The sequence below is a fragment of the Suncus etruscus genome, chromosome 4 (assembly GCF_024139225.1).
Source record: "Suncus etruscus isolate mSunEtr1 chromosome 4, mSunEtr1.pri.cur, whole genome shotgun sequence".
In the NCBI taxonomy this organism is placed as follows: domain Eukaryota; kingdom Metazoa; phylum Chordata; class Mammalia; order Eulipotyphla; family Soricidae; genus Suncus; species Suncus etruscus.
The window spans coordinates 132631191-132919548 of NC_064851.1; the positions used below are offsets into that span (position 1 = coordinate 132631191).

General features: G+C 41.3%; 2 protein-coding genes, 1 non-coding gene and 1 pseudogene across 4 annotated transcripts; 1 reads left to right on the top strand and 3 right to left on the bottom strand.

Annotated features, from left to right (window-relative positions):
* The first annotated feature begins 13413 nt into the window (after positions 1-13413).
* PDGFRL (platelet derived growth factor receptor like) lies at positions 13414-72726 on the top strand. Its single transcript, XM_049772694.1, is given in 12 exon segments — positions 13414-13641; positions 14144-14317; positions 14873-15090; positions 15483-15745; positions 32375-32478; positions 32480-32538; positions 32540-32707; positions 62909-62933; positions 62935-63061; positions 68319-68612; positions 70566-70705; positions 72506-72726. Coding segments are annotated over 12 exon segments (1989 nt in total). The 3' UTR covers positions 72695-72726.
* Positions 72727-75248: 2522 nt separating this feature from the next.
* LOC126006829 (microtubule-associated tumor suppressor 1 homolog) lies at positions 75249-172293 on the bottom strand. 2 transcript variants are annotated; one of them, XM_049772357.1, is made up of 12 exons: positions 172058-172293; positions 159841-159975; positions 156265-156303; positions 112288-112502; positions 102495-102561; positions 87388-87602; positions 86688-86793; positions 83700-83773; positions 83466-83561; positions 82120-82236; positions 77676-77773; positions 75249-76842 (listed from the first exon to the last, which is right to left on the bottom strand). In XM_049772357.1, the coding sequence occupies exons 1-12, from the start codon at positions 172245-172247 to the stop codon at positions 76629-76631; spliced, it is 1566 nt and encodes a 521-aa protein (XP_049628314.1). In that variant the 5' UTR covers positions 172248-172293; the 3' UTR covers positions 75249-76628. The 2 variants fall into 2 exon arrangements, with proteins under 2 accessions (XP_049628314.1, XP_049628315.1); XM_049772358.1 differs by lacking the exons at positions 156265-156303; positions 159841-159975; positions 172058-172293 and adding an exon at positions 137187-137614.
* Positions 172294-188297: 16004 nt separating this feature from the next.
* Positions 188298-188404, bottom strand: LOC126008249 (U6 spliceosomal RNA). The gene has a single exon (XR_007495589.1). It is a non-coding gene; the product is annotated as a U6 spliceosomal RNA (small nuclear RNA).
* A 452-nt stretch (positions 188405-188856) lies between these two features.
* On the bottom strand, positions 188857-212698 carry LOC126007226 (microtubule-associated tumor suppressor 1 homolog; annotated as a pseudogene).
* Positions 212699-288358: the final 75660 nt, after the last annotated feature.

A 288358-nucleotide genomic window follows, 5' to 3' on the forward strand; every position in this document is an offset into this window, starting at 1 on the left:
AGAAGCGAGCGTGTTTTGTAGATTCTCAGTGCGGTTGGGGGAATGAATACCTTTTGCTTTTCTTTATCAGTCTTCATTAATGTCATTAGAAACTTTTTAAAATGCCATGTAATGGTGTTTGTCACTTGTCAGGAATCAGAAAAGAGGATAAGGAATAAGCCTTAACACTGAAGCCTGCAGTGAATTCAGCGCTGATTGTTGTTTCTGTGAAGCATGAGTTTTGGCTGCCATGTCAGCCAGTGGGAGTACTCGTGTCTGCCACTGCACAGGGCTGGGAGAGGCCTTTTTCTGTTGACTTATGGTGGGTATTAGTTTTACATGTAAGGCTTTCCCTGGCTGAGAGAGATAGATGGAGCCCAACCCCATCAGGGAGGTGGGAATAGTCCATATCTAGAACCCTTGTACTAGAAAGTGAAGGTAAGAAAGCACATGTAAGCGGCAATAATGAGTATATGTTTGAAAATCAGAGTTAACACATGTGCTATGTGCTGACATAAGTCCCCTAAAGTAAACTAGTAGATTCTCTCAGGTAATGTACTTGGTAGACTTGTCTACTAATTGCAGTTGGCACCTTTACTACTGATAAATTATGTTTTTCAATATTAAATAATTAGTGACAATTTTTTAAGATTTACCAAACACAGAAGTCGTACTTTTTGTTTCTGTTATTTAGTCTTATCTTAGATATAAGGGACATAGTAGGAAATTCTGTCTCAATTACTAGCAAAAGAAAAAGGAATAAAAATATACCAGGAGAAAAATGTCCTGATCTGGTTTTACAAGCAAGCAGTTTCCCTAATTCTGATGCTACAGTGCCTCAGTGAGAAGGGGTTGGATCTAATATGATGGTATTTATTTTGGAAGCAGTTAGGGGTATTTTTGTTTGCCCAGCACTTTTCATTCATTTATATTTAAATGACAGCATATCAATGGTTGGAAGAATAAATTGTTTTAGTTAAATATCTGTAATTATTTGACTATTCAAACTAAAGATAAAAATAACCAAGTTATGGGGGCCGGGTAGGTGGCGCTGGAGGTAAGGTGTCTGCCTTGCAAGCGCTAGCCAAGGAAGGACCGCGGTTCGATCCCCCGGCGTCCCATATGGTCCCCCAAGCCAGGGGTGATTTCTGAGCACATAGCCAGGAGTAACCCCTGAGCATCAAACGGGTGTGGCCCAAAAACCAAAAAAAAAAAAAAAAAAAATAACCAAGTTATGAAAAAAACACCCCATATAAAAACCTTTTTATGAGTCTAATTTTTTATGTCAAGTTCTCTGATTGTAGGTGTTCTGCTTGCAGACTACTGATCCACAGTGTGTTTTGCTTCTCATGGGTTTTTTACTTTTTACAAATGATCAAATGGTCCAAAGGGGGGTAAAGTCTAAATATTTACGTATACCTGAGTTACATTGCCAGAATGAGTGTTTTCAAGTCCACCAGTTGGCTGGCCTCATACAAAGTGAAAGAGTGCTATTTTCAGACAGTTTACCACATAGTTATTTCAATTAATGTCATTTTTAAAAGCAGGTTGCAATTAATGCAAATGAGGTTTTTTTTTCGTGATTAAATATCAGATATTTAGGTAGAAAGCCTATCTTGCCCAGAGTGTTCAATTTGAAGCAAAATTTAAATTATTTTCACATTAAAATACTTTGTAAACTTAGATACTTATGAAAAAGTGCTTTTTGGTGACTATGCCTTTATTTTTCTGTGAAAACTCATGTGCTTGTATGTTTGTATACCTATATCTGTAGATAAGTGTGTTTCCGATGTCAACAGATAAATCAGTGGGATTAAGATGAGCCTTGAAGATAATGCCATTGTGTGGATTAAAAATCCAATTTATACAGATAAAATTAATATTTTATATTGCTAGGTATGTCAGACAAAACGTTTAGGTCTTAAACTATTTTGAAATATAAAGCAATTTTATATGTATACTATTTTCTATAGGTAGATTCTTTTAAAAGTATATTTATAATGTTTCTCCTAGAATCACTAAGCTTTAGTACAGAGCAACAGGTGCTTTATAGTCAGAAATAGAGAGGGAATAGAGAAGATAAAGGAGTTTTATTTGTTGAATTTGTTCTTCTGGCCACATTTTCTGCTTTTGTATGCCTTTATTAGCAAAAGTGAATACTGCCAGCTTCGCTTACCATTTCTTTGTTCCAGTATTTGAATTCTGATTTAAACAAACTTGTTTTTACTTTTTTAAGATTATCAAAATTTTTGTATAAACTTGACTAGTAACCAACATCACTTATGACTATAATATTTCAAAGCACATATATAGTCTTCTCACATGCACAGATAGCTTAAATTCTGATTTAACTACATGTCCTTAACTTGTTCATAAAGTATTTTATTTTATACTCTTTTTAAAAATAAATAGTTGCAATTTCCTGCCTTACATTTAAGAAAGTTAACTGAAGTTCAGATTCTATTTATGAGAAAGCATAATGAATTTTTATGTATATTTTACTATAGCAATTGCTTAATCAACTTTCCTTCAGTGATAAGTACCAAGAACACTAACCAAATATCATTTGGAATATAAACAATGGAGAAAAAAAATGATGGGGAAGTTTGTCTGCTAAAGGTTCAGCTTTGATATCTGCATCTCCTGGTCTCACTCATTGCCATGGCTTTATCCCTGAGTCCAGAGCCAAGAATAGCCCTGTGCACTGACAGATGTGGCCCAGAAACCAAAAAATGAAAAGAAAACTAAACATTATATGTAAAATTTTAAGTATTATTAACTATAGCTGATAGCAAATACTCCATTTCTTAATTCTCTTTTCTCATAAATTTTTATATAAAGTTATTTTAATATCAACCAAAGTAATTCTAAAACCCTGGATGTTGACAAATAAGAAATGGGGGTTGGGGGCTGAAGTCATAGCACAGCAAAGGCCAACCCCATACAGACCCCAGTTTAATTCCCAGAATCCCGAGTCTGCCAGGAGCTATTTTTGAGCCCAGAGCCAGAAGTAACCCCTGAGCACCACTGGGTGTGACCTAAAAGAGAATTAACATCCACTACAGATAATAACACTAGGATCTGGTGGTTTTTCTCTTCTTTCCTTAAAATATGTCGGGACATATTTTATTTAATATCACAAATCACAGTATAAAGTTGTGCCAGGGTTCCAACTTTCCATGTTTTCCTGATCCTTTTTCTTTTTTTGGCCTGATTTCTGATTCAAACAGCTGTTAATAAGCACCAAAAATAAAATTTCCACGGGGCATTATAACATTTGGGGGCTGAAACAAGAGCACAACAGTTGAGGGTAAAGCATTTGCCTTGCATTCAGCCAATTTGGGTTCTATCCCCAGCATTCCATTTGGTCCCCAAGCCACACTAGTAGTGATCCCTACCTAGCACAAAGCCGTGAGTTGTCCTTTACTTAAGATACACCTCATGGAATATTAAACCTTTATATTGGTGTGCAGTTTATTTTGGAGGAAGAATCTTAATTTTCTGCTAGTACCAAAATAGTGTCTTCTGTACATTTCCCATGTATATCTTTTCACAAGTTATTAAAGGAAAAGTCCAAGTAGTCAGTAATGCCAGGAGATCATTTTTAAGTTACATAGATGTGAAAATAAGATTGCTTGACTTGGTTTCGCTAAGATATTTTTTTCTATTTTATAATTATATTTAAACATTTTAAATGATTTTTAGATTGTAAAAGGCCTAATATGTTGTAGGTGTTGTTTATTTTTTATAGTATCCACATTATTTATATGTGTATGATTTAGTTTGATTTTAAATATATTTTATTATAAATCAATTTAATTGGCAATCATTTTCTGGGAGTACTTTACTTAGCTCTCATTTATTTGTTGGAGACCTCAGCTGTAATCACTGTTTTGGTAGGACCTTCACTGATAGTTCTGTGGGGCTCTTAACCAAGTCCCTGGGCTAGTTCCAGGGTCAGGCAGTCTATAAAGTGTGACACTCTGTACTTACCTATGTAGTTTTTCTATGGTCTTGGAATAAGAGAGTTGGATGTGAAGTGAGAGACTTCCCCCTGATAGTAAGATAAAGCGGCTCCTTAATTTCTGTTTTGAGGGTCCCATGACTTTGTATCAAGGTATATATATATATGATAAGGAACTGCCATAACTCATGGAAGAGGGTGATTGTTTCCTGGAACTATATCCTAAGGCCTGAGACACTCAACATGGGATCAGCTGGCAATGAGCTTGTCTCATCAATAGGAGAGGGTTCTTTGACCCTGGCTTGTCAGACAAGCTCTTTATTTTTGTGTGAACTAGGGATTCTAAAGTTGTGTTGCCTTGTTGTTATTGTTACTATTGTTGTACTTAATAGAAAATGTGGCTTGCGCCTAAAACACTATATAGAAACTTCTGTCTTCAAAAACCAACATGTGCTTGGGATTTGTGCAAGTGTAAAAACTTTTGTAATTAATTTTAAATTTCAATATTTTAAATGGTAATCAGTTTCTTTTTACTTATAAAGTTGGATTATTTTTTAGAATTTTTAATAAAGACTTGCTTCCTTCTGCTGTAAACTATGCTTTCTAATATGACCATGTATTTTTTAAATAAAATCTAAATGTGACACAATCATGTTGAATGCTGTGGATCAGATATACAAAAAGCATCTATTTCACACTTAACTAACCTAAACTGCTGTTTTTATATGGGAAATTTTAAAGCTGAGAAAGATAATACTCACCCAACAATATGAGGCCCACGAAGTGACTGAAAATTCTATAAGAGGTCTTCACGTAGTCCCAATCACGAGACACATTTCCTGAGCTCTCAGTTGTTGGAAGCAGACCACCAAGGAACACCTTGGACCTGACCTTCTGTCACCACTAACAGACCTTTGGCCTTGATTTTATCCACAGAAGCTCCTCAGTGTCTGCCCAGTAAACCTTAGCCTTGGGGAAGGGATGGAGCTTGGCTTTAGGGCACATACTGTATTTTCTGGCATACAAGATGACTTTTTTGGGGGGCGGGTCACACCTGGCAGTGCTCAGGGGTTACTCCTGGCTCCATGCTCAGAAATTGCTCCTGGCAGGCACAGGGGACCATATGGGACGCCGGGATTCGAACCGATGACCTTCTGCATGAAAGGCAAACAGCCTTACCTTCATGCTATCTCTCCGGCCTCAAAATGACTTTTCAACCCATGCAAACTTAAATGTTGGGGGTCGACTTATACGCCAGTATATGGCATGCCGGAACTTACTCCAGCTTCAGGAACATTTGATCCGCCCTCCCTCTTACCGCCGCATCGCATCCAGCTCCCTGGCATCATCACTCAATCCTCTGCTTGTCCTGATTAATCTTTCAGGGCGCACAGAGGAGCTAAGTTACCTAGCGCTGCATCCCATCCAGCCATCCAGCTGGGTGTCAGATGTTGTTGCTGTTATGCTGCTTTCCATTGCTCAGTCCTCTGCTTGTCCTGATTCATGTTTCAGGGCACATGGAGGAGCTGAGTTACAGAGCGAGTGCTGGGTATGTGGCTTTTCATTGCTCAGTCCTCTGTTCAGCTTTTATGGGACATTGAAGAGGCGTTCAGTCTCTTTCTAGCTGTCCTATTAATCACTGCACCCCAGCCAGCTGCTTTTGGAGGAGCCCCCCTCTCCTTGCTCTCCATGTAGATCACGATTAAAAAATCACAGTCATTGGGGCTGGAGAGATAGCATGGAGGTAAGGCATTTGCCTTTCATGCAGAAGGTCATCGGTTCGAATCCCGGCATCCCATATGGTCCCCCGTGCCTGCCAGGAGCAATTTCTGAGCATGGAGCCAGGAATAACCTCTGAGCACTGCCGGGTGTGACCCAAAAACCACACACAAAAAAAAAAAATCACAGTCACTCACTACAAATGACAAATGTAAAATGATTGTTGGCACTTTAAAGTCTAGCTTCATTAAACATAGACTGTTAACTTTTGAGGGTTCTACTCTTTTTCTCTTACATTTTTTAATATCCATTTGATGTGTTAAAAGAGAGGTAGTCTTATACAGCGAGTATAGCCCAAACCCTATATTTTAGCAAGAAAAGTAGGGGGTCATCTTATATTCCCAGTCATTTTATATGCTGGAAAATACAGTACTTTACATGTGTGAATCCCTGACTTGGATACTCACTATACTCTCACCCCACCTTCATGATGTGCATAACAAATACAGCATAATGAATATTTACCTACAATTCTCTTTACATTCTGACATTGCTGGAAGTTTAAGATCCAAAGCTGTTGAGCAATTTAATTTTGAAATATATATACATATATACACACACATATATATACTATACAATATACATATTGATTCTAATAAAGTCGGAAAAACACAGTATTAGGTTTAGAAACTTGTATCATTTGTATCGTTTAGTCAAAATTGAAAATCAAGCTAAGTTATGGAAAGTGATACGGAGATTCCTCCAAAAACTGGAAATTGAGCTCCCATATGATCCAGCTATACCACTTCTAGGAACACAAAAGTGCAATACAAAAATCCCTTCCTCATACCTATTTTCATTGCAGCGCTATTTACAATAGCCAGACTCTGGAAACAACCAAGGTGCCCTTCAACAGATGAATAGCTAAAGAAACTGGTACATATATACAATGGAATATTGTCAGCCATCAGAAGATATGAAGTCATGAAATTTTCCTATACAAGGATGTACCTGGAATCTATTATGCTCAGTGAAATAAGCCAGAGGGAGAGAGATGACACAGAATAGTCTCACTCATCTATGGGTTTTAAGAAAAAAGACATTTTTGGGGCCGGCGAGGTGGCGCTAGAGGTAAGGTGTCTGCCTTGCAAGCTCTAGCCAAGGAAAGATTGCGACCGCAGTTTGATCCCCCGGCGTCCCATATGGTCCCCCCAAGCCAAGGGCAATTTCTGAGCACTTAGCCAGGAGTAACCCCTGAGCATCAAACGGGTGGGCCCGAAAAAAAACAAAGAAAAAAGACATTTTTGAAATTCTCAGAGACAAAAAAGAGGAGGGCTGGAAGGTCCAGCTCATGACATGAAACTTACCACAAAGAGTGATGAGATGGGGCCAGAGAGATAGCATGGAGGTAGCGTGCTTGCCTTGCATGCAGAAGGATGGTGGTCCCCCGAGCCTGCCAGGAGCGATTTCTGAGCATAGAGCCTGGAGTAACCTGTGAGTGCTGTAGAGTGTGACCCAAAAACCAAACAAAAACAGTGATAAGAGCAGTTAGAGAAATAACTACACTGAGCACTATCGTAACAATGGGAATGAATGAGGAAAGTAGAAAGCCTGTCTAGAGCACAGGTGGGGGTGGGGTGGGGAGGAGGGAGACTTGGGACATTGGTGATGAGAATGTTGCATGTTGAAGGGGGTGTTCTTTACATGACTGAAACCCAACTACAATCATATTTGTAATCAAGGTGTTTAAATAAATATATCAAAAAATAAAAGAAAATCAAGCTACATCAGCTTAGTATTTAGTAAATGCCTCAAACCATATTTACCTCATGGTTGACTTAATGATTGTGGTGATTAGGTTTTTGTTTTTTTTTTTTTTGGTTTTTGGGCCACACCCGGCAGTGCTCAGGGGTTACTCCTGGCTGGGTTTCCACCCTGTTTCCCCAGCACTGGAGAGTCCCCCAAACAAGACAACAGAATTGGGAATATCCCCCAATCATCATCAGGCATGATCCAAAAAATAAAGTAAAAAATGTGTTTAATACAGAAATCCTAAACTCCAGTGATTCTGATTTGACTGTATTTGGACATACGATCATTAAAGGGACCATTAGAGAGAGATCTTTAGAATGATCTAATCTAGTGTGACTGGAATCTTTTTAAGAAGGAAAACAGGGGGAAACCCAGCCTGTGTGCAAAGCACGCATTTATCCTATTGAGCTATCACGCTAGAACTATGTAAAAATTTTAAAGAGGTTCGGGGCCAGTAAGCTGGCGCTAGAAGTAAGGTGTCTGCCTTGCAAGCACTAGCCAAGGAAGGACCGAGTTTCAATCCCCCGGCATTCCATATGGTCCCCCCAAGCCAGGGGCAATTTCTGAGCGCTTAGCCAGGAGTAACCCCTGAGCATCAAATGGGTGTGGCCCAAAAAACAAACAAAAATTTAAAGAGGTTAGGTAGACATTATTTGGCACAAAACACAAAGATATTTTGGTACCTAAATGAGTATGTGTTTGTGTCTGTATGTGTGTACATATATAACTACACGTAAACACATATAAATGATATAAACACATATATTTATATATAAATTATATAAACACATAAATTCTATGCCTGTATATGTTTACACATATTTAAGTAGTCTAAATTTATTCAATTATATTTAAATTAAAGAGGCTGTAGGGAATGGAACTAACAATATAGTTCTTTCTTACCCCGGTTTAACCAGTTAGAAAATATAAGGGAAATATAAAATAAGACTTAAATAAATGGAAATAGGCTGAGGCCAATTCCCACAGTGGGTAGAGCATTCACCTGGTTAAGTTCAATTCCCAGCATCCCATATGTTCTTCCTAAGTACAGAGCCAGAGAAACCCCTGAGCCAGTTGTGGTCCAAAAACTTAAAAACAACAACAAAAAAGTTAAGTATTACAACCCTAGGCCAAATCATTCCACTTCTAGAATTCTGTCTTATATAAATATTCATGAGAAGGAGCATGGGGAATGAAGAAATGTACAAGTGCAGGCTGCAGGCTCCTGGCTTGTCCTGATCTGAGTTTGATCCCAATCCCAGTGGTTTCTCAAACATCAAGTATAGTCCTGGAGGATCCCAGCATTACTGGGGGGTGACCTGGGTAATTCTGATACTGAAGCTGGAGCAGCATCATGTCCTTGAGCCCTTGCATTGAATTGGCCAAGAATTGCTGTAAGTGGTCCTTTGGGCTCCTTGAACATCACTTGGGAATTCCTCATTTAGATAAGAATAGTTTTTCAGTTTGTGTTTTTTTGAGGAAGAGACACACCCGGCAGTGCTCTGCGCTTATTCATGGCTCTGTGCTCAGATATCATAAGTCCTGGAAGTGTTTGAGAGACCGTATAGGGTGTTGGAGATTGAACCTAGGTGGATAAGGCAAATGCTCTATCCACTATACTCTCCAGCCCCTAATAACATCTCTGACATCTCTGAGTTCTCATTTGCTGGGTTACCCAACATGAAACAAAAATTATTTGTCAAAATGTTGAAAGGAGAAATTGATGGAACAGTGCCTAAAAGGAAACAAAGGAGATGGGGAAAGGAGAGGGAGGGGAGCAAGGACGTAAAAGAGAAAGAGAAATAGAGGAAAAGTGTCTACAAAAGGTCAGGCCTGGGGGCTGACGGAAACACTGGTGGTAGGAAAGTGCACTATTAAAGGAATGTGTTGGAACATTGTAGGACTGAAACTCAATCAGAAACAACTTCGTAACTATCAATTAAAAATTATTAATAAAAATAAATTTAAAAAGAAAAATATTGTCGATGTTGACTAGGAGAACGTGTTGTATATTGACATGAGGATATATATCAGGTGATTATTGAACATCTGAATCTTCCAGAAGGAAAGAATTGTTACAAAGCTCAGTCTCTGACAGCTGGAACCTCCCTTAACTTTCGATTCAGATCTTTAATACTAATTCCCAACTGCTCATTTTATGAATTTTTTATTTCCCCCATTAATACACCACAACTATTAGTCATGCACTCATACAATCTAATTCTAACAAATATTTTGTTCATTTAGGGTTCTTTATAATTTAATACACATTTAACAGATTTAAGTTTCAAGGTACCTGGTTTCAACTAAAGCAAGATCATGACTAATTGCATTTGCAGTCATCAGCAATCACTAACAATATTTTGTTCTTAATCACTTAAAATTAAGACAATATACAGTAAAATATTCTAGTAATATCCTAGTAAGTGCTTTTAAATATTCTAGTAAGTGCTTTTGAACAAACCAAGACAGCAGCATTGTTAAAGTTAATATGTTGAGGATTTGGATATGACTCAGATGTGTCTGTCTTGCTTGCACCAGGTCTGGATTGGTTTATTGGCACGAACACACACACACACACACACACACACACACACACACACTTTGCCTAGCAAAGTCACCATGATATTGTTATATATATGGATCTATCAATTTTTTTTTGGATCTATCAATTTAAAAAAATTGAAATCTGCACAGCCTATTCATACTGATTTTTTGTTTGTTTGTTTGTTTTTGGGTCACACCCGGAAGCGCTCAGGGGTTACTCCTGGCATGCTCGGGGGACCATATGGGATGCCTGGATTTGAACCACCATCCTTCTGCATGTAAGGTAAGCACTTACCTCCATGCTATCTCTCCAGCCCCCTCATACTGAAATTTTTGTCTGCAGAATGTAACCATCAGGCCTGTTTTGATGTTCCTTGCACAATTTAAAGCCAAAATTCGGAAATAAATTTACATAGTATGTTTTGGGTGTTGTGTGCATATGTGAAAATAAAGAGGGAAAAGGGAGGAAAGAAACAAACAAATTAACAATTACACCTGAGTGATGGATTTGTGGTTTGTTTGTTTTTTAAGTTGCATATAGTGGTCTTTTAGTGTGTTCCTGGCTCTGTGCTCAGAGATCTATCCTGGAAGTGCTCAGGGGACCTTTTGTGGTGCCCAAGAGTGAACCTCATAAGGCAACTGACTTAACTCTCCTGTACAATCTCTCCATCCCCACAACTCATTTTAATTAGCTAATTTTTTTTAAAAGTCTTTGTGTCACCACTGAGTGCAATTCTTCATTATCAGCCCATTCAGTCACATCTAGGGCCACCAGGCCCCTCTCTGAGGAATAGCCCAGAGGCTCATTGAAAAGAAGATTCTGGGGCTGGAACAATAGCACAGCCTTGCACACAGCTGATCCAGGACAAATCTTGGTTCAATCCCCAGAGTCCCATGTGGTTCCCTGAGCCAGGAGCGATTTCTGAGCGCATAGCCGGGAGTAATCCTAAGCGTCACAGGGTGTGCAAAGAAGAAGGAGGAGAAGGAGGAGGAGGAGGAGGAAAAGGAGAAGAAAAAGAGGAGGAGGGTCCCGGAGAAATAGCACAGCGGCGTTTGCCTTGCAAGCAGCCAATCCAGGACCAAAGGTGGTTGGTTTGAATCCCGGTGTCCCATATGGTCCCCCGTGCCTGCCAGGACCTATTTCTGAGCAGACAGCCAGGAGTAATCCCTGAGCACTGCTGGGTGTGGCCCAAAATCCGAGAGAGAGAGAGAGAGAGAGAGAGAGAGAGAGAGAGAGAGAGAGAGAGAGAGAGAGAGAGAGAGAGAGAGAGAGAGAGAGAGAGAGAGAGAGAGAGAGAGAGAGAGAGAGAGAGAGAGAGAGAGAGAGAGAGAGAGAGAGAGAGAGAGAGAGAGAGAAGAAGAAGAAGAAGAAGAAGAAGAAGAAGAAGAAGAAGAAGAAGAAGAAGAAGAAGAAGAAGAAGAAGAAGAAGAAAGGAGGAGGGGGAGTAGAAGAAGAAAGAGGAGGAGGAGGAAAAGGAGTAGGAGAAGAAAAAGGAGGAGGAGGGGAAGGAGGAGGAGGGGAAGGAGGAGGAGGAGAAGGAGAAGAAAAAAGGAGGAGAAGGAGGAGAAAGAGGAGGGGAGGAGGGGGAGAAGAAGAAGGAAGATGAGGAGAGGGGGAGAAGGAAGGGGAGGAGGAGAAGAGAAGGAAAAAGAAGGACAAGGGGGAGGAGGAGGAGAAGAGAAGAAAAGAAGATGAAGAAGAAAGAGAAAAGAAGAAAAAGAAAAGAAGATGAAGATGATTGCCCCTTATGCCTGGGACTCCTAAAAACCCTCTACTTCAGAGCCATCAATTCTTGGCTCTTCCTTTATTCCAGGGGTCTCAAACTTGCTGCCCACGGGCCATTTGTGGCCCTCTGTACAACATTTTGTGGCCCGCGGCCAGCCTTCAAATATTGTAGTATTTGCGATTGTTCACTTACCGAATAATCACAATAAAAATCGCATTAGTAAGAAAAAAATTGCATTAAACATTCGCATACTCGGGCTGGGAAGGTGGCGCTAGAGGTAAGGTGTCTGCCTTGCAAGCGCTAGCCAAGGAACGGACCGTGGTTCGATCCCCCAGTGTCCCATATGGTCCCCCCAAGCCAGGGGCGATTTCTGAGCACATAGCCAGGAGTAACCCCTGAGCGTCAAACGGGTGTGACCCAAAAACCAAAAAAAAAAAAAAAAAACATTCGCATACTCCAAGCAGTTCTGTTCAGGGTATGCAAATGTTTAATGCGATTTTTTGCTATTTTTTCTTACTAATGCGATTTTTTATTGCGAATATTTGGTAAGTGAGTAATCGCGAATACTTTGCGCCTAGCGCACACATCCACGGCTCCTGCCCACTGTCCATTGCATTATCCGAGGCCTAAGGGAGAGAAGGGAGAGAAGTTTATTACAGAATTAGATTTTGTCATACCTTCATCATGACTTCATCAAAGCCTGCAGTGAAGAGAAAGATTGATGACAAGCACAGACAATTTTAGGAAAAGTGGGAGACACAGTATGTCTTTGTTGAGCATAGGGGCATCTCCACGTCTTATTTGCTCAGAGAAAGTTGAAGTGCACAAGGAATACAACTTGAAACGATATTATTCAACTAAACATGCTGAGGAATGTGCAAAATATCAAGGAAATGAGAGAGCCAAGCGGGTTGCCAGTCTTAATGAGGTTGCCTGTCTAATGAGGCAACAAGATTTTTTCAAGAAAGCAACCAAAGAGAATGTTGCATCAGTCGAAGCTAATTACATGGTTAGTGAGATGATTGCTAAGGCAGGGAAACCATTCACAGAAGGAGAGTTTGTTAAAAAATGTATGTTGGGGCTGGGAAGGTGGCGCTAGAGGTAAGGTGTCTGCCTTGCAAGCGCTAGCGTAGGACAGACCGTGGTTCGATCCCCCGGCGTCCCATATGGTCCCCCTAAGCCAGGAGCGATTTCTGAGCGCATAGCCAGGAGTAACCCCTGAGCGTCAAACGGGTATGGGCCAAAAACCAAAAAAAAAAAAAAAAAAAAGAATGTATGTTACAGGCTGCAAGTATTATCTGTCCGGAAAAGAAAGGTCAGTTTAGAAAAATCAGCCTTTCTGCCAACAGTGTGGCAGAGCGCATTTCTGACATGTCAAGTGACATTTATCATCAACTGTGTGAGAAAGCCAAATGTTTTGATGCATATTCAGTTGCTCTTGACAAGGGCACAGATATAACAGACACTGTGCAGCTCACAGTTTATGTCTGTGGTATTGATTGGGGGACCATATGGGACGCCGGGGGATCGAACTGCTGAGGTTCTCTGCTCCTAAAAAGGAACACACTATCATTATACCCTGTGAACCTGCTTAGATCAAACATGTCTGTGAGTGAGCTCCTAAACTTCTAGGGTTACAGAGTTAGAGCCCCAATCCTCTGCCCCATGACAATTCTACCCCAGGGCTTCAGTCTTACTTCCAATGTTGCTCTCCCAGGCAATCTGCCCAGGCACTGGACTTATTCTTGCTCTGCACCGTTGCCCATTGGTGCCAATTTACTTGCTGGAGAAGAGGGGCTTTACCTCTCCCTTGCACCCCTAAACCCCGTTTCTCCAGGGTTTCCCACCTTTTCCAAACCCTGTTTATCTCTCAGCTCTCTGACGGACTCAGATGTTAGGAGTCAGAACACAATGTATGATTTTCATGATCTCTGATTGATGGTGCCTTTTCCTTTTTAAAGTAATCACTTCCGGGCTGGAGAAATAGCATGGAGGTAAGGCGTTTGCCTTGCATGCAGAAGGACGGTGGTTCGAATCCGGGCATCCCATATGGTCCCCTGTGCCTGCCAGGGGCGATTTCTGAGCATATAGCTAGGAGTAACCCCTGAGCGCTGCCAGGTGTGACCCAAAAACAAACAAAAAAAAGTAATCACTTCCAAATCACGCTTGCGAGAGCCTTTTAGTGTTATTTTTGTTAATTTATATTTTTTTCCTCTGGGTTTTTTAATCTAAAAATGGGGGAAGGAAATTTGTTAGTAGAGGACCCTGGGGAAAAACAGACAGAAGCAGCTGAGACTTGACTTTAAAAGAAAATAAAAGTGGATTGAGAGTCCTGAAGATGTTACAGGAATCTGGCACCTGTTTTTATTCATGATCCTTTTTCAATACCTCACAGAATCTTGTGAGGAAAGAAAAAAAACTTTTCCAAGAAGTCTTCCAGACATTGGGAAAGGAGCTATATTCACCCCCCAAGAAAGCTTCAAGGGATTCAGGCATATCGACCGAAGTGGAGATGATGCTCATGTCCTGCAGTGAGGCTATCACACCCCATTTTGGCCAGACAGAATCTGTAAGGACAATGAACTCAAGGCAATGTTCTGGTGAGCGAGAGATCTGGGGATGAACAGATATATTTCAGGGGTGCTTTTTTTTTTACACATCATTCAGGGGTCTCAAACTCAATTTAAGTCGGGGTGATCCTTGAGTGTAGTCAGTAGTTAAGCCTTGAACATTGGGGGGGGGGGTGACCCAAACAACTAAAACAAAACAAAACAAAAAAAGATTACTCTAGGGCAGGGCCACAAAATGTTGTACGGAGGGCCGCAAACTACCCGCGGGCCGCGAGTTTGAGACCCCTGATCAGCGCTGGTTGGGGACGGAATAATAGCTTAACGTGACCCCATTAGCCAGGCCTTCTGGAAGTTTCTAAACTTGGGGGCCGGTTGAGCCCTGGAAGCCTTGGAGGAGAGTAATTGCCTTTTCTCTGCCACCGTGCCTTTGTCTGGGCGTAGGGGAAGGGAAGACTCTGGCTTCACCGCTCCGCCAGGGGGCAGGAGAAGTCACATCGAAAGGAATCTAAGAGCGGGGGGAAGCCCAAAATTTCCCCAAAACTGTTCCTCTGCAGGAAACTAAATCCTCCAGCCGTGGCGTCCTAGGCGCCCGCCCCGAGGCGGCACCCTCCGCCCGCCGCCTTCCCCTGAGCCCCCGGCCTTGCCCGTCGCTCTCCGAGCGCTTCTCGGCCCCGCCGTGCTGTCCCAGCTCCTGCACCGGGGTCCCCGGCCCCCAAGATGAAGCTCCAGCTGCTGCTGGCGCTGCTGCTCTTGCACCACGCGCTGGAGGACGGTGAGTGACTCGGGTCGGGGCCCCCAGATCGGGACTTTTCTCGAACCTCAGGCCCCCACGCTCGCCCCGCTCTGGCTTCCTAGGTCTCCAACCAGCTCCTCTAATTTAGTATTTATTTATTGGGCCACACCCGGTGGCGCTCAGGGGTTCCTCCTGCTCTAGCTCAGAAATCGCTCCTGGCAGGCTCGGGGGACCAGATGGGATGCCGGGATTCGAACCACCGTCCTTCTGCATGCAAGGCCAGTGCACTCCCTCCATGCCATCTCTCCGACCCCTCTCTTCTAATTTCTTGACTAACCGAACCTCGGGCCGATCCTGACCCCGTGCACCTGCCCCTCCTATGGGCTGTCTGTACCTGACCCCGTTTCCTGGGCCCTCCTCCTCCCCACCAGCTTGCCGGCAGCTGCTCGGCCCTGGGGAATCCGGCCGGACTCGCTCCCGCCTGACGTCCCGTCGCGAGCATCTCCTGCCGGAGCCTGGCCCAGCCCCAGTGTCCACGTGTCGGCGCGGGAGGCGGAGAGGATGCTGCGGGCGGATGCTAGCCCGGCACCAGGCAGCTCCGCGTCCCAGGGCAGGGCAGGGCAGGGCGAGGGCGGCTGCCACCTCAGCAAGGCGAGGGCTCCTCCTCCGGCTAACGAAGCGATCTCCCGCCCTTGTGGATTGATTTTATTTTATTTCTAATGTTAAGTCCAGGAGAACGATGCGCCGATCAAAGACACCAAGACCACAATCTCTCATGCAATAGCAGAGGGTTTATTTTTCTTACAAGCATGCAGGGGCTGTTAGAATCCAGCATAAGCCAGAATCTGCCAGCCCTGAACCATGAGCTTACAAGCTATATATAGTATTTTAAACAATAGAAAGGTACAGTAGATTGATTTGCTTTAGGAAGTACATGACATCTGGCATTTTCCCACAATTGTGAAGGGGGGTGGGTAATCAGGGCAGTCAGGAAACTCCCAGAATTGTCATGGATGCCTGTACGACCCCAGTGTTTTTGAGGGCCACGTCTAGCCCACTTTCCTGTCCTTGCCTGATGGCTGTTTCAAGCTTCCTTTACATTCCCCCCTTTTCTTTTGTTTGATCTCTAATCCTAGAGATCTGGGTTGTTTGATTAAGTGCCTTATATTGCTGCCTAGTAATCATTAGGTTCTATAGTCAGTAATAGCAGCAGGAGCACAAGCGGGCCTGTAATGGCAGACATTAGAGTTGTTAGCCAGGGGGACTACTTGAACCAGGACTGAAACCAATTGTTTTGAACCCGGAATTTTTGTTTTAGCCTTTCTTGAAGGGGGGTGGGTGATTACTGATTTGATTGGCCCCCCTTAAGAGCGCAGTTAATTAGCACACAATAATGGAAGGTCAAATTAAAAACTTCAAGGGCAATGCAAGGCATTTCTCTTGCCTGACCCCTTCCCCAGCTGCTTTTTAAAAAGTGTGATTTACTACTAATCTGGTTATTACGATTCAGTTCCAACTGGAAGGGAGCTTCCAGTATGCCTGACCGGTGGTTTTACAGTCCCATGCTGTCATCTGGTACAGTAGGTGATCTTCATTTTGCCCCGGTCCAGGAAGTTGAGTCAGATGGATATGCAGGGGGGGGTCCTTTGTAGTCTGTCCAGGCCACTGACCATTCAAGCTGCGGGCTTCTGAGAAGTATCTGAAAAAGACTTATGAAGAGGTTTCCCGGGGGGTTTCTTACTTGTTCTGTATTTAAGGTTTTTTACACCTAGTGTGTAACAATTAATGATAACACAAGTTAAACAACAGAAATTAAAGCATTATAGCATTATTAACAAACAGCTCTGAATTATTTTTAGTTAGACTAATGCTTACATTTGTAATTTATGATCTGTTTCAGTACAATTAATAAAAAATGCTTTTACACCTAGGTTACTTTACTTTAATTATAAAAATTATTTTTCTCTCCACCTTCACCTTGCACCTTACTAGATATTTGAAAAAATTTTGGCTCCTTCCTTTGCATAAACACAATATTACTGGAGAAATCTCCATTTGGGGCACTCCCAATACTCACAGAATTTTTGAGGATAGGGTGGGGACACAGCAGATTTGTCACGTTACAGTTACTTAGGCTAGGCTGATGTAAGAACGAGTTGGTTCTCGGATGGCTGTTGTCTTCTCACCCACTGCAGGATTTTCCTAGAAGTAGCCTGTTCCACTCCTCTTCAGGGTTGGAAGAGACTCTGACCTCAAGTTCTTTCTTGAGACTGAGGGTGAGGGTGAGAGTGGTCGTGGCCAGTTAGTGCAGGTTCAGAAATCTCCCATTTCCTTTTTCAGGCCATTCATCTTGATGTTTTCCTGGTTTTGTTAGCCAGATGCCTAACGGTGCCTGCTTGTCACACCACCTTAAGCCTGATTATTTCCCCAAAAGAGGGCTTTGGGGTTCCCTTATTAATTTTAAGATTTCTTGTTTGCACGGGGATTACTTCTCATGCAGAGAGGAAATTTACCTGTTTGTATTTCATGCAAAGCAAACTGATGCCATGACATAAAAATGATATTAAAAGGTGCTAGGACGAGAGAAAAAGCAAATGTTACTTAATTTTGCACAGAAAATTCTAAACCTGATTATTGTCTGGAGGCTTTTACAATAAGATTTACAAAGTTCCTTGTGATACACTTATTAATATTCTTGGCAGTAAATAAATTTACATACAGAGAGTAGAAGTTTGCTTATTCTTCTGGACTTAGCTTAAAGCAGAAAACATATTAGACACCAGCAATTTAGCAATTTATATTTTACAAAATTTTCTGGCAGACTTTAGACCTTTTTTAAAAAAATTTACAATTAACAATTACTATATTTTTAAACACCTTTAAACTGAACTTCAATATTTTAAATTTTTGATTATTTTTTTAAAACCTTTATATATATATATTTTAGGTATTTATAATACCTCATTATTATTTCATTTTCACCTAACAACATATGAACACTATAACATGGTTTAAAACATTTAAAATTATTTTGCACAAAACATTGGCTAATTCCTGATTTAGAGGCATTTTAATAATACTAATAATAATAATTATCATTATTATTATCATCCGACTTAATCTGATAGTTTCTTTTTTAGTACACCTCCTTAGTTCCTTTTACACATTTTTAAATTTTTTTCTTTCTAAATTCACTTTACAAATTTCCTTTAGTTTTACCAACTGGCTACTCTTTTTCAGAGTTTTATTTTTTTTCAGTATTAAATTTATATCTTTTTATTTTGCATAACCACATATTTTCCTACATAAATAATATTTGATAAGACTTTTAATTAAAACATTAAACAAATTTTTAAAAGCTATGCTTTAGACCAAAGCAAAACATAAATTTTTTTAAAAGTATTTTAAATTTACAATTTAGAGGAGTTATAGTTTTTAAAGTTTGATTTTTTTTTACTCAATTTTAATTACTTTACTTTTCTGAACAACTTAGTACATTATTCAAAATGGTTTTTTGTTTTTTTAACTATTTCAAACATAGCATTTTGCAGTTTTTAAAAATTTATTTTACAATTTTTTACTACTTTATAACTTATCATAGGTTCAAATGAGTTTACTACAAATATACCCTGTTTATTGATTAAAATGCCAAATTTATGACAGTGTCCAGAACATATTATATTTTAAATTCCAGTTACCAAGTTACTTAAGCTTTACAAGATGCAACTTCAGCAAATGAGAGGTAGGTATTGTAACCATTCAAGCACTACAGTATAACTTAAGTTATAAAAACCTTAGAGATATTAAATATGACTAATTTTACTTTAATTTTAAAAGGTCTGCACTTTATACAAATACCTAAAACTTTTATTTCTTTTATTTTTCCCAATTAGAAAACAAATTGCTAGAATTACTTTTATCTGACAGGACCAAATTTTCTTTGTTACACTTAGTAAAGACAATCTAGGCATTTTTACATTAAGACCTTAAAACTACATTAAATTTTATATTGTTATCTAGATTTAGGCATTTCAACAATATTAAGCGTTCACAAGATTAACAATATTATCAAAATGCTAACCACAACATTTTTCACACAGTTTTGGCCTTTTAAAATTAATATTATTTTTAACAGACATAGAAATACAAAAATTTGTATTATTCCCACATTACAATGCTGTTGGAACCTGTTTCTGAACTGATTGATAATTTCTTAGAGTTGGTGAAATTCCTTATGGCAGGTGGCATTTTCCAGTCTGTATTAGAACTTAGTTTCATCAGAAAAGTTAATTACAATAATTTGCAACATTTTCCACCAAATTATTCATTCTAAGAAACCTTTAAGTCGGAGGAATTTTTCAAAGAGATTTAAAGACCCAATTTTTCCTTCTGGACTCCCAGCCACTCCCAATTTCTTCTTCGATATGTAAACCAGGGGGGGGAAGGGAGTTTGGTAAGTTTTCCTTTCTTGGATAAGCTCCAGTAAAGAATTTTTTTAACTGACTAATTTCTTAGCTTCCCAGCCAGAAGCAACAAGACGGCAGCTCCCAAGATTTTTCTGATTTTTACCTTTTGGCTGAGGTGTTTAGTTACAAAGTCCAGCCCCTCCAGGACAAATTTAAGTCCTGCTGGCCAGCAAAGAGGCAGAGTTTGCGACCACCACCTTGCCCTGTCCCTAACAGAGCCTGCCTTGAAATACAAAAACACAACGAAACAGAAAATAACAAGGAAGTATAGAAATTGCCACTCAACACCAATTTTTGCACCTCTGGGAAGTTTTCCAGCAAGAGACCTTGGACTGAGCAGTCTGAGCCTGCTTCATGGTTGACTGAGAAAAGGCAATAGATAATAACAATTAAGAAATCAATTATCACACAAATTCCCCACACATTTTGCCAAGCACTTCACCACTCACACTGACCGGTCTTCACTCTCACGTTAAAATTTACAAATTTCTTTTGCTCTCTGGGCCATGCCCAATGAACTCCACACCTCTCCAGGACTGGGAGGGATTTTTCCCTCACTGAGTAACTTCCAGTTTTTGAAGAGAGAGACAGGAGAAAATGAACCAGAGAAGTGGAAAGCCAAAAAATAAACCAAAACTAAAAATGAGATCAAAATGAAATCAAACCAACCTGAAGGATCTGCGAAGGGCTCACACCCACTTTGGAAAGCCCGGCCGGGACTTGCACTGATCCTTGGAGCTCCGTGGAGTCTCCTACGTTTGGAGCCAAGATTTCTGTTCCCTGCTGAGGAGGCCTCGCCCGACCTCCTCCCTGATGAGAAGGGCCCCTCTGGCCACTTTTCCCTAGGGCTCCTCAATAAAACCAAGTCACACAAGACAAGGAGAAACAACTCACACAAAACGGTAACAGACAGACAGACAAACAGAATCTGACCTAGGTCCCGATACTTGGGCAGTTTACCAATGTATACCCCACTAAGGGTCATACATACAGAAGGGCTCCCGAGCGTCCTCGGGATCCCCAAACCTCACTGAGGCGTCCCTCAGATCTGTGACCTGCGGCCCCCTAGACACGTCTGTCAGCCGCCACCGAGAACCCTCACGGGCTCGTACGGCAGTCACACTGCCCACACCAAGTGCACATTTTACCTCCTAGGCGCCGGTTTTCTCAAAACCCCGAGGTGAAGCGTTGATGTCCCTGAACAGGCATGAATATCTCGCTGGGGCCTCCAAATGTTAAGTCCAGGAGAACGATGCGCCGATCAAAGACACCAAGACCACAATCTCTCATGCAATAGCAGAGGGTTTATTTTTCTTACAAGCATGCAGGGGCTGTTAGAATCCAGCATAAGCCAGAATCTGCCAGCCCTGAACCATGAGCTTACAAGCTATATATAGTATTTTAAACAATAGAAAGGTACAGTAGATTGATTTGCTTTAGGAAGTACATGACATCTGGCATTTTCCCACAATTGTGAAGGGGGGTGGGTAATCAGGGCAGTCAGGAAACTCCCAGAATTGTCATGGATGCCTGTACGACCCCAGTGTTTTTGAGGGCCACGTCTAGCCCACTTTCCTGTCCTTGCCTGATGGCTGTTTCAAGCTTCCTTTACACTATTTCTATTTTTGATTTTATTATTTTTATTATTTTATTTTACTTTTTATTTTTATTTATTTATTTTTTTGGGGGGGGTCACACCCGGCAGCGCTCAGTGGGTTACTCCTGGCTCTATGCTCAGAAGTCCCTCCTGGCAGGCCCGGGGGACCATATGGGATGCCGGGATTTGAACCACCGACCTTCTGCATGCAAACACTTTACCTCCATGCTATCTCTCCGGGCCCTTATTTTATTTTTGGTTTTTGGGTCACATCCGGCAGCGTTCAGAGGTTCCTCCTGGTTCTACGCTCAGAAATCGCTCCTGGCAGGCTCCGGGGACCATATGGGATGCTGAGACTCGAACCACCGTCCTTCTGCATGCAGGGCAAACGTTCTACCTCCATGCTATTTGTCCGGCCAGGTGGATTTATTTTATATACCACCTTAGACATAGATCCGGAAAGATGCACTTAAATTCTAGCCACAGCGCTAGAGGTAAGGTGTCTGCCTTGCAAGCGCTAGCCAAGGAAGGACCGCGGTTCGATCCCCCAGTGTCCCATATGGTCCCCCCAAGCCAGGGGCGATTTCTGAGCGCATAGCCAGGAGTAACCCCTGAGCGTCAAACGGGTGTGGCCCCGCAAAAAAAAAAATTCTAGCCACAGATCTTTCTTTACATGAAGCCTCAAAAATGATATCAAACCCGTTTGTTACACACTTGATCCATTTGGGTGGGCTAAAAATAAGTGAAGAAGCAGCACTATTTTTTGTTTGTTTATTTTGGGGCCACACCCGGCGGCACTCAGGGGTTACTCCTGGCTCTGTGCTCAGAAATCGCTCCTGGCAGGCATGGGAGACCATATGAGATGCTAAGGATCCAGCCTGGGCCGTTCTGGGTCAGCACAGTACAAGGCAAACGCCCTACCGCTGTGTTATCGCTCCAATCTCGAAGCAGCACTTTTGCACAGATTATGGGAGTATCCCGGGCACGCTCTATTGTGTAGATTTGGGGACACGGGGGTCTCAGGTTTTTGCCTTTTGTTTTGGGGGGAGGTTGGGCACAGCCAGAGGTGCTCAGAGTTTGCTTACTCTGGACTCTGCGCTCAGGGGTCACTCCTGGGGGTGGGGCTAGGGTGGTTAAATGGTATGCCTGGGATGAAAACTGTGCCACCCTCACAGGGCCAGGTGTTTGTTGTTGTTGTTGTTGTTGTTTTGGTTTGGTTTTTGGTTTTTGGGTCACACCTGGCGGCGCTCAGGAGTTACTCCTGGCTCTGCGCTCAGAAGTCTCTCCTGGCAGGCTTGGGGGACCATATGGGATGCCTGGATTCAAACCGGGTCCGTCCTGTGTTGGCCACGTGCAAGGCAAAAGCCTTATCTCTGTGCGATTGCTCCAGCCCCCAAGGGCCAGGTTTTAAGTGTGTGCCCCCCCCCCCGTGTCTCCCCAGGCTCACATGTCATTAGTGTATCTGTGTCTCAGTAATACTGTAAGCATTTGTTTTGTTGGCTCCATTATTTATTCCATTGATGTAGTTACCACAGTTCAGTTTGCATCGGGTACATCCTGATATTCTGAAATTCCCCTTGGAATTCCACAGTAATGGCCTCAAGTTTTTGTTTACTTTTGGCTGAAAAGCAGCCTTTTCTGTGCCAGCTCCACCTGGCTCATATTTTATGTACTGCTCCATCCCCACTAGCCTTTGCGTGGAAATGAAAAATTTTCAAATACCCTTCCCCTTTCCTCAAATGCCACCTTCAAATTTGCAAAGTTCAAAAATGTTGGTGGCACAGGAAGATACAGATTATTAAACCTGGGGGGAGGGGCATGAGGGGGTATTGAACCTTGGGTACTCTTTGCTGAGAGGTATTTAAGTTTAAGTTTAAGCCCTGAGATGTAATATATGATTTGGACATCATTTTAGCAAGGACCGCTGGAAAAGTCATGTTTTTTTTTGTTTTGTTTTGTTTTTGTTTTTGTTTTTGGGCCACACCCGGTAGTGCTCAGGGGTTATTCCTGGCTGTCTGCTCAGAAATAGCTCCTGGCAGGCACGGAGGACCATATGGGACACCAGGATTCGAACCAACCACCTTAGGCTCTGGATCGGCTGCTTGCAAAGCAAGCACCGCTGTGCTATCTCTCCAGGTCCGAAAAGTCATGTTTGATGTCATTTGTGAACAAGGCAAGAGAAGGTCAACACAAAAATTTCCAATGGCTGCTCACTTGATTATACAACTATCTTGTATATTCCCAAGATACTTGGCTTTGGGATGATGCTTTAACCTCTGCCTCCTGTAGATTTTCTGGCCCATATGATCTCAGATATGAGAACTATCAAATTTGTCTGAGTCACTTGGTATCTATTTTAAGTCAACTGTTTCTATCAGGGACCCAGAGTTAGCACATCGGGTAAGGTGTTTGCTTTACACGTAGACAGATGTGGGTTCGACCCCTGACATCCATATGGTTCCCAGAGCCTGCCAGGTGCAATTTCTTTTTTTCTTTTTTTTTTTTGTTTTTTTTCGGGCCACACCCGTTTGACGCTCAGGGGTTACTCCTGGCTAAGCGCTCAGAAATTGCCCCTGGCTTGGGGGGACCATATGGGACACCGGGGGATTGAACCATGGTCCTTCCTTGGCTAGCACTTGCAAGGCAGACACCTTACCTCTAGCACCACCTCTCCTGCCCCGCCAGGTGCAATTTCTGAGCGTAGAGCCAGAAGTAACCCCTGAGTGCTGCCTGGTATGTTTTGGTATGGCCTCAAAACAAAACAAAAAAGAAAAGAAAAGTTACTATCAAATTCAAACAGAAAATATGGATGAGGTCATCAGAGAATGTTGACTACAAATGGATCATTTTATGAGGTATAACTTTTATGAATTTTGTGTGCAGTTGGTCTGTTTGTTTTGGCTTTTTGTGCCACACGTGGCAGCGCTCAAGGGTTACTCCTGGCTAAAATCGCTCCTGGAAGGCTCAGAGGGCCATATGGGATGCTAGGAATCGAATCCAGGTCTGTCCTGCATCGACTGTGTGAAAGGCAAATGCCCTACCACTGTGTTATCTCTCAGGACCCTGTTTTTGTCTTTTTTGTTTGTTTGTTTGTTTTTTTCGGGCCACACCCATTTGATGCTCAGGGGTTACTCCTGGCTAAGTGCTCAGAAATTGCCCCTGGCTTGGGGGGACCATATGGGATGCCGGGGGATCGAACCGCGGTCCTTCCTTGGCTAGCGCTTGCAAAGCAGATACCTTACCTCTAGCGCCACCTTGCCAGCCCCCTGTTTTTGTCTTTTAAAGTGAGGGGCTGAGGAGGGGGCCTCAAAGGACCAAGAGCACATGCTTGGCATAATACAGAAGGCCTGGCTTTGATTTATGGACCTGCAGGGTCACCTAAGCATCAACTGTGTGGCCCCAAAACAAATCAAAGTACAAAAGTAGAATTTCTGTGTACACATATAAAAGTTAAAACATAGAGAATAAAATAGTAAGAACTCACTAGAAAAATTAAATCTTTATTATGTTATGCAACTGTTTCCCTAAATCTACCAGGAAGGGGTTTCTGTTGTGAGTTTACCCATGGCTACCTGGGACCGCGAAACATGAAAGAAAGTGACTTTTAGGGAAAACCATTTGCATCCCTTTTCCTGTGGAAATAAAGGCCATGAAAGTATTACTGCATTACAGCGCATGCCAAGGACCGCAGCCTATGATTCACCAGTCTCACTGCCTCTCCACTTTCCAGGTCACATCTAGCAGAGGCCTTCTAATTCTAAAATGCTTGGAATTTTTTTTGGTGTATTCTTTGGGTCACACCCAGTGGAACTCGGGCTTACTCTTGGCTCTGCACTCAGGGATCATTCTTGGCGAATTCAGGGTGTGGGGTGTGGGAAATCAAACCTGAGTTGGTTAAATGCAAGGCTAGTGCTCTACCCACTGTATTGATATTTTTAAAAGCAATATCACTTTCATGAGGAGTGGAACATTAATATATACTTTCATGGAAGAGTGAGATGTGGAAACATTTACTTTAAAGCCTGAGATCCTATTTAGAATCAGAAGGGGCTCTCATTTGATTTTCATCATTTGTATGGAATAAGGAGTGTGACTGCTGCATTTCCTGATGTGGTGCTACTGTTACTTCATTAAAACGACTAAAATATCAGCCAGAGAGATAGAATGGGGATCAGGGCACATGCCATGCTTGCAAGACCCAATTTAATCTTGTGAACCACATGGAAGCTGGGTGTAACCCTGGATGCCTGAAGCATTGCCAAAGGTGGCTTAGGCAGTTCCCAGCAGCACTGCATCCTCTGTCCTCCCCTTCCCCACACTGAATTGTTTTTCTGTGGCCAAGAATCCCTGAAAGTAGCCCCTTGGCCCTCTGAACCCTCCACCTCAAGTAAGATAAAACAATAGATACTTTACTTGTGGCTACTCAATATTTGGAACAAATAATGTAACAGGAACTTTAAAAATAATTGCGATAGTGGGCTGGAGAGATAGCACAGCAGTAGGGTGTTTTCCTTGCACACAGATGGATGGAGTTATCCCATATAGCCCCCTGAGCCTGCCAGAAGTGATTTCTGAGTGCAGAGCCAGGAGTAAACCCTGAGCACAACAAAAATCAAAAACCAAAAAAAAAAAAAAAAAAGCGGTGGCACAAGCAGTAAGGCATCTGCTTGCCCGAGCTAGCCTAGATGAACCACAGTTCAAACCCCCCCACCCCCCCGCCCCCGGCGTCCCATATGGTCCCCCAAGCCAGGAACGATTTCTGAGTGGATAGTCAGGAGTAACCCCTGAGTGTCACCAGGTGTGGCCCCCCCAAAAATACAAAAAAATGTATATGTATTTATTTATTTTATTTATTTATTGGCCATATCCAATAGGACCTACTCCTGGCTCTTTGCTCAGGAATCATTCTTTTTTTGTTTGTTTGTTTGTTTTTTTGGTTTTTGGGCCACACCTAGTAACGCTCAGGGGTTACTCCTGGCTATGCGCTCAGAAGTTGCTCCTGGCTTGGGGGACCATATGGGACACCGGGGGATCGAACCGCGGTCCGTCCAAGGCTAGCGCAGGCAAGGCAGGCACCTTACCTCTAGCGCCACCGCCCGGCCCAGGAATCATTCTTTTTTTTTTTTTTTTTTTTTGGGGGGCCACACCCTGTGACGCTCAGGGGTTACTCCTGGCTATGCGCTCAGAAGTTGCTCCTGGCTTCTTGGGGGACCATATGGGACGCCGGGGGATCGAACCGCGGTCCGTCCTAGGCTAGCGCAGGCAAGGCAGGCACCTTACCTCCAGCGCCACCGCCCGGCCCCCCAGGAATCATTCTTAAAAGAGCTGCAGGGACCATATGCAATGCCAGGGAACAAACTTAGTTGGGCTGTATGTAAGCCAAGCATGCTACCTGCTATATTATCTCTCCTTCTGGCCCCAGGAAAATTATTTTTTTACTTTTGTCTGGTTGAATTTACTCCTGAGGGGACAGAGAGATAACATGGAGGTAAGGCCTTTGCCTTTTATGCAGAAGGATGGTGGTTCGAATCACGGCATCCCTTATGGTCCCCTAAGCCTGCCAGGAGTGATTTCTGAGCATAGAGCCAGGAGTAAGTAACCCCTGAGCGCTGCTGGGTGTGAAACCTTGATTAATTCTAATTTTCTCTAGTGCTTGTTATCAGTTTATTCTGGATTCCATTTTTTGAAAAAGATTCTGTTTCCAGGAGAGCTAAAGAGATGCATTTTGATGTAAAGGTATTCGTTATGATGAATGCAAAGATAGAAACCCTGTGTTGAATAAAAGTGAATAGTTGAATAATAGTGAACATCCCTGTCTTATGCCTGATCTTAGAGAAAAGGCTTTCTGTTTTGCCCCAAGTATGATGCTAGCTGTGAGTTTGATTTATGGCCTTTACCATTTTGAGATAAGTTCCTTATACCCCCCCATTTTATTGAGGCATTTTATCATAAATGGATGTTGACTTTTCTTGAATGTTTCTCTTCACCTATTAACATGCTTTTGTGATTTGTATCTTTCCTTTTATTAACATGTGTCACATTAATATACTTGCATATATTGGACCAAGCTTATATCCCTAGAATAAATCCTATTTGGCTATGATAGGATCCTTATAAAGTACTGGTGAGTTGGCCTACAGAATTAAATCTGCCAATGGTGAAATAGGGAGAGGAAGAGAAGATAAATGGGGCCAGAGAAATAGTACAGGGGTTAAGGTACTTGTCTTGTATCACACCAATCTGGTTTGAAATCCTTCGATCAAATATGATCCTCTGAGCACTCAAGGGGTCATGTCTGAGCACTGAGCCAGGTATGCACTCCCCATCCCACAGAGTAAGAAAGAAATGGTGAGAGGGTATTATGGAGTAGGTTTTGAGGAATAGATTAAGAAAAAGTTTATCTTTTTCAAGTCCCCAGTGCTATTACTTTTCTGCCTTCCCAGCTTGGTTTTTAGAAAAGTGCATGAATTTCTGTAGGATGCTTCCATGAGGAATGGAAAAAAGAGGGGACATTTTTATGTTAATGTAACTCAGGGGACAGGAATGCCCTGAGCTACTTAGCAAATTTTAATGGGGTAGTCTTGAAACTAACATCACTTCCATTTTCCCTCAATTGCTTTTGGGAAGAAAAGCCCATATAGCACAAGGTCTTTGATGTCTATGAGAGTATTTGCGGTAAGCTGTTGGGGATTTCCTGAGTTTTCTCCTTTGGCATAATTTTATAGGAATAGAGAGGTCACAAAGTAAAGTTACCTTGAATGAGTAAGAACCCATGGCTGTTCTGCTTAAGGGGAAGTAAGTATTATGGTTTTTCCTTCTGCTTCTTGCTTTGCAACCTTTGCACATTTGTTTTGGAGCTGCACTTTGGACCATTGGAAAAGGATCACTATCCTTCCTTGAGAAGGCCATACCATCCACGGCATCAGATTTTATTTGACTTGGAACTCCTTGTTGAAGCCTGGACATAGCAAACAAAGAAACCACTCAGACAGTGGTGCAGTGCATAAATAAGATTTGTGGGAGTGAAATAAAACTGCTACAAAAAACTAATCTCTAATAGTGGGAATCTCTAGGGCAACACAATGACCAGAGCAAACACTGAACTTGATTTCTAGGTGATTTCTCAATATTTTCATAGTACCTAGGGTAAGCTCCTGGTCATCGGTGATTTCAATTTGCTTCTTTTGTGAATTAAAAATAATTACTGCATTGTCTCCCATAAATTTCTCATGGAGCTCCCTGAGAGATGTGATCATGAGATAATCCCAAATAGTATTCAGCTAACATCATGGGTCAGACAATTCTCTCAGCGTTTTAACCATATTGATTTATTTATAGCAGTCTGTGAGTTAGTCATTATTACGCTCTTATCCTCAACTGATGTATCAGAAACTAAGACTGGAAGTCATTTCTACATTCAGATGTGTAGTAAACGGCAACCAGGACTTATAGTCAATAATGAAATTTAATAGTTCATGAATTCTATAAAACTTAGTAGTGATATGTAGTAATATTCTCAGAATGCTACGGAAATGTACTTTTTTTTTTTTTTTTTTTTTTTTTTTTTTTTGGTTTTTGGGTCACACCCGGCGGTGCTCAGGGGTTACTCCTGGCTGTCTGCTCAGAAATAGCTCCTGGCAGGCACTGGGGACCATATGGGACACCGGGATTCAAACCAACCACCTTTAGTCCTGGATCGGCTGCTTGCAAGGCAAACTCCGCTGTGCTATCTCTCCGGGCCCTCAATATAAATTCTTACTTTCTTAGTCCTTTGGAAAATAATTTACAATGGTTAGCCTTTTTTTGTTTGTTTGTTTGTTTTTGGGCCACGCCCGGTGACACTCAGGGGTTACTCCTGGCTATGTGCTCAGAAATTGCTCTTGGCTTGGGGGACCATATGGGACACTGAGGGATCGAACTGCGGTCTGACGTAGATCAGCCGTGTGCAAGGCAAACGCTCTACTGTTGGGCCACTGCTCTGGTCCCTAGACTAATTTTTTTTTAATTTAAGATATAGAATATCAGAATTACTTAATCTTTTTTTTTTTTTTTTTTTTTTTGGTTTTTGGGCCACACCCAGTAACGCTCAGGGGTTACTCCTGGCTATGTGCTCAGAAGTTGCTCCTGGCTTGGGGGACCATATGGGACACCGGGGGGATCGAACCGCGGTCCGTCCAAGGCTAGCGCAGGCAAGGCAGGCACCTTACCTTTAGCGCCACCCGCCCGGCCCCCAGAATTACTTAATCTTAAAGCTCTCTAAGTGTCTCTAGGATTACCAGATCATCAAATTTAATTTAGCATCTATTACCATCAAGCCATGGACCAATTCCAAGGGCAGGAAGCTGGACCAGTTATATACAACTTTGAACTGTGTGTTCTCTTTTTTTTTTTGTTTTTGTTTTTGTTTTTGTTTTGAGCCACGGGTTACTCCTGGCTGTATGCTCAGAAATAGCTCCTGGCAGGCATGGGGGAACATATGGGACACCGGGATTCGAACCAACAACCTTTGGTCCTGGATCGGCTGCTTGCAAGGCAAACACCGCTGTGCTATCTCTCCGGGCCCTGCTATCTCTCCATGCCCCTGAGGCCTATTCTTTTTTTTTTTTTTTTTTTTTTTTTTTTGGTTTTTGGGCCACACCCGTTTGACGCTCAGGGGTTACTCCTGGCTAAGCGCTCAGAAATCGCCCCTGGCTTGGGGGGACCATATGGGACTCCGGGGGATCGAACCGTGGTCCGTTCCTTGGCTAGCGCTTGCAAGGCAGACACCTTACCTCCAGCGCCACCTACCCGGCCTCTTCACGGAATAAAGAGCTGTTTTCTTCTGAAGCCTGACTTCCTGTTGACTTCCTTCCCACCGCATTCTCCTCAGAACCACTGGCTGAACTGGGTAATAGATGCGTGGTCCGAGCTGGAGGAGAAAGGTCTCATCCTCCATCACTCTATCAGTCAACCTCACCAGGGGCTGACTTGCAACAGAGTACCTCAAGCCTCTATTTCTTTAAGCAGGTGGGCAGACCCTTCCATGCAAAAATTCCACTGAAGGCTCTTCATAGAAAGTTTGACTTGATTTAATATCTAAATGTGCTTGTTTGCAGATTTTGTCTTCCATTGATGAAAATAACACATTTCTGCATTTAAGCAGTAGTTTGGTAGCTCTGAAATGAATCACAAAGACCCTGAGGTTGCTAAGATCAGAAACAGAGCTCAGGGGCATTAATTATGTCCTTTGATGACTGTGTGGAGACATGAAGTGGGTGGGAACCATAGGATTTCATTTTTGTCTGCTAAATTAAATTTTGAGTTTATGCATGAAATATATTGCTGAATCTTTGTGGTGGTTCTATCAGGAAATGTTCTCTTTTTTTTTTTTTTTTTTTTTTTTGTTTTTTGGGCCACACCAGTTACGCTCAGGGGGTTACTCCTGGCTATGCGCTCAGAAGTTGCTCCTGGCTTGGGGGACCATATGGGACACCGGGGGATCGAACCGCGGTCCGTCCAAGGCTAGCGCAGGCAAGGCAAGCACCTTACCTTTAGCGCCACCGCCCGGCCCTGAAATGTTCTCTTTTTAAATTTTTGATTTTTAATTAATTAATTTGGTTTTTTGGGCCACACCCCAGTGATACTCAGGGGTTACTCCTGGCTCTGCACTCAGAAATTGTTCCTGCTTGAGGGACCACATGGGATGACGGGGATCAAACCATGGTCGTCCTGGATTGGCCATGTGCAAGGCAAATGCCCTATCACTGTGCTACCTCTTTGCCCCCCTCCACTTTTATTTAATTTTTGTTTTTGTTTTTTTGGGCCACACCCAGTGATGCTTAGGGGTTACTTCTGGTTCTGCACTCAGCTCAGGCCAGATCAATAGTGCCCCAAAATGTATTTTAAAACTAAAATGAGCCAAGAAAATCATGAGCCCTTATGATCTACCTTCAGTTACACAGACATAGCTGGACTTCTACATTTTCTTCTGGTGGGTCAAAAGAGTTCAACGGACTGAAACAATGGTTTACATGTGGGAGGCCAAGGTTCAGTTTCCAGCATCATATGCCTCCCCACAAATACAAACATGTTTACTACATCCAGAAGATCATGATTATTATTGAAAATAACTTTGACACATGAGGAGAAGGGTATTTGAATATCTGAGGCCAGAAAGAAAGAGAGGAACAGAAAAAGAGAGAGAGACAGAGACAGATAGAGAAAGTACTGGGGACCTTGTCTTGTACCATGGTCAACTCCAGTACAATCCTTTAATTCTCTGAGCATCACCAGGAGCAATCACTGAACATAGAGCCAGAAGTAAACTCTGAACAGTGCTAGGTCGGCAAAAAATTTAAAATAAATTTAAATTTAAATTTTTCTTTCCACTTTCTGTCTTTTTTGTTTTGTTTTGTTTTGGGCCACACCGGCGGTGCTCAGGGGTTACTCCTGGCTGTCTGCTCAGAAATAGCTCCTGGCAGGCACAGGGGACCTTATGGGACACTGGGATTTGAACCAACCACATAGGTCCTGGATCGGCTGCTTGCAAGGCAAACACCGCTGTGCTATTTCTCCGGGCCCTTTAAATTTAAATTTAAAATAAATTTAAAATAGGGGATTAAAGTGTTTTGTTTACCTTGAATCTGCTGACTTTTTGGTTCAATCTCTAGCACTGCATATGGTCCCAAAGTATTACTAGGAGTAAGCCCTGAGCACTATTAGGTCTGAATACCAAATCCAAACTAGTAAGAAAATTAATAAACAAGCCTTTTGCATGTAGGCCAACCCAGCTTTGATACCCATATGGTGCCAGGAGTGATTTCTGTGTGTAGAGCCATGAGTAACCTTGAAGAACTTCCAGGTATGATCCAAAACTAAAAACAGAAACAAACAAGCAAATGAAATGAATATAGGGGCCAAAGATATAATACATGAATCAAGTTATTTACTTTGAATCCTGTCTACCCTGGTTTAAATCTTCAACACTACATATGATCCCGAGTACCACCAAGGATTACTCTCGAGCACAGAGCCAGGGAATAGGTCCTGAAGCCCCTGTAGATTATATATCTCTATATATTATATACTTATAAAAATATCTCTTGGGGGGTGAAGAGATGGAACGAAGGGCTCAAGCTCATGCTCTGTGTGTGATAAACCTGGTTCGATCTACATACCCAACCCCTCCAAGTACCTTTGGAAATGACCGCTCAGCCCCAGCCCAGTTCTGTGCTGGATGTTGCCCATGAATAAACAAATCTTCAGCTTTGGTGCTAAACAGTTGGAGAACGTAACTACAATAGTCCCGTTGCTTTCTCACAGTTTGCTGGTCAACATGCTCCAAAGAATAAGCATCCAAAGGAGCCGGGAGAGAACAGAGTCAAGGCCAGCTGGCAAAAAGGTGAAACCCAAAATTTTGAAAATGAAGGACAGAGATTCTACTGATTCAAAGAACATCATCTATAATGACACAGATGTTGGAGAAAGGGCGCTTTCAGAAACCAGCAGCGACCCTTAGTCTGAAGGCAGGGCAGACCCTAGAGCTTCGATGTAAAGGACTAAAATTGATGGAGTTATCCTCCTATTTTGACATCTTTAAGGATTCCCGTCTCAGGTAAGCACTTAAAACTTTTGGGGAGTGAGGGTTCAATTTTATGTTTGTTTTGCTTTTTTCCTCAGGAAATACTATTTTTTAATTTTTATTATTTGCCTGAAATGCAGGAACAAATGGAAGTGCAGTGAGCAAAATCAGATTTTTATTCTTCCCCAGTTTAAAAAAAGTTGTTGCAAATCCTACTAATATTGGTTAAATGATAGGATCTTTGTAGGAGCAAAATGACAAACCAAACTGTGATACTTCAAGATAGATATTTATATTGTATAAAATGAATGATATCCAATGTAAGTTTTTGGGTAATTTTAAGTAATTGAACTGAAAATGAAATGTTCTAACAAGGGTTCTTCTGAGCAATATGACCAGGGATTGACTCAAGCTATTTTTTTTTTGTTTGTTTGTTTTTCGGGCCACACCCGTTGATGCTCAAGGGTTACCCTGGCCAAGCGCTCAGAAAATTGCCCCTGGCTTGGGGGGGGACCATATGGGACGCCGGGGGATCGAACCGCGGTCCTTTCCTTGGCTAGCGCTTGCAAGGCAAGACACCTTACCTCTAGCGGGCCACCTCGCCGGCCCCAGACTCAAGCTATTTTTGAGCTTTTCAACCACTTTTCATTAATCTGGTTACTGAGGTTTATAGTTTTTGATATTCAGAGACATCACTTACTGAGAAGGTCAAAGATTGTTTCAGGTTCTCAGGAGTTGTTCAGGAAGTGGGGGTACTTGCTCTGGAAGGGTGTTTAAAGTGATTAGGAAAGCAAGGAAACAAAGCATTCTTCAGTGGGCTTGGGGTATGGTGGGGCTTGAAGCATGGCTATCTGAAAAGATCCCCTAAATATCCTGAGTCGTTGGCTTCCTCTGACATTAAATAGAGGAAATTGGATATTATGATATCCAAGAGACTTCCCAGCTCCTTTCTTCAGTATGATTAGGATAGAGAAATAGTAGAATGTTTACTTGGGATGACTAAAATGAAAAGAAGGGAGGACAGCAGGTACTCAGAGGCCTGGAATATTCAGAATAGATTCCTACTTTGAACAAACCCTCCTTCTCAAGCCACACACCCAGCCTTAATTTCTCTCTTCTTCCCTCTCTCCCTATATCCAGTCACCAAGTTCAGTCTACCCGTTTTTGCCTTTTTTTTTTTTTTTTTGGTTTTTGGGCCACAACCCATTTGACGCTCAGGGGTTACTCCTGGCTATGCGCTCAGAAATCAACCCCTGGCTTGGGGAGACCATATGGGACCACCCGGGGGATCGAACTGCAGTCCGGTCCTATCGCTAGCGCTTGCAAGGCAGACACCTTACCTCTAGCGCCACCTTCCCCGGGCCCCCCCCCCTTTTTTTTTTTTTTTGGTTTTTGCCGTTTTTGCCTTTGTAGTGAAACACACCCATCCTCTCTCCATCTCTGGTGTAGTTGGCCTGTCCCTGCCAACTCCTGCCTTAATCGTTCCAGATGAGCACTGCAGTGGGCATACCCTGGACAAGCATTCTGAGGCTAACAATGGATACTTCTCCTTCCTCTATTGCTCTTGCTGTTGCTGTAGCAACTGAGGGTCACACATGTTTGTGTGTGTAAAAGGCTCACATGCCTTTTTACATGCCTAGCCTTTAGGTGCTTTTGCTTATCCAGTTATAGTGCTCACCAGAGGTGGTGGAGAGCTCACACAAGTACCCACTGCAAGGGCACTGCTCTCTTTGGTGCATGCTTTTCTCTCCCTCCTCTCGAACCCTCTGCTTGTATTCGAGACAGGCATTCTACTTCTCTCACTATTAACATTGTCATGATAGTTGTTAGTAATCAACGGCCTTCTTAAACTGACTGAGAGTTCAGAGACCATCATCGGAACATCAGTGCACTCGAGCCTGTTCTGAATGTGGCAAGGTACCTTCAGGCGGGACAGAGCAGGTAGTGAAGAGGAGAGAGCTGAAGACTCTGAGCAGTGTCCACAGAGGCCAAGGTTCACGGCCTTTCTTCTACTAAAAGGAGCTCCCCAGATTTATAGAGGCCACTGATTGGGAAGAGACCAAAGAGAAAGCTCCACTAGAGGTGGACCAGCAGCAGGAAGATGAGTGGGTTCCCCACCTAGATCTCGGCTCTGGAACTGAATGCCTTTCCATCCCAAATGACTTCAGCAGGCCTAATACAGAAGAGAAGGTGGAGATTGAGAGCCCGGCTAAACTCTACTAAGGAGAAACTGTTTTTTCAGAACCTCCTGCACCTGAGTTATCTCAAAAAAATTTAACTTTGTTTCAAGTTAATCTCTCTCTTCTTCTTCTTTTTTTCTTTTTTTTTTGGTTTTTGGGCCACACCCCAGCGATGGCTCAGGGCTTACTCCTGGCTGTCTGCTCAGAAATAGCTCCTGGCAGGCACGGGGGGACCATATGGGACACCGGGATTCGAACCAACCACCTTTGGTCCTGGATCGGGGAGTCACATACACCTGAATACACTCATAGGGTTACTCCTGGCACTTCACTCAGAAATCACCCCTGGCAGGCCTCAGGAGACCATAGGGGATGCCAGGAATTGAACCTAGGTCGGCTGTGCGCAAGGCAAATGCCCTATCGCATTCCAGCCCCTCAGGTTAATCTCCTGACCCTATTTACATAGGTCACTATATTGTTGGTTAAATTGTGTTTTATCTGTATGGATCTTTTTATCTTATGCCCCACTGCAAACAGAAAATTTTGTATCCAACTTTAGTGCTTTTATATTAGTTTGCTCAACTCTGGGGAAATGCATTATTTTAGAGTTTTATGAGTTCTAAGGTATTTTAGTGAATGTTTCCCAATTTTATGATGTTTTATTGTGTATTATTATGTAGCAACTTATTCTCAAATTATGTCTGCAAAAATGTTCTAATCTCTTTGTCCACACAAGTTTGATGGAAAATGAACTTGAAGAATGTTAACAGGGCCGGAGAGATAGCAGGAGGTAAGGCGTTTGCCTTTCATGCAGGAGGTCAACGGTTGGAATCCCGGTGCCCCATATGGTCCCCCCCCCCCCTTGGCCTGCCTGGAGCAATTTCTGAGCCTGGAGCGCTGCGGGGTGTGTACCCAAAAAAACTACCAAAAAAAAAAAAAAGAATGTTTAACAAACTTATTTTCAAACTGTATATAGATCTGCAGAAAAGTTCTTGTGATTTTTGTTTTAGAGAAGTTTATGGAAAGGAACTCATATGTTCTAGACTCATATTATAGTGCTTGGTGTAAGAATGTTTAAAATGTTTAAAAATGTTCAAATTAAGTGTATCTCTGCCAGAAGGTTCTAGTGTTTTATTGTTGAAGAAGTCTATACAATGTTTGTGATATGTATAAGATATGGAAAAGGCTGAGTTGTTTTTCAGAATGAGGTATACAATTTAACCTTTGATGTTTTGAGTTCTGATTTGAGGTTCCATCCTCTGGCAGAGAAAAGTAGAACAAAATATTTTGTCAGTTCTCTCTCTCTCTCTCTCTCTACTCTCTCTCTCTCTGTTTAAAACTGAAAAGGTTGGAAATGTAAGGTGATACTAGCTAAAAGAGAGAGGGAGGGAGAAGTGGGAGAGAGAAGAGAGAGAACTTACAAATATTTTGTTCTACTTTTTTCTGCCAGAGAGGGGAGAGAGAGGAGAGAGAGGGAGAGGAGAGAGAGAGGGGAGAGAAGGGAGAGAGAGAGAGAGAGGAGAGAACAGGGAGAGAGAGAGAAGAGAGAGGGAGTGGAGAGAGGAGAGAGAAGAGAGAGAGAAAATACGGCAGAGAAAGAGGCCATGAAAAAAAAAAAGCAGGTTGACTCAAATGAATATCTTTTCTGTGCTTGGTATTATTTCTCTGCCACTTCACTGCTTCATCAGACCAGTCTGCCTAAGGGGTTAGAAACACAGAGTCTGGGACTGTCTCACCACTCATATGGATATTTTTATTTTATAACCAGACTTTTGGGATCCTTAAAACTTGTTGCTTTATTTGAACCACTCTGGGATCCTCTTCACTTGCTAACCAGTTTGGACATTACTTTCTTTGTGGGTCTATGCCAGGCACCCCTAAGTATATTATATACCCAGAATTCCCTCACCCCAGCTTCCTCTCCTGACACTTTTTTTTGTTTTGTTTTTGGGCCACACCCAGCGGTGCTCAGGGGTTATTCCTGGCTGTCTGCTCAGAAATAGCTCCTGGCAGGCACGGGGGACCATATGGGACACCAGGATTCGAACCAACCACCTTTGGTCCTGGATCGGCTGCTTGCAAGGCAAACACTGCTGTGCTATCTCTTCGGGCCCTCTCTCCTGACACTCTTTATCCTTATAAAACATCCCTTTCTTCCTTTCTTTTTCAAGATGGTGTTTTTTATTGGTTCTTAGCTCAGCTCTTGACATTCAGCTATCTTCTCCTATTTTCTCATAAACCTTAGAGAATAAATCAATGGAAATATGTGTACAAGTAATATTTCTCTGTCTCTAACCTTGAATGAAGACATCCTTTACATTTTATTTTGAAGATACCCTCTGGCTTCTGGAGATAAAACAGTGTAGACTCCACCTTAAGTGTTATAGGTTAAAGAAAAAATGACTAGTCAGAGAATGAAACAATGCTTTCTGTTTTTAACTCGTGTGTGTGTGTGTATGTGTGTGTGTGTGTTTGTATGTGTGTGTGTTGGAGGGATTGCCATTTTCATCTCCTGACAAGTTGCATACATTTGAGGGGAAGAAGGAGTTCAAGCAGAGCTCAGGGAGTCTGGAGCCAATCCTGGTATTACTCCGGTCAGCTGTGAGGACTTATTGCTTAGAGCTTGGGCCTTGGAACATGAGGGGCTCCCCGGGCTAAACCTGGCTGTTCTGGGGTAAAGGTGGAATGTGATGCTGGGTCATGGAATTTGGGTGTCCAGTGCATTTAAAGCATGTGATCCAGTCCTGTGAGCTATCTTCTGGCTATTTTATTTTTTACGAATATAATTTATCTCATTTAAACTCTTATGAAAAGCTGGTTAGCTTTTAACTTTGTTTAAAAAATAAGATTGTATGGGCTGGAGAGATAGCACATGGTAGGGCATTTGCCTTGCTTTAGGCCAACCCAGGAGGGACCTGATTTGATTCCTGACCTCTCATATGGTTCCCCCAGCCTTCTGGGGGCGATTTCTGAGTGCAGAGCCAGGAGTAACCCCTGAGCGCCACTGGGTGCAGCCCAAAAACCTATCAATCAATCAATAAAGTCTAAAAAAAAAAAAGCGTGTGGGTCCAGAGTGGTAGCACGGTGAAGGGGCGTTTGCCTTGCATGCAGCTGACCTGAGTTGGATCCCCATAATGGTCCCCAAAGCCCACAAAGAGGGATAAACCCCGAGTCCCATTAGATGGAGTCTTAAACAAACAAAAAATTTATCTGAATAATTTTGTAATCTAATGGACTTTATACAATGATTTATCAATTGGGTCACATCCGATCTAGCAATAGAAAGGCTCTGCAAGGGACTTTCATAAAATATAGTTTAGGATCTTATATTTTAAAGAGGTAGGATCAAGGGACTAGCAAATAGAAAAAAAAAATATCATTTCAAGTAAAGCCACCTTTCTTTAGGGGATGGCAGGGGACGTCCTATTATGCAGATGATCTCATTAATACTAACAAAAATTACAGATTAATTAGTTTAATATGTGTACAAGTAACCATGTCTCTGTCTCTAACTTTAAATGAAGACCTCTTTTACATTTTATTTTGAAGATATCTGACTTCTGGAGATAAAACTGTGTAGAGTCCTTAAGTGTTATAGGTTAGAGATTTATCACTTTGGGGAGAGGGTGAAACTGCTTTTGGGTTAGATCGAAATCTTGGTGAGTCTTAAACCCATTTGGGATTCTTCTTCCCTCCCTCTTTAGCTCCTTTCCTTCCTATATCCATCCTTCCTTTATTCTTTCCTAATTTCTTCTCTACTTCCTTTCCTCCCTTTCCTCCTTTCTTCCTTACTTTATTCATCTCCTCTCTCTCTCTCTCTCTCTCTCTCTCTCTCTCTCTCTCTCTCTCTCTCTCTCTCACCTTTTGTTCCTTAACAAAGAATCTCCAAACTTGGAGACCTCATCCTTGAAGATTCAGGATTTTCTAGGAGTATTTCCTAAGTTACACTAGTTATAGTAAAATATCTTAAGGATTAAAGTGAATTAAAGGAAATAGCCAGGAGCTGGAAAAAAATTTAGTTTTAAGCATTAAATAGATTTCATTCAAAGAACAGTGAGGGCTTTATATAAAAGTAAAGACAGATGTGGGTCTCCTAGAACTTCAAAAAAATGTGGAAAATGTGAACAACATCCACTCATAATTCTGTTGCTGACAATCAGAAAGAAAAAAGAAGTCACACTTTATTTGACACTAGAGCTATAACACATCAGCTCTTGACATCTTTCCCAGAACAGGGTGCCTCAGGAGAGAGAGGAAAAATTTTTTCTCCCAGAAAAGTTTATTTCCAGCTTCCCGTCAACTTTGGGGTTGGAAACGGCCCAGGAAAGCTTTCAACAAAACCTGATCATTTCTACCAATTTTGTTAACTTTTTGGAACTAAATGCATATTTATTCAGATTTCATTTTCTGACCAGTAGAGGGAGCAATTTCTGGAAGAGAGGTGAGACAAGGGCAGTTTCAACCTTGTTTTATTTAAAAAAGGAAAAAAAAAAAAAAAAAAAACCATAGTAAGGGAATAACAAGCTTCCAAAAACAACAGGACCTGACCTGAGGATTAAGTTTATCATGAGTAATTTGGGGGTGGAGAGGGCATGGTGGTGGAGGTGATGTTGTAACAGTATATGCATGAAACCATAACAGTATTGCAAATCACAGTGCCTGAAATACATTCATTTAAAACAAATAAAAAGCAAGATGTCTTGGAATGATCCGTACATTCACCCACAATAAATAAAAGAAAATATGCAACTAAGAATTAGTCAGAACTGTGGAGGTACAGCAAAATCATGAAATTATAAAAAAGGAATGGTGAAAGGAGAGTGACATTATGTACACCTGCTATGTCTCACTCAATTTTACAACCAACAAAATCCAACTCAGAAGAGCAGCTGACACTTGGATTTGGGGAACTTAAAGGATGAGCATTAGGCCTCCCAGGAACAGAGAGATGCTGGCAGAGCTTAGACTCAAGGGGGAAATTCTTTTAGCTTGACATACACAAAGACTTCCCACTTCTGCAATGTTAATCTTTCCTTCATCTAGAGCTTGTTGGTTACATATGGAAACAGTTCTGCCTGGTACTTTGGTACTTTGATTTTCATTTATAGATCAACTTCAGATTCATGGCTGTGAGAACATTAATAAACATTTAATACAGCACGTCTAGATAAAGTGGCCCTTTATTGCAGAGGAAAAACTGGGTTTGAAAGAATCTAATCAAAGAGCACTTTTGTTGGTGAGAGTCAAAGACAGGACATTAGATGTGTTCAGTAGCTTTCAACCAGTTTCATTTAATAGGTTTCCAGCAAGTCACCTTCCCCAAAACTTATTGACATTTAATAGATAGTGGTTTTCAGCTGCTTTCTACAGGCCAGCACAAGGGAGCAGGTTTAAATATATAGGTAAATCCAGATGGAGAATGTATAAATAGTGATAAGAATAGAATCTTCTGGGTATAGTGTAGAATAATATATATTTTCAAAATATTTGAAATGCGGGGCTCGGAGAGATAGCACAGCGGTGTTTGCCTTGCAAGCAGCCGATCCAGGACCAAAGGTGGTTGGTTCGAATCCCGGTGTCCCATATGGTCCCCCGCGCCTGCCAGGAGCTATTTCTGAGCAGACAGCCAGGAGTAACCCTTGAGCACCGCCGGGTGTGACCCAAAACCAAAAAAAAAAAAAAAAAAAATTTGAAATGCACATTATACACATGCAAAGAGGAGAGAATTACATTTAATTTAAATAAATTAAAACATTAACTTTATTTTAAATGTCCCTATGGTTTTGCAGCTCCCGGGTTTTTTTTTTCCCCTTTGGAAACAAGTCCAAGTGGCTCTTTATGTCTTAAAGATTGCCGACCCCTGCCCTAGAGTATCACCTATTAACCTGTGTCAAGTCCCCATATAGGATTGCATAATAACATGGGGACTGTCAGAAAGATGGGATTCAATCCCCAGCAACCCATACAGTCCCTCAAACACTGTCAGGAGTAATTTCTGAATGCAGAGCCAGAAGTAACCCCTGAGTATCACCAGATGTGGCCACAAAAGATAATAAAAACAAGAAAATAAATAAAAATAAGGCAACAGAAAAAAATTTCTGAATGTACAACAGCCAAAATGAATTCAAAATGAGAGGCCGGAGAGATAGCACAGTGACATTTGCCTTGCAAACAGCTAATCCAGGACCTAAAGTGGTTGGTTCGAATCCCGGTGTCCCATATGATTCCCCGTGCCTGCCAGGAGCTATTTCTGAGCAGACAGCCAGGAGTAACCCCTGAGCACCGATGGGTGTGGCCCAAAAACAACAACAACAAAAATAAACACAAAAAAAACAAAATGAGTTGTGCTATGAATCTGAAGTGTTTCTGGTTGCACTAGACCCTCTTACCTTTCTCAGAATAGAAAGGGTTGAAAGTGTGAAGTTTCAGAAACCCTGGGGGTTTCCTAAACTGGGGGTATGGAGTCATGTGACTTTTTGGGGGCGGGTACATATGGAAGAGCTCAATGCTTTGCTCTTGGCTTTGAGCTTAGGGATCATGCCTATTGGGCTCCAGGAATCATATGTGGTACCAGGGATTGAATCCAGGTCAGCCGAGTGCAAGGCAAGTGCCCTATTCCATTGTACTATCACTTGAACTCCCTGTATGACTTTTGTTTGTTTTTGTTTTGGGGTCACACCCAGTGATGCTCAGGGGTTACTTCAGGTTATGGGCTCAGAAATTGCTCCTGGCTTGGGGGATCATATGGGATGCTGAGGATCGAACCTAGGTCTGTCCTGGACAGCTGCGTGCAAGGCAAATCTCCTACCATTGTGCAATCACTCCAGTCCCCCTCTATAATTTTTTTGAATTTTATTTAAATAAAATACATGACATAGTTTGTATAGTTGACCATAATACACTTGTTTCCAAATAAGTGAGAGCAAAGTTATTTTTAAAAAAAGTATAGAAAAAAAAAGAATTAGAAGTTTTTTTTTTTTTTTGGTTTTTGGGCCACACCCGGCGATACTTAGGGGTTACTCCTGGCTGTCTGCTCAGAAATAGCTCCTGGCAGGCACGGGGGACCATATGGGACACCGGGATTCGAACCAACCACCTTTGGTCCTGGATCGGCTGCTTGCAAGGCAAACGCCGCTGTGCTATCTCTCCGGGCCCAGAAGATTTTTTTTTAAGAAAAAGAAAAAGTAAGCAAGTACATTTATGAAAATTATTGGATCTCCAATGAAGTCATTAATACAATGGCATAGGTTTAGTAAGCTCTTGTTGTTAGCTGTCCATTCTGTTAATTTGGTGTATTCCTATAGGGCTGACAGCATCAAACAGTTGAAGTTGGATTCAGTTGAAACAGAAATTCAAAACAAAGTTACTGATACTGTGGCTTTTGTGGAACATGTTCTCAGCTGCCAGGCATTCTGGAAGAAGGAAGATGTGGGAGAAGAGGGGAGAATATCCATTGCTCCTAAAGTCCTGGTATTATCAGCCTAAATGCCAGTGTGCCTAAAGTTTGATCAGATTGGTGTCCTGGAAGAGAATTGTAAAGGGATGGTGAGGCACGGCTAAGAGCAAAATGGTGATTCTGCATGATGGATACAGCAGGCTTGCCTTTGGCAGAAGAGAGGGTTGGCCTATCCTCTCCTCCTAAGATTGCCAGCTTCCTGCTACATGACCCATGTACTCATGATTTTTCACAGGTTGGTATACATTTCAGTTGAGAAAAGAGTGAGTGTATGGACCTGACCCAGTCCAAACGTGGCAATTCCCCTGAGTGACTTTTTAAATGTTTTAATTTTTTTATGATTTATTATAAGTATATACTTGATGAGTATGTCTATTTTATGCACCTGTATGTCCAGTTGTATAAAATATCTTATGCAGAAAGGAGCCATGAGTGGATTAATCTTAAGAAACTCTACTCTGATTCCGGATGGAATTCTGGCGCCTTCGGGCCCATTGTAGTTGCCTTGCGGCATGGAGGTAGAAAGGTTAGTGTCGTTTCTGTATGTGTGCTTAGTCCTGGTGACTGCGCTCTTGAGTCTCAGGATATCAAATCCTGATTTCTATGGGCTCCCACTGCAGTGGGTGACCTCAGTTGTTCTTTGGGGAATGGTCCTTGTTCTCTTCTTTTGGTGGCAAAAACTAAAGTGGCTCACTGCGAGAATAGAGAGGAAACTCCGAATATCGCATAGCCATGGAGGAAAATGACAAACTGTGTGAAAGATTCCGACAAATTGTTAGAGTATAAAGACACGGAGGACTCTATTAGCTGCTGTGCTTGAGAAGGATACACTTTTGGATCGCTTTGACGCAGCTGGCAGAGTTAAGAGTTCTTGATGTGGCTGCATATGCTTGGCTCTGCAGAGTAAATTGAAAGACTGGAAGGTGACATCTTTCAAAGGAGGTAAAAACCAGGGAAAGATACTTAACAGCATGAGACCCCAAAGAAGTGAAGCCATATCTTCCAGTCGAATATGGATGAGATTCAATGTAGATTGGAATACCTGTGGATGCATTTGGAGAAGGAACCAAGAGGAGTTCTCAGCAAAACAAATGAGCGCTGGGTATTGCTGTATCTAAAAATTGAGAGAAATTGAGGGAAAACTGAGGACTGAAAATCCGTTTTGGAAGATGTGTGGGTGTGGCAATGCCGGAGTCAATAGGGCACAGCAGCCACTCAGAAAATGGTGCTCCTTAGACCAACCTCCTTGGCTTCCACCACTACTGATTTAGGAACTTGTTTACTTTTAAGAAGATCTAAAAACAACGTGGACTCTTGGCAGACAGTTACCAGGCAATCTGGTTGTCGTCCATGAAAACAAATTTTATCCCCTCTCTCAAATAAAACGTTTATTAGTAATTATAAGAGAGGTGAATGCAATGATTTCAATTGACTTTAAAAAAGTTATTATTTATTTATTTTTATTATTTATTATTTAAAATTAGTTATTATTCTATTTTGTGCCTTGGTAATATGCATTTAGCAAAATGCAGAAAGTTTCTCATACATTCAAAATAGCAAACACTTTAAAATAATAAAAACTTAAAATTCCTTGAAGAATCTGCTTTTTCTAAACATACCTAATTTGATATATGCTTACAAGGAAAGCATGATATGCAAAAAACAACAGCTGATTATATAGGCAAGAAAATCATATAGTTTTTATTTAAAATAACTGAAGTTGCTATTGAACCAGTGAGAATATCTTTTAAGTAATTAGGTAACTGGTAAATATATGGTGATTAGCATATTATGTACCTAATCTAACCTCACTCAAATATAGTTACTTAATGATTTCAGATACTTGAAATTAGTTAATGTTTTTGAAGTATGTGAACATTTCTATAGAATTTTATTGTTTAATATACTAATAAATTTCATTTATGGTGTTAAAAAAAAAGAAACGAGTCTGGAACATCATTTTTTTTTGGAATATCATTTCTTCAATGGGAATGCTTTGTAGGCCTCCAGAATATCCCAAACATGGTGAAATATCCCAAAGGGTGAAAATTGCATAAAGGGGGCCATGAATGAATTCTAGGGACCAATTAGCAGGAAGGGAGGCAAGGTTGTGTCTTCATTTTTTTTTTTTTTTTTTTTTTTTTTTTTGGTTTTTGGGTCACACCCAGCAGCGCCCAGGGGTTACTCCTGGCTTCATGCTCAGAAATCGCTCCTTGCAGGCTCGGGGGACCATATGGGACGCCGGGATTTGAACCGATGACCTTCTGCACGAAAGGCAAACGCCTTACCCTCCATGCTATCTCTCCGGCCCCAGGTTGTGTCTTCTTTCTGCTTTCTGGACAATACTAGTAGATCTGATTTCGAAAGTTAAAGACTCAGAACTTGAGAAAAGGTAATTATCCACAGATAGGTGTTGGAAAGTAGATCATCAGAACTCTAACATATTGCATTAAAAACTTTACAGAGGAGAACCATGTCAGAGGATGCTCCCCTTTTCCTTAAATGTGGACTTGGGGCTCGAGAAGAAGATAGGGCTTAGCTGCTACCTGTTTTGGGGATTTTGATTTTGTTAGGAGTTCCACTAGATGGCAGCTTTCAGCTGTGCTATTGCAATTGACTTCCACAGCAAAACCAGCGTTTCAAGTCAGCAAAGGTTGGGTAAAATAATTGCACACTTATCTGAGGGTATCCTTTCAGGCTCCTTGGTATAATGGGTTAAAGTTATATTTTAAACAATACAGAATTTTATCTCTCAACAAGAAACAAAGGCGGTGTGCACTTGTAAATTTCTGTGCCCCACCTGGATAAACTCACTGGTAGCACACACAGAATCTGGTCAAGTCTTGCCCTCTGTGGCTGGAGTTTTACTTGTTTGTTTGAACAGGGACCACACAGAGGCAGTGCTCAGGAGGTGCCAGCCTTGTGCTACTGAGGGGGACAGATTTGAACTCAGTCCCCCCCCCCCACACACACATATGAGGTGAATGCTCCCCGTCTCCAACTATTTGCCTGACCCCACTGGGCACTTTGAACTTGCTCTCTCAGATACTGACTGTAATGTGTGGGGTGGTGAGTATGGGTGGATGGGGTGGGAATTGTGTCTTCAGCCTAAATTGATCTAGACTTAAATTTCCAGTTTTAGCTCACTGTTAAGATCAGAAACAGCACAGCTATTTTCTTTTTGCTTTTGTATTTTTGTTTTGGGGCCACACCTGGCAGTACTCAGGGTTTACTCCTGACTCTACACTGAAGAATTATTCCTGGTGAGCTCAGGGGACCATATGGGATACCAGACATTAAATCCAGGTTGGCTATCTGAAAGGCAAACACCTACCCTCTCACTGTACATGCTCAGGTCCCAGCATGGCTTCTTATTGAGTGCTCTATTTTCCTTTACTCTTCTGCTTCATCTCCTTCCTGATTTTCCACTTTCCCTCCATCTCCCCATCTTCATCTTTTCTTAAGAATTTAGTTCCTAATTCCTATGATTATTTTCCTTAGCATCTTAGTATTATTTTCTTTAGCATGGACTCAAATCAAGGTCCTGTGTTAGGTAGCTTCTGGGGTTGCTGTGGAGAGTCAGATGGACAAAACCCCTATACCTGCAGAACATTCCATAAAGATAGCCAGTAAATGAGCAATTTCACTGCCTAACTGGCAGTACTTTGCTTGCTGAAGGATAAGGAAAAGGAGAGGATTGCAAGATAAAGCAGGGAATAGAAGAATGTGAGGAAATGCCTGAAAAGGGGGCTCACTGCCTGTTGCAGAGAAAAAAATAAAGAGCTTTGTGTGGGGGGAAGTGAGGAGGGAATCAGGTGAAGGCTCTGATAGTGGAGGAATTTACAACAAAATCTTTGTGACTTCAGTTTTTATTAGTAGATGGACATAGAAAAGGCAGCACGCTTTCCCACTAACCATCAGTGTGAATGTTATCACTCCTCATTGCCTTTAGCAGGACAAATTCACTTCCTACGGCCAGGTATGCCCACCATGTACCTTGTGTTCTTCAAACTACTGCCTTTTCAGGGCCGGAGAGATAGCATGGAGGTAGGGTGTTTGCCTTTCATACAGAAGGACAGTGGTTTGAATCCCGACATCCCATATGGTCCCGCCAGCCTGCCAGGAGTGATTTCTGAGTGTAAAGCCATGAGTAACCCCTGAGCGCTGCCGGGTATGACCCCAAAACAAAACAAACAAAAAAAACTACTGCCTTTAGACAGAAGTTTTTTTTTTTTTTAATGAAAGAAATTTGCTTGTTTAGATATGGAGAATCTGGGGCTGGAGAGATAGCATGGAGGTAAGGCGTTTGCCTTTCATGCAGGAGGTCATCGGTTCGAATCCCGGCGTCCCATATGGTCCCCTGTGCCTGCCAGGAGCAATTTCTGAGCCTGGAGCCAGGAATAACCACTGAGCTCTGCCGGGTGTGACCCAAACACCACAAAAAAAAAAAAATTTTAGCAAAAACCAAAAAAAGAACAAAATTAAATAGGGGGCCGGGAAGGTGGTGCTAGAGGTAAGGCGTCTGCCTTGCAAGCGCTAGCCAAGGAAAGGACCACGGTTCGATCCCCCGACGTCCCATATGGTCCCCCCAAGCCAGTGGCAATTTCTGAGCGCATAGCCAAGAGTAACCCCTGAGCGTCAAACGGGTGTGGCCCAAAAACCAAAAAAAAAAAAAAAAAAAAAAGAAAAGAAAAAAATTAAGTAGATATGGAGAATCTGAAGGAAGTACAGTGCAGAGGCTTGAACCAGGGTCTCCTGCATGCAAAACATGGCTCCGGCCCTTTGAATCATCTCCCTGGCCCTGTAAGAATGTTGGAAATGTTGCTTTGCTTTTGTTGATAATAAAAATAACATGAATAGAAGATCTAGACAACCTCTGCTGACCCAGCAACACTATTTCTATCTTCTCTGGCAACCTTCCTTTTTTTTCCAATCTCATCAAAACACACTCCCAGAGTTAGGAGCAGGATATTCTGGGCATAAAGCTGAGCCAGGGAGGAAAGTAAGAAGAGACTGAAACGAAGCGGCTGGGAAGAAGGCTTAAATAAAATTAACACTGGAGGGAGGCTCTGAAGTAATTCTTGTATTGGAAAAACAGACAAGCCTGAAATGGTCATAAATTCCTGCTCCTGTGAAAAGCAGGCTCTCCACATTGTCTTTCAGGATGTTTCTTAGAGGTCTGGTGGATGTTACAGATTTTCAGTCAAGATCTGTCAGTTGGGAAGAGTGGGTGGGCCCAGGAGAGTTCTCGGATGGCTGGTGAGCCTGGAAACAAACATCGTCTGGAGAGAAGTGAAGGCATCTGGGTTTTCATTTGGCAGCCAGCAGCTCACTCCACCCAGAGACAGCACAAAGGCAGGGTGGGCTGCGGAAGCAGCCAGTGGGCTCCTGGCCAGATAATCCTCCTTTCCAGGCAGACTGGTCTGGAGGCATTTTAAAAGAGAAAAAGGAAAGAGGTTTAGAAGTGTTTATAAACAGAAGACTCCCACTGCTGAGAGAGAACCCACACAGGCTTTGGAAATTATTGGGGAGTATACTTTGTGGTTGGGCTAAAAAAAGATTCCCTTTTCCCCCACTTCAATTTTAGTATCCTTTGATCAAAAGAGATATAAAACTTGCTCTTGTAGCCATTTTTAATGGTACAACTCAGTGTCCATGTGTTTTACTGTACAAAATTCACTCCCCTTTAAAGCTCATTTTACTTTATGAGGAGAATAAATGATGAGGTCCATGAACACGACTCTTTTTTTTTTTGCCTCCAGCTAAACTGGGGTGCCGTTTGGACCAACTTGCATTGGGAAATTCAAGCATATACGGAAACCAAAGTCTCATACGGAGCTTTAAGTGAATTTCCATTTCCATCCCCTGAAGAATTGCATGAAAGAAATAACCAGTCTTAAAGGCAGAACATTTTCTCCCCAGACTCAATGGCACCAGGATCAGAAAGAACCCTTGACATTTATTTTCTGAGATGACTTGTGAGCGGCAGCAGATATAAGACTTCTCTGGGTGTGCCTGATGTTCTTTCTGACCTGTTTAGGTTGCTTAAGAACACAGCTCTGTTCTGTACAGGACGTGGGTGGGGAGCTCTAACAGAATCAGTCGCATTGTGTTGTAAGGAGAGAATGAGGTCATGCTAGTAAAACACTGGGCACCCAGCATAAACCGTCCCACAAAGATGGGGTATTTTATTCACAAAACTGTTTTCAAAGAAGGTAAATCACAAGTAAACAGCTAGTTTTTTGGAAGCTGTGTTGTACTGTTAGAAGTATTAGTAGGTCTACAGATCAATGGTTTTCCCACCTCGCCCTCTCCCTCTGGTAAAAGTGTCTAATTAGGTGGGGACACAATCATACCATTTCTGAGAATTATTTTCTGTTGACTCTTGTTTTATTTGGGTAATGGGGATTTGGAGCCAAACCTGGCAGTGCTCAGGGGAACAGATGTGATGCCAGGGATTGAATCAGGGTCAGCCACATGCAAGGCAAAGCCTCTTAAAGCCTCTTACTTCTGTACTATTTTTCCAGTCTTATTAGCACCTATGTAGAGTAAATACTTCATTAACTGAAATGCCTAATTCTTTTTTTTCTTTAAATAATTTTTTATTTATACACCGTGATTACAAACATAATTGTAATTGGGTTTTAGTCATAATAAGAACAACCCCCTTCACTCATGCAACCTTCCCATCACCAGTGCCCCCATCTCTTCCCTCCCCACCCCCTGCCTGTATTCAAGACAGGCTTTCTATATCCCTCACTCACTGACATTGTTATGATAGTTCTCAGCATAGTTATTTCTCTAACTGCACTCACCACTTTGTGGTGAGTTTCATATCTTGAGCGGTCCTTCTGTCCCTCAACTCTGGGAATTATTTCAATGTCTTTAATTTTTCTTAAAACCCATAGATAATTGAGACTATTCTGTGTGTCTTTCTCTCTGACTAATTTCACTCAGCATAATAGATTCCAGGTACATTCATGTATAGGAAAATTTCATGACTTCATCTCTCCTGACAGCTACATGATATTCCATTGTGTATATGTACCACAGTTTCTTTAGCCATTTATTGTTGAAGGGAATCTTGGTTGTTTCCAGAGTCTGGCTATTGTAAAAAGTGCTGCGATGAATATAGGTGTGCATTTGATATCTATCGTTTATTTACTGCTTTTTCTATGTTCTTACTTTTTTTTTTTTTTTTTTTTTTGGTTTTTGGTTTTTGGGCCACACCCGGTAACGCTCAGGGGTTACTCCTGGCTATGTGCTCAGAAGTTGCTCCTGGCTTGGGGGACCATATGGGACCACCGGGGGATCGAACCTCGGTCCATCCAAGGCTAGCACAGGCAAGGCAAGCACCTTACCTTTAGCGCCACCGCCCGGCCCCTATGTTCTTACTTTTAAACATTATCTTTTTACCTCTTTATTCTTTGTAGCCATCGTTTTACTCTGTTTTGGGGGAGAACTTTAGGGGCCCCACCTTGTGATTCTTAAGGTTACTCTTGGCTCTGGCTCAGAGGTGGAGCTCAAAGAACCATATGCAGTTTCAGGGATTGAACCAGAGTTGTACATGCAAGGTGAGCACTATTTCTGGCTCTACACTCCTTTATTTTAACTTTCAGATTTCCCATATAAATGATCACTATAGTACTTTTCTTTCTCTGACTTATTTTATTGAGTGTAATATGTTTCAGGTTCATCCATGTTGCAAAACAGCAGGATAGCATCCTTTCTAATGACTGAGTAATGTGATAAACTGGGAATGTGGATAACTTGTCAAAATCGTGGGTTCCTTGGGAAATTCCAAAGGTGGGATGGCTAGACCATACATCTACTTAAAGAAACTTAATGTGGGAGAGCCACACTTAATGCTGGTACACAGGATTTGTTCCCCCATATCAAAAAACCACCCCTGAGAGTTGCCATGAGTAGTCTCTGAGCTTGGAGAATCCCCTGAAATAGCACCAGGTTTGACCCCCCCAAAATGAAAAAAACAATATTGTTTTACAAGGAGCTGGGAAGATAGCTCAAAAGTCCTGGGGCTCCTGGCTTAAACAAGACCCCAGAGTTCAGTCTCTGGTAACACTGGTACACCTGACCACCACTACTCCCAGCACTGCAAAATATGGCACTGGTGGTCTTGAGCACCTTTGGACCCACGTAGCTCTGCATGATGGGCCCAACTATCTGGCCACCCACAGCAGTGCTAGGAGTTATAAAAAGAGATATTTGGGCCTGCCAGTCACTGCTGAAAGTCACTCTTCCATTTTTTTAGGTACCCCATATTGTTTAGGTAGTAGTTGGGATCAGCCCACACTCTCAGCAATGATATAGAAGGATGATGCCTTTTTCCCTCACATCCATATAGGCACATGTTGTTTTCTTGATGGCTGTAGGAGCTGGGATGTGGCAACATCTCACTGTGGCTTTGATAAACCTTTCCTGCTGGCTAGTGCTGTTGATAATCTTTTCCTGTGTCTGCAGGCTAGTTTTCTTTTTTTCTGGACAAATGTTGATTGAGTTCCTCCAAATTATTTTCAAATTGAAAATTTTTTGAATTTATTGAGATCTTTGTACATTCTGATTATAATTTTATCTGATATAGAATCTGACCATTTTTCTTTTCTCTCCATTAGGTTGATGGTCTCTTTGTTGAGAAGCTTTTGAGTTTGATGCAGTCTCATTTGTTGGTGTTTACTTCTGTTACTTGTGCCTTTGTATCAGGCTGAGGTCAATACAAGGCCAACATTTCTTCCTTTTCTTTTGGAAAGGTTTTTTTTTTTGCCACACCCAGTGGCACTCAGGGGTTACTTCTGGCTCAGGGGACCATATGGGCTTTTATTTCCCCACTTTAGGATCACAAAACTATTTTTAATAATATTTTAATTTGAGCCAGAGGAAAAGCACTCAGCGGTAGGACGTTTGCCTTACAAGCAGCAAATCCAGGGTGGATGGTGGTTCCAATCCCGGCATCCCATATGGCCCCCCATGTCTGCCAGGAGCGATTTCTGAGCAACAGAGCCAGGAATAACCCCTGAGAGTGGCTGGGCGTGACTCCCCCCAAAATAATCTATAATATACAAAATAAATCTGTATTTGAAGTTATCAGAATAAACCATTATAACAATAATGGTTGTGATATTTTTCTGAGTGAATCCTACCTTAAAAATATATATACACATGTGTGTACATACACAGGAAATTGTCATAGCATAGTAATTTTTTTGCCAAGTACTCTAGCCTAAAAAATGTAAGTAAAACTGTTTTAAAAGAAATATTAGAGGAATTAGTAAGAAAAGCTCTATAAAAGATAAATGGGGAGGGACCAGAGCAATAGTAGGAGGGTGTTTTCTCTGTACACAATAAAAATGAGTTTGATTCCTGGCATGACATATGGTCCCCCAAAGCACCACCAGGAGTAATTCCTGAGTGCAGAGACAGGAGTAACACCTGAGCATTCCCAGGAATGGCCCCCAAATTACAAAAAAAAAAAAAAAAAAAAAGAGGAAATGTCCAATAGTATTAAGTGTGTATTAGTATTAGTATTACTACACTATTATATTACATATAATTATGATATATTATATATTATTATTAATATTAATATTAATATTGTTATTAATTATTAATATTATATATTACATATAATTATTATATTACATATAATTACTATGTAATTAGTATTACATTAGTATTAGTGTGTAATAGATTTGTTTTATTAACTGTGTGTAATAGGATTTTTTTGTTGTGGTGGTGGTTTTTGGGTCACACCCAGCAGTGCTCAGGGGTTATTCCTGGCTCCAGGCTCAGAAATTGCTCCTGGCAGGCACGGGGGACCATGTGGGACGCCGGGATTCAAACCGATGACCTCCTGCATGAAAGGCAAACGCCTTACCTCCATGCTATCTCTCCGGCCCCATAATAGGATTTTTTAATTAATTTTTATTAATACCAATGTGAATTACAAGTCTTACAGTTGTATTGTAGGTATATAGTGACAGTGAATTAGGGCCATTCCCACCACAGTGTTGACCTCCCCTCAGCCATAGTTTTCTAGCATGCCTACCATACTTCCACTTTTAGCCCCCTGAACTACTAATGTAACAGGTCCCTTTTGTATATAGATTGTTGTAGTTTGGGTCTCTTGATTCTATTGTCATTGACTTTGGTTTGGGTATTTAGGTTTGGCCATTTTTTATTTCCACTCAATCTCTACTGAGACGACTTGGCCCCTGGGTCCCATCTACTTTTTTTCCCCCTCAGTTTGTAGGAAGACATAAAAATATGAGGCAGGACAAGATACTGTATTTTCCAGCGTATAAGATGACTTTTTAACCCATAAAAACTTCTTAAAAGTAAGGGGTCATCTTATATGCCAGTATATATCATGCTGAAACTTAGTCCAGCTTCAGGGACGACTGATCCTCCCTTCCCCCACCCCCCATGGCTGCATCCCATCCAGCTGCCAGGCATCATCACTGAGTCCTCTGCGTGTCCTGATTCATCTTTCAGGGCACACAGAGGAGCTGAGTTACTGAGCGCTGCATCTCATCCAGCCCCGGGTATGCAGCTTTCTGGTGTTCAGTCCTCTGTTCAGCTTTTATGGGATACAGAGGAAGCACTCTGTCTTTCTCTAGCTATTCTATTAATTACTGCACCCAGCCAGCTGCTCTCGGAAGAGCCCCTTCTCCTTGCTCTCAATGTAGATCACAATTAAAAAGTCACATTCACTCACTACAAATAACGAATGTAAAATGATTGCTGGCAACTCCAAAGTCTAGCTTTATTAAACATATACTGTTCCAGTTATGTGGTTTTGTTTGAAGAATAGAAAAGTGATAAACTGGGATAAAAATCAAATACGTCGAAAATGGGCAGAGTCCTTCTAGAGGCTCTCATCATCGGTTTGAGAGATGAAGGGGGGGAAAAGAAGGTGAAACACCTCAACAGTACAAAAAAAAAGTGTCAAATAAAATATCCAGTGAGCACTCCAACAATAAAGATAAGCACCACAGAAAAGCCATGGTCTTGAGATAAAAAACATGGCATAGCACCCTAAAGAAAAAAGAAAAGAAGAAAATAAATAAATAAATATAAATGGAGACAACAACTTGAGTAACCATACCAAAACGAAGAAATTGACAAAACCTAGATAGATATAAAAAAAATTGTTTTGTGCTTTTTTTTTTCTTTTCCCTCCTGCACAGGCACAGTAAATATTGGGGTCATTTGAAAAGGAATTCCCTTAGCCTAAGAGATACGGGTTTCTCCACCCTTGGAGTATTTGTCATGGGATTAACAATAGACTCTGTTCAGGCCAAACCCTATATTTTAACAGGAAAAGTAGAGGATCGTCTTATATTCCCAGTCGTCTAATATGCCAGAAAATATGGTAATTCATGTTCTGTAAAACATATGATTCTTTAAAAAAAAAAAAAAACAGAAAGAAAGAAAAAATGGGCAGGTGTCCCAGTCCTTGAAGCTATACATATAAATAAAATTAAAAGAAAGAAAAAGAAAGAAGAGGGGGCCATAGAGATTGCATGGCGGTAGGACATTCACCTTGCATGCAAGCTGATCCAGGACTGACGTGGTTCAAATCCTGGCATCCCATATGGTTCCCCAAGCCTGCTAGGAGCGATTTCGGAGTGCAGAGCCAGGAGAAACCCTTGAGCTCTGCCAGGTGTGACTGACAAACCAAAAAAAAAAAAAAAAAAATAAGTAAAATAAAATAAAATAAAACAAAACAAAACAAAATATAAAGGGGGGTAGATGTTGCAAATTTTGGGTATATATATATATTTTTTAGCAGAAGAAAGCTAATATGTCACAGCAGTTTTCTGGGCTTAGTTCCCTTAAGAGTAACAGCTGCCCATTGCTGCTGGAATTTATCCAGAACCTCAGGGGTCCCCTCATCTCCTATTTCCCTAAATAGTTCTCTGTGCTCTGAGATCTCTAGCCTGTTACCTCCCCTTGCTCAGTGCTCTCTTGTTCAGATTGCTTTCTGGTCCAATCTTGACATGGATGGGATCCTATCCTTTCCTGTCTACTTAGCTCAGGATTCATATGTTGCTTCATGGATCTTTGAGGGCAATCAAGTGACTGAGCTCCCTTCCTGCAGAAGCTCTGCTCCTCTTTGGGACCTGGACTGCTGGGCCAGCCAGAAACTTGCAGCTTGTGTCCTAAGCTGAAAAGTCACTGAAAAGTGACCATGTGTCTTTTCCATTTATCTGCATGGCTAATGGCTTGACAGAAGTCATGGCACCAACTTGGGGGCATCTAAGGCATGAGACTGCCAGAACAACTATCCACAATCAGGTGGGTGCAGCAAGTGAGTTGAAAGTCTCATCAGCTGAGTGGAGAGAGTCCGGGATAGAGTCTGGTTAAACCTCAATTTTATATATAGAGATAACCCACCTTTCCCCAAAGCCTTTCTTTCCCAAGTGGTCCTGACCACAGGCAGCTATGAACCAGAGTAATCAAAGACACACAATCCAATGTAATTTCAGAGTCACAAAGGGTGGCTTGAGGTCAAGTCTGAGTCCATGGGACTGACCAGAAGAAGAATTGGACAAGCAAAGGAGTGATTGATTACTGACCTGTAGGAAACTGGACCTCCACGATAAGATGAATGATGTGGAAACAAGAGCAAGGGAGATGAACCCCAAATCTCCCTGAAGGATTGAATTGCCATATTCACTCATCCTAGGATGACCTGGTTTGGCCCTCACATTTTGCAAATTATGGGTTTGGGAATTTCCTTAGTTTTCACTGCTTTCCATAAACACAAACTTTAACCTATTTTTAGTACCCTTTTGGTCTCTCAGAAAGGAGTTTGTCTCTTTAGGTGGATGATAACTGTTTCAGTTTTACCATACAAAAGGCACTAGGATGAGTAATCAATCACCTTGTAAACAATGTCAAAACAAAACATTCGTTTTTTTTCTGCTGTAAATTCATCATACCAGCTGTAAATAGATGGCCAGGACACACTCAATGGGGCTGGATGTCAGTGCTTAAGTAACCCATAGTTGTTTTCCTGCTGAGGGGTGATGGAGGCCTTGCACCATTGTTCTGTTTCTCACTCCCTTCTCAGGTCTGTTTTTTCCTTAAGATGTGGCTGTGAGCATTTAGTTCAGAGCAACAGGGGGGAGGGGCCGGAGAGATAGCTCAGTGGTGGAGCTTTTGCCTTGCATGTGGCTGACCTGGGAGAATTGGATTCCAGCATCCCCATATGATCCCCCAGCCTGCCAGGGGCAATTTCTGGGTGCAGAGCCAGGAGTAATCCCTGAGCACCGCTGTGTGTGGCCCAACAAACCAATCAATAAATAAAAATAAAGTTGTTTTTTTTTTTTTAAAAAGAGCAATAGGGGGGGCCGGGCGGTGGCGCTGGAGGGTAAGGTGCCTGCCTTGCCTGCGCTAGCCTAGGACGGACCGCGGTTCGATCCCCCGGCGTCCCATATGGTCCCCCAAGAAGCCAGAGCAACTTCTGAGCGCATAGCCAGGAGTAACCCCTGAGCGTCACAGGGTGTGGCCCAAAAACCAAAAAAAAAAAAAAAAAAAGAGCAATAGGGGATTTTTCTTTCTTTGTGACTCATAGAAAAAGAGCAAATGGGCCTATTCTACAGTAGTATGATTAGAATGGGCCAGATATGTAGTATGTAATCTAAATATTAGTAGCATATGGTTGGCAAGTTTGAAGATGATTGTGTCACAGTCTGTGGCAGTGTTTTTTTGTTATTTCTATAAGTTTTTTCATGACTATACACGTTAAGAATTATCTTATCATCCATAAGCTATCTTTATGCCTGACTACACATGTTAAGGCACTTGGACCTATGTGAAGCTGACCTTAGTTTAATCCCCACCACTGGCCTCTTAGTCCCATAAGCACTGCCAGAAGCAATCCATGACAGCTACTGCCTCCGCCTGCCCCACCAAACAAAACAAACAAAAACCAGCCATGAACCCCACCAACTTCATCAAGGTTGTGACTGGTTCTGTATTTGGACTGATAGACTCAGGCTTCCTCTGGGTGTCAGTGGGAAGCATGCCAACCTCTCTTTCCCAGGACTCCCAGAGGTTTCTTTCCAGCTCTGATTCTAACTATTGTGTGGCCTTGAGGGAGTCCATTTGACCCCAGGAAAATGAGGGATCAAATTAGCTTTCCTACTAATTCCTCTCCTAGTTCCTGAGGAACTCTTGTTTTAATCTGATTAATGACATGGGGGCTAAGCATTAAGAAATGTAGGACACCGCCATCTTTCTGGCAGAAAAGCAGTGCAGCCCTACACCACTACTAAGGTTCAAACGAAAATCATGGCCCTGATTTTTCCCAGGTGGACTGGTCTAGGCTGATCTCTGGGTCCTTCTCAGATTGGGGGCAGACAGATTTTCTTTTCTCCTTAGGACACAACAGCCCACAGCCATACCCAATGCCCAGATGTGGTCATGCTCCACAATCAAACCTTATCAAACAGCCAAGTCACTAAATTTGTGCTCCCACTAGGATCACAGCAAATCTGAGAGGAAAGAAGACCACCAAGCTTAGTAAACCTAACCTATAACACAGAAGGCTCACCTAGCACCAACCACAGCTAGTAAATACTTAGACAATGTCTTTAATAATTCTGAAATATATAACAACTACTACAAATTGATCCTCATTTATTTTTATTATTATTTTTGTTTCTGGGCTGTATCACATGGCACTCGGGGGTTGGTTAGTCCTGGCAAGCTCGGGAGAGCATATGAGATGCTGGGGATCAAACCCGGGTCAGCTGTGTATAAGGCAAATACCCAATCTGTTGTGTGATTGTTCTGGCCCTGAAATTGACCCTTATTAATTTATGTTTTGATAACTCCTTTTGTATTTGTGTTTAACAAATAATCTGAAGTAAATTTGCCATTGTCTGTAAAGGAGCAGGATAGGGTGGTAGGTGGGAAATTGGGGACACTGGTGGAAGGCAGGTCACACTGGTCATGGAACTAATGTTTGAAAATTTAATTTCTGAAACAATTGTATTTAAACAACTTGGCAAATCACACACTGATATAATCACTGATATAGTAAAATAAGGCAACTGTTGGGCAAGTTCTTTACTGTATCTAGCTGTGCTGGGCACCCAGGGTCCTGGATGTTGTCTGTGGACCACTGTGCTCTGTAGGGGCAGGTGACCCAGGTGACCCAGGCAAAAGTAGGATGAGGTGCCTGCAGGGGAAGGAGTTATTTTTCAGGGAAATAACAGAAGTGGAAAGAGCCACTACTACAAAGTAGTGTGTTTGAGTGTAAGAAACTGAGGCAGACTGGCAGCAAGGTCCTCTTTGTGACTCAAAAGAGCCATTTTGGGGGGCTAGAGCAGTGATGCAAGTGGTAAGGCATCTGCCTTGTGTGTGTTAGCCTAGGACGAACCGCAGTTCGATCCCCTGCATCCCATATGGTCCCCCAAGCCAGGAGCAATTTCTGAGCACATAGCTCTGAGCATCACCAGGTGTGGCCAAAAAACCAAAACAACAAAAAAAGAAGAGCCATTTTTATCCTAGGACAGAGTACCCTGAAGGAAAAAGAAGGACCAGGACAAGAGGAGAGGTCTTCCAGCCATCCAGCCACACAGTCCCAAGAAACAGAGGCAGACAAACTGGCAGCAGGGTCCTCTATGCGACTCAGAAGAGCATGACTTACTGGCCTGTAACCTGAACTCACCTCCTATCTTCCTTAACTGGTAGAAAATGGGGCCCTACCATTATTATATGACCACTGTTCCCCATGATGGACAGGGCCAATAAATTTGGTTGCTGAAAGCCTCTTTTCAAGCCATCTCATAATAGCGGACCTCTCCAGAAAAAAAGCAAATTTTTTATTCAGGAAGCTTCTGGCATCCAGTGGTAGGAGGAGACTCTAGGGAGAGGAAAAGTTCATGAGAACCCACTCGCTGGAAGATTTCCCTCACACCCCATCATGTTTTGAACTTAATGCTCACTGAAACCAGGATGACTGACTGGAGTTCAGAAGAAAAACTTCAAGACATGCTATTGGGCTCTGATATGTTCATAGCTGCCATCCAGGATATAAAAATTTATTTTATCTTAATTATACTTTACATTGGGGTTTGTTTTATTCTCTTGTTTTTTACTGTGTTGCAACTACATGGTTTCTTGTTCAGCTTTACCTCTGTGGCTGCTTTTCTGGCTGGAGTTTATCAAATAGTTATGAGAGAAGGGTCCTGGGAGAAGCACTCCCTGGCACTGTTCTGCAGGGCTAAGTCTGGGCACCAATTCTGGGTTTAGACTCTGCCGCCAGAACCCCCGGATCAGATTCAGTCCAGCTCCCCGGACTGGATGAAGACTTGAGCAGAGAAGCCCAGTTGAAATCCAGGCATTTCAACTGTGATCCTGTTAAATAGTTTCCTGTCTTACATTATTTGCATGTGAGAGGGGGGTGGGAAAAAAAGCCAGAAATGTTTTCTAGTGCATTTCCTTCCTTCCACCCCCAACCCTGCTAAAGATACAGCCAGAAAATTTGATGGCAGTGGATGGGCTATCCTACAGGGGCCCAACTTTTATTTTGGGGGCCACACTGGTTGGTGTTTAGTTCTTACTCCTGGCTCTGTGTTTAGAAATTGCTTCTGGTGGGCTCCGGGGATTTTTATGGGGGTGCTGAGGACTGAACCTAGGTTAGACAGATACAAGGCAAAAACCCTACCCAATGCACTATCGCTCCAGCCTTAGGACTAGGCTTTTATATGGCCTACTGGGAGGGACATCTAGTGATTTTTCCCCACAATGCCAATCAATGAGGAAGCAGAGAAGATGCTCACTACATTGACCTCTTCCATCATGATTCCTTTCATTTTTTTCCTTTGGTCTTTTGGTCACACTAGGAAGAACTCAAAGATTACTCCTGGGTCTGTGCTAGGGTTCATTCTTGGTGGGACTCCATCCAGACCATATGTTGCTGAGGATAGAACGCAGGACCATGTACCTGTCAGGCATGTGCTCCTTAGAGCCACAACTAAGGCCTTTTCTTCTGCCTTTATTATCAAATATGTCATCAATTTTCTCTAACAAAATATATGTTGAATGAAATTTCTTTGTTCTAGTCCAACGAGGATGCTCATTCTCATAGGGGACCCAGAATCCTAACCTCCTCTTCTTTAACCATCACCCCCGGCTCCCACCCCTGCTCTTCTCCCAGAGACCTTACTTTTCAGACTGAATATGGCGCCTGCTCTGTTGGAGGATGTGTGCGCCTGCCTTCTGCTGAGACTCGCTCTCCCCTCTGCTCCCTGACTGTTAGGGGATGGACTGAATTACTTTCCACCCACTCCTCAGTGCGCTGATCAGCTCTCTCCTTGCCCCCCTGAGGCTTATCATTTCCTGAACAAGAGGACACTCTGCCCCTTAGTCCTTGTTGTCCTGCCCTCCACTCCCACCTTTGGAAGCCCAGATTTTCTCAACCTCCTCCTCAAAGCTGCCTCTAGTCCCTTCTCTCCACCATTCTGTCCTTCATGTCCAGCATTCCTTTGCTTATGAGCAGACTCTAGTTCCTCTCTGGTCTTTTCAAGCCTCTTCCTTTTAACTCCTTAATTGGACTGTAATACCATCAAGCCTACTTACTGGCTTTTACTACCGGCTATGTGGGGTGCAGATTAACTGTCTTTGTGTTGTAGTATTCAGGGGAATGATTACTAGTCTGCAATGATACATGTAATTAGATATAATTAGAGCAATAAGTGAGCCAGGCAAGAGATGCCATATGTGCATTTTATTATGGAAAGAGTGGGTGTTTGGCCCCTACCTGATTTAAGGAAGAGGGGCCCAGCTAATCATTTGTGGATCTCACAGAAGTTACTTCTGAGACTCCGTTTCCTCACCTGCACTGCTCTTAGAGGTTCTTTCCAGTTCCAACACTATGGCCTAATTAGATTTCAATTGCTTGTTTCTAAAGAAGTCTCCTTGGGCCTCTGTGCACAGATTTGTTGGGAAGAAAAATAAGGAGGGCATAGTTCCTCCCCTCCCCCAATTTGTACTATCTTTTGTAATGACAGGAAATGGGGTACATCTGAGGAACAGAGAACAAGGGGACCAGTGATCTCAGAAAGCAGGGAGATTCCGGAGAGTTATTTCAAATGAGATGCTTCCTGCAGGAGGAGAGATTTCGTTGTCCTTATGGATGGCAGTTGGTTGTGGGAGGAGAGGAGTTTGTGGCAGGCATGTGGGGTAGAGGGACCCTGGGGCGGGGCACTGGCCCAGACATGTATCTTATGTGCTAAATATAAAGGGGTGAGCCTGTGGATATTGCTGTCGTTGACTACAGCAGAGAAGCATGAGGAGCTCTGGGGGCTCAAGTGTTTGGAGATTTGAGCTGTAGGCTTGGATGAGAACTACTAATTGCTTAGGGGATCTCTACAGGCTGACACTCTTAATCCCCCAGGGGAGGGCATATCCAAGAAGATAATCCAGATTCCTGTCACAGTTAGGAATCATCAGTTATGTCTTATGTCATACATAAGGTCAAAGGAAATGTATTATAGGGCTGGAGCACCATGCTTTGCATGTGGGAACACTAGGTTTGTTCCCCAGCACCACATAGATCCTAAAGCACTGTGTTGAGCTGTGCCTGAAGTAGCTCTCAAAACCCACTCAAATAGTAAGTCTCTATTTTTTTAATATATAAAAGGAGGTGGAAAGGGCTTCACTCAATCCACATGAAAGAAGGAAGGCCTTCCCTCAATCCTTAACCGTTACTGTGTGCAGGGAAATTCATATTTGACAGACATATATGTAAAGAATGTGTGAACAACATAGTTTAATCCTCAAGCTTTACTGTACATAAGAACATAAGAGTTAGGGCTCCAATTAGGAGGGTGTTTTTACCCTGCACAAGACCAATAGGCTTGGCTGTGCTTATACCCTATATGGTCCCGTCCCCTATGTCCAGTGGCAAGGGCCAACTTCCTCTTCCTGGTATATTCCCCCCAGCTCATGACCCAGAAATAACAAAGAATAGGTCCTAGGTTGATGACCGGAGACAATTTAATTCCTATTAAGCATAGGACCAAAAGAGGAGCTGGGGTATCTGAAGGTTAATAGTATATAGCACAGGGTGGATAAAGTTGTGGGGCTTAGCACAATGAGGCTTAGGAGTGCCCTGGAAACAAGACAGCATTGATAGGTAGTATCTCCTTTAACCAGAGCTCTCTGTGAGAGAGGCCTGAGATCAAGCCCCAATTTGGAAACATTGATCTTGGGTGGGTTGGCCCCCTCTCTGTGCTGTCCTTACCCCATCTCTGGTATGGTGGTCTCTCAGAAGCATTAAGTGTCAAGGATAATCCCTGGAATAATCACTTTATAGATTCCTCTGGAATAAATAGCTCTACAGAGGTTCCATCTGAGCATCACAGGACATGACCCAAATCATTAATAAACTAGCAGATAATCAAAATAGCACCTGTTAGGGGTTTTTTGCTTCTATGACTAATGTTGTTAAATACCTGTAATTTTGGAGGAGAAGCAACACCCAGCAATGTTCAGGGCTTACTCTTATGGCAGGCTCAAGGACCCTACATAGTATAGGAATCAAACCCAGATTGGAGCATGCCAGGCAAGCATCCAACCCACTGTACTACTAGATCCAGTCCTGATTCTATCATTACTATTACTAATATTATTTTAAAGAAATTCCAGTTCTGAGATTGAAGAAAATTTCCTCATTTTGAAAAATAAAACCTAGGGGCCAGAGCAATATCACAACAGGTGGGGCATTTACCTTGTACCTGGCAGATCTTGGTCAACTCTGGTTCTATCTCATATGGTCACCTAAGGCTGCCAGGAGACTTTTCTGAGTACAGAGCCAGGAATAAACCCTGAACACCGATGAGTGTGGTTCAAAAACCAAAAACAAACAAAAGAAAGAAAGAAGAGAAAGGAAAGAAAGGGAAAGAAAAGGAAGGAAAGAAAGAAGAGAAAGGAAAGAAAGGGAAAGAAAAGGAAGGAAAGAAAGAAAGAAAGAAAGAAAGAAAGAAAGAAAGAAAGAAAGAAAGAAAGAAAGAAAGAAAGAAAGAAAGAAAGAAGGAAAGAAAGAAGGAAGGAAGGAAGGAAGGAAGAAATAAAAGGAAATGAAGGAAGGAAGGAAGGAAGAAAGGAAGGAAAGAAGGAAGGAAGGAAGGAAGGAAGGAAGGAAGGAAGGAAGGAAGGAAGGAAGGAAGAACGAATGAACTTGGGACCCAGAGCAATAGTTCAATGAGTAGGGCACTTGCCTTGCACATGGCTGACTCAGGTTCTATAGCCTCCACCTGTGGTTCCCTGATTACTCCTGCCAGGAGTAATTCCTAAGTGCAAAACCAGGAGTAACCTTAGTATTGCTGAACGTGAGTATTGCTAAACCCAAACCAACAAAAAATAAGAGCTTCAGATATTGTTTCCGTTTATGAAAAACTTTGCTCTCAGCTTTCTTTTTTCTTCCTCCTTTATCTACTTGTGTACATCCTGGAGAGGACCTTGTAACTGGTGCCTAAACCTAGCAGTGTGCCAGCTGCACCCACAGGCCTGAGAGTGGTCAGGCGGGCACTCATTTTTCTGCCTCCTCTGCTTGACTCACAGTGTGAAGCAGCATGCACGCTATGGCCCAGCTGATCCTGGTCAATTCCACCGCAGCTGACACAGGCGAGTTCAGCTGCTGGGGGCAGCTCTGTGATGGCTACATCTGCAGGAGGGATGAGGCCAAGACCGGCTCCACCTACATCTTTTTTACAGGTAAGCTATAGATGCACTCAACACCTTCCAACCTCTGCACTTGGGCCAGAGACACAGTGCAGAGGTTCGAGTGCTGCTCTTCAGTGGCTGGCACCATACATACTCTCCTGAGCACTAGCTGGGTTAACCCCTATGCCAACCATCTGCTTGTGGCTTGATAGAAGTTTTCCCCAATCTGGTGAAAATCTACAATGATGATAATCACTCTCTGGGCTCAGAGCCCTAATAGCTATGGTCCTTCTACTTCACTTCTGAGCCACACAGTAACCTTTCAAGTAAGTATTGATACAATTTCATTGCTCACCTCTCAATCACCCTGTGGAAGAGGTTCAGGTTTAAGCGTGATTAAATAAATCCTTAGCTGAACAGCAAGTTAGGGCCAAAATGCAACAGGAATCCAGGGCTGTCTGACTCCAGAGGTTTTCTGCAGAGTCCAATGTGATTGTCAGAAGAGGTGCATACTTTTTTAGATTTAAAAGTGATGAACAGCTCCCCAATGGCACTTGCCAGGTGCTTCTGTTGCCACATGTGACCACTGCTGATAAAAAATGTGGCATCACTGCAGGATGCTCTGCGGCCACAACCCTGGCTCTTAGACCTCTGCTTCCATAACCCACATTCCTGTCTCAAGATGCCTGGCTGAAGGCCACATTGAGTTTGTTTCAAGTACACTGAGCCTAAGTTTTAGGGACAGAATTTTCCCATGCTAGTGGCTCTTGTGACCAGAACCTTCCCGGATCCTTCCCTTTAGACAGCTCCAACTCTGAATTGGGGTCCAAAATTCTCTAGCAAAGTCAGGTCTGGAACAGGTATTTGGAATCTTTTTTGTTGAGTGTGTGGTGTTTTATTTTTTCTCCACATCCAGAAGATTCTCGGGTTATTCCTGATTGTGCACTCAAGGGATTACTCCTGGTGTTCAGAGGAACATAATAATTTACTGTATTGGCTATGTATAAAGTAAACACCCTACTTACTATACTATCGCTTTGTCACCACTGTGGGAATCTTAATGCCACTCTCTAGTGCCACTGTTGTCTAAGACAGTTGTTTCTTGGCCATGAGGGAAAGGGGCTGTGAAACACTGGCCTAAGGCTTATCAGGTGAAACCAGATGCTTCCTGAGTGTCTAGACAGGGGCTTTGCTGAGATCTGGCTGCATCTTGAATCTATTACCATCAGCCAGTCAGAGACTTCAGTTCTCTGACTCAGAGGCTCTCCTGTTCTGACCATGAACCCAAACTTTAGCAAATTCTCAGGTTTTTCTTTCTAGAACTTCTCTATTCCTTGTATGAGCAGATCCATTAATCCTCTTATATTTCTGGAAGGACATCTATCCCCCCTCCAAATAATAATATAATTTATTGATTCTCTTTTAAGAAATAATGAGGCAGAGTAGGCAAAGGGTGCTTCAAATGTCCCTTAACTGTAAAGCAGAGGGAAAGAATCAACTCTAGGGACTGTGACTGACTCTTATGCTTCATGAATGTCTTCTTGTGAATCGAAGGGAGGTTAGACCCTTGCATAGAGCTAGGACTGATTACAGAGCACAGTCAAGGATATCCACCATATCCCTGAAAGCTTTTTTAGCATTTTTTCCAAATCTATTTCAGCTTTAAGAAAACTGGACCCCAAAAGGATGCAACATAAGGCATTGTCCCATGTGCACATTCTTCATCTAAATAGGATTTAGCTAGTTGTCTTTTCAGATACAAGAGGGTTTGATCTATCAGGATAGGCTTTTTTTTGGGGAGGGGGTCACCACCCAGCAGTGCTCAGGGGGTTACTCCTGGCTGTCTGCTCAGAAATAGCTCCTGGCAGGCATGGAGGACCATATGGGACACTGGAATTCGAACCAACCACCTTTGGTCCTGGATCGGCTGCTTGCAAGGCAAACGCTGCTGTGCTATCTCTCCGGGCCCAAAATAGGCTTTTTTTTTTTTTTAATGGTTTTTGGGTCACACTCAATGACACTCAGGGGTTACTTCTGGTTATGCGCTCAGAAATTGTTCCTGGGTCAGGTGGACCATATGGGATGCCAGGGATCAAACCCATGTCCATCCTGGGCAGCCTCATGCAAGGCAAATGCCCTATTGATATGCTATTGCTCCGGCCCCAGGACAGACTCAGAAGCTGCTTCCCACACTTCCAAAACATGCTTCCGCACCCTCTACTTAAAGGCATTCATTATCTTTATGTGCTTCATAGGCTTGAGCTGAAAACATTGAAGGACATTGTGAATTGTTGCTAATCAGTATAATTTCTGATTAAGCAACTGCCACCTATTATGTTATATTGGGGGGATTATTGGGCAACACACAATAGTGCTCGAGGATCACTCCTGGTGGTGCTGAGGTTGACCACATAGAGCAAATGCCATATCCACTGTGTTATTTTTTATCATTTGGATTTCTAACTTTATACCCTGTTTATCAGAAATCCCAATTTTTCTGTCTCACTTTCTTAATGTATTTGTTATATGTATGAATGAAAACAACCTTTGCAGGAGACCTAGGTCATCTAAGTTTATTATTTTGGTTTGTGGGTTATACCTGAGAGTGCTCAGAGAATGATGTGGTCCTGGGAATTGAACCCAGGACTCCTGCAGACAAAGCCTGAACTCTAGCCCATTGAGTTATTTTACCTATTTATAAAAGTACACTGGTTTGGCCACCTTTTCCTAAGCCTGTACTACAGCAGTGAGAAACCACACATTATGAGATTGTTTGCTTATTCTCCCAGCTTTGCTCATTGGTTCAGATCCCTCTATATTTGCAGTGGTCCTTAAACTACGGCCCACGGACCCACATGTTGTATTTGTTCCTGTTTTGTTTTTTTTCACGTCAAAAAGAAGATATATGCAGTGTGCATAAGAGTTCGTTCATAGTTTTTACTATAGTCCATTTTTTTAACGGTCTGAGGGACAGTGAACTGGCCCCTGTTTAAAAAGTTTGAGGACCACTGCTAGAGGGGCTGGAGAGAAAGTACATCAGTAGGGTTCTTGACTTGCATGCAGCTGACCCTTGGAACATACATGGTTCCCTGAACACTGCAGGGTGTATCCCCCACACCATACAAACAACAAAAACAAAATCTTATAATCATTAGTTCCTAAGTGTTCCTGTTAAGCAATATTTTCTTCTCTTATAATTGGAAGTGTTGGCATGAAGAGACTACACTGTGTGAGCATGTGGGTGTCAGCCACAACACTGACAGAGCTGACAGCCAATGTATTGTAAAGCAGCACACATTCCAGGGCTGTGAAAGAGCCTAGTAAAAATGGAGTCTTGGAGCCAGACAGAGAAGGTTGAGAACACAAATTTTGCATGCAGAATGGCCACGTTTGAATTTGAACATTGGCAAGACAGACCCAAGAGCTGATCGAACACATATGTGGTTCCAAAGCAAACCAAAGATGTAGTTTCACCTTATCTCTCTTTCCTGCTCTCAGCTGAAGGTGAGGGAAGGACCTCCAAATTAGTAAACTTGACACTCACAGCTAACTCATTCTTAGCCTTTGAAGACATATGAAATCCTATTGAAGGATTCTCCTCTCAACTTGTACTGTCATGCCTATGGCACAAAAGAGGGAAGGGAGAAATCAAAGAAGAATGACCTGTTTCAGGAATATTCGGGATAATATATAAGAAAGAATTTAACCAATATTGGGGTGCAATTTTGAATTTCTCTGAGTGATTACTACACTAGTCCCTTATTACATGACCTACAAAACCAAGGGTTTAATGTGCTATGCCAAATCAAAAGACCAAGACATACAAAAAGTCCAATCAGAGTCCTTTGACATCATGGGGTTGTGTTGGATGTAAAGGCCATTAGGCAGTAGCAGAGGAATTTTGGAGGAAATGGACTGTGTAGCACTGAACTCTGAGGGGAACAAGCTGAGATTAGAACATGAGTGGTAGGTCCTGGCAGTGGATGTGGACAGATACTGTCTTCCTGGATAAAGGTAGGAAAGTTTTCTGTTACTAAAACTGAAATACTGAAAATTTCTCTACACAAACAGCAGGGGAGACACAGGTTACAAAAAGGATTTTCCCCTTTTTTGTAAGGAAAAGGTAGTTTTTTTTTTTTTTTTTTTTGGTTTTTGGGCCACACCCGGCCGTGCTCAGGGGTTACTCCTGGCTTTCTGCTCAGAAATAGCTCCTGGCAGGCATGGGGGTCCATATGGGACACCAGGATTCGAACCAACCACCTTTGGTCTTGCTTGCAAGGCAAACGCCTGCTGTGCTATCTCTCCGGGCCCGGAAAAGGTAGTCTTGAATCAATACCATTTGTGTTTCTTTAAAGGAGACAAAGTGAAATCTCAAAGGAAAGCCATGGAAACATATATTTTACTATTGATGAGGAACCAGCATACTGACACATCTCTGGGCCCTATATGTGAGAATTCTTAATCAGAGGCCAGAGTGATAGTACAGAGGGTTAGACAACTGTCCTTGCAATGTGACTGATCCATTCAATCCTGAAATCTTATTTAGGAATAATGCCAGGAATAATTTGAGTGCAGAGCCAGGAGCAATCCTTGAGCACCGCTTGTGTGCACTCCAAAATCCTTAAGCCACTCTTCCTTTAAAGAGGTGGACTAGGGGTGACATAACAGTGCAGGGATGGTTTTGGGTGCTTAGGCAGGGTACAGAAACTTTGAACATCAACTCCATAAATGTGGACACTATTGAAGCCAGGCTAAACTATATTTAAAAATTAGTTATGGGCTAATGAGATAGCACAGGGAGAATGGGATTGACCTTGGTTTAATTCCTGGGAGTACCACTGGTTGGTTCAAAAACAAATAAAATTGAATTAAAAAATATCCTTGCGGGGCCGGCGAGGGTGGCGCTAGAGGTAAGGCATCTGCCTTGCAAGCGCTAGCCAAGGACCAGGGACTGAGGTTCGATCCCCCGGTGTCCCATATGGTCCCCCCAAGCCAGGGGCAATTTCTGAGCGCTTAGCCTGGAGTAAACCCCTGAGCATCAATTGGGTGTGGCCCGAAAAACCAAAAAAAAAAAAAAAAATTCCTTCCTGGGACTAGAGCCATGGTACAGTGAGTAGTGTGTTTACTTTGCAAATGACCCACCTATATTTGATCCCCAGCATCCACTGTGATTCCCTGTTCCCTGCCAAGAGTGTTCCTTGTGCATTACTGGATGTGAACAAAAAGATAAAAAAAAATAACTCCTCCCTCATTGCAAAAAATTCTTCCATCTGTATGGAATTAATATGCCCATGCTTTCCCTTTACAGAGAAAGGGGAACTCTTTGTACCATCTCCCAGCTACTTTGATGTTGTCTACCTGAACCCTGACAGACAAGCTGTAGTTCCTTGTCGAGTGACCGTCGTGTCAGCCAAAGTCACTCTCCACAGGGAGTTTCCAGCCAAGGAAATTCCAGCCAATGGCACCGACATCATGTATGACGTGAGGAGAGGCTTTGTCTACCTGCAGCCACATTCTGACCAGCAAGGGGTTGTCTACTGCAAGGCGGAGGCTGGGGGCAAGTCTCAGATCTCTGTCAAGTACCACCTGCTCTACGTGGAAGGTAAAGCCTTTAGCCAATTAGTATCATGCCCTGCTGTCCCCTACTTGGGATGACAACAGGATATGCAGAAATCTGTTCTAACATCTATTTTACAGCATCATCTTGTCCAGAATATCCTATCTTCTTGCTTGCTTGTGGTCCCCAACTCAATAGCATTTGATATCTTTCTATCCAGATACTTTCATCATTTACTCAGGACACTGCCTGTGTAAGTGAGGAACCAGCTCACCCTCTACCACATCTTACACTTTTTCTCAGAGATCAACCAGATCCTTTTTCACAAACCAGATCTGCTGTTTCCTCAGGCACTGCCCAGCCCAGTCTTAAAGTTGGGAGCAGACCTCAAAAGCCTGCTCATCTCCTTCATGATCACTTTCTTCAGTGGCTTACTATCTTTTCCTCATTTCAACTTCTGGGGAATGTCCACTTCCACCTAGTACCCATTTGCTTGGCTCACTGCCTGCCTTGGTGCTCCACCTTTGAACATCCCCTTCCTTCAGTCAACATGTCAGTCAGTCTACCATGGGAATCGAGCAACTCCAGCCTAAGACTTGTACGTGGATTGTTTACTCAGCATTCTTGGACTCCTCCTGTTCTGATGTGGCACCTCCTCGCTCCACTCTCCATTTCCTTCCTGCCCATTTTCTCTTCAACCACTCTGCTTGGGGGACCCTGCCATGTGTTTACCCACCAAATGCCTATTCTCATCTTACTGAAATCTGCTTTGCCTATATGAACCCCCCTCTTTTTTTTTCTTTTGGTATTTGGGTTACACTCAGCAGTGCTCAGGGGCTACTTCTGGCTCTGCACTTAGAAATCATTCCTGCTGGTGCAGGAACCATATGGAATGCCAGAGATTGAACCTGGGTTGGCCATGTTCAAGGTAAATACCCTACTTGCTATATATTCTAGCCCCCCCGAAGCCCCCCTTTCTATTGGCCCTGCTTTCACTGCTTTCCTCAATTCACTTATTCGTTGTCAGCCTTTTGCATATACCTTCTTTTAGTGTTTGTGTTCCCCGGTTCTTTTTCAGTCTAGTTCACTGCCCACCCATGATGGTTCAGGACTTAGTTTTCAGTTACTCTGTGCTTCAGTTTGCTCATGAGATTTTCAAATTATACGGGCCCAGACCTGGGGGGTTGCTTCACCATCCAGCTCTGCACCTAACACTTCTTTGAACTTTGGACTTTCCTTGTCACAGTCACATGGTGCACAGGGCCATGACTGGGAGTGAACATAATCATGTCATTTCTTCTTTGTTCCTTTGACTTTTTCCTTATCATTTCCAATCCTGTTACTTCTCTGTTTGGATACATGTGAATACCTTTCAAGTTGGTCTTCTCCATGCTCACCATTTTTTCTCCATTTCCACATAGCAGATCATAACTTATGTTGAAACCATTCAGTCCTACTTTCCTAGATCATGTTCCCTTTCCTATAACAAGGCCAGTGCATCTAATCTGAATAGCATTCCCACTCTGTAACCTGCTTCTTTGGAAGGCTTTGCCCAAGACCATTCTAAATCTAAGTGCTTTCCCCTTCATGCCCACCCTTGTAATAGATTTTTGTTTAAATATTGCTTCCTCAAGAAAGCATATCCTGCCTCCCAGCCTCTGAAACACTCTGGGCTTTTCCTTAAAGCTCTAAGACCCATTCAGGTTTCAGATGAACCATGTAATGAGCTGTTCTGCATCTGTCTGCCACCTCTATAAAAGGCCCCACAGATATAGCTATGGTACCTGTCCAGTTCACTGCTGTACCCTAGCTCTTAGATCTGCCTTGCAAAAGGTACCAACAAAATGACTTGAGTGAACTGACAGACTTTGTATCCAAAAATACTCTGAAGAGGGAAGAGGGCCAGTAGAAACTAAGAGTGCTATTTAGAGCAAGCTTTGTTCTTAATGCTATACTCACAAATTTCCTCCCACTTGTCCTGTTTCTCTTTACTTCCAGTTCCCAGTGGCCCTCCATCAACCACCATCTCAGCATCCTCAAACAAAGTGAAAGGGGGGGATGACATTAGCATCCTCTGCACTGTCCTAGGGGAGCCTGATGTGGAGGTGGAGTTCAGGTGGATCTATCCAGGACAGAAGGTAGGCACTTGTGGGCATGGCTGGCTATTTGAGTTCAAGTTCTTGCACTTGAGAAGTACAAGTCACGTGAGATAGATGGTAGAGGGTCAAGTCTTTTTAAAGAGCTGGAAGTTCCAGCTCACCTCAGGAAGCTCACCACAAAGAGTGATGAGTTTAGTTAGAGAAATAACTACATTTTGAACTGTCCTAATAATGAGAATGTATGAGGGAAATGGAGAGCCTGTTTAGAGTACAGGCAGGGGTTGGGTGGGGAGGAGGGGAGATTTGGGACATTGGTGGTGGAATGTTGCACTGGTGATGGGTGGTGTTTTTTACATGACTGAAACCCAAACACAATCATGTATGTAATCAAAGTGTTTAAAAAAAAAGATGTAAAAAGAGGGGTAGCCCACTGCTGAGAAATCTGTAAAGAAAAAAAAAAAGATATTTCAGTATAATTTTAGATATGCTTTCCCTATTCTTAACATACTGCACTGCATTTCATGAAGCAAATCAATGCACTTTATACACTGTCTCCTCACATATGATTTTACTTCATATGAGGGGCCATGTCCATGAAAGAGAAAGGAAGTACATACCATCTTTCTCTTGAATTTTTTTTTTTTTTTTTGGTTTTTGGGTCACACCCAGCGTTACTCCTGGCTGTCTGCTCAGAAATAGCTCCTGGTAGGCACGGAGGACCATATGGGACACCGGGATTCGAACCAACCACCTTAGGTTCTGGATTGGCTGCTTGCAAGGCAAGCACCGCTGTGCTATCTCTCCGGGCCCCTTTCTCTTGAATTTAATTCTGGGGGAATTCTAGGCCAGTTCACTCTCCTTTAGGTTTCTTTTCTTGTCCTCATAGATGGCAACCAGCTCTAAGTACCTTGTGTGAAAACAGGCCCCATCAAAATAGGTGTTGTGAGGCTCTAGATACTTTTAAAATAGACTCTCCATAAAAGTAGCTATTGCAAATTGAGCCTCTGTGCCTGTCCCACTTGCTAAAATAAACAGCTTTGCTACCAACATGGAATAATCCTATTCTTGACACACAGTTTGGGCTCCTGAGACCTACTCAGTAGCCAAGAGGCACCAGAGCAGCCATTGGTGGAAATAACTCTCCCTGAAGTCTTAAGAGTCAGCATCTAGGGAGACTTGCTGTCTGCTGAAGTGCTAACCTAACATAGTAGACATAAAAGATTTTTGAGAGAAATTTAAAATATATTACAAAGTGTTATTTTATGAGCAGAAAGGCATTTATTTAGCAATACTACAAATACTGTAATTGTCCAATCCTTATCCAGGAAACACTCCATCTCTATCACCCATGTTGGATGAAATATCTCACAAATGAATACAAAAAGGGTGCAATCTCATCCCATCATCACCTAGGTCCTCCTAGGTACCACTTTTATGCCTCTGGAGTTCTTAGTCACACATAGTATCAATAAGCTTTCATTTATTTCAGCAAGCTTTGGGTGTGGGTCCCTGCCCTGCAGCTTTAAACTCTATGAATAAGGAACACTTTGTGTGAAGAGTGAGTGGTACATGTGGGAGGGGGTTGTGGAAACATTTTTTTTTCATGCTTAATGCCAAGCATACAGAGAGCTGAACAGCACCAGGTAACTCAAGATTTCCTTGAAATAAAGCATTAGAAAATGGTTATGAGGGTGTTGGGGAAAAAAAATGGTTCTGGCATAAAAGTAGCACTGAACACTGCTTTGCTTTCTGAAAGGAGCACTCACCATCCTGGTAAAGCAGTGTCGTTTATAGTTGCTTGTCCTTACTGCTTCAGTCTGTGTGGGTGTTGTTCTGCAGGATGAGAGGCCCGTGACCATCCAGGACACATGGAGGCTGATCCACAGGGGGCTCACACACACCACCCGGATATCCCAGAGTGTCCTCACAGTGGAGGACTTTGAGACCATTGATGTGGGATATTATATTTGCACGGCCCAGAATCCCCAAGGACAGACTACAGTAGCCACCACTGTTGAGTTTTCCTAACTTGGAAAAATGAAGCAGAATGAACTGATGGAAAGCCTGTGAGTGCACACAACCAGCTTTGGGGTGCTTTTGATTTGTGTTCTGCCAGAGGCTGATGGAAGGAACCAAAGCCCAGCCTCTGCCTGTTGAGGCAGACCCAGATATCTGCCGAAAAGGAAATCCTCTGGTCTAAGAATACAAGGGTTAACTCTCCTAACAGAAAACATGTACTCTTACTGCTTACCTTCCATGTATGTGCCTCTAGTTTTCATACAAAGGCATGTGTGTAAACAAGTTTATATAATCATTTCTATTAAACATGCAAAATTTTGTAAAGAAAAAATTGCTGTTAAATTTAATTTTGGGGGGAAGAGGGAGCACTCCCCAGCAGTACTTGGGAGGTCCTAGGGTGTCAAGAGATCCTCTGCATGTCAGGTATGGCTCTACCTCTTTGAGACTGTCAGCACACAAGGAGTGACCCCTGCTGGTCCATCAGAGGACTGTACTGATTGGTAGACATTGGGGTCAGTGGCATACAAGGTGAGCTTCTGGCCTCTTGTGTTCTCTTTAACTCCCTTATTTCAAGTCATACACAAGATTGCTTGCTAACAGTGCTTGGGTGAGTATCTAGTATTCTAATTAGTTATAATATATGATAATCTAAAAGTGTGATAACATATTCCTCAAGAGCAGCATCTTGAGATATGAATGCTTACACAAGTTCCTTCCACCCCATAGCAACCTTATAGCCAATGAGCTATAAAGGTATTTTAAAAAAACCCATGAATAGGGCCCGGAGAGATAGCACAGTGGTGCTTGCCTTGCAAGCAGCCGATCCAGAACCAAAGGTGGTTGGTTCAAATCCCGGTGTCTCATATGGTCCCCCGTGCCTGCCAAGAGCAATTTCTGAGCAGACAGCCAGGATTAACCCCTGAGCACCGCCGGTATGGCCCAAAAACCAAACCAAAACAAAAAAAAAACCATGAATAGACCATAACTATTGTTATTCTTATTTTGGTTTTTGGGTCACATATAGTGATGACTCAGGGACTAAGCCTAGCTCTACCAGAAATTATTCTCGGCAGTTACATGTGAGAATGCCAGGACTCAAACTCAGGTCAGCTGTGTGCAAGGCAAATCCCCTACTATTGCCAAAGCAATGATTAAAACCAGTGATAAAAGTTGGTTTTTGGGCCTGGAGAGATAGCACGGCGGCATTTGCCTTGTAGCAGCCGATCCAGGACCAAAGGTGGTTGGTTCGAATCCTGGTGTCCCATATGGTCCCTCGTACCTGCCAGGAGCTATTTCTGAGCAGACAGCCAGGTGAGCACCGCCGGTGTGACCCAAAAACCAAAAAAAAAAAAAAAAAGTTGGTTTTCAAATATACATAGCTTTGAGTTTTTTTAAAAAAAGAAAAGCTTACCTAAGGGCTAGAGCCAGGATGCTGTGGTACAGCACATAGTACTTGCCTTTCATGTGGATGGCCTAGGTTCAAGCCATGACAGCCCATATGATCCCCCAGCACCACCAGGAGTGATTACTGAGTACAGAGCCAGGAGTAACCCCAAAGCAGTGCCAAGTGTGTGCCCTCCTGTCTACCCCCCCAAAAAAAGAAAGGAACAAAAAAGAAAAGTTTACCTCTGATCCAAGCCCTGTGAGTCAAATGTTAGCCCATGACTGAATTTTGCAGTTACATTCAAAATTCTTGGAATAACTTACCAGGAGATGCACTATTAACATTCTGTGCTTGAGAGAGGTTAGACACTGGATTAAACACTCAAGACTGAAGAAGTATGTCAGAGGTTACAACTCTTAAATGGACTATTCCATTTATTTATGTAATCAAAGTAAATAAAATACACTTTCATCACTACAAACTGAGCACTACTACAATTGTTTACACATCCAAATTTTTATGTTGTGCCAACATTTTGCATCCTGTATAAAACATTTGGTTTGGAAAAAAAAATCAAAGTTCTCTATTTTGATTCTTATCTTCTCTCCTGTTATCTCCGAGTCTCTGAAGACTTGAATTGTGTGAGATTGATTTCTCCTGTGTCACCCACAGGGCCTGGAGGTCAGCAGGAAACAGTGCAGAGGCTGAATGGCCAACCCAGCTCAGGTTTCTGCCAGGGAGACTAACAGTGGGACAGGATGAGCAGGGAGAGATAAAGGAGATGGCAGTGAACTACATTCCCATCTGATCAGAAGCAAACATGGAAGGTTATAGAGATAATAAAATTATAGAAGCTTCAAGACTCAGACATAATCATTAATTACTAAAAACATGAAATCATGAATATCACCTTGTTCAGTAGAGGATGTGGAAATGATGGCTTAAATACCCACATCTGGTATCCTGAACTTGTTCTTAGTAGAGGTGACGTAGACAGCAAACAACTCAGGTTAGTAAATACTGGTATGACACTGTGAACTTGTGTAGTGAGAAGGAGGAAAAGCCATGATCTTTCCCTCCACCTCCCCCAAAGCATCAGAATTGGGAGAAAGTTACAAGGGTATTTTGTTTTTACTTAAGCACATGGTTTTTATTGAACAAAAATTGTTACAAAAACATGAAAGAGAAGAAATCTGTTTGAGAGAACACAGGCTTTTGAATAGGTGAAAATAAGCAAGGAAACAGAGACAAGAGAGATACCTGAAAAACCAGTAGCAAGCTTTGAAGAAAAAAATAATGAACTGCAGGATGGAGGAGAGTTGTACAGGACATAGTTCCCATTTGTGGCTGGCCCTGTAGCTGCGCTTTCCAGGAGAGGATAATTCCTCAAAAGGTCCACAAAAATCTAGCATCACTTCCCCAGAATTTGCTCCAGAAATTCCTTCATTGTTGGTCTGATGAAGGTGCTCCTCCTCAGTGCCAAGCCCTGAATCCTATCCACAAACAAATGACACTCTTGAGCCTTTCTGTGGTTTCTTCCAAATTTGTAACCATCAGATCCTGGTCTTAGCTTATTTGGAAATTGATGGCTGCAGCATCTTGAAGATGAGCTGATCCTGGGAAAGCTTCCTCTTTCCCCTTGTTCCCGTAAAACAGGTAAGAGGTAGAAGGTTTGCTTTTGCAGCTTTAGACAAGGAGGAAAAGGGAGAAGTGAGGGTAATGACAGAGAAGACAGTTTAAATTCGCGAGATCAAGATAAAAAATAAGGCAGATACAATCCACTGGTACTGCCCATTTTCTCTATACAGATTTGTAGAAAAATTAGGGTTCTACAGTTGCTCATCGCCTGAGAATGTGGTGTAATATTAGGTTTACAAAGGAGAAGTTAAAAATGTATGAATAGGAGGGGAACAAAATCAAGCTACTGCAACAGATGTGATCAAACACTGAAAAAGTGTCAGCGACTACAGAAAATATCTAGACATGGACAAGGGAAGACTTTTCTGGTTATTCCCTCATCCCCTCCTGTCCAAGAGCTGGGCGGAATCCATGGTCGCTTCTATGGCTTTTGGTGGAAACTCAACTGCGACCATTTGACTAGCACAGGTCCAGGGAGAATTGGCTTCCGACTCCTACTCTGCAGCAAGGGACACACATTTACTCATTTACTCATGCAGCCCCAGACAGACCAAAACAAAAATTACAAGGAAGTGTGTGACGAGGAACAGTAAAAAGGGTCAGAAATCTTTATCTTAATGGGCCCCTGAGAGCATTTTTTCCCCCTTATGCTTAGGTGAAAAAGGCAAATGAACAAGATCCTCTCGTTCTTTTAAGTGCATTGTGCAACAGCGTTTATGGAGATCTACTGGGAAATCTTTGGGGGAGGGTGTGGGTGGAGAGAGGAGTCTCTGGTCCTGAGTTCCAGTCTCCTGGCAGCCACTGGGTTGGGGTGGGGTGGGGTTTCCATTCCAGTTCACAGGTTTACACATCAGCTCAGGAAGCTCTGGCTCCCCCCAGCAGTCAAGGTTTTCCCGACAGTCTCTCAGTCTGGAGAAAGTGTCATCTGGGTGAGACACTGGGGCTGGAGAAGGAGCCTGAATTCCTGGGTGATGGGAAGGGGATGGGGGCGGATGTGGGTGATCTCTTGAGGCTGCATAGGTCCCCGTTGTGCAGCTTCCAAAGCAGCTCCTCGTTCTCCATGGAGAGTCGCTTGTTAACTTTGGATTCCTTCTCCAGGGACTCCTGCAGCACCGCCTGCTCAGTGGAGAGTTGCCTAAAGACAGGAGAGCATCAGACCATGAGAACTGGGGCCTGAGTGATAGTATAGCAGCTAGGTGTTTGCCTTGTATAACCAGGGATCGATCCATGGCACCCCATATGGTCCCATATGGTTCATGGAGCACTGACAGGGGTTAATTCCTGAGTTGCAGAGCCAGGAGTAAGTCCTGAACACAGTCAAGTATGACCACCCCCCCAAAAAAAAAGAAAAGAAAAACAAAAAGAAACCATGGGATCATGAGTGACACACCCCCCCCCAAAAAAAAACCCTAAGAAACAAACGCTTGAAACTACATTTGGCCATTTAAAAACTGTGAGGCAGCACCTCAGTATAATCAGCCCTTGGGCCTGGAGCTGTCTGGGCAGGGGGTTTGAGACCCCAGCAAGTGTGGGCTTGAACAAAGGATGCTCTTTGGATGAGGGGGACTTCCACAAATACTCTGCATGTCTTATATCTGACCCAGTCCTCTTTGGCCCTGTGATACTCTGTATCTGAAAATATTCCTAGAGTCAGAAAGCTGGGCGTGTCTGGGTCTGGTGGGACAAGCTGGTAAAAGCATGAAGTATTCCAATTTTTTTTAGATCAAAATAATTTTTTTTTGTCTTTGAGCTACATGTCGCAGTGCTCAGGGGACCATATAGGGTGTTGAGGATTAAACCTGAGTTGCTTTACCTGCTGTACTATCTCTCTGCCCCTCCCCCAAACCTTTATTCAAGTGTTTCAGTCGCATAACCAGCAGCCACTGGGTGGAGTGTGGAAAGAAAGTAATAACTGAGAATGACCCAGTAAGGGAGGAACTCAGGACAACTAGGACCTTTTGTTTTCACCTTGAAATTGCCATGTGCTTGTCCATCCGAGCTTTTAGTTCCTCATTCTCCTGCTGGAATCGCTTCAACTTGTCAACCAATGCTGTATTGTTGTCGACCTTGGAATATACAAGAAAGCCACCATTTATTGTTAAAAACAGGTGTGGCCGAACCCCCCCCCAAAATGCTAATACCCACATGCATCCTGCTTTATTATTATTGTTATTGCGTGTAAAATACATGTAGCTGTACATGTGTTTAGGGTCTACTCCTGACTCTGCATTCAAGGATCACCCCTGGTGGGGCCTGAGAGACAAGATGTGGTATGGGGGATTGAACCCATGTCAAAAAAGCATCCTCACTGTACTATTGCTCCATTCCAAAGTTCCCCCCTCCTTCTTTATTGTTGTTTTTAACCACACTTGGTGATTCTCAGGGGCTATTCCTGGCAGTATTAAGAGGACCATATGGTACTGGAGTTGAAACCTGGGGAACATGTAGCCATCTGGGCCATTTTCCTAGCCTAATATAAAACTTAAGAGTGTACTGAATAGATATTTATATAAAACAAAATAGTGTATTAAAATAAATATTATTTACCAACACCACACAAAAGAATCTAGATATTGTCTAGATATTGCCACCTTATTCCTATTATTATCATCACTGTTGCTGAAGCCTAGAACTGAACCTGATTAGCTATTATCTTATCAAATAGATGCCCAATTTTGAGTGTTGACCTGCGTGGGGTTAACCAAGTTGATCAACATCACCCTGTTCTCAAGAATCTAAGGCAGGCCCCTGACTACAGGGAGAACAATGTGGGCAGTGCCTCATTCAATTTATTAATATATATATATATTTTTTTTTTTTTTGGTTTTTTGGGCCACACCCGTTTGATGCTCAGGAGTTACTCCTGGCTAAGCGCTCAGAAATTGCCCCTGGCTTGGGGGGACCATATGGGACACCGGGGGATCGAACAGCGGCCCTTCCTTGGCTAGCACTTGTAAGGCAGATATCTTAACTCTAGCGCCACCTCACTGGCCCCTCAATTTATTAATAAATATTAACATTAATATTTATAATATTTAAATATATAATATTTAATATTAATATTAATACATATTAATGTTATTTTTATTTAGGCATAATGATTTATAAAGCTTTATTGGTAACAGATTTAAGCAGACATTAATTGTTCTAGCTCCAATGTGCCTTTTCACTTCCAAGAGGGCGGATCAAATGCAGCTACCATATTTTCTGGTGTATAAGACGACTTTTTGAAACAAAAAAAGACAACCGAAAATTGGGGTCGTCTTATACACCAAGTATATCCTGAAAAACGATTCAATATGCCGCTAAACGAAAATCGTCTGGATATTGCCACAAAACGAATTTTTCAACTCGATCCTGCACCAATCACTGCAAGGCTGCCCAGACCACCTCTCTAACTCGGCCAATCCAAGCAGGCTTTTTATGCATGCAAATTAGACAATGTTCTGGACCCGAATCTACACTGTCAAAAGCCTGCTCAGATTGGCCAGAGTCAGAGAGGAAATCTATTACAGTCTAACCTTTGAACCTTTGCTTGTTGTGATTGGCTCACTGTGGTACATACAGTTGGAGCACAGGAATGTTGTAAACTTTGCCAAGGAGCACAATAACTGTGCTGCGGCAAGACAATATGGAGTAACAGAAAAGATGGTTCGAGACTGTAAAATTAGGGGGTCGTCTTATACACCCGGTATTCTTAAATGCTGGAAAATACGGCACTAATTCTGCTTGTGTTTCTCAGCTTTCCAGGGCACATTTGTAAAACAAAACAAAACAAAAACAAAAACTTAATGGCTAGCAGTTCCCTGTGTTGGCACCTGTTAGGTGGTCCTGAGCCAGTTTCCTAGTTACTTTTCAGCAGTCAACTCTGAGGGACCCCACAAAGCTGCAGACACAGACAGAGCTCAGCAAAAGCAACGAGTGCAGCAGGTTGGTTAGAAAGTCTCTCTCTGTGCTTTAGTGGACAATATTTTTATTCTCCTGCTGGTGCAGGAACAACTTCCAAGGAAAAACCAATGGAAAGGCTGAAATCCCAGAAGATACTTAATCAGCAACATGATGAACAGATGATCCCATCTTCACTCAATCACTTTCTAAAGTTAAGGCTTCATTAGTTGCTTAGGAGGCAACCTCGCAGTTTTGTCAGAATTGATGTTAAGCTCTGTTTACTGCAGCCTGTGACTAGTCTACATTGATTAAGGCTCTGAATTTGGAGTCTACTGTCTAACATGTCATCTAGGAAATGTGTGAGACAAGTCAATCGGAAGAAACAACTTGCCACTAAGTGATATTAAAAAAAAAAAAGACTAGATTATACAAAAATGGAGATTTGGAAATTCCCAATAATTGTAAAGAGATCCAAAACAGGGGCCGGGTGGTGGCGCTAGAGGTAAGGTGCCTGCCTTTCCTGCGCTAGCCTTGGACGGACGGCAGTTCAATCCCCCGGTGTCCCATATGGTCCCCCAAGCCAGGAGCAACTTCTGAGCGCATAGCCAGGAGTAACCCCTGAGCGTTACCGGGTGTGGCCCAAAAACAAAAAAAGCAAAACAAACAAACAAACAAAAAAAAGAGATCCAAAACAAAACATGAGGCTGAAGAATGGAGACTAGGTACTGGGACTAAAAGATTATATTTGGTCAGAAAGATGCTCACAGGGCTAGAGTATGTGCTTTGCACTAAGAAGTCCAGATTTTCTCCCCAGAATTCCCAGAATTACATGATGTGAGCAACTGAGGGAGTGCCTCTATATCCCCCATGACTCTCAACCAATAGCAGTGACTTTGTTCAAGACCTCACTTTGTAAAAGTTGAAGTCAGCCCTGGTCACAGAGCCAGTTACTGGCAGACCAGTTTTCCAACCAAAGTTTTCATTCTGAGGAAGCTTACTTGCTTTCTAAGAGTCTTTCTACAAAGACCCAGAGTTTACAAATAAGAGGAATAAGGAACAGTGGGTTTATCTGTCATCACATTCATTCAGTCACCTGGATATAAAAATGTCTACAAGTTGACCAATGCTATGATACCTCTTTGATGTGGCAAGAAACAAATATTTAAGCATCAGTAGAAATGAAAATGTATGTATTAACTGCTGATATGTTTCATAGGTCTATGACAGAACTTGTTCTTTCTGCACATGATTTTTAAGTTTCTTCTTGGTAAAAAACTTGATTCATGAAGGACATATGGGACAATGGATTATTATTATTAAAAGGATCATCTGAGTCACCATGATAACTAAATTGCTGTTTCAGACCTAAGATAATGGTGTGACCTTTGACACAAGATGGTACAGACATTAATTAGGTCTGGATCACTGACCAACGAATAGTTACTTTCTTCCTTTTCAAATCCAAAGTTTACTGATAATCTATCTAATTTACTGGACCATAGCCCTTTCTTTCCAGTTTCCAAAGAACATGAAAACCAAACTATCCCCAAGACCCAAACCCAAACAATTAAGCAAGGTTCTCAAGTTCCCTTGTTGAGGCTCCTCTGGGCTTGAATGAGATGCTTACTCAACCATGAGTCTATCTAATTAGGAGAGAAGGGCGCATAGGCCAGACACTTGCCCTGCCTTGCCAAGCCCTGCCCAATTAGTTTCACTCCTGGCTACTAGCAGCAGTGTTGTACTAGGGCTGTTTCATGACTCACACTGACCATACTGCACACTGACCAGGCACCTGTTTCTGGGTAGATGTGTCCCATAGTAAATGCAACTTCCGGCGGCCTCAAAATAAACTTAATGTGCAGTTTTTATTTTATAATGGCTACCATTTGCCCAACTGGGTTTCTTTGCTAAAGCACAATTCATCACATCCTCACTCTACAAGAGGATGAAGAAGTCAGATAGCAAATTAGAGTTGTTTTCATGAGAAGTTACGAATTCAGTGTTTTCCCATTAAAAAAAAAAAACCACCAAGATATGGTTGGTATTGTAATCTGATTTTTTGCAATATATATTAAGATCATAATACAGATAAACAGACCACTGAAATTGAAGCTTCATTTATTACAGTTTTTTATGTGTTACTTTTTTTTTACATTTGATACAGTTATATTGTGTTACATGCTCCTTGAAATGAATGTTCTAGAAAGCATCAATGAGTGAGTCTCAAGCAAAGACAGAAAATAAAATACATTGGTTCGAATCCCGGTGTCCCATATGGTCCCCCGTGCCTGCCAGGAGCTATTTCTGAGCAGACAGCCAGGAGTAACCCCTGAGCAATGCCGGGTGTGGCCCAAAAACCAAAAAATAAAATAAAATAAAATAAAATAAAATAAAATACAGCCTCTATTAATCCATGTATGTTACAAAGCATCTTCAGGTACAGTTAAACTGAGTAACAATACAGTTTATAGTTAGAGTCCTCTCTGATCTTGTCCTATTTAGTCAAGCAAAGAAAGGTACTTACCACTTTCTCCATTTTCATTAATTTGATGTCCTGTTGATGTAGCTTCTCATTCTTTATCTCTAACACAGCTTTCAGGCTTTCTAATTCTTGTTCCAGATACATGATCTGAGGGTTTTTCTGGAAATAACAATTAAGAATATTGCTCTGGCTGATCATCTCATATAATCGCCTACCTCTAATTTTTAATATAAAGAATCTTGGGTTAGATGTAGAAACTAGACAAGCAAACAGGAAGAAACTTGTACTATCTAGTACCATTTTTCAAAAAAACAGGTGAAAAAGGCTAAGAGAAATTTAAATTTATAAGGATGGAGTACAGAGAAAGTACTACAGGACAGAGAGTAGGGCATTTGCCTTACAGAAAGCCAATCCAGGCTCAATCCTTGGCATCCCACATAGTCCAACGAGTACTACCAGGAGTAGTAAGGGCATTTGCCTTGTGCGTGTTAACCTAGAATAGATGGTTCAATCACCCGGTGTCTCATTTGGCTCCCTAAGCCAGGAGCAATTTCTGAGCATATAGCCATGAGTAACCCCTGAGCGTCACCAAGTGTGGCCCCAAAACCAAAAAAAAAAAAAAAGAATCACTCCTGGAAGTATGGGGTGTCAGGGGGAGGAGAGAATCAAATGTAAATCAGCCAGATAAAAGCAAGCACTTTCCCCACTGTACTATCTATTGGATTCCAAACTTTGTGATTCTTTTTTTTTTTTTTTTTTTTTTTTGGTTTTTGGGTCACACCCGGCATTGCTCAGGGGTTACTCCTGGCTGTCTGCTCAGAAATAGCTCCTGGCAGGCACGGGGGACCATATGGGACACCGGGATTCGAACCAACCACCTTTGGTCCTGGATCGGCTGCTTGCAAGGCAAATGCCGCTGTGCTATCTCTCCGGGCCCACATTGTGATTCTTAATGATGACAGTTTCTTTTTTCCTGTAGGCATTATTTTAACCCCCTGTAATATGCTGAGCTTCATCTACTTTTTTGTTTTGTTTTGTTTTTGGTTTTTGGGCCACTCCTGGCAGTGCTCAGGGGTTGCTCTTGGCGCTGCACTCAGAAATCACTCCTGGCAGGCTCAGGGAACCATATAAGATGTAAGGAATCAAACCCAGGTCAGCCACATGCAAGGCAAATGCTCTAACCACTGTGCTATGCTCCAGCCCTACTTGTCACTTTTAAGATTTTTACATGAAGGCATCAATAAAAAAAGAAGCCATTTTAAATACTCAAAAATAATACCGAAAGTTGCAAAAAAGCTTGCAAACCCATATTTTCTTTCTAATATCTCAATACTTAATTGGAAGTTGAGATAAAGAAAACTCAGTGGTGCTGCAGCAGCACAACTTACTGCATTAGCTTTTTCGCATGATATCTTTTTCTGTTCTTCTGCTTTCAACTTTTCATTTAAGGCATCATTTTCATTCTTCAGATCATTGATTTGTTTCTAAAACACAATGGTATATGGAATATGTTAATATGCAGAACCAGAAATGCAGCCAAATAAACATGATGCCATCCTGAACATATAAACTTCCAAGTTTGTGTTTTTTTTCCCCCTCTTTTTGTGTGAAGATTTACCCACCTCTAGAGTTTCCTGCTTCTCAGAAAGCAAATCCTCAAGTGACTTCTTTTCCACTTCATGGCTTTTTTTGATTTCTGGAAAGAAGAGATTATTTTTGGAGGCAATAATAAGATCTACAGTGGTTAAAGCACAGAAGTTAGAGCTGATTATGATGCAAAGTGTATAGCTGGTGTTTTAATATAAATTTAGTGATCAGGATTGTAATACAGCATTTCTCAACCTTTGGCTCCTGGTAGGTTCCTAAAATATTCCAAGGGGTAAGATATGGGAACTTGTCGGACAGGAGGGCTATAGAAAAGAAACAAAGGTAAAAGGACCCCAATTGAAAACAGATGGAGAAACTCAGCTTTAATGAGCCCTATGAGATGAGAAAGTCAGATCTTATGACAAGGCACACCAAGGTTCACAGTGGCCATGAGAACTTGGGGAGCAGAATGTTCATGTTAGGGGAACCTCTGACATGGCCTTTCCAGGTTTGAATTCACTTCCATTTACTTCATAAGCTGAATGAAGTCTGAAATCAAACCATCTTTAGCAGGAAGGACAAAAATGGCCTACCCTGGGCCACTTGCTTTGGAATACCTTCCATGATTACACACAGCTCTGTTTCTGATGAGAAAGACCAAAGGACACAGCCCATTCTTCCATTCTTTGGCACATGCCTCAGCATCTTTTGGGGATTACTGGAAACAGGGTAACTGAAGTTGAGACCCTGCCCTTAGTGGTTCATATGGATTCTTTATTTATGGATGTCTTCACTTAAAAAATTTAAAACTTATAAACAAAAGAAGCCCAACATATTGCAAAGCATTTGAGATAATGCCTACAGGAAGACAGGGAAACTAATTCAGAATCACGAGATAGGGTGCTCGAGCGATAGCACAATAGTAGGGTATTTGCATTGCAAGAAGCCAACTAGGGATGGACCTGGGTTCAGTTCCCCGACATCCCATAAGGTCCCCTGAGCCTTCCAATAGCAATTTCTGAGCACAGAGCCAGGAGTAACTCCTGAGTGCTACAGACTGTGACCCAAAAACCAAAAAACCAAAAAAAAAAAAAAATCATCCTGAAGCCAGATAGACACTGACTCCTTTCACTTCAATCATCCTGAAGCCAGATAGACACTGACTCCTTTCACTTCCTAGGCTCAAGAGTGGAAATGGGTACCCACACCCCAAATGATTTAAGTTCTTTGAAGTATATTCTAGGGCAGGGGTCTCAAATTCAATTTACCTGCAGGCCGCAGGAGGCAAAGTCGGGGTGATCCTTGAGTGCAAAGTCAGTAGTAAGCCTTGAACACTGGGGGTGTGTGACCCAAACAACTAAAACAAAACAAAACAAAACAAAAAAAGATTCCTCTAGGGTAGGACCACAACATGTTGTACGGAGGGTCGGAAATGGCCCGCGGGCCGAGAGTTTGAGACCCCTGTTCTAGGGGCTAGTCAGGTGCTTGCTGTGATGGTAGCTGACCCTGGTTCAAGTTCCTGACACAATATACGATTCTCCCAGCACTGACATAAATTATTCCTGAACACAGAATCAGGAATAACCCCATGAGAACTGATCATTGGGAGTGGCCTAAAACTTTAATTCCCTAACAAAAAAGGTACATTGAATTTTTGTTTGTTTGTTTTGGGGCCACAACTGGTGATGCTCAGGAGTTAAACCTGGCTCTGCATTCAGGAATGAGTCTTGGTGGTACTTAAGTTCAAACCCAGGTCAGCTATGTGCAAAGAAAGTGTCCTACAAGTCATACTTTCCAATTGCAAAAGGTGCATTTTAAAATTAATTCATAACTTTTGGGCCACACCTGATCTGCTCAAAGCTTACTTCTGGCTCTGCCCTAAGGGATCACTCTTGGTGGGCTCAGGGTACCACGTGTAGTACTGGGAACTAAAAGGGTCAGCTGCATGCAAGGGGTGTACTATCTCTCTGCTCTTCACTCCAAAGTGTTGTTTTTTTTTTTTTTGGTTTTTGGGCCACACCTGGTGATGCTCAGGTGTTACTCCTGGCTATGCACTCAGAAATAGCTCCTGGCTTGGGGGACCATATGGGATCCCTGGGGATCCAACCACAGTCTGTCCTAAGCTAGCATGGGCAAGGCAGACGCCTTACTGCTTGCGACACTGCTCCGGCCCCTCCCAAAGTGCATTTTATTTTCTAAAAGGGATGACAGTTTGAATCATTATTTATATGGCTAAGGGAAAAATGTGCTCTGCTAATAAAGAATGCAAAAATAAATGTACCTCAACAGAACACAAAGATACCACAAAGTTACAGAGCATTAACAATAAAGTTATTAATAATAATAATTTTTTTTTTTGGTTTTTGGGTCATACCCGGCAGCGCTCAGGGTTTACTCCTGGCTCTACACTCAGAAATCACTCCTGGCAGGCTCAGGGGACCATATGGGATGCCAGGATTCGAACAACTGACCTTCTGCATGCAAGGCAAATGCCTTACCTCCACTCTATCTCTCCAGCCCCATTTAATTTCTAATTTATACCTATTATGCTATGCACGAGATCTTATTCTATTTAAATAGGAAAAAAGAGAATAAAAAAAGGAAAGGAAAGGAAAAATAAATAGAAAATAAAAGAATAACAAAGAAATTGGGCTGGAGCGATAGCACAATGGGTAGGGTATTCGTTTGCCTTGCACAAGGCTGATCCAGGTTCACTCTCCCGCATCTCATACGGTTCCCTGAGCCTGAAGTAACCCCTAAGCACTATCAAGGTGAGGCCCAAAAACCAAAAACCAAAAACTGGAACCAAAACCAAAACAAAGAAACAAAACTGAATTCTTAAGGCCCAAAAGACAGCACAATAAGCTGAAACACAAGCATTGCAAATGGCAGTCTTGGTTCGTTAATGGGCATCGACCTGGTTCCCTGAGTACCAACATGAGTGACAAACCACACCCAGCATAGAGCCAGGAAAAGCCTCTAAGCACTATCTGGTATACCTCAGCCCCCACCAATATTCTTGCCTGAAAGGGAGGTTTCATAGGCTGTCTTTAGCAATTCTACTTTCTCCGAATGGCTGGCTTCAGTTTCCAACTTAGCAGTTTCATGGGCAGTCTTCAAGTTATCAAACTAGAAGGAAAGAAAAGGTAGTCAAATCAAAACCAAAAGGTCCAAGTTGAAGAGGTAGCAACAATAGGAGGTTTGGCATATAAATTTAAGGATTACCTAACACACACAAAGAACTGTCCAACTTGGAGTTGCTACTGCCAGCTCCAGAGAGGATCACACACACTGTTCATGGTTCACCGATGGGGACAATCTGTCTATAGGAGGCCTAAGGATTTGTTTTCTGGGACAAGACTACATAAACTCCACACCCAACACTCTCCTACCCCATGTTATTCGCTACATGAAAAGGCAAGCTTACAATGGAGCAAGAAAAGAGAGGTTTATAACACATTATTAGGTGAATATGCAAAAATTTTTGAGTGTATTTTTTAAAAAGAAATATACACCAATGGTTTTAGCAGTACAACACTAGACTGGCTCGCAAAAGAATGATTTGTAGGTAGCAGGATAAGAGCTTGCTTTTAATTTTCTCTTTTATTATTTTTTGCTCCCTTCAGTGCCTATCTTTAACTATATCTATATCAATAGCTATAATCAATTGTAAGAGGTAAATAGCCCAACCAAAGAACATGCTTGGTTTTCAAAGGCACAGACCTGCTCTTGCAACTGAGTTTTATACTTCTCTGCTTCTTCAATGTAAATTTTTTGAAGCTTTTCACACTCCCCAGTATAAAATTCTTTAAGTCGATTCTCCAGTTCAGTTCGCTCTGTCTGGTGCTCTTGGTTTAGCTTCTGGACAAACCCTTCATAGGCGATTTGCAAGTCATTTCTAGCCTTTTCTAATTTCTCACAGGTAGTTGAAGCAGTGACTGCAAAGAAATGGGGCAGGGGAAGAAGGGGGAACAATGAATTACTTTTATTAAATGTCCTGTCTACACAGCTTAAATGACTCTGGAAGCATAAACAATAAGAATTTTCGGGGCCGGAGAGATAGCATGGAGGTAAGGCGTTTGCCTTTCATGCAGGAGGTCATCGGTTCGAATCCCGGCGCCCCATATGGTCCCCTGTGCCTGCCAGGAGCAATTTCTGAGCCTGGAGCCAGGAATAACCCCTGAGCACTGCCAGGTGTGACCCAAAAACCAAAAAAAAAAAAAAAAAAAAAAAAAAAAAAAAAAAAAAAAAAAAAAGAATTTTCAAATCATTTTTTTGGTTTGTTTTATTTTGGGGCCACACACAGTTTTTCTCAGGGCTTACTCCTGATCTGAGCTCCTGGATCACTCCTGGCGGGGCTTGAAGAGCACATGGGGTGCCAGGATCAAACCCAGTTGGGTCGAGTGCAAGGCAAGCAGCCTATTTGCTATACAACAAAATAATCTCAATGACAAAGCTTTCAAGATTAACAATATTGATATGTACAACAAAAGGGACAGGGAGGAAATGATACCCACAGAAAAAAACCAAAACAAATAAAAATCAAATCATCTAGTAACCAGTAAGGAAGGTATGTGAGAAGAGTGAGGCTACCCTTTAGGGTGGCGGTCCATCAGCAAGATATTGTATAGAGAAGAGGTTTGATTGAGACCTCTTCAAGGACATCTAGTGAGTATAGGTGAAATATAGTGAATGACATTCAAAGTGAAAAACAATGGACTTTTAAGCATGAGTTTAATTTGAGCTGAGTTCAACTTGAATGAAATAATGAAAAACAAACTATTAGAATACACCAAATATAAATCATTAGAACACAAAAACCTTAGGAGAAAAATTTTAAGCAATAGCATGAAATACAAAAAGGTTATATATATATATATATATATATATATATATATATATATATATATATATATATATTTATATTTGGTTTTTGGGCCACAGCTGGTGACATTCAGGGGTTACTCCTGGCTATGCACTCAGAAATCATTTCTAGCTTGTGGACCATATGGGACGCTGGGGGGATCAAACCGTGGTCCGTCCTAGCGCCTGCAAGGCAAGCCTTATGCCTTGTGCCACTGCTCCGGCTCCCCCACCAAAGGTTATAATTTTAATGATGAACATAATTTAAAAAGCAGAGGATCTTCTCTCTTTACTTCACTTCAGAACTAGCATGAAAACACATATTTACATACAGTATAATAAATCCCAGAAGATCTCTGTCATCTCACAGGAAGAAGCTCCACCCTGGACTTCACCCTTCCCTTCCTAAATGTCAGACACAGGTGAGTATACTTTCCAGGAGAATGTGTTTTCTTTGCCTCCTAAAATCCAGGAGGATGAATATGGCATGGATACTAGTTAAGTGTGCAAAATTAATTCTCAACTTTTTTTTTGTTGTTGTTGGTTTTTTGGGGCCACACTTGTTTGCCTTTTGGGCTCAGGCTGAGTGCTCAAAAATCGCCCCTGGCTTGGGAGGACCATAAGGGACGAAGGGGGATCAAACCGTGGTCTTTCCTAGGCTTGTGCTTGGAAGGCAGACACCTTACGTCTAGCATCATCTCTCTGACCCCTCAACTCTCTTCTGGTTCAGAATATAAATTTCAGAGTTGGGAGGAATGAGGATTATTATTTCCAATCATATTGAAGAGTGTCAGGACCAGCAAACATCCTATGGAAAATTCTGTGGAATTTGTTGTTTCCTGGGAAGGGTTTACTGCATCAATGAAGACTTGTTTTGTAGGGAATTTTGTAGCAGAAACACTAAAATCACATAAAAGTGTTCTTTCTTGGTCTGAGATTGGCAGGTGGGGGCATGGCATGAGGACAGTTTTGGGTAATGCCCAGTAGTGTTCAGCGGTCACCACAGGTGGTTCTTAGGGGGTCACTATGGTGCTAGAATATTAAACTGGGTGATAAACTACATGCAAGGCAAGCACCATAACCTCTAGGTTATATTCTCTGAGAGGAAAATTGAGCCTTATAGTAATGGCAATAGTATCTGCTAATGAGAACTCTTCAGATGAAAATAAACCTCCAGGCACTTACTGGAGAGACAGGTAACCAATGTTTCCAACACTAGTACTTGGTTACTGGCACCAGATGGGCCTCCCAGGAGTGTTAGCTAATTTTTACCCAAGTGCTGTGAAAACCTTGTGGATTCAGTGTCTGACTAGAGAGATAGAGTGGGGTAAGCAGTTTGCCAGTGGGCACTTAGCCTGTATTGAAGACTGGTCTATAGTAAGCAGTGTAGACTGAGATTGTCTATACTCATAGCCTGTGCTGCTTCTACTCTACTCAGTGGCCTCTTGCACCAGGCTCTGGTAAAAATGTAAATCTCAACTGTCAGCTTGAAACTATAATCATAGTACTTCAGAAGTTGAAAGCAAAGATTTTAAGACTATCCACTCACACTTGCCAGTGAACAGGGCATTTTTTCTGTGTGGAAACAAACAAACCCTGAACACTGCAGATATAATTCAGCACAGAGCAAGTGGGTCTCTGGTGTCGACAAATCTACATCGTAAAAACAACAAAAATTAACAGCAGTGTTGAGTTTGGGGAGGCCACTGTGAATGAGGCAGAGGAAGCAGTGAAGAGGGCAAACAAGAGAAAAGGGGTCAGTTGGAGAAGGGGGATTTGACTGCTGTTATTGCAACAGGCCAAGCATAGGCCCAGCACCAGACGGTGACATCAGCCTGCAGCTGCATACAGACCTTTGGCTCTGTTTACAGCCATGGGGTGCTGTGTGGAGAGCAGCTGGACTAAAATATCCCTCATACAAGTAGCTTTATTTTGAATTAAATGGCCTGGGCCTCTAAGGAAACATTATTTGGCATGAAGACATAAAGCAACCTCTTGCTTTTAAAGAAGACACATTTGTAATGATATGAGTTGTACATGATGTAATGATGAGTTCCAGAATGTTTCTGACCTCTGAAAATGGGAGAAAGGAGGAGGGAGGGAGAGAGAGCAAGAGAGAGGAAGAGAAAGGTGGCCCTTAAAGAAAAGAGAGAGTGTGTGTGAGGTGGCCCTTGAAGAAAAGACTGCCCAGTGATTTTAGCTATGATCTCTGGTACTTGGCACAGGGTGAGTGATAAGATTCCTCATTCTCATGCTTACTTTTCCTCCTCACTTCAGCCTAGTATTATTTTCCAGAATTCTAGCCACTTTTGAAAAACAAAAAGCCAGAATAGAAGACAAACTTTTATGGAATGTGGACCCAATGAACAATGTTTTTTTTTTTTTTTTTTTTTTTATCATAGTGTTAAGTGAAACCATTTTCAAAAAATCAGTGCTCAGATACAAAATTCACTTTGTACAATCAACACCCCCACCTCCTTGTTTCCATATTTCCACCAGACAACTTTTAAGACTTGCCTCAGAATGATGGGCTGTAACGTTTGCACAATTTCTACCCAAGCCATCCCACCAATCAGCCTTAAACAGAATATGGAGCTTTCAGAGAAAAAGAAAGGAAGAAAAAAAATTTATAAGATCAGCATAAAAACTCAAAATGAGAAGTCAACATTTTTAATCCTGGATGAACAAGGTCTGAAAAGCATCCCAGGTGCTGATACTTTAGAAGATGGAAAATGGAGCAAAAGGGAAAATATTTCTAGAGAAGCTTTAGACTGGTTTGAAATTTTTCCTTTATTTATCTGGATGTCATTTAGAAAAGTCCAATGTCAGAGCCCAATATAACCCCTGAAAACCAGAAGTAGGTTCATCTCAGGTTTCTCAGGGGTTCCTCCAAAAGGCAGAAGGGGATCCTTTACTGAAATAGCTCTGGAGAGTTTGTCTATGAGAAGGAGGCCAGATTTTCAAAATTTCTATCTCAGAGATGAATTTTCTTTTGGTGACTGATAAATTATATTGTTTGCAGGGACAAACATTTCTTACTGTGACTTGTCAATATTCTTAAAAAACAATACAGACCCTTAATTTTGGGGGGGTGGAGTACACCTAGCAGTGCTCAAAGGTTATGGGGCTAATGGGTCACTACTGCCTCTACACTCAGGAATTATTCTTGGTATACTTGGGTATTATATGGGATGGTAGGGATTAAACCTTGGTTGGTAGCATGCAAGGCAAATACCCTACCCCAGTACTATTCTTCTGGCCCAGCCTTCTTAATTTCTGTACTTGAGTAGTATGTATCATGAGACAAACAAAAATCATCTATATTCTTAGAACATTAAAAAAAAGTCTTAGGGGCCAGAGAGATAGCACAGTGGTAGGGTGTTTGCCTTGCATGCAGCCAATCCAGGACCAACGATGGTTCTCTAGGCATCCCATAGGGTCCCCTGTGCCTGCCAGGAGCGATTTCTGAGTACAGAGTCAGGAGTAATACCTGAGTGTCACTGGTATGATCCAGAAACAAAACAAAACAAAAAAGTCCTAGCAGAATAAAGTCAGAAAATTTGGGTCCATTTTACCTATATGATCTCAGCTAATTATATCAGTCCCTTTCTTAGAGGTTAAAAAAGATAACAATGGGCCTGGCATATGTGCAAAAGGCTAAATTTGCATGCTTTGCAAAAGGTTGCGGTTTGATCCCCAGTACTTCATGTTTCCTTTACCAGCACTTCTGGGAATGACCCATAAGCATTTAGCTATGTATTCCCTGTGCACCACTGGACCTGGCCTCAAAACAAAAATATACAGGAAAGTACCTGGTCTTATGCCTTACATAGTAAAGTCAGGTGGGTGTGATATTTATCTTTACAAAATCCTAATGTGTTTGCAGTACTAAAAAGGACCACTGCTTGTCTAGTGTTCAAATATTGCTTAGTATTCTAGAACTCACACAATCTAGCAGACAAGCACCTCTAATTGTCTATCTTGACATATTTTATAGATTTTCCTGGCTTTGTAGGTGTTTTTTTTTATCCCTATCTGGCATAAAGTATGAAAAAAAAAAAACTTGGGATGATAGGGTCACATGGAAAATCTGGCAAGTTTTAAAAATGCCACAATAGAGAAGAGAACAAGAAGAAAGTAAGATGATCTATCTCTCTTCCGCTCTCCTTCTCTATATTCCCCCCCTCTATTTCTCTCTCCTCCTCCCCTCCTCTCCCTTTTTCTCTTCCCCTTCCCACTTCCTCTCCCTCTCTCCCCCTCCTTCAGGCAGTAGGGCCTGGAGTACTGACCTCTTCCCTGGAGAATAGTTTCCTATCTCTGCTACAAAGGAAATGAGGTAACTATCCACTTGTTTTCCCTTCCCTGAAGCTTTCGCACTGTCTTTTTGGCCATGCTCTATAGTTCCAGGCACCTTCCCTCTTTCCTCTATCAGCTCACAGTAAAACAAGTGCCTTGGGGGCGGGGGTGGTGGTGGGAGAGGAGAAATAGTACAGTGGGTAGGGCATTTGCCTTTGCCTTGCATTCGACTGACCTGGGTTTGATTCCCAGCATCCCCGATGGTCCCCCGAGCCCACCAGGAATAATACCTGAGTGCAGAGCCAGGAGTAGCCCATGTACATTGCCTGGTGCAATCCAACAAACAAACAAATAAAAACCAAAAATACCAACAACCCCCACCCCAAAAGTATTCAATTGTGCACCATTCTTTTTTGTTTGTTTGTTTTGTTTTGGGGCCACACCCAGTGACGCTCAGGGGTTACTCCTGGCTATGTGCTCAGAAGTTGCTCCTGGCTTGGGGGACCATATGGGACGCCGGGGGATCAAACCCGGTCTGTCCTAGGCTAGCGCAGGCAAGGCAGGCACCTTACCTCTAGCGCCACTGCCCGGCCCCTGTGTACCATTCTTAAATTTAAAGAAACAAAGATAGTACATCAAGTTCTTATATAACACTTACCTGCTTCTCCAAATGCTGACATCTTACATAAATAACCATGGGACAATGGCCAAAACTTGGGTTTTATTTAGCATTGGAATAATACCATTAACTCTACTGCCAACTTTATTTAGATTTCACCACTTTTTCCACTGTTGAAGGCTTTTTAAAGGATAAACTTTTAATGCTGAGGATGTGACTCAATGGTAAAGTGTATGCAGGCCTTGTAAGTATAATACCAATGTTCAAACCTCAGCATCTTAAAAAATAAAGAGATAAACTTTCAATTTGGGGTACTTTTAGATTTTCAAAAAAGTTGCAAAGCTAAAACAGGATTTCCAAATGACTGATATAAAACACCATGAGGAATTTGTCGGAACCAAGATCCATCAAAGTGACCATGTGGTACTTGACACATTCACAAACAGACGTTTTTCAAACTTTGGCCTTTTTTCTGTTACAGGATCCAACTTTAGAGATTACACTGTAGTCAGGTGCTGTGTCTCCTTGGTATCTGAAATGGCTCTCCCCTCCCTAATTTTCATAATTTGAAGAATTGTTTTAAAGAATTACACTCAATTTGGGCTTGTCTGAGGTTTTCTCTGCATATTTCTCTGAACCAGCAATGAGAGAGAGAAAGAGAGAGAAAGAAAGAGAGAGAGAAAGATTCTTAGGGAGGAGTGTACTTAATATGCTAATTGATATGTGGATTATTCCAACCTAAAATCAATTAAGGATCAAAGGATTCAAGGAAGAATCTGTGACCTTTTTCATAATAGCCTAAAGAACTTAAATGGAGAACTTGTTCCAGGAAGGGAGCCATCACCTCAGATAACACCATCTAATATGACTTTAGGTGGGGCAGACAGAGAATCAGAGCCACAGCCACTCCTGTTAAGAATGTGTGCCTTGTCTTTTGCAATGGACTACACAAACTTATTCCTTTATCCAATGTTTGCGCTTTTTTTTCTTTTTGAGACTTGTCAGGAAGACAAGTGAAAAGACCCTGTGAAGACCCAGACCTTACCTTTTCCCACTAGCTAAAAATGGCATGTGAATTTCTTCAAACCAACCCAGATCAAGAGCTCTGTACTGTGGTGTGAGGTTGACTCTTGTATTCAATTTTTAAGAATTCAACTCTACTACAAAAATCACATCTGGAATTCTGCAACCTCAAGGTGAAGAAAGATTCACTACAGCAATTGGAAAGGACTTTAAATATACAGACTTGTTAAGACACAACTGTAGATCAAGCTAAAAGGGTGAAGGAATTAACACATTCCATAAGGTGTGAGATAGCCTGACATTCATAGACACCAGTCCATGTTGATGAGACAATTTACATACTGCTTTTGATAGAAACAAGTCACTGTTCTCTAGTAAGATTACTTTAGTCCAAAAGAGTCCTCAAATCTTGACATAAGTAAAACTATTTCCAAATGCTGATCAATGCAAACCAATGCTTGTTTAAGTATTAACTTATTTAATATGAAAGCATCAATTAAAAAATAAATTGCAAACCAGGAGATACAGAATTTGACATTGTGGTTTAGGAAATAGTAGTTCTCAATAAAATATCTTTTCTCAGAGTTGGTTAAGGTGCTTGTCTTTCACATGAGCAACCCAATTCCATTCCAATACCTCATATGCTTCCCTGAGCACCATTAGGAAGGAATGATACTTAAGTGCGGATACTTCCCAGGAGTAAGTTCTGGGAACTGCTGGATGTTGTCCAAACTTTTTCCTTCTCCTCAAATAAAAAACTTTTCATTTAGATAAAAAAAAATGCACTTCAATTAATTTCAATAAGAAACAATGGGAACCCCAAATAGATCATAATTATGACTATCCCACTTTACTCTAGAAACAAATGACACGGGCCCGGAGAGATAGCATGGAGGTAAGGCATTTGCCTTTCATGCAGGAGGTCATCGGTTCAAATCCCGGCACCCCATATGGTCCCTTGTGCCTGCCAGGAGCAATTTCTGAGCCTGGAGCCAGAAATAACCCCTGAGCACTGCCGGGTGTGACCCAAAAACCACAAAAAAACAAAAAAAACAAATGACACACTTAACCCTTATCTCAGAGGGCAGGCAGAAGAATACAGGGATAAAGACATCCGCCTTGCATGCAGCTGAAAGGGGCTCAATAAATATGGTTCCCTGAGCACTGTGAGGTCCCCAAGCACTGTTGAGGTATTCCAGATATCCCAGTACCTCACAGCGCAAGAGCACTGCATCTGTGAGCTCTCATAAATTACTGGTGAGGTAGGTCGAGAATTGTTGCTATGGTTTCCTGAGTCTCCTGAGCACTGCTTGGATGCCTGCCCCCCCCCCAATGATAAGTTATTTCAAAGACTGACAATTTGATATTGATATGCTCATGAGCAAAGATTATCGAAAATGTTTCCAATAAAACCATAGCTCACCTTACTTTACAACAGGGGTCTCAAACTTGCGGTCCATGGGCCACTTGCAGCCCTCTGTACAACGTTTTGTGGCCCTGCCCTAGAGGAATCTTTTTTGTTTTGTTTTGTTTTAGTTCGTTGGGTCACACCCCCCAATGTTCAAGGCTTACTACTGACTTTGCACTCAAGGATCACCCCGATTTTGCCTCCTGTGGCCCCCAGGTAAATTGAGTTTGAGACCCCTGCTTTACAACCTATTTATAAAAAACACATTTTTTGGGGGGTGGATTTTGGGTCACACCCAGCAGCGCTCAGGTGTTACTCCTGGCTTTATGCTCAGAAATTGCTCCTGGCAGGCTCGGGGGACCACACAGGATGACGGGATTCGAACCACCGTCCTTCTGCATGCAAGGCAAATGCCCTATCTCCATGCTATCTCTCCAGCCCCAGAATACATTTTATTTTTAAACTGCTGAAAAAATATATGTTCATGTAAACAGTTATTAACATAAAAATCTGGAGAAAGGGGAGCTATTTGGGAAAGTAAAAGTCAACTAAGTTTGATAAGCAAAACAATACCACAGAAGGTTCAAGTAGCAACAAACAGTTCAATAAATTCTCTGATTTGAGTAGAATCATAAAATTGATTCACCACTTAGTACCATTGTGAGATATAACACCATTGTGAGAGAGAGCAATTTTCACAAATTTTCTTTTACTGAACTATTGTTTAATAATTCCACATAACATTGTATTAAAATAAGCAATATGAAATCAGTTATTTTATGCCTGCTACGGGGGGGGCAGGTTTGGGGAAGGGTAAGAAACCCAGGACAGAAGTAGAGGGAAGGTTCCTCTACTGGTGGTGGGATTGGTGTTGGAATATTGAATGCTAAAACATTTGTACTGTGAACAACTTTGTAAATACCAGTGTTTAAATCAAGCTAGAAACAAAATTTAAGAAAATTAACTGGAATTTTCTTAGCAATTGTCCTCTATAGTAAACTCATTCATTCACTGTGCACAGGGCAAGGCACTGGGACTCCAAAGATGAAGGATATGTTGGGCTGCCTCTGGAGGAGTTCAGCTTTGTGGGCTGTGAAGTGTGCTCTATATATATGACTATAAGAATAACAAGGCGACACACCTTATAGGACATAGTGCTGAGGCACAATAAGAGATCAGGGTATAACTCAACTGAAGACAATCTCAGCTTGAAAAAGAAGGGCGAAGGACAGAAAGCAGAAAGGCAGAGAGGACAATATGTGCCTCAAAGGAAGAAGCGAGATAATGGAGCCTGGGAAATTACTACAGGGGAATCATATGTGGGAACTCTGGGATGCTTAACTTTTCCCCCCAAATGGAATTATCTCTGCTTTTTTGTTGTTCTTTTCTTTAAACAAAATCATATAACTTGAACTATCTAGTTCCGACTCTCATATAGGGGGGGAAATAAAAGAGGATACCAGAACCAAACAGATATATGATCAATAAGTAGTAAACTGGACACAGAGGGGACCACCTGTTCTGGCGGCCTGGGGGGTGAGGGTGGGGATATGGGAGGCAAGATGGGAATGGGGATGGGGGGAGGGAGGACAAACTTGGTGATGGGAATTCCCATGATTCAATGTTAACATGTACCTAAAATATTATTGTGAAATATTATTATGTAAACAATGTATGTATTATTATGTAAACAAATATGGTCAAAATAAAAATTATATATTAAAAAAATGACAATAGAGGGGCTGGAGAGATAGCATGGAGGTAAGGCATTTACCTTGCATGTAGAAAGATAGTGATTCGAATCCTGGCATCCCATATAGTCCCCCGAGCCTGCCAGGAGCAATTTTTGAGCATAGAGCCAGGAGTAACCCCTGAGCACTACTGGGTGTGACACCCCCAAAAAATGCCAATAGAGGGGCCGAGTGATAGTACAGTAGGCAAAGCATTTGCTTTGCATGCAGCCAATCTGGCTTCAATTCCTGGCATCCCATATTGTCCCCTGAGCACAGCCATGAGTGATCCCTGAGCTCAGGGCCAGAAGAAAGCCCTGAGTATTGACAGATGTGAGCCCAAACCAAAATGTCCAATAGGACCAAAATTCTTAAATAGTGGGTGACTGTGGGAATGGTGGTTGCAGAGTTCACAAAAATAATTAGCAACAATAAATGGAATGGGTTCTGTGAGCACAACGATCAAAAGTTAATTTAAAATCAACCATGTAATAAATCCAAGGTGTTTCTGGTTCTGTAATCGAGGACACATATGACATTTATTACGGTCATCTTGGTAGCATGTATAAAGAAGTGAGGCTAAAGCCAAGGTGACCTGTTGGCAACCACTGGAATATACAGTCTAGGTGAAAAATTGTGGGATCCTGGTGCGAGCAGTAGCAGTTGAGCAGAGCTCTGAGAAAAGAGGAACTTGATGACATTTAGAGCACAGAGTGTTTTGCATGGGGAGGATGGAGGAAAAAACAGCAAGAATTAGTTGTCAGCTAAAGGAGAGAAGTAAAGTAACTAATGTCACTAAAGACCACCACAAAAACAGGTGAAGAATAGACTGGAATGAGAGGACATTGAGGAGTGTTCAGGAAGGAAGGCTGAGAAGCAGGAAGGTTAGATTCAGTCTCTGGAAATGGATCAACAAGAAAACAACTGGTCATGACAACACTCAGGAAAAGGTGTGTGCGAGTAATTCTGCCACATTCCCAGAATGGAGACAACAGGCACCAGGGGAAAGCTCTGGACATATTTCAAAGGCACATATTCAGAGCACACAGAAATGAGACAGATAAAATGTGGAGATACTCATGTGAACAAGCCAGACACAAAAAAGAATGCGCTACTATATAAAATGAAATCCTAGAATAGACAAAACCAATTCATGGTTTGAAAAGTCAGACCAGGATTGTTCTGGGCAAAAGGAGAGGAATCTGCTGGAAAGGGACGTGGAGGAATTTTCTGATGTGATGGACTCCTCTATATTGTGATCAAAGCTGGAGTTAACTGCATGTGTTTGTCATCTGATTGGACCAATAAGCATCCTGTATGTAAATGATACCTTAAAGAAATCAGCATGCAGGTGAATTGACAACTGCATGTTCTGTGTCAGGTTAGGCTGGGTCTCCAACAGCATCATGCAACACTCAGATTGTTGGGAGGCCTGAGCACTGAACTGAAGTATTACTAGAAGCAGCCCCTAGACTCTGAGCATTCCTGGGGAGGACTCCTGGCCCCCTACTTCCAAAAGAGTAAAAAGTTGAATATATTTACATAGACAAAGATAAAGGAATAAACAAAGGTAAAGTTTAGGGATTCAGGGGAATCCAGCTATGGGTTATTTCCTTCTCAAATCAAAATTACTTTCATTTTAAAATATTATCCTTAAATGAAGGGAATAAAAAGAGAACCTTAAATGCCCATGCATATTTATTACACCAAACTTCTAAGAAAAAAACCCTAGAATTTTTTTTTGTCCTCATAAATAGAAGGGAAAGAAGTTCTGAGTACAATTAAGGAAGGTCTGCACTAACTGAAGACAATAATAGAAGACAGGGATGTAATAAAGTCAAGTGTCAAGGGAGATTTTTAAGCTTTCCAAAGTTTTTGTGGGGTCAGAGAGAGTACAGCGGGTAAGGCACTTATCCTGCATACAGTTGGCCTAGATTTGATCCCCAGCAACCCATATGTTGTTGTGTAAAAGTATTCCACACAGAATACAAATGTTATTCTGCTCAGAAGGTGTGGTCCAAGCTAACAGACATCTGCAAATTCATTGCAGGTAAACTGGGGATGATCAGGTCAGGGATCCTTGTTGGGTTATAAAGGAGCGGATCATGGGGGAGAGATTCAGAAGGCCGTTGGCACAGGTTCTACTTGGGATTCAAGTCTCTTGGGCTCATGAGCCATCCTGTACTTTGAAGATCCTAGTCTGCAGTCAGGGACCTTGGTGCAGTTCTCAGAGAAGGAAAGGAAATATATGTGCTACCCATGCAGCAGCATTTCCTTGAACAAGCTGGGATGCGCCAGGCTCTGTGTCCTTCATGTCTCTCAATCTCTCATCTGCCCTTCCTGCAATCCAGAAAATTCCCTAATCATTTCATAGTTCCAGAGAGGAAATGGGACTCACTGGTAGGAGAACCCATGACTCCAAGTCTGGATGAGATTGGAGACCCCAGACTGTTCTTCAACCGCTTCTCTGCGGACCAGAGCTCATTGGAAGGAATTTCCAATGACAAAAAATCCTCTTGTCAGGCAGTAGCTTACATGGATCTTCAGGTACAGAAAGGCTGATGAACGATGCACTAGACTAACCTAATCCAGAGACTCTGTACCCCACATTTGTCTCCCCTCTCTAGAAGGGACACATTACATTACTTCCATCTGAGCTGGAAGAAAAACAGCCTGTTTTGAGGCAGCTCTAATTATATTTCATGTCATTACTGTCTTTCCTGCAGAAGAGGTTATGCCTTCGTCAAAGAGCAATTACAGTTAGTTACAACACAGTTGTCACCATCCCAAGACATAATCACAGCACAGAAGTACCAGGGATCCTCACACCCACCCTGGAAGCAGGTTTACAGAGCACAGATTTGGGATGACATAGACCTGACAACTTCTATGCCAAGTATTTAAAATGGGTGGGTGGGTGGGTGGGAGAGAGGAGTTGGGAGAGGGGGAAGAGGGAGAAATCTAATCATTTAGTACCATGTCTCAAAGTTTGCAACTGTACTTAAAAGTTTTCTCAGCTCATGTGCTTTCTTCTGTTTGTCAAACTATCAAAAGGCTTTTTTTTTCTCTTCTCTCCTCCCCTTCCCCCACAGATCCAAAAATTTCCTCAAGTGTTTGCCACTATTAACAAGAAACTGGATGACAGCAGGGGGTGGTCTCTGTGAGTCTGGCCAGGAGTGACAAACCAGCCAACCATGCCTCCTGACATCTGACAGCCCTGTCAGGGTTCATTCTCCCTTGTTATCATGGAGAGATAACTGGAAACAGGCAAGTGCTGTCACAGTTATCTCCCACTTAGGCAGAGGGACTGACTAAGGGAGGATGAGTCCCCAGGCCTCTGACTTCAATCACTTAATTGTACTATTCTCTATCAGGTATAAAGAGGACACCACCACCTCCCCCACTCAAGTGAGGTGGCAGAGGTCAAATCTCAAGGGGAGGCTAAAATGGGAATTCCTGGGTCTGGAATTCAGACCAAATCCACAAACTCCACCACACTCCCAAAAGGTCCCTTGCTCAACTGCCTCACTTGACACCCCTCACTCCATTTACAACACAGACAAAAGTTGGCACTGAGAGCCTGCAGGGTAAACTGAAATCTGAAGATCCATGTAGCTACTGCCAGATGAGAGTAGGATTTTTTGTCATTGGAAATTCCTTTCAATGAGGTCTGGTCCGCAGAGAAGCAGTTGAAGAACAGTCTGGGGTCTCCAATCTGGTATTAATCTCAAGGCTTCACATGTGAGGAAGGGCCCTACTGTGGTCCTACAGCCCACTCCAGTTTTGCCATCTTATTGGGAGGGGAAGAACATGAGAATCCAGAGATATGGCCCTGACATTGAATTCACTGCCCTTTATTCTTGGTCTTTGGGAAGGAGAGAGGCCTCTCAAGAGTGTTCAAGTTTGGCAAATGATATCATGTTTGAAGTGTGGTCTTATCCAAGGGGAATCAGACCATTTTCTCCTAGAATTTGATGAGCAGAGTTTTCATCTCTGGTATCATTTGTTCACACACATACATGCCTGGTGAGGAGACAGCCATCATGGACAAAACACTGCACAGGACAAGGAATCCAGTTCCTTCTACCAATCTCATCACTGGCCTCTCCCAGACTAGCCCCCAGTGAAAGCAGAAAGCTAATTCTTCTAAGGCACTCTCAGCAGAAAAGAGGGACTCTGGGCAGTCAGTACACTCTTACATAGAAGTGGAGTCAGAAAAGGCGGATTAACTGTTCCATAAGCGGTTCTCCAAGGAGACCCAGCAGCTCAAACAAAGATTGGCCTGGGATCAACCACCCTGGTGGCACCAAGTGTCAACCTAGAGATGCATCGATTCCCTGTGCAATTGGGTCCAAACCCAACAAGGGCTCAGGTGGACAGGGGCAGGGCCCTTTTAGACAAGTCTCTTTAGCATGTGGCATCTTCACTTCACAACAAGGAAGGACTCAGAAAATGACTTATCAGAGAGGCAATTTCCCCAGCACTCTAATATGAAAAGCAGGTTGGTGGTGGTGGTCGTAGGTAAAGGGGAGGGGAAGAATTATTTAACAGGAACCCACACGATTACAAAAAACATTCTGTTCCTCTCTTCAGGAAGAGAAATGTTTTGGTCATCAGAAGCTCTGCTAGGCTTAGTCAGATCAAGTGCCAGGAATTCTGCGAACCTGAGGTCAAGCTGCCAGATTCAGAAGAAATGTCCATAGTTAAGTGTTTGCACAGATACCAGAGAGACAGCTCACAGTGCCAGCACACAACTCACTCCAGCCACAGCGCAGATGAGAAAAGCAAATTTCCTGATTCTGCCCCTTATCCCCTAATACTTACTGTCCCCCCCAGTCTCTCTCCTCCCAAAAACACCTCCCCCAAATCCCCAAACCCAACAAACTCTTACCTAGCTCTCCCCGGAGGTTCACGAGTTCTTGAGATAGGGTTTTGTGTTGTTTCAGAGCTTCCTCCCGCTGCGGAAAACACACATCAAGTTACTCTGGGCTTGAGAGGGTCCCTTTCAGCCAGGCACACTTTCGCTATCACTGGGAAAACGAGACTGGGCATCAAGCAGCCAAGATAGGCATCATTTAGGCCAACTGTGTGTGTTGTACAAAAACACAGATGTCCCTCAGTTGTTAAGGACATTTATGTTTGAGAAATCAGTATTTTCTCAGGCCCTTGTGAAACTTTCACTGGCGATCCTCAGTGGCACATTTAACAATATTTATTTTGAGCCACACTTCATGGCTAAACCACAGACCCTTTCAGTCAATGCACCACACTGTACTTAAGGTGAAATGCATTCTCTTCCTCCACCGGCAATAAAGGCTTAATCAGTGAAAGATAAATATTTAATGTTCCAAACATATGCACTTATACGCCCTTTGTCCTGTATTTGCAAAAAAAGAACCAAATTCTGTTACAAGGCCAGTCCTTTACTTCTAAAAGTTAAGTGACAAAAAAGTTTATGATAAGGCTAACGTGGGAAAAATAAAATCCCGAAAGACAAAATTACTTTTACTGAACCACACAGTCTTTTGCTTAGGGTTAATGTGAGTTCAGACCAGCAACTGTAATTCTAAGATGTTAGAGAAACAAACCAGAGAAAACTAGAGCATGGTTTCAGAATTAAAAAAAAAAACACAAAAAACAGTTAACAACCTTGCCTTCAAGCCTAATTTCCAAGTCAGAGCAATCACACACACATATCTTTGAATGTAGAGCAATTGATTTCTTAAAAGGCCAACTCCCCACTGCCAGAGAACAACTCAGGAAAGAGGCAGAAGGCAAAGCTCCCCGAAAATGCCCTCACTCAGATCCCCTTAGCCCCAGCTGCATCTCGAGCAAAGAGTTGTGGAGATCACAAGACTGAGCAATGCAGGCGAGAGTAGCTTGTGATTTAAAGCATTTCCCCCCTAGTTCCAGACAGACAGCCTCTGCCCTAGTCCCTGACATTCTTCCAGAAAAGCACTATAAACAAAATACTAATTACCCTTGTTGCTGCACATGGAGAATAGAGGCACATTTTGCTGCTGGAGCAGCCCATTTTCCAGCTTCTGTCTCCAACTCCTCCCGCCCCCCCGCCCCCAACACCACACTGTCCCAGAGTGCACAGGTGGCCGGCCACGCCACCCACCAGTCGGGTCTGTCTACATTCAAAGCTCTACCGGGAGGCGTGTCACTGGTCCTGGGTTAGCCTTCCTTCATGTCCTGCAGGTTACCGGCTGCCCTGGCCGCCTCTCCTCACAGAAGCTGATGCTGCAGCTTCTGCCTTTGGCACAAGCAGCCTGTGATTACTTAAAGCCACAGCCCTTCATTTATGAAAAACGAGAGCCAGACATTAGACTGATCGATGGCCACTTACTTAAATATCAGCTGGTGCAATGGGAAGAAAAACTGACCTTCTCTGCGTGGGTAATGGAGTTATTTTTAGATTTGTGAGCCTTTTTAATTCCCCTCACTAATTGAGGTCATTAAGATGATTACATTAACTAAGAGAAATAGGAAACTTGCCCCCCCCCTCCATCTACATACATACTCCAACCAGGGGTGGACGATGAAAGTGGAGCGCCTTGTGACATCGAATACAAAACACTGTGAAACAAATGGTGTTTCTGAAAATATTTTAAAATTTAAATGCCTCGAGCATGTTGCCACTGGTATTTTCAGAAACTGTGGATCAGATATGTTTTAAAGCTGTGCAGTGATCTCCCACTGCAAAGCTAAGGTCGTCAACACACCAGCTCTGTGTGACTGGGATTTAAGACACACTTCTCATTGAATACCTTTTGGTCGCTGCGGTATACTAGATAGAATTTTGTTGCTTGGGGTCAGGCCTGGATGTGTTCAGGATTTACTCCTAGCTCTGTGCTCAGGATCACTCCTGGAAGGGGTTGAATTTGGTCAGTTGTGTGCAAGGCAAGAACCTGACCTGCTGTATTATCTCTCTAGCCCCTAGATGTGATTTTCATTTTTATTTTATTTTTTATTTTTGTTTTTTGGGCCACACCCAGCAGCACTCAGGGTTACTCCTGGCTCTGTGCTCAGAAATTGCTCCTGGCAGGCTCAGGGACTATATGGGATACCAGGGATAGAACCTGGGTCCATCTAGGGTCGGCTGTATGCAAGGCAAACACCCAACTACTGTGCTATCACTCTGGCCCTTAGATGTGTATAAAGTTGATCACAATTGGTGAATCTAATTTAAAAAAAATGAATAATAGGCTTTTCTGTTGTGAAAATTTAAAGTTTTAGGAAAAATAAAGTCTGGATAAAAATAGAAAATATTAAATAAGATACACATTAAACAGTATTACAAATCATGGTACCTCAAATAGTTTAAAAAAATGATAGTAAAAACATGCCAAAAAATACTTGTCCTTCATTTAATATCAAATATAAGCCTTTACTTTGTGTAATAACTAGTTCTAGTAACTGTGAATAAATTTTGCCCTTCAAGTGACAGGAAAATCAGAAGAAAGTTTTACTGGATACCCACACCCACACAAACAATCTTGTCTGCAGTAAGTTTGCTTATAATTCATTTTTTGGAGAGCCAGCCAGATGGCTCAATGGTCTGACTACATACTTTGTATGGAGTTGGCCTGGGTTTGATCCCCCACTCTATGGTCCTTTCAATACTACCAGGAGCAAACTCCTAGCACAGAACTGTGAATAGTCCCTAAGGACTGTCAGGTGTGGCCCCAAACAAAAAACAAAACAAAACAATTCCTTCATATTTTTACAGCCTCCTCATTAGCCTTTGAAATTAATCAATAATGAAGTGATTAACTGTTACTGAGTAAAAACTTGGCAACCTATTTAAAAGGAAATGTTTTGTCTATGTGATGCTGTCTGTAATTGACATTTAGAAGCTTGGGGCTGGAGTGGTATCACAGTGGTAGGGCGTTTGCCTTGCACGTGGCTGATCCAGGACAGATGTGGGTTCGATCCCTGACATCCCATATGGTCTCCTGAGCCAGGAGCAGTTTCTGAGTGCAGAGCCAGAAGTAACCCTGAGTATTGCCGGGTGTGCACCCCCCCCCCAGTAAAAAAGTTCCCAAGGGTGCTGGAGCAATAGCACAGTAGGTTGGGCATGTGACTTGCATGCGGCTGACCCGGGTTTAATCCCAGGCACCTCGTAAGATCCCCCAAGCCTACCAGAAGTAATTTCTGAGCAAAGAGCCAGAAGTAATCCCTGAGTGTCACCAATTGTGGCCCTAAAACCAAATCAATAAATTAATGAATGACTAAAAGTCCCCTCAAAGGTTCTATAATAGTCCAGGTACAGACAACTGACTAGGTATTTCAGACTCTGGCAGTACATGGCAAGAGCAGGGAAGGACTTGGACAGGTAAGGAGCTCAGAAGCCCAGATTGACTGGGGTGATGGAACTAGGGCTAAGTTTTTCTGTGCACTCTTGGTTCTGAACTCAGGGATCAACTGCTTGAGGGCTCGCTGACCATGTATGGTACCAATGATTGTCCTTAGATCAGCCACATGCCCTAAATGTACCCTACACACTGTATCATTCCTCCAACTCCAAATACGAAAGTAATATAATACTTAATCTTGAGTAAGTCCAAGTCCTGGAAGAACTAAAATCTGGAGCCAGATAAATTTCTTGGTCATCTTTCTAGGCAGAGGAACTGACTGAACTGAAGGAAGTAGTCACGGAGAACAAAAAAAATACAGGGGATTTACATGGAATCTTGGCACAGTGTCCAAACAGAAATTAGAATTCTTATTGAACACTTCCTGGTCAGCTGCCCTTTAAGGTTACTTACCACCCATCATGTGTACAAGATAGAACGCATTTTACCATTCAGATAGTTATGGCATTTTTTTTCTTTATTTGGTCTGTCTTGGAGCCACACCCAATAATGCTCAGAGCTTACTCATGGCTCTGAGTTCAGGAATTACTATGGGATATGTGGTATCATATTGGGTCAATTTATGAGTAAATTTACCTTACCAACTACATTATCTCTTCAGTTTTGTTTGCCTATATATTATATATATGTAAATAAAAGCTGGCTACTCCTACATCACTGTTTCTATATTTGATAATACATTATCTGCAACCCAGATAAAATAATTTAATTTTCTTACTGTAACATACAAGTTGTCATGCAATATGAAAAAGTAGGTGGGAACCTGAATAGAAAAATGCTTTCAGTTTGTGCATTACATATACAAAGAAGAAAAAAAAAAACTATGGATTCACTATAATTCAATTAGGAGTCCCTCAGACAAAGGCACTTAGTCCCTGGCTGTCTTCCCATTTGTGGGGCTGAATTTGCTCACTGTTGAAGAGCATCAATTGCACAGGAGATTTTGCAGAAAAGAGCCTCATCCGAGGGCTAGGCTGTCTGCTCTGTCTGACCTCGTCCCCACTACCCACACGATGACTCATACCCACTTAGTCATTTGTTCGGAGACAATGAACTTTTTACTTACAGTAAAATGCTAGTGTTGTTTAAGTGTGTCTTTGTTTATGTGGCATTCTAGGTGAGATTCCTACTTGCAAAAGTAGATTTGCAGGTGCATTAAATAATTTAATGCTATTTTTAAGAGGGAGGTGGGGTGTATTGATCTTAGTTTTGTTTAACCTTAATGAGAAACTTAACTCCTAGGCCTGCTGAAGAAGAAAATAGGGATCAAATGCCATCAGCATTTTTACAACTGAAGCAAGGAGAAACCAACATTAGAATAAAATTAAAAGTGACAAGAGTATGTCAGTGGAGAGAAAGCATAATAATTCTTTCCATTCATGAGTTGTTATTCTGGTAATCAATGAATTATATTTTCTTTCATGGGACAATTGTGTTTTTTTCTTCTTTACAATTGTGGTTTTTAAAGAGACTTATAGCAAAAGGGCAAATGATACTTCTAGTATCTTTTTTGTTTTGTTTTGTTTTGGAGTCACATAGAGTGACACTCAGGAATTATTCCTGGCTCTGCAGTCAGAAATTGGTCCTGGCAGGCTTGAGGGACCATATGGGATGCCAGGATTTGAACACCTTCAGTCTTGGGTTGGCTTCGTGCAAGGCAAACGCCCTACCACTGTGCTATCTCTCTGGCCCCATCTTCCAGGATTTTCTACATCAACTTTTTAAATCTATAATACTCCAAAACCATTTTTCAAAAATTTTTTTTATCTATTTGCCAATCTATATCTATATTTACCACCAGCTTATGATCAAACTATTACTTTTGTAGAAGGAAGCAAAAGATTAAAAAAATCATTTAAAAAACTTGCTTACAAATGGCCAGAGAGCTAGCTCAACAGGTTGGATCTGCCAGATTTGATCCTTGGACTTGCATATGGTCTTCCAACCACTATCAGGAATGACTCTTTAGCACTAAACCAGGTGGGCATGACTCAAAAGCCAAAATCTTGCATAACTTTTTCTCTGCTCATGCCTTTCCTTTCCAACTGTTCTATACAACAGTGCCCAGTATGCATTGGGCAATCAGTAAATATTGGCTGATTATAAGAGCCAGATGTGAACAAAGAACATTTACATAAAGACTTTATATTTTCACCTTACACTTAGGATCCTACCCACACCTCAATTTGTTCACCTTGGTATATATAAATGATGTACAAAAGCACTGCAACCATTGCCAGGTGGTTTCCTAAGAAATAACTAGATACATGCCTGCTCCAGTGAAGTTTTTCTTTTGTTTTGTTTTGTTTTGTTTTTAGGGTCACACCTGGCAGCACTCAAGAGTTACTCCTGGCTCTGCACTCAGAGCACTCCTAGTTGGCTCAGGGGACCATATGGGATGTCAGGATTCGAACTACGGTCTATCCTGGGTCAGCTGCATGCAAGGCAAATGCCCTGCTGCTGTGCTATCTTTCTGGTCCCAGTGAAGTTTTTCTTTTTTTTTTTTTTTCTTTTTTTGGTTTTTGGGCCATACCGGGTGACGCTCAGGGGTTACTCCTGGCTATGCGCTCAAAAGTCGCTCCTGGCTTGGGGGACCATATGGGACGCCGGGGGACCGAACCACGGTCCGTCCTAGGCTAGCGCAGGCAAGGCATGCACTTTACCTCTAGCGCCACCGCCCGGCCCCTGAAGTTTTTCTTAAAAGCAAAACAAATGCTCAATGGTTACCTAAAATTTAAGATAGAAAGTGAAAGACAAATTTAAGCCCTTCTACGATCCAGAATACAGAAACGTTCTAAAGATCAAAAAAATCTTCTGGGGGCCGGAGAGATAGCATGGAGGTAAGGTGTTTGCTTTGCATGTGGAAGGACGGTGGTTTGAATCCCATTATCCCACATGGTCCCCTGAGCCTGCCAGGAGCGATTTCTGAGCACAGAGCCAGGTAACCCGAGTGCTGCCAGGTGTGACCCAAAAGCCAAAAAAAAAAAATCTTCTTTTTAGAAATTCAGTGGAGAGGCCAGAGCAACAGTACAAAGCTTAAGAGGTGCTTGCCTTGCAGCGGCCAACCTCGGTTTGAGACCCAGTAACCCATATAGTCCCTAAAGTTCCCCAGGAGTGATCCTGGAGTACAGAGCCAGGAAAAAGCCTTGAGCACTGCTGAATGTGGCCCCCAAACAAACAAAAACAAAAAAAGAAATTCAATGAATTCACAGTTACTTGGGCATTGAACTAAAATCAGATGTAAGTTGAAATTATAAAAAGGAAAAGTTGTCCTGAAACTTGTTATGGGTTTTGTCATTTTGTGGATTCGTGTAACATCTCTCAGGATGTTCAACCTGATGAAACATTTCCTCAAGCTAAGCAAATGATAAAAAAAATTCTTTTTTTTTTTGGTTTTTGGGCCACACCTGGTTACGCTCAGAGGGTACTCCTGGGTATGTGCTCAGAAATCGCTCCTGGCTTGGGAGACCAACTGGGATGCTGGGATTCGAGCCATCTTCAGTCCTGGGTCGGCTGGTGCAAAGCAAACACCCTACTGCTTGCGTCACTGCTCCGGCCTCACATAGTAAAATTTGAGGTTTGTGTTCCCTTCATATGATTCTCTCTAACCATCTAGGAGTAACTCATGAGTGTAGAGCCAGGAATAACCCCTGAGCACCTCTGACTGTGACCCTAATCCAGCCTGGAAAGAAAATCAGGAATACTCAGAAAATAAGTCCAGGCCACATGGTAATCAGGAATTGAGAATGGACCTGAAGGAATAAGAGACTCCTGTACTTCATCTCATATCCACTTTGGAATGTGCTTTATGATGGGCTTAAGGAAGTATAGGCTGTTCAACTTAATCTGCACTTTCAACTTTGGTTGTTTGTTTATTGAGTCTATGCATATTAAATGCAGCCAGTAATGTGAGGTCGATCTAAGAAAATGCCTAAATTTGCAGGTTGTAGGAGGAAGATGGCAGAATAAATAAACATATAAATAAATAAAGTATGAGAAATTTTGGAAAGTTTTGAAATTATCATGTTCTAGAGCTGGTCTTTTTCTGACCAGCTGTCTTATTTGAGTATAATTACTTAATAGACCGCTGCCTTAATTTTCTTATTTGTAAATTCCAACTTAATACTTTTTGGAGAAGAGTATTAGTAAATATTGAACAAGTATTAAATTTCTCTTGCACATCTTCTGCCTCCTAATTATATAGCTGGTGCACAGAGGCAATAAAGGTAGGTTGGAAGGTCAATTTGGGGGCTGGCAAGGTGGTGCTAGAGGTAAGCCTTGCAAGCGCTAGCCAAGCCAGGAGCAATTTTTCAGTGCTTAGCCAGGAGTAACCCCTGAGCATCAAATGGGTATGGCCCGAAAAACCAAATTAAAAAAAAAAAGGTCAATTTGGTGCCAAATTAGTCTTATACTCCAAGTTACAACCGAATTTGTATCTAACAATGATATAATGTGAACCATGTTTGTATCTTTAATTTCCTAGTAGCCGCATTAAAATTTTAAAAGAAGTTTAGTTATATATTTTATTTAATATAACCAATATATTTTTGAACATATAATATCCAATAATATACCCAAATATACCCAAATATTATTACTTGAACATATAATCAATAGAAAATTTGAGTTTATAGTTTTTCTCCTGTATGCCTTTGAAATCCAAGCATATTTCATAATTATGCATATATCATATGATTGATTATATAATCAATCTATAGATTGACTATTTTTCAAGCTTACTAGTTTCCTAAGGCTGATAGCTACCATACGGAACAGATTAGATAAGCCACAGATGATGGAGAATTATTGTTTTAATCAGTAGAGTAGAATGCCCTTCAAACATCAGTGTGTACAGGGCTTTCATTAGATTACTGGGGAGGAAAAAGGTCTAAAAACTGGTTTGGATGACATCAGTAGTATGCAAAAGGAATGAAGAAGAGAAAAGGGGCTGGTGAGTTAGCATGGAGGTAAGGCGTTTGCCTTGCATGCAGAAGGATGGTGGTTCAAATCCCGGCATCCCATAGGGTCCCCTGAGCCTGCGAGGAGCGATTTCTGAGCGTAGAGCCAGGAGTAACTCCTGAGCGCTGCCAAAAAAACAAAAACAAAAAAAAAGAAGAGAAAAAGTGTGGAATAAGAGTATACAGGACTTGAATTTTGTGGGGGAGATAAAGGAGAGAAAGAAAATAAATAAGGGGTTGTTAGGCCAGTATGGTAAAATGAATTGGTTGACCTCTAGACAAAACATTTGTCTATTTGATATTAAGTGGCATCCAATTTAGCTTTCTTTTGGGGGGGTGCACATCCAGCATCACTCAAGGTTACTCCTGGCTCAGTTCCCAGAAAATACTACTGGCAGACTTGGGGGGCCATATGGGATGCCAGGGATTGAACCCAGGCCAGCCACATGCAAGGAAAACATCTTATCTGCTGTGCTATGGCTCCCCTTCCCCAATTTAACTTTCTTAATAATAGATACAATCTCTTGACTCTTTCCTTACATATTAACCTAATTTTTAAAAAACTAGGCAAACATTTCTATGTCTCTTTCAAAATAGCATATTTGGACAAAGCTAGAAAACGTTCCTTAAATATTGATCTGCATGTTCTACCAGCTTAGTTGATAACCAAAGGTTCAGATTGAGTCATATTCACCCTTTTCACTGTCTGCCTGAGATGGGCAATCACAAGGATTAAGTAGTCTCTACAGAAAATTAATTTAATTTTCGGGAAACTGTAGCACTTTACAAAATTACAGGTTTTGTTGCTATGTTAGTAGCTTATGTTAATATAAACATGGTTTTCTCAATGAATTTTAACAAGTTCCTGAATTAACATACTTGTACATATCAGAGAAGAGAGAAAAGCAAATAAAATCTGTTTTGCTTTCATTGTACCACAAATTATTTTAAGAATGTATGTACATTCTAATGTCTTTTGGGAGATATTGGGACTTACCACAAAAGTGTTCCTTAAGCAATCTATAAAACCACCCCCATTTTCACAGCAAGACTAAAAATAGAGTTGATAAAAAGGTTAATGCAAATGTGTTCTGGAGGTGCTCAAAAGAAATGGGATAGATAATTGTCTTTTGTTGGTCTAAAGAAGTCTGGAGGAAAATAAAAGTATTAAAAATGTTTACACCACATTTTTTAAAGACTGACTCAGTTATCAAGTTGATATAAAGCCTGTATGGATGAACTTTATGAATTTTAATCAATTATTATGTAAAAAATCCCACAAGAGCAAACAACAAGTGTTGTACCACCAATCAGAAGTGACAGTTTAGAGAATTCACATCCTTACCTCAGACAGTAGGTGCTGAATCACAACTGTTAATGCTTCCAACTTGGTATTTCCACAGGAAAGAAGCTGCTTGAGCTGCAGAATAAATCCACTTTGTTTTTCACATTTTGCTTTATATTGAGTCAATTCAAGCGTCTTTTCAGAGGAGAGCACATCTGGAGATGTCTGTGTCTGGATACATAAGCTTCTAGGAGACTTCTGCCTGCCCTTTTCAACTGCAAAAGGAATGAAGATAGGTGCTAAAATAAAGATTTCTCATTTGTCTACCCACACCATATGGGTTCAGAAACAAGTAGATGAACCATAGAAATGCATGTCAGTTGTGTTTACACAAGAAAAGCATACAGGCAATGGAAATGAATCATATTTGGAATTTATAAACACAGACAATGGCTTTAGATCTAACTTCTAAACATTTATACAGGGCAGAAAATTATATTCAAAAGATGAATAAATTTAGCTATCCAGAAAATAAAGTGCAAAAATAATGAGGACTTCACAGTTCCCAATGTTTTTGGTAAAATTGTGACAAATACCAACTCTATATTCCAACGACACAGCAACTACTGGATTTCAAATGCCTTTCCCTCCTCTACATTTCCTACAATCTTCCCATCCATTTCCTGCTGATGGCCTGGTTGTTACAAAGATTTATACTGCAGATGAGTCATTTCCTAATCTTCAATAAATCACCCACATTAAAAATCTACTCAATTTTCCTCCTTTTCTTTGAACACTAGACTCCACTAAGGATTCTGTTTTGTATGAAATACGAGCTTTGATATCATTTCCCCCCCCCCCCGAAGCAATAATATCATCTGAAAAATGCTTTTAAAGCACATGGTAAATTCAAACCCACTTAAGACCTTGTACTAAGTGATTATTTTTTATGACATGGTACATTAAGAATCAGTCTGTAGGGGCCAGAGTGGTGGCACGTGCAGTAGGGCATTTGCCTTGCATGCACTAACCTAGGACGGGCTGCGGTTCGATGCTTCCATGTCCCCCAAACCAGGAGTGATTTCTGAGCACATAGTCAGAAATCTGAGCGTCACCAGGTGTGGCCCAAAAAGCAATAATAATAATAATAATAATAATAATAATAATAATAATAATAATAAAGAATCAATCTGTCTCTGACTCTCCATTTTGGTCATATTGGGGGAAAGGAGGTACTCAGGGTTCTAGAGTTTGAGAGCTCAAATCTGTGGTTCCTGCAAGCAAAGCACATGCTCAGACCTTTTGAGCCACTCCCAGCCCTGAGAATTACTCTAAATTAAAAAATGGTTCCATTTTGGGGCTGTTCCAAATGTCTCAGTCACTTTAAATATCAAACAAAATTGGAAAAACAGGAAACAAGCTGTTTAGCTTTTTAAATTAATAAGTAAAGCAAAAAAATCAAAACAATCTAAATCTGAAAAAGACACAGTACTATAAAAATGAGTGTTTTCTTATTCTTACATAAGCATTTCCTATGGCAGATGCATATTCTGTGGTAACAAACAAAAGACAACTTTATAAACAGTAATTATTTTCTTGGGAGGAAAACTATAGTAATTTCTTAAAGGAAAATAAACATAGAAACCTCAGTATTTATGTTCCAAGAATAATTGGCAAAACACATTAAATATATACTTTAAGTTAAAAAGAAAAAAAAGGGGGCCCGGAGAGATAGCACAGCGGCGTTTGCCTTGCAAGCAGCCGATCCAGGACCTAAGGTGGTTGGTTCGAATCCCGGCGTCCCATATGGTCTCCCGTGCCTGCCAGGAGCTATTTCTGAGCAGACAGCCAGGAGTCACCCCTGAGCAACGCCAGGTGTGGCCCAAAAACCAAAAAAGAAAAAAAAAAAAGAAAAGAAAAAAAGGGGGCTCATTTTCTATGGTACGTTGTGATTAAATAACTCCTTTTTACTAATACTGGATATTTTTCATTCTAAAAAAAAATCTAAACCATTTTGTTTTAAAAATACTTTAAAAGGGGGCCCAGAGTGATGGCGCAGTGGTAGGGTATTTGCATTGCACACTACTGATCCCAGATGGACTGCGGTTCGATTCCCCTGCATCCCATATGGTCTCCCAAGCCACGAGAGATTTCTGAGGGCATAGCCAGGAGTAACCCTGAACATCACAGGGTGTGGCGCCCCCCCAAAAAAATTTTAAAAGGGGGTTAGAACAATAGTATTAGCAATAATATTAAATTAGGGCACTTGCCTTGCATGTAGCTAACCTGAGTTTGATCCCCAACATCCCATATCCCATATGAGCCTTGCTAAGAGTAATTACTGAATGCAGAACCAGAAGTACCCCTGAGCATCCCTGCATGTGCAACCCCCATACTTTAAAACAGGTGGGAAGCATTTATCTATTATTCTTTACTAATCATTAATAGTTAGTTATAAGTACCAGTTCCACAGAGTAGGACCAGATGGATAAATGAGCCAACAATAGTCATAATATTGAAAGTCAATAAGAGAACAATTTTATTATATCAGTAAAAACATTCTAAAAATGCATAATTTGTCAAAATATCTGAGATCATTATTACTGTAATTTTCAAAAATGTTCTCATAACACTGACTCTTCAAAGGAACTCTATTATTTCTCCCCTTTTCTTTTTTTTTTTTTTTTTTTTTTTTTGGTTTTTGGGCCACACCCGGCGTTGCTCAGGGGTGACTCCTGGCTGTCTGCTCAGAAATAGCTCCTGGCAGGCATGGGGGACCATATGGGACACCGGAATTCGAACCAACTACCTTTGGTCCTGGATCGGCTGCTTGCAAGGCAAACACCGCTGTGCTATCTCTCCGGGCCCCTATTTCTCCCCTTTTCACTTCCAGATAAGGAAGGTGAGGCTCAAGGATGCTATTCTGAAACTTAGGCTCTTGACCAAGACTCTGTGTTCCCTCCCATTTTTGAAAATGGATGAATACTAGATAACATAGCTAAAATCAAAGTATACAATAGTCACCACAAAATGTTATCTACATATATATATAAGTTTTATATATATATGTGTATATATATATGTGTGTATATATATATGTGTGTATATATATATATATATATATGTTTCAGGGCCACAGGTGACAATGTGCATGGGTTACTTCTAGCTCTGCCCTCGGAATTACTCCTGGAGGTGCTCAGGGACCACATGAGATGCTGGGGACTGAACCTAGGTCAGTTAAATATAAGGCAAGTAAATGTCCTACCCACTATATATCGCTCTAAGAATTTTAGATTTTTTTTCTTTTTTGGTTTTTGGGTCACACCCAGCAACACTCAGGGCTTACTCCTGGCTCTGCGCTCAGAAGTCACTCCTACAGGCTCAAGAGACCATATGGGATGTTTGGGATTAAATCCAGGTTGGTTTTGGGTTGACTGCTGTGCTAGTGCTCTGGCCAGAATTTTAGAATCTTATGCGATTAAAAAAAAATCTTAACATTTTGACAGTTTATATTGTTGTTCAAACTATTACCAACACTTCAAGAAATACTTTTTTTTTTTTTTGGTTTTTGGGCGACATCCTGTGTTGCTCAGGGTTTATTCCTGGCTCTGTGCTCAGAAGTCACCTGGGTCAGCCATGTGCAAGGCAAAAACGCCCTACCACTGTGCTATCTGTCTGGCCCCTGAAATACTTTTTGATACAATCTTATCATTAATTGAATTAATAAAATTTGATTATTTATCTAGATTATATATATCAATTAATTTTAATATTAACACAATGTCAGAATATTAAGGGCCAGGCAGGTTATAATGTTTATAAAATCTGAGAACTTGTGTAATTTTTAGATTTTATACATTTTTATTATTCATATAGTAAACATACAAATGAATTACATTATTTTGCATTATTGTATAATAATTTTAATAAAGTATAACCCTTTTATAATTTTATAAATCTTTTTATTTTTTTAAATTTATGGCTATACCTGATGGTACTCAGGAGTTACTTCTGGCTCTGCTCTCAGAATTATTCCTAACATGCTCGGGAAAACATATGGGATGCCAGGGATGAAACCTGGTAGTCTATGTGCAAAACAAAGGCTGGCCCTACCTGGTAGTAGCATCACTTCAGTTTCCATATTATCAATTTTATTTTTGTTTTTTGTTGGTCACACCCAGCAGTGTTATTACTCCTGACTCTGTGCTGGGGTGTCATTCCTGACAGTGCTCGGAGAAATGTATGAGATGCCAGGGAGTTAACCTAGGTCAACTGCTTGCAAAGCAAATGCCTGACCTGTTCTGTACCCCTATGTTAACATTTTAAAGAAAATATTCTTTAAAATTCTTGCTTAGTATTTCAGATAAATTTAAATATTAACTGATCAGGTTCTAGACAGTTATTTCATATGGAAGTATACTGAATTAAATGCAAACTTACTGTTTTCTAAACTGAGCTTCAAAATATCTTCTATGTACAAATTACAAAGTTTGCTTTAAATTATTTCTGATACTAAAGTCAGGAAATAGCTAATCTTTAAAAAAAAGTTTTGCTGTACTGTATTGTCAATTTTTTTAACTTATAACTTAACTGAGTACTTTTGCTAGGAAAACTGATTAGCCATAACCCTTGGGTGTATATATATATAATATATACTCTTTCGTTATATTTGTTTTTGTTATATATGGCTAATTTCACTTTTTTTTGTGTATGTGGTTTTTGGGTCACACCCAGCAGTGCTCAGGGGTTATTCCTGGCTCCAGGCTCAGAAATTGCTCCTGGCAGGCACGGGGGACCATATGGGATGCCAGGATTCGAACCAATGACTTCCTGCATGAAAGGCAAATGCCTTACCTCCATGCTATCTCTCCAGCCCCGGCTAATCCCACTTGAAGTAAAAGAATAGCCTTATTTTTTAGTACTGATCTCTAGATTAAAAAATTAATATTTGGTTTTTTAGTGATCAAAAATTAAGATCTGATTATACTAATTTATTAGGTCTTGGAAACTGATATCACATTTGATTCATTTTTGGGGGTGGGTGGGTAGAGTCACATGCACTGTGCTCAGTCAGGGTTTACTCCTGGCTCTGTGCTCAAGTATCACTCCTGGAGGGGCTCAGGAGGCCAAATGGAGTGATGGGGATTGAACCCACTTTAGATGCTTGCAAGGCAAGTAGCTTAACCCCCTGTATTATCCTGTGATTGGATTTTATTTTAATCTGATAAATTTTATCACAAGCTTTTCTTATTCCAAATGCTTTCTTACAGATATTCCGTAGGCTGTTGTTAATTACCCCAAAAGTTTGGCAACCAGCAAAGGTGGTAGCTGCTCATCTGTTTGATTTTTAGTTGCTTCCATTTGCAGTAGGAAATTGTCATTTGTTTTTTTTTTTGTTTTTTGGGCCACACCCATTTGACGCTCAGGGGTTACTCAGAAATCGCCCCTGGCTTGGGGGGACCATATGGGACACCGGGGGATCGAACCGCAGTCTGTCCTACGCTAGCGCTAGCAAGGCAGACATCTTACCTCTAGCGCCACCTTCCCGGCCCCCCCGGAAATTGTCATTTGTACTTATAGAAATTCTATCCACAAATTTTGGAGTTTGAATTCCCATATGTGTTAAGCATATATATTTCATAGATGATTTTTCAATACTGCTGGGAATGAGATTGAGCTCTGTCTAGGCGCGGCTCCCAATCTTACCTGGACTACTGCCTCCACTATCAGAGAGAAAAATTCTCAGCAACCTGTGCCTGGCACCCACACTCTATCTCCAACTCAGACCTTTATATTGAACTGTTGGCCTGGTTGGTCAAGAAGCCAGTGGGGCCTTAAAGCCTCCTGAGCACTGTTTAGGAGGCCCAAAAGATAAAATATATAAAAAATTTACATATCTGAATGTCCATAAGTAGAAGACTAGTTAAGTAAATTTACAATACATTTATACAGTGCAATAAATAAAAAAACTAGTAGAGAGTATTATAGGTAGCAAGCCCAATTGTATAAAGATGATGGGAACTAAAGGACATGTTTTCTTTTGTGCTTATAAATGCAAAATAAAACTCTCAGAATACACATTAAAAGTATAAATAATGTTTACCTTCTTTTTTTTTGGGGGGGGGGCCACACCCGGCGGTGCTCAGGGGTTACTCCTGGCTGTCTGCTCAGAAATAGCTCCTGGCAGGCACGGGGGACCATATGGGACACCGGGATTCGAACCAACCACCTTTGGTCCTGGATCGGCTGCTTGCAAGGCAAACGCCGCTGTGCTATCTCTCCAGGTCCAATGTTTACCTTCTTAGAGAAGGAAATAGAACCAAAGAAAGCTAATGTATTTTTTTTTTCTATTTTTAAATCAGGGGAATAAATGTGTTACCTGCTCAAAAAAAAAAAAAAAAAAGTAAAACAGGGCCAGAGTGATAGTACAGCACAGTGGATAGGGCATTTGCCTTGCATGTAGCTGACCTGGGTTCAATCCCCTGGCAACCCCTATAGTCTCCCGAGCTTGCCAGGAGCGATTTCTGAGCACCAAGCCAGGAGTAGCCCCTGAGCACTACTGGGTGTGGCACAAAAAGAAAACAAATAAAACAGTATTTTGGGATGGAGGATGCTAGGGATCAAACCCAGATCAGCTGCATGCAAGACAAGTACCCTTCCTGCTCAACTATTGCTCTGGCCCCAAACCAGTATTTTTCAAAGGTAACTAAAATGAATGATACACATCTGTATTTCTTTCCCTGCAGCCAGTCATCAAGAAAACATATTCCTGCTGTGGAGATTCTGGACAGGATTCTAAATAACACAGATGTTGATGAAAGTGAACACGAAGGGTGCCAGAGTTATCCATAGCACAGTGGGAAGGGCATTTGCCTTGCATGTGGCTGACCACAGTTTGATCCCCAGCATCCCATATAGTCCCCTGAGACTACCAAGAGCAATTTCTGATCACAGAGCCAGGAGTAACCCTTGAGTGTCACTGGGTGTGGCCCCCTCAAAAAACAAAAAGAAAGTGAACATACAGCTCCTTAAATTTTCATTTATATTAACATCATTAAAATGGCAATACTCCCCAAAGCATTGTACAGATTTAGTGCGATCCCGCTAAAGATACCCATGACATTCTTCAAAGAAGTGGATCAAACACTTCTGAAATTCATTTGGAACAATAAACACCCACAAATAGCTAAAGCACTCCTTGGGAAAAGAAATATGGGAGGCATTACTTTCCCCAATTTTAAACTGTATTACAAAGCAACAGTTATCAAAACAGCCTGGTATTGGAATAAAGAGAGATCCTCAGATCAGTGGAATAGGATTGAGTACTCAGAGAATGTTCCCCAGATGTACAATCACTTAATTTTTGACAAAGGGGCAAAAAATCCTAAATGGAGCAAAGGAAAGCCTCTTCAACAAGTGGTGTTGGAACAACTGGTTAGTCACTTACAAAAAAGCAAACTCAGACCCCTAGCTAGTACCATGTATGAAGGTAAAATCCAAATGGATTAAAGACCTTGATATTATATCTGAAACCATAAGTTATATAGAACATATAGGTAAAACACTCCATGACATTGATACGAAAGGCATCTTCAAGGAGGAAACTGCACTCTCCAAACAAGTGGAAGCAGAGTTAAACAGATGGGACTATATTACCTGAGAAGCTTCTGCACCTCAAAGGAAATAGTGCCCAGGATACAAGAGCTGAATGGGAGAAAGAAATTATTCACCCAATACCCATCAGATAAGGGGCTAATATCCAAAATATACAAGGCACTGACAGAACTTTACAAAAAAAAAAATCAAATCCCATCAAAAAAATGGGGAGAAGAAATGAACAGACACTGTCAAAGAAGAAAAATAAATGGCCAAAAGACACATGAAAAAAATGCTCCCCATCACTAATCATCAGGGAGATGCAAATCAAAACAACTATAAGGTACCATCTCATGCCACGGAGATTGGTGCACATCACAAAGAATGAGGACAAGCAGTGCTGTTGGGGATGTGGAGAGAAAAAAGTCTTATTAACTGCTGGTAGGAATGCCATCTTGTCTAACCTTTATGGAAAATGATATGAAGATTCCTCCAAAAACTGAAAATTGAGGTCCCATATGATCCAGCTATACCACTCCTAGGTATATACCCTCGAAACACAAAAATACAATTCAAAAATTCCTTCCTCACACCTATATTCATTGCAGCACTATTTATAATAGCCAGACTCTGGAAATAACCAAGATGCCCTTCAACAGATGAATGGCTAAAGAAACTGTGGTACATATATACAATGGAATATCAAATAGCAGTCAGGAGAGATGAAGTCATGAAATTTTCCTAGACATGAATGTATATGGAATTTATTATGCTGAATAAAATAAGTCAGAGGGAGGGAGATAGACATAGAATAGTCTCACTCATCTATGGGTTTTAAGAAAAATAAAAGACATTTTTGCAATAATTCTCAGAGACAAAAGGAGGGCTGGAAGGTCCAGCTCACGAATGAAGCTCATCACAAAGAGTGGTTTGTGCAGTTAGAGAAATAACTACACTGGCAACTATCATAACAATGTGAATGAATGAGGAAAGTAGAAAGCCTGTCTCAAATACAGGCAGGGGGATGGGGAATGGGGAGGAGGGAGATTGGGACACTGGTGATGGGAATGTTGTTTTGGTGAAGGAAGGTGTTTTTTATATGACTGAAACCCAACTACAATCATATTTGTAATCAAGGTGTTTAAAAATATTAGAATAAAAAATTAAAAAATAGAAATGGAAGGAACTTTTTTCAATATAGTCAAGGCTATTTACCATGAGTACATGGAAAAATAATTTTTATCTAAGGAGAGCATACTGTTTTCCTAAGTCAAAATCTTCACATATTTAACATAATTTTTAACATAAGCAAAGACACTGCCCTCTACCTGGAGCTGTAAAAAGCCAAGCTGTGCCCTCAATCTCCTGCTCCACATACTCTGCTCCCTCAGGACAATGTGGAAGCACCAGGCAGCTGGTGTCCCCATTTGGGAAAGTCTCCTTCTGTTCCTCATGGAAGGTCAAAGGTGAAGCTAAAACCTTGCATGAAGTTCAAACCTGAGTGTTCTAAATACTTCCTATTCTATTTCATAATACTAAAATATATATCCCATCCTTTCATTCCTAAAGGATTATTTTTAGGAAATCACCATTATATGAACCAGTTACTTATCTTTCCATTTATGACCCAGGGCTACACATTTAAAAATAAGTATTTTGTTTATTATACTAAGAGGTCTTACTCTGATGGCAAATAATCAATTTAATCAGAAATCTTTTTTGGTCTTATATATGTGTGTGAGTGTGGCATACTTGGTAGTCTAGAGGCTGTTCCCTCTTAATACTTTGGGGGTCACTCCTAGGGGTACTCAACAGACCATACAAAGCTGGGGACCGGAACACTCATCATGAGAAGGATACACTCTAGCCCACTGAGCAGTTCCTCTTCAGCCTTTAATTGAAAGTCAAATGTTAACGTCTACACAGATTTATTCTCTCAACAAGATAACTGTGATTATCATGTCTGATCTGTCCTCAATAAATTAACAGTGAAACTGAAACCAAAAGTCCTGAATCTAAAGCTCTGTTCACTTAAAAAAAAAAAAATAAAGCTGGATAGCCCTGTTTATGTTTTTCCTTCTCTATCCATACTCTGTATTTAATAAAATTGAAAACTAACATATTTTATTTTTTGAAAACTAATCTAATTTAGGTATAAGGTATTCATCATAGTAAACAAAATATTTGGGTGCAGAGGAATCGTGCCACTTTTCAGGCCTAAGTAACACAAGCATATAGACTCCCATCACCTAAAATTTAAGAACAGGGGTTGGAAAGATGGTACATCAGGTAAGGCACTTGTTTTGCAAGTATGAGACACCCATTCAATTCCTGACACAACCTATGGTTCCTTGAGCCCACCAGGAATTACCCTAGAGCACATAAACAACAACAATAACAAAAAATACAAAACTAACCAACTGGGCTGGAGCAATAGTGTAGCAGTTGTAAGGACATTTACTTCATACAGTCAATCTAGGTTCAATCTTTGGTCCATTTGGGCCCTTGGTCTTTTCCAGGACTAATTCCTGAATGCAGAGCCAGAAGTAACCCCTGAGCACTGCTGGGTGTTCCCCCCAAACTCCCTTCAAAAATAACCCACCCAAAAGAACAACCACCACTAAAACAAAAACAAAGGCTAAGAACAATTTTCTGATAAAACAGCTTTAAGATAGTAAATAGCCATCATCATTTATTAGAACCCATTTATTGTTGGGCCAAATAAAATACTTAATAAAGCTGACTTTATAAATATTAAAATAAAGTTAGAAATAAGGCCTACTAGGAGAATTTCTTTTGGCTTCCATGAAACATAAAGCTAAACACAGAATTTAGTGATTGATGATACCTAGCTTTATACTCATTGACCTGCTTTAATCACTTACTGGATACATGTTAAAAATTTATTAGGGTGTCTCTTCTCTGGGTGGGTGGGTTATGGAGGGGGCATTTGGGAGGAGCAGGCCTGGCAACATGGAAAAGATGCAGGGGCAGAGAGATGTGTACAGTGACTTAACATCCCTGATAAATGCTCCCCTGCCTTGACTCTTCTAGAAGGCTCAGTTGTCAGCATATCCAGCTGTCTCTATAAGTCTCTATAAGTGGCAACCATGTGATAGTATGTGCTTCCATCTAGACACAGAGCTACACTGAATGGAAAATGAATGTTTGCAGCTAATAAAATTTAGGTAATGAAGTAACAGAGCAAAAAGGGGTCTATAAATCTCTACCAGAAGCTCAGACAACCAATCTTCTTTCTGCCTTAATCTGCATATACCTATCTGCCTTACTGGGGACACCTGCACCTCATTTTTGGGGGGCAGGGGGAGCCAAACCCGGCAGTGCTCAGGGGTTACTCCTGGCTCTTCACTCAGAAATCACTCCTGGCAGGCACAGAGGATTATATGGGATGCTGGGATTTGATCCACTGTCCATCCTGGATCTGCTGCATGAAAGGCAAACACCCTACTGCTGTGCTATCTCTCTGGCCCTTTATATCTCAATTTTGCACTTTTTTTTCAGACAGTGTATCCTTGACATCTTGGATATTCCATCAAAGCAAAGCAGTAGGGCTTGGGAGAGGGGTCAGAGAGCTGAAGCACAGAGTTTGTGTGCAGGGACCCGGGTTTGAATCTTGAACCACATGGCTCCCCACACACTGTCCTGGGCATTGTGTCCCCTAGCTGTGACCCTTCCCCATTAAAAGAGGAGCAATAACAAAGCCACAAAGTATTAAAATGAATACTGGAAATTATTTTATGACAAGTTTTACCTAATTATGAACTGATTACCCAAATGCAGTCTACTTCATTATTCATTCACTTAACTATTTGTTTTTATTGTTGAATCTTTTCTTTCCTTTGTTTGGGGGGGCACCCCAGGGACACTCAGGGATTACTCGTGGCTCTGCACTCAGAAATCACTCCTGGCAGGCTTGGGGGACCATCCAGGGATAGAAACTGGGTTGGCTGCAGGCAAAGCAAATGCCATACCCACTGTGCTAATGCTCTAGCCTTCTTTTTGCTTTTAGGCCATATCTGTCAGTGCTCAGAGCTAACTCTGATTTAGTGATAGGGGAATCACTCCTGGTGGAGCTCAGAGGACCCATACAGGGTGCCAGGAATCAAACATAGATTGGCCATGTATAAAGCAAGCAGCCTAGCTGCTGTACTATTTCTCCAGCCCTCTGAAACACATTTCTTTTAAAATGCAGTTAGGTAAATTGGTTACGATAGTGTTAACTCTTACAGTTTTGATATTTATCTTGAGGGTCTCCCATACAGTGCTCAGGGAGTTTGGGGCCCCTTTGGGCTTACCAAGATGAATATCTCAATGCTAGTAGCCATGAATACATATAGCTGCTTAGACCCTGCAGTGCTGGGACCATCAGGGAGGGACACCATGGTGGTACTTAGGATTTAGAATCAGGTCTCTATGCAGGTGTCTGCTAGGCTTCCAACTCAGTGTCCCATGAGGGAATCTTCATACAACAGAGGCAGAAATATACTATCAACAACATATCACCATTTGCTAGTGAGCTCTCTGAAATATGGATACAATGTGGTGAGGATACAGGTGGAGAAAAGTCCAGACCTGGAGCAGTCAAAAGAGAGTTGTGCTGACAGAGTTTGGACAGACATTTGCACATCAGTCAGACAGATGAGCAAGAATGGCTGGTACATGCCTAGGTGCACAAGTGCTGGTGCCCTTGGATAGCTCCTTTGTTGACAGTGGGAACTCCCACAGTTCCTGATGATGACGTGGCTGAACAGGGCTGGGCACCATAAATGGTCTCATGGGAATCTGGCAGGCAGGTGCTGTGGAAGGTCTGAAGGGATAGCAGGAAGAGGTCAGGAGGGAGCTCAATGGCAGGGGAAACAGGCAGGGACACAGAATGCTTCGAGGCAGAACAAAAGGTCTTAGTGACCAGTTGGACCAAGAAGCCTGGACAAGCCACGTGTTTCCTGCTAGGAAATAACACCACTATGAAGTGGTTAGAACATGAGTGAGGCCAAGGGAGGGTCAATTTGTTCTGGGGCCTATTGAGGAGAGTTGTACTAAGACCTTTTTTTTTTTGGTTTTGGGGTTACACCCGATGGCACTCAGGGGTTAGTCCTGGTTCTGCTCTCAGAAATCTCTCCTGGCAGGCACGGAGGACCATATGGGTTGCCGGGATTCAAACCAAGTCAGTCCTGGATCAGCTGCTTGCAAGGCAAATGCCCTACTGCTGCGCTATCTCTCTAGCCCCACTAAGACATTTTCTACACTTCACTCTTTTAAGTTTTGTTTTTGTTTTGGGGCCACACCTGGCAGTGCTCAGTGTTACTCCTGGCATGCTTGGGGGACCAGATGGAATGTAGGGGATCCAACCCAGGTTGGCTGTGTGCAAGACAAATGCCCTTCCTACTGTACTATTGCTCTGGCCTCACACTTCCCTCATTATTCCCTGACATGGATCCATTTGTTTGCTCAAAGTTGTGAGTTTATTACCTATGTGACAAAACATATGCGACTTCCCAGAACCAGCCTCCTCTACAACCACTGTCTAGCTTGGATTTCCAGCTGGTTCTACCAGAATATTTACTAGAACTGGCACTACTTTAATGAGTTAGTTTTTCTAAACATAAGACAGAATAATGGTGTAAAACTTTCACAGAATGTGTCAGCAACAAAGTAACAGAAAGAATAAAATATAGCGGAAGCATTTAGAAAACTACTCTAGGGGCCAGAAAGATAATACAGTGAGTAGGGAACTTGCCTTGCAAACCATCAACCCAGTTCAATCCTCAGCATCCCAGATGGTCCCCTGAACCCAGCAGGAGTGATTCCTAAGTGCAGAGCTAGAAGTAACCCCTGAGCACGGCTAGGTATGGTAAAACAAAAAAACAAAAACAAAAAACAAACCACACACACAAATAAAGGCCAAATAAAACAATAAAAGAAAACTTCTCCATATGTCATTGGGGAGGTAGCTCAAGTACCTTGCATGTGCAAAGTTCTAGGTTCAATACCCAGCACTATATGCCTGCCTTCTTCCTACATCCCTAAAAATAAGTCTTGCAATGATTTCCCAAAAACTCTATAAGTGAGGAGTCAGTCCTATTTCTCCCACAGGCTTTAATGCTAACCTTAACATGAAGCAGAGTAACACACATGTTCTAGTCTGCCAACTGAGAGCCGAATCTAGGGATGGGTATAATCTTACCAAGATACTTCTAGATTCATGTCAGCAATTATTAAATTTATAGCTTCCTAGTCTTCCTTTTATTATTTCTTTACTCTAAAAGTTCATAGCAATGTTAATTTTGGAGGTCACTATATATTTCTATTTCCAGGTTAGTATGGTATTTCCTTAGTAGGAGTATTTTAGGCTCACAAAAGAATCTTTAGATTTTTTAAGTGACTCAAGCCAGTATCATGCTAAGTGAAATAAGACAGAGGGAGGAGAAATATCAGATAGCCTGACTCATTTGTGGCATACAGAAAAACAAAATTAGGAAATAGCTATAGCATCAAATGATAATAACCCATTGACCCTGAGAATTTCAAGTAGTAGTGGGAGTTGGTAGACTGAATGAGGTAGACTGGAAGTATACAGACATTGGTAGAGGGTCTTGGGCACTTTGTATGAGATAACCATATATCATAAACATTAACACTATTGTAAATATTTTTCTTTAAATAAACTCCAGGGGCTAAAGAGACTGTAGTAAGTAGGGTGCTTGCCTTGCATAGGACTGACCCCGGTTCAATCTGTGAAACCACATCTAGTTCCTTAAGCACAGCCAGCAATAGGCCACAGGCTCTGCTGGTAGCCTCAACCCTCCCACCCCAACTCACACTCCCAAAGTAAAAGCAAGAGCTCCTTAAACCTCAGCTCACTAGGGAACAATAAGGAAGTGTCTCACCCAAAGCAGTATCTGTTCATCATAATTTCCTCCAGAGCTAACTGGTAGTGTTCATAGAGGGACTCCTATGTACTATAATAACCCAAAGTATCACTCAAGACAATATAGAGGGGCCGGCGAGGTGGCACTAGAGGTAAGGTGTCTGCCTTGCAAGCACTAGCCAAGGAAGTACCGCAGTTCGATCCCGCGGCGTCCCATATGGTCCCCCCAAGCCAGGGGCAATTTCTGAGTGCTTAGCCAGGAGTAACCCCTGAGCATCAAACGGGTGTGGCCCAAAAAACAAACAAACAAACAAAAAGACAATACAGAATAATGATTTCAATAGTAAATGCATTCAAAATCAAACCTTCCTTTTTGCCTAAGAAGACATGCCTTAAAGCCATATGCTTTTAATAAAATGTCATGTTTAGTTCCAAAATATACCTCAGGGCTAAAAAAATTATAATCTATATTATTTAGAGGGTGATTCTCTAATACATAAAACTTTGAACACTTTTGGGGTCATGCCTGGCAGTGCTTGAGAAACCATGTGGTGCTTAGGACCAAATCTGGCATTCCCTTTCACAAAGCATGTGGCTATGCAGCCATCTTCCTCCGTCCCTGTCAGCTGAATGCTCCAATTGTTCTAGCTCAGTGTTTACTATGTTCTGCTTGACACGTTCTTCCAGCTTCTCTTCATGGAAAACACTGCCATGTTTCCTATCCTGAACTCAACTGCCATTTCAAACAGGATTTACAGTCCATTATTGAGTCAAATAAATATTATATCCAGACACAATTTAGTACACTAAACTAACTGCTGCTATCTGGAATCTGTGAGATGAAGATGGACTTTCTCAATATCTTTTTTTATTTTAAAGGAAAGAGACTTCCCCAGCAGTGCTCAGAGGTCCACTCCCAGCATTCTCATGCAGCTGTATGGGCTAGAAATAGTTAACATCTATAATACACCCCAAGATTGTTGTGTCCTGTTGTTTGCAGCCAAGTTTGTTTATAACCACTCATGCATAGTCATTTCATGGTATAACTCTGTTCATTCACAATGCTTAAAACATACATAAGGGCAGCAATGCGCTTACCAATGGCATGTGAATGCATCTTTATCCTCTATAGTCCTGGAAACCTTGAGCCTAGAGTTCTCAGTGCAGGTACGTGGCCCATGAGTGTGAGCAAATCCTTTAAGAACAACTATTTCTACTGTGAAGGGAGAAAAGTGTTGAACCCCAAATGATGGCTGAAAATACTAAGTGCCTATTTTGTAACTTGCTATATACATGGGTAGTTAAGATCTTATGCCACATAAAACAGTCATCAAAAAGCTTAACAAAATTAGGGATTTCAAATACCCCATTAGGACCTGAGGGTGATGCACTGTGGCAAGATACGCAATGGAAACAGATCTATTGAGTGGCACTGAGCTCAGTGCATTAAATAACAAAACCAATGATAGTAGAACAGTATCTTTGAACAGAGAAGATTAAATTTTGTTAAGTCTGCACATTACAACACTGAAGTAATTTTTCTGAAATCCAGTACTATAGCTATCATGCACACATGTGTTAACTTTTATTCCAAAATTGGAAAACTGCTAAACTCACCCAAATGAATAATGCATTGATTTGGACTACTCAATTTTAACATCTATGAGTATTCTGTGCAACCTCATCTTGTACCAGACAGTTTAGTAATAATAAAAAAGTTTCCCATAATGGCTGCAACCTCCTCTTATGCATGTGCCCCAAAATAAAAAAAAATCTGTGACAAAAAGTTGGTGAAATAAGTTAACTTCTAAAAAATTTGAGGGTCTGGGGCTGGAGAGATAGCATGGAGGTAAGGCGTTTGCCTTTCATGCAGAAGGTCATCAGTTCGAATCCTGGCGTCCCATATGGTTCCCCTTGCTTGCCAGGAGCAACTTCTGAGCATGGAGCCAGGAGTAACCCCTGAGCACTGCCGGGTGAGACTCAAAAACCACACACAAAAAATTTTTTGAGGGTCTGGGGAAAGAATGCAGGGGTTAAGGCACATGGCTTGCAGGTAATCAACCCCGGTTCAATTCCCAGCACCAGCACTGCATGGTCCCCTAAGCATAGCTGGAGGTGACCCTGCAGGCTCCAGAGAGCACTCATCTTTAGCATAATAGGTATGAGCAGCACATCCTCAGACCCTTGCATTGAATCACCATAAGGATGACATTGCATTGCATTTTTCAATAAATCATCGGCAGGATTCATTCTTGTAACAGCAAAGCCAGAGTTGTAAGGTGCCGGTGCTAGGGGGCTCAAATATCATTGTATGGGGCTGGAGTGGTAGCACAGCAGTAGGGCGTTTGCCTTGCATAAAGCTGACCCAGGATGAATGCCTGTTGGATCCTGCCCGAGCCAGGAGTAACCAAGGAGTGCAGCTGACTGTGGCCCCTCCCCAAAGCAAAACAAACAAACAAAATCATTCCACAACAAAATGTTCTTTGTTTATCCATAGTAATAGCATCAGTGAACATTTGTCAGTGTGGCAATAAGCCAGCAACCTCTTCAAGAATACTTCCAAGGAAGCCAAAAAGAACCTGGATTCACCGTAAAATGAAAGGGTAGTATTTTATAACTTGAATTGTGTTGGGGGGGGGCAATTAGTAATACTCAGTAGTTGCTCCTGACTCTGCACGTAAAAATTACTCCTGGGTGTTGCTTGGGGACCTTATGAGAAGCCAGGGATTCAATATGTGTTGGCTTCAAAAAAAAAACAAATGCCCACTCTGGCCCCAAATTTGGTCCTTTTGTTGCTTTTTGTAGTCTATAAATGAATATATGATACTTTTTTTTGTTTTTGTTTTTGGGCCCCACCCGCGGTGCTCAGGGGTTACTCCTGGCTGTCTGCTCAGAAATAGCTCCTGGCAGGCACGGGGGACCATATGGGACACCAGGATTCAAACCAACCACCTTTGGTCCTGGATCGGCTGCTTGCAAGGCAAATGCCGCTGTGCTATCTCTCCGGGCCACAATATATGATACTTTTAAACACAAATCCTAGTATCTATGTCTGGATTTGAAGAGATGTTTTCCCACATGCCTTTCTAAAATGACATACAACAGAGAAAAGCAAGAGAACCCCAAGTCTATTCAGAGTCATTTTAATAATGCAAAAATAGGATCATACCATAAATACACTAATATGATATTAGTCTTTTGTTATTCATCTTTTCTTCTTTCTTCCCTCTTCCTTCTCATTCTTCTTCTTCTTTTTGATTTTAGGCACTCAGGGATTACTCCTGACTCTGAGCTCAGGAATTGCCCCTGGCAGGCACAAGGGACCACATGGAATACCAGAAATCAAACCCTGGTCTGTCCCAGGTTGGCCACATGAAAGGCAAATGCCCTACCACTGTGCTATCTCTCCAGCCCCTAATATATTTTAAGTATATAAAAGTCACATTTAAAGTTGACAGTATCCTTTCTTAGTGTGTTATTTTAAAACAGAAAATTAATCATAGAGATCAAAATCAATTATTAACCTAGAAAATTGAAACTGCTTATTTGAAGTGATTATTTAGTAACTATTACCAAAGAAACAAAAACTCATCTATAATAGAGGAACAACAGAGCCTGTTGCAAGGTTCTACCTGTTAGATGATACATTCCCTTTACTTGTAAATGACTATCAGTTTCTGAGAAGCAGTTATTTTGCCTTCTCTGTGGTGGATATTGTACTAAATCTCTAGCCCTTGATGTCTGCAGGTAAAGAAGTCAAACCCTCAATTTCCCAGGCTCCCTTGCAGAAAGAGAGAGCCATATGACTGAGATTTGGAAAGTAAACTTCAGTGATAAGCTACTGCCTAATCCCTATTTTATTTTGTTTTTGCCTTGGAGCAGCCATTGTGAGATCATGAGGTGACAGTCCTGAGGAGGGCTCATGAGAAAATAAAGATGTTGGTCCTGGAACTGCTGAAACACTGAACAGCAAAGTCAGTCTCTTAGGTGAAGACAAATAAGTTGCTTTTTAGATAAACTGTTACCTGCCGTGAAAAGACTCTGGCTTGACAGTCTCAAAAGTGAGTATCAACTACAAGAGTATGATTTGCTGACTTTCCTTCAAATGAAATTAATGTATTTGCATTCTGTCTGGTTCCTACCAAATATCTAGTTTAGATAGTTCCCCATCCTTATGTTTACATTTTTTAAAATAGTAGTCACCCCTATCTATCATGCCATAATGGGCAATACTCCAGGGAACACATGATACTGAGGGCCAAACTCAGACCTCCCAGATGCCCAGCATACTGTATTTGCCGGCATATAAGACGACTGGGCGTATAAGACAACCCCCTAATTTTGCAGTTAAAACATAGGTTTAGGCCTATATTCGCTGTATCAGACAGAACTTTCCTGTGCTACAAATGTATGTACCACAGTGAGCCAATCACAACATGCAAAGGTTAAAAGGTTCTACTGTAATAGACTTCCTCTCTGACTCTGGCCAATTGGAGCAGGCTTTTTACAGTGTAGATTTGGGTCCTGAACATTGTCTAATTTGCATGCATAAAAAGCCTGTTTGGAATTGGCTGAGTTAGAGAGGCGGTCTGAGCAGCCTTGCAGTGATTGGTGCAGGATTGAGTTGGAAAATTCGTTTTGTGGCAATATTCAGACAATTTTCGTTTAGCAGCATATTGAAACATTTTTTGGGATATACTCGGTGTATAAGACGATCCCTGATTTTCAGTTGACTTTTTTTTTGTTTCAAAAGTCGTCTTATACGCCGGAAAATACAGTATGTTCTACTTGAGTTATGTTCCCAGAACAAAATGGTTCTCTGTAAAGGTGCAATAAGTAAATGAAAATGTTTTGTTTTACAACAGTGAGACAGAGACTAGCACACATCACAAAGAACAAGAACAAGAACAACCAGTGCTAGCATGGATGTGGGGAGAAAGCAACTTCATTCAGCATTGCTGGTGGGAATACTGTCTAGTCCAGCCTTTCTGGAGAATAATATGGATTTTTTTTGGGGGGGGTGGTTTGGGCCACACCTGGTGATGCTCAGGGGTTACTCCTGGCTATCCACTCAGAAGTCGCTCCTGGGGCCAGGCGGTGGCGCTAGAGGTAAGGTGCCTGCCTTGCCTGCGCTAGCCTAGGATGGACCGTGGTTCGATCCCCTGGTGTCCCATATGGTCCCCCAAGCCAGGAGCAACTTCTGAGCGCATAGCCAGGAGTAACCCCTGAGCGTCACCGGGTGTGGCCCAAAAACCAAAAAAAAAAAAAAAAAAAAAAAAAGAAGAAGTCGCTCCTGGCAGGCATGGGGGACCATATGGGACACCGGGGATTGAACCGCGGTCCGTCCAAGGCTAGTGCAAGCAAGGCAGGCACCTTACCTCTAGTGCCACTGCCCGGCCCCAATATGGATATTTCTTAAAAACTAGACATTTAGCTCTCAAGTGATCCAGCAATACCACTCCTAGGGATATACCCTAGGACCACAAAAACACAATACAATAATGCCCCCTGCACTCCTAGATTATAGCAGTGCTATTTACAGTAGTCAAAACCTGGAAACAACCCAGATGCCCAACAATAGATGAGTGGCTAAAGAAACTAGGGATACTATGCAGCTGTTAGGAAAAAAAAAAGAGAAGTCACAAAATTTGCCACTACATGGATGGATATGGAGACTATTATGTTGAGTGAAATAAGTCGGAGGGAGAGAGATAAGCACAGAATCATCTCACTCATCTGTGGAATTTTTTTTCATCTGTGGAATTAAAAAAAAAGACATCATTGTAATAATACCCAGAGATAATAGAGATGGAGGGTAGAATGACCAGCCTATGATATAAATCTTATCAAAAAGAGTGGTAAGCACAACTAGAGACATAGCTACACTAACAACTATCACGGCATATGAAGAGAAATACAATGCCTGTCTTAAAAGGGATGGGGAGGAGACAAATGGGGGACATTGATGGTGGGAAAGTTCCACTGGTGAAGGGGGCCTGTGACCATTTTATAGCTGAAACTCAGTTATAAACAAGTTTGTAACCATAATGCTTAAAAAAAAATATTTTCATCCCTCCCCCCAAAAAAGATTTATTTTAGTAATTATGCTTTTGCTAGGGGCTGGAGAGAGGACAGCAGGTAGGTTCTCATCTTGTTTACAGCTGACCTGGATTTGATCTCTAGCACCACATAAGGTCCCCCTGAACAGCCAGGAGTGATCCCTGAGCACAGAGTTGAGTGTGGCCCAACAGCTACCCCTCCTTACCACAGCACCCCCAAATCAGATCTGCATCCACAATCCAACTGGCTGCTGTGTCAGTGGGCACCACAATGAGAGTTTTTTTTTTAAGGCATACAGTGACCTGAGTAAGGTCCCAGAAAAGGCCTGTTCTCTCTGGGCCCTGTTAGTCATCATATTAACCTTACTGCCAGCAGCCCCATCTCTTACAAATATTCATCTCTCTGACTTTTGGTTTTTCCAAGCTATTCTCTCCATAAGTTCAGAGACAGATTTTGGAGTTAAACAAATCACCGTCAAATCCCTATCTGGGCCCTGAATGAGTGACTTGACCTCTGTGTGACTTTTTCTTCTTGGCTCATTCAGCACACAGGGACACTTATGTCGCAGAGTAAATGAAACTTCATCTGGGTATCATGGATAAAGTTAACCTCAGCCAAGAGTAATCTGGTTTGCCCACTCCATGGCCAACCATGAGTGCTGGATGTCCCAGGCCTGACTCCCTCTCAAATTTGTGGGCTGTATGAAGGCAAGAGCTTTGTGTGACTTAGACCTAACTTTACTTTTAGCACTTAGCATTGTGTATGGCACATGGTAGATGCCGAATAAATATTAATGTAACAAATGGGTTAATATCTGGCATTGCTGAAATGTTTTGGAAAGAGGCAAACACTGTGTAGAGGATTAAAGACAAACTTCCCTCAAACAGCCATGGTATCAGGTTGGAAGATAGGAAACTGCCAGTACTGGATCATTTTCACTATAAAAAGAACAATTTCGTCAGGCAATAGAAATAGTACAGGAGTTAAGGCACTTGTCTTGTATCCTGGTGACCCACATTCAATCTCCGGCATCACAGATGATTCCTCCACGTACAGAGCGACCCCTGAGCACAAAGCCAGGAGTAAACACTGTGCTCAAGTGGTTCAACTCCTCTCAGTCCCCTAAAGTAAACAATTTCAAATGCTTCAATCCACTGTGCTCAAGTGGTTCAACTCCTCTCAGTCCCCTAAAGTAAACAATTTCAAATGCTTCAATCCACCAATAAAGTCTGAGTTAGAATAGTAGCTGACAGCCAAAACCAACAGACATTTCAAATAATAAAGTTTGACTTACAGTCCTGAAACCAGCTAAAGGAAGAGGATAAGTAAAGAACAATGATTCAAAGGAAACTGAGATTTGATTACAGGGTAAAGAAAAAGCATAGTTTGATGGAATGCAGGTCAACAATATTGTCAACCCATACCAGCATTACACCTTTGAGCAAAATACAGACACAACAAAAATACAGACACAAGCTTCTACTCATAGCCTGGATAGCTCTCACAAATGCAATGACTTTAACATCTATTTTCCAGATTTCTCAGACTTTAAAGTGAGATCCGTAGTGATAAGTTCACAAAAGGTTCTTATTAGAGGGACCAGAGGTGGTAAAGTAAAATTAATATCTTTACATCACTTAAAAATGCCTCTTCCCTACAAAAGACTTTTCATCAGCGCTAATAGAATCATGGCAACATTTACATCCAGGTGAAGAATCTATAGGTTAAACATTCTATACAGAATTGAGTGTTTGAGTCTTCTCCAGTCTCTACTACTTGAGGCCTGTGTTCCCTGGCACAAAGGCAAGAAGTGAATTGGGCCTCCCATTTCCAGGTATAAAACGAGGTAGCTCAGAGCATCTTTGAACACAATCTACTTCTACAATGTATGACTGCAGTCAAAGAACCCTCTCAAATTATTATCAATTTCAGAAAAAAAAGTACGTACTTAAAATATCCCTATTAGCCAAACTTTGTTAAGAAAAGCCCTTTGGGGGGCCGGGCGGTGGCGCTAAAGGTAAGGTGCCTGCCTTGCCTGTGCTAGCCTTGGACGGACTGCGGTTTGGACACCCCGGTGTCCCATATGGTCCCCCAAGCCAGGAGCAACTTCTGAGCACATAGCCAGGAGTAACCCCTGAGCGTTACTGGGTGTGGCCCAAAAACCAAAAAAAAAAAAAAAAAAAAGAAAAGCCCTTTGCTTAAGCTTTTCTTGGAAAGCACCTGCTTCAGAGGAACCTGATGAAACCCACCTAAAATGCTCAGGTCATAAAACTATGGAGATAAACCATAGCTCTCCCCACTGGGGATAGTCCAGTCCTCTTAGAAAAGACATAGGGCATCAAATTAGACATGAAAGACACTCACTGAAAATCCAAGGCCAATGTCTCCACTTCCAAGAACAGAGGGATGAAGAAGATTCAGAGAGTCTCCCAATTGGTCAGAAATTTGCCAGATGGGCATATGAGCACTCCTGAGAGTGACTCATGTGGAGAAGGCAGGGGTAGGAATGGGGTATTCTTCCTGCACAGCCTTCTCCGCTGTCCAGTTTTTTTTCTGATCTGGACTATATTCTTTTATGGGGGATGGAGTAAGGGCCAACCTGGTGATGCAGAGGAAACCATGTGGGGTGCCAGGAATAGAATGCAGCTTGGCTGTATGCAAGGCAAGTGCTTAACCTGCTGGGCTCTCTCTGACCCAATGCATTTTCTTTTAAAAAACTTTAATTGCAAAGTGATTTGGAGCTATTTTAGGTAATACAAGTAGTGGTAAATACAGAGCACCCATGGGTTGTCCTCCTTCTCTTCCCAACCTTATTTTATTTATTTATTTATTTATTTATTAATTAATAATTTTGGGTCACACACAGTGGTGCTCAGGGTTACTCCTGGCAGGCACAGAGGACCATATGAAATGCTGGGATTTAAACCACTGTCCATGGGGCCGGGTCGTGGCGCTGGAGGTAAGGTGCCTGCCTTACCTGCGCTAGCCTTGGAAGGACCGCGGTTCGATCCCCCGGCATCCCATATGGTCCCCCAAGCCAGGAGCGACTTCTGAGCGCATAGCCAGGAGTAACCCCTGAGCGTCACCGGGTGTGGCCCAAAAACAAAAAAACAAAAAAACAAAACAAAACAAATAAACCACTGTCCATTCTGGATCTGCTGCTTGCAAGGCAAACACCCTACTGCTGTGTTATCTCTCTGGCCCCTCTGTATTTTAGGCCCCTATTTTATCTGTTAGACCCCTTTGTATTTTAAGGTTGAAAAATGACAGGGAAACCTGGGATGGAAGAAGTGGAGTGGCATCTACCCCTTCCCCCAAGCTGAATTTGCTTCCTTGGGACTCTGCTCAGAAAGGATCAGGCAGGCAGGCTCAAAGAACTGGTCAAGGGTAACCAGTAGGAGTAGGAGGGGGTGCTGGGAAAAAAATAAAAATTATCCTACAGAGAGGGGAGAGGCCTCTGGGAAAGCTGCAGCTGGCTGAGGGAGGAAGAAAAAAAAATCTAAACCACCAGGGACAGAGACTAGCAGAGCAAAAAACAAGAGGCACCGAGACTAACAAGCAAATGAAACAGAACAACCTTCTCCTTGGCCAGCTTAGAATGATCCTGCTACCACTAACACACATTAGACAGCCAAACCCAACTCTAGTTTTTATAGAAGAAAATTGACTTCCAGGCCCACAGTGGCAAATATTATATGGAACAAGAGGTAGCAGTTGACTCCTGTAACAGGGAGTGTGCAGGTTTGTCGGTGCCTAAAATACACACAGAGTGCATTTGCACTTCAGGCACAGAAGGAAAAGCAGCTACAAGCATGAACATCAGAGGCCGGCTCTGGAACTCATCAACATTATCACTGGGAAGCTAGAAAAACTGCAATGTGTGGCTCAGGCATGGCTACTCCACAATCAGTAAGAGTGTTTTGTTTCGGAAATGTTTAGAAATAAAGTCACCTTGCAGCCTATTAAATGGAATTTGCATCATGTCAATGAGAAACTCAAGAACCACCACAGAACCCTTTTCTAGGAATCTACCTCACTAAGGAAAAGAGAAAATCTGTTTGGAGCCCACAGGGGCCCTTCCCCAAATTGTGCGAGGTTTGAAAACTCGATCTGGTGGGGGATCAGCCAGCTACCGATTTGGATGGGATCCAGAGAAAAGAGACAGGGAGCACCAAGGCAACGATCCTGCCTTCTACAAACAAACCCAGAACCATCTGCTAGCAAACGGAAGCACTCCCCATGCCTGCTAAAACATGCGAGAAAGGCTTCATTGCACGAATGAATTCAATTCTTGTTCTTGACCCTTCCTCAACAACTTTCTATCGCCTAAGGAATTTTCTCATAAACATCTGCAAGTTCATCAACATGCCCCCCCTCCCCCCTTTTCTGGTGCAGAGCTGGAGGCTAGACAAACCTGTGTGGAAAATGACAGTGCTCCTCCTAAAGCCTGAAGGGAGTCGGAGATTTCGAAGCAATCCCTTGGCTGTCAGTCGCACATGAATGGTGGAGAGGGAAAATTTGGGAGACAACAACATGTCTTCAGAGCAGGTGGGCAGCTGGCACAGAAGAAGCAGCGTCCATGGACTCTCACATGCTGTCAGTTCAAACTCAGTCCTCCTGGAGGCCAAGAGCCACAGCAAGGGGCAGCCTGCCTAGGGAGCAAATGTCATTCCACTGCAAGAGGGCAGGGAAAAAAGCCCGGAGCGTTCCTAGGCTTTCTGGCTTCTGTTTCCACTCCCAGATGTTGCCAAAACAATGCTCTTCCTCAGAATAAAATCTCCTCGGAGCAGCTCTGGCAGAGAGCAGCCTCCCAAATGACATCACACTCTGCATGCTTGTGGGTCATTATGGTTTTCATCAGAGATGACAAAGGGGAGGAGAAAGTGGGTGGTCTTAAGGCGCTTTATATAACCACCAATAATGGCAGCGATTCTGCAAGGACTTGGAACAACATTAAGGGAAATTAACTACTTCAAGTGCCTACTGTTTACTTGGTAAGCAGAAAAGTCTGAACTCATGTTGCAGCAATTTGTGTTCCACTTAGTTTTTTAATTGCTTACAGTCACATAAATAACACTACACATTGTTTTCAGATATTTTCTATATAAATCTATGGAGAAAACTTGATACTTTTGATGAAGTTTGAATTAAAAAGACTTTCGACCCTCTATTAATTGTATTATAAAAGGGATAAAAAAACACCTGAAAGGAAATAATTGAAACCCTCTGGTTATTTTTTATTCAATAACTCGTGTGTGTGTGTGTGTGTGTGTGTGTGTGTGTGTGTGTTGGTTTTGTGGCTATACCCAGCAATGTTTGTGGAATACTCCTGGCTCGATGGCTCAATGCTAAGGGAATGTGCAGTTCTGGGGATTGAATCTAGGACTCCTGCATGCAGAGCATGTACTCCAAATCATCAATTACATAAACAGAAGATCTGGTCTAGTACAGTGATGCTTTGAGACAAAAATATGTGCAGGGGGGTACATTTATGCTACATTTTATGCATGGATATGTGCTACATTTTAATTTTAGTGGGGTGTCTTATAGAAAATTATTAAAATATGATAAAAACAAAAGTCAAAAATTTAGGGGCCGGAGAGATAGCACAGTGGCGTTTGCCTTGCAAGCAGCCGATCCAGGACCTAAGGTGGTTGGTTCGAATCCTGGTGTCCCATATGGTCCCCCGTGCCTGCCAGGAGCTATTTCTGAGCAGATAGCCTGGAGTAACCCCTGAGCACAGCCGGGTATGGCCCAAAAACCAAAACCAAAACCCCCACTCCCCTCAAAAAAGTAAAAAATTTAGATATAAGACAATTTGGCAAATGCTCATTTAGAGAAAGCAAGTATTAAATCAGGAGTAAGTGGGTTACATCAAACTAAACTCACCATGTATTTTCAATTTTAAAAGTATAAGAAAAAACTTGCAGAACAATCTATGGTTTAGAAGATTTTCTATAAGAAATATAAGATGAATCAGAAACAGAAATAAATGTAGAAACTGTTAACCATAAATAACTCAAACTCTTAAAATATGCAGGAAACAAATCCTCTTTTAGAAATAGAGCATTTAGGCAAAAAGAGGGACAGGGAGAGGCAGGAAAAGAGATTCTGCATAATTCCTCCTTTTTCTCTGTTCAGTCCTGTTTACTACTTTGGAAACTGCGAAGGACATGCAGCTTATTACGGGCTGGCTGTGGAAATGTATGATGTGCTCCTGCACAGTTGATCAAATACACACGTTTGTGCCGAAGCACAAAGGACCAAGAAATTAAAGCCACAGAAACCTACATTTAGGTTTTGTCTTTTCATTTTGTTAGGTACTCATAAAAAAATCAACCCCTTCTCTCAGATTTGGCATGTTCATATGCTATAACCATCTCTCCTACCCCAAACTTATAGAAACAAAGACATCTGGCCAGAGAAACTATACAAGAGGTAAAACAACTGTAATCTATAGCTGACCCACCCCAATTTGACCTCTCGCCCTCCAAAGCATCAACAAGAATGACTCCTGAGCAGAAAGTTAAGAATAACCTTTGAGTGGGACCGGAGAGTAGCATGGCGGTAGGCATGCAGAAGGATGGTGGTGCAAATCCTGGCATCCCATTGAAAAGGGAAATCAGCCCCCCCCCCAACCTTGGCGGGTGTTCCACCCTTAAGGAAGTCGTCACTGCCTCGGCCCCACCTCTACCCCCACCTCACGAATCATTGGTGTTGTCCTGGCGGAAGTCCAGCCCTCAAGGACTCTCCTTCCCCTCCCACTTCCCATCCTATATAAGGGGGTGATCAGGGAAACACGTGGTCTTTTGGTTCTGTTGGGAATCCATAGACCCTGGCCATTCATAATGGTCAGTATTAAAGCACTTTTCAAAGCATCTGCTGGAACTCATAAGCCTCTTCATTTCTCTGCGCCGGGTAACTAAATTAGGACTTCCGGACCTTTCAGTTTGGCGAGCCAGCCAGGAGTCCTCAATTCTGCCCGGCACAGAGAGCTATGAACAGGTGTCTGGTGAGTTCTGATGTGTGTGTGTGTGTGTGTGTGTGCGCGCGCGCGCTTTGCTTCGTGTCTGTCTTAGTCTAGAATTATGTTGTATTCTGTGACCAGCGGGAAGCTGACTTTGTGGTGGCTTGGCTAATGTTATGAGCTCTTTGCTCGATGTGGAAACCGAGTGAGTGATAGCAGACTTTGTATAATAGGAGGGTTAGAGTCCCTCGCGTGACTTAGGGATCTTCCACCTGATGTGTTTCCGGGATTGGAGTCCCCACCTGACGCGTATTTCCAGGTGACAGTGAGTTGACGAACTCTGGCTGCTTAGGTCACAACCCTGGTGGTACCCCAGGGGTTCAGTAAAAGCAGCGGAAAGACGTTTCCGGGCTGCTGGAGAGGTTGTCTGCCTGTGATTTGTGGAGCTCAAGAACTTGGTCATTGGCATAGTTGTCTGTCTAGGATTTATTGTGGGCTGCAGAGATTAGTTTGGTTGTTTGTGGCGCCTGTCTGTCTGTTTGTCTGTCTGTTTGTTTCTTGTCTGTGTGTTCTATGTTTTTTTTTTTTTTGGTCTGACCACGGGACGCACCCCTCAAGGGGCCGACCCCTGGGGAAAGGGGCCGACCGCCGGTGAGCCCGCGTCTCCCTCGCCCGTCAGTCATCCCAGCAGCGAAACGCGCGACCCCCGCCGCCCGCGGCGCGGTGAGAGGGCGCCCGAAACCCGCCTAACCCGCTCCCCTCCCAACCAGGGAGCGGACGCGTGCAAGGGCATGGCGAAGGGTGTTCTATCCTGCCATGTGTTCGGGCCAAAAAGAGCAACTGGCCGTTTTTTTTCTAGCCAAAAGAAAAAAAAAAAAAAAGGTGCTTTTTAAACTCTCCAGCCTGAAGAAATTCACCACGCCCCAGGGCAAACTATTGTCCTCCCAGCCTCACCTGGCTGGGGAATGTAGGTCATTTACATATCAAAGAAAAATCTAGCTAATGGTTTAAAAGTCAGAGAAAAAAATTTTTAAGCGTTTAAATTTCTAACTTAAAGGTTTCTTAAAAAAAATAATAAGGGGATGTTGCAAATTACTGTTGTTATTTTTGTTTGTTTGTTTTTCGGTGCACGTGGAGATTTTTAGCAGCGGAGCCACTGCAAAAGAATGAGTGGCGGGAAAAAAAAAAAAAAGGGAAGGAAAAGAGAAGGAGCCAAATGGTAGGGCGTTTGCCTTGCATGCAGAAAGTGGTGTAAAAAAATTAAAAATGTGTAATAAAAAATCTGTATAATCAATCTAAATAATTATTAATATGTCTCTAGGTTAAAAAAAAAAGAGTGTAAGTGTTTTTAAGCATGTTCTACCAAAAGTAGTAAGCATTCATTCTTTCTGGTTTTCAACATTAATTTGTGTAACGTAAATTGCTGGTGTTTTAATTGCTGGTGTTTTCTGTTTAGAAAACTAAGTGAATTTCTATATTTAGAATTAAGCATAATTAAAATATTATTTTGCAATTTTTCATTATATGTTACCAAGAACATTAATATTTGTATCACAGAAGGTTTTATAAAATTGGTCATGGTTTTAAAAATGTATAAAATATTTCGTTGTAAAAAAAATTCTAAAATTATCTAAGTAATTTAAGTAATATTTGCTTTTTCTCTTCTCCCAGAACCTTTTAGTACCATTTATATCATGGCATCATGTTGCTTTGCACAAGATACAAGCAGATGGCTTTTCTCTCTGCATGAGGAGTAGTCCTCATGCAAACAGAAAATCAAAAAAATTAGTAAGGGGACCCCAAAAACCTCTTTTAGAGGAATAATTGGAGTTAAGGTGGTGTGGCAAGCAGGCATCCTCAAGCATTTGGCTGAAAAAACCGGCGAAACACTGAAATAAATGGCCTGAGTAAGGAAATTGAAGATTTTCCTAGAAGATCATCACAGCCTGTGGGCCCTGCTCTCACCTTCATTCCCAGGAGAAGAGAATTCGAGGTCAGTCTCTTCCAAACCTGGAGAGGAGTGGAACAGACAAGTCACCTCTAAAAATTCCTGCAGAGGGTGAGATGCCCAGCCAGAAGAACCTCATGCTGAACCAACCAACTCATCAGCCAAACCTGAGTGACTGTGAAAAACCTGCAGTGTCCACAACCTATCCTCAAAAAAGCTCTGTAAGTAATGGGATGCCCCAAATGGAGATTTCTCCAACAGCGCTGTATATGTGCAAAAAAAAAAAAAAAAAAAAAACAAGTTATTCAAATACCTGGTAAGGTACAAGGTAAAGGTGGAGAGAAAAACCATTTTTGGTAGCTAATTAAAATTCTAGTGGGCCTAACTTAAAACCCACTTCTTTAAAGTAACTTATGTAAAAATGCTCTTACTAGTTGTATTAAACCAGATCATAAATTGTAAATGCAAATGTTAGTCTAACTGAAATAACTCAAAACTGTGTTTATTCATAATGCTATAATGCTTTGTTTTCTGTTAATTAATTTGTGCTATCATTACAGACAATAAGAACAGCTGTGCCATTCAAGTTGTGCTATTTACTGCTCCAAGGCCTGAGTGGGTTAAGTAATATTCCCCTGTATAATTAATCTAATCCTTTTCAGGTGTTAAAACTGCAAAAGTGAACCAGTTAACTGCTCCTTTAGAAAAATATGAAATTTCACCCTATCTAAAAATTGAAACTGCAGTCCCCTGTCAGCCTGAAGTAGCTACAGAAGATTGATCTTCGACCACGTTCCCTCTAATAACTTCTAGGGTGATGAAATCTCTAAAGCAAAATGGTCATCAGAAAAAGCTATAAGGGAAATAAGGGGAAAAGAAAGGCCACAGGAATTAATAAGCCAAGTTAACTACTAAGAATAACATTATGCCTATCTATCCCAGAGGTTAAAGCAGGTAGCAAAAATTATGTTTCTCTTGGTAATGTTAAAAAGTAAAACAGTCATTAATAAAAATAAAATTTCTTCATCTCTGTCTAACCCAGTGCAGAAAAGGCAACTGGAGTTTAGGGCTTTCTACCCCAACAGCTGTTTAAGTTGCAGAAATGGTGTCAGCAGAAACCTCCTTATTTTCGTTATGAAATTCACAGCCTATGAAAAAAAGCAACCATATGGGGCCCCGCCCAGTGCAAATGTTTTCTGAGTCTTATAATGTTTTTCTCTCCCCCCTTCCACTCTCCTAGCAGCTCGGCCGGCCGCCATCGATGCCCCCTACAAAGCCAAGTCTGAAAGGAACTCAAACAGGCATATAAGCCCCAGAAGCCGAGAGACCAGGTCCTAGTAAATCTAGTAAATCGGTACCGCTCGCAAACACTAGAGCCTATGTGAAAAAAACTGCTGTCAAGGTGAACTGCATGCTTCCTGGGTTCACGCCTTCCATCTAAAACCTGGAAAGTGGAGCACACTGAGAATCCCCTCAAGATACGGGTCCGGCGGGCACACTTCAGCCCTAATGCACTCACTGACTCTGGCAATGCTCTCCCTGGCACTTGCTAAAAAAGGGCTTAATCAGGTCATGCACCCAGATGAACTGGTGAAAAGACTATATGGAAACCCCTGTGACTGAAGGGTGGGGGCATCAAATCAATAGTAGGCTTGTGTAAAACTAGAACCGCTTACCTCCGGTCCCCTACTCCTTCCCATGTGGTGGTGGGGGAGCCGAAATGGGGGTGTAAAGCAAAACCTCAGCCTTTGCCTCCCTCTTGGGGGTGGGGGAAAAATTGGCCTCTGGCTGTCCCTGTCTGACTAGGTAATCTAACCTTTGCTTCTTCTAGCTGTACTTATGTCAAAAGGTAGTCCCGTTTAGCTTTAAATCTTCTGTTTGCTATTCATAACAGCACCAAATCTGTAAACCTGGGTCAGGTAGGAGATACTCAGTGCTCAAAAGTCCTGCCTGCTCCCTCTAGCCCAGGGTATTTACCTCCGGAACGGGTATAAATGTGTGGTAAAAATTTGGCTTATACATCCCAGCATTAGTGCTCAAAAGTAGCAGGTAAATTGGTAACTGGGGGAGCAGGGCTAGCAGAACTAGCGGGGCTAAACAGAAATAACAAACTCTCACAAGAGTTAATTTCAAATGTGTAAAACAAAATCAAGCACCATCAAGAGTAGCTGGCCAAGATAAAAAGCTATTAAATGGTCCCTTATGGTCTTTATGGAATGGAATTCTCCCCTATCTAATACTCCTACTGGGGCCCCTCCTAAGCCTTTTTACTTCTGGTAGCCATTGGCCCATGCAGGGTTAGCTCATGCAAATAATTATGACCAGTAATATCAGAAAGTAAAGGCCCCAAATCACATTGGCTTCTAGGATTAGAAGCCTCCAGTACAAGAAGTGGGGATTGAAAAGGGAAATCAGCCCCCCCCCCAACCTTGGCGGGTGTTCCACCCTTAAGGAAGTCGTCACTGCCTCGGCCCCACCTCTACCCCCACCTCACGAATCATTGGTATTGTCCTGGCGGAAGTCCAGCCCTCAAGGACTCTCCTTCCCCTCCCACTTCCCATCCTATATAAGGGGGTGATCAGGGAAACACGTGGTCTTTTGGTTCTGTTGGGAATCCATAGACCCTGGCCATTCATAATGGTCAGTATTAAAGCACTTTTCAAAGCATCTACTGGAACTCATAAGCCTCTTCATTTCTCTGCGCCGGGTAACTAAATTAGGACTTCCGGACCTTTCACCATATGGTCCCCCGAGCCTGTCAGGAGCAATTTCTGAGCGTAGAGCCAAGAGTAATTCCTGAGTGCTGCCGGGTGTGACCCAAATACAAAAAAAACAAAAAACAAAAACAAAAAAGAAAACAAAAAAGAATAATCTTTGAGCACCACCAAGTCTGGCCCTCGAAATCCAATTGCTCCAAAAAAACCCAAGTAAGCAGACAGTTATGCTGGAGCAATAATGGTAAAATAATATAATATATACAATAGAGGGTAGGGGACATGCCTGTGCTTGCCCCCCCCCCCGTTTGATCCTTGACATCCCATATAGTCTCCTGAATACCACTATGAGTGATTCCTGAGTGCAGATAGAAGTGTAACCCCTGATCATCACCAGATGTGTTCCAGAATAAATAAAATTTATAAAGTTAAATATATTCCAAAAGGACACGATGCCACACCATATGGACTTATGGCAAAGGAGGGTGGGTAGAGTGTTTTCTAATTATTAACTAATGACAAACTTTACTTCAGAAAGAGAAGAATTCTTTTCAACTAGACTACCCCAAAAAGAAAGTAGCAGTATGCCACCAATTCGTCATACTCATTAAAAATTTTTGCCTGAACTACATTTAGCTATTACCACAAAAGTAAATGTTGCTAATAATCTATTTTAACAGCCGAACAAGGAATTGCAAGAACAGTTGACCCAGTTAAGCATGGGAGTAAGTAGTAATACCTGTTTGCATAGTAAAGCACACACAAAAGATAACATTTGATATAAAACTCAATCAATTTTTTTCTGGGTCACAATCCTTTCTGAGACATAATCTGCCCCCTGGTGGTGAACTAGGATTGAGTCAAAGATTTGATAATCCTTTGGCAGCAAGCAACTTTTACAGACAATCCCAAGAGCCAGGCCCTTTCTGGTAAACCTCTATTCACTCCTAAAAAAATTTAATAGGCAGTTATTGGAAAGGTATGACTATATAATATTCTGAGCCAGGGGATGATATATTTTTAAAATTGGCTTAAAAATTGATTTTGGGGGGGCGGCAAGGTGGTGCTAGAGGTAAGGTGTCTGCCTTGCAAGCACTAGCCAAGGAAGGACCTCGGTTCAATCCCCTGTCATCCCATATGGTCCCCCCAAGCCAGGGGCAATTTCTGAGCACTTAGCCAGGAGTAACCCCTGAGTATCAAAAGGGTGTGGCCCAAAATCCCCCCCCCCACACCACAATTTTGATTTTGGGACCAGAGTGATAGTAGAGGGTAGGGTGTTTGCCTTGCATGTGGCCTATCCGATTCAATCCCTGGCATCCCATTTCATCCCTAGAGAGGGCCAAGAGTGATTCTAGAGTCCAGAGCCAGTACAGAGCCCAAGCCATTCAGGGTGTGACCCAAAACTAAAACACAAAAGGTTGATTCCTCTCTTGATCAGGTATTGCTACAGGCTCACTCTCAAAGGGAAGGGAAGAGAGGAAAGGGAAAAAACTTTAAAAAAATTAAACCCCAGTATAACACAAACGCTTTTGTTATTGAACATGTTTGACATTCAGGTCTCTGGCATGCACCAGTGTCAACGTGTTAAGAGAATATGAGAAGGATCAACAGGGACAATAAGGCAGAATGTAAGGAAATTTTGGGTCTTTAAGAAGAGCTATAAAATTTAGAAATAAAGGGCCAGAACAATAGTACAGAAAGTATGATGCTCACCTTGCATGCAGCCACTCAGATTTGATCCCTGACACTGCATTGTGTTGCATTAAATAATTAACGATGGTGCTGGATGGTGAAGGATGGAGGGATCTTCCTCTGCCACCCCAGGTCACGTGGCTCCGCAACTCCCATCCAGCTGGCGGGTCCCAGGTTTAGGTGAACGGCGGAATCACTCATCCAGAGACAGGTATCAGGAAGCATCAACTTTATTCATACCCTGTCCACCACATGTGTGGCCTCTATCATAACCTTTTAAGCATTTGCTATTCTTAGCTAGCCCTGCATCTTAACTCCTTTCAGCCATCTTCCATTTGACCTCCATGCTGGCCAAAGACCAAAAGGGCCAAGACCCTAATCCCCTGGGTCAAAGGCTTTATCTACCTATTCCAAGACCCCTCCCAGGAATGGGCAGGGTCTTGCAGGTAAGGTCAAGTTACCTAGGAAGAAAGGAGGGATGAGGCTTCCTGAGCACAGAGCCAGGAGTAAGCCCTAAGTACTGGTGTGTCACACACACACACACTGCTGGGTGTGTCTTCACAAACAAGCCAAAAACAGGAAATGAAACCCAGAAATTTTCATTGGAGGAGGTCTTGTAAAAAAAAATTTAGGAATGAACTTTTATGACATACAGCAACATTTATTTCAGGATGTGCTATATGAAAAAAACCCATGGTTTCAAGTTGTATGAGCAGTGCAATCTCAAACTAAAAAGAGGAGTACTGTTGGAGTGATGATACAACAGGCCTGTGCTCACTTGCCTTGCATGCAGTCAACTTGATATTGAAGCCCAGCACCCCATGTACCTGCTAGGAGTTATCTGATTTGAATTGCCACAAATGGTCCCCGAACAAACAAAAAGCAAAGGTAAAGTCTTGTGTAAGAGCCCCCCCCCCCTTATTTTTAGTCCCCAGTACTACAAATGAGAGTATAGCACGTAGAAAAATGTGCCCAAGTAACAGCAATGCTCTGGAATGTAGGTTGCCATGATATTTTATTTCTTTACTATATGTTTCTGGTTTACTATTGTTGCATTTTAAGTTCATGGAATTAGGAGGGGAAATAACTTACCAGAAGATATAAAGGTGACAGAAAGGTTCTTTAAAAAAAGCCCAGGAAACAGTGTTTACCAATGGCACAGAGAAAAAAAAAAAAAGATAATTTCATGAAGTCTTTAGAAAAGAAGAGGAAGAGGAGGAGGAAGAAGAAAAAATATGGATGCTACAATGATTTTTGCAAGACACAGAATAGTCTCACTTATCTATGGTTTTAAGAAAAATTAAAGACATTACTGCAATAACTCCAAAGACAAATACAATTGAGGACCGGAAGGACTGGCTCACAATATGAAGCTCACCACAAAGAGTGGTGAATGCTGTTAGGGAAATAATTACATTAACAACTAGCATGACAATGTTAAAGAATGAGAGAAGTAGAATGCCTGTCGAGAATACAGGCAGGGGTTGGGGAAGCGGGGGACATTGGTGGTAGAAATGTTGCACTGGTGAAGGGGGGTGTTCTGTTTATGACTGAAACCCAACTACAAACATGCTTGTAATCATGGTGCTTAAATATATTAAAAACAAACAAACAAAAAGTAAATGCAGTAAAATTAAGTTGAAAAAGGTTGGGCTGGTATGTAGGAGTTGGTGGGTTTTCCACTTTCAAGGCTCTTCATCACTGATGGGGGTAGTCTCTGCTAGATAAAGGTTTCAGGGTTAAATAGTGGCTGGAGCTTTTTAGAATAGGCACAGTTTTCGTGTCTAGAGTATAAAGCAGTGTGGTAGTGAGGATAGTAAGGTGTGGCTACCCTAAGTAGTATCATCGCTGCATCTTTAGAAGTACCTTTCTAAGGAGCTATTGACAACGAAGGCTTTATTTAACATTGATTGAATTGAATTGAATACAGAAGAATAAAGGGTAGAGAGAAAGAAGAAGTAGAGGGAAAGAAAAAGAGAGAGAGAGAAAAAAAAACACCAATAAACCAAAAAACAAATCCCACATATTCCAAAAGCTAGACTGACCCCACAGTCTCCACACATGCAGGCAGCTGAGCTCTCCCCACTCTCTCCTCTCTCCTAATAAAGGGCTTGATTTTTGGCAACTGGTTGTTTCTATAAATGATTTGAGCATATGCTGCGCAGGATTCCTTCAGAGCTAGGAAATGTGTTCAAACAAATACTGTATTTTTGTTACTTTGTGTCAACAATCACAAAGTCAGGAGACTAATATCTAAATGATATTAATTAATATCTAGATAATTATCAAAATAAACACAAATGATTAATATATAAATAATTAATATATAAATGGCTTGGTTTAGGGATTCAAATCGAACCAGCCTTCCCTTGATACCCTGGAACAGTCTTAAGGGTTAGAGAGCACAAGAGGGAACAACCACACTTCTCTGACTTTTCTTTCGGTCCAAATCTCCATCCCAACAGATTGGAAAATGCAAATTCAAGATCCAACTTTTCCCACAATGTCTTCTCCTTAAATAGGAGGGTTTATAGGAGCCGGAGTGGTAGCACAGTGGTAGGGTATTTGCCTTGCAGGCAGCTGACCCAGGACAGATGCGGTTTGATCCCCAGCATCCCATGGTCCCCAGAGCCAGGGGTGATTTCTGAGCACAGAGCCAGGAGTAACCCTTAGCACCACCAGGTGTGTCCCCAAAAATGAAACAAAAAAAAAATGAGGGCTTATAAAATACATGGTGAACAATGATTTTAAGGGGCTGGAGCAGTAGCACAGTGGTAGGGCATTTGCCTTGCATGCGGCAAACCTGAGATGGACCGGAGTTCAATCCTGGGCATCCCACTTGGTCTCCTGAGCCTGCCAGGAGCAGTTTCTTAGCACAGAGCTAAGAGTAACCCCTGAGCGCCTCTGGGTATATCAAAAGTATCCCACAAAAACTCACAGAAAAAATTGAGAAAGCTCAACTTCTGCCCAAATCAGAGCAGCGAATATACACTACTCCTTCTCAAAAGAAAACATGTATGGGCCCGGAGAGATAGCACAGCGGCTTTGCCTTGCAAGCAGCCGAGCCAGGACCAAAGGTGTTTGGTTCGAATCCCGGTGTCCCATAAGGTCCCCCGTGCCTGCCAGGAGCTATTTCTGAGCAGACAGCCAGGAGTGACCCCTGAGCACTGCCGGGTGTGGCCCAAAAACAAAACAAACAAACAAAAAAAAACAAAAAAGAAAGAAAGAAAACATGTAGAATTGTTTTAATAAACTTTAAATGGCTTGTATGCAGCCTAATTCTCTGTAGAAGGATTTTAAACAGAGCATAAGTTTAGTGAGCTGTCACCAGAAAAATCTTTCAGAAAGATCAGTGTGACTTATGCTCCCAATCAGGGCTTGGCCACAATTACCTGAACAGCATCAAAATTGAGTTTTACTTTATTAAAAAAAAAAAAAAAAGGGTGGAGCCAGAACAATAGCACAGTGGTAGGGCATTTGCCTTGCACGCGGTCAACGCTAGACACACCAGGTTTGATTCCCGACATCCCATATAGTCTCCTGAGCCTGCTAGGATCGATTTATGAACACAGAGCCAGAAGTAACCCTTGAGCAACCAGGTGTGGCTCAAAAACAAAAATAAAAAAAAGGCAAGAACTGTTAATACATAATTCAAACAACCATTTTATTAACTTTACTCATGCTCCTACATGCTCCACATTTCTACTTCTGTGTTTTGCCATTTCATTTCCTACTTTATCTTCTTTATCTTGCTGATTTCAAAGAGCGGAGTAAACATGTCACTCACTTCCTGGACTGGATTGTGCTGATATTATTTGTAAAATTTTTTGGTTTGTTTTGGGGCCACATTTATCAGTGCTCAGGGCTTACTCCAGGCTCGGGGACCACTTTTGGGAGCAGGGGGAAGGATCAGGGGCCCATATGGGATGCTAAGGATGGAAGCCACGTTGACCACACACAAGATAAACTCCCTACCCTCTGAATTTTGCTCCAGTCCCTATTTGTAATGTTTTATGGTAAGGAGGGGTATCTAAAACTTTAGTTGTCAACTTTCTTTCAAACCTTTCCACCTAAATCTAAATCCATGATGTTATGAGTGGTCTCATATTGGTTAAAGCACCAGTTCAACAGGAATCTACATTTGCATGGTAGATGTCACAGATAACCCATTCTCACCAAAAAACACAGCCATTGTCCCATCAGGATTTACTGAAAAACCCATACCTCCCCTGATTTGGAACATTTAATTCATTCCTTATCATAAAAGTATAAGCACTGTTTGAGAAAAAATCATATGGTCATAAAACAAAACTTATTTCTCCTCTCAATTAGAGGAAGCCCTGGCCTCACAGGCCTTAAATTTCATCAGGGCAGACTCGCAATGCTCAATTTCCCGTACTCTGGAAAAGAGGTATAGGAAATCTATTTCCTTGGACTTTGCTGGGTTATGTAAAAAAAAAGCCAGTGATGGTTACTGAGAGCAATGCTAGATAAACACAATTCTCATGCCCCAAGCAATTTCAGTGTGTGGCGGAACGAATAGTAATGACAATATATGGTACATGTAACATCTTCTTGGTAAATATAGTTTTATCTAGTGTCAACATTGGCTAGAATCTGACAGCAGCAGCATCTTCAAATGACTCATACCAGACAGACACACTTCCCCCTTCCTGATGAATGGTTCTTGATTGCCTGTGACTTTCTGTTTTTTTTTTTTATTTTCCCTACTTGCTTTTTAAAGATGTAAAATAAATCTGGTTATGTGGCTGGTTATGTGGCTCAGAGCATAGTTCTCTCAAATGCAAAACTGGGTTTGATCCCTGCAAAATGAAACCACCACCAAAAAAATTAACTTCGTTGGGGCCAGAGATAGATTAGTGGGTAGGGCAATTGTCTTGCATGTGGCCAACCCATGTTTTATCTCCAACATCCCATATGGTCCCTGAGCCTGTTAGAAGTGACTTATCCCTGAGCACAGAGCAAAGAGTAACCTGTAGGCATTGTTGGGTGTGACCCAAAAGCCAAAAAAAAAAAAAAAAAAAAAAAAGGGAAGAAGAAAAGAAACAACAAAACAGCATAACTTTCTTGAGCATAAAAACTCTAGCCTTCTTTTATTTTCTTGCTGTGCTAGATTGGATTCAAGTCTCATATGTGCAAAATGTGCACTTTACCACTGAGTCATGTTTCTGACCCCCATACCAGGAATCTAAAAGTAAGCCCTTACAATATCATCAACTCCACTCCCCAGCAACAAGGCAACTATGCTTTGAGGGTTCTTTGAGGGCTCAATAATCCCCTAAATCAAAAATCTCATGGTGTGCATGCTTTGCATTCAGGAAGTACAGATTTGAACCAGAGTTCTGCATAACCCACTAAGCACTGATTCAGTAGTACCATATGAGCACTACCTGACAAACAAACAAACAAAACCAATAAAAACATTTCCTGGACCTTGAAAGATAATACAGTGGCTAAGGCACTTGCCTTGCACACAATCAATACCAGTTTGCTCCTCAGCACTATAAGTCCTCCAAGAACAGCCAGGAGTAACTAAACCCTGATTGCCTCCGGATGTGACCCCGCCCCAATATTTTTTGACCTTTAAACCTTGCTTATCATGTGTCACTGATACATCCAAGGTCAATGACATGCTTTAGAAATAAGTCATCATGCCATCCAACAATACAGCTAGGGAAGAAGAAATACCCTTTATAGCAGTTCTTAAGATTAGAACCTTGAGACATAAATTAAGACTGCCTTCTTAAGCTTCATATCTCATTCATATTGAAACAGGCATGTTAGATTTCATTAAACACTTCCCTAACTATAGCTAATATTAATGGCAACTTCCAAAGCACAAAAAATGCCCACAGAAGTCACAAAAAACAAAAAACAAAAACAAAAACCAAAAAACCCTGCATAGCTCCTATTTTTGAAAACTAAAAACTACTCTTGTGTGAAATGAAAGAATACCTAGGTATAAAGAAAAATGTTTCACATTTATGGATCAGAATATTTATCCATAGTATTGTAAAGGCAGGAATGCTTTACAAATGGATACCTGGATCCAATGCAATCTTTTTTTGGAGGAGGGGGTCACACCTGGCAGCGCTCAGCGATTACTCCTGGCTATGTGCTCAGAAATCAGAAATTGCTCCTGGCATGGGGGACCATATGGGACAACAGGGTGGGGGGGGGAATCAAATCACGGTCTGTCCTAGGTCAGCACATGCAAAGCAAATGCCCTATTGCTTGAGCCACCGCTCTGACCCTCCAGTGCAATTTTATCAAAATTCCAGCTGACTCTTTATACATACTGACAAACTGACTGTAAAGCTGATATGGTGTAATGGGGGACACACAGTTCAGGGGTTAGGGGCTCATGCCTCACATGTACCAGGTCTTCGGTTTGATCCCTCACACTAGTTGATGCCACAATCCACTCCCAGACTGCTAAGTGTAACCTTCAAAACCCACAAATACTCCTGGGCCTGAGTAGCATTGCATCACTGGGTTGTAGGACTGAACCATTCAGTCTAGTTGACTGATTATTACCAGGAGTGACCCCTATAAGTGAAGCCAATTTTTTAAAAAGTCCTACAACATCTAAAAGTCAAAAGTCATGAAAAAGAAAAACAAGTAAGAGGATTCATAATTCCTTATTTCAAAATTTTCTATACCACAGATATCAAATTAAAAAAGTATCAGAGTTAGAAGTGAAAATTCAGGGACTGAAGTACAATGGGTACGGTGCTTGTCTTGCATGTGGCCAACTCAGGTTTAATCTGTGGCACCCCATAATTTCCTTGAGCTTCACCAGGAATGATCTCTGAGCACTTCTGATGTGCCCCCAGACAAAAGAAAAGTGCAAACACAGGCATATATCTTCTTGACTATGTATATTTTAACTTCTTAGCTCTAGTCTGAAAGTAATAGTAATAGATGAAAAACAAACAAAAAAAAATCTCAGAAAAACTGAATCGCATAAAAATTTAAATGTTCGTGTTTCTAAAGGCACCAACAAGGAAGTGAAAAGACAAGCCACCTATTGGGAAAACTGTTTGCAAATGTATGCTCGATAAGACATATTTTAACTCCAATAATTTAAAGAATTTCAAATAGCAAAACAAATAACTAAAAATGTGTGTGTGTGTGTGGGGGGGCTTGAATAAAGCCCAGCATCACACACAAATGACCATTAAGTCTCTGAAAGGAGCTCAAACATTCTCATTAACCACTAAGAAAATACAAATTAGGGGCCAGAGAGAGAGCATGGAGGTAAGGCGTTTGCCTTTCATGCAGAAGGTTCGTGGTTCAAATCCCGGCGTCCCATATGGTCCCCCGGGCCTGCCAGGAGCGATTTCTGAGCATAGAGCCAGGAGTAACCCCTGAGCACTGCCGGGTGTGGGCCCAAAAACAAACAAACAAAAAAACAAAAAACAAAAAAAAAAAGAAAATACAAATTAAAACTGATAAATCACCTGATTCTCACTAAGCAACAAAAAGACAAGCAAAAGCTAGAGAAGCTAGACACTTATATTGCCCATGGGAATGAACAATGGTGTAGTCACTCTGAAAAAAAAAAAATGGGATCTTTTTAGTATACAGAATTTGGAGCTTTAGAAGTTATTGATTTTTTTTAAAAGTTATTCTACAAAATATCACCTACATTTTTCTCCCAAATACAGAAACACTACAAATTCAAAAAGATAAAAAATAAAATTCTTAATATGCACAGAGAAAAGATTTGTAAACAACATCTATTCATTCAATTCAGTTCAGAAATCAAACTGGAACCCAATTAAGGATTTAACTCATTTAGAGGGGCTGGATTCTACACACTAGGTTTAAGATCCTATACAGACAATTGTGAGACAATTTTCTCTTTTCTACCTTATTAAGTAGAAGACACTTGAACAAATCAAGGGCATCAAGGCAATTAGTTACTCCCACTTCAATATTATCCATTCTATTTTATTTCCCTTTGTTGGGGTGGTTTGCAGTTTCTCTCAAGCACTGCTTAGGTGACACAGGGTCCCCTCTCTCAGGCACTCTCAGATAACAGGCTTGTGGTTCATTGTAAGTCCAGAGGATACAATTCTGCTCATGTTTAGGAGGGACACCAGGGCTATACCAGTGGTGCTTGGATTTTTTCAAGGGGTGCATCTGGTCAGATGAGGCGACCATGTGGTCCTGGGAATCAAAGCAAAGTTAGCAGCATGCAAGGCCATAAACCCTGCATTGTCTTTGTGGCCTCCATAACTCTCATTTTCTAATTGCTATCTAGATACAGGAGTCTTACAGATTTCCACTCTTGCCAGATAACCCCTCAATATCACACACCTCCACTGGGCTTTTCTGAAATGGGCTGCAGATGTGATTTCATGTGCTTCATAAGCACACTACCATTCTGTGGCTTTTCCAGATGGCTTCCTGAGGAGAGCACCCACTTTCATTCCAGCTCCCCACTGAATCATAAGATTTTCATTGTAGGTCATAAGACCTAGTAAACTCTAACCAGTGAGCTCAAATAGCAGCATTCTCCTTATAGATTTATCTGTAGAGTAATGTATATTAAAGAGGACGTAGGTAGTACATGGGACCTGATAACTACAGAAAAATGCAGAATGTATATATGTATGTATATATGTTCATACGTATATATATGTATATATGTATATAATGTATATATTTTATAAAGTCTATGATTTCTTTCTTTCCTTTTCTTCTTTTAGGGGTCACACCTGGAAGTGCTCAAGGAATCATATGGGATGGGGCACATGGCAAATATCCTACTGCCCCCTTCTCTGATTTCTTGAGACAGTTTTCCAATTCTTAGTTCAAATGGGGTTATAGGTTGAGAGATGAATATTCATATAACCAAGAGAACAGCAAAAACAACAACAACAACAAAAATCCAAAAGAAATACAAACAGCTAATTGTGATAAAGTATTAAAACTTGATCTTTGGGACCGGAGCAATTGCGCAGTGGTAGGCATTTGCTTCGCATGTGGCTGACCCAAAATGGACTTAAGTTCGATCCCTGGAATCCCATATGGTCCCCCAAAGACAGGAGTGAGTTCTGAGCTTATAGCCAGGAGTAACCCCTGAGAGAGTCACCGGGTGTGACCCTCCCCTACAAAAACAAACAAACAAACAAACAACAACCCTTGATCTTTGGATTATTTAGCAACTAAAAACTGTTCTATTTTTTGTTTTTGTTTGTTTTGGGTTCTGGTGGTGTGTAGGACTTACTTCTGGCTCTATCTTAAGATCACTCTTGGCAGTGCTGAATGTAACCCCTCCCGCAACTCCCTATCTATCTGACCTGATTGGGAGGGGTCTGTAATACAACACTGAGGACCTTATTTAATACTGGGACTAGAGTGTGCTGTGTACAAGGCAAATACCTTAACCCCTGTATTTAACTTTAAAAGCATTTTAGCACAGAGTTAACAGTGATAACACAAGATGTTTGCTTTGCATGCGGTAGACCCAGGTTCAATGCTCAGCATCCCACGTAGTCCCTTGTGACCTGCCAGGTGTGATCCCAAAACCAATCAAAGAAGGCATTTTAACACAGGAAAAATATTCTCTACTTCATTTAGAGTTTGTTTTAAAAATCATATTTTAGGGGTCAAGGATATAGCTCAAAAGCTGAAGTGCAGCCTCTGCATGTGGGAAGCCCAGTTTTAATTCTTAGCAGTGCATGGTTTTTCTAGTACCATTCTGAGAGCATCCCACCAGTACCACTGGGTATGGCCCCCCAAACTAAATTATATTAAAAAGAATAAAATTGCCTGCTATTAATCAAATGTTCTGTGTGTCAGATATTTTATAAATTACACTCACCAAGTTTAACTCTATCCTAGTCCAATGAAGATTAAGCCTCTAAACCTGAAATTCTATTTATAAGCTAATATTAAAAAGATCACTGTGGAACAAGAGAACAATGAAACAGGTAGGGCACTGGCCTTGCACACAGCTGACCCAGATTCAAACCCAGCACTCCATATGGTCCCTTTATCCCACTAAGAGTGAACCATGAACACTGACAGATGTGGCCCCCAAACAACAAAACATGGTGACTATGTTGAAATATTTGTAATAACATGACTTTAACCAAAAAATAGATTTTTTAAAATTATATTTAACATTGCCACTTACCTGTATTAAAAGCTGTATAAAAACTTTTTCTTGAAGGACCTAAAATATAAAAAGAAATATTTGTAACATATATCTTTTTTGTTAAATATTAGTATATACAATGAAATCTGAAAATTGATTATTTCTTCAACTTCTCTCCAGTTTATTAGCATCAAAAATTTTTTTTTTCTTTTTGGGCCACACCAGTGTCAGGGGTTACTCCTGGCTATGAGCTCAGAAATCGCTCTTGGCTTAGGGGACCATATGGGACGCCAGGGGATCAAACCCTGGTCTGTCCTAGGTTAGCACGTGCAAGGCAAATGCCCTACTGCGTGCGCCACTGCTCTGGCCCCAGCATCAAATTTTTAAGTTCCAGGTGGAAAATGTTACATACAATCAACTTCATTAAGAATAATTCTAGGGGCCGGAGAGATAGCATGGAGGTAAGGCGTTTGCCTCTCATGCAAAAGGTCATCGGTTCGAATCCCGGCGTCCCATATGGTCCCCCGTGCTCGCCAGGAGCGACTTCTGAGCATGGAGCCAGGAGTAACTCCTGAGCACTGCCGGGTGAGACCCAAAAACCAAAAAAAAAAAAAAAAAAAAAAAAAAAAAAAAAGAATAATTCTAGTAATGGGCCCGGAGAGATAGCACAGCGGTGTTTGCCTTGCAAGCAGCCGATCCAGGACCTAAGGTGGTTGGTTCGAATCCCGGTGTCCCATAAGGTCCCCCATGCCTGCCAGGAGCTATTTCTGAGCAGACAGCCAGGAGTAACCCCTGAGCACCGCCGGGTGTGGCCCAAAAAATTAAGAAAAAAAAGAAAAAAGAAGAATAATTCTAGTAAAATGACATGCAAATTGGTAGTTTAATCATGATATGAACTAATCATCACAAATTAAACAGGGTCAATTTTAGCATGGCAAACCACACAGTTTTGTGAACCAGTAAAAGCTGAAGTAAATGTCAGGGAGGCTGGGTTACCCTATTTATTATGTATGTAATAGCCCAGTGCTGGTTTTATCAAAGACAGCCCGGATGTGATGTGAAATTGTCACTAATTAAATGCAGCTCACTATATATTCAGCCAAGAAATATACTTAAGCTTTTATTCTCCAAATTTCTATTAAATAAACTATAACCAGGAAAATTCTTTATAATACCTATATCATAATAAAATACATAAAAATTAATCAGCTATGCCAATAAAGTTGAAAATTTCCCACTCAGAATTTCCAGTGCACAAAGCTAAATCACAAGAAAATAAAAGCAACTATGCTTGTTTCTACAAGATATAAACTAGTTATTTATACAGTGCAATCAAATGCAAATTATTAGTCAGAATAGTAGCCACATTCTATGAGTGGTTTTTGCAGTAATAACAATAATCTTCTACAGTAAGTGTCTTTGTAAAAAAGCAAGGACTGATTTTCATACAACTGTCTGCATTATGAAAGCTCACAAATTCTGCAGTGAGACATTTTTGAAAACTGGTGTCCCCTTAAAAAATATACAAACATTTATCAGTGAAATTACAAAGTTCTAAATTCCAAAGAGTTGTGCCTAACAAAAGTTAGCTTATATTTATTTTTAGTAATTTGTATCAATCAATATGCACATTATAGAGCTTCACTGATGTTAACTAAACTTAACATAATATTATGGCATTAATGACATTAATAAAATCATATCCTAGCATAGGTCACTTATTGCTTCAAAAAGGTTGTGATCTTGAGGATATTGAAGATCCTGTCAGCCAATAAAGCCATTGAAAATATAAATTTTTTTTTGGCTAATACTCATGCTTAATTTTTCTTCACTTTAGTAGGAAGGAAAAAAACTGCTGATACATTTTCATTAGTCTTGTTACCACATGATCTTACACCTACACACACACACTCAGCAGATGCAGTAAACACTCACTGTGAGACACTACTACTATTCTGAAAGTCATATAACAATATAACCCACTGACGAAACTAGAATCTGAAACAACAAACAATATTCACAAATAGGTTCATCAGTATTATGTAACAAAGTAAATAGCAAGATTGTTCAGAAATATTGCTTGGAAAACAGTAGCCTGTCACAGTCACTTGAAATGAAGATCTCACATCACCTTTTATTCCTTAATTACTAAAGAAAAAATAAAACTAGACACAGGAAAGCGCCTCAGTTCTAAGTTAGACCATGCCTAGGTTCTCTTGAAAAAAAAAAAAAACAACAAAAAACAAACTACTATATTGTAGTAAATGAATGAAATGCAACAGATACCAGGAGTTAAATTACTGATTCTGTGTTTCTTAAATCCTCTGATATGCTGATATGAGTATCAGCATTTTTGTTCTTGTTGTTTTGTTTTTTTTTTTTTTTTTTTTTTGTTATTGTTGTTTTTGTTTTTTGGGTCACACTCAGTGGTGCTCAAGGGTTACTCCTGGCTCTGTGCTCAGAAATTGTTCCTGGCAGGCACAAGGGATCATATGGATTGCCGGGAGAATCACCATTTGTCCTGGATTGGCTTCGTGCAAGGCAAACGCCCTCCTGCTGCTGTGCTATCTCTCCAGCGCCTGTTTTTTGTTTGTTTGTTTTGTTTTTGGGCCACACCTGGCAATGCTCAGGGGTTACTGCTGGCTCAGAAATTGATCCTGGTAGGCTCAAGGGCCATATGGAATGCCGGGGATTGAACCCAGGTCTGTCCCAGGTTCGCCGTGTGCAAGGCAAATGCTCTACCACTGTACTGTGACTCCAGCTCATCAGCATATTTTCTACCAAGCTTTTCATTAGCAATTATTCTTTCATTTAAGTAATTTTTCAATTCACTAAACTACATAAAATTTCTAAAACATTTCAGGCAAGAGGTGATAGTTACGTTTTGACATTCTGTACTGAATATGCCACATTGTAAACCTGAAAGTTACTAAATAACAAGGAGGAGAGGACATAAAGAACAGTAATAAGAACTGTACCTGGGAAGGGGGGTGAGATGGCACAGAGGTGAGGGCATCTGTCCTGCATATGGATCTCTGGGGTTCAATCCCTGGCACCACATATGGTCCCTGAGCACTGGCAGATATGTCCCCCCCAAACAAAACAACAACAAAAAAAGAACATAGCTTAGACTAAACATGGGGAATAAAAACTGCTTTTTGATCTTACTATTAGATTACTCCATTAGAGTTATTTATTTCTAGCCTTGTTTATTTTCATTTTAGACCTTTGCTTAGTCTGATAAATGTCCTCAGGCACCTCCTATGTTGCAAATCTAGAACTGTACCCTCTGTGCCAAGCCTCATCCTTCTGTAAACTATTTTAGGGAGGGGGGGGTCACACGCGGCAGCGCTCAGGGGTTACTCCTGGCTCTATGCTCAGAAATTGCTTCTGGCAGGCTCGGGGGACCATATGGGATGCTGGTATTTGAACCACCATCCTTCTGCATGCAAGGCAAACATCTTACCTCCATGCTATCTCTCCAGGCCCTTCTGTAAACTTTTGCAAATAATTTTTATAATATGCCACAAACCGGTCACATTTTAATTTGCTACAAATAAGAAAGGAGTTGAGTCTAATCATTTCTCTTCTAGAAATTCACCCCAAAGACCATACCTTTTGCAGAAGTTTTCACTAAGTGGGCATGTGCTCTGGGCACTGCAGGCTTCAAAAACAAAGATGCTGAAGAGCCATTCTGAAAGACTGGTTTGGGAGGTTTTTCCTCAAACTTGATGAGAGCAGGATTGCCTGCTGGAAAAGAACAGAGAAATATACTTTATATTTATATATAAGTACAGTAGTAGTTTCTACAAACATCCTCCATGAGACAACAAGCCCTTACTAGGTACCTACACTGGGCATGGCCCCAGCATGTTGGAAAATATAAAACTTGGTCCTTAGGGATATACAAGGTCAACACTACAATCAAACACTCTGGCACAGTCCCCATTTATTAGTGCTTCTTGTCCAACTCAGCTTTCACCCCCAATAGCAGTTGTTATATGTGAATCCATGGTATGCAACATGTATGATCAGGGATGCAAGTAGGAAGAGTTGCCAGCTCCATGAGGACAAGGCTACTATGGGCAGCCAGGAGAGCAATACTTCTCAGCAGCCAGGAGGAGGAGACCTGGTTTTGCTTGGCCGACTGTAACATCTGGCCCAGAACAAAGGGCCCAAGCTTGAAGCTAGAACCTAAAAGGGAATCCAAGTTGTTAAAACATCTTTCTTTTTAAATAAAAAAAAAATTTGGGTGTGTGTGAAGGCTCACATAGCAGTGTTTGGGAAATACTCCTGGCTCTGTGCTTAGGTGTTAGGTGTTTTTTTCTCTTTTCTTTTCTTTTTCTTTTTTTTTGGGGGGGGGCACACCCAGTGATGTTCTGGCTCTGTGCTCAGAAATCACCCGTGGCTTGGGGGACCATATGGGACGCCGGGGACGGAACTGCGGTCAGTCTTTAGGTCAGTGGCGTGCAAAGCAAACACCCTACCGCTGCACGACTGCTCTAGCCCAGGTGCTTTTTTCTTGTTGTGCATGGGGATTGAACCCAGGCCTCTTGTATGCATTCAGTTCATCAAGCTGTCTCTCCAGTCCTAAAAATGCCTTTGAAATTACATATAAATTGGAGTTCAAGCAGCAGCTTAATGGGCTCAGAACATGCTTTGCATGCAGAGGCTCAGGTTAAGTCCCCAGCACTACACACTTTCCCAAGGTCACCAGAGCATTTATTTCCCAGCACAGAGCAGTGATAACCTCCAGTTAGGAGGCCCTAAATCCAAATAATTTGCATAGTAGACTATGTAATTACATCCCATACCATGAAAATCAGGTTAGCATCATTGTATCTCTAATAGTCCTTTTCCCAGCAGTTCTGAGGATGTAGCTCATGGGTAAACTATATATCTCACATGTGAAGGCCATGTTCCCCAACATATGTGTATGCACATACACACAAACACACACAAGTGGTTTCCACTGTCTAAGAGAACAGTGTTGATCACATTTTTCTTCTTTTTAAATTGTGACTTTTCTTTCTACAATCCCAGGTTTCCATAAATCTACTATAGCGACCTTAAGATGTGCACTTGCAGTCAGGACAGAAAAGGGGGCAGAGAAAGTAAACATGGCTTGTGTCCAGCATGCTGGATCTCAAATGAGTGCAGTTTTCAACATTATACTTTACCAAAAGTACATGAGTCACAAGAAGATACAACAGAATGTTCCCTGCCTTGGTATCATTAAGTTACTTCAGGGAAAACCCACCATTCCCAGTATTGTTACAGGAAGTGGAAATATATATGTTAAGAATTCTAAAGAAAGGTCAGGATGTGGGTACAAGTGGTAGAGCACACGCGCCTTGTATATGCCAGTACCTGGATTCCATCCCTGGCCCACTTAGAACATTACTACATGTTATGAACTTTTGGGACCATAAGCACCTCCAAAAGTAGCCCCCACAAGTAAGGAAAAACTTGAAAAGTGGTACCAGCATCCAAAGCTAGAACAGAAAATGACTGCAGTAATAAAGATTAAAGAAAGAAGCAATGTCCTCAAAACATCTAACTTATTACTTTCCCTTTTGTTCTCCACAACCAAGTGATCTTTGAAACAGACCTTATTCAGAAGACTAACTCCTCCAAAGAATTTTAATGGCTGTTTTGTTTTTTCTAAGTGATTATCACATTATATAACACCCAGGAGTATAAACACAGCACTTTGTTCTTTTATATTCTCAAGGGGATAAAAGTAGATCCACAAAATAATTGGAACGGTTTTCTCAGGAGCTAGGTTTTCTCTTCCCAGATGAGTTTACCTTCCTAGTGCAAACTACTCTCACCACACACAATCCCTGGGCTGGTCAGGTCTGCAGGTGCTACCTTCACTACCTGCTTCCTTCACTTCATTTCCCTTCCACCAATGCAAACTGACCTTTTGTCTTATTTGGGGGGGTCATACCTGGTGATGTTCAAGTGTTACTCCTGGTTCTGCTCTCAGAAATCACTGCTGTATGTACTCATGGGACTATATGAGATGCTGAGAATCAAACTCAGGTTGGCAGCATGCAAAGCAAATACTATTTTGTTATCCCGCTGGCCCCTAAACTACCTTTTAATTGCTTAATGTCTAACCAATCCTTTTTAACCAATCCTGAGCATTCAATTCTATTCCAATATTCAGCAGTTACAATTAAAAAGTTCCATTATTGTGGGGGCAGTAAAATACACTATCTTTAAACGTGTTGCTGACATAAGATTACTTAGGATTCTGTATAAGGTATGTATGTTGGTGGGGGTGTAGATGGTAGGACTGAGAGCCTCATCTTGCAAGGAAGAATTACATTCTCTGGATTGAGACTGGCAGTGTTTTAGTAATTGCAGATAGAACCAATTCTTTACTACCACCAGAGATAACAAAGAATACCAAGGAGGTCTGGTGGGCTGGGGCAATTAGTGAAGCCTGTGATTTCAAATACTTCCCAGTGTCTCTCTGTCTCTGAATGACATGGAAAACATGTGAAATATTTACTTTTCCCAACTACCATTAAGTTGTCTTCCGCTGTATTAAAGTGCCTGGTCCCGAACCTTTTCTCCCTAGCTCAGGATGGCATGGAAGTTGGCTATTGGGAAGCTTTGTGTCTTCTTCTGTTAATCTCTTTTATGTTGATGCTGTTAGATCAGCCAAAAGAGCCTAAAAGGTAGAGAGACAAGGTTTCTTCTCCCCTATAAGACAAAATCTCGATCCCTCCTGTTCTTCACCCTTTCCCTGCTGGCCATAACCAACAATTTTCAGTAATCATATCTGGATCTTTGCTCAGGGGTTATGCCAGGGGGTTCTTGGGAGAAGAAATGAAGTGTCAAGGTTTGAACCCTGGCCAGAACCCTATGCTAAACTTGGAACTATCTCCCCGGTCTTTATGTAGTATATATTTTTTTTATAAGTGTCACACCCAAATGAAGCTCGTAGATAACAGTGTGGAACTAGGGCTCCTTCCTCTGATACAGTGGGTCACCAGGAATGAGTGTACCAGTGCTGGATGTGGGGGTGGTGCTTGATTCAAGGGATCAAACTCAAGATCCTAAATGTTGGAGAGATGTGCTCTGCACCATCAGAACTATTTCCTAGCCCTTTTAACTTGAATTTTTAGAAGGATAAAGCATCTAATCTTATTTACACATACAGAAATCTGAAGTCAACTAGAATTTTTCAGTAGACTAAACTAGTCCAGTTCCTAACACAGTGCTTGTGAATGTTTCTCTCCAAAGTCTGTAAAGACATGCTGCTACTTCCCCTTAATCCCCTCTCTAGCAAGCCATCTGTTATTCTTCCTGTGGCCAGATGATGTTTTCAGTATTAGGTCAACATAAAGCCTTCCCTCCTACTGTTAATTTCCTGTGCTTCCTTCCAATGCCTTCTCCTTGCCCAGAAAATAGACTGTTTTTTTTTCTAAGTTTACAGGGAGAAAATGAAAAAAAGTATCAATATTGATACTGCCACAATAAAGTTCAATGCAACCTTTTAAAGGATAGACGGAGGGGCCACCTTTAGCGAAGGTGCTAGAGGTAAGGCGTCTGCCTTGCAAGCGCTAGCCTAGGACAAATTGCTGTTCGATCCCCCGGGATCCCATATGGTCCCCACAAACCAGGAGCGATTTTTGAGTGCCTAGCCAGGAGTAACCCCTGAATGTCAATCCATAAACAAAACAAAAAATAATAATAAAGGATAGATGGGGAAATAAGTTCATATTCTGAAAATATCAAAACTAGGATTTCAGAGTAAAATATTTAATTTTTTTCATTAAAAATGGACATTGAGGGGGCCAAAGCGGTGGCTCAATGAGTAAGGCATCTGCCTTGCCCGCACTAGCCTAGGACGGACTGCAGGTTGATCTCCCGGCATCCATATGGTCCCCCGAGCCTGCCAGGAGTGATTTCTGAGCTCAGAGCCAGGAGTAACCCCTGAGCGTCACTGGGTGTGGCCCAAAAACCAAGGAAAAAAAAAAAGCAAATGACACTATTACCTTTTCATTTTGGGGGCTTCTATCAAACAAGGGCTCCTGGGGGCTACTCCTGAAAAGTCTCAGTAACTGGGCTGAATGATTTAAAATTAGGAACTAAGGACATGCTGTTACCCAGGTCCCAGACTACCAGGAACAACCAGGTATAAATTCATGGACCATTTAATCCCTCAGGTAAAGCAAAGGAGTTTTATACTCAAGGTCTTACATGTATGCAACGTCCTGTACTATTTTCTCAGCTTGATGCAATACTTTAACCATGTATAATGGAAATATAAGGCTGAAGTCATATTCTGTGTAAAACACTATTCAGTTACATTCAGCAACAGCTCAGCAACCTCCATATCCAACCCCTATTATCTCAGCAGACCCACATCCACATCTCAGACACAGCTTGTTCACTAAACCTTAATGTGAATTCTGTGCACCCATCCTTTCTCTGCTATTGGTTATATCCTAAAGCATGTGGCTGAACATCACACCTCATATTTCATAAATACATACAGCCTATCAATGAGTGCAGACCTCCAGAGAAGAAAAATAGCAATACCCAGATTTCCACTGGGGCTAACTACAAAAACCCACCCTTAGCAAAGCAAGAATTGAGCAAACACAATGGGGGAAGCCATAAAGAAGTACCAAGCTCAGTGAGTGGAAATAACTCCGAAGGCTTTTCTACCAGTACTGACCAGAGTGACTTCAGTAGCACCATGTAGAAGAGTGTTGTTGAGCTCAAAGAAACAATGGCACAAACAGTCAGCAAAGCATGAGAAAGTAGGGCTGGAGCAATAGTACAGCGGGCACTAGCCTTGCACAGAGCCAACCAGGCTGGTAATTACTGAGTGAAGTCCAGTTAACTCTGAATATCATGGGGTGTGCCTGACCCTGCCCTCCCCCTCAAAAAAAAAAGTACAATAAAGTATAAGAGGGGGTCAGAGTAACCATACAGCAGGAAGGGTGCTTGCCTTGAATGTGGCTGACCAAGGTTCAATCTCTAGCATCTCATATGGTGCCCAGAGCACCACAGGAGTAATTCCTGATAGCAGAGCCAGGAATAGCTCAAGTGCTGTTGGTGGCCCCAAAACAAAAACAAACAAAAAGAACAAGAGCAGAAATAATAAACTACAATCAAGTGACAAAAATAAAGAGTATAGTAGTTGATATAAAAACCTCAATAGAGGGAGCCGGAGACATAGCATGGAGGTAAGGCATTTGCCTTGCATGCAGAAGAATGGTGGTTTGAATTCCGGCATCCCATATGGTCCCCCAAGCCTGTCAGAAATGATTTCTAAGCATAGAGCCAGGAGTAACCCCTGAGTGCTGCCAGGTATGACCCAAAAACCAAAAAGAAAAAAAAGGAAACGAAAAAGCAAACAAACCTCAATAGAAGATCTGAACAGGAGCTGAGGAAAAGATTAATAATCTTCAATATGATGTGAAGAAAATCTCTAGAAAACAGGAGAAGATGAGGGGAAGGTCTGATAAAAAATGAAGAGCCCCTCAGAGACTTATGGGGTGCCAGAGGAACAATATATGAACTACTCACATCCCTGAGAAAGAGGAAGTGAATTTGTTAATGAACCACAGCTAAAGAAATCAAAGATGCTATGATTTCTCTAGGGTGGGAGTGATAGTACATCAGGTAGGGCATGTGCCTTGCATGTAGTTGACCCAGATTCAATCCCTGGCATTATATACGGCCCCTCCAAGACTTTGGCGTCTGCCCTGAGCACCACCAGGAGTGGTGCCCTCAAACAAAACTAACAACAAGCAAGTGAACAAAAGTAATCTCTCAGAGGACTGCAGATACCCATATCCAAGAAACCCAAAGGGTCCCTGTGAAAATAAACCTAAACAGAAAATACTCCAAAGCACACCCAGAAAGAAAAAGGCTAAAGTCAGAATACCAAAAGCAACAAGATCAAGAAAAGAATTTATGTACAAAGGAACATCCATAAGATTCCCAGCAGACCTATCAAATGTGACTCCATGAGCTAGAAGAGAATGGCGGGATATAGTTGGGTTTGTTTTTGTTTTGTTTGTTTTGTACATAGGAGCTATTTAATTATGATTAAAAATTTCTTTTCCAGAACAGGGCTACCTGCTGGCCTCCATGCCCCAGCATGCCCCTCCCATCCCACCCACCCCCTGCAGTGCAGCCTGGAATCACCCCATTTCTTTTGCCTCCCTGGCCTGTATTCTGTACAACAGTCAGAATGTAGCTCAGTTTCTCTCCTTAGTACAATGTGTGTCCCACCTGTTGTTTGATGAATTTGAGGGCGCACTTGTCCTGGGAGATTTTGTCACTAAGAATATTCTATTAAACTATATTATCATTCAGATTTGAAGGAATGATACAGAACTCCATGGACAGGAAGTCGAGCGCAGGGTATAAAGCTCACCACAAAGAGCAGTGAGTGTAGTTGCAGTAGAGAAGGGTAGATGGAGAGACGGAGAGGGAGAGAGGGAGTGAGGGAGAGTGGGGGAGAGAGAGAGAGAGGGAGGGAGGAAAAATGAGAGAGAGAAAAAGAGAAAGAGAGAAAGCCTGCCTAGAGCAAGGCTGGGGTGAAGGGTGGAGGGTGAGGGGGAATTGATGAGGGAAAGGCAGGTACACTAGTAAAGGATGGTGTAACTTGTATGACCAAAACCCAACAATAAAGGATTTTTGTACCCACATGCTTAAATAAAAAATTAGTGACATACTAAAAAAAAAAAGTCAAGACATGGACAGGTAAGAGGGATAATTTAACAGTCAGACACTCATCCCAGCACCACATATGGTCCCCAGAAGCAATTCCTTATTATAAAACTAGGAGTTAGCCCTGTGGCACAAGTTGATGTGGCCCAAAATCCACAATAAAATAAAACACAAGACAAACTTCTCAGCACTTTGCCAGGATTGTGTCATTCATTCATGGTACTTATGATTGCCCTTACTACATCAAGAAAGGTCAGTTCAGTGATTACTTGCTAAGGATTTTATATATTTTTAATATTATTTTTTGTTTTGAATGTTTTACTATGTCTAGTTGTGATTATTTTTTATCTATAAAATTTTTATTAAGACATTTTACACACTATTGCATATACTTAAGCATTAACTATAATATTTTCAAATCATAAAGCCAACAGGATACACTTTCATACTTTTTATAGCCTATTCATATTTTCCTTTAAATTTTAAAAAGATTCTCATCTCCTCATGCTTACTAAATTATCTCTATGATTTACCTACTACATGTACATTTTAAAAATATTTTATAGTTAGTTATTTGTACTATTGATTTTTAAAAATTGTATACCTGTAACAAAGACATATTTTTAAAAAGTATGTAATTATCAATTTCTTATTGATTCAAAATTTTGTGGAACTTCAAGAATTTAGTTTTATTCCTTTTTTTGTGACTGGTGTCATCACCATTAAAAAAAAATAGGTCTCTCGGGGCCAGAGAGATAGCATGGAGGTAAGGCGTTTGCCTTTCATGCAGGAGGTCATTGGTTTGAATCCCAGCATCCCATATGGTCCCCTGAGCCTGCCAGGAACGATTTCTGATCATGAAGCCAGGAGTAACCCCTGAGCGCTGCCGGGTGTAACCCAAAAAACCAAAATAAATAAATAAATAAATAAATAAATAAATAAATAAATAAATAAATAAATAAAAGAAAATAAAAATAGCTTTAAAAAATAGATCTCTCAAGGGTGCTGGAGTAAAAATAGTGTGGGTAGGGCATTTCCCTTGCACATGGTCAACCTGGGCTCGATTCCAGCCCCAAACCAAAACAAACAAACAAATTTCTCTCATATATAAGTTTTGAAACACAATAAATAAAGGCATTTAAACAGGAGATTATGTCCATCAGACTGAATCGTGGGGCTATTGAAAGGGACCCTTAGCACAATGGTGGTGGGGGTGGGTGGGTGGGGGAAGCGGGATTCTGGAGATGGGTGTAGTAATGGAAGGATGCCCACATGAGAAATATAATTAACAGTATTTTAAATGATGATACCGCAATACAACTGGGGCGGGGGGAATCAGCAGCAATTAGGTCAGCTATTTTCAGATTCTGAAAAACTGAGGAGTTTAATTTCACACCTAATGTAACATCATCTGATCCTAAATATGTGTTTTTGTTTCTAAGTTTTCAATACAAAGAAAGACCTTCAGTTTCCAAAGCCCTCAGCCAAAAGATTTTTGATTACAACAGAAGTTCCCAAATGTATTTGCTCCTTTTTTCAGAAACCATTCTGTGATCCCCTGGAGTTCTACCAACAGAAAGTGTACCTCATTGACTCAAGACCCTACTTCTCCTCACCCACATTATTCCAGCATTCCCAGGGGAGCTAGATTGCCCTCTTTGGGAAATGCTTCATTAGAGCAAGAAACTACACTCTAGTCTTCAGTCCCAGCTCATACAGAGCAGGTGATAGGTCTTGGAAACTGTCTTGCCACTACTCTTCAAACTCAGGACCACTAGATTCAACACAATCATGATCATCAACTTCCTTCCATGCAAGGATTAAAATCCATATTCAAGGATAACATTTATGTTCCTGGGACTGGAAGGAGAGCTCAACATGCTCAGTGCATGTTTTGTATGCATGTGGCCAGGGTCTAATCTCTGACTCCACAGGTGTGCCCCAACAATATTACCCCAGCACAGAACTGGAAATAGCCCTGAGGACAACAGCTTGCAGCCCAGAAACAAACAAAAATTTGAGTCTGACTTGGGTACAGATACAATGACATTTATAATGTGTATTTATAGCATATGAAACATATTATAAATTTATGTACCTCAATTGCATACACTTCTCATGCCATGTCTCACTTTAATAATGGTGGGGGAAAAACTTCACAGTTACATCTACTTTCATGCCTGCCACTCTGATATTTTTGACTTTTCTAGGCACTCTGAGCTGGTCCAGTGCTTCTTCAGACAACCCAAGCTGAAGGATATACCTCAAATGAAGCAAGCTGCCTAGGAATTTTGCTTGCCCTTTCTTTCAGTTCCTAACATGGCAGGTTGTGGAGAGGTATCCTGGTAATACCCAAATTTACCCTTGTCCAGCCTTAAAATATCTAAATTATAAACTTTTGAGTGACCAAGTTTCCCAAATAGTAAGAGATACATGATGGCTTCAAGTTATGGAATGGAATCTGTGAACTCACAGCTCTGGTCCTCATATAGACATTAGTAAACTGAGCTGAATCTCTGTGTACAAAGAATGGATCTATCAGCTATAGAAACATACATGTTACATATTCTAAGACCTCCCCCCCCAAAAGGCTATGATCCTTAGTCCCATCCTCAAAGAGTGCTCCTGCTTATACCTCATAGTCACTGACACAAAATCCCACAAGTTATTGCTTAGGTTTCAGGAAATTCTTATGTACAGTTCTCAATTTTCCTTATTCTATTGATCAGCCCAATTATGCCAGAATTGCAGGATGCCATTTTCATGTTCTCAGAGCCAAAATATGGTTCAAGAGAAATAAAAATAAGCCAAGTTAAGGTGGGGGAGAGATTCTCAGAGAAACCTACAGAAAAAAATCTTTCCTATTAAAGAAGGTCTCATTGTTCCAGACTTTAACTTGCAAATGATTATTTTATATGATATTCTATCACCTAGCAAATATTTTTTGCCTTTGCTTTGTAATTATGCTTGCAAACAGAGAACTAACATTTGGTTTTGCTCCTGAATGGGGAGTGGGGTCTGTTTGCCACTCCCCACTGGGCCAGAGCAGCTGTCCACCTGGCTTGAAATCAAATCAACAAAAGACTAAGTTTTTGAATCCCAAAAGCAAAATTATTTAGTATTGTAATAAAAAGTATGTATTCTATTTGCCCTAGAAAAACATTAAAAAATAAAAACAAAGTGAATATTGGTTCAGGTAGTATTTTAATTAGTAGTTCAATTAAATATGTGCAAGCCTAAAACAGGGTTTGTAATAAAGAGTCAAAGAATATATTACTTTCCTTACACCCCCTTGTCCTCATACTTAAAATGCAAAAAGCACTATTTTAAGCACAAATTCTTACTATATTCCTGGAGGCAGTCTGAAAAAGTTTCAACTCTGATTCTTACTCTCTGATTAAAAAGAGACACAGATAAATTACACTAATCCTCCAATCAGCTGAATCTCTTAAACAATTCAAAATACCCTCCTATATTTAGAGGATTATCTTATTGTAGTTAAAAAAATTTTGTTGCTACAAAGATAGTGTATATATGTAGTATATTCCCCCATTCCCATTCCATTGGCAAGAATCCTAAGATAGACAGAATGATTCTATCTAGTTTGGCATCAGTTAGTAGAAAACTGGATGAATCAGTGTTAAATCTCCTTTTCTACATATCACACCAGTTCAGCAGTGGCTTATTATGAGAGCCTAAAAGAAAGCTCCAGTTCTTTGTTTAGATGCCTCTTGTTTAGTTTCCTACTCCCTTACAGATTACAAATAGCAGTGGTGTGCATCTTTTATTTCCCCTTACCATCTGTCTCCCCCAAATAATGTTCTCATGGTTAAATCGAAATGAAAGAGAACTTCCTGTTTACTAATGTGACAAAATTATATGCTTTTCAAAGACTTTCTCTTATTTTTGTTTGTTTTGAGGGACACACCCAACAGTGCTCAGAACTTTCACCTGACTTTATATTCAGGGCTGAGTCCTGGCTATGCTCAAGAATCACTCCTGGCTGTGCTTAGAGATCATTCCTGGCAGTACTCAGGGGACCATATGTGGTGCAGGGGGATGAAATCCTAGTTGGCCATGTGCAAGGAAAGTGCTTTACCTTGTACTATCTCTCCAGACACCAAGACTTCCTTTCATACTTATGATGAAATTGTAATGGTCCTCAAACCATTGATTATATTCAAGACCTCATTTACTTTTATCCAATGATCTTAAACTAGGGTTTATTTCTCTAAATCTAAAATAGCTTATAACCTTTAACCCTCATAAATGAGTACATCAGTATGGAAACTGTGAAGTGGTTTATGTCAATAGTCAAAAGAAAAATCAATGTCATGGTTGTACACTTTTATGCTTAAAAGAACCTGCTAGAGGTGTATTGTCTTGTGTATTTTAATTTGTACATCTTAAATTTGGTGATGTAATTTCCATACTAATAACCAGATAATTTTATAATAACACTGTGATTGCAGAAGTTCCTAACAGATGTCATCCATAGGATCACATCACAAAGAAAAGAGCAGACAAAGCAAAAAAACCTATTTTAAACAGGGTTCAAATGCTTAACCAATGTAAATTGAAATGTTCTTCAAATACTGATTTATTTATAGCATAACCCATTATTATCAGAAATAAGGGAATTGCAGCTCACACTGATTTTCTCATGTTTTAAGGTTATCTTTAAAATTACATACCTGTAATATGAGTATTATATATTATATGCTATTGTCATATAACGATAAATAAAGATGTAATGTTTTTATTTTACTTCTAGGAAAGAATCTTTTTTGGACTTGTAGCTATAATCTAAATTCACACAAAAAAAACACTTCTGTGTAATTTAAAATAAGATCAAACAGTCTCTCCTAACAAAAGCAATTTCATGTGTCAAGAATATCATTAATGTTAGTAAATTATTTTTAGTAAGAGTACCCAAAGACATAAATATTGATTCCATAGAGCATCACCCACAAGTTAAATATAAATATGCCCAAGAATCAGTATCATAAAATAGTACAAATTACAAAAAAATAGCCATCAAGAGATGCTAAATTCATTTATTAATTTTAATTAAGGCATGCTTACAAAAGAAAAAGAATCAAACCAGAAATCGTCGACCTACTTCTTTTCCCAGTAAACGTGGCTAACAAAGGAATTATACAAAGGCTGTAGGATCCCAGGACCAGCAGAGTCAATAAGGTAGCATCGTAGTGCTTCTCGGAACCAGCCGGCGGGGTGAGCGTAGAATTGATAAATATTTTTGAAGAAATATCCGTTTCTGTACAACTGCGAAATCCTCCTGGTATAGTCATTTAAAAGGATCAAAGCCAGCTTAAGCAGGGAAAACTGCAGCCATGTTCACACTCATAGCCCTCATGCTTTGCTCTTAGTGAATTAGAACAGAAAGGGGGCGGGAAGTCTGTAAGCTCCCAGGCACTATACACATACACAGCAGATTAAACCAGTTCACAAATCAATTGAAGAAAGAGACTCGGGAGTTGAATGCTTCATTTGCAACAGGGACACCTCGCCTCTAGACAGGCTCTGTGGGTAAATGGTAAACCTTTTGTTGAGAAACAAAAAGCAGACAAAGGCATTTCACATCCTCCTCAGGAGGGTCAGACCCAAACTGGAACGGTGGCCACATCAACATGGCTGTCAGTGAAAGAGGCCAGGGAGCCCGGCCACAATGGTGTCTGCTGCCAGCCACACACAGAAAATGTAATGTGAATGTAATGCTCAGAGATGACCTTATTTTTAAACACACACACACACACACACACACACACACACACACACACACACACACGAATGAGAATTCTGCTACATACACACACCCTCTGTTGTTCTCACTTCAAAAGTCAAAACAGGTACCAGATGAACAACTGTCCCTGCTTTCAAGTAGTAGATATCGGAAGTTCCAGGACTTGGCACTTACTATCATCACCTGAGAGCTGCAGTCTCTCTCAGAAATGTGCTCCTTAATTCAGCCATCATTTCAAGCACAGCTTCAGCATCCTACAAGTAGGCAGGACCAACAACCACCTCTCTGAGCCTTGATGATTTGCATTTCAAATCAGAATTACAACAGATGTAATCTATAAGAACACACACACACACACACACACACACACACACACACACACACACTCTGACCCTATAGAAGTGCTTCATACCCAGAATGGTTAAATAATAAACAGGGATCCACTATGCTCGACCAGAAAGAAGAAATCAATCCTTCATTTTTTATTGTTTTTTATTTTTGGGTCACACCTGGCAGTGCTCAGAGGTTACTCCTGGCTCTATGCTCAGAAATCGCTCCTGGCAGGCTCAGGGGACCATATGGGATGCTGGGATTTGAAGCACCGTTCTTCTGCATGCAAGTCAAAATGCTACCTCCATGCTATCTCTCCAACCCCAATCCTTCATTTTTTGCTTTTGGGTTACACCCACCAGTGCTCAGGGCTTACTCTTGGCAGGCCCAGGGAACCATATCTGATACCAGGAATTGAATCTGGGTTGGAGGCATGCAAGACCTTTCCCAGTATATCTCACTAGCCCCCAAATCAGTCCTTCTTAAAATGAAGAAACTTCCTCCCCAGAAACTTTCATCATGTTTTATTTGGTATTCCGGTTCCCCACATAAATAGCTTATTTCTCAACTCCCTTTTAGATAAAGACCATTTCTTTTAATCCTGTATCTCTTTCACCACCCATTATGGTGCAAGTTTATAGGCACTACATGTATATAGGTACTTAAATATAATTTAAATGAATAAATCCATGAATAATTTTATGAGGAAATGTAAAGAGGAAATAGTAAGATCAAATACAGTTTGTTTTGTTTTGTTTTCTTGGTTTTTGGGTCACAATTGGCAGTGCTCAGGGGTTACTCTTGACTCTATGCTCAGAAATCACCCCTGGCAGGCTCGGGGAACCATATGGGATGCTGGGATTTGAACCACTGTCCTTCTGCATGCAAGGCAAATGCCCTATCTCCCTGCTATCTCTCCAGCCACAAATACAGTTTATGAATGAAAAGGATAGTTCAACTAATTTGCTCATACAGAAGAGAATTTATATTAAAAATTGTATCAAAATCTTTTTTTGGGGGGGTTTTCAGGCCACACCCATCTGATGCTCAGGGGTTACTTCCTGGCTAAGCACTCAGAAATTGTCCCTGGCTTGGGGGGACCATATGGGACGCCAGGGGATCGAACCGTGGTCCTTCCTTGGCTAGCGCTTGCAAGGCACACCTTACCTCTAGCGCCATCTTGCCGGCCCCGAAAAATTGTATCAAAATCTTAAGTTTAAATTACATAGAAAAAGTTATAACATACTGACATATTATACCAAGTCCAGGAACCAAAGTACTCAATTATAAAAGTGGGCCAGAGAGACAGAACAAGAGTGAAGGCACTTGCCTTGCTTGTGGCCAACCTCGGTTCAATCCCTAGCACCACACTCTATTGCAGAGCAATGGCCTGAAACCAACCCTTGAGCATAGAGCTGGAGTAGTCTGAGCACCCGTGAATGTGGCCCAAAAATCAAAAATAAGAAAAAAAAGCAATGTTTGGAGGGAGGCTTTCAAGTAATTAAATATTTGTTAGCCAAGAAAATGGCTTAGTAGCTGCATGCAAAATCAGACAATTTTCATGCCGGAGGCCCAAGTTTGATTCTAAACAGCACGATCCCAAAAGTACCACTAAGTGTGGCCCCAGATCCAAAAGAAAAGAAAAACATCTACAAAATAGCTTTGTACAGAGTAAATGAAACATGTTATCTTTTTTCTAACTTTCAACTGGGTTCCAATTGCCCATTAGAGATTAGTTTTCTTAAATTGCTTTGTTTGAAACAATGCAAAATTCACAGTACTTTTCAAGGTTCACTTCATAATTCTTCATGAGAAGACACTGGCATTTTCAACAAATACACACAACACACCTTCATAGAAATTCATTAAAGGAGATGTTATTTTAGGAGTCTGTTTTTTCCGACCAAAGCTTCAGAGTAACACAAAATGCAAATTTCCCCTTACATCACAGAACCAAAAACCATGGTGAGTTTTTGAGAAACATTATTTTTTATTTTCTTTCTTTTCTGCCTATGGCTCGCACCTAGGGGGACTCAGGAGCTCTGCCTGATGTGCTGCTCGGGGATGCTTGGAAACGGGAAGGTGCCCATGCCTTCTAGAGGCAAAGCCTGAGGTGAGCCGTTTAGTTATTGTCCTAGCTCTGGCATTAGCATTTCCATATAATTCTGGTTTCAACAATTCCCAAGCCTGACAAAAGCTCTCATTGGGGGCCAGAGCAATAGGACAGCAGTAGGGTGTTTGCCTTGCCTGCACGGCCAACCCAGGATGGACCCAAATTTGATTCTTGGCATCCCATATGGTCTCTCCCCTAAAGCCTACGAGGACTGATTTCTGAGCACAGAGCCAAGAGTAACCCCTGAGCCCCAAAACAAAAAACAAAACAGCTCACATTGCTGTGGGTGCTGGGAAGAGATGCTTCTAGTCCTCTGCAGTGCATAACTTTTTAAAGTTGCTTTGGATTTAGGTCTAGGTAATTCACCCAAGACAGCTGTGCAGTTTTCAAGGACGTTTTCTTTGAGGTTAAAAATAATAATTAGGGGCCGGGAAGGTGGCTCTAGAGGTAAGGTATCTGCCTTGCAAGCGCTAGCGACAGAAGGACCACGGTTCGATCCCCTGGAGTCCCATATGGTCCCCCCAAGCCAGGAGCGATTTCTGAGCACATAGCCAGGAGTAACCCCTGAGCGTCAAATGGGTGTGGCCCAAAAACAAAAACAAAAAAATAATAATTAAAAATAATTTTCCATTAACAGTCACTTAGAAAGTTTAAAGTTGTACAAATTACTGCACTGAGTTAAATACAAACTGATTACACAGAATCCTCTAATTTCAAAACAAGATTTTTGTCTCCACAAGCACTTGTTTTTGATCACTTACAGTCAGAAAGTCAGAGATGATAGGGGGCAATGAGGACATGGGAAAAATGAATACCACCCTGAAGGAGTTAACTCACAACTTCCAGCAACTGTGTGAGATCAAAGTTTTTGACAAAGTTGAGTCAAAGAAAAAGAAATAAATGCAAGCCACACCACTCCAAGCTAAACAAAATATTAAACCAAAAAGATAAACTAGCTCATTTAAACACAAGGATGTTGTATAAAAAATAAGTATGATTTTAAAAATGAAATAGGATGAGAAAAATCAAGTTTTTTTTTTTTTAAACATATTTGAGATTTGAGGTCAGAGCAATAGCACAGCAGACAGGTATTTGCCTTGTACTGGTCGACCCAGGTTCCCTGGTATTCTATATAGTCCCCTGAGACTGCCAGGAATAATTTGAGTGCAGAGCCAGGAGTAACTCTTGAACACAGTGTAGCATGGCCCCAAAACCAAAACTAACCCTCTTCCTCCCAAAAACACAAAACGAAACACTCACCACCACAGTCAACACCAGGTGGTGCTATATTATTACACTTTTCCCATCTACATCTGTAGATCTTTTTACTAAACTTAGAGGTCAAACTTCTCTATATTGTGGGAAAAGCTTGTCCACTATCAATAAAGTACATATGCTTCCCACGCTCCAGTCTCTCCAAAACCTCATGCCTTCTATCTGAACAAGGGAAAACTCCAACCAAGTTCTCCTTAATTCCCTTTCTTCATGATCCTCTTTTGTCTAGATTATGTATGTATGTATGTATGTATGTATGTATGTATGTATGTATGTATGTATGTATGTATATTGGGTCACACCCAGCAATGCTCAGGGGTTACTTCTGGCTCTGTGTTCGGAAATCGCTCCTGGCAGGCTCAGGGGCCCATATGGGATGCTGGGATTTGAACCACCGACCTTCTACATGCAAGGCATACATATTACCTCCATGCTATCTCTCCGGCCCCTATTTATTTTGTTTTAAGGTGACACTCAGCAGTGCTCAGGAACTACTCGTAGCACCGCTCAGGGATCGATGTCCAGGGTGATGGAATCAAATGCTAAGGGGCCAGGAACCAAACCTGGGCCTTCTGCTTGCACAGCCTCCCTCACTTTTTATTTTGTTGTTTGCTTTGTTTTTGGTTTTAAGGATCTCCCTCTCCCTGGAGAAGTTACCTACTGGTCCATATACATTCCAAATTCTCACCTGTAGCTCTATCTTTATGAATCCCAATGCTACTCAAATTAAACTCAAATAAGTTTAATAAGTTTAAGCTTATTTGTATAAATTCCTTACTGCGAAGAGACATAGTCCAGGGCTTACGGTGCTTGCCTTACATGCAGCTGGCACAGGCTTAGTTCTGAGAACCAGTAAGCACAATTCTAAAGCACTGAGTTGGAAGTAGCTCCCAAGCACTGGTAGGTTTGACCCAAACATCAGTACTACCACCTCACAGACACACATATACATATACATGCATGCGCACACTTATACGCTGACAATTTTTCTATATTCCTTACAAGTTAGATACCTTTCTTCCTATCTCTGCTAATTGTAACACCTTTCCCCTAACTTCATATTTTAACCCACATTACAGTATAGTTGGAATCATATTCTTTTCTTTCCATGATCCCATATATCTCAGACTCAGTATCTCAGTGCTATTTAGTGTCACCTCACTGAAGAATACCAAAAGAACAAACTTTAACTAAAAATGAAGTGCCCATATTAATGCCTCCATAAGTGAGTAAAATAATATTGGAAAGTACTACTCACTGCTTTGTCTCAATGAGTTCACTTGTAAGACTCTTAATAGAGAAAAGGAAAAATAAGACTCTTTAGAGCTTATTTATTTATTTTTATATATATTTTATTTAAACACCTTGATTACATACATGATTGTGTTTGGGTTTCAGTCATGTAAAGAATACCACCCATCACCAGTGCAACATTCCCATCACCAATGTCCCAAATCTCCCTCCTCCCCACCTGACCCCTGCCTGTACTCTAGACAGGTTTTCCATTTTAAAATCACGATATGTACCAATCTTCCAGCAAAGCACTCTGCTCTAATCAAACCCACTTGCTTCTTGCACTAGCAAGTACTTTTCTCACTCGCTAGACACTACATTTCATTCCAAAGAGATCTTCCTCTCCATCTAAGAACTGCAGAAGCTGTTCACTCCCTTTCTATTTTGTCTAAACCCTAGTTCCCTTTTTCTTTTCTTTTCTTTTTTTGATGAGGCCACACCTGACCGTGCTTAGGGGTTACTCCAAGATTCCTGCTCGAGTTGCTACTGGAAGTGCCAGGGATTGAAGCCAGGCTACCTCAAGGGAAGTGTGGACTCAGGCTGTTGAGTTATTTCCCAAACACTAGTTTCTTAAATGGTGGGTCACAACCCCATAGATCAAGTTACTGAACTGGGAAGTGGCAAAAAGATTGGCAACAGTAAAAAGTTTCTGAGTGCACAACAATAAAAAACTAATTAGAAATCAACTATGTGTGAATTAAGGTGTTAATGATTTAATGGCAGCACTCACTTATGGTGTGAAAAGGGGTCAAAGAGTAGAAGTTTAAGCAGCCCTGGTCTAAAACAATTATACTTAATTTGGGGGAGGGGGGTTGGGTCACACCCAGCAGCGCTCAGGAGCGATTTCCGAGTGCAGGCTCAGAGGACCATATGGGATGCAGAGATTCGAACCACCATCCATCCTGGATTGGCTGCTAGCAAGGCAAACACCCTACCGCTGTGCTATCTCTCTGGCCCTACATGTTCATTTTTACCTGTCTATTTAACCCCTAGTTTTGCCTGCTTTTGGAGACACAGAAAATGATTAAGAAACAACAACTGATCTTTAAAATAGAAATCTGCCAAATGCTGCCCTTTTGTCAGCAGTACTTTAGTGAATCATTCTCAGAGACAAGGAGCAAGGCTGAGCAATGAACAGACAAGGCATACTGGACCTGAGCCATGGAGAAGTCAAGGCTCAACAAGTCTGAAAAACTCATAGTCCTCTGAGAGAGGTTTCTTAAAGCATTGTTTCTAAGGTACTGCAGGTTTATAAACATTTCTCAGTGTCTCAAAACGGCTACCAACCTGTACCTCTCTGGCTGCAATACATAGCCTGGCACCTTATCCCCAGACCCATGCCCAATTATTCCTGAGCCCAGTCCCCTGCTTTGAGCTTCCATATCATTTCCAGCAGGCTAGCCCCTTCCACTTAATGCAGGGTATGGTTCTAGCTTGGCTTCCACGTTGTACCATTATGCTTGACTAATATTAGGACAGCGAGGACAGGAAGTGATGCTTACTTTAATTCAGAAACAGACTTATCCTACAACAATATTACTATTATTATCCATACCTAGAGATGAGAAAACTACTTAAGTGGTTGTGTGGCTTATTCAGGTCTCACAGCTCTCCAGTGTCAGGGAGGCTTAGAACCCAGGACTCAACCAACATCCTAGTGTTTCCTCTCCTTCCCATAGCATAGCTGGGGGTTGTGCAATGCATGTATGCCAGGCATTTGTGTCAGTCTGTTGTACCTCCACTCTCACAAAGGATGTACTTGTACTGAAATGGTGAAAAGTGTAGATACAGTCTCACCAGAGTTCCTAGCATTTAACCAGTCACAGATACCTGCAACAGGACTTTATATTTTAAAGAGAAATAAAATATGCACATCATAAGCAAAAATAAAAGATAAAGAAAAATTGGTGAGAGAGAAACTGAGCACCAAAATTTGAAACAGTGAAATTCCACACCAGGGAGATGATGTAAAGGCCCAGGATTTCCATGTGGGAGCTCCAGTTCATTCCCCAGGACTGCACAGTACCCAGGCACCACTCAGAGTGACAGATTCAAAAAGTTAAGTTTAAAAAATCCAATGTGAACTACTCAAACTCAAATCCTAAAATGTGGCATTTACTAGTTCACTGTACATGTAAATTTATCCCAAAGAGAAACCACAAACATTTAAAGATCAGCTTGCAGAGTTATTAACCTTAGTGGCTTGTTTTACATTCATGTAGTTGAATGAACATAAGTAGACAATAGATTTAGAATCTATAATATAATTGTCTTTTGTCTAGGGAAAATATGTAAGGAGTAACATTTGTATTTTGCCTAAAATAGCAACAGAGGTTTACTAGATTTGAAACTTATCTTCAAACAAGCAATTTACTAGGACACCTTGGAAACCCAGCTAGACATACTGTTTTCAACAACAACAAAATAATGTCTTGCAAAAATGAAAATCAAATGAAAATATTTATGAAGTAAAAAGAGATATTTATATTGTGCAAGAGGGAGGTGGGAGAGTACAGAGATTAAGGGATTTGCCTTGTTCCTGGCTAATCCCAGTATGATCCATAGCATCATAAATGGTCTCCCCCAGCACCACCAGTAGTGAGGCACTTATGCCCCACCAAATAAAAAATATATAGCTGGGGCCGGAGCAATAGCACAGTAGGGAGGGCTTTTGCTTTGCATGCAGCCCACCCAGGTTTGATCCCAGATATCCCATATGGTTCCCAGAGCATGCCAGGTGTGATTTCTGAATGCAGAGCCAGGAGTAAACCCTGAGTGCTACTGAGTGTGGCCCCAAGCCAAATATATAGGCAAGTTTTAAAATTTATTTATCTATCCATTGAAAATCAAGACGTATATATTAGAATATCAACGGAGCTCTATGAGAAATGGCAAGGTGAGACATGGAAGAAAAGAGATGGCAAATTGCAGGAATGAAATATATTCTTTTTTTTTTTTTTTTTTTGGTTTTTGGGCCACACCCGGCGGTGCTCAGGCTGTCTGCTCAGAAATATCTCCTGGCAGGCACGGGGGACTATATGGAACAACGGGACTCATGAAATATATTCTTTTACACTGTCAACATATTTTCTCTTCAAAATAATCAAATCTTTATAATAAATACCAATATTGTTAAAGTCAGTGGTGTCAAATACCTACTTAGAAACCAAAGTTGAAAAAAGAAAAATAAAAATTAGATTGATCCATAGAGTTTATAGATTGTAACAAACATTTTTATTTCTGTGCATCTATAGCATTTTCTATACTTGAGGATGGGAATCATACTTGGCAAATGTTCAAAGGTTACTCCTGGCTCAGGCTTCATTCCCAACAATGTCTGAGGGACCATGTGATACCAAGATGAAATCCGGGCCTTCCACATGCAAAGTATATCCTCAACCCTTTCAGCTCTCTTCCCAGCCCTGCATTAGCTATTGTTTACTGCTTTCATTTCTCCAAGAAAAACAATGAATTCAAGGTCCTACTTGTTTTCAATTGCTATTATGAAGAACCATTTTACTATACAACTTCTTCATGGTACCATAAAGATAGGTTTCCAAGACAGAAATTGAGACCAAAGAATGAACTCCTGACTGGTGATCCTTTGTTCTGACATACATACTAAATGATTCATTCTCCTGGAGGAATTCCAGTCTCCAGGTATGCAGTTTAGTCTTTGAGCTCTAATTTGGATTCCTCCTTTAAGAAATGGGCTGGGAAAGTACTTAGGCCCTACACTACTCACAAAACACCTTCAGGGCAATGAGAGCTGTTTCCAAAGTAACAAAAACATCTACCAGTCAAAACAATTTCTCATCTACAAATTTTTTAACTCTCAACCAGTTAAGAAAATGAACTTAGCTTTAATATTTTTACAAAGCTATGTAGCATTGATACAAAAATATTTGCTATTTTGATAAGACTTTGAAGATGTGTTTGCAGACATTAATTTTATTAGTTTTTTATTTATTTATTTATTTATTTATTTATTTTGGTTTTTGGGCCACACCCGATGGTGCTCAGTGGTTACTCCTGGCTGTCTGCTCAGAAATAGCTCCTGGCAGGCACGGGGGACCATATGGGACACTGGGATTCGAACCAACCACCTTTGGTCCTGGATCGGCTGCTTGCAAGGCAAACGCTGCTGTGCTATCTCTCCAGGACCAATTTTATTAGTTTTAATATAATTTTTGTTTTGTTATTGGGCCACCGTAGGCTGTGCTCAGGAGACCATAGGTGATACTCGAAATTGAATTAGGATCAGTCACATATGAGTGAAATGCTTCACCCACTGTGCTGTCTCTACAGAAAGTTTTTTTAGTGTATGTTTGGTTTGGTTCGTTTTGGGGCCAAACTTGGTGGTGCTCAGAGATTACTCCTGGTAGGCTCAGGGGACGATATGGGATACATGCACTCTTAGTTTATTGCATCTCTGTTTACAATAGCCAATATCCGGAAACAACCTAAATGCCACCAAAGGATGACTGGATTTAAAAGCTGTGGTATTTATACACAATGGAAAACTACTCAACTAAATTATTGGCTTTTGCAATTAATTTTGAATGGAACTGGAAGGTATGATATTGAGGAAAGTAAGTAAAAATACACAAATACCAGATGCTCTCACTGAGGTTAACATCAGTTCTTGCAATTGTGGCTTATTGCAACCCTGTCTTGTGGCTTGTGGTAATAACCAGTCCAACTTGGTGCTGCATATGGTCCCCCCAAGCACCACCTAGAATGATCCCTGAATACTGCCAGGTATGACTCCAAAACAAAATATTAATGAAAAGGAACTTGAGCTGCTATTGACATATATAGCATTTAAAAATAGTGAAACCACCTAGTATGGCTAAGATTATACTGATATTAATAAACTTGTGAACAAATTTCAGAATTATAAAAATTTAGAATAGAATAGGAAGATATTTCAAAAATCAGTAAATCTACCTGTGTTATATATAAATTTAAAAGTTAAAATGAGAAGCTATCCTTCTATTGGGGGGGGGGTAGGTTGGACCACACCCAGAACAACTCAGAATTTACTCCTAGCTCTATGCTCAGAAATTACTCCTAGCTGGCTCAGGTAATCATAGGATTCCAGGGATTGAACCCAGGTCAGCCATGTGCAAGGCAAATACCTTACCTGCAGTACTATCGCTCTGGCCCCCAAATTATATTTCTAAATGCTTCTTATTTCTAATAAAAATTTCTAGCTTATATTTCTAATAGCAACCGATTATAAAAATTTCACAGAAAAAATGTAATATTTATAAATTACTATTAGAATTGGCACATAATTTAACTATAGATATATAAATATGGAAATGTATAATTATATACTTTTAAATATCTGAAACTTGCCACAGAAATAGTAAGTGTAATCTTATTACTTTATTTTGTGCTTTTATCACCTTCATAATTTACATTTAAAAAAAACAAGCCTGGGATTGGATGGACTACATTGCTAAAGCACTTACCTTGTATATAGCTCACCCCAATTAATCCCTGGTGCCCCGTAAGATCCTCTAAGGCCCACCAGACTGATTCCAGAGCACAGAGCAAAAAGTAAAAACCACTGAATGCAACCCCCCAAAATTAAAAAATAAACAAGTCAGTAGTCTATTATTACTACAGATTCTGCTTTTACCTTTGATTTATTAAGATTAAATTAAGAAAAATACTAAATCTGAGTTTTCAACATACACCTAAACAAAAACATACAATAATCAAAATAAATTGTTGATCAATCTTCACTTTCAGTAAGGAAGGTCTTAAAAATATAAGAAAAATTACATGAAACTTTGTTTTCACAAGATAACAGATCTCACCAGATACCAAAAAAGACACAGATAGAAAAACACAAGACAAAGGACAACTGACAATATCAAATCAATACCAAAGAATAATATGTCAAAACATAAGTAAAATACTCAAAAAGCTAATGAAAAGAGAATTCAATTTTCTTTTAAAATTAGCCTTAATGTATTTTTAACGCCTTTTCTGGCTCCCAACTGTCATTCCAAACCTCCATTTCCGTTACCCGCATCCTAGGTCTTAAATGTAAATACTTTTGTTGCCAACCTTTCTTGAAGGTGGGGGTGACCATGTGGTCTGGTTTGTGCCCACAAGACTTGAAGACAAGAGTGCTGGAAGGTCCACTGCCAAGTAGGCTCTTCCCAACGTGATAAACCAGCATGTCAGGAAAGTACCTGAGACACTGGCCTTTGAGTCCAGCTCCTGGGCACTGAAGTAGCAGGACTTGGCACTTGGAATTCTTAGCAACCATGCTTTAACTGAAAAGTCACTGACAAAAGCCATACATGCTAGGGCCAGAGGAGCAGAATGATAGCAAGTTGACATATCTGAATTTCCGAATCCAGAATAATCTACTTCTATGTTTTTTTAGACACACATCCCTCCGGCTTAAGCCAACTGACTTGGTGTTGTTACCTGTGGCTCTGACCCTAATTACTCCATTCCCCTCTACAGCAGCATTTCCCACAGCTATTCCTCCTTTCTCTAAAGTTTCCAGAACATGTTGGCTTGCTGCCTGCCTATTCCTTCTTGGCCTCTGGGTTTAATTCTCATCTCCCTAGTCTTAGGCTCCTAGGCTTAGGAGAATATAGTGATATTTCCAATCCCTACTAGTTTCCAGTGCTCTATTCTTTGCTCTGTCTCTCTCATTTGGTGTTTGAGCCACATCCGATGGTTAATTTTGGCAATAGACTCCATAAACACTCCTGGTAGAGTTCAGTAGACCAACCATATGGGATGCTGGGGATCAAACCCAGGTTGGCCCCATGCAAGATAAGCAACTAACCTGCTGTATTATCTATCTCTCTTGCCCTGCCCTATTCTCTTTTTAAAACTACAGTTTTAAACTGTAGTTTCTTTTAATGTTTAATAGTTCTAAGAATAAGATATAGATATACAATTTAAACCTCATACCCATCACCCAAATACCAACAGAATTCCACAGTATTGTAGAATGAAACCCCTCTACCTTGTCAACATTGTCCCTTTGGTAATCAGTTTAATGGCCAGAGTCAAAAAGGTGTTTTTTGTTTCTTTTGTCTGTTTTCTCTTTGTTTCTTTATATTCCAAATATGAGTGAGATCCAGCACCTTGTCTTTCTCTCTCCAAATAATTTGCTTAGGAAGACATTCCCCCTTTAATTCCATCCATGATGTCATAAAATATTTTATTGTTTTAATAACTAAAAAGTATCCCATTATGCATCTACACCACAACTCTTTTATTACTCACCTGTCATCGGGCACTTAGGTTGTTTATTACCAAATCTTGGCTACCATAAATAGTGATGCAATGAATGTAAGTGTGTCTATATCTTTTCAAATTATCTGTACTATTTTCTCAGGGAGCTCATACAGTCAAGTGGCTCTAAATGTTAATGAACCCCAAATTTATAAGTCTGTATCACGTTAGAATTGTTTATCCAGCTTCTCACTCAATACTTTCACTTGTTTATCTAGTATCCATCTAACTGAAATCCCTATAAAGAGTTTCTGAGATCCTGCTCTAACCATCTGTGTCTCTTTCGCATCTTTCTAAGATGGGACTCTTAGACAACGACAGCTTCATTTTTTGGAGGTGGGGGCAGACATGCTCAGGGTTTATTCCTGGTTCTGCATTTAAGAATCACTCCTGAGTGGCGTTTGCCTTGCAAGCAGCCGATCCAGGACCAAAGGTGGTTGGTTCGAATCCCGGTGTCCCATATGGTCCCCCGTGCCTGCCAGGAGCTATTTCTGAGCAGACAGCCAGGAGTGACCCCTGAGCACTGCTGGGTGTGGCCCAAAAACCAAAAAAAAAAAAAAAAAAAAAAAAAAAAGAAACACTCCTGGTGGTGCTTGGAGGGGCCATAAAAAATGCTGGGGATTGAACCCAGGCCTGCCATGTGCAAGATAAGCACCTTACCCACTGTACTATCACTATCCCCTTTTTTAATCACCCTGAATCACATATTCATGATAGTTTCAGATATACAATGTTCCAACACCAGCCCCTCCACCAATGTCCGCTTCCTTTTACCAAATCCCCAGCCTGCTTCTGTGGTAGGCACTTTATACATCCTTTTAACATTCCATTCTCCTTCAGAGTGACAACTTCCATCAATGCCATACTGTACCCTTCCCTAACTGTTCCCTATAGATATTTGTTATTTCCCTATGTTTGTTTATATCTTGAATATGAGATAATTCTGTGTCTGTCCCCCTCCCTCTTATTAATTTTACTCAACTTGACACTCTCCAGAACCATCCACATAGCAAATTATATGACTTCATCTTTTTTTAATAATTATTTTAATTTAATCACCATGGAATACATAATTGTTCATGATTAAGTTTTAATTAAACAATGTCCTACTTACGAGGCAAAGATCTATACAAAGAAAACTACAAAGCACTGAAAATAAACTAGAAATTGAGCTCCCATATAACCCTGTAATACCACTCACGGGAATATATCATAGAAACCCCAAAAACACAATGCAGAAAAGGCACCTGAATTATTCCTATATTCATTCATTATAGTTATATTCACAATAGCCAGAATCTGGAAACAATCCAAGTGCACAAGAACAGATGAGTGAATAAAAAAACTTTGGTACATCTACACAATGGAATACTATGCAGCTTTTAAGAAAAATGAAGTCATGCAGTTTTCTTATACATGGTTGGATATGGAGAGCATTATACTGAGTGAAATGAGTCAAAGGGATAGAATGGAAAGATCATACTCATTTATGGATTATAAAAATAAGATAGTATGGTGTTATATATGAAAACATTTTCATAAGATTATTATCTTACTGATCCTACCCTAATCAATCAGGCTCCACCCTAGGGTGGGAGAATACCAAGTAAGGAATAATCTAATATACTATCACCAGGTCACACCCTAGGGTGGGTACAATAATTGATTAGGGTCAGATCAGTAAGATGGTAATACTATCCAGACACAATAAAGACAAGGGCCAGGAGGACCAATCCATGATAGGAAGCTTGTCACAAGGAGCAGGGGAGTGCAGAGAAGAGACCACTGTGACAATGAGAGTTAGAAATGATCACTGGATAAGAACTGTGTGAAGGGGCCAGAGAGATAGCACAGCAGTAGGGCATTGGCCTTGCACACAGCCAAACACAGGACAAACCGCGGTTCAATTCCTGGCATCCCATATGATCCCAAGAGCCTCTGCCAGGATTGATTTCTGAGCTCAGAGCCAGGAGTAAACCCTAAGCACCACTAGGTGTGACTCCCACCCCCCCCCCACCACCAAAAAAAAAAAAGAACTGTGTGGAAAGAAGGTAAAGTGATAAGCATTTTAGTTATAATATTGCAAACCAGTGTCTAGGAAGGAAAAAAAGGAAGAGAGAGAAAGAAAGAGAAAAGAAAAATGTCTGCCATAGAGGCAGGCAGGGGGAGAGTGCAGGGATATTAGGGGAGGAAAACGGAGACATTGGTGGTGGGAAATGAACACTGGTGAAGGGTGCTGAACATTGTATAATTGATGCTCAATCACGAACAACTTTGTAATTGTATCTTAGTGATTCAATTGAAGAATTAAAAAATAAACACACACAACGAAAAGATCCACTGTACCCACCATGAAAGCTTCATCACCACCCTACCCTCTACTCTTTCTTCCCAACACCCCATTTTAGACTTCACCAGGAAAGACCCTCTTAACACTGAATATGATTTCGCTTTTCACTGTTTTCATCTCTTATTTAACTATCTTTTTTTTATTTAAACAACTTTATTACATACATGATTATGTTTGGGTTTCAGTCATGTAAAGAACACCACCCATCACCAGTGCAACATTCCCATCACCAATGTCCCAAATCTCCCTCCTACCCACCCAACCCCCACCTGTACTCTAGACAGGCTTTCTATTTCCCTCGCACATTCTCATTATTAGGATAGTTCAAAACATAGTTATTTCTCTAACTAAACTCATCCCAGTTTGTGGTGAGCTTCATGAGGTGAGCTGTAACTTCCAGCTCTTTTCTCTTTTGTGTCTGAAAGTTATTATTGCAAGAATGTCTTTCATTTTTCTTAAAACCCATAAATGAGTGAGACCATTCTGCATCTTTCTCTCTCTCTGACTTATTTCACTCAGCATAATAGATTCCATGTACATCCATGTATAGGAAAATTTCATAACTTCATCTCTCCTGATGGCTGCATAATATTCCATTGTGTATATGTACCACAGTTTCTTTAGCCATTCATCTGTTGAAGGGTATCTTGGCTGTTTCCAGAGTCTTGCTATGGTAAATAGTGCTGCAATGAATATAGGTGTAAGGAAGGGGTTTTTGTATTGTATTTTTGTGTTCCTAGGGTATATTCCTAGGAGTGGTATAGCTGGATCGTATGGGAGCTCGATTTCCAGTTTTTGGAGGAATCTCTATATCGCTTTCCATAAAGGTTGAACTAGGTGGCATTCCCACCAGCAGTGGATAAGAGTTCCTTTCTCTCCACATCCCCGCCAACACTGCTAGTTCTCATTCTTTGTGATGTGTGCCAATCTCTGGGGTGTGAGGTGGTACCTCATAGTTGAAAAATATGGAACGCTTCACAAATTTGCGTGTCATCCTTGCGCAGGGGCCATGCTAATCTTCTCTGTATCGTTCCAATTTTAGTATATGTGCTGCTGAAGTGAGCACTCTTATTTAACAATCTTATTTTATTTATTGATATCTCTAAAGCACACTATGATCAAACTGTACCTCAAGTCTTTCTTGTTGTGGTTCATAGTAGCAAGTTTCCTATTCACATGCTGGCTCCTTTGGGCCTTTTCTCAAAACCCACTTTTCCTTGGCCACAAAATCAATCTCCCTCTTTCCAAACGTGCATCAAATATTTTATAACTTTGTGGTCTCAGTAATTTGTATCTTTCTTGTTCGTATTTTGTATTGTCAAATAGCCTGTACACTTTATGGACTGTCTTTCCTAGAAGAATACAATTTCCAAGAGGAAACACTGATCTTCATTTTATTTCTCACCTTGTTACTCTGGTCAGTGAAACCTACATTTATTTGATCAATATTTGAGTGCCAAGTATATGCGAATTAAAATAAGACACAACTTTGCACTTTCTAAACAGCCAATATTTGGGTTAGACGGTTAGAAACGTCAAAGTACCTACACGGTACAGGGAAAAATTCTTAGGCACTCAAGCGGGAGCACAAACTTGCATGCGTTTGTGAAGGACAACTTGTCAACATGTATTCAAAACTCTAAAGATGCTCTCACCCTTTGACTCCATCTAAAGGAGTTTACCCCAAAATTATATACATCCGGACCCGGAGAGATAGCACAGCGGCGTTTGCCTTGCAAGCAGCCCATCCAGGACCAAAGGTGGTTGGTTCGAATCCCGGTGTCCCATATGGTCCCCCGTGCCTGCCAGGAGCTATTTCTGAGCAGACAGCCAGGAGGAACCCCTGAGCACCGCCGGGTGTGGCCCAAACACCAAAAAAAAAAAAAAAAAAAAAAAAAAAAAATATATATATATATATATATATATATATATATATATATATATATATATATATATATATATATACACATCCAACTTAAATCATTACGAAGTGTGAAAGAAGTTTAGGCAAATGAAAATATCTCAAAGTCTCATGATCAAATTAGTATAAAGAAATAATATCACATGTTACTGGTGATATGAATAATGACATTATATAGTCACTTAATGTGTTATTAAAGAATATTTAAGAATTCAGGGGTCTTGGAAGATCAGAGGGATAGTACAGTGGGTAGGGCACTTGGCTTGCATGTAGCCAACATGGATTAATCCTGACACCCCATACGTTCCCCTGAGCCTTATCAGGAGTAATCCCTGAGATCAAAACCATGAGAAAGCCCCGAGACTGCTGAGTGTGGCCCCCCCAAAAACACAAAACAAAAAATTTAAGTATTCTGCTAGGAAGTGGGTTGTCGAGCTTTGAGAAATTTAATTTTTTTAACTGGTACACTGAAGATGTAAGAGGGGTAGAGTAAGGTTTACCCTGCTTTGGACAAGGTTCCCCAAATTCCTGGCACTGATATCGACAGATCTGGGCTGTCTGGTCTCTTCTCTCTTAGCTGACAGTCAGACACCGATGCAGCCCAGCACAGGGCAATGTACTCACTACCAGCCTGATTTCTGCTTATTCCCATCTTTCTACTCTTAGTTAAAAGATTTCTATTCTCTGCTCTCCACCATAACTTCATTTTGTTTCTCTTTGTTTTTTATTACTCTTACCAGCTAAGTCCTTAAGAAAATCCATATTTATTTATTTGTGAGATCTCAGTTGTAAAGATTAAATCACAGAAGACAAATATTAAGCCAAAAACAACACTTATTTCAAGTAGAATGTGTCTCAACAATCAAATCACCTATATTATGGGGAAAAAAAACCATCAGCAAATAGTGGTATTTTTAATCTTACCCTCCAGCTCTTTAACTCTTTCTCGACAAAAGTGATGAAGGATAAATTTGTCATCTTTTCTATTTGCCTGGTAGTATGTTGAAGGCAAGAACCAAATCTTAGCCCACAGTTCCTCAGGGTTGGGAGGAACACATTCAGAATGAGCACTCTCCAGCTATAGTGATTGCATTATTGTTCAGAATGTAAGGGCTCAGTGGCATCTACACTGAAATGTTGCAAAATTCAGTTATTTCATATTCTGGAGTTAGCCAACACAAGATTATGTGAGCAGGATGCAAGAATCTGGGATCTGCAGAGTTATCACTATTGCTTAAATTCAAAGTACACTTGAAAGAGAGAATCGTGGCAAAGCTGTGAGTCATACAAAAACACAACATGACTTCAGAGGGCAGTTACTTGGACGGAGAAACAAGGAGAACCCACAAAGGCAGGTTCTTATGCTAGTTAGGACTGCAAAAAAAGCACAGAGCTGATAATACTGGCAGCACCTGTCTCTGCATGTATGCTCGAAGGATGCTTGATGGAGATTAAGAAAAAACTCACCTGAGTCACAGCCCTGACACAGGGATACTGCAACTCGGGTGCAATTACCCAGAAACAGAGATGGGCACTTTCATTCTGAATCTGCCAGAATGAAAACTAAGGGACTTCATCTGCTTCTCAGGAAATAAATATAACCTGACAATGACTGAGCTTACCTGACCTTACAGTGAGAAGTGTTCATAATAAAACCTTCCTGGTTCATCAGGAGCCAAGGGTCACAATAGGGCTGTTTTGAATAGGGAAGTCAGACAAATGTGAAATACAGCAGCTTAAGTCTATTACATCTTCTCAGGTTGTAAAAAAATAGGCAAGGTAGGGCTGGGGAGGTAGTGCAGGGATTCAGGTGTTTGCCTTGCATTCTGCCAAACCTCATTCAAATCTCTGACAAAACTCATGGTCTCTGAGAACACTGCCAGGTGTAACTTCTGAACACAGAACCAAGAATAGTCCCTGAGCACAAGGAGGTGTGATTCATTCTTTTCCCCACCCAAAATATATAAACACACAAATAAGCAAACCAATAAAATCTGGGAAGTGAAGAGAGAGCTCAACAGGTGAAGTTCATGCTCTGCATTTGGGAAGCACAGTTTTGATCCTTGGCATCACCTGGAATGGACCCTGAGCCCCTCTGACCTGAGCAGCTCTGCATCCTGGACCCCAGCACTGAATAACTGAGTAATTGGCTGAGTATTGCTAGCACCTGGGCTCTTGAAATTAAAAATGGTATTTTTAGGGGCCGGAGAGATAACTTGGAGGTAAGGCATTTGTCTTGCATGCAGAAGGATGGTGGCTCGAATCCTGGTATCCCATATGGTCTCCTGAGCCTGCCAGGAGGAACCCTTGAAAAAGTTTTTAATTATTTGATTGAGATTTTCTAGGAAATCCAAGTTCATATACTTAGCACTTTGGGCTTTGTGGTGGGGGTTGGGTAATGGGGGGTTTGTTTTTGAAAAGTAAGTTCACAAATGTATGGGGACAAGGTGGATAATCAAATGATTAGGAGTCAGAGAGATTCTACAGCAGGTAGATGTTTGCAGTGCCTGGTGCTGGGCTGACTGAGGTTTCATTAGATACTGCATATGATCCACCTTCAACCCCTTTGAGAATGATACCTGAGTACAGAAGTTTCTGAGCACAGGCAGATGTAGGTCAATCCCCCCCATACCAATTTTCCTTAAACATCCCTTTCACCTAACCCCCAACCAATGAACTACTTATGGTCACTTCATTTCTAATTATATTTGCATCTCAGGGTTAAGTAACCTGCCCAATGCATTCAACATATTTGCCTGGATAAAAGAGCATATATGATGATATAGTAAGCTTAATTTGAGTCATTCCAAAAAGCATAATTCTCTAGAATTATTTCAAGTGTAAGTATAGGAGCTAGGGCCCGGAGAGATAGCACAGCGGTGTTTGCCTTGCAAGCAGCCGATCCAGGACCAAAGGTGGTTGCTTCGAATCCCAGTGTCCCATATGGTCCCCCGTGCCTGCCAGGAGCTATTTCTGAGCAGACAGCCAGGAGTAACCCCTGAGCAAGCCGGGTGTGGCCCAAAAAAACAAAAAAAAACAAACCAAAAAAAAAAAGTATAGGGGCTGGAGTGGTTGCACAGCGGTAGGGCATTTGCCTTGCATGTGGCTGACCCAGGATGAATGCGGGTTAGAGCCACAGCATCCCATATGGTCCCCAGAATCAAGAGGAATTTTTAAGTGCAGAGCCAGGAGAAATCCCTGAATGCTGGTGGGTGTGGCCATAAAAAAAGTACAAAGTAGCCTATTTACAGTAGCCACAATCTGGAAACAATCCAAATGTTCAAGAACAGATGACAGGATAAAGACACTGTGGTATATGTACAGAATAGAATAACAGGCTGTTAGAAAAATATGAAATCGTGCAATTTGCTACTAAATGGCTGAATGTGGAGAGAATCATGTGAGTGAAGTTAGAAGAAAAGAAAAAGAATGATCTCTCCCATATGAGGATATGTAGGGAAATAAATGCCCAAAAAACCCAGAAATCATTTTCAGTAAAAAGTTACTTGAGGGGAAAAAAGTGAGAGGTTTTGCGGTGAAGAGCACCTTGGGATAATGGTAGAGGGAATGGGCACAATGGTGGAAGGTGTGATAAGGGATTATGTTATGCACAAAACCCTGTCATTAACAGTATTATAAACCAGTGTGTCTAAAAATTTTTTTTAAGAAAATATACTACAGGGGCTGGAGCAATCGCGCAGTGGTATGTTGTTGGCTTTGCGCAAGGCTGACCCAAGATGAGCTTTGCTTCGATCCCCAGGCATCCCATATGCTCCTCTAAGCCAGGAGCAATTTCTGAGCTCATAGCCAGGAGTAACCCCTAAGCATCAAAGGTTTGTGGTCCAAAAACCGAAAAGAAAGAAAAGGAAGAAAGAAAAGAAAGGAAGGAAAGACAGAAGACAGACAGAAAGAAAGAAAGAAAGGAAGGAAGGAAGGAAGGAAGGAAGGAAGGAAGGAAGGAAGGAAGGAAGGAAGGAGGGAAGGGAAGGAAGGAAGGAAGAAAGGGAAGGAAGAAAAGGAAGGAAGAAAAGGAAGGAAGGAAGGAAGAAAGGAAGGAAGGAAGGAAGAAAGAAAGAAAGAAAGAAAGAAAGAAAGGAAGGAAGGAAGGAAGGAAGGAAGGAAGGAAGGAAGGAAGGAAGGAAGGAAGGAAGGAAGGAAGGAAGGAAGGAAGGAAGAAAGGGAAGGAAGAAAAGAAAGGAAGGAAGGAAGGAAGAAAGAAAGAAAGGAAGGAAGGAAGGAAGGAAGAAAGGAAGGAAGGAAGAAAGAAAGAAAGAAAGAAAGAAAGAAAGAAAGAAAGAAAGAAGGACAGAGAGAAAGAAAAGAAAAGAAAGAAAGAAAGAAAGAAAGAAAGAAAGAAAGAAAGGAAGGAAGGAAGGAAGGAAGGAAGGAACGGAAGGAAGGAAGGAAGGAAGGAAGGAAGGAAGGAAAGGAAGTAAGGAAGGAAGAAGAAAAGAAAGGAAGGAAGAAGGAAGGAAGGAAGAAAGAAAGGAAGAAAGAAAGAAAAAGAAAAGAAAGGAAAAAAGAAAGAAAGAAAGAAAAGAAAGAAAGAAAGAAAGAAAGGAGAGAGAGAGAGAGAGAGAAAGAAAGAAAGAAAGAAAGAAAGAAAGAAAGAAAGAAAGAAAGAAAGAAAGAAAGAAAGAAAGAAAGAAAGAAAGAAAGAAAGAAAGAAAGAAAGAAAGAAAAAGGAAGAAAGAAAGAAAGAAAGAAAGAAAGAAAGAAAGAAGGAAGGAAGGAAGGAAGGAAGGAAGGAAGGAAGGGAAGGAAGAAAGGGAAGGAAAAAAGGAAGGAGGGAGGGAGGAAGGAGGGAGGGAGGGAGGGAGGAAGGAGGGAGGGAGGAAGGAAGGAAGGAAAGAAAGACGGAAGGAAGGAAGGAAGGGAGGATACTATAGGGGCCAGAGTGATGGCACAGCAGGTAGTATGTTTGCCTTACATGTGGCCAAACCAGGTTCGATCCCCAGCATCCCATTTGGCCCCCAAGCCTGCTAGGAGTGATTTCTGAGCAGAGAGCTAGAAGTAATGCCTGAGTGCCACCAGGTATGGTCAAAAAAAAATAAAGAAAAAGAAAATATATTACAGAATAATTTCAAAATGATCAAACATACCTGGTGATATTGTTACTTAGGAAGAAAGATAATAAAGTCTTGCAGGTGCCTCCAAAGCCTTGCTTGGTTGTCCTCATCTCCTCCATCCCTTCCCTGACTGCCCCTCCTGCCTCACCATGGACTTTTCACATTCACTATTCTTTCCACCTGGAAAGTCTTTGTATCCTAAATCCAAATGCTTTGCTTTCCTCCTGGGCTTAAAGATATAAAACAGGGCTAAGGCATTAAGTGCCCCCACCTTCCTTCTTAAGTTGTTGGCTTATATTTCGCACTGAGTTTATCTCAGAAAGCAACACCCCTCACTGCTTTTATGCCTTAGCGCTCAACACCTGGCACTGTACTCAGATATTTTCAGACTCATCCCAGTGGAATGTTATGCTCCAGGAAAGGAAGAACATAGTCTTTTGCACACATCTTCATTCCCAGCACAGGGAAGAGCAAAAGCAGGCACTGAAAAGCACTATAGAGAGAGGGGGTATGAGAGGACCACAAAAGTTTTGCAGATAAGGGGTGAAGAACACAGGCTGGCTAGCCAGAGTTCCTGTTTTCTCCCCCAATAACTGTGGAGCGCTAGAAAAGTTACTTAAGATTTCAAAACCTCAAATTCCCCATCAGTAGAATGGGACAATCACAATATAACCTCATTTATTTAATGTGATTATTTATTTTAATGTGATCTTATTCAATTAAATAAGATCATGCAAAGGGTTTATGAGAGTAAGTAGTGTACAAAAACATGCTACTATATTATTTTTAGAGAAAGAAACCATGAGATCTGTTCTGAGAACTGCTTTTATCACATATAAATATAGCAAGATTTATAATCAATTCATTAAAGATAAATTAGATGTCATTTCTGATTTTTTTTAATTTGCTTTATAACACTCAAATACTAAATCAACTTGTCACAATTTGGCTACCTCTAAACTTTTCAATTAGAAGCTAAAAGAATATCAAAGTCAATGGGAAAGATTTTATATTCCCTTTAGCACTAGTAAACAAGAAAGTGAATTTACAAAACTAAGAAATAACTGAGAGAGAAAAAAAAAACCTCCAATGAATGACAGGCAAGTTGTTACAAGTCGGGGATGTACTTTTGGAATAGATTCCAAAGGAATTTATTGTATTAAGGAATTTACTGTATTAACCCCACAATTAAAACTGCATTAAAACAAATGTTTGTTCCTTATGCTATTTTCTCTTTGTCTTCAAGAAAAAGGATTTCATGAGCCTTTCTTTTCAGTTCTGGTATCAGACCCGTCCCTAAACATTCTTCTTTAGTCTATAATCCTAGAGCCCTGAGGGCCTTTCCCACACCCTCTGCACCTACCTCAGTGCTGCTCTGTAGTTGCTGATAAACATGCTTTACCTTCACTAGAAAGGCAAGAGGAGCTTTTCTCAAATGGAGCCATAGAACCCTTTAACAACACTTTAGCAACAAGTATCTTTCAAGTGGGCAACAGTTTAAAAAAAAAGAATCAGGGAAATGAAGGGCCAAAGCATGGGATAGAAGGAAGGCATAGGGCAGAAGGGCCATGAAAAAACAGATGAGAAGAGCCACAATGGGATAAAGGTTGAGAAACAAAGGCAGGGAGTGTTGTGTTCTGTGATTCTTCTTAATCCTACCTAGTCTGGATTGGTTACTGGACACCAGTAACCTGTTCACACAAGCCAGAGCACACCCATCGACAATCAGAAGCCCACTGAGAACTGGCGCTGCTGCCCGAGACAGGAGGGTGGGTCTCTGAACCAAACAGCCAGTAGATACTAAGACATGTATTCATCAGCATTTCCAATCGCCATACCAATCCATTTACTTCACAGTAAACTGCCACGGTGCTTCTAAGCCAAGAAGCTGAAAGCAAATATTACTGCTTCTAAATCATAATCAAAAGAATTTTTCAAAACTTCTGGTCACTACTAATATTTATTTATTTATTTATTTATTTTGGTTTTTGGGTCACACCCGGCGGTGCTCAGGGGTTACTCCTGGCTGTCTGCTCAGAAATAGCTCCTGGCAGGCACGGGGGACCATATGGGACACCGGATTTGAACCAACCACCTTTGGTCCTGCTCGGCTGCTTGCAAGGCAAACGCCGCTGTGCTATCTCTCCGGGCCCTACTTTAGACTTGCTGGAAAGTGTGGGGTGCAAGCTTATCAGATAATTGAATGTGTTGCCAGAAACCTTTCCATTTTTTTAAATATATATTTCTTGTTTTGCTTTTTTTTTTTTTTTTTTTTTTGTGGTTTTTGGGTCACACCTGGCAGTGCTCAGGGGATAGTCCTGGCTCCATGCTCAGAAATTGCTCCTGGCAGTCACGGGGGACCATATGGGATGCGGGGATTAGAAATGATGACCTTCCGCATGAAAGGCAAACGCCTTACATCCATGCTATCTCTCCGGCCCCGATATTTCTTTAAGATTTATTATCAACAAATGTTTGGTTTGCTATCACTATTTTATGTACTTAAGTACAGGCATTTCGCCTAGCTGTAAAATGGGGGCAATTCTTACAGAGTTATTAGTAAGGGCAAAGTGAAATTACAGAAAAATTAAATTGAGCCTGAGCTTGGTAAAGAATTATGACAAGCTGCTGCTGTTGGCGTCCTTTTTGTTTTCTGAACCATTTGTCCTCTACATCTCAACGTCATTCATTGTGTTCAAACTCATGTTTTTAAAAAATAAAGATGTCCTGGAACTAGTTTACTTGAGTCATTTCTGATGTTTTCTTATAAACTTCAAGATTTTGACAAGTAACATTAAAGAGTGTCACTGGGTTTAATTACAAGTCTTTTTTTTTTTTCATATTCATGCTAAAGCTTCGGAAAATGGTTAATCCAGATAGTTTTTCTGAAGTCTCGTTTGCTACTTAGTTCTCTGAATGAATGAATTTATAAAAAAAAATTCCCAGTCTTAGGGCCGGAGAGATAGCATGGAGGTAGGGCATTTGCCTTGCATGCAGAAGAAGGATGGTTCAAATCCCGGCATCCCATATGGTCCCCCGAGCCTGCCAGGGGTGATTTCTGAGTGTAGAGCCAGGAGGAACCTCTGAGCGCTGCCGAGTGTGACCCCCCAAAATTCAAAAAAACAAACAAGATGCCCAGTCTTCAAGAACATTCCTACTGCTTCCTTTCCAGATGGTAACTAACTACTGTGTAAGAAAACAGGGGACATGCATTTGGTTTCAGTTTTCAAATGCACAAACACCTCATTGTAAGGTGAGTGGAAACAAGCTTGGGAGCTCTGAAGACACTTATTCTGGGCCCTTTGATTTTCTGATCCACTTTAACTCTCCAGTGAGTTAACTCTATGCCTCCCCCCTCCCAAACAATCACTACTCTGTTATTATGATCATCCAAACACAGTCATTGCTATTAATTTTAAGGATATAGTTATGGTCATTTTTCTTCCATTAAAATAGAAAGTTCAAATCCATAAAGTCTCTGATAAAGTATTTTTATATAGGTGGGTGGGAAAAATCACCAGATAAAATACAACCTAGTTTTTAATTCAGGGTGAAACTTCTGAATATAGAACTCAGTTTACCAAGATTATGTATATAGGTAAATAAGAGCTCAGTGACTTTTTCTGTTATTCACTAAAACTGTAAGAGGCCTTTGTTCTGTTTCAGACATGATGTTAAAGAATGTACAAGTCATGTGCCAAACACTTTGCTTCACCTTTAGATGACATTGACCACCTCTTTTAAAGATCCATCTGTTAAATGTTATCCATCTGTTATACGGGTGTGGGAAAGGATGAGCTTGACTGAAAGCCACACGTGATCATGGGTGGAGAAATCTGGAGCACACAGGTGGTGGCTCAGGGAGAGAACTGTTTCATCAAAGCCATAACAACCTGCCAATCAATAGGGGATGGTGAAGGTGGGGTCAGATCAGACCAGAGATGACAAAGGAACGGGTGAAGGGTCATGGGACTTCACTGGCAGAAGTGTGCTTTATATACTTAAAAACTACTTTAACCTAGATAGCAATAATACAAATGAAAATAACAGTTAATCAACCTGAAAAAAGTAATGATTCAAATAACATGTATTCTGGGTGCTGGTCTAATTTTTTTTTCTTTCTTTTTTGTTTTTGTTTTTTTTTGGCTACACCTGGCAGCACTCAAGGGTTACTCCTGGCAGGCACAGGGGACCATATGGGATGCCAGGATTTGAACAACCGTCCATCCTGGATTGGTTGTGTGCAAGGCAAACGCCCTACAGTTGTGCTATCTCTCCGGCTCCATGGTCTAATTTCTTATAGATATGAGCACTTTACACTTTGTGAAATTTGAGCCTCCTGGACTCCACAGGATTAATCACACAGCAGGATCCCCACCTCGGAAAATTACATGTGCTCCCAATTGCTCCAGAGAAACCAAAACTGCTGGCAAGGCCTTCCACAACCCAACCAAATCAGATGGCCTAGGAGAGGGCTGCTTGCTGTGCACAGAACTAGAACACAGACTCTGGCCTCCAGACCAGCCTTCCAGGAGCCATGACTTCAGTGACGCTGAGTTGCTCACACTGTGTTCCTGCAAACAGGTCACTCCCTATCACCTGGCAGGTAAAAGAGCCTTCTCTGGGAACCAGAGAAAGAAGCACAGCTTTGATCTCAGTGTGTGGCATCCTCCCAAGTTTGGAAAGATTGCTGCCACTCTAATGGGCCAATAACTTCTTTTTTGTTTCTATCCTAAGCAATAAGGGTTTCAAGCTTATACTTTCACTTTTCCACTGAGCTCCTCTGTAGCTGGAAATGATAAGGTGCCATGAAGTCTTCTTCCCCAAATACTTTTTCCTGGGTTTGCTTTTCAGTCTCAGGCTTCTGGTGTTGAGCCCCAAATCTAAATAAATACACCTTGGGCCAGAGAAATATAGTACAATGGGAAAGGTGCTTGCCTTGAACGTGGCCAATCCAGGTTCAATCCCTGGCATCCCTGATGCAACCCCTTCTAAGCCTGCCAGAAGTGATTCCTGAGTGCAGAGCCAGGAGCAACCCCTGAGCACTGCCAAGTGTGGCCCCCAAATAAAAAAAATAAAGTAATTAAAATAAATACCCCAAAAGCATTTCTGGGACTGCTAACCAGATGGGTTCATTTTGGGGCTAAAAAATAAAACCCAAAAAAGACTAAAATATGGAACAGGAGAGAGAATATTGTGGTTAGGGCACATGCATGTACTGAAATCCAGTTTCATCCCCAGTAAGTACCGCATGGTCCACAGGATTGTGAGGTACAGAGATGGAGGCCCTAACACCACCAGATGTGACCCTAATGGCTGCCAAATACCATCAGGTATTCCTGGCACCAAAAGGCAGGAGCCACAAAGCATCCTCAGGCCCTCAACCAGCCTAGCCTGGTTGACCAAGAATTGCTGCAGTGGCTCTGGGCTTCCTAAGTCTGTTTAGAATCCCTCCACCCCCCTGCTCAAAAAAGACTAAAGTAGAGAGACTGGAAATATATAGTAAAGTGGGTAAAGATAAAGTGAGTAAAGTTTCTTGTCTTGCACATAGCTAGCCCAGGTGTAATCTCTGCTATCACTTATACTTTCCCAGTACCACCAGGCATGATTGCTGGGGACTGAGCCACGATTAAGCCCTGAGCACTGACAAGTGCGACCCCAAAACCCAATAATAATAATAAATAGAGTAGTAAAAATTCCCTTGAAAACTTGCTTGTTTTTGTTACTTCCTATAACATGTTTTTATATCTGTAGAAATTCTGAAGGCACTTTTTTTTTCTCTTAAGGCCATTCAAGAATGGGACATTGCTTCTAAATATATCTCACTGGCCTTAATTTGCTCAAGGTTCTGTCTGTTAAACTACAAGGAAATACTACCTGCAAAGTGAACCAGTCAGCTGCACAGGCCAACAGGCATTTCTGTCTTGGTTCCTATGAAACCAGGTAACTCACATTTCCTGTTTTAATGAGTAGTAGAAATCTGTAACTCTGACAAATTTATTTTCACTCTTATCACTTCTGAAATATTCAAATTTCATAAAGCTACTATAAATTTAAAACTACTTTTTAAATGAAACTACTACTTCTAAGAAACAACAACTACTACTAAAATGATAACCAATACAATTAGGAGTGAACATTAAAAATCAAACTACTAATACCTCTTAATTTGTCTGAAAATGTATAATCTACCAGTTAGTAAAATTCAAGAACAAAATGAATCCATTCACAGTCACAGGACACAGTCTGTATCTAATATATAAACCTAACACTGCTAGGTACTTCACATGTTTAAAATAAAATGTAATGAAATCATTTATAATAACAGGCACATAGTTGGATTTTTTTTTCATAACTGGATGTTTATCTAACTTTTTGAATAGCTTGGAAGTAATCCCTCTCTCCCCAATTAGCCTTTCATCTGCTCAAAAATAAAGGCTGGATCTTTGACATTTTTCCTCTCTTCTTGAAACATGCAAGTGTTGGTCAATGAAAGACAAATCAGGGACCGGAGAGATAGCATGGAGGTAAGGCATTTGCCTGGCATACAGGACAGTGGTTCGAATCCCAGCATCCATATGGTCCCCTGAGCCTGCCAGAAGCTATTTCTGAGCAAGAGCCAGGAGTAACCCGAGTGCTGCCAAGAGTGACCCCCCCCCCAAAAAAGAGAAGCAGCCACTGAGTCAATGTTAGTTCCATAACCAAAAATATCTGTCTACTTTTGGACATGCTTCATTTCCCACTTGAGTAAGGAGTAAAGTCATTCTTACCAGGGAGTGGACACACGCCTGATCCTCTGCCAGAGTCTGGGTTCCCATCAGAATTGAGGTTTTCTACTGCCGCTATTCGCCTCAAATAGGAAACGGAAGGCACTCCTTTGGCTTTCGGAGCAGGTGCTTTCCTCAAACTGGAGGAGTCAGGCTTTGGATATACTTCTACCAGAAGTGGTTGCAGGTTTTGAAGCAGAACCTGTTGGGAGGCAAAAGTAAGATAGCAGTTGACCTACCATGCCTCTTTAAGAAAAAAAAAATCACTTGGCATCATCCAACCAAAAAAACACTTCATCCTTCTAAGCTAACCAAGATACCTCCAATTGCATCTAAAACTTCTACTGCCCTTCCCAGCTGTCCAGCATCCTTTGGGGAAACCCACTTTATATCTCCCACTTTAGAAAAACACTGGACAGATCAGTGATGAACAGTGCTCCTCAATCCTTTTTCCCAATCATGGCTCTTTTCTGACTTTGTTTCCCTTTTCTGTGCCCTCCCCCAACTCCCCATCTCTGTCCAACTAGTTGCCCTTGAGGTCTTGTGCCATGGTCCCTACATAGTTTGCTCTGTGCTCCCCTCAGAAGGGGGGGGGGAAACGCTGCTCTACATGATACCTTCTCTATACCATTTTCTTGTAGCCATTATCTATATAAAAATGGATTTCTGGGGCCGGAGAGATAGCATGGAGGTAAGTCAAATTTGCCTGCATGCAGAAGGTCAATGGTTCAAATCCCGGCATCCCATATGGTCCCCCTGAGCCTGCCATGACCGATTTCTGAGAGTAGAGCCAGGAGTAGATCCCTGAGTGCTACTGGGTGTGAGCCAAAAACTAAAAAAAAAAGGATTTAAGGGGATATGTCAGACAAAAATGGAATCTCATTTTACCAGGAAGAAAACTTACTCTTTGTGAACCACTTCAGTTCATAAAGAGCTGCCTTTTGATGTCATCATTGAAACTGTCCCTGGATAATTAGTGTCATTAATTAAATTCAAGCTCCAGTTTCAGGACATTCTCCACAGCCAACACTGGAACTCCATCATCCTCTGGCTTCTCCAACAAGTTATTTTCTTGGTTCTCCCTACCTGTATGTTATTTTTTCCTGACTTCTTTTGCTTCTTTAAATGCTAACTCTGCAAGGATTAGACCTATTATCTCTCCTTGCTGCCTACTCTACATCAGAATGATCTTAGTACACTGTTTCACCCATCAGTTATGCACCTGTAACATCCAAAGTGCAACTGTCCTAGCCTGTAAAGTCTCCCCAAGCACCATATTTCCACTCCTGGGTGAGCAGGGTAAAAGCAGAGTCGCTGCACAAAATAATTCAAACACCAGGCTGAGGGTGAAACAATGTAGTCTGCTATCTTCTACTTCATATGGAGAGCAAGCTGCCAGGCAGAACTGTTGTTTTTTACTGAGTGCAGAGAAACAACCCTGGGTGGGGACAGAGTAAGGACAGATAGTTCAGGCCATCCTAAGCCAGTCCCTGCCCAGTTTGCTTAACATATTCTGTCCTGGAAAATCGATTTTGGTTAAAGCTAAGTTTTAAACAAACAGATACAAAGAAACCAGGGATGATCTCTTTTTGGGGTGGAACCAAGTTCTACATTGTAAACCAACACTAGACAGTACTCAGCCAACTTCCCATATACTTAGTTTCTTTCTGCATCTGCCCATTACACATCTTTCAACACTTGGCCTAAACAATGTGAACAAAATTTATAGTGTTACTTTTACTAACCAACACCATGCCCATACTATAAAAAATACATCCTATCTTCGTTCAAAAATCATGCAGCTACTCATTTATTTCTCATAATAACCAGATGAGATTGATACTTATAGAAGACATGAAGTAATTTCTAAAATAAAACAAAATTCTATCATCTATTTAAAAAACTTCTGTCATCCCCTATTTGCCACAGATTACCAGAGGGACTTGTCATAAAAAATGAAAGTGATCATAGGTGCCTCTTTTCTTACTTTCCTAAATTCCCTCTGCATGGCATTATCTCCTTTCTCCACCACCTGCTCTCACTGTAGGGCTTGAATAATTTCTTTCTAGAATTTCTGAAACCGTATCCTTTCTGCTTTCGCCAGTCTCAAAATTGCTCTTCCCATTGCTGTGAAGGTAACCTCTTGGGTTCAAAATGGGGCTAGCTGTACTTTCCCTTTGTTTTCAGATAGTTGGCTCTTTCTTTTTGGTGGGGTGGGAGGTAACAGTAGGTCATACTTGGGCTGTGCTCAGGGCTTATCTCCTGGCTCTGTGTTCACTGTTGGCAGGTTCAGGGGACCATCTGGGATGCCGGGAATATAATCCAGGATGGCCTTGTGCAATACAAACATGCTGCTGTAGTATTGCCTCTGACCCCAGTGGCTATTCTTAATGCACCAAGCCCCTGTGAGTATGTCAGTCTCTGCCATCCTCTTTAGCTTATTCCTTCCCAGTTGCTGGCATGGAATTGGGTTTAAAAATGGTGTTACATCTCTGGCTTCCCATCATATACTCACTAGCTGGGCCTCTTGATTAAAACAATCTGCTTCATCTTTGCATATGTCATTCCTCCACCTAAAATGCCTGTCTCATACTTGCCTTCCTTAACCTACCAGTTTCATCATAAATGAACATGTCCTCTTGAGAACCCTTGCCCCATTCTATGCCCTGACACATAACAGTCTACACATGTGATATAGTCGTTCTTAGGATGTGTGTAACATGTAACATCTTGTTCTGTGGTTTATCTTCTGATAGGACCACCACACCGGGTACAGAGGTTGAGTTAGGGGCTGTGCCTTTCTCCTCTATATCATCCCAATAAGCACCACCAAATCCAGCACACAGTAACTCTTAGCACCTACTAAGAGTTCACATTTTTTTCCTCAGGAAGGGAGAGTCTGCATCACACTCAAAGCACACATTCCAGGCCAGTTAACATTTGTATCTTCTTGCACATAGGAGAAATTAAGTTTTCTGTAGATAAGGAACTTGCCCTAGGTTACTTTTGCTAGGACAACAGTAATTCGAAATTGAACTTTTAACTTCAAAATTCACACTCAATCTCTAAAGAGCATATATTGGCCAACTACCCTCTCATCAAATATGTCCAAAAATGGACAGTTTTGGGCTGGAGTGATAGCACAGTGGTAAGGCATTTGCCTTGCATGCGACAGATCCAGGATAGACCTGGTTCGATCCCCAGCATCCCTATATGTCTCCCGAGCCAGGAACCAATTTTCTGGGTGAAGAGCTCAGGGAGTAACCCCTGAGCATTACAGGGTGTGCCCCCCCCCAAAAAAAAACAAAACTAAACTAAAAGAGTATGTAGCACTCTATATTAGGGCAGTTATGTGCATGTGCAGGATGAATTATACCAACAGTAATACTACAAAAAGGCAACTGGTGAGCACTACAAAATGAACCAAGAGAAGCAGGTGGTGGCCACATATACTAGCAGAGGGCAGAGGTCTTGCATATAATAACAAGCTAACAGCCAAGATAAATGTACTTTTGTTTGTGTTTTTTGTTTTTTTTTGGAGATCATTCAATAGTACTCAGATCTTACACTCAGGAATTATGCTGGTAATTTCTGGAGCAATTCCTCGTATTTGGAGACCATATGTGATGTCAGGGGACCAAACTCAGGTTGATTAAGAGCAAGCAATGCCCCCACCTACTATACTATCACTCCTGGTCCCTCAGACAAAAATCTTTAGAAAAGTAAGACCAGGTTTTTCATAAATTTTCTACAGGGAATCTAATAATTCAGATCATTCTGCCTTTCAGAGCAAAGGTCCTGCCAATTTTTGAAATCTGCATTGTACCTAGCAGCAAGGGTGATAGGTCAAGTCAGAAAACCAGAGTTTTGGGGGCCAGAGTGGTGGCACAAGTGGTAGGGCATTTACTTGCACGCACTAAACCTAGGACAGACTGCAGTTCGATCCTCAAGCCAGGAGTGATTTCTGAACGCATATCCTAGGAGTAACCCTGAGTATAGCGGTGTAGCCCAAAAAGCACACACACACACACATACACACACACACACACACACCACACCAAAAGAAACTAGAGTTTGAACCTCTATTTTCCTATCAGATATGTATAGTCTAAAAATAATCTCTGTGAATATTTTTTTTGGGGGTCCCACCCAGCAGCGCTCAGGGGTTATTCCTGGCTTATGCCTCAGAAATTGCTCCTGGCAGGCGTGGGGGACCATATGGGATGCCGGGATTCAAACCACCCTCCTTCTGCATGAAAGGCAAATGCCCTTACCTCCTTGCTATCTCTCTGGCCCCATCTCTGTGAATCTTACCATGTGGCTAACAACTACCTCTGTTACTGAGACGAGTAACTATAAAACATGCAAAGCAGTGGGCTCTGGTTTGCAGAAATTTCCTCCTGTTCACTCACACTCACACACACACATATGCACAAAAATTGTTAACATTAACACATTAACACTAACACCTGTATATGTTCTGAATATAAGTATTCTGCAGTATTGGCAGAAATAAAGACCCCAGAGGCATAACACAGGGACTCAGAGCACTGACTTGCAAATATGACCACAAGTTACCAAGTCCCCATTGTCCTAAGATGCCTGAGTACCTGTCCTGGAAATTCTGCTATTTGATTGTGGAAGCCAAGCCATCTGCAGAGGGGAGTATCACAAGCTGTTTCTGGCCAGGTGTGGGCATGGAGGTACCATGCAAAAGAATATGGACCACATGAGCATTGCAAAAATGTGTGAGTATCACAGCCAGGAAATGGACTTTCTGGTGAGCACAGGTAAGAGTTCGCCAGCAAGCACCCTGAGATCACCACAACCAGAGCTTGCATGTCTCAATTAGAAGTGTGTGACCCAGTAAGCATGAAAGTGAATGTGCAACTAGAAGGAGGGCAAGGGTGAAGCACCACAATCTGCTGTGCAATCCCCAGTGAACACCACTAACAGTTTTACTGGCACCAGTCAGGCATGAGTACAAACCCTGTCATTGTTACAATGACATCAATGCCAATGGAAATGGAGAAGAGGAGGGAAGAGAAAAATTTTAAAAATATTAAAAATTGGGTTGGGGAGATTATAAGATTAAGGTACTTGCCTTGCACTTAGCTGACCCTTGTTCAATTTCAGCACCATATGTGATCCCCTGAGCAGCCAGTAAAGTGATCTTCTGAGCATAGAGCTAGGAGTAAGGTCCTAAAAAGTGCTCTATATAGTTTACCCCCCAAAAAATAAATAAATAAAACATATATTAAGATACATTAATATATAAATTTATAATAATGGCTTTCAACTTTTGATTCAGAGGTCTGAAAATATTTATTTTCACCAGCTCACAGCTCTAAAAAGGTTGAACACCCACTAATGTGAAATATCTACATGTTACTATGACACTCAGATTACATATTCACCAGACACCCAAGCACTGAATAGTCACTGGTGAAAATGAGTATCAATTCTTTACTTTTAATAATACCCCCACTTTCTTCTCTAACTTACTATCACTCATATACTACTCAAAAAGAAGAACTATTATTCTGTCTCTATCAAAAAAAAAAATCAAATCCCTTCTTCTGAGGGGTCAGAGAAATAGTACAGGAGTTAAGGCACTTGTCCTTGCATGTGTTTTGCTTTGGACAAGATCTGAGTTCAATCAGCAGAAACTCCATATGATCCATGTCGCACCTTCAGGAATGATGCCTGAGCAGAGAGCCAGAGTAAACCCTGAGCATAGTTGAGTATAGCCCAATTCTACAATCCCATGGATGGATGGATGGATGGAATGGATGGATGTGGATGGATGGATGGATGGAGAGTAGGAAGGCAGCAAAGGAAGGGCTTAAAAATATGAACATTAGGGGCCAGAGCAATAGTATGGTGAGTAGTGCATTTGCTTTGCATGTGGCTGACCTGGGTTTGATTCCCTGTATCCTATATCGGCAACCCAAACCTGTCAGGATTGATTTCTAAGTGCAGACCCAGGAAATATCTCCTGAAACACCTCCTGGTATTGATCCAACACCCACTCCTCCCAAATACATGACACATTAGAGGTGTAAAAGGCCAGGCATTTGCCTTGAACCACAACTGAACTAGGTTCAATCTCTGGCACATGTGGCAACATGTTGTCCCCCTGAGCTTATCAAGAGTGATTTCTGAGCACAGAGTCAGAAATAAGCCAAAGTACTGCCAGATGTGCTGAACATTAATTCTCATTTTTATTTTTTTTTTTAAATTCTTCTTTACAATAAGAATCTTTCTGGTATAGGTGGGTAACAGTGGGCTGAGTATGTATTTTTCATGCCATGTTTGATTCTGTGCAGCACGTGGTGCTCTGAGATTTGCTAGGAGCAACTCTTGAGCACAGGAGCTGCACCACAACGATCACCAGTTATAGCTTCCATTTAAAAAAAAATTATGCAGAGAGATAGCACAGCAGCATTTGCCTTGCAAGCAGCCAATTCAGTACCAAAGGTGGTTGGTTCGAATCCGGTGTCCTATATGGTCCCACCGTTGCCTGCCAGGAGCTATTTCTGAGCAGACAGCAAGGAGTAACCCCTGAGCAACTCCGGTGTGGCCCAAAAACCAAAAAAAAAAAAATTATTATGAACCTTTGTAGCCAGAGTGATAGCACAGAGGTTGGCCATTTGCCTGGCACAAAGCTGACTCGAGTTCAATCTCTGACCATCCCATATGGCCCCCCAAGGTCTGCAGGAGTAACCCCTAATTGCCATTGGGTGCAGCCCCCCAAACCACCAAACCAGACAAAAAAAAAGAACTTTAAGAAATCACAAATGAGTCCCCATCAACTAGCTGTGACGCTGTACGGTAGCCTAAGGATTTAATAAACTTCAGGCCTAACGTAGTCCCAAACCAGCAGAGAACACAGGAAGTTCACATTATATCGGATTGTTGTTATCAAAAATCTGAGACAAATTCATAGATTATCTCTGAGTTCTGTTAAAGCAACCAACAAAGGAATTTGAGAAAAACATAAAGCAGAAGTTTGTGATTTGGGCTTGTCCCCATAAGCACACTAGCCGTAGCCTCCTGATTTACACATATTCTCCCATCATACATGGAAATGTATAAAAAGTGAATCTGGGACAACTAAAGGGAATGACACTTAAGATATTCCCTGGAGAAGAAATAAGTTGTTTAAACCAGTAGTACAGTACCACAGAGGTTAGGGCCTGAAAATAGAGAAAGCCTAATTGCAGAATCCTTGAAATGAAAAATGCTTTCTCAAGATGTACTGACGGATCCATTTCAAACTTCTAATCACTATAATAATCATAATCCTGAATCAAAATGAAGATTTTGATTCTGTACACAATACTTTAAACCAAACTATGGTTTAGTCCATGAATATAAGATAAGCCTTAAGTTTCAAAAATTTATAACCAATTCAAGATCAATAGTCTTTAAATAAAACACATTTATTGTTTATTTGGGGGTGGGCTCTAGAGGGTAATATACCTCTCAATGAGAGTTCTATAAATAAGAAGAGCGAGATAAAGGTATTTTTGTGTGCTCTGGTTTTTTAGCTATATGCTCGCAATACTCTGAGTAATTTACCACTATTCTAGGGGACCAAGTTGGTGCCAAGGATCAAACTTTTTGAGTTGGTCACACTGCAAGGCATGTGCCCAAACCCAATACAAATTTTAAAACCTTAAATATTTATGTCACCAAATAAGACACCAAATAGGCACCCAAAAAATGTATAACTATAATTATCAGGGGTTATTGTTTCATTTCGCAGATATATTCACGGCAAACAATATAAAATGAGCTTTCTAGAGTTGCCTAAAAAAAAAACATAGAATATAATGAGTAATCTGGAAATAATGGGCAACCCTCATTAGTACAAACATCATTGTTGTGGTATATCTTTTTTGATATCAGAGAAAATATATCATAAAAGTAAATACTAGAGCAGGGGTCTTCAAACTACGGCCTGCAGACCACATATTGTATTTATTCCCATTTTGTTTCTTCACTTCCTAAATAAGATATATGCAGTGTGCATAGAAATTTGTTCATAATTTTTGTTTTTACTATAATCTGGCCCTCCAACAGTCTGAAAGGACAGTGAACTGGTCCCCTGTTTAAAAAGTTTGAGGACCCTGCTAGAGGATCAGGTTCATAGGATTTAGCATAGGGCCTGACCCAGATTTAATCCCAGTATCCCATGGCCTCCAAAAGCACTACTGGGATTGAGCAGCACCTCATGACTGGACCTAAGTACTGAACCAACAGCTTGGGCTGGGAATGGTATGGATCTTCTGAACACCTCTTGGGAGTTTCCCCAATCTCAAATATCCAGACATAGTAAGGGGGCAAATGTAAATGGAAGCCTGGAAAGATAATTCAAAGGATTATGGTGAATGCTTTGCATGTCAGAGTCTGAAAGTTCTATCCCTGTCACTGCACAAGTTCCCGAGCACTCAGAGAGAAGCCTTCAATGCTGACATATGTACCCCCACCCAAATGTCATAAGTGATTTATCTCAAGTCTAAACTTACCTCCCTAAAGAATCTAATAATTCCCTGTAAATTTTAAATAAAAGAAACAGGCAAATAAACAAAAACCCCAAACCCACTAAGCCACCCTTTCCCACCTAGCTACACAAAATACACGGTGTCTCTCCCATGTCTGTGTGTCTTCTGAGGAGCAGAAAACCTCACTCCACTCGTGGCCCAGATGACAGGAGACTGGAAAAGTCCAGGAGACTGATACTAACACACATAAGTCACACTGCCAGAAATAGCGCTGAGGTCAAACATATGCAGCCCCAGCAGTAGCCTGCCAAATGCTTTAAGATGCATTTCTTCATGCTTTTACTACAAATAATCTGGACTGCACATGAATTCAGTACACTTTGAATAGAACTATCTAGTTTTGCCCCATGTCCAAATACATGACAGGTGCAACAGAAAGTATGTGTTTTCTCACTGTGTATATATATAAACTAGATTTTGTTTATTTATATGTGCCAGAAATCCATATGTCAAGGCTACAAGCAACCTCAGACACCTTATCCATCCAAACCTTTCACCTTTGGATCTCAAAAGATTTCTGGTACAAAGTCACATTAACTGATCAGAGGCAGAATTTAGAGCACTCCTGTCAACAAAACTTTTTTTATGTTGATATGTTTATCGGAACTCCCTGGCCAATTCTTCAATATGCTCAACCACATTTTAAAGTTTATAAACTTTTTTTTGGCCAAAATATAGATACTTAATTTCAAATCATCTATAACATTAAAGTAACTTTCTTATTTAGAATAGCATTAAAAGGGACATTAATATGCAAATACAAAGTACTGAACATGAAGTGTGTTTTCAATGCTCAGATTTCCTTATCGATGTGTACCAATAACTCTCTCAAGATTATTGATAAGACGAAAAAGCTACTATTACCAACTGAAAGCAAAGTGATTGTCTTGTTTTTTTTCAATATTGTTGACATTAATAGAACATAAGCTTTAAATTATTAGTACATTTGCTTCCTTCATCATTCATAAAAAAGTAAAAAGGTAACTTACCAAAAAACAGAGAACCATATTCAAAGTTATCCTTCAAAATTTCCTTTCTAACTCGTGCTTTTCCACTGGTGTCCCATTTTCTTTTTCACCTCATCAGGGCTAATCCTGTCGATATTGGAAGCATATGTCAGTTCTAAGCAATCTGGTCTTTCCATTTTCACTGGGACTAGGCTTTTGATCTGAAAAAACGGAGCCACAGGCCCAGTGACTGAATAAGAAGAACTTGCATTGTCAACATCTTCCTGGTTTGATTTCATGGCAGATGTTGTTCTTGGAAGCCTGTGTGAAGCATTTTTTAGAATGAGTTGTAACATGCACAGCCTGGCTCGTAATGAGTTTATTAAGTGGCTTATGTGTTTTGTTAATTAGGATCTCTACTTTGTGTTTGCATTCAAGTTAGATCTTGGTGTTTGGTTCAAAGTTGTCAACTGTTTTGAAGAAGATACGGATGATGGTGAGGAAATGCTGGTTAAAGGAGGCTGGATGCAATCTTAGATAAAAGCAGGGTCTTTGGATGGCAACACTGACTAGACACAACTTTTGCTTTGACATTCTTAAAGTTTGGTCTTGGGTAATTTATAATTTCAGTTTCCTAACTTTGTTGCCTACAGAGATATTTGTCTTGGTTGGTAATTTTCCTAGAGTAGGTTTAGACATATTCGTAGAAGTACCCTTCAAGTCTGGTAAATTTTTAAGCTCCTGATTAAATTCTTTTGACTTGACTACAGTTTTCTGTTGCTTGAAGAGGTGACATAGAAAAGGTGGAATTTGTAGGTTTTAGGACTGGCGTTGATGTAAAAACCTTGTTATCTGTGCTAATAACCGCATCATTTGAATCCCAACTCTGGTTCAAATGATGAAGTCACCTTTTTTTCTGATGGGCTACTCACGATCAATTCTTTGGTATGGATTTTGGATTCCCAAGTCCTCTCAAATGAGATAGTTTGTGTCTGATTAGCCACAGGGACTGTATTCTCAGCATACAAACATTTGGGCTTTAATTGAATCAAAAATTGGCCCTGATGAAAGAAATTCATCATCTTTGAGACAACTGGATGCTGTTTCTTGTATATGTTGGCCAACTTCCTTTAGCCCATATGAGCTCTGTGAATGCATCTCATTATTGGGTTCACCTTTGGATAAACAAAGAGCTTTTGTAATACAGATCCACTGGAATCAACCATACTACAGAACCTGGTGTTGAAGGCTTTATCTCTTTCTCTCCAACTAGTCTTTGCTGTGATCCACCTGTGTGCTCACAAGTAACCTTTCCTGAAGAATGTGGACACTGATTTTCAGAATCTGGAACAAAAATATCAGTTTGCATAATCACATCCAGCAAAATCTGTGTACGTTGTGTCTTGTGCCGTTGGTGTTGTGACATGGGGGCTTTCACACGTGTCTCTAATGCAACTCAGTTTTCTTTCATGCATCTTATCAGAACAAGCTAAGAGACAAGGCAAATGGGATACAGATACATTTCCACTTTCCATGCAAATTTGTTGCAGACTTCCAGTAGCAAGCAAAGACGGATTCTCTTGAGTGGGAGTGTGTAATGTAAAGGTACAGTTAGCTTTATCTTCTTCCAGGTCAAAAATTTGGTTTAGTGGCAAGCCAGAGTTTAAATCATCATTAGATCCCCACATTGAAAGGCTCAACTTTCTGATCTTGAAGTGATTCCAGGGAATAAAAGAGATCTATGTACTTGGATTCCTCTGTATTTATAACATATGTTGAAGACTGACATGTGGGATCCTTATGCATATCTACTATCTCTTCACTAATGAAATCACTTGATGATGTTTGGTGATCAAGTGTTTCAACATGCTGTGGGTTTGAAGAAATGTTTTGACCAAAGTCCATGGCAGAGCTGGTTTCATAATCAATCAACCATGTCATCTGGATTGGGCAGGATTCCAACTCACATAACTGGATGAAGTCTGTGTAAGTGGTATTTGGTTGTATACATAAGTATTTTCATTTTATCACTGATAAATAAGGACTGCAATTCATCTTCTGTCTTGTCATCAGAATTATCATTCATTCTGAAAATGAACTTTAAAACTTTGCAATTTTAGTTCATGTTTAGATCATTTCAGATGAGAAGGAAGGAAAAAGAGTCCATCTCCAAGTTTTCCAACACAGGTGAAAGCATCTTTTTAAGATGATTTGAAATCAAAATGATTTGCCTGTTTCCTGAGAAAAAAAATAAAATGTTTAACTCAAGTGAATTTTAGAAAAATTAAGACATCACCCAAAATTAACTTAAATCCCTTTCTTTTCAAAATTAGAACCTACAACTGCAAATTACATGAATAAGATGTCATTAACTAATGTATTACCCTTTATGAATTATGGTGCTTTATGGATTATGGAAATAAAGATGCTATTGAAATGCTCAGGATGGACTTTAGCAGCTTTTTACTCACATAGATTATTTAGTATCATCAAGACAGAAGGAAGCTAAAATCTGACAACAATTTCTTCTTGGCTGATACAGAGTGGTCACTGGGTCCCTACTTTGCTTAGTGCAGTCTCAACTTCAGTAGCTCACCCTAACATAATTAGTCAGAGCTCCTCTCTTTTTAAATTGATGGAAGGGTACTGCAAAGTTTCTATGAAAAAAATGACTACCAGACAGACGTGACAAGCACAGAAAACTTAAAAAGAGCTAGTACACTTATTTTTTTTCCAATTTCTAATTGTTTTATACATATACCATTTTGGACTGGAGAGGACAGAATAGCAGGTAAGGTGCTTTTTTTGCATGCAGCCAATCCAGGTGCAATCCTTGGCACTGTGTGTAGTAACCAGAACCTTGCAGGAGTGAGCCCTGAGCAGTTAGGTGTGGTCCCTGAAATAAGCTCTTGTTGAGTCCAACAATCAAGGTGTGTGAGCACTGCATTTAAACATGAGTGCCATGCCTCATCATCACAACAATTACATCAACAGAGGAAAGGGAAGGTGGTGAATTAGAAAGAAACATGACATGGGCTCATGGAGATAACACATATGGCTGAAGCAAAGCTTTGCATACAGAACTGGCTTTGGGCCCCAGCTTAGCATATATTCCAAGTACTTGGAATGGGTACTAAGTACCAAATAGGAAGGTCCAAAAAAAAAATTAAAACAAATCAGGGGCCAGAGCAATAGCACAGCGGTAGGGCGTTTGCCTTGCATGCGGTTGGCCAGGGATGAACCCAGGTTCATTTCCTGGCATCCCATATGGTACCCCAAGCCTGCCAGGAGTGATTTCTGAGTGCAAGAGTCAGGAGTAACTCTTGAGCATCACAGGATATGGCCCAAAAATAAAGACAATTTTTTTTATTTATCAGGAATAAAGTAAATCTAACAAAAATGTTTACTGTTATGCAAAGGAAAACACAAACAAGCACAGGTTTGATATAGTATTTCACTTCTACAAAATGTCAAGAACATTTAATCTATATGGCAAATCTATATGAATGGAACATACATGAATTGTTCTCTAGGCATGAAAGAGGAAAAGGAAATGGACCACGGAGTGACTGCTAGGAGAATGGAATTTCTTTTCTGGGTGATGAAAATGTAAGGATTATGTTGATAGCTGCACAATGCTCTAAATATACTAAAAACTTAGAATTATAGGGGCCAGATAGTTCAGAGCATAAGGCACTTGCCTTGCATGTTGCCAACCTGGATTTTATTCCCTGGCTCCACATATATTAATACCTTGATCCCTACCAAAAGAGATTTCTAAGCAAAGAGCCAAGAGTAAGCCCTGAACACAGATAAGTGTGCCCTCCAAATGAACAAACAAAATCAACCTAAACACCCACTGAATTCTACACTTATAAAACTATTTAAATCCATTTAAGCAAAAAGTTTGTCCGGAAGATCTTTACAAATAACTGAGAATTTTATTATGTTTTTGGGCAAACAAATGTTTAAGCAAGGCTCAAATGTTCAGGTCTAGGACTACAAATGAATACCTATTCATTGCTTTTCTAATCCTACTGATTATTGTTAGAGAACATGGTTCTGTTCTAAGAAATCAAATACCCATGAGAAATGACACTAACCGATAAATTTCTGGGATTGGGAATAGGTCTCAGTTTCTACTTTGAAAACTTTTCTCTCGATTCCACTTTCAGCGAACTGAACACAAGCCAGAGAGGAGGTGGCCAGGAGAACTGAGAGTCTGTATCTTCTTCACACAGTCCGCTGTGTTTTGGCCATGCATTCACAGCTTTGTAAGTCAGGGGAAAGAAAGGCTGCAGTGTTTATCTCAGTAGCTCTGGTGCGCTCTCTCTCACTCACTCACTCAAGAAATCCTGGGACAGGAGTGATAGCACAGCAGTAGGGCGTTTGTCTTGCACACTGCTGACCCTGGATGGACCTGGGTTTGATTCCCAGCATCCCATATGGTCCTCCAAGCCTGCCAAGAGAGATTTCTGAGTGCAATGCCAGGAGTAAACCCTTGAGTACTGCTGGGTGTGGCTCAACCCCCTCCAAAACCTGTTTGATTTATAAGAGAATGGAAACTGTAACTTTTTCTTTATCACTATATGGAGTGAAAGAAAGGACTCAATAGGCCAGATGCATGCTAACAATGCAGGAGACCTGGATTTATTCCTACTACTATTGTGGTCCCCTGAGCACTATAGAAAGAATGTTCTCTGGTAGTAGGTCCTGAACACTGCAGGGTGCGGTCCAAAGAAAAAATTTTTTTGTGTTTTTGTGGGTCACACCCGGCAGCACTCAGGTGTTACTCCTGGCTCTATGCTCAGGAATCACTCTGGCAGGCTCAGGGGACCACATGGGATGCTGGGATTTGAATGAATAACCTTTTGCATGGAAGGCAAATAGCAAACGCCTTACCTTCATGCTCTCTCTCCGCCTCGGTCCAAAATTTTTAAGTCAGATGTTTATTTTTATGTATTTGGGGTGAAAATATAATTTCAAAAAGCACTGAATAACCTCTGTTTCCTGAAGACAAATATTCCTTTGAAAGATTCTGGCTGGGCCAGAGAAATAGCACAACGGTAGGGCATTTGTCTTGCACACAGCCTATCCAGGATGGATGGTGGTTTGAATCCCAGCATCCCATTTGGTCCTCATGCCTGTCAGGGGCAATTTCTGAGTGCAGAGCCAGGAGTAACCCCTGAGCGCTGCCGGTGTAACCCAAAAACAAAACAACAACAACAACCAACAAAAGATTCTGGCACAAGGCTGGAGCTATAATATAGTGGATAAGGTGCTTGACTTGCATGCAGTCAACCCAAATTAAATTCTTGGCATTGTGAGCACCACCAGAAGGATCCCTGAGTGCAGAGTAATGAATAACCCCTAAGTATTTCTGGGTATGACCAAAAACAAAAACAAAAAAAGATCCTGTTAAATTTGGGGCTGGGAAAGCTAGTACTTTGGAGAGGACACTTGCCTTGCACCCAGATGACCAACCTGGGTTCAGTCCTCACAACAACCCCATATGGTCCTCAGAGTTTGCAGTAATAATCCATGAGCACAGAATCAGGATAAATCCCTGAACACTGCCAGGTATGCCCTCGCCCCAAAAAAAGATTCTGGAAGGGGTTCAGAGAGATAGTATAGGAGTTAAAGGCATTTGCCTTGCATGTGATCAACCCAGATTCAACCTTTTATCCTTCGTCTAGCCCTTTAAAGGTCTCCTCCCAGCCCTGAAAAAGATCATTTTCAAGTATCAATGACATTATTTCCGAAATGTTTTTCTATTTACTAACAGAATTTCTTTATCTATGAAACAGTAAATGCTCATTTTTCCTACCCCTTCATTCAACGTTCCACCTCTGAATTATTTTTACTACTCAGCATCTCTTTTAAAAAGAGGAATGGTACAATATGTGTCCTTTTGTAACCAGCTTATTTCAATTAGCAAAATATCTTCAAGATTCCTTCACGTTTGCAGCATGCACTGGAGTGCATTCCTTTTAAAGATTGAGTAATACTTAATGGAAGGTAGCTATATACATAACAAAACCATACATAAGTCAGATTGTTTTCCACTCCTCCACTGATGGGCATTTGGATGGCTTCTACACTTCCCTTATTATGAATGACTTTGCTCTGAACAGGGTTGTACTGCTCTCTTCTTTCATGTTGCTTGCAATTTCCAGTTGAGGACTAGCTGGATCATAATCTAAGATCTGTGTTTAGTATCCTAAGAAACCATACAATTATTTCTACTGCACGTTCACCATTTCTACCAGCAGTGCACAGAGCTGGCTTTAAAGTATGTTATACCTATACCAACACTTGTTATTTTCTGGGGCTTTAGCTTTGCTGTGGTTATTAATAGTCACCTTGGGACAAGGATATAAATTAGCAGAGTGGACCTTTCCTGGCACAGGTGATGCCCTGAGAGTTTGGTCTCTGGTGTCACCCCCCACACCTAAATAGCTATCTTAGTGGTGTGTGAGTGGTTGATGTCTATCTCGCTGTGATTCTTATTGATATTTTCCCATTAAAACAGTGATATTTGGGCATCTTTTCAAGTGCCTATTGTCACTTGCAATGTCTTCTATGGAGATATTCCTATACAAGTTCCTTCTCCAGTTTTTAAATCCATCTTGACATTTTAAAAAATAGAATACTAGTTTGGAACCTTACTACAAGAGTAACCAACTTAGAGCATAATCTTGCCATAGACCCCAGCATGCCATAAACCTGACCTCAGCATGTTTTTGCCATAGACACTTCAGGATAGGGCCAGATTTGCAATGTAAATAAGTCTCCAAGTTACAGTAACTTAATATCAAGGAGTACTGGAAAGAGAGTCAGCATACTATTCCTCAGTCAACCAGGATGCTAGGCTAAACTGAGGCATCTAGTCACAAAACACTCAACAATCACCAGGCAATAGTGCTGGGACAAGGTACTGAAAGCACTTAAGAAAAAACATCTAAACCCCATCAAAAAATGGGGAGAAGAAAATGACCAATTTCCTCAAAGAAGAAAATACAAATGGCCAAAAGACACATGAAAAACACTCCCCATCACTAATCATCAGGGAGATGCCAAAGCAAAACAACCATGAGGTACCTCTTACACACAGACCTCTGGCAACCATCACAAAGAACAATAAGTGTGACAGGGATGTGGGGAGAAAGGAACTCTCATTCACTACTGGTGGGAATGCTGTCTAGTTCAGCACTTTATGGAAGATAATATAAAGATTCTAAAAAAAAAAATTGGACATTAAGCTACCATTTGATCCAAGTATACCACTCTTAGGGATATCTCCTAGGAACAAAAAAAACACAATACAAAAATGCCTTCTGCACACCTATATTCATTGCAACACTATTTACAATAGTCAGAATCTGGAAACAACCAAGATGCTCTTCAACAGATGAATGGTTAAAGAAACTGTAGTAGGGGGCCCAGAGAGATAGCACAGCGGCGTTTACCTTGCAAGCAGGTGATCCAGGACCAAAGGTGGTTGGTTCGAATCCCTGTGTCCCATATGGTCCCCTGTGCCTGCCAGGAGCTATTTCTGAGCAGACAGCCAGGAGTAACCCCTGAGCAACGCTGGGTGTGGCCCAAAAACCAAAGAAAAAAGAAAGAAAAAGAAAAAGAAACTGTGGTACATATAAACAATAAAATATTATGCAGCCATCAGGAGAGATGAAGTTATGAAATGTTCCTATACATGAATGGACATGAAAACTATTATGCTGAGTGAAATAATTCAGAGGGAGAGAGATAGACACAGAATAGTCTCACTCATCTGTAGGTTTTAAGAAAGAGAAAAGACATTATTGTAATAATACACAGACTAGAGACAGCTGCTCTCCTGTCCCAAAGCAGGCCCCAGAATGTATCTGAGAGCTGGGCTACTGTTAAAGGTGGGGGGGGGTTTCATATTTACCTATTCTTTTTTTTTTTTTTTTTTTTGGTTTTTGGGCCACACTCCGGCGGTGCTCAGGGGTTACTCTGGCTGTCTACTCAGAAATAGCTCCTGGCAGGCACGGGGGACCATATGGGACACCGGGATTCGAACCAACCACCTTTGGTCCTGGATCGGCTGCTTTGCAAGGCAAACGCCGCTGCGCTATCTCTCCGGGCCCTATTCTTAAATAATACATCTCTATTTTGAAAGAAGGGAATAATTAAGAATGGTATAATTTTAGTTATCTTTTGTCAAAACACTTAATTTTTAAGCCTAAAAATTATGAACTAAAATTTGCTGGGGTACAAAGGGGGTAGCTAGTTAATTCCACATGCCTTGTCCATTAAACCAGCAGATGTTTTGAACATCCAGATAATAACATCTAAACACAGCAAAGACTGTCACAACATGGTCATTTCTGCATAAACTTTGTTTATATGGAAAATTATACCAATAATAGCTTAAAATAATGCTTCTCTTACATCTAAAACAACCTCCCTGCTCCCTTCCTTAAATCCTTTCCAAGTTTGTTTCCTCCAGGAAGTCTGCATACTTCCAGTTTTTAGTCAGTGGAAAACTATTTCTGTATAAAGGCCAAGCAGTGTTTTTAGGCTTTAAATTTCAAGTAGTCTTGGTGTAGTCACTTCAATTAGATACTATAGAACAAAAGCAGCAGACATGGACAAAACACAAGTGAATGAGTAAGACCAAGACCCAATAGGAGTGGATCAAAAAACATACTGATGGATGTGAGGCAATTGGATGGTGGAGGAAAGACATATTGATGGAGATATGTGGCCACTGGTGAAAGGTATGGTGTTCAAACACGGCAATGTTTGAAAATCCAATCAGGAATAGCTTTTGTAAATTCATGGTGACTAAATAAGTAAAATAGAATGTTTAATAAACAAACCCCAAAAAGAGTGATTTGGAGAATCCAAATCAGCATCCAGGTTTGGCCCTGGGACCAGAGTATGGAAACCCTGAATGGACCCATTACCTAAGGCCTCAGCATTGCCATTTGTACTACATTGTCATTAATCAGATTTTTTATATTTGGGATTATACCAGCTGTGATCTGGTGCCATTTCTGCCGTTGTGCTTGGGGGTATGTCCCCGAAGTACTAGGGGACAATGTGGTATCAGGGATCCAATCCAAGTTTCCTATATAGAAACAATGGACTCAGTCTGTGAACCATCTCTCTAAACCCAAATATGCAATTCTGATTTCATGTTTCTTTCTTGACTCACAACGGTTACTAGTGCAAGGCCAGGACAGTCAGAATTCTCTGGGGGAAAGTAATTAATATGAATCTTCATGAGAACATCCACTCACAAAAACATCATGGGGCTTCTAAATCACATAGTAATAACAAAAACAGAGCATCAGAAACTGGATCCTCAACTGATGATGTTTGCATAGCTCCTTCTTTTGTAAACTTTCATATAGCATCACAAGATAAAGCTAGCATTACCTTACTTCTATAAAAATTAAGACTCCTGAGACTTTAGAAGCGTTTTAAGAACAACTGATGGGCCCGGAGAGATAGCACAGTGGCATTTGCCTTGCAAGCAGCCGATCCAGGACCAAAGGTGGTTGGTTCAAATCCTGGTGTCCCCATATGGCCCCCCCGTGCCTGCCAGGATCTATTTCTGAGCAGACAGCCTGGAGTAACCCCTGAGCACCGCCGGGTTTGGCCCAAAAACCAAAAACAAAAAAAAAAAAAAAAAAAAGAACAACTGACACTAGGCGACCATTTCAAGAAATTTTTTTCAGCAGGGTCAAGTTTAATTTAGGTGTTAAAGAAAATAAAACTGAAAGAAGATGTTAATAGCAATCACTATCAGTGCAGCACTAAGGAAAAGATCAGAAACTTGCAACTAACATCTAATTTAATGTCCATTAAATGTCCATAGAGTACCCCATGTAAGTACACCCAGTACATTCATAATCAGCATCCTTGAATAAGTCACTGATGGGACAATGTGTCCATCTCACTCACCCCAAAGAACATGTACAAGTCGCAGTTAGCCCGAGTCTCACCACCAACTTCAGCTTCCCTGGGGTCCTGTGTCTCCAATTTCCTCAAATTCTAATCTATAGCTGACATTTATCAGATATCTAATCTGATAATCTGATAACAGTCACTTAGCCTGGATGTATCCTCCCACTTTCACTGTTAGCAGATACCTGAGTTTACCCCTGTGATTTACCTTTCAAACTCAGGGTATTGAGTTTGATTTGAGTTTTACTTTTTTTTTCTCCGTCTGATCTGGTATTTTTGCAATCCAAGGATCAAACCCAAGGTCCTCATACATACAAAGCAAATGCTCTACTGAACTACATCCCTACTTCATAAATTGTTTAAGACAAATCAGGGAGCCCCTAATTTTTTCCCCAGAGTCTAGGAAAATCAGTGAGTGGTGTGAAATCTAAGATTTACCAGATCCCTGTTCTATGATCCTGTCTCAGGGTTTCCTTAGAATCTGCATATGAGCTAAATCTTCTAGTGTTTATCTTTGACTTTCTGTTTCACTTCAATTATCTTGATACCCTACAAAAGCATCCAAGACTGCAGAGAATTGTATGATTACATCTTTTCTCACAGATAGTGTTTCTTGGTACACCACAATTTATCTACTGATCTGCTTTTTGGGCACTTGGGATGTTTCTTGATCTTGGCTACTGTTAATAGTGCTTCAATAAATGTAGGTGTACAGATGTCTTTTCAGATTAATATTTCTGGGATGTTGGGAATTGAACCGGGTCCCTTCCAGGTTGGCAACAGTGCTTCAAATGAATGTAGGCATGCATATGTCTTTTTAGATTAATATTTCTGGGATGCTGGGAATCGAACTGGGTCCCTTCCAGGTTGGCCAAATGCAAGGCAAATGTTCTACAGCTGTGCTATCTCTCTCTAGCCTATAGGGCTTTTTTTTTTAACTTTGGTGCTGAAACCCAAGAGCCCCCTCTGTAGTCTTTATTCTTTATCTTTCATTGTTGATTTAATAAAAATGCTTTTTCATTTAGTCAACATGAATTTACAAAGTTATTCATGACTAGATTTCAGGCATTCATGGTTCAACATCAATCCCTTCACCAGTATCTACTTCACTCCACCAATGTCTACCTCCCACCACCCTTTCCAACCCCATTTGCCTCCTCACTGACTCTACAAGAGGTGCTTAAAAATACATACACATATATAGTATATATACACATATATAAAAGATTCTGTGCTATGGTTTTTAGTGCTGTTATTGATAGGATTTTCACATGTAACAGGCTATCACCTACTCAGGACCACCTCCTCCTCCTCCAGGTTAAATACTTCCCTTTCATGGTTGTTGCTACCTTCCTGTCTTATTCCCACCCCACCTCACTCCCAAGTACTTCAAGAAAACACATTTTTACAGTCAGAGCAAGCCCAGCTCAAATTAAAGGCTGGAAGGCAATTTAAGCAAATAACCCCCTTAAAAAGCACCAAGTCACTATTTCTAGTATCAGACAATGTAGACTTCAGACTCAAAAAAATTTTGAGAGTCATTTCATAATGATATGTACAGCAGGAAGAACTCACATTCCTAAACATATTAGGCACCTAGCAAGGGAACAGCAAAATCCTTAAAACAGCTGCTAATAAATGAACTAAGACACTGACAGAAGCACAATAGTATATGGAGAACATTCCAGCAATTTTTGATGATTCTTGAATGAGGCTTGCAATTCTAGCCAAGGATTCAGTGAAGCTGGGCTTTGCAGTGCTGGCAAATCACCTCAGCACACCCTAGTGAGGTGTGTGTTGTGGCGGAGGGACCTCCAGAGATCATATACAGCTGTGCACAGGGGCCTTCCTTCAGAGTTTAAGATAGGACAGGCATGAACAGCAGGTAAGGTGTGTGCCTTCTGCCCTCTCCTGTCCTCAAATATAGTAAGTTATTAAACCCAAGCCTAATACTTCTAAATCCATTATTAGGACCCCCTAGATATTATGTCTGATGTTTCTTCAGCCAGGAATCTGACATTGACATTTTCATGGATGAAAATCAAATCTCTGTCCATTCTAGAACAGATACCTTGATAACTCCTATTTTCCCCACGTTGGCTTTTACCATTCAAAGACAGAGATATACAAACTGGGGGCTGGAAGTCTAACCTTAAGAGATGAAAAAACCACAAATAAGTCACAGAAAAGATGACACATATCTGTTCTGCCTCATGCAGAAGTCTGAATACATGGCCCAGACTTAAGGGAGTGGGCTGTGAGGGATCTGGGCTCCACCTTCTCCTACCTCTTCTATTCATGAGATGGACCTATGGGACTAAATAGCACTAAGGCTCATTACTTCACAGGACAGGGTCGGAAATGAAGAAGCAATGAGAATGAAAGCTACTTGCCTTGGGTTTGGCACTTATACCAGTAACCAGGTTTAACATGCCTGCCTCTAGGGCAGCTCAGAGTCTAGATTCATAGAAAAGGAAGAAAATGGACCTCACAAAGTTAAAATGCCACAGTCAACATCACCCAAAGCCTCACTTCACAGAACTCTGCTCTTTAAAAGCAACCAACAGCTCACCTCATGAAGCTCATCACAGTGAGTGATGAGTTTAGTTAGAGAAATAACTACATTGTGAACTATCCTAACAATGAGAAGTATGAGGGAAATAGAAAGCTGTCTAGAGTACAGGCAGGGGGTGGGGTGTGGGAGGAGGGAGATTTGGGACACTGGTGATGGAAATGTTGCACTGATGTGCTTTACATGACTGAAACCCAAAACAATCATGTTTTTAATCAAGGTTTTTAAATAAAATATTTAAAATCAAATAAAAAAGAATGAGAACATTAAAAAATAAATAAAATAAAAGCAACCAACAGATCAGTCAGTACCCGAATTAACTTGGAAGAGGAGCGCCCTCTAGCGAGTATGGATGTAAGCACTGCAGTCAGCAAGCACCACACACTTAAATCCTTTGCCTCAACTAGGAGTGTGAGCCCTGACTAGCAGATGTGTGAGCACGGCGACTGAAAGTTGCAAACTCAGCAAGTGCCTCAAACTTCCAAGAGTCCACACCTGATGTGTGAACCCGGCAAGCAGCAGAGCTAAAAATGTGTGAGCACCACAACCAGGAATGTGTGCAATCCCTGTCACTACTAAGACAACAACAACAAACAATGAGGAAAGGAATATGGGGGGTGGGGATATTTAAATGTTAGAACACCATAATTTATCCAAAGAAAATATACAAAATATTATTTACATACTAAAACACAAAGGTCCTTCTAGAAACTAGATGCCTTAATCTGAGATCCTTTCCTTTGAGGAGCATGGGGGAGCAAGGAGGGGGTTAGATGCTATTTGGGATAATTCTGGTTCTGTGCTCAGAGTAACTTCTGGTGGTGCCCAAGGGTTTATATGCAGCTGTGGTGACTAATCCCCTTTCATAGAGCAACCTGGTGATGGGTTTAGAGACTCTAAGGTAAGCTCAGAATTTATTTTTATTACTAATAGTTCATAAAACTTATTTTCAGTCTGGCTCTGTGGCTCCATAAATGGACCTCTGGTGCCCCATAAGTGAAGATTAATGACCCCTGTGCATCAGGATCTTGTACAATTTTTATTTTATCAGTAGTCATTGGTGGAAATTATAAAAAATGTATGAGGGCCTGGAGAGATAGCATAGCGGTGTTTGCCTTGCAAGCAGCCAATCCAGGACCAAAGGTGATTGGTTCAAATCCTGGTGTCCCATATGGTCCCCTGTACCTGCCGGAGCTATTTCTGAGCAGACAGACAGGAGTAACCCCTGAGCACCACCGGGTATGACCCAAAAACCAAAAAAAAAAAAAAAAATGTATGAGGGGCTGGGAAGGTGGCTCTAGAGGTAAGGTGTCTGCCTTGCAAGCGCTAGCATAGGACGAACAGTGGTTCGATCCCCCGGCGTCCCATATGGTCCCCCCAAGCCAGGGGCGATTTCTGAGTGCATAGCCAGGAGTAACCCCTGAGCATCAAACGGGTGTGGCCCAAAAACAAAAAACAAACAAAAAAAATTGTATATGAGGTCAAGGGCACAGTCCTGCACTGCAAGTGACTGAATTGTTAAGTGAGACAGAATGAAGTAAGTTCCATTCTCCAAGAAAGATTAATAGGCAAGAGAAGCAATGAACACAACTTGCAGAGAAGAATATTTTGTCTAAAAATGAACATGGAGGGAAAGGAGCCGATATACAGGCTTCAGGGCCATGAGGAATGGTGTTGGCTGAGTGTGAAGGGAGAAGAACTGGGCACAGTGAGGAGCTTCAAGGCCCAAGGAGGGCTAAAGGGCAGTAGACAGGCAACCTGGAGTTTGGATTCTATTCTGGGAACAGTGTGAGTCTGCCAATACCACAGAGATTAGTAACATGGGATCTGGCTACAGTGTAATGGGGAAGGAGCCACAGGGGGAAGGTGGGCAGGAAATGGTTGGGATGGAGCTGGCAAGGGGAAAGGAAGAGAAAAGCCAGCTGAAGCTTAAAGGCTCGTGGGTTCTGAGGTCTCTATACTGTACAGTGGAGAGTCCATATATGACCACTGAGTAAACACCATCTTCAAAAACTGCCTCACATCTTGTCCTATCTTAAGAAGGCTGCTGCTAAAGACCACGGCAAGGCCAAATAATTATACTGCTCTTTCAAAAACACATTTGTTAGTATGTCAGACAATTTTTTGAATATTCTTTTTGTTCTTTAAACCAATTAATAAAGAGTTTAGAATACTAATTCTGGGTGACTTGAATGCTGATGTTTGCAAACAAAAATTAAAGGGGAGATTTAAGAAACAAATGATAGAGAAAGTTACTAATCATTTCTATAATACTCAAACTTAAATTTTTTAAGTGAAAATAGTACTCATCAGTGTATATTGTCAGAGAAATCGAATTGTTTTCTATGACAAAAAAAGTCTCTTCATCAAAATCCTTTCCACATCCACGTCCAAACTACATGAGGTTTATAATTAAAATGTCCTCATAGCACTACACTTTGACGAGTTAGGATATTTTATAGTAGGGCCAGAGCAGTTGGCACGGTGGTAGGGCGTTTGCCTTGCATGCAGCTGACCTAGGATGACTGTGGTTCCATCTCCTGGCGTCCCATATGGTCCCCCAAGTCAGGAGCAATTTCTGAGCATATAGCCAGGAGTAACCCCTGAGCGTCACTGGGTGAGGCCCCAAAACAAACAAATTAAAAAAGAATATTTTATGGCGATAAAAATGTGACTCCATGTGTCCTAAGGGATGATAAGAAGCTACCTCACCTCCAAAACTTATAGTAACTAGATGATAGATAGATAAAAGTGAGGGGGCAGATGTAAACCCTAAGAACTCAAAGCTTATATGAAACATACCAGAAAAATAACCATGTTTACACTAATAAAGATTAAACAATTCACTAATATTTTGTTTTAACCTACAGATTAAAAGAAACATTTTTACAATTAATAAAGACTAAACAATAACTATTCTGGTTAAGCCTCCTACATAAAGTTCTTCAAAACCTACAGTTGTGGGCCCATATAGAATAGCAGGTACGGGCTGGCGAGGGTGGCGCTAGAGGTAAGGTGTCTGCCTTGCAAGCGCTAGCCAAGGAAGGACCGCGGATCCATTCACCCGGCATCCCATATGGTCCCCCCAAGCCAGGGGCAATTTCTGAGCATTTAGCCAGGAGTAAACCCTGAGCTAACGGGTATGGTCCAAAAAGAACTAAAAAAAAAAAAAAAAAAAAGAATAGCAGGTATGTCACTTGCCTTGCACATGTCCAACCCAGATTCTATCCCTGGCTCCCTATATGGTCTCCTGAGTCCCCACCCAGAATGATTCCTGAGCACTGAGCCTGCAATAAGCTCTTGGGAACAGCCGTATGGCCACAAAACAGAAAAAAACAAACCAAAACAAACAACCCTAAGGGTCAGCAGACTGCTCTTAAGAGGGAAGAACACATGCCTGGCCAGCACATCTGGTTTGTAACCTGGTGGAACTCAGGCACTGGTGGGGTGGGGGAGTGGGGGGAAAGAATCAGAAACTATGGTGAAATTCAGTGAGACTAGATGAAGCTGGCTTACTCAGGCATTTCAGTCTTTCTTGATAATTAACTCTATGCAATGAAAAGCTGTTCAAGGCAATGAGGAGGGGCCTAATTGATGGTGACAAGTATGTCGGCCCTGAGGAAAAATTTCTGACTAACGCACACTGAGAGTTTAATACAAACCCAATGACTTATTCAGTTTTGAGAATTCTGATTCCTGGGGCCAGAGTGACAGTACAGGAGGGAAGGCACATCTCTTGCATGCAGCTGACCTCAACTCAAACCCTGGCATTTGCATATGGTACACCCCCCCCCCATCACAGAGCCAAGAATAGTCCCTGAGCTCTACTCAGTATACCACACACACCCCCCAAAAAAAGAATATTGATTCCTGGACTTTATTCTCCAAAACTTACCTTTATTTCAAAATTCCCTACCTTAAGATTTTCCTAAAGCCAGAATTTTCCCCTCTAAAAGTCTATGTTCACTCTTGAGCATGTAGCAATTTTCTTTCCCTCACATCTTCTAAAATTTCTTTCATACAAAAAGACTTTGTTTCATTATAAATGTCTTAAAACCTCAAAAGCAAGCAGCACTGGAAGACAACCCCCCACACCCCACTTTACTCACAGTCTTTCAACTGCATTCCTGGAAGCTGAGACAGTGATATTTACTAGGTTAAAACGTGAACATTTTTATCTTGCAAATAACTATGTTTCAGACATTTTCTATTCTCTAAACATGTCATTAGCTGGCATAAAAGAACAAAGTTGTGTCCTCTCAATTTTTATCTATTGCTGCTAAGATAGTGTGAAAGCCAAATGCTAGGTTAAACATGCTCAAAGCAACCGAAATCATAAATATTCAAGTAATCTTAGTTTTCTTCTATCCCTCCCTCTTCCTTTGCCTAATTGACTTTTTGTTCATACACATACATGCACATATAAACACACTTAAGAATTATAACCCTGGGGCCGGGCGGGTGGCGCTAGAGGTAAGATGCCTGCCTTGCCTGCATTAGCCTAGGACGGACTGCGGTTCGATCCCCCGGTGTCCCATATGGTCCCCAAGCAAGGAGCAACTTCTGAGCGCATAGCCAGGAGTAAACCCCTGAGCGTCAAACGGGTGTGGCCCAAAAACCCAAAAAAAAAAAAAAAAAAAAAAAAATCAACTTACATTATTTAAAAGCAATACTTCAAACTTTTGAACTTCCAGGTTTGTTTATGTACTCCAAATCAACTACCTCCAAATAATTTACCTATATTCCTCATTAGTAAGCAATGAATGTTTTAAAGTTATTTAACTGAAAATAAAAAAGTTGTTTTGGGTTGTACCTAAGAGATGGCCCCTTTCATACAGCAATGTAGAAACCACAACCAGACTAAAAATGAAATCCAAATACCAGACCATACAATGAATCCTCTCAGGAGACCACATTATTCAAAGACCAGTTCAGCTTTGCAACTATAATATGACTGAATCTAATGACTTTCTAAACTAAAGAATTCTCCTTGGATTCTTTGACAACAAATCATCATAGACTTTTCTGAGGCAGAGAGACAGAAAACTTGTACACAGATGTTTCTGGTCTGTACCGATACATCACGTAGAGTAAAACTCAAAAGTAAAAAAGGAAGATTAAGCAAATTACTGGTCTACTCCAAGCCAACACAGAAAACAGAAGGGACTTTTGCTTGTCAGATTAAATCAGCATTCACTGCCTCAGGTTGACTGCTTCTAGATGAAAGAAACCAGAATAGTCCAAGAAATGAACATAAAGGGGAAAAAAGTATTAAAAGAAAGACATTAAGTAGGAATCTTTATTCATATTTGAAACTTGAATTTAAGGCATCTTTATTAGTAGCTAGTGAATAATTTTACTTTTCATTTCCTGTACTAATTTCTTAGGAGTTTACTATTCAAAACTGATGAAATTATGAGTGCACTAATATTCTCAAATGAATAATATTTGAGAATGTCAAAATGAATGAAATTTCTAGCAACTTTTGTGGCCGGAGAGATAGCACGGAGGTAAAGTGTTTGCCTTGCATGCAGAAGGTCAGGTAGTTCAAATCCCGGCATCCCATATGGTCCCCCGAGCCTGTCAGGAGTGATTTCTGACCGTAGAGCCAGGAGGAACCACTGAGCGCTGCCGAGTGTGACCAAAATAAACAAAAAATTTCTAGGCCCGGAGAGATAGCACAGTGGCGTTTGCCTTGCAAGCAGCCGATCCAGCACCAAAGGTGGTTGGTTTGAATCCCGGTGTCCCATATGATCCCTGTGCCTACCAGGAGCTATTTCTGAGCAGACAGCCAGGAGTAACCCCTGAACAACGCAGGGTGTGGCCCAAAAACCAAAAAAAAAAAAAAAAAAAAAAATTCTAGAAACTTTCTAGAAGCATTATCAAGAATGATTCCCTCGATCACTGACTCATGTAGAAAAGGTGAAGTGAGTAGAATGGTTCTTTCACATTATAATTTGTTTTTTTTATATTTCCACTAACATACAAATATTTATAACTAATCTTAGATATTTATTTAAATAGCAAAATAATAAAGATGCACTTATGCTTCAGTACATTAAAATATATTCTATAGAGATTCTGCCTTTCTTGTAATTCTTTTCATGGAAATTAAAAGATTTGGAAATCACTATTTAAAAAAACTGGGTCAGCATAGCTTCTCTCTGCATGGGCTTCATTAGTGTCCGAGCTGTCACTTTACCGAACAGTCAACATTTTCCCCAAGTAAATGTCTTTCAAATTCCAGTAACAGATTTATAATTCAGACACTGAAATGCTGCAGGTCAAGATGTCCTACTCAGGCAGATTACACAAAACGTCCAACACTACAACAAATATACCCATTAAAATAAAACACCACTCCTTCTAGCAAGCATACTTTCATTATCCCTCATTAAATAGAACCCGTATACAGCAGCAGACTGACTAGTCCATCTTCCAAAGTTTATAATATTCAAGTTCACTTCATCCCATCCACCTAATTCAATATAGAACAAAACTGGTCTTGTGGGTAAATCCTAGTATTGTCTCTATCCTAACTGGGAGTCGCCACTCACACTGCATTCTGTGGGAAAGGAAATCCCAGATATGCCATTTATTCTAAAGATGGTGGCAATGGTCTCCTAAGAATCATGCTACATAGCAGCCCTGATGAACCTCAGTCTAGAGAGACTATATACAGAGAGTCTATAGATGACCTCAAGTCTTTAGAGACAAATCATAGGGTTAGAAACTCTTCTCTTAAGCCCTTTCAGTGAAACACCATCTCACCTCATAAAAGTTTAACTGGACAGGAGTAAAAGGACAGCAGGTAGGGTGCTTGCTTTGCATTCAGTCAACAGTTTGATCCCCAGCATCTCATAGTCCAGAGTCCCCACCAAGAGGTCATTCTGCTCGAAGTGAGGACTAATCCATGAGGATTGCAGGGTGTGGCCCAACAGTCCCCTAATCCCTCCCCCTTCAAATAAAAGTATACAGGAGGACAAAATGAAATAAAAATAAACCGTCAGACTATGACATGAAGACTGGGATTGCCTGAGGCTAAGAGGGTGAGAGAAAATGTGGACTTCAGAGGGTGTGGGAAGATTGGTTGAGGTACACTCCACCCAAAGGTACCCACACCCCAACTCTGGTGCAGACTCTCTTCCTTTACTTTATGAGATCTTGACCTAAATAAAGCTATTTACTTTTTATAAAATGTAGTGGACTTTCTTATAGCTGGTCTATTTGCAGTACCAAAAATTAAACTCAGACCTTATATATTGCAGGCAAGTGCCTTACTTTATACAACCCATTTCTGCTTTTAAAATAAGTTAGAACTGGCCAAAAGGGGGCCGGAGAGATAGCATGGAGGTAAGGCATTTACCTTGCATGCATACGAATGGTGGTTCAAATCCCGGCATTCCATATGGTCCCCCCGAGCCTGCCAGGAGCGATTTCTGAGTGTAGAACCAGAAGTAACCCCTGAGCGCTGCCGGGTGTGACCCAAAAACTGAAAACAAACAAACAAACAAAAAAGAAATGGCAAAAGGCATGTGAAAAAATGCTCCACATCACTAATCATCAGGGAGATGCAAAGCAAAACAACAATCAGTATCATTTCATTCCACAGAGACTGACACACATCACAAAGAACAAGAACAATCAGTGCTGTTGGGGATGTAGGGAGAAAGGAACTCTCATTCACTGCTGGTTGGAATGCTGTCTAGTCCAGCCTTTAGGGAAAATATGGAGATTCCGCAAAAAACTAGACATTGAGCTCCATTATGATCCAGCTATACCACTTAGGGATATACCCTAGGAACACAAAAATACAATATAAAAATCCCTTCCTTACACCTATATTTATTGCAGCACTATTTACCATAGCAAGACTCTGGAAACAACCAAGATGCCCTTCAACAGATGAATGGCTAAAGAAACTGTGGTACATATACACAATGGAATATTATGCAGGTGTCAGAAAAGAATTAAGTCATGAAATTTTCCTATACATGGATGTTAAATGAAACAGAGAGAGATTAACACAAAATAGACTAATTTGTGGAACTTAAGAAAAAATACAAGACAATATGGTAATAATACCCAGATACAATAAGAGTTGAGGTTTGAAAGGACCAGCCCATGATATGAAGCTTTACAACAAATATTGGTGAGTGCAGTTAGAGAAATAACTACACCAACAACTATCAGGACAATGGTAGTGAGTGAAAATAGTATACCTGTCTCGAAGGCAGGCAGGGGGTGAGGGGCATTGGTGGTGGGAAGGCTGCATTGGTGAAGGGGGTGTATTTTTTATGACTGCAACCCCAACTACAAATACATTTGTAACTATGGTGCTTAAATATATTAAACTGGATTAAAAAACTGATGTGCCTATATGAAAGAGAGTAAAGCTTACACCACTCACATTGGTTAACCTAAGATTTCATCCTCTTGAACACTGTGCATTTAACCGCCTTAGTTAAGATGGCATATGCGTCACAGTCTAATATAGCATTAAGAACATCAAATAGGGCCAGAGAAATAGTACAGCAGGTAGGGCAAGACCCTTGCATGTGCCAATCTGGAGTGGATCCATCATCCCCCTATAATCTCCTGAGCACAACTAGAACTGATCCTTGAGTGCAGAGTCAGAGTAAGCCTGTGCACACTATTGGATGCAGCCCCCAAAGCAAACAAAATAAAAGAAAGCCTGATGAAACTGAAGACAAGGCTTCAGAAACAGAAAGTCTTTTGTTGTTGGTTGTTTGTTTTGTTTTGTTTTGGGCCACACCCATTAGATGCTCAGGGGTTACTCCTGGCTAAGCACTCAGGAAATTACCCCTGGCTTGAGGGACCATATGGGACTCCGGGGCATTGAACCATGGTCCTTCCTTGGCTAGCGCTTGCAAGGCAGACACCTTACCTTTATTGCCACCTCTCCGGCTCCGGAACAGAAAGTCTTAAATGGCCCAGAGAAGGCTTAGTGAATTAGTTGTCTTGTAGACATGAGTCAGTGGGTTCAATATACTTCTTCCTACAGGACCAGCACTGCCATTTTGTAATACAAAGTACCACTGAGTATATGACACTTACCCACTAAGACCCTGGTAAGCATCAGCAACTAAGTGTACAATACCCAGCAGGTACCACAACTAAATCGTAGGTAGATGGACACCACAACCAAGTGTGTGACACCAGTCATCAAAAAGGGGAGATCTTCTTTTCACCAAAGAGGTGCCATACCAGTGTGATATACACTGAACAGCTAAGTGAAAACAAAGGTTATCTCATATGTATCACTCAAATACTAAGCCCTCTTTTTAATGCCTCTGACTTCAGATTCATAATCACTATTCTCATACTCATCAGTGAAAATAGAATTAGCTTCATTTGTAGAGAGATCATCCATACTTCTGGCAGCAGTTCTGGCTACAATTGCAGATGTCAATTAAGGTAAGAAGCCAGAACATTCAGTATTCTGTGGAGTCTCCAACAGAGATTCAATTTCTCAACAAAGAGAAGCTAGACCCCAAACTAAACACCAGACCTCCAGCCTTTCCAGACTTCCATCATCTATCACTGTTAAAGTAGATCAGTGTGCAAAATAAGCACATCTGATTATTTCAGAATAAATAATCTAACTTCTTAAACTACACAGTCCTCTGTGATTTGGTATAAAACAGAAAGGTATAAAGGGAGAGAAAAACAAAATGGGCATGGGACTTTGACCAAAGTAGTAGCATAGGAACTATGAAAATAAATAAGTTATATAAATCAGTTATACTAAGTGAATAAAATATTAAATCCCGGGGGCCGGGCGGTGGCGCTAAAGGTAAGGTGCCTGCCTTACCTGCGCTAGCCTAGGACGGACCGCGGTTCGATCCCCCGGCGTCCCATATGGTCCCCCAAGCCAGGAGCGACTTCTGAGCGCATAGCCAGGAAGTAACCCCTGAGCGTCAAAAGGGTGTGGCTCAAAAACCAAAAAAAAAAAAAAAAAAAAAAAAAAAATTAAATCCCTGAAAATATGTCCCTAAGAAAGACAAACTATCTAATATAAACTATGTCATTCTGCTTTTTTTGTTTCGTTTTGGGGCACACCTGGCAGCACTCAGGGCTGACTCCTGGATCTGCGCTCGGGGACCATATGGGATGGGGGAATCCAAGCCGGGTCCATTCTGGGCTGGCTGGGCTGTGTGCAAGGCAAACCACCCTACCACTGTGCTATCACTCCGACCTATGTCATTCTTCTTATTTCCTAAACATATGCAATGAAAGTTCACGTTTTCTTCCTTTGACAACTTGATTTGAAAAGTTCACTTATGCCACAAAAACTATTAGTTCTCTTTATACTTAAAAAGAAAAAATGTGAGAAATTAGAGGAGAAAATATATACAGTGAAAACATAAGAAAAGCACTAGAAAGGAAGCATTCAGTAAGTTAGCTGTAATATTTTCTTGCCCACCTATTAAACATTCTTAGTGATGAGTCAAAAATAACAAGTAGTAAACACCTGCATAATACATTATTTTTTTTTAAAAAAATACTTCTGAGTTATACTGCCCTTCTCTTTTAGAATCTAAAGCAGTTGACATTTTGGAAAGCACTTTCAAAACTCTAAAGGAATCATGTCATCTTACTTTAAGAAATGAAATGTAGGGCCGGAGAGATAGCACAGCGGCGTTTGCCTTGCAAGCAGCGATCCAGGACCAAAGGTGGTTGGTTCGAATCCCGGTGTCCCATATGGTCCCCAGTGCCTGCCAGGAGCTATTTCTGAGCACACAGCCAGGAGTAAACCCCTGAGCACCACCAGGTGTGATCCAAAAACCAAAACCAAAAAAAAAAAAAAAAAAAAGAAAGAAATGAAATGTAAGGGGCTGAAAAAATAGTACAGGACTAAGATACTAACCTGGCATGTGACTGATAGGGTTTCGATTGTGAACCCAACCAGGTGTGATCCCTAAGCACAGGAGTAAACCCTAAAAACACTGCCAGGTATTGACCCAATCTTTGCCTCCCTAAGATGAAAAATGATATCTCTGTTCACAGCAACCCTCCTTTCCTCTGAACACTGCCCTTTCTCCTCTAGAGTGGATTCCACTGCATGAACCACCCCCACATGTGATGTCCCCAGTGTGTACACCCACCTCAATGTTGGGGTCACATTTTCTCTCCCCAAAATGTGGATATAAAAGCCTACAGGCGCAGAGTGTCTATGGCACATCCTTAGACTGAGAATGCATAAATCCAAGCCCTGCCATATTGGCCTCCTTCCTCCAGGCCTTCAGAAGCAACAGCAGCCTGGAGAGGCAGAGAGGTGCTACCAGTGTCTGAGGGAGGCAGAAATGAAAAACAATGAGGTGATTGATTGGCCTGACTAGTTTCCTGACCACTTCCTTGACACGAGTTCTAATACTCCACACCCACACCTTTGCTTCCAGTTGCCCAATTGTTTTCGATTATTGTTAATTAAGAGCTTTAGGTAAGGACTGGAAGATAGTTTATGTGTGAGAGCGCATGTCTCGTGCTTATGAGGTCATGAGTTCATTCACAGTACCACCACCAAAAGAATAAAGGCTTAGGTAAATTTTGGCCAACAAAACAACAACAAATTTGACTTTGAAACTATCTAAATCCACAGTTTAGCATTTTTGATAATTTTGAAGGAGCACAGCCCTTGGGCTGGTGATTAAACCATTGATCTGGGGGCTAAAGTGATAGCACAATGGGAAGGGCATTTGTCTTGCATGAGTCCAATCCAAGTTCAATCCCCAGTATCCCAATAGGCCTCTGAGCCTGCCAGGAGTAACCCCTGAGAGCAGCTAGGTCTTGCTCAAAAATAAAAATAAAATAAAAATAAAAAACTGAAAAACATGGGGAGGTGGGAAAAAAAAAAACTGAAAACATTGATTTTGGGGTCAAAGAGAAGTAAGGCTTTTACATGTGGCCTATCCACCTTTATCCATAGCACCATATGTCACCAGTCATGATCCCTATGCTGAATCAGGAATAAAACCTGAGCACCCCTGGATGTGACTTCCACCCACCCCCAAAATAAACTTCCCAGGAATCAACTGTTAACTATGAAATGATATGAAAATTACAGTACAGCAACTCTATGAAAATGCAATCATTTGAAAATGATACCATTTATGAATCAAGTAAAAATGTTTTTGTTTTATGATTACAATCAAGGTACTATACAATCAGGGTACTAGACATCATGTTCTGGAACTTTAATCAAAGAAATGTTTTTGGATAGCAAGTCCTCAAACAATGAATGCCATGTCTATTCAATTATTTCTTTCTAACACTAATGAGGGGAAAAATCAATGTGTGTGTGTGGTGTGTGTGTGTGTGTGTGTGTGTGTGTGTGTGTGGTGTGTGTGTGTGAGTGTGTGTTTTCTGGTTTTGGGAACCATACGAGACGATGCTAAGAGAGTTGCTCCTAATGGTGCTCTGGACTTGAACCCTAACCCCTGTATAAGCTAGATATGCACTCCAACCCGCTAAAGTTATCATCCTAGTTTTGATAGGGGTCACTGGGTAGAGTTCCCACTCTCCTGCATCTGTCTGTGTTTTCTCCAGGTTGCTCTCCACATCCCAGTGTTGAGTATGAGGTCAGCTGCTCCCATGTGTGTGAGAGAAGGTGACACAGCCTATGATGAAAGGATGTCCTGCACACAGTGAGTTCCCTCTTTCCACATCTGAATTGAGATAAATGGATGCTTAGAAAATAAATGGTTCCAAATCATTTTAACCATAAAAATATGATGGGGCTGGGAATGTGGCTCCGAAGGATAAAGCCCATGACTTAATCACTTCAAATACCTAAATTTAATCCCTGGCACCACCTGTCCCCAGTAGGGACCGCTGAGGATGGCCTTTATTTAAAAACAAACTAGGCATTGTCTATCTAGGAGACTCCTAGCATCTCATTATGAGATGTGTACTCCCAGTTTTTTCCCTTCTGAAGAAGTTCCTGTTCTTCTTGAAACCTTCCCCCATCTCAATTCTCTAAGTAAAACAAAAGTACATTCTCTCTTCAACTACAACTGAAATTCTTTTTCGGCAAAGCAAGGCAATGTTCCTGGAAAACCTGAATAGGTTAGGACTGACTTTCCTTTTCCTATTTAGAGTGATTCCTCACTCAAGCCTGAGTCCACAGCTCTCCAAAACGTCAGGTGATGGAGACCAGTTCCTTCACCGTTTTGATCAAGTGGTCTGCAGATGCAACCCAGACACTGCTTTATGGATGGGGCTTGGAAACATGAGTGTTCATGCCACATAGATGAATGTGGTTGACTATCTGTCCTAACCCATAAACAGGGACTTAGAAAACAATGATAATATTCTAAATACTTCTTTTAAAGTTGGGTAATGTTTTCAAGCCAAAATAAAGTGTCATATTTTAACTCTTATTTGTGTCAATTGAATTATGATCAAACTAATTTTGTTTTCTGTCACTTTGCTTAAAGTATGGTTTCCAAGAATCTAATGGGTATTGTCAAAAAAGGACTTAATTTACTTCTTTCCACTTGAAAGAAATATCCCATGTTTAAGGATTTATTGATGAAGCCTACACACATAAATTAAAAGGAAAGATAGCATGTTTTCTGTGTGGAAAGAAAATTCTTCATACTAGAAGAATCAAAACCAAGGCAACCTCTTTCACTCAGCTTGAAATCCTGAATTCAGAGCTCACAAAGCCAATGTCATGCTAGATATTTCTCTAACCAACATCTAAATCTTGGGAGTAAGGAAAGATTGCACTCCAGACTTCTTCTACTTCCTACTGTATCCTCTTGTTATTTTGTTTGTTTTTTGGTTTGGGGTCACTACGGCAGCGCTCAGGGCTTACTCTTGGCTCTACCGCTCAGAAATCTTGCCTGGCAAGCACAGGGGGACCATATGGGGATGCGGGATTTGAAACTACCATCCTTCTGCATGTAAGGCAAACTCACTACCTCCATGCTATCTCTTCGGCCCCTGTATCTCTTGTTTTTAAATATGCTAACTTTAACACACAACTCCCAGGTCCAGAGCATAGTACATCAGTAGGTGTAAGCCTTGCAAATGGCTGATCCAGGATGGACCTGTGTTTTATCCCTGGTATCCCTGTAAGAGGAATTCTAATATACACCACTGGAAAATATAACTGTCCATATATATTTGGATTATTTATGAGCTCCCCAGTAAGAGTCCACTGGTCTGATGTGCAGCATCCAAGATTAAAGCATATTTTTAAACAAATCTGTCCTCACCTCTGAGCACAAATACTCCCCTGCAATTACCCTAAAAGCTTGGGGGTAAGGGGAGGGAAAGGGTGTCTTACCACACTTTTGAATTTCTCAAGTCTTCTGTTATAGTTTTTTAAAATATCAAGTTTTGAGTATTGATACCAAATGTGAAAAGCAACTTTTCTGAAAAAATAACATTTAGTTACATTTCTGATCACCGAGTACTTTTAATTTAGATCTATATCCATAATAGTATGTTGGGGTGTAGCTGGAGAATAAAATGCAAGTCCTGTCTTTGAGGCTTAAAACCTAGATTCAATCTCCAGCATAAAAATGTAATAATTTTTTTAAGTCCCATATTATAGAGTGGGTGGGTGAAAGAAAAGATTTTCTCATAACCTGCAGCCTTATTAAAATTTGGTTGCCAAGGGGAGGGTTCAGAGAAATAGTACAGAGCTGAAGATGCCTTTCTTAGGTTACAATCCCTGTTTTGATGCTAGGCACCACAAGGTCTACCAAACACCACCAGGAATGAGCTCTGAGCACACAGCTAGGAGTAATGCCTGAGTATGGTCAGGTGTGGCTCAGAGGCCAAAATTAAAAAAAAAAATTGAGTTAAGGAGATAGCTCCAAGGCTACTAAAGTACATGCCTTGCATGTGGGAGCTGTAGATGTGATCCCCAGTATATAGCATGACCCCCAGAAAATCAACAGAATGACTTCCCAATCACTAAGCTAGGTGTGGCTCAAAAACAAAATAGCAAAACATTTTATGGTCTGATGAATAGAAATAAGACATTTAAAATATTTTTATGTACTAGCTTTTTAAAGTCTGATATAAAATAAAAATTTTATAGTTACTTAAATAACTTTCCTGGGGCCGGCAAGGTGCACTAGAGGTAAGGTGTCTGCCTTGCAAGCGCTAGCCAAGGAAGGACTGCAGTTCGATCCCCTGGCGTCCCATGTGGTCCCCCCAAGCCAGAGGCAATTTCTGAGTGCTTAGCCAGGAGTAACCCCTGAGCATCAAACTGGTGTGGCCCGAAAAATGAAAAAAAATTTTTTTAAATAACTTTTCTACAATCCAACAGGTAAACCACTGTACTTGTCCATGACTTGAACACCAAACAGGTCCCCTATGCATCCAAATAGTTATTAAAAATGCTAAACATTTAAACCTCCCAGAAAACTTCTAATTAGGGCATATAGGTCTTATGCCTTGAACAATGGTAAGATACTTGTCTTTTATGTGACTAACCAGGTTTAATCCTTGACACTGCCAGTGGAAGCCTAGGGCTCAAAAATGGGGATCCAGTGAGACACAGGTTTGGAAGCAAAAAACCAACAAACGTTGACATAGAAAATAATCCACACAATGAAAAGGTACAAGAACGGGTTCAGGAAATCCAGCACTCAAGCAAGGAATTCAACCACCCAAGCTTTCTGCTTTTAAGAAGGAATGCAGCTTAGTTGGAAGACCAAAGAAATGAGCCCCTGCTTTTCAGACACCTGCTTTATTGACAAGAACCAGGGTCGAAAGGAATATCAAGTAGGGAATAATCCAATATCCCATCACCAGATCACACCCTAGGGTGGTGTGACCTAACATTGGTTAGGGTAATACCAATATTACTCTAATAATACCCTAACCTAATATTGGTTAGGGTAGGACCAGTAAACCAACAGACACCACATATGGCCCCCTACATACCACAGAGCCAGGAGTAAAGCCCTGAAGCACTGCTGATGTGTCCCCATAACTTCCACCCTCCTAAGAAAATAGATTATAATTTAACACTGATTGTGCTAATTAACTCTTGGTAATTAAGCCATATTCAAATGTAAGCCACTCTTGGCATCTGTCAGGAGTTAAGGATATTAAATGACTGTTGTTTGCCAGTTTTTCAGTGCTTCACTGTGTCTGCCAGGTATTATGCAAGACAGGGACTAGCCTTAAAAACAAATGTTTTCTTGCAAATTAAAAAAAATCTAGAAATATATCTAAGCCCCCTTTACAAATAATAATCTCCCCTATTGTTTCTCTCTCTCTCTTCTCTCTCTCCCTCTCTCTCTCCCCTCTCTTTCTTTCTCTCTCTCTGATTTAAATCAATCACTACAAATTTTGACCTCTACTATACCAAACAGGAAGCAAACCCTGACTTTTCTCCAATTTTTTACACCTGCTGTGGACACCCAGTTTTGCCACTTGCCCGCCTCCTTTCCTCCCCATGTGATCACATTGGCAGCAGGCCCACACTGAGGCACTGTGCCAGCTAGACCCGCCTCATCTGCTGGCGCTATTTTTAGGCCCAAAGGTCCTTCTGAGGCCCAAGCTGGGTCTAGAATTACCACGAGAATTCTTTGGAGAGAAATCCTTCAGAAGCCAGACAAGTTCCATTTGAATCAGCAACACTCCTCCAGGCTCAGAGCTAGGTATCTAAAGGCTACAATGGGGCCTGACTTCCAGGACAAGCGTGTCATGGCCTCCTTAGCATCACCTCCCTACTTCCCTTCTTCCCACTTCAACCCCAATGCCCATGAGTTTTATCAGGTTAAAACATTTTGAGCTGAAACAGTACTACTCTAAGTTCAACTCCAATGCCAAGAAAACTCAAAATCACTCTCCAATGGCAATGAAATGTCAAGGTCAGTAGCAATATTGAGACTTAAGATTGTAAAACAAGCAATAAGAAATGGTAAGAATTTTGGGAATCAATCCCAGAACTGTCAAAACAATTTTAAAAAACTGAAGAAAAAGAAAAGAGTCTGTTGATTAAAAAGAATTCAAAGAAAATTTTAGTCACCTTGCAAAAATAGAAGAGCATGTCAAGAAATTCTAAGTTAAATCCCCTTTGGGCTAATTCTAAATATAAACATATACTATAGCATTCATAACTGGAACAGGCTGACTAGAAACACATAATATATCTAACATTAAAAAATATGGGGGGGCCGGGCGGTGGCTCTCGAGGTAAGGTGCCTGCCTTACCTGCGCTAGCCTAGGAGACGGACCGCGGTTCGATCCCCCGGCGTCCCATATGGTCCCCCAAGCCAGGAGCGACTTCTGAGCGCATAGCCAGGAGTAACCCCTGAGCGTCACCGGGTGTGGCCCAAAAAAAAAAAAAAAAAAAAAAAAAAAATATGGGGCCGGGCGGTGGCGCTGGAGGTAAGGTGCCTGCCTTGCCTGCGCTAGCCTAGGACGGACCGCGGTTCGATCCCCCGGCGTCCCATATGTTCCCCCAAGAAGCCAGGAGCAACTTCTGAGCGCATAGCCAGAAGTAACCCCTGAGCGTCACAGGGTGTGGCCCAAAAACCAAAAAAAAAAAAAAATAATAAAAAAAAAAAAAAATATATATATATATATATATATATATATACACTTTGAGCAGGTGGCAGTGGAGAAAAAAATTATATACTAACTACAGTGACACCTCTAAAAATATATTATAGTAACTTGAATTTTTTAAAAGGAAACTTGACTATTATCCTTATTTTATTTACTTTAAAGGGGGGGGGCTTCACACCCTGCTGTGCTCAGGGATTACTTCTGGCAAGTTTTAGGGGACTATCTGGCTTGCCAGGGATTGAACCCAGTGAGCTGGCTGCATGCAAGGAAATGCCCACCCACAATACTATTGCTCAGGGCCCAGTAACTTGAATTTTGTTTTGCTTTGCTTTTGGTTTTCAGGCCACACCCAGCAGCTCTCAGGGGTTATTTCTGGTTCTATGCTCAGAAATTACTCCTGGGGGGCCGGGCGGTGGCGCAAGAGGTAAGGTGCTTGCCTTGCCTGCGCTAGCCTTGGACGGACCGCGGTTCGATCCCCCGGTGTCCCATATGGTCCCCCAAGCCAGGAGCAACTTCTGAGCGCATAGCCAGGAGTAACCCCTGAGCGTCAACAGGTGTGGCCCAAAAAACAAAAAACAAAAAACAAAAAAACAAAAAAAACAAAAAAAAAAAAAAAGAAATTACTCCTGGGTTGGATCCAGAGAGATAGTACAACAGGTAGGACTTTAGCTTTGCATGCAGCTGATCCAGGTTTGATCCCAGGCATCCTATATGGTCCCCTTAACACTGGGAGGAATGACCTCTGAGTAAAGACCCCTGAGGATGGCCAGGTGCTGCCCCAAAGCAAAAAAAAAAAAACAAAACTACTCCTGGCAGGTATGGGAAACCACATAGAATGCTACAGATCAAACCCACGTTGATTGCATGCAAGGCAATTTGCCAGGCATTTGCTCAACCCATTGCACTATTGCTCCAGCTCCAATAATTTGAATTTTTAAGTTAACGTTTATTTCCTCCTATATAAATACAAAATTAAATGTAAGAACCTTAAACAGGCTCATAGAGATTTTGGTTGTTTTGTTTGCTTTTTGGTGTTGGTTTTTTAGGGAGAATGGATATGGAGGCTCTGAAGCAGAGCTTAGTAGACATGGGGTTCACTCCTGGCAATACTTACAGGTGGGCTGACAGTTCTGAACTCAGGCTCCAAAGATGAGGTTCAGCTGAGGCTCTTTTGTAGGCAACCACCAGAGCAACTTTGGCAGTGCTAAGGGGCGATACCTGTGATGCTCAGGGCTCCGTATGGTACAAGGGAACAAACCCGGGTCACCTCCAAAGACACATATATTAATATTTTATATTCATGTTCCACTTAGATTCCATAGAGAACTATACATTCTTTCCAAATATATAAGTTTAAAGCATCAGTAATACCTGTTGTCCACTAAAAGAATGGGAAAAGGTTAAGGATGTCATAGGGGCTCCAGTACTTGAGAAGATAGCATGTCTCGGAGCTGCAGATCCTAGAAATAATGAATTCACAGATGGAGCTTTTTGCACTAAGCAGCTACTTCCTGGAATCTCCAGCCCTGAAGATGAAAATATCTCAGCCTGCCAAATAACCTCTCAACCCATTGTCAAACTCAAAAACACTTCAAAGTGGGAGAGTGCAGGGAGAGCAAAAGAATCTGACATGGACCTCGAGAAGCAAAACATTCAGTCAGGTTCTTTTCTTTACCCTCATAAGAAAAACAAAATCATACTGCTCCAAAATCCTCTCCTTTTTTAATTTCTCAAATGGGACAGCATGAAGAGAGGGGTGCATATGGGATCTTAGATTTTTTTTTTGCAGCTGTTTTGCAGAAATCAACTGCATTTTATTTTTAAAGAAAAGAGATTTTAAAGATATTCAATATGTGTGGTGTGCTTCAAGAGAAAAGTCTGAAGCTCACTAATTGGAATATGTTTACTTTTATAATCCTAAAATTAACTTGGTTAGTACAAAATCTTTGGCTTATGAAAGTGAAAGTCTGAGTTTGGTTCCCAGTTTCTGACTGTGACAGTCTTTAAAGTCATTGAAAAACCCCATAAGGATGGATATCACAAAATAATGGCAACAACAAACAAAATAATACAATAATCAATCCTCCAGAGAAACCCTTTGGCAATATGCTGTCTCCATCCCTAAGGGTAACCTGTAGCTTGGCTCTGGCCAGCAAATTCCCAGACTGAGGCCAATCCCTACTCCCCTTCTCAGAGATCTGTGGAAACTCTCATAGGACACATTGGCTCAGAGTTTAAAGTCAGACAATTCCAATGAAAACAGGTACTTCCAAATTGGAAACAACACCCAGTTAGCATTTGTGGGAATGCCAATGTTTTGGGCAAGAGGGGGAGAAGAGGGAGATGTAGGCTATAGTCTGTGGTTCTCAGTCTGCTCCTATCTCTGTGCTCACAGACTACTATTGGTGGTGCTTGGGAATGTAATGCTGGGGATCAAACTAGGACTGGCTGTATGCCATGCAAGAGCCTGTACAGAACTAGGATTATTTTACTACCTTTCTAGCTACCAAGATTAGATTTTGGTTTTTGTTTAGGGGCTACACAGAGCAACACCCAGTTCTATGGTCACAGATGACACCTGGATCAAGCCTTCTATGTACACTACTAGGGGTTCAGTGGTAAACAAAACATCCTGTCTTCAAGGAGCTTTCTATTGAGAAGTCAGGAAGGTGCAACAAAATAATCACAAAACCCACTAAAGCAGAATCAAACAAAGCCTTCAAAAGTCAAAATATGAAACCCCTGGGTGTACATCTGAAGTGAATAAGAGTACATAGCACCCTGAAGAAGCTGGAGCCTAAGTTCAGACTTAGGAAAGGATCCTGAGTGATTCTATTTTTGAAGGTTTAGACTTAAAATATTTTCCTCTGCAAAAAAAAAAATCTGTTGAGGGGCCAGAGAGATAGTACAGCAGGTAAGGTGTAAGGTGCTTGTCTTACAAGTGGTTGACCTGAATCCTTGGCATCCAATAAGGTCCCCTGAGCTCTGCCAGGAGTGATTCCTGAGTTAATCAGAGTTAACCCCTGAGCACTGCCACAAATGGCCCAAAATCCAAACAAAAGCAAAAGCAAAACAAACGAACAAAAAAAACAACTTAAGACAATATGAGGGAATTAGCTCTTGATTTTGTGACTGAGAAATGAGGGTATTTCAATAAATTATCCTTTACTACTAACAACACATTTTTTAAACTTAGGGTCAGAGAAATAGCTCAATGGGCAGACATATACTTTACCTGGGTCCCATAGTGGCATTACGTGGTCCTGTGAGCATGACTAAGAGCATTTAGCCAGTGGACAAAGGCTTTGTTGTGAAGTTGCCAACAAAAGTTGGCTTTATGGTAGCCTTTGCTGGTCTCTGTAGGTGGCATCCTTGTCCTGCTTTCTTAAGTCCAGGTACATGTCTGGGACAGATCACAGAAGGTCCAGTCTATTTGGCCACTCCAATGGCAGCCACACTAGAGATGGTAGAAACCAGCTTGGTTCACAGGTATCATCTAAAGCTCAGTTTTAATGAGCTGCCTCTGCAGAAACCAAGAGGTACTGAAGGCATCCCCATATAACAGTGACCCTTACTAAAAGGGACTTAAGACACTAAGCACCATCAAAACTTAATTAAGAGCCATTGCAGAAGGGCAAGGGAAGAGATGTGGCAGGGTAGGTAAATAAGCCTTGAGAAACAAGAAACACCATGCATAGTAACTTTGAATTGACCAAAATTCAATCCTATAGTTAGAAAAAATGCTAAATTCCCCTTGTGCCTATTTTATGCCAGGGATGCCTCACTTGTTCAATCAGGGAGCCCCATCATCGACTCTGGATAGTAAGTTTAATAGCTGACACATAATATGTTCTTCTTTAGGCATGAAGAAAGCATACATGAAGAATAGGTCAGACTAGAATACAAGCCACAGGAATGATATGAGAACTCACCCACATAAACCATCTTAGAGAGCTTCATACCAAGGGTATACTTTGCCGAAAGAAAGTCAAACCATACTTTGTTTTCTTTTTGGTTTGGATTTTGGGGCCACTTTTAATGGTGTTTAGGGCTACTTCCAGCTTAGTGCTCCTGGGTTGCTTGGGATCATTGTCAGGGATTGAATAGATCTCACATAGAAATTGTTTTTTCTTTTTTCTTTCTTTTTTTTTTTTTTTTTACAAGATTATTTCCTTTTTCAAATAGTTAACTAAAAAAGTCTTTCTTGGGGGCTGAAGAGACTACAGGTAGGGTAAAGCAAGAATGATCTCTATGTCCAGAGCCAGATGTAAGTCTTGAATACTCTCAGGTGTGATCAAAAACAAACCAAAAAACTTTCCTAATAAAGTTGACACTGTGAGTGAGGATGACCTAATCGCTGAGTAGTTAGCTGTTGCAGTGTCTCAATGTCAGGAGGACTTGCGAGAAAAAAAAAAGCTGGATAAACAGCATTTAGTTTCTCAATGCACAGATGGGTGGCACTGACAAGCCTCTCTCTGGCATAAGGTCACTATGAACTTGTCTACCTGCAGTTAGCAGCAGGTGAGGCTGGGTGGGGGCAGAAGGCAGCTACTCTTTATTCCATGGAAAAAAGACAAGACCAAGGACCTGGGATCCCAGCATCACACACACAAAATCAAGGGAAGGGATCCCTGGCAACACACACACAAAATCAAGGGAAGGGATCCCTGGCAACACACACACACACACACACACACACACACACTTGAAGTCTCTCTCTGTCTCTATCTCTGTCTCTCTTTCTCACACACACACACACACACACACACACTTGATGTTTGTCTGTCTGTCTGTCTGTCTCTCTCTCACACACACATACACACACACTCACATTCTTAAAACATGATGTCTTCCCAAAGTCTGATATCTTGCTCAAGAAACAGTTATTAAGTAACTTTTGACATTGCCCCCAGTTTAAATGTATACTCTTGATGTCTTTCTAGCCTCCTTCCCATAGTTATAAAACTGACTATAGCAGCTCCACAGTTACCTGGACATAAAGGCATGTGTCACACGTGGGGAGCTCCCATATTTACTAATTTTTGGACTCCCTCCCTGACATATGCCAACAGTCGCTTTGGCCCCAAATTCCTCATTTGTAAAAAATGATAAAACCAGCAACACTCCATCTCATGGGTTTAAGGGCTAAGTTACTACCCTCACCCAAGGAGTGGTGGGGTGTTTTTGTGCATGCACAAAACAGTTCAGGGGAGACTTAACATGGTAAGAAACCAAGGTGCCAGAGTCTCAGAACTAGGATCTAACAGAGTAAGATACTGGTCTCTCTCCAAGTGCTATGTGAAATAAGTTGATGTGGGGGAGCTAAATGAAATTCTTGGTAACCTTTTAGTTCACACACACTTTTAACTTGATACTGTTATAACGTCAACAATCTTGAGGAACCGATTTTACTATTATCTCACTTTACTAAAGACCAAAGTTTGGCATCTTGTACCCTGGTCAAATGAATTTTCTGGGGTGATGGACATGCTCTGTATTTTGACTGGTGTGTTGGTTACAAGGATGGATATTTTGACAAAGCCTATAATACATATACATTTAAAGTAGGTACATTGCATGATGATATTTAATCTGTTTTTCTTGGGGCTGGGGGGCAACCCTGTGGTGCTCAGGGTGTACTGGTGGCTCTACCCTTAGGAGTCATTCTAGGAGAGCTCAAGAGATTATATGGGTATTGGGGACTGAACCCAGCTGGCTGCATACAAGGCAAGTGTTCTATCGTATTATCGCTGATCCCTCAAGATGTTTAGTCTTTTCCTTTGGGGAGGGCAGGGAGAGATTGGGCCATATACGATGATATTCACGGGTTACTCCTGGCGCTGCACTTAGAAATTACTTCTGGGCCCGGAGAGATAGCACAGCAGTGTTTGCCTTGCAAGCAGCCGATCCAGGACCAAAGGTGGTTGGTTTGAATCCCAGTGTCCCATATGGTCCCCCATGCCTGCCAGGAGCTATTTCTGAGCAGACAGCCAGGAGTAACCCCTGAGCAATGCCAGGTGTGGCCCAAAACCCAAAAAACAAAACAAAACAATTACTTCTGGTAGTGTCAAGGAAACATGTTTGATGTCAGGAATGAAATTCAAGTCAGCTGCATGCAAGACAAACACTCTGCCCACTGTACTATCTCTCCAGTCCTCTTTTTTCAATTTTGCAAAAATGTTTATAAATCCTATAATAAATAAGTAGTAAGTATCCCAGAACACAGGCATTAAATCACATTAGTTTTTTTTTATTCCTGTTCTGTACTCCCCTTCTCTCTAATCATACCTACCAAACTGAAAAGATCATGAATATTGGCTTTACCATTGACAACTGATCTTCCCTACTCCTGCTGAAATTTTTATTTCACTGTTAACCCCTAAATATATTTCCCTAGACCTTCCAAAAAGACTAGGCCTCTAGTCCTAACACCATGGAGCAATAAAGCCAATGTGTTCCAACAATCCCCATGAAACACAACTCAGGATCACATCCCAGAGGCTGATAGTCCCAAATAAATGGGCCTCGAAGAACCTAACTTTTTTTGGCGGGGGGGGGGGGGGCCCCACACCTGGCCACATTGAAGGGTTACTCCCATTTCTGAACTCAGAAACCACTCCTGGCAGGCTCTGGGGACCATATCAGGTGCCAGGAATCAAACCTGGGTTGGCTGCGTCCAAGGCAAGTGCCTTACCTGCTCCATAAGAATCTAAAATAATTTTTACTCTAATTCGGCATCCTTTCATAAAATATTTTTGAGCAACTATGTGTGTTTTTGAGGACAAGTAGAGTACAAATGTGAACAAATCCCAAAGTCCTATTCTTACAAATTACAATTATAAATAATTTTATTCTAAAAGTAAATATTTTGATAAAAATCATTTTTAAATAACCAAGATTAAAGAGATAATACCGAGATTAAGGCACTCGCCTTGCACATGAACTCCAATTTATCTCTGGCACCACATATGGTCCTTCAAGCACCAATAGAAGTAAATCCTGAGCGCAAAGCCAGGAATAAGCTGTGACCACTGCTAGGAGTATATAAACTACTTCCACCCTGTACCCACACACCATCATCCTCATTAAGAAATATCCTTTGGGGCCAGAGCACAAGAGATAGGGCATTTGCCTTGCATTCAGATGACCCTGGATGGACCTGGGTTTAATTCCCTGTGTCCCATATGGTCCCTTGAGCCAGATTTTTTACTGCATAGCCAGAAGTAACCTCTTAGCATCACTGGGTGTGGCCCAAAAAACAAACAAAAAAAAAAAAAAGAAAGGAAATAAAAATCCTATGATAACATAAGACTAGATTCTAGAAACAGGGAGATAGCTCAAGGAGCTAGAGAGCATGCCTGGCATTCACAAGGTTCTTACTTCAATGCCTGACACTATCAATGGCCCTCAAACTATGGCCCGCGGGCCACATATTGTATTTATTCCCATTTTGTTTCTTCACTTCTAAATGAGATATATGCAGTGTGCATAGAAATTTGTTCATAATTTTTGTTTTTACTATAATCTGGCCCTCCAACAGTCTGAAGGACAGTGAACTGGCCCCCTGTTTAAAAAGTTTGAGGACCCCTGCATCATCTCCTGAGTATCAGGCATAGTCCTGGTGGCTTCCTATATGCCCAAAAAAAGTGAGAAGGAAAAAAAACAGACCCAGGATAGTATTATGCCAAAACATAAAAGGCTATTCCTATAAAAGTAAATCATGAAAGTCAAAGGAAAATTTACATGCAGTGTTCATTAGCAAACACCAGGATTGCATAGTTGGTATGAAAAAATTAGTTAATGTAAAGACCTTGGATTATTTTTGTTTTTAAATAAGACATGGGTACAGAAAGAGAAAATTCAACATACTGGGCACACTGTTTGCAAGCTGGAGGCCTGGGTTCAATCCCTGACCCTACCTGATCCCCAGAACACCATCAAGAGCAACCCATGAAGACAGAGTCAGATTAACCTCCAAACAACACCAAATGTAATCCCAAAACCAAAACATTAATAAAAATTATAACACAGCTAAATAATCTAAAAGGTAAAACAGCTGGTTTGTTGAAAATAGGAATAAACTGGGTGAACTGGGCAAAATTTATAGCTAAAATAAAATCTGTTTCTCAAAGGATTAAATAACCAAAAACATCTCCTTGTTTAATATTTCAGGTAGTTGTCATCTATCCTCAAAGTCCACGTGGCTAAAAGGAAATACGTTTCCATTTCAATCATGCCAATATCAACTGGAAAATGTCATTACGCAAGTTGGTACCTTATATTAGATCTCCCAACCTTCACTAAACATCAGTTTTTTGTACCTCTTTTTTCGTAGTGATTACCTGTATTAAACTTCCCATTGGCAAATAAGATACCCTAAACAAAAGATCAATGTATGTACACACTGAGTTAACAGGAGCAACACAAAGGTAGGGTCAACTAAAAGGAACTGCTGATATCCATGACTAACATCCTAAGCAAGGCAGGGTGTTTTAGCTCTGGCTTTATGGGAGCATTTTTCCCCCATCTCACCGACAACAGACCTGCCACCTTAAATTTCCAACTGGGATTTCTTCCATCTGTTCCATAAATTACCTCCCTCATAGTTTAAAATAAAGAACCAATGAAACTGAGGTAGAGCAAATGTCCTGCAACTACAAGGCCCTGCCTGGTTCGATCCCTGGCACCAAGAGTTGAGGAGCTGGAGTTGAAGAAAATAAAATTCAAATTTTCTATTTTCCCAAAAACAAACACTAGTTTCTATTCAACATGCATGACTTCAGATTTCTATCTGTTAAGCAGGTTTATTTTGTAATGTGTTATGAAATCAAATGTTTCAGATAAGTGACCTTGCAGAAAATTATGTTCTTTTGGAAATTGTAATCTGAAAACTATAGAGTATGATAGAAATGTAATATACCATTATTGTAACTGTCAATTAACATTGATGCAACCAATCTTAATTCTTATAAGAATTAACATTCTGCTTGGATCTATAAATAGAAAATGAAACAAAAAATTTAGCGTCAAAAATTGGAAAAAGTGGCCATAGTGGTGGCACTAGAGATAGAGGTAAGGTGTCTGCTTTGCAAGTGCAAGCCTAGGATGGACCGCGGTTCCATCCCCCAGCATCCTATATGGTCCCGTTCCCCCCCCCCACCCCCCGAGCCAGGAGCAATTTCTGAGCACATAGCCAGGAGTAAGCCCTGAGTGTCAATGGGTGTGGCCCAAAAACAAAACAAAACAAAAAAATGGAAAAAGTAAGCTCACAGGGTAGAGCACATATTATATAATGAAAAGTTCTAGTGAACCATCAAAAAGTTATAGAGGGCAGGTGTGATAATACAATGCGTTTAGTGATTGCCTTGCACATTGGACAGCCAGGGTTCGAGCCCCAGAACCCCATCTGGTCCCCTAATCCTACCAGGAGTAATTCCTAAGTGCAGAGCCAAGAGTAAGCTCTGATCACAGCTATGTGTATCCCAAAACAAAAGTTATACAGAAAAGGAGGACTACTCTGAAATAGAAGTCCTATTAAATATAATAAGAGAAAGAAGATGACCAAACTAAAAAAAAAAAACAAAACAGCTGAATTTCTCCTTAACTGTAAACACATACTTCTTATAAAAAGAAACAATCCCGCCTGTCCATAAAAGAATGTTGGGGGCTGGAGAGATAGCGTGGAGATAAGGTGTTTGCCTTACATGCAGAAGGACGGTGCTTCGATTCCTGGCATCCCATGTGGTCCCCTAAGCCTGCCGGGAGCGATTTCTGAGCATAGAGCCAGAAGTGGCCCCTGAGCGCTGCCGGGTGTGACCCAAAAACCAAACCAAAATAAAACAAAAAGAATGTTGATTCATGTCTGCACAAATAGAAAATATAACCAATGGTCACAAGTGGAAATGATTCTGTACAAGCACTTGCACAAGAGTACACAAGATGTTCTTAAGAAAGGCACAGAATAGAAACCTCACACCTCACAGAAACTGCCACCATGTTTTTTGTTTGTTTGAGAACATTGTCTTTCGGTGGCATTCAGGGCTCAGAGATGAAGTTCTCTCAGCTAAGTGCAAGCCAAGGGTAAAGGAGGCAGGACACTAAGGGAGGAAAGCTGACAAAAGAAACAAGGAAATTAGTTATCTCTGGCTTAAAAAATTCTTATAGTTGTTGAAATTAAACAATATTAATATACCTTAAAAAAAATCTTGGGGCCAGAGAGATAGCATGAAGGTAAGGCGTTTGCCTTTCATGCAGAAGGATGGTGGTTCAAATTCTGGCACCCCATATGGTCCCCTGTGCTTGCCAGGAGTGATTTCTGAGTATAGAGCCAGAAGTAACCCCTGAGCGCTGCCGGGTGTGACCCAAAAACTAAACAAACAAACAAACAAAATCTTTTGGGGGGCCAGAGACAAAGCATGGAGGTAAGGCATTTGACTTGCATGCAGAGGGACAGTTGTTTGAATCCCGGCATCCCATATGCTTCCCGAGCCTGCTAGGAGCAATTTCCGAGTGTTGAGCCAGGAGTAATCCCTGAGCTCTGCTGGATGTGACCCAAAAACAACAACAACAATAACAAAATCTTTTGGTAGCTGTGACAGCAGACAAATTTCAGACTCCTATGCCATCAGAACTCCAGATAATTGATTCCTGGCTACATCTGGTCCAAGTAGCAATTAAAATATAAATTACTCCATACTAAGGTTTCAATACTATCCATCCTCAAGAGGCTAACCACATTAAACAGTGTTTTCAACCTTTTTTGGTGCAAAGACACACTTTTTTCATGAACAAAAAAAAAAAAATCATGAGGCACACCACCATTAGAAAACATTAAAAGAATTTAACTCTGTGCCTATATTGATTATATATAAAGTAATTCTCTTGAATAGGAATCAAATAAACACAAAGAAATTATTTTATAATTACTTTATTATGAAATAATAAGGTATTTTATAATGATTGGTCTATTTTGTAAGCCGAAGCTGCTTGTTATGGATGAAGTTGGACTTTTTCCCACGGCACACCAGACAATATCTCACGGCACACTAGTGTACAGTGGCACAGTGGTTGAAAAATGCTGAACTAGAAGATATGGGGAAAGGTTGCTGAAAAAGATGATCTTGAGAGAATAAGGAAAACTATAGGCTGAAATGCTTTCAACTTCCTCCATGAGAAAGAAGAGCTAAGAGTGACCAAGGACCTTTGCAGAAATATATTAAAGCAGCCTCGTTTACTAACATTGCATCACAGTAGACAGTCTTCTCAGTATATGATATGTTAAGATCCCAATAGCATTTCTAGAAACTTAAACCCAATAGTTTCCAAAACTGAACTTTTCACAATAGTTGGGACTTTTATTTTGGTTTGTTTAAGGGTCACAACTGGCTGTCATCAAGGATTATTCCTGGCTTTATGCTCAGGGAAAACTCCTGGTGGGCACCAGAGACCTATGAGGTCATCTGCATGTGAGGCAAGTGCCATATTTGCTGTGGTTCTAGTTGGAGCTGTTTTCACTTCTGAGACTCCAGGCCAAATAATGCCTATAGCTGTGTTCTTCTAACAGGGCATGTGGCCTATAAAGCGTTCAAGACATGCCAAAAAGAGAGCTCAAGGGAGAGAGGGAGAGACTTTATCTGGAGGAGACCCAAGTTCTATCCCTAAAACTAGAGTCCCCTGACCTGAGTACTACCAGGAGTGACCCCTATGCACTATCAAGAATGCCCTCCCCAAAACAAATTTAAAATATATTTCTGATTACAGAACCAAGTTAGGTAAGACCTGAGCACTGCCTGGCGTAGATTTTTTGGAGGTAGCCTCAAAACCAAAATAAAAATAAAAATAAAAATGTTCGATACATGCCTTGAAAGTGATAAAAATTAATTCAAAACATTCTAACAGCAAGGAATTTTATGTGTGCCTTTTTATTTACTAGTTAGCATGAAAATATAATCCTATAGTAAGTACTATAATGACTTAGATTCTAGCTGCAAGGTGGAAATTGAGACATTTTTTGTTTGTTTTAATCTTGGGATCACATTCATCTCTGCTCTGGCCTATTCCAGACTCTGCTTGAAGATCCGTCCTGGCAGGTATTCCAGGATCACGTGGTGCTGTTGATCAAATCTGGTTTACCACAGACAAAGCTTGCTCTCAACTCCATAGATCCTCTGGCCTGCAGTTCTAATTTTTAAAAGCATTTTCTCAAAAAAATAGAAAGATTCGTCTTTTGTGTGTGTGTGTGTGTGTGTGTGTGTGTGTGTGTGTGTGTGTGTGTGTGTGTGTGTGTGTGTGTGTGGTTTTTGGGTTACACCCAGCAGTGCTCAGGGGTTATTCCTGGCTCCAGACTCAGAAATTGCTCCTGGCAGGCACGGGGGACCATATGGGACTCTGGGATTCAAACCGATGACCTCCTGCATAAAAGGCAAATGCCTTACCTCCATGCTATCTCTCTGGCCCCAGATTTGCCTTTTCTAAACACATTTCTCATTCCTCTAAGTTCCAGGGGTCCTCAAACTTTTTAAACAGGGGGCCAGTTCAGACCAGGTCCCTCAGACCACTGGAGGGTCTGACTATAGTAAAAACAAAACTTATGAACGAATTCTTATGCACACTGCATATATCTTATTTTGCAATGAAGAAACAAAACAGGGGCCGGAGAGATAGCATGGAGGTAAGGCATTTACCTTTCATGCAGAAGGTCATCGGTTCGAATCCCGGCATCCCATATGGTCCCCCGTGCATGCCAGGAGCAATTTCTGAGCCTGGAGCCAGGAAAAACCCTTGAGCACTGCTGGGTGTGACCCAAAAACCACAAAAAAAAAAAAAAAAAGAAACAAAACAGATACAAATACAATATGTGGCCCGCGGGCCATAGTTTGAGGACCACTGCGTCTAATCCTTACTCTATCACAAGCAAAACTTCTCAGTCCTAACCCCAGCCCAGTTTTAATGTGCAGTGCAGTAATGTGCACTCTGGCTCAATTTGTCATGTGTCAAAGAATGAGGTTATTGCACTGCAGCAGTTTACTCTGCAATAAAACAGATTTTGTTGCACAAGGTGATTCAGCTGTTAGTGATCCTGGCAGATTCATGCAATCAACTTGACACAGAAGTCAGGAGAAGGGAGTGAGACCTGTTTGATAGTCTTCTCCTTAGGGGCTTGTGAAACTGTACAATGGGTAGGGTGTATGCCTTGCACACAGTCCACCAGGGTTCAATTCCCTATACCCCATGTGGTCTTGCAAGCCTCACCAGCTGGGATCTCTGAGCAGAGAGCCAGAAACAAGCCCTGATAACCACTAGTGTGGCCCCAGAACAAAAAAAAATTAAAATAAAATCTAGATTGCTTCCAACTACTCTGGCTTCTAATTTTGTTCTATAAAACTGGCCAAATGTGCTGTTTTGTAAAAACTGCAGCTTCCATTTTTAATTCTTTTTTTTTTTTTTTTTTTTTGGTTTTTGGGCCACACCCGTTTGACGCTCAGGGGTTACTAAGCGCTCAGAAATCGCCCCTGGCTTGGGGGGACCATATGGGACGCCGGGAGATCGAACCGCAGTCCTTCCTTGGCTAGCACTTGCAAGGCGGACACCTTACCTCTAGCGCCACCTCACCGGCCCCAGAAATAAACATTCTTAAAAAGGATATCTAGGGGCCAGAGTGATAGCACAACAGGTAGGACATTTGCCTTGAACGCAGCAGGCCCAGGACCAACCTGGGTTTGATTCCGGCATCTCGTATGGTCTCCTGAGCCTGCCATAACAATTTCTGAGTGCAGAGCCAAGAGTAAATCTTAAGAACTGCTGGTGTGGCCCCAAAACAAAACAAAAAAGAATATTTTTATCTCAGAGACTGCAACAAACTAAGCACACATAAGCTGTGAATGGAGCGGCCCTGGTTCAATTCTTAGCACTGCATGATCCCCCAGAGACAGGGGTGGGAGTACCCTACGAACATCACTGGGTGTACCTCCCACAAAGTAGAATATTTATGAATGGAAGAATGGTGCAGGGGCTTAGAACATATGTCCTACAAATTCATAAGGTCACAAGTTCAAATCCGTGGTGTTCCAAATGCATTAAGCACAATGCTAGCAGCTCAGCTATCTGTGATCTCCAGAGCCACAGCTATTATTTGCCACATAGTGAGGTGGAAGCAAGCACCACAAAAAGGTGTACAAGCTCTGCCAAGCTGAAAAAAATAAGCACCACAACCAGGAAGTGAGATCTCTGATGAGCATATATGTGACCACCACAGTGCCACCTGGATCTAAAGACCATGGCCATACCCTATGCCTCAACTTAGTGTGGTCCTGGCAAGCATCTCTGCCAGCTAAAGGAGTACAAACCTTAGCAAGCAATGCCACCTCAGGAGTTGCCTCAGCAGGCACCACAGCGGGAACATGAGAGCACTATGTAGTGTCCTGGTAGACTCAACCTGCAATCATCTCAACAGCAACCAAAGAGACCATGGAGGGCCAGTGCCAGACAGTGCAGGGGTTATAGTGACTGCCTTCACAAAGCCAACCTGGGTTCAATCCCTAGCACAATCTCTCCTCTGAATCCTGACAGGTGTGACCTCTAAACACTGCTGGATATGGTACAATGCCATAATAAGCTTTCTAAATGAGGGCCAGAACCACAGAACAGTGGGTAGGGCATTTGCCTTTCATGAGGCCAACTCAGGTTTGATCCCCAGCATCCCATATGGTCCCCTGAGCCTACCAGGAGTAATTTCTGAGCACAGCACCAGAAATTGTCCTTGAGCACCACCAGGTGTGGTAAAAAAAAAAAAAAAGTTTTCAATTTGATATAAAAATTGATAAAAGAGAAAAGAAAATTTCTCAGGTGTAACTAAACACTGCTGAGCACATTAAATGAACTACTTATCTGAACTGAGGTTAAGAAATATTGACTTTTCCTTCAGAATTGGTATAGGTAATAGGTAAATATCGTCTGGTTAAATATCACCTAGTTTCAAAGTATGGACGATAAGCTAACATACAGACAGTCCAACACTCAATCACTGCCACACACTAATCTATCTATTTATTGTGCACAAATATACTTTTGTACCTCTCCTTCCTGACTCCCAGAGGCAAAAATGACCTGAGCTGTTTTAATTATAGATTGGAATAATTATAGTTGATTGTTCCCCCCTAACAGAACACTAAAGTTTTTTGTTTGTTTGTTTGTTTTTGTTTTTGTTTTTGGGCCACACCTTGTGTTGCTCAGGGGTTACTCCTGGCTGTCTGCTCAGAAATAGCTCCTGGCAGGCACGGGGAACCATATGGGACACCGGGATTCGAACCAACCACCTTTGGTCCTGGATTGGCTGCTTGCAAGGCAAACACCGCTGTGCTATCTCTCCGGGCCCATCACACAGAATAGGACTGACCTGAAATAGAATTTGATATGGCACAAAAAAATTATGGCATTTAGAGAATGATAAGAAGGCAATATAATGAGTTCAAAGATATGTTTACACAGCCCCTTAGCTAGGACACTTGGGTTCTTCTTTTGGTCCTGTACACAGAGAGGGGTACTCGCCAGCCTGCCCAGTCTCAAAACAGCACTAAATGAACATAAAATCAGCTCAATTTCCGGCTAAATTACATGACCTGGAAATCATTTTCTGCTACCACTTTGCCCTTCCCAGCTAGTATGTGTTTCATTTCTTGCACCATCCAAAAGATTTTGCTTCATCCTGCCAAATAAATATATACCATTCCTCAGGAGTCACTTTAATGACAATAAAATTATCTTTACTTAGCTTTATAAGTTTGAATTGAAATAAAACCTCTTGGTTAGAATTGAGGCATGTTATAAACTTTTTTAAACTTGTGTTAATGTGTCTAGGAACAGTCCTTCTAGATCTGAGCCTTTAATAAAATTAAATACTTTATCTTCAAATAAAAATTTACTTTTCATCAATATTGAGAAAAAAGTAAAGGCAAAGGAAAAACCCATGAGCTTTAAAGAACAAGTAAAACTGGGAGTCAAATACATACTTATGAAGTACTTTAAAACCATTTACTTAAGAAAACACTTCCTAGGAGCCAAAGCAATAGCACAGCGGGCAGGGTATTTGCCTTGCACTAAACTGACTTGGGTTCAATCCTATATGGTCCCCTGAGGCTGTCAGGGATTTCTGAGCATAGAGCCAGAAATAATCCTTGAGCACCGCCAGGTGTGGCCCAAAAAAACAAAAACAAATACAAAAACCACCAAAAACAACAGTAGAACAATCTTTTCTAAAACTTGCTTTAGAAAAATATCTTCAGGGGTTGGAGTGTGCTGAATACTTGACTTGCAGGCTGAGACCTGAATTCAGTCCCTAGCATCCCATTATGGTCCCCTAAGTACTGCCAGAAGTAATTCCTGAATGCAGAGCCAAGAATAAACCTTGGGCACTGATGGGTGTGGCCCATAAACAAAAACAAACATATTAGGTGTTGGAGGGCATGTTTACATATGGTAGGCCCAGGTTCAATTCCTTACTCTGCATGTCCCCCAAACACTATCAAAACCAACCACCATAGCCCTAACATCTCAAATCTCCAACCTCCCACCTGGGGCACAGAGCCAGTAGTCATCCCAAGGAACCAGCAAAAATAAAACAATAACAGAAAAGGAATCAGAGAGATATCTCAACTACTGAACACATTATTTGCATACAGATGGCCTATTTCAATCTTCAGCACTGCCATGTCTCCACCCCCTTCTCTCCCATACCCCTCCCCCGCAAGCTCCTTGCCAAGTATTACCAGGAGCCAATTCAGAATATAGAGTTTTGGGGTATATTTCCAAGCACCACCAAATGTAGCCCCCCCCCAAAAAAAAAAAAAAAACAGAAAAAAATAAAAACCACTTAGAAGTTGTTAGCCAAATTCAATTACAGGTTATTCTAGATTGTCACAGAAAAGAGAATTCTGGCAAGAGCAGAATGGAATGATATTTCAGGCTGGCTAAGATCTTATCTTACCTTTTCTTTTTTGAAAACAAAACAAGGGAAGGCTCATCCACAAGCACTTTTATCTACTCTAAAGCCACAAGCCACAAGGAGCAAACATTTGCCAGCTTTCCTCCACAGAGTTCTCTGCTTAGGAGTGGAAGGCTTGCATGTTGGAATTTCTGAACCCGTTCCACCCCCTTCAGTGACTATGGATTATTTCCTGTTTCGGCATTTGCTTCCAGACTCATGTCTTTCTAATGTTCTGGTTTTGAAGCTTGAGGCTACCATCACACCACTGTACTATGATCCTAACCCTAAAGTTTTTGTTTTGGAAAAAGTTCAACATAAAAATAGAGAAGCTAAAGATGTTATACCGAGCATGATGAGACTATAGAAGGAAAGTCCTATGGGTATTCCCAGCTCTGATGACTTGGACACAAGTCAACTGATCAATTTCATTTACAATATTAGAAAGAGAAAATAAATCTAATTATCACACATATCTCAGTATATGACCTTGGTGGCCCCCAGAACTGCCAAGCCTGAGGAGACAATGAATGGCCAGGATGCTCCAGCATCCTGGACCAACTGGGAGTGACCCTCAGGCTCCCTGGGCACTATTTAGAAGTGCCCCAAACCTGCCCAATGGCTACAATAAAATCTAGAACTTAGATTTTTTTGTTTGTTTTGGGCCACACTCAGCATGCAAGGGTTATTCCTGACTCTGCACTGAGAAATCATTCCTGGAAGACTCGAGGGACCATATAGGATGCTGGTGATTGAACCCAAGTCTGCCCCGGGTTGGCCATATGCAAGGCAAATAATGCCCTACCACTGTGCTATCACTCCTGCTCTAGAATTTAGAACTTTTAAAAATCAAAACCACTCTAAGGAGCCAGGAAGATGAGCCAGTGGTAAAATCCATTGCTTGCATGTTTGAGGGCCTGGATTAAATAACACACACACACACACACACACACACACACACACACACACACGTGCGTGCGCAACAAAGGTGTCTTTAAAAGTCAAAGCTCCAGGGCCCGGAGAGATAGCACAGCGGTGTTTGCCTTGCAAGCAGCCAATCCAGGACCAAAGGTGGTTGGTTCGAATCCCGGTGTCCCATATGGTCCCCCGTGCCTGCCAGGAGCTATTTCTGAGCAGACAGCCAGGAGTAACCCCTGAGCACTGCCGGGTGTGGCCCAAAAACCAAAAAAAAAAAAAAAAGTCAAAGCTCCAAATAAAAAGCAAATTTTTTTATCTATTTGTAAATGGTTCTTATAAATTGATAAAGAAAATTACTGATATCTAAGAGAATAATGGATGCTGTATGTCATTAATAGGGAATAAAATATTACTGATCTTGTTATCTAACATCATTTGTAACCAAAAGCATGGCAACTCTGATAGCTGGAAATGGGCAAGAACTGTTTTTCCTTTTGAGAATAACTACATTTTGGCAAAAATACAGAACACATTTCTCATTATCTGTAGGTAAAAGCTGCTAAGACATTGTGAAGGAAGCAAATGGTTAATCATAAATGAGAATTTTGAATGATCCACTATGTTTCGAAGAGTTCATCCTTAAAATACATTTAGAACTGCAACTAGAGACAAAGGAAAACTTCATTGATAAGGAAATGGTTGCATTGTATTTATAATGAAATATTACATTACAACTAAAAGGACAGGCATAAGAATGTTTTTGTAAGATACATGGAAAAAATCATTATGAAAGAGTATATTTGTATGAAAAATGTAACTAAGAAAAAGTCAATATAGTTAAATTACATATATTTATATAAACATATCAACTGTGATTATATATTCTATATAATGTAATAATATATTGTATATTTTATATTTGTTTATTATAGTGTATATATAGTTTATATATATAATATATATTATATATATTACCTCTTACAATTTTTCTTGTTTGTTTTTGGGATACACCTGGCAGTGCTCAGGGCTACTTTCGGCTCTGTACTCAGGAATCATTCTTGGCAGTCAAGTGCTCAGGGAACCAGATGGGATACCAGGGAAATAGCACCTGGGTCAGGCATGTGCAAGGTAAGTAACCGACCTGCAGTACTATGTCACTTGCAATTTTTATAACTACCAGATTCTACTGAGATTTGGCTTTTGTTTTATTTCTTTATTTTGCTGAGCTGAAAATCCCATGACTTTCCATGTGCAAGATATGTGCTCTCACATGAAACCACAATGTCTCCTACTAGGTTTTAGTCGGCAAGTACTTTGGGAAGCGTACCATTCATGGATAACAGAACAGGGTTATTAAGTGACATGCTTTTTAAAATACCCTAATCCAATTACTAGTTTCCTTGCAAGGAATACTGAAAGAAATCTAGTTCGAATTTTATAAGCCTATGAACTATTCAAATTGTAACCTTAATTTACTGATATATAATTAAAGTTTGAAAAAGCTCTTCTATAAGCACTCCCCTCCACCTACTGCAATACTTATTTTTAAAAGAATAGGTGAGAAAGTTGGTACAAACTAAATAATACTTTCCAACTAAGCTCTACTCCTAAGTTAATTTTTTTATAAGGACCACACCCAGAAGTGCCAGGGGCCTCCAGGGCTACAACCTGAGGTGCTGGGGGGAGGGGAGGCATTCCTAAATATTGTTTTAAAGATAAGTAGCTTACTTATATTCCTCTGCACAATTTTTTGTTTTGTATACTTTGGGGCCACACCCAGTGGCATTCAGGGTTTACTCCTGGCCCTGTTTGGGAATCACTCTTGGTGTGGGTTGCTGGGGAGGGATCCAACCCCAGTCAGTCCACAGCATGCAAGGCAAAAGCCCTACCCACTGTACTACTCTGCTATGCAACTTTTTATATGGGATATTGTACTTAAATTTTTTTCTTGCTGTTAGGGGACAGACCGTAGGGGGATGAAACCACACTGATTTGGGATCAGGAATAACTTCCCCCTCTGTGTTCAAGGGATCATAGGCAATAGTACCAGGGATCTAACCTCGGTCAGCCAAATACAAAGTAAATATCAACCCCTATATCTTTCTTATTAAAAGAAATTTAATACAGTAAGCGGTAGGGCGTTTGCCTTGCATTCAGCCTACCAGGGTTCGATCCCAAGCATTCCATATGGTCCCCAAAGCCAGCCAGGAGCAATTCTGAGTGCAGAGCTGGGAGTAACGGAGTGTGGGTTACTGGGGTGTGGTCCAAAACCAAACCAAAAAAACAAAACAACAAAAAAAAAAACTACTTAATACATTGTATAATACTTTACAAACAGGACATCTTTGTTTCATTTTAAGTTGCCCTCAACATCCCTGAAAAAGATGTTTGTCTACAGAATTACTATTCCAACAATGCATTTCCTCTGAGGGTTAGCCATGCACTGTATCTTGAGTGTTTCTAACCCGCCCTGGGTTTAAATCCAGGGAGGAGAGCAACTTGTGTCCACCTCCTCAAACGCTGTACCCTCCAAGGCTTCATGCCCAAGTCTGATGGTTTAGTATAAAGATTAAATTCCAACCACGAATGCTTTCATCACATTCACCCACCCATTTTGTCTACTTTGATTTTATTCAAACAAAACAATTCCTTTTCTGAGCTCATTAAACACTTAAATACAAATTTGTGAATTTGACATAGGGTACATTTAAGATTTCTCTTACTCTAGAATAAATTATTCCAAATGAAAGTCAAGGGGAAAAGGTGAGCTTTTTTTTTGAAAAGGGGGGGGTGGGGTAAAGATACCTATTTTTTTGTTTGTTTTGTTTTTGGGCCACACCTGGTGATGCTCAGGGGTTACTCCTGGCTATGCTCTCAAAAGTCGCTCCTGGCATGGGGAACCATATGGGACACCAGGAAATCCGCAGTCTGTCCTAGGTTAGCACATGCAAGGTAAACGCCCTACCACTTGCGCCACTGCTCCACCCTATTTTGTTAGGCCAAGGGTATTTCCTTTTTAATTTCCCCAATGTTTGCTGCGCCTATACAAAAACAAACAAACCAACAAACCTGCCACACACCCACCCCTTAAATTTTTTAAATTTATATCTTCTAGATTGGGGCTCCCGCCTTTTCATAGAACCTTGGAATATGAAATACTTTGTTTTACCTCTTATTTCTACATATTGAGAAAAGAAAAAGAAGGGGTCAAGTGGTCTCAGGTATTGGGGGGGGGGAGGGAAGGTGAGAACTAAATACCCAAGCAAGCCCAAGTCAACGACCATAGAAGAGAATAATAGAATCAAGAGACCCAAACTACAACCATCTAAACACAAATTGGATCTTTTACACCGGTATATGTATACCAGGGGGCTAAGGGGCAGAGGTATGGGATGCAAGCTGGGAACTTTGATGGAGGGAGATCAACACTGGTGGTGAGCATGGCCCTAATTCACTGTCACTATGCTTGAAATCCAACTATGAAAGACTTGCCATTCACAATGGTCTCATTGTGGTGGTGGGATTTTTTTAAAAGTAAATAAACACCGAAGTTCACTCACTCCTCCCAAATCAATAGGGTGACTTTAAGAGTCTCTAGGAGCTGGACAAGTAAGTACAGGGGAGCCCCAGGGCCCGGCCTAGAGGACCTTGGGAATTGCAGCCAACCCATGCGTGCCTTTTTCTTGATCCTTGATCCTGATAACTTAAGTTGAGATTTGGCCCAAGTGGAACCGCAGGGAGAGAAGCCGGGGTTTGGCTCAACCCCGGCGGGTTAATTGTTTGCAGGGCGGTTGGTTTCAGACGGGAGAGGGGGTGGGGGTGTCCCCGTAGGTCATTCTGCGGACTCCAGCGCACCGCAACCCCTTGGGCCCCTTTCAAGGTGACAGCTCGGAGATCCGCCTCCGTCCCTCCCGCGCAGGGGGCTGCGCCGGCCCCACGTGAGCCAAGCGGGGGGCTGCCTCCCGGCCGTCCCTGCGCCCGCACCCCCACTTTGGCACCCGAAGTCCCTGCAGCACCCCCCCAAGTCTGTGAGATCTCGTACTGTCACCTTCGGACGGTGGCGCTCAGCCTCTGCTTCTGGTCCCCTCCGAGATCCCCTCCGCGCACCGGCCCAGGAGCCTCCAACTCCGCACTTACCCGCAGCGTCTCCGGAGCACCCCGAATCTTGCAGGCAGCCAGGCGCCGAGGCGGCCCCAGCGCCCTTTGAACCCTTCGCCCAGACGCTCGGGTCCTCCTCCCTTCCAGGGCCCGCGGAGCAGTGTCTGCACCTGGGGACACGCGGCACGGCGCCCGCCCCCAAATCCAGGCCACCGCCGGCTGCAGCCCCGCACGAACCCGGAGTTCCCGGGCGCCCCAACCTTCCCCGCCTCCAGGCGCTCCGAGGGTGGAGCAAGAAGCCCGGAGTTGGGGAATTGGTAAACACCAAAGCTGCACCGCCTCCGGCGCCCCGCCGCCGTCCACAAAGCCTCGACTGTACCCCCAATCCGGGAGTGGTCGCTGCGCTCCGAAAAAGTTTCCAAGACCTGCCAAGCTGTACACCTCGGGACGCTGGCTCTGCCGCCCGTTGGCTCGCTCCAGGGTCCCGATCTCCGAGCCTTGCGCGCTCGCTCCGGGCTTAAATGCCGACGCCCACGTCCCGGGAGCCCGGCTGCACCTGTTGCCCGTGCCGCGAGGCCAAGGTGGCTCGAACCCCGGCCCTGCTGCCCAGAGGTGCCCTCTGGCTCCCTGAACTCTGCATTGCGGGCCGGGCAGCAGAGACAAGCCTGAGGCGCAGGGAGAAAGTTGGGGTGGGGGTGGGGTTGCAGATTATCCGCAGAAGCCTGTAGCTACCAGCTGCAGAGTGTCCCCCCCCCCCCCCGCCTGTTACCTTCAGAGCTGTAAGTTCTTAAACACAGTTAAGGACTCCAGAAAAGAGCACACTCTGGGCAGTTCTGGATCTTTGGGTAAAAAGGGGAGAAAAGGCTAGAACAGACCCACTTCCCCCTAAACTGAACAAACCCTTGCTTACTCTCTTGCTAGTTTGAGCAAATTTCACTCATAGTTATTCATGTCTCACATAAAAGATTGGAGCTTCCTATGTAGGATTTTATTTATTTATTTATTTATTTATTTATTTATTTATTTATTTGTATTTGGGCAACACCTGGCGTTGCTCAGGGGTTACTCTTGGCTGTCTGCTCAGAAATAGCTCCTGGCAGGCACGGGGGACCATATGGGACACCGGAATTCGAACCAACCACCTTTGGTCCTGGAACCGCTGCTTGCAAGGCAAACGCCGATGTGCTATCTCTCTGGGCCCTATGTAGGATTTTAATGCAATGCCGAGAAGAAGTGGAACATAACTGAACCAGTAAATGTCAAACAACCTGAATCCGATTTGTTTTGAATTTCCTATTTTGGATTTGCTTAAAAATAAACAAACCGGGGCCTGGCGGTGGCGCTGGAGGTAAGGTGCCTGCCTTACCTGCGCTAGCCTAGGGCGGACCGCGGTTCGATCCCCCGGCGTCCCATATGGTCCCCCAAGAAGCCAGGAGCAACTTCTGAGCGCATAGCCAGGAGTAACCCCTGAGCGTCACAGGGTGTGGCCCAAAAAAAAAAAAAAAAAAAAAAAAAAAAAAAAAAAAAAACAACAAAAACAACTAAAGTAAAATATCTCGGAAAATTAATTTGTGGATACTTCAATTGACAACGTTTTCTGTAACATCGGTAACAGATTGGCTACAGATGTTCTGAATTTAACAGTTGTAATTTGGGGGGGGGCACACCCGGTGATGCTCAGGGGTTACTTCTGGCTATGCACTCAAAAATCGCGCCTGGCTGAGGATCGAACCTAGGTCCGTCCTGGGTCAGCCGCATGCAAGGCAAATGCCCTACTACTGTGCTATCGCTCTGGCCCCTGTAAAGTCTTTTCATCTGTGCAACATTCCATTATTTCATGAACAAGACTCAGGGGATATACTGGTAGCTCATGCACCCACTTTCCAGGAGAGAAAAAGGAAACCCAGTAAGATCAAATAACTTGCAGAAGGTCACACAGCTTTTTATGGGGCAAGTGCAAACACAGCAGATCCAACTCCTAATCTTTTTCATTTCTTTCTATAAAGACAACTCTCACTTCCTTTTGAAGTCCGTGTTTTAAGAACACACAGGCCTCTAAAACTTTAAGAAAGGGCCTGGGATGACTTTTCAAAGAGAAGTTGAGATATATATTAAAACACTATTGAAGGATCTTCCCTTATATAAAAGCACCAAAACAAAAACCAAAAACACTGACAATGTTTCTGCAAGTCATGAGGCAATTACGCTAATTTGCAACATGCTCTCTCTTTAAGCAGAATACTTCTGGCCTTAAACATACCATTTAATCTTTATAACCCTCAGGTGACCCAAATGATTTGGTCCAAAACCCTCCCCCGCCCCTTCTATTGTGTGGCTAGTTATAACTATAAATACAGAACCTGTTTTACTTCATTTTTCTATGGGATAGATTGACAAAAAGGAAGGAGGAAAAAACTCCACCCTTTCTAAATAATTAGGAGCAACTTTTGTGGCCACCGGGGAATAGGAAACTTAGCTTATAACTGCACCCACATAAAAACATAAGTTACCTTCTAGGGACATCTTCAGGGACCATGTTAAGGAAAGCATGCTTAAAATGGGGCCTCCTGGCTTTTCTTTCCATCTTTGTTCTGGGCATGGTGCCATGTTCTTGATCTCTGAACTCTAATGTTGACCTGTTACAGACTCCAGAAACAAACTTAAGGGCAAGATTATAACTGCATAATACTCTGTGGCCTTTTGAGGAGAAAAAAGGAGGAACAGGGTTGGAAAGATAGTACAGCAGGTAGAGTGCTTGCCTTGCATGTGGAAAACCGAGGTTCAATCTTCTGCACCCCATATGATCCTCAGATCATCCCCAGGAGAGCAAAGTTCTGAATGCAGAGCCAGGAGTAGCCCCTGAACATCTTGCAAAAACGAAGAAGAAAAAATTTGACAAATGTTTTTGTACTTTTATATTGGCAAAGCTTACAAAATTTTGATAGCTACTGAGCATTGGCAAAAACATGAACCAATAGTATCCCTATACAAATATGAATATATAATTTGGGTATGAGTCAAGGGTAAAATTTATAAGGAATGGGGTTTGAATCCTTGTAGGGGGTGAGAATGGGGGAATACATAACTTCCATTAGGCAATTCACAATCCTTCACAAAGAGATGATTACATATCCTTTGAGTCAGTAAAGTAAGTCTACCTGTAAGAGTGTTTCTTATATGGTGGGGATATAACTCAAATAAGTATCTGTACTACATATGTGAGGCCCTGGTTCAATCCCTGAAAGCAGAAAAAAATGTATATAAAATATACATGAGACATAAGAAGCCAATAGAAGGTTGTCCATTTCAGCATTGTTGATAGTAACAAAGATTGGGCAAAATGAAAATGTTCATTAATAAAAGACTGATGGAGTCAGAGAGATAGTAAAGGGTTTAAGCCATAGGCCTCAGCACCAGATGGTCTCCAAGCAACTTGAGCACCAGTTCAAAACCTCTACCCCATAAAAGATTAATAAATTACAATAGAATCATAAAATAAAATACTATTGAATTTTCTTATGAAAAGGCTCTTTGTTCTTTTGTGAAATTATTTCCTATATAATGTGCATTTTGTTTTGTTTTAGGACTACACACAGCTGTATTCAGGACTTACTTCCAGCTCTGCATTCCGGGATCACTCTTAGTGGGTTTAGAGGACCATTAGGCATGCTGGGAATTAAACCTGGGTCAGTCACATGCAAGCAAAGCACAATCCCTATGCTCTGGCCCCTATGATGCTTATGTTTTCAAAAGCAAAACAATGTACTACTTGTTTTTCTAAACAAGTATATTCTAAAAAAGTAAAATTCATACTTGTATACACATATATATTTATTTTGTTAAAGTAAGTATAAAACATCTCTGAAGAAAGTCAAAAATTGGCGATTTATATATGGTTGGTTTAAAAGGGATCACATCTGGAAACCTGGGGGCCAGAGCGACAGCACAGTGATAGGGCATTTGCCTTGTATGTGGCTGACCTGGGACGGACCCGGGTTTGATCCCCGGCATCCTTAGCACAGAGCCAGGAGTAATCTCTGAACGCCGCTGCCGCCAGGTGTGGCCCAAAAGCCAACATCCATCCATACATTCATAAATAAAAGATCACACCTGAGTGTACTTAGAAGTTCCTCCTGACAATGTTAGAGATCAAAACCCAGCCTTCTTGTATGCAAAGGATTCACTTTGAGCTATCTTTGAGCTGTCCATTGAGCTATCTTTCTGACCCCTAGTTTCACCTAAGTTTATCAAAGCATAAAGAAGAGAAGAAAGAGAAGCAGGTAGCTCAAAAACAGAGTTTGAAAAGACTGTTCAGCTAATATAATTTTGTATTTGTTCTATTTTGAACATGTAAATCATAGAGGCCATTCCAGAATTTGGAAAAAAAAAATTTTTTTTTTGATTTTTGGGCCATACCCGGTGGTGCTCAGGGGTTACTCCTGGCTGTCTGCTCAGAAATAGCTCCGGGCAGGCACGGGGGACCATATGGAACACCGGGATTCGAACCAACCACCTTTGGTCCTGGATCGGCTGCTTGCAAGGCAAACGCCGCTATGCTATCTCTCCGGGCCCTGGAAAAAATTTTTATTGCATGAAGTTTTACCATTAGGAATGACTGTGACTCTCTCCCCATAAGTTTCACTTATAAAATAATTGATCAAGGCTTGGGAATGTAACTCAGTGGTAAAGTACTTGCCTTGCATATGTGAGGCCCTGAGTTTATTACCCATCATCACACACTCCCCCTCATAAAAGAGTTAACGTTTTGGTCCTAGAAAAATAATTTAACAGGTTGGACACATGCTTTGCCTTTAGGAGATCCAGATTTTTCACCACTGGCAGCAATGTAGGTGTGGCCTTAAACTCAAAATAATCAAATAGGACTGGATGGTAGCTCAAAACTGAACAGAGACCTGGGTTTAATCTCCAGCATATCATGGCCCCCCTAGTACTACTAGGAGTAACCTCCAAATACTGAGATGGTAGTAACTCCTGAGCACCACTGTACATGGCCCCATAAAAAGCAAAACAAATAAAATAAATCAAAGATCAAATTTTTCATCTACTAATGGGAGTGGGAAAAATAAAGTGTTAAATAGATATTTTATTCTATTTGTTCTCTGGTTTATCCCCAAAACAAGATTTAATGCCTAAAATTCCAATATGATTTAATTGTGGTAAAAATGATGAGTTAGAATTCAGGGATCTCAAACTCAATTTACCTGGGGGCCGCAGGAGGCAAAGTCGGGGTGATCCTTGAGTGCAAAGTCAGTAGTAAGCCTTGAACATTGGGGGGTGTGACCCAAACAACTAAAACAAAACAAAACAAAAAAAGATTCCTCTAGGGCAGGGTCACAAAATGTTGTACGGAGCCCTTGGGCTGAGAGTTTGAGACCCCTGATAGGGCTGGAGTGATAGCACAGTGGTAAGGCGTTTGCCTTGCACACAGCCTACCCAGAACAGTCCTGGGTTCGATTCCTGGCATCCCATATGGCCTTCTAAGCCAGCCAGGAGTAACCCCTGAGCACCTCTAGGTATGGCCCCCAAAACTTACAAAAACAAACCTATGAGTTAGAAAATTTCTCAAAATTGTATTAATATTGACATCTACCTAGGTAGAACTTCCAGTTAAACTTCCAAAAGTCACATTTAGTCAAAAAGAAATAAATACATCTCTAAAAATACAAAAAAAGAAATACATCTCAGACCAAAAAAAAAAAAAAAAAAAGAAAAAAAATACATCTCAGAGGGAAAACCCAGCATATATATTTGCAGAGTAAGTCATTCTATGGGTTGCCCTTTCCTTTTACTCACAACTTGACCCCTTTTTGTTTGCTAATTATGTCTACCTACCGGATTACCTTCTTGGATAATGGATTTGAACATTTGTGAAAGATGGGCACAATAGATTAAAAAATAGATATTTAGAAGCATAAAATGGGATTCAAGGGGAAAAAGCCTACAGGTAAGGGTAAACAGAACATTGACAAATAAAATACAGCTCCAGGCTTCCTGGTCTTCAGTGTCCAAGCCACTTACATGATTGTCTTTCCCCAAAGGGTGTTCCTTAAGGGAAGCTTTGCTTCCCTCATAATGAATTCAAAGCCAAATGTTTTTCTCTTGTGTTTTAGATTAGGAAAACAGAATGGAAAACATTATATTATTGATACTACTATAATATACTTCATATGGCTTTTACTTTTTTTTAATATTTTGTTTTTGTTTTAAGGCCACATCTGGTAATGCTCAAAGCATACCTCTGGCTGGTTAACCACATGCAAGGCAAATGCCCTACATGCTGTACTTTCTCTCCAGCCCCCATATGTGATTATTTTTTATAGTATGTTTTTTGTTTGTTTGTTTGTTTGGGGGCCACATCCAATGGCAGCGATCAGGGGTTACTCCTGGCTCTGTGCTCAGAAATCACCCCGGCAGGCTCTGGGATGCTGGGAATCAATTCTGGGTCCAGCCCGGATTAGGCACATGCAAGGCAAACGCTCTACCACTGTGCTATGGCTCCAGCACCTCATAGTGGTTTTAAACCAAAACATCTAAAGTATTAATAAAATAAATAAAACTCAACCTGATGATGATATTCATCTATTTAGGGGACAAATTGATTACAATCCACAACAGCCAAAGGGGACCTAAGTTTAGCTGTGGATGCATGTGAAAATAGCTGTGGATGCATGTGAAAATAGCTATTTCTTCATATATGATTCTAAAAGTCAAATTAAGTTGTGGTAAAATTCTAACATGTTCATGAAGATAAACACATTTACTTCAGACAGATTTCAGAAAATTTTTGGTCAACCATATACTGTGACAGGTGCCCAAGAATTGTTAGAAGGGACAACGGACTTAGATGCAGAATTAGCAATGTGTTTGATGACTTTACCTATTTCTGTTGATAGAAATATTTAGTACATATAGCACATGGCTTCAATCCTGGAATCCACAGATGGTGAGAGGTACGAAGTCACCTATACAAAGCAACTGGCTGAAACAAGAACTGTATAGCAAGAAACCAGTATGAGAGCAATGAGTGGTCCTGATTTACTTACAAATACATCTCAGGCTCCAACTTATCTGTCCTTTTTAGTGGAGACCCTAAATGGATTGTCCTTTTGGTGTTCCAGAAGAATAAATATCAGGTAGGACTGTTCTTGTGTAGAAGCCTGCACATTTGTAAAGACTTTAGGAAAAAAAGTGTTTCTGCTGAGAGTTCAGAGTAGTAGCAATAACAAGGAAATGTAGCTTCCATTTATCAGAATGACCAAGAACATCTGAGAAAAACTCCTCCCATACATGAAAAGCATCTTCAAATTCTTTTTCTACTTATAGGTCAAAGCAGGAACTATTCTTATAGTATGAGGCCAAACTATTTTAGCTAGACACAAACAACTTGTTCTGTAAATTTGCTTTCAACCTCTACATATTAGGAAGAAATTAAAAATACATGTCTAGCACCACCAGTTTGTTATGCATCCACTTTGAAAATGTTTACTCTGAGTGCTTAAAAATGTCATGACTAAAAAAACCACTAGTCTGCGTAACCCACTCTTGACTATGAATCATTAACTGTGGGTCATACTCGGACTTAGTCTTTGCTCCAATCAGATGGAGTCTGCCCTTAAAAAGAGGATGTCTTTTCCAATTATTTATTGCTTCATGACAAAGATAATCACAACACTGTGGCTTTAAAATCTCATACCCATGAGATTATCACCACCTACACAGACATTTTGGGTTTGCTTTTTAATTTATGCTTCCAGTCTTTATTGACTAAATGTATGACTCTAGAGAGCTGGGCAGCCTTCCAACTTGGCTCTATACCCCTGGGGCCCTGCTAATTGATTACCTAAAAAGAGTATAGGAAGAAAACTCAAAAGTGCCTAATCAGTTGTGCTATCTTCTGCCTCATAAATGGTACCCAGATCCCAGGTCTGGTCTATTTGGCTCAAGCTTCATTTTTTGGGCAACTTAATTTATAATTCTTGATTTACTATTACTCAGAGATCCTTCCTCTACTCCTAAGTAAATGGGATAAAAGGGACAAGAGCATACAAGCTAGAATTCTGGGGAAAAGGCTATTTAAAATATCATTACTATCATTAGTACTGAACTAATATTGGATAGTAAATAATAGCCTAACATTAAATTTGCCTAAATCACACTGCACTAGGCAAATATTGTAAGTCAGGGCCTGGTTAGTTACTTGAAAATAAAGAATTTTTTTTTCTAGTTCTACAGAACACAGAGAAGTTAAGTTGCTATCTCAGAACTGTAATTTACTACCACCCAAGTTTATCTATTTAGATATATATACTTATAATCTCTTTTTTGAGTGCCACGAAATTACAGCTAATCCCCTCTAATTTACAAACTGGTTATCTACTCTAGAAAACCACTAATCATTATTTGTTGTTTAGACCAAGATAATTATTTACTTGTCTGAAAACCTTAGATAGGTTAATAAATCTATAAGAAATAAAACATATTCAAGCCCAAATGACTTTAAAATACTCACCCGACAAGTACAAGACTGTGAGTTCAAACACTGGGCCCCTTTCTCCCCGCAAAGGGCTGATCCCATCTGACTGCTCTACTCTCAGATACCCAACAAAAAGGACCAGGAAGATGGTTCAGTGACTGAGGAAGTACCAGAGTAAGAGTGAGGTCCGGAGCTTAATCAGCATGGCCACACACATGTACCAAGCTCATCCTGACCTTGCCATGTTAGGGGATCCCAAGAGAGGGAAAATCACTATTATCTCAACTGCACGGGCAAGCATTGGAGTTAAAAGACTTTGTTGTAGGTATATTTTAATTTATTTGACCATCTGGACCTTGGTTTCAGTGTGAACTTCCAAGTGTGATCAGAGGGATGCCCTTGTGAGTCTCAGTTAAATCAGTTCAGGGTTCAGTGTAAGGGCCTGAGGATGCAGTGAAGCTCAAACACTGCAGTGCTGAGGACTACCAGGACCCTCCTGGCAATGTTCAGTTGCCATTTTGCTACCTTGCTATTTTTTTCTAGATTTTTTTTTAAGAGGTGGGGGACAAAGTCAACTGTTCTCAAGGCTTACTCCTGATTCTCTGCTCAAGAATAATTCCTGGTAGGCTCAGGAGGACCATATAGGATGCTGAGTCAAACCTGAATCAGCTATATGCAAGGTAAGCACCTTACCCACTGTAATTTAAATTTATCTCTCCAGCCCCGGCCTGTCTGAAGTCTTCCAGCATAACACTTCAGTGATGCTTATAGATACTTGGGGGACCTTGAGGTGCATCACTATCAGATGCATGGTAGACATTAGCTTTAACCCCTATACTATCTCACAAGCCTCTCAATATCTATTTTTTTTTTTTTTTTGGTTTTTCGGGCCATACCCAATTGATGCTCAGGGGTTACTCCTGGCTATGCGCTCAGAAATTGCCCCTGGCTTGGGGGGACCATATGGGATGCCGGGGGATAGAACCGCGGTCCTTCCTGGCTAGCGCTTGCAAGGCAGACAACTTACTTCTAGCACCACCTCACTGGCCCCTCAATTTCTTTTTTTTTTTTTTTTTTTTTTTGGTTTTTTGGGCCATACCCGGCGATGCTCAGGGGTTACTCCTGGCTGTCTGCTCAGAAATAGCTCCTGGCAGGCACAGGGGACCATATGGGACACCGGGATTCGAACCAACCACCTTTGGTCCTGGATCGGCTGCTTGCAAGGCAAATGCCGCTGTGCTATCTCTCCGGGCCCTCAATATCTATTTTATAAAATTGATTCATTCAATTTCATGTGGTTACTTTGAAGATAAAATTTTAACATAATGTTATTTGTGATTTTTTTTATATTAGAAACACTGAGACAATATATTTACCTTCCCATTGTTTTGAAACATGAGGGTATGACTCATCAGCATAAAACATTCCCTCCTGTTCCAGACCTGGCATCCCTCCTCATTTCAAGCTTTCAGATCACATGACCTGTGCCAATGAATGGACCAAAGACTTCTCAGTAAATTTTCCTTTTATACCTCTCTGCCTATGAAAAACTTGAGTGCATTTCCAAAACTTATTTCAAAGTGTATAATACATACCAGAATACTTATACTTTAGCTGTAAAATAAACTAAACACAAAAATAGAAAAAAAATTAAATACAGAAACACAGATAGCTAGACAGGTGAAGCTTTGCATCTAGAAAGATTGGGGTGATTTTGTTTTCAGGTCAAACCCAGTGGTTCTCAGTGCTTATTCCTGACTCTATCAGTCCAGGTAGTTCTTGAGGGACCAGGTAGGGTTCCAGGCATTGAACCTGGTTCAACCTCATGCAAGTCAAGTAACTAATCATCCTATTAACTGCAATACCTCATTGACTCACTTCTCCATCCCCAGAAGTGATTTTTTTATATTAATAAATTTAATTGAATCATTGTGAGATAAATATGATCAAAAAGTTATTCATGATTGAGTTTCAGTCATACAATGTTCCAACACCCATCACTGGTCATTTGTTTTTTAACATATGATAAGATTGGTTTTGTTCTAATTGTTGGTAGTGGTTGTTTTCATGTACCCCTTGGCAATGCAATTCCCAGAAAATACTGACTGTATGTCCTATAAATGTAATACTATTCTGTTAATAGCTACTGGAAATAGCATCAGGTCATACAGGTTAAGTGCTCAATTTCCCAAAACTGTCTTCTCTTCAATGCCAATCATGTCTTCCATGAATAACTTGTGCTTATAAACTTGAAGTTACCCTGGCACTCTCCTCTCTGTCGTTAATTTGCTGCAGTGACTGAGAGGACTCAGAAAATGATTACAGTTTATTACAAAGGAATTGGAATAACAACACAGATGTGGAAGTACACAGAGTGAGGTCCAGAAGAGATCAGAACATAGAAGAACTGTGATGTACCACTCAGGATGTTTTTATCACCCAGAAGCTTATCAAACCTAGCTCTCCAGGAGTTGAAGTGCCTAATCTGCAGACACTCTTCTCCATCCAGAGGATGGGTATGGCTGAAAGCTCCAACCCTTTAATCAGTTGGCCTTTTTGGTCATCAGCTCCATCCTGAGGCTATCAGGGGTACCAAAGTCATCATAAGCATAAAAGTGTGCTCTAAATGGTTTCACAGGAAAACCAAAAGATACTCTTATCACTCAGTAATCCTAAGGGTTTAAAAGCTTAGTGTCAGAAACCAAATCAAAGAACTTAAAATGCCACTCCTTTATTATAAAATCCAATACAGACTTGAGGACATGGTTAGTTGTCCACAAATGCCTTGCATGTATGAAACCTTGAATTGAGTCCCTGACACAATACACACTTAATAATGACAGCAGCAACTACAATAATAAATACAACAGACTCAGTAACCACATAAAAATTTATAATTTACAAAAATAGATAACTTACAACATTAAAGTAAACATTCTATAAAGCATTACTTCAGTCATGAAAAGGAATGTTGAGAAGAGTGTTTTGCCTTGTACAGTGCCTGTCTGGGTTCAATCTTTGACATCCCATATGGTCTCCCAAGCACTGTCACAGTAATTTCTGAGTACAGAGGAAAGAGTAAACCCCTCTGCACCATCAGGTGTTGCCCCACCCCCAAATCCAAAAGCAAAAACAAAAAGAAGTGAGAAAGAAAAAGAAAGGAAGGAAAGGGAAGGAAGGAAGGTAGGAAGGAAGGAAGGAAGGAAGGAAGGAAGGAAGGAAGAAGGAAGGAAGAAGGAAGGAAGGAAGGAAGGAAGGAGGGAGGGAGGGAGGGAGGGAAGGAGGGAAGGAAGGAAGGAATAGGAAGCATGCAATACGATAAAAAAAAATATATATGCCCTGGTGATAAGGAATGAGCAAGCCCCTGCTTTCAATCCTTGGCAGCATGCCATGGCTTCTGAGCATGTGATGGCTGTGTCTCTTCTCTACAAAAAAAGCTAACCATGTTCTGTTCATCAGTTCTGGGGCTTTTCTTTATAGCTTTATCATCAGTGTTCACCTTCAAATACTCTACTTTGGTCTCTTTTGGAGGGAGTGGCAGGGTCACACATGGCAGTACTCAGAGTGGACTCCAAGCCCTGTGATCAGGGATCACTCTGGCATTACTCTGGGAACTGTCTGTAGTGCAAGTGATCATACAAGGCAAGCCTCGTAACATCTCTACTATATCACTGGTCCTATTTGTTTATGTATTTTGGTTTTGAGACCACACGCAGCAGTGTACTCCTGGCTTGGGTGCTCAGGGATCTTGTCTAGCAGTATTCAGAGTAACATACATGGTGCTGGGGATAAAACACAGTTTAACTGCATGTAAGGCAAGCATTTTATATGAAGTATTAACTTTCTTCTTTTTTTGTCTTTGGATTTTGGGCCACACCCAGCAGTGCTCAGGGTTTACTCCCAGCTCTGTGTTACTCCTGACATACTTGGGGCACCATATAGGATGCAGGTGGATTAAACCTGATTAAACCTGAGTCAGCAGCATGCAAGGCAAACTTGAGATCTTGTGATTTACAGAATAGTTGGATTCAATAAAAAAAAAGATTTCAAATAAAAAAATAAAGAAAGAAGAAAGAAGGAAAGGAAGGAAGGAAGGAAGGAAAAAAGAGGAAAGAAAGAAAGAGAAAAGAAAGAAAGAAGAAAAAAGAGAGAGAAAAGAAAAGAAAGAAAGAAAAGAGGAAAGAAAGAAAGAGAGAAAAGAAGAAAGAAAAGAAAGGAAAGAAAGAAAGAGAGGGGCCGGGGCGGTGGCATGGAGGTAAGGTGCCTGCCTTGCTGCGCTAGCCTAGGAGACGGACCGCGGTTCGATCCCCCGGCGTCCCATATGGTCCCCCAAGCCAGGAGCGACTTCTGAGCGCATAGCCAGGAGTAACCCTGAGTGTCACAGGTGTGGCCCAAAAACCAAAAAAAAAAAAAAAAAAAAAAAGAAAAAAGAAAGAAAGAAAGAAAGAAGAAAGAAAGAAAGAAAGAAAGAAAGAAAAGAAAGAAGAAGAAAGAAAAGAAAGAAAGAAAGAGGAGAGAATAAGAAAGAAAGAAAGAAGAAAGAAAGAAAGAAAGAAAAGAAAGAAAGAAAGAAGAAAGAAAGAAAAAAGAAAGAAGAAAAGAAAGAAGAGAAAAAGAAAGAAAGAAAGAAAGAAAAGAAAGAAAAGAAAAGAAACAAAGATAGAAAGAAAAGAAAGAAAAAGAAAGAAAGAAAGTAAGAAGAAATAAAGAAAGAAAGAGAGAAAGAAAGAAAAAAAAGAAAGAAAGAAAAAGAAAGAAGAGAAAGAAAGAGAAGAAACAAAGATAGAAAGAAAGAAAGAAAAAAGAAAGAAAGAAAGAAAGAAAGAAAGAGAAAGAAAGAAAGAAAGAAAGAAAGAAAGAAAGAAAGAAAGAAAGAAAGAAAGAAAGAAAGAAAGAAAGAAAGAAAAGAAAGAAAAGAAGAAAGAAAGAAAAGAAATGTATTTCTTCAGCAGTAGGTGTAGCATCAGTGGCTACTGTTTCTGGAAGGTTCACATTTGATGCTTAATTTACTGATGTTCAACTAATTCATTAGAGCTTGCAAAATACTGATAAATTAAGTCTCCATTAACACCCTGGATAGGTTCTTGATAACTATGACTAAATAATACAATGTTAAACAGAAGCAGATCTTTCAGTAATTCAGTTTAATTCAAAAACTAACCATCTCGTGGTATTTTTTTTAAATCTATATTACAATAAGTGCTATTAGAACATAGATATTTGTAGCATGGCAGTTTCATATATATTTGAATTTCACGAGTGTGCCCTTGATAATGGTCATTTTAGTTTTTGTTTTTCATAATTACTCTGATTCTTGTGATATAATACACTCTTTAAGCAGTAAAAGATTAAAAGCAGAGGGCCTCGGGCCGGAGAGATAGCACAGCGGTGTTTGCCTTGCAAGCAGCTGATCCAGGACCAAAGGTGGTTGGTTCGAATCCCGGTGTCCCATATGGTCCCCTGTGCCTGCCAGGAGCTATTTCTGAGCAGACAGCCAGGAGTAACCCCTGTGCCTGCCAGGAGCTATTTCTGAGCAGACAGCCAGGAGTAACCCCTGAGCACTGCTGGGTGTGGCCCAAAAACCAAAAAAAAAAAAAAAAAAAAAAAAAAAAAAAAAAAAAAAAAAAAAAGCAGAGGGCCTAACACAAGAGGGCCAAATTCAGCAGAAACTATTTAAGATAAAGAAGAGAAGTACAAGAAGGCTATGGTATGGAGTCTCTTTAAATAGGAAAGATGGAAACCTGAGTCTTTTCATATTCTTTTTTGTTTTGTTTTGCTGTTGTTTAGGGCTTTCTCCTGGCTTTGTGCTCAGGGGTTATTCCTGGCAGTGCTCAGGGAACCATATTCAGTGTTAAGGATTGAACTCAGCTACATGCAAAGCAAGTGCCTAAACCTCTTTATTATTATATTTATAGTCTGTATTTTCACTAGTGGGATAAGTGAATTGGTAAAATAATAATTGTCTTCTGTTCATCCTGGGAACATGTTCTGGCATTTTCCTCTGGGGTCTTTCTCCTTATAATTTTACCTTGCCTCTTACCCTCCTGTCCCTGTGCTGCTATATCATGTCCCCTCCAACTCTGCAGGGGAATAGGGGTCATAAGGCCCCTTGCCTTGGTTTAGTGATTCACATTAATTATTAGCCATATCCTCTTTTAGTTTTTAGTTTGCTTGTCTTTAAAGTTTGCCTCTTTCTCTTAAAACCTCTTATTATTTCTTTTGTTAGTTTTAAGGCCACATCCTGAAGGGGAAGCCCCTCTGGGGGCAAGGACTGAACCTGGGCCTCTTCCTCAACAGCTGATTGAACTCCCTGTCTTCTCAAATTCTTTGACTATTCCTTCCCCCCCCCCCCTGTTTTGGTGACGCTCAGGGGTTACTCCTGGCTATGTGCTCAGAAATCGCTCCTGGCTTGGGGGATCAAATCGTGGTCCAGACTAGGCTAGCACAGGCCAGGCCTTACCACTTGCACCACCGCTCCAGCCCCTATTTATTCCTTTTCTTCTTTTTCCTAAAGTTTTCGTTTTCATCTATTTTTTTTGGTTTTTGTTTTGTTTTAGGGGCCATACCCAGTAGTACAGGGGCATTCCTGGAAGTGCTCAGGGGACCATATAGGATGCCAGGGATTGACCGGGGGAAGCTGCATGCAAAGCAAACTCCCTACCCACTGTTTTATCACTCTGGCCCCCATCTGTTTTACTTAAGGAATCTATCTTCACTGATTCTTGTGGTATTTTTGTAGTTTTCTTTTTTTTTTTTTTTTTTGGTTTTTTTTTTTTTTTTTTTTTTTGGTTTTTGGGCCACACCCGGTAATGCTCAGGGGTTACTCTTGGCTATGTGCTCAGAAGTTGCTCCTGGCTTGGGGGACCATATGGGACACCGGAGGATCGAACCGAGGTCCGTCCTAGGCTAGCGCAGGCAAGGCAGGCACCTTACCTTTAGCACCACCGCCCGGCCCCATTTTTGTAGTTTTCATATCTGAATTTATTTTGTTTCTGCTTCTAACATTTTCTCAAATTCTATGTTCTCATTTTGTTGGGAGGGGGCATATGTGGTGGTGCTCAGAGGTTACTCCTGGCTCTGTGTTCAGAAGTCACTCCTGGCTAACTCAGGGGACAATATCAGGAGGCCAGGAATCAGACCCGGGTCCGTCCTGGGTCAGCCACATGAAAGGCAAATGTCCTACCACTGTACTATTGATCCAGTCCCTCTATTTGAATATTTTAATAATTTTTCTGTCCTTATTATAGATCTCACACTGTTCCTTGTTAATAAGATTACACTGAGACTATGGTAATAGGTGCTGTACATCCTGTACACATAAAGAGGTAATAATTCTCATTTCTGAAATTCTATAGTATTGTATTGACAAAGCAATAAAAGAAAAATTACCATTTTATTTATCCATATTATTTTTTTTTTGTTTATTTGGGGCCATACCAGGTAGTGCTCAGGGCTTACTTTTGGATCTTTGTTCAGGGATCACTCCTAGTGATGCTTAGGATGCCATATGGGTTGCTAGGGATTGAACCCCAGTCAACCATTTGTAAAGCTGTATCACTCTGACCTTTACACTTACACTTCTTTTTTGTTTGTTTGTTTTTTGTTTTTGGGTCACACTTGGCAGTGCTCAGGGATTATTCCCGGCTCTAGACTCAAAAATCGCTTTTGACAGGCTCAGGGGACCATATGGGATGACAGGCTTCGAACTACTGTCCTTCTGCATGTAAGGCAAATGCCTTACCTCCATGCTATCTCTCCGGCCCCTACACTTACACTTCTTATTTAACATTGTTACAAGAGTGGTTTTTTTGTTTGTTTGTTTTGTTTTTGCTTTGGGGCCACACCTGGTAACGCTCAGGGGTTACTCCTGGCTTGGGGGACCATATGGGACGCCAGGGCATCGAACTGCGGTCCGTCCAAGACTAGCTCTGGCAAGGCAGACACCTTACCTCTAGCGCCACTGCGCCGGCCCCACAAGAGTGGTTTTAAACTCTCAGGCAAGCTATTTTTTTTCCAGTATATTTGCACTTTTCTCTGTTTTTTATTTTATTTTATTTTTTTTGCTTTGTTATCTCACTAGTGGTAAATTGCTGTTTCTCATCCAGTTTGATCTTCTAGATTAAATACTGTGTTTAGCTAAGTGACTTGCCTTTCCTGACTTGCTGTGTAGCCTGCAGATTGTAATCTTAAGCAACGACCAAGGATACAATAGAGCCTGCTGCTTTATATACTGACACTCCTGCACCAATTTTAAATGACTAAAAGTCTTGGCACCAACACAGGCTAGAGAAAGGAAGGCATCAAAGTATGGTGGGGCTACTATCAGTGGTGGAACCTGAGACCTTCTCCAAGGTTCTGCTGAGATCTAAAGCTGAGATCTGCCATTTCCCTCTCGTGTGGTCCAGCAGTTATGGCAATGAATCAAGTTATCTGTTATTTCACTCCACTGTGTTCTAGTCCTGATCTTGGTGTTTTCTCTGTCCATATCACCTACAGGATACAGACAGAAAGCAACAAGCTAACGCTGTGGATATGGATTTAGGTGAGGCCACAAGTAGATTGGCTACAGATGATTCTCAAAGTAGGAAGAGAAGGAGGAAGGAAAAAGAGAAAGAGAACCCTGAGCCCTACTGGAGTGAACTCCAAGCATCAGGTCAGGAGGAGCTTCTCAAGTACTGCTGGTTGAACTCATTTTATTTTCAGGAGATATATTAACAACATCGATGCTTTATGTTTTGTTTTGGTTTTTTTTTTTTGGGTGCGGGGGCTCCCTGGTGCAGGGGTCACACCCAAAATGGTGCTCAGGAGGCCTTACGTTACCAAGGATCAAGTCCGAGACCTGTGCCTACCTGGCTTGTGCTTCCGTTTTTTGATTTATCTCTCTGGCCTACAAATCCACTTTTGGATATGTGCCCCGGTGACACTCAGGGGTTACTTATGACTCTGAATTCATAAATCACTCCTAGTAGGCTCAAGGGACCATATGGGATGCTGGGGATCGAACCCAGGTTGATGGTGTGCGAGGCAATCACCCTACACACTGTGTGCTATAGCTCCAGCCCCCAATTCACTGTTTTCAAATGGATGATCATTTCCACTTAGAAAAATTCCAAACTTTCTCTTTGTTAACTGTTCCTAGGCAAACATGTTAGTTTTCCTTGTTGCTTGATTGAATTTTTTCTCATTTTCACTCTATGACCAAAGGCAACAAGAAACTGGTAGATATTTGAAATAACATTTTAAAAACATACTGTTAATATTTTCTGTTTGCATCACAGTTAAAAATTATAAGCCAAAGAAAAGAAGTAAGTTAAATTTAACTGAGGTTCATGGACCCATTGAGGGTAATAGTGAATTTGTAGTATCTGAATGCATGCTGCAAAGCTCTGTGGACCATGAAAATAGGTTTCATAGTAAACCCAATACTAGTATTTCAGGACAACAGCTATAAAGCAAGGACTTAAGAGGTTTCATCATTAGACTAATTGCAATTCACTTGATCCTCCAAGGTAACACAATCCTTCCAACTACTTTCCCAAGCTATTATTCCCTACATTCAGGATATTGGTTTGTCAATCATTAAATATTCATTCTCTACAGTGCTTTCTGGAAAGCAAATAAAGCAGGCACTTTAGGCTTGATATTGATTTTACGCTGGTCCTTAGAAAAAGCTTTCAGGAGGCCAAATAGTTTTAAAAGATACTAGGTTTGCCCCATGATTGATAAATATACTTGGTCCTTGTTTCAGGATGGAATATTAGAACACAGATCTTGTTTTTCCACCTACTCTATACTCTCATTATTAATGAAGATGCCAAACAATACTGGTGTACCTAAATTCTATTGACAAGAATCCTTCTCAGAAAGAGACAGAGACAGAAGAGACAGAGACAGACACAGAAAGCAGGTGCTAAGAAGACAACCTGGGGGGTGGGTCAGAAACACATGCTTTACAATCTAGAGGTCTGGTGTGACTCCCACACTGTCTGGTCCTATAAACACTGCCAGGAATAACCCCCTCCCTTGTCACTCAAAACATCTGCAGGAGTAGCTCTGATTATCACTAAATATTGTTCAAAGAAAGAAAAACCATAGGAAACAGCACATCTGAGACTTGAGCAGTTGCACAAACCTTAGGGCGCTTATCTTACATGTGCTAACCTCGGAGGGACCGTGGTTGGATTCCCTGGTGTCCCATATTGTCCCCCAAGACAGGAGTGATTTCTGAGCGCATAGCCAGAAGTAACCCCTGAGCGTCTCCGGGTATGTCACAAAAAACAAAACAAAACAAAACAAAACGAAAAAATAAACCCAGCACATCTCTACATACTTTTATCAGAAATGTTTTAAATATAATTGTATTTTTGGGCCCCACCTAGCAGTGCTCAGGGGCTACTCCTGGTTCTGTGCTCAGGAATAACTGTTAACAGTGCTGGGGATCATCAAATCAGGACCAGCTACATGCAAGGAAAGCACCTCATAACCCAGTATCATCTCCTTACTTTGGTTTTGGGAGTTTTAAAAGGAGACTAAACAGCTAGCGAAATACGAAGTCCTGGGGGAAGTCTCAGCTAAGGATATGGGAAGGCTTTTATCCTGTTTAGGGAAGAACTAAATAATTTGCTTCTCAACTGGGTTAAATCTGTGTATGTGATATTTAGAATCCTTCTATGTGTCTCAATGCCTTATTTATAGTGCAGATTTAATAGATTTGTTCAGGTTCTAAATTTGTTTAAATTTGGTTTAAATATATAATATGGTTCTTTACTGTAAAATTTATTTAAATAATACCTTCTATAAGCCCACATACATTAATTATATGTTTTATGTGATACTTGAAAAAAGAAAACTCTTATGGGGTGAAAATAAACATTTATATATGTAATAGTCATTTATATTTTTCTCCAGCTTGACTAGTAAGTTATCTGATCTTTATGTAAGTTTAAATTGTGTCAATGTCCTTTTATTTCTTTATTGTTTTGGGGACACACATAGTAGTGCTCATGATTTACTCTGTGTTCAGGAAACATTCCTGGAAGTGCTCAGAGGACCCTATACAGTACTGGGGATTGAACCAGGAAAGACTGCAAGCAAAGCAAGCATTTTAACCCTAAGATATCTCTCCAGGTTTTCCTTTTTATTATGACTATTGGAAAAATGTTTATGACATAAATATTATGTTTTTTATCATGAACAGATATTCTGGGGTTAATAATTTACTATTATCAAAGCAAAGAATAATAAGCATATAATTATAATAAACAATACATTATCAACTAATATAATTAATTCTATGACTAATTTATGTGATTAATATAATTATTAATAAATAAGAATTTACTATATCAAGTAATGAATAAATATGGATTTTTAAAAAAGAGCTGATATAATATTAAACAAAAATTATAAAATATATTTCTCCCATTTTACTATTCTTATTTGTTTTGTTTTGTTTTGTTTTTTGGGTCACACCTGGCAGCGCTTAGGGGTTACTCCTGGCTCTGTGCCTGCCCCTGGCAGGCTCGGGGAACCATATGGGATGCCCGGGATTCGAACCACTGTCCTTTTGGATGTAAGGCAAATGCCTTACCTCCAGGTTATTTCTCCGGCCCTATTCTTATTTTTTGAGAGTTTTTTGAGAATGCCTGATGGTGTTTAGGGTGTCCACACAATACTGGTGATAGAATGGGGGTTGGCTTCATTTCACGTTTATTTTTATTTTTTTAAATAATATCTTTATTTAAGCACCCTGATTACAAACATGTTTGTAGTTGGATTTCAGTCATAAAAAGAATACCTCCCTTCACCAGTGCAACCTTCCCACCACCAATGCCTCCCATCTTCCTTCTCCTCCAACCCCTGCCTGTATTCAAAACAGGCATTCTACTTCCCTCACTCAATAACACTGTCATGGTAGTTGTTAGTGTAGTTATTTCTCTAACTGCACTCACCACTCTTTGTGGTGAGCTTTATATCGTGAACCGGTCCGTCAAGCCCTCATCTCTATTGTCTCTGGGCATTACTACAATAAGGTTTTTTGCTTTTCTTAAAACCTATAGATGAGTGAGATTATTCTGTGTGTATCTCTCTTTCTCTGATTTATTTCACTCAGCATAATAGTTTCCATGTCCAGCCATGTATAGGAAAATTTTATGACTTCATCTCTCCTGATAGCTACATAATATTTCATTGTGTTTCTTTAGCCATTCATCTATTGTCTGGTATCTATTGTTTCCAGATTCTGGCTATTGTATTTTTTGGGTCATATCTGGCAGCACTCAGGGTTTTCTCCTGGCTCTGAGCTAAGAAATCACTCCTGGGGTCGGAGAGATAGCTGGAGGCAAGGCATTTGCCTTGCATGCAGAAGGATGGTGGTTCAAATCCCATATGGTCCCTCGAACCTGCCAGGAGCGATTTCAGAGCATAGAACCAGGAGTAACCCCCCCCCCCCAGCGCTGCTGGGTGTGACCCAGAAACAGAAACAAACAAACAAACAAACAAACAAAAGAAATCACTCCTGGCAGGCTTGGGGAACTTATAGGAAACTGGGAATTGAACCATTACTGTCTGTCCTGAGTTGGCCACACGCAAGGTAAACACCCTACTACTGTGCTATCTTTCTGACCCGTGAGATTCTGGCTATTGTAAATAGCACTGCAATGAATATAGGTATGCAGAAGGCATTTTTGTATTATGTTTTTATGTTCCTAGGATAAATTCTAGGAGTAATATAACTAGATCATATAGGAGCTCAATTTCTGTTTTTTCTGAGGAATCTCCATATTGTTTTCAAAAAGGCTGGACTAGATGGCATTCCTATCAGCAGTGAATGGGAGTTTCTTTCTCTCCACATCCCCACCAGTACTGATTGTTCTTGTTCTTTGTGATGTATGCCAGTCTCTTCACAGTTCTTTTAATTGACTATACTCCAGCTAGCCATTTTCTTTCTCTAGTATGACCTGAAATTGCAAGTAACCTTTTAAATATCCTTCTATTTCCTCTGTCACCACAATTCCTTTGAAAACTTCAAGAGTCTAATAAAAAGCACCATACTCCATACACTTTTCACTAACAAACTATTCCAGAAACTGAAGTAAAATCAAAGTACATTCAACAAAGAACCTGAAGTCTAAATCATTTCAACATCAGTCACCTGAATTTTAGGGAAGGCCTTCTGCTTCTTTGCCTCAGGCATGCATCAGTGATTAAGAATCTAGCAACTGCATGGAATATAAAAGCATATTTTTTTCAGGGTGTCCAAATAGTTTTATTTCTGTAAATGGAAAAGTAACCTATATTATACTAGAACTCCAACAGAAAAAAATTATACACTTTGAAAACAAATAAAGTCTGATTTGAAGGCTTAGAGTGACTAAAAGCAGGCAGAAACTGGGGTAGGAGGTCAACCCTCAAAATAAGTCTTTTTATGAAAAAATTTCCCTCAGTCCCAGAGTAAAACACACACAGAAAAACATGGTCTGGCAGCCTTAAGCAGTTCAAAGTACATGGTAAAATGAAAGCATTCATGACCAAATTAATCAAATCTGAAATAAAAGAGACTTTCTTAATCTGATAAAGAGGATATGGAAATCTTTCTAGCATACTTGATGGCATGAAAAGTAGCCTTTCTTCTGCCCACTTAGGTTTGAGGCTGGGAGAGAGATAGAGACAGAGGACAGAGGAGGTGGAGAAAGGAGAGAGAAGAGAGGAGAGAGAGGAGAGAGAGAGAGGAAGAGAGAGGAGAGAGAAAGAGAGAGAGAGGAGAGAGAGAAAGAGAGAGGAGAGAGAGAAAGTAAAAGGCACACAAAATTGGGGAGGTGTGTTTGCTTGTATTGGAGTCATATCCAGCAGTGGTTAGTACTCAGGAATTGCTCCCAGTGGTGCCCAGGGTACAAAGATTTAATTCAAGGCACCTGCATGCAAAGCACATGTTATATCCATTAGACTTATCACCTGTCCCTCTGATATTAATCAGGCAGGAGGGAGGTAAGAGGGATTACAATAGTGCTAGTGGCTCCTCCTAGCTTTTGCTGGTGATCAGGTAAACATATAGTATCAGAATTCAAACCTAGGGTCTCAAACATGCAAGATAAATACTGTACCACATCCCCAACTTTGATGCTAATTTTTTTTTGGTTTTCTTTGGGGGGGGGGGTCACACCCAGCAGCACTCAGGGGTTACTCCTGGCTCTGTGCTCAGAAATGGCTCCTAGCAGGCACAGGGGACCATATGAAAAGCCGAGATTCGGGGCCGGGCGGTGGCGCTAAAGGTAAGGTGCCTGCCTTGCCTGCGCTAGCCTTGGATGGACAGCGGTTCGATCCCCCGGTGTCCCATATGGTCCCCCAAGCCAGGAGCAACTTCTGAGCGCATAACCAGGAGTAACCCCTGAGCGTTACCGGGTGTGGCCCAAAAACAAAAAAAAAAAAAAAAAAAAAAAAAAAAAAAGAAAAGCCGAGATTCGAACCACTGTTGGTCCTGTGTCGGCCGTTTGCAAGGCAAACACCCTGCTGTTGTGCTATCTCTCCGACCCCAAGATTACCTATTTATATATCAGGATATTCAATTCTATTCCATTGATCTTAGGATAAGTGTTTATTCAAATAACATGCTATTTTATTTATTATTGCTTTACAGTACAGTTTGAAGTTGGGGAAAGTTTACTTTTGTTTGTTGGGTGCAAGGAGATACTGTGCAGTGCTTGGGTTGGGGGGTCAATCCTGATGATGTTTGGCTAGCCAGGTTAGATAGTTTAATGTTAGGGACCAAGAATGCACGGCTGGGATAACCCAGCAATGATGGACACCACTATGGCAGTTCCTGGGGGCAGATGTGGTACCAGAAATCAAACTTTGGTATGGAAACATGCAAGGCATGTACCTCTGATTTCACAGCTATTTCCCTGGTCCGATGCTTTTATTCTTAATGTGAATATATAACCCAATATTTCATATCAATTAGAATCTTTAAGAAGAATGCCAGAGTTAAAGGAATAATTAGCAACTCCAGTACAATCTAAGGTTTTTCACATTTCACATCAGTTAGACTCTTTAAGAATGTCCAAGCTAGGGGCCAGAGTGGTAGCACAGCAGTAGGGCCTTTGTCTTGCACACGGCTGACCCAGGATTCACATGGGTTGGATCCCCCAGCATCCCATATGGTCCCCTGAGCCAGGAGCAATTTCTGAGTTCAGAGCCAGGAGTAACCCCATAGTGTTGCTGGGTGTGCCCCCCCAAAAAAGAATGTCAAAGCTAAAGGTATAATTATCACTTTCATGGTGGCCCACATTAATTAGTTCTCATTCTATTTTAAAAAGACTTAGATAAGAGATATTTTGTTGTGAAAAATAATAAATAGGAGTCCTATTTGGAAGATAGCAAACCTGTTCTAACAGGCTAGTTATTTGTTGGATACTGACTCAGTGCCAAATACTGCTGCAAATATTTGTCAGCAGAGAAGGGTCTATTGCCATCTGCTCTCTCTCTCTCTCTCTCTCTCTCTCTCTCTCTCTCTCTCTCTCTCTCTCTCTCTCTCTCTCTCTCTCTCTCTCTCTCTTTCTCTCATGACATATTGTCTTTCTCAAGATAGCCACAACTTAAACCTACTCAACTTACAGTGTGACGTAAGAGTCCCTAGTGAGAGACAGCACTAATTCCCTTGCCTTGATTCCAGGCAGAACTATTACTACAGCAATTTTGATGACTTCTGAGGTTCAGTCATAAAGATCAGTATAGTTTCAGCCAGATCTCCTGGGATCTGGAACCCAACTCCTTTATAGTAAAGAAATTCAGGCCAGATGAAGAGGCTAATGTTTTCAAATATGGTGGTACTCCAGTTAAAAGTTTAACATTATGAGGGCCCGGAGAGATAGCACAGCGGTGTTTGCCTTGCAAGCAGCCGATCCAGGACCAAAGGTGGTTGGTTGGAATCCCGGTGTCCCATATGGTACCCGCGTGCCTGCCAGGAGCTATTTCTGAGCAGACAGCCAGGAGTAACCCCTGAGCAACACCTGGCCCAAAAACCAAAAAAAAAAAAAAAAAAAAAAGTTCAACATTATGGGGCTGAAGAGATAGCACAGCGGTAGGGCATTTGCCTTGCATGCAGCTGATCTAGGACGGACAAAGGTTCGATCCCGGCATCCCATATGGTCCCCCGTGCCTGCCAGGAGTGCAGAGCCAGCAGTAACCTCTGAATACTGCCAGGTGTGGTCCAAAACCAAAAAAGTAAAAAAGTTCAACATTACATAATACTGAGGATGTGGCCCAGTGGTTAGCATGGTTAGTCTTGCATATGTAAAATCCTATGTCTGATCTTGACACTGCTCTATATCACTGAGTGTGGTCCCTGTAATCCTCAGTATTGTCCCCCCAGCAGCACAACAAAAAAGTACAGCATTACAGCCTGTAATTTTATTATACAGTAATATAAATACTACTATAATATTACTACTAAAATATTAAATAATTACTGGAAGGCCCAGAAGTCTAGTTCAGAATCTTAGAGCATCTGTCTTGTGATATGAATTCAATTCCTGCTGTCATGTGTGTGAGATCCTGGCAATTCTTCTGTTTGTGATCACCAGCACTGCAAATGATTTTTGGGTACTCTACAGCCTGGTGTGGTAGGATACAATCTGGAGATATAATACAGGGATTAAGGCATTTACGTTCCATGCAGCTGACTCTGGATCAAGTCCTAGAATGTCATGGTTCCCCAAGCACTGCTGGGGTAATCCCTGAACACAGAGTTAAGAGTGATTATTGAGTGAAGAGCCAAGATTAACCCCTGAGCATTAAGAAGGAGGAGGTGGAGGAAGAGAAGGAAGAGAAAGAGGAGGAGGAGGAGGGGGAGAAGAAAATAATTTAGGAGATCTTGATTTTGTCAGTGATTAATAGCTGAAGGCCATATGAGAATATGAGACTATGGCAAAGCAATCACAGTGATGCTCAGGTCTTATTTCTGGCTCTGTGCTCAGGGATTATTTCTGATAGGCTCAAATAACCATATTCAGTGCCAAGGATCAAAATGGTCAGTTACATGCAAGGCTTAATCCTACAACTATATTTTCAGCCCTGGATGTTTTTTTTAATGTAGTATAAAAGACATTCCCCCTTTGTTATTTCCAGGAGAGGCTTCAATAAAAGCTCAAGTCCCTTTTATTTATTT

Coding starts and splice junctions, on each gene's coding strand:
- LOC126006829 (XM_049772357.1), bottom strand. CDS start 172,247: ATGACTATACCAGGAGGATTTCGCAGTTGTACAGAAACGGATATTTCT. Junction 159,976..172,057: donor CACGTTTACTGGGAAAAGAA/GTAGGTCGACGA, acceptor GTTCTTTTCCAG/CAGGCAATCCTGCTCTCATC. Junction 83,562..83,699: donor AGAAGCAGGAAACTCTAGAG/GTGGGTAAATCT, acceptor ATTGTGTTTTAG/AAACAAATCAATGATCTGAA.